The 209,847-nt window shown below is 32.5% G+C and overlaps 12 protein-coding genes across 17 annotated transcripts; 4 read left to right on the forward strand and 8 right to left on the reverse strand.

Annotated features, from left to right (window-relative positions):
- Window positions 1–13,484: 13,484 nt before the first annotated feature.
- LOC134233840 (fibrinogen-like protein 1) lies at window positions 13,485–15,622 on the forward strand. Its single transcript, XM_062715890.1, has 2 exons — window positions 13,485–14,511; window positions 14,676–15,622. The coding sequence occupies exons 1-2, from the start codon at window positions 13,599–13,601 to the stop codon at window positions 15,314–15,316; spliced, it is 1,554 nt and encodes a 517-aa protein (XP_062571874.1). The 5' UTR covers window positions 13,485–13,598; the 3' UTR covers window positions 15,317–15,622.
- An 831-nt stretch (window positions 15,623–16,453) lies between these two features.
- On the reverse strand, window positions 16,454–31,384 carry LOC134233830 (SKI family transcriptional corepressor 1 homolog-B-like). Its single transcript, XM_062715880.1, has 4 exons — window positions 31,360–31,384; window positions 20,476–21,809; window positions 16,554–16,620; window positions 16,454–16,458 (listed from the first exon to the last, which is right to left on the reverse strand). The coding sequence occupies exons 1-4, from the start codon at window positions 31,382–31,384 to the stop codon at window positions 16,454–16,456; spliced, it is 1,431 nt and encodes a 476-aa protein (XP_062571864.1).
- A 6,881-nt stretch (window positions 31,385–38,265) lies between these two features.
- Window positions 38,266–67,413, reverse strand: LOC134233834 (uncharacterized). The gene is made up of 11 exons (XM_062715887.1): window positions 66,610–67,413; window positions 57,442–57,560; window positions 51,881–52,123; window positions 51,521–51,741; window positions 47,603–48,046; window positions 46,826–47,026; window positions 45,732–45,836; window positions 42,959–43,102; window positions 41,078–41,239; window positions 40,380–40,517; window positions 38,266–40,124 (listed from the first exon to the last, which is right to left on the reverse strand). Exons 1-11 carry the CDS (start codon window positions 66,918–66,920, stop codon window positions 40,074–40,076), a joined length of 2,139 nt encoding a protein of 712 aa, XP_062571871.1. The 5' UTR covers window positions 66,921–67,413; the 3' UTR covers window positions 38,266–40,073.
- A 13,037-nt stretch (window positions 67,414–80,450) lies between these two features.
- On the reverse strand, window positions 80,451–86,911 carry LOC134233841 (uncharacterized). 2 transcript variants are annotated; one of them, XM_062715891.1, is made up of 4 exons: window positions 86,505–86,911; window positions 85,029–85,110; window positions 83,620–83,950; window positions 80,451–81,056 (listed from the first exon to the last, which is right to left on the reverse strand). In XM_062715891.1, exons 1-4 carry the CDS (start codon window positions 86,541–86,543, stop codon window positions 80,819–80,821), a joined length of 690 nt encoding a protein of 229 aa, XP_062571875.1. In that variant the 5' UTR covers window positions 86,544–86,911; the 3' UTR covers window positions 80,451–80,818. The 2 variants fall into 2 exon arrangements, with proteins under 2 accessions (XP_062571875.1, XP_062571876.1); XM_062715892.1 differs by lacking the exon at window positions 86,505–86,911 and adding an exon at window positions 85,349–85,447.
- Window positions 86,912–90,252: 3,341 nt separating this feature from the next.
- On the reverse strand, window positions 90,253–94,868 carry LOC134233842 (uncharacterized). Its single transcript, XM_062715893.1, has 4 exons — window positions 94,595–94,868; window positions 94,137–94,280; window positions 92,088–92,219; window positions 90,253–90,716 (listed from the first exon to the last, which is right to left on the reverse strand). Exons 1-4 carry the CDS (start codon window positions 94,695–94,697, stop codon window positions 90,286–90,288), a joined length of 810 nt encoding a protein of 269 aa, XP_062571877.1. The 5' UTR covers window positions 94,698–94,868; the 3' UTR covers window positions 90,253–90,285.
- A 2,897-nt stretch (window positions 94,869–97,765) lies between these two features.
- LOC134233833 (voltage-gated hydrogen channel 1-like) lies at window positions 97,766–104,224 on the reverse strand. Of its 4 annotated transcripts, none has more exons than XM_062715885.1 (8): window positions 104,016–104,224; window positions 103,444–103,568; window positions 102,851–102,951; window positions 102,421–102,474; window positions 102,065–102,203; window positions 101,761–101,867; window positions 100,330–100,379; window positions 99,681–99,795 (listed from the first exon to the last, which is right to left on the reverse strand). In XM_062715885.1, exons 1-7 carry the CDS (start codon window positions 104,051–104,053, stop codon window positions 100,374–100,376), a joined length of 570 nt encoding a protein of 189 aa, XP_062571869.1. In that variant the 5' UTR covers window positions 104,054–104,224; the 3' UTR covers window positions 99,681–99,795; window positions 100,330–100,373. The 4 variants fall into 4 exon arrangements, with proteins under 4 accessions (XP_062571868.1, XP_062571867.1, XP_062571869.1 ...); XM_062715886.1 differs by lacking the exon at window positions 99,681–99,795 and adding an exon at window positions 99,796–99,882; XM_062715884.1 differs by lacking the exons at window positions 101,761–101,867; window positions 102,065–102,203; window positions 102,421–102,474; ... (1 more) ...; window positions 103,444–103,568; window positions 104,016–104,224 and adding an exon at window positions 100,558–100,911 and having other exon boundaries at window positions 97,766–99,795.
- Window positions 104,225–112,542: 8,318 nt separating this feature from the next.
- On the reverse strand, window positions 112,543–114,990 carry LOC134233843 (microfibril-associated glycoprotein 4-like). The gene is made up of 6 exons (XM_062715894.1): window positions 114,899–114,990; window positions 114,552–114,671; window positions 114,248–114,402; window positions 113,848–113,944; window positions 113,595–113,759; window positions 112,543–112,829 (listed from the first exon to the last, which is right to left on the reverse strand). Exons 1-6 carry the CDS (start codon window positions 114,969–114,971, stop codon window positions 112,558–112,560), a joined length of 882 nt encoding a protein of 293 aa, XP_062571878.1. The 5' UTR covers window positions 114,972–114,990; the 3' UTR covers window positions 112,543–112,557.
- On the forward strand, window positions 112,673–121,568 carry LOC134233844 (microfibril-associated glycoprotein 4-like). The gene is made up of 6 exons (XM_062715895.1): window positions 112,673–112,764; window positions 116,401–116,523; window positions 116,895–117,049; window positions 118,223–118,319; window positions 118,398–118,562; window positions 121,130–121,568. Exons 2-6 carry the CDS (start codon window positions 116,415–116,417, stop codon window positions 121,399–121,401), a joined length of 798 nt encoding a protein of 265 aa, XP_062571879.1. The 5' UTR covers window positions 112,673–112,764; window positions 116,401–116,414; the 3' UTR covers window positions 121,402–121,568.
- An 11,478-nt stretch (window positions 121,569–133,046) lies between these two features.
- On the reverse strand, window positions 133,047–143,804 carry LOC134233845 (dual specificity mitogen-activated protein kinase kinase 5-like). Its single transcript, XM_062715896.1, has 20 exons — window positions 143,643–143,804; window positions 142,190–142,238; window positions 141,930–141,997; window positions 141,197–141,266; window positions 141,024–141,064; window positions 140,865–140,926; window positions 139,800–139,997; window positions 139,554–139,593; window positions 138,321–138,389; window positions 137,936–138,017; window positions 137,692–137,802; window positions 137,423–137,496; window positions 137,082–137,132; window positions 136,479–136,550; window positions 136,344–136,373; window positions 136,144–136,155; window positions 133,877–133,909; window positions 133,657–133,718; window positions 133,481–133,526; window positions 133,047–133,311 (listed from the first exon to the last, which is right to left on the reverse strand). Exons 1-20 carry the CDS (start codon window positions 143,739–143,741, stop codon window positions 133,207–133,209), a joined length of 1,374 nt encoding a protein of 457 aa, XP_062571880.1. The 5' UTR covers window positions 143,742–143,804; the 3' UTR covers window positions 133,047–133,206.
- A 3,027-nt stretch (window positions 143,805–146,831) lies between these two features.
- LOC134233846 (uncharacterized) lies at window positions 146,832–150,199 on the forward strand. The gene is made up of 3 exons (XM_062715897.1): window positions 146,832–146,958; window positions 149,296–149,440; window positions 149,744–150,199. The coding sequence occupies exons 1-3, from the start codon at window positions 146,865–146,867 to the stop codon at window positions 150,174–150,176; spliced, it is 672 nt and encodes a 223-aa protein (XP_062571881.1). The 5' UTR covers window positions 146,832–146,864; the 3' UTR covers window positions 150,177–150,199.
- Window positions 150,200–153,028: 2,829 nt separating this feature from the next.
- LOC134233848 (membrane progestin receptor alpha-B-like) lies at window positions 153,029–154,644 on the reverse strand. The gene has a single exon (XM_062715898.1). The coding sequence runs from the start codon at window positions 154,307–154,309 to the stop codon at window positions 153,314–153,316; it is 996 nt and encodes a 331-aa protein (XP_062571882.1). The 5' UTR covers window positions 154,310–154,644; the 3' UTR covers window positions 153,029–153,313.
- Window positions 154,645–184,089: 29,445 nt separating this feature from the next.
- Window positions 184,090–204,462, forward strand: LOC134233849 (growth hormone secretagogue receptor type 1-like). Of its 2 annotated transcripts, XM_062715899.1 has the most exons (3): window positions 184,090–184,308; window positions 197,804–197,907; window positions 203,088–204,462. In XM_062715899.1, exon 3 carries the CDS (start codon window positions 203,108–203,110, stop codon window positions 204,251–204,253), a length of 1,146 nt encoding a protein of 381 aa, XP_062571883.1. In that variant the 5' UTR covers window positions 184,090–184,308; window positions 197,804–197,907; window positions 203,088–203,107; the 3' UTR covers window positions 204,254–204,462. The 2 variants fall into 2 exon arrangements, with proteins under 2 accessions (XP_062571883.1, XP_062571884.1); XM_062715900.1 differs by lacking the exon at window positions 197,804–197,907.
- Window positions 204,463–209,847: the final 5,385 nt, after the last annotated feature.

The following is a 209,847-nucleotide window of genomic DNA, read 5'->3' on the forward strand; positions in this document are numbered from 1 at the left end:
TTCAAAAATTAAAAACACAAGTTATAAGCGGATAGATTAATGTCTATTATATAAAAAAAACTACAGACATTGAATGAAAGATCACAAAGAATGATTATGAGTTTTTTTCTTCAATGGCGGATTTAAGGGGGGCGCACCCGGCGCGCCCCCCTAAAATTGTCAAAATTAACGTAAATCACAGTTTCGTCTAGAAAATGTAAATATGTATACTTGGTAGACCTCATTTTTACCCTACAAAATCTCTAGAATCCAGGAGCTTCCGGGGGCTTCGCCCCCTGGGCCCCCACCTGGGCTTTGCCCAGGACCCACTGGGGGCCTCAAGGCGGCCCCCAGACCCCTTGCCTACTTTTGCACCCCCTCTAACTTCAATTCCTGGATCCGCGCCTGTTCTTGCATGTCTAATTTATTCTTTTAAAGGTGGCTTATAATTAAAGAACTTGCAATCATTTTCTTTAATGCAGTTTAAATTGCATTAATGGCAAAAAAGTCATCAATTCATCCCTCCTATATTATTGAAAGGAAGCCAAACTTAATTATACTACAGAATTGTTAATATGTTTAGTATGCAGATAAAGTTTACTAAAACACAAGATATACGCACTGCACGTGAATTTGAATGGTCACTAATGGCACAATACTGTATATTCCTAAAATAGCCATAAGTTCGGGGTTCGCAAATTAGGACTTTTTTCATATAATTTGTAAATGCTTGATTTAGCTGATAGCATTTAAATGTTATTACTTATGCTAAAAGCATGTGGGCGTTGGGTAGGGGCCCAAAGCCACACAAAAAATGATTTAATTTTAAAATCTTATGTATATTTTGGACGAAAAAACCCGGTGAGCCTGGGCACCCCCGAAATCCGCCAGTGCTGTTAAAAGTTGATTTTGAATATTTAATTTTTTGATGTAAGTTTAGTTCATTTCCCCCTTTATAACCCATGGTCAAGGGGTTCGACACCCATATCACTTAAAGGAATGGAAAGTTTACGGGAAATCTTTTGAAAGGGTTGGAATTATTTAAGTTAGCGCTGTTGTCTGCTGTCGGAGTATAATAATTAAGAAGCTGTGAAATACATGTATGTAAGGTCAAAAGGAAGGCTAAGATTTTACCCAACTAATTCTTGTGATTTTTTTTTTCAACTTACAAATTTTACAAATACTGCTTAGAGGGACATTAACATTTTTTTTTACATTAAAATAATATTACTCTTATGATTATTCAAGGGAAATGGAAATGCGAAGTAAAATTCAAACAATTATAGCATGGCTTACGGGGCAAAATTGGACCAAAAAACTCTTCAACTTGATAAATTTATAAAGGGATAATGGACACTTTTGTCATTAAGAGTTATCTCTTTTATGGATTAAGTTTACTTTGTGAAAGTGCTAGGAAAAATGAAACGTGTCCCAAACTTTGTAGATTTGATAATTTCTAGATAAAAGAGATTTTTAAACATTATTTTAGTATACGAGGGTTGTCCCAAAATTTCGTAGACTGAGCTCGTATCTTTTAAAGAAATTAATGTATCTTTATAAAATTTTCAGGGTGGATAAAGCGTGTTCTTGGCAGATAAATTACGGAGTTTTTTCATGGTTACTTGAAAACTTTTCGAGTAATAACATTTAAAGTGATATAGTTCTCTTACACCCGGAGCAATCTGCAACGTCAAAAAATACAAATGTCAGCCGTTTAAATTTTTGGAGAAAATATTTCAATTACCAGAATCAAATTTTTAGATTAAACGAAACGGTTATAGTTATAAATGTAAAATATCTTAATTACTATGATATGATCAATTATTAAAATATGTAAACAAAGTATATGCATGTATAGGTATGAAATAATAATAATTTGAAAACGTTATATTTCTACGGTCTTTTCGTCTGTTTTCTCTAATGGAATTGCACAATGGAATCTTGCTAATTTCTTAGCTTGTCTTTTATTTTAGTTACTATTTATTCACATATACAAAGAGAAACCGTTTTAGTCATTTTAAATGCTAAGGATGAGAAGAAGTTTCCTAATCTACCAAACATTTATGACTGGTAAATTTCTGTAAGAGTTAATTCAGGATCAAAATATTTGATCATGGTCCAGTGCGCCGCCTGGGCCAACACAGCCGCCATTTTTCACAAATTCGGATTTCAACCCCATGTATATAAAACGTTATAAAATTCATATTTGTCAAAGTATAAACACCAAAATTTGAGGAAATATAGTTAATTACCCAATATTAAGAATTTTCATATCCATTAAAAAAAATGCGGGGTAGTAATTACTTCTCCGTAGGATTTTAAATATAATATATCAAATTTTAACTGCAACTTTTGGGTATTGCGCCGCCTTCCTACACCAGACAATGAAATGTGTCTTTTAAATTGGAATAATTTGTGTAGTTACTCCATATTTATCCATAAAATTGTTAGATAGTGTTGGTTTAATCTATGTACGAAGTTTCATTACTGTATGACATAGGGTTCCTACAAAACAACGCTTGTCTACGGAATTTTGGGACAACCCTCGTATTTCATGCAGTGTAAAATGCTAAAATGGCAACATATGAATCATGATATTATTTAGACAATTTTAGAAAATCAGATCTACAAATCTGTGTACCAGCCCTTTTAACTTTGTACTGCTGTAATTGTTCAATGCCAACGCCTCCCTTATCCATACTTTTTGTTCAAGTATAGTCATGTACTAACAAAATGAATTTATTTTTCGAAAAAATTTTAAAAAGTTAAAATATTTCCTTCTCATCCACAACATAGGATTTTGGAGTTTGATCACTACCCTTTTTCCTATTCTAAAATGTTCAGGTAAGCTGCCACTCCCCTTCCTTAGAAGAATAGAAAAACATGTAATAGCTGAGAAAAAAGTTACACTCCACTGTTTATTCTGTGACTTTAATGAAGCCAAAGAGATGACATTTCAGGCTTTCTGGAAAGCCAAACTTGTATTTACAGATCATTTTTGATGTTTTTCCTGGTTTTACTTTCGTTTTTACTTGATCATTTCGATCCCAAAGCTAATTATTGGTGGCAGAGGATAGTTTCGAATAAAGTACTGTCAAAAAATAGAAAAAATAGAGAAACCTGAGGTTTGAATGCATATTATAGGTAATTTTATAGCTAGAATATTTTATGGGTGCATTTGGAGGGAATTGATGGCCTTGTATATTTTATTGAAATATGACACTTTAGTGTCACTACTACTGTATAGGGAATATGGACTAGAAATACGAAACTAAGCTCAAAACTCGCTCTACCGGTATTTCGGGAAGGTATAATGCCCTGATAGTATAATGCCCTGATTGACCTGATTTCATATACATGCTGAAATAAAGAGTTTTTTTGCACATTAACAATATTATTTTTATTGGCAATGATTAATATTATCATTTTCTTTCAGAAGCATGAAGAAAATGCAGAATCAAAATATTTTTGTATGTTTTATTTGACTTAGAAATTTGACAGGGGTATAATGTCCTGATTTTGGAGTATAATGACCTTATGACCTGATAGTATAAAAACCTCTAATAAACACAATTTAAGATTATTTAAATATTAATATTTGATAAAATATCTTTTAAGAGTGATATATGAAGTTAGTTTAATTAAGTCTGGGTGAAAATGTGTTTTATATATTGCCCGAAATCACTTTTGAAGTTTGTAGGGGGTATAATGTCCTGATTTCTGAATGCCCTGATTGACCTGATTTACGTGTAAACATAGACATAATGATAAAAATGCATATTATCAACTTAAATATTACATTTTATTGAGGGAATTATTGATTACATATGGTGAAATTCTATACTGGTATTACGTACACTTTTTATTATTAAGAATTTTATTAGTCAAGAAAAGGTAATGACCTAGCTGATATTTTGAAATCACCAAAGACTCATCTGATGGCCTGATATTTTGGAATGTCTTGATTGTTTAATATCTACATAATCTTAAAAAATCTCAGTTGCTGCATTTTAAAATAATTATTAACCTCAATTTCATTTTCCATACATAATCCCATTGTATATATATATATTACAATAAAATATGTTCAATTCCATACATCTAAAATCCTGATATAATATATTTCGAAGAAAAAAATCAGATGGTGTAATTTGTTTTCAAAACATTATATTAATTTTTTATTTGTTTATTAAACAATCTTATTTGCAATTTAGCACCTAAATATCTGCAACAATATAAGAAGAAATTTATTTTGAAATGGCCTTATATATACAAATGTATTTCTACTTATTACAATGTTTTACCATACTTCAGATCTATATCAATCCACCAGATATAGCAGAGATATTTTTAGTGGTTCTAAAAAAAAAAAAATGAAAAAAATCCGGCATGTAGCTATCTAATTTAATTTATTGTATTTAGACAGATATTTTAAAAAGTTTTCGCTTTTTTTAAAGGGTCATGACCCACTATATAACTTTATTTCTTTAATTTATACGAATTAATTAAAACAAAAGTATATTAATTAGTATTTTAAAGAAATAATTTTTTATGCAACATATAATTTCAAAGAAAATGTTATGTTTAGAAAGAACTGAACTTAAAATTGTGAATGCATAATTACACATACTGAATTAAAGCTTTGTATCAAATATTTTTCATTTTTTCTCAAATGAACAAATGAACAATTATTTCAATGAATATGCCTTAGAGAAATCTTGATTAATTTTTTTTTAAAGTTTATTAGATTGTTTTATTTGTAATACATAGTTTTAAGACAAAAATTAAAAAAAATCATTTTATAAGTATATAAAATCAAATGTTTAATCATTTAACAATTTTGTCTTTTTTGAAATATGTTATAGTTATAGATTCTGTCAGGTTTGTTTATGCAATCATCAGAACATTGTTGACTGGGATTACACAGGTGTTAATTACAGAAGCCATATAGGAGAGGTAGTAAAAGGGGGTATGTGGTCTATGTCCCTTTGACACTATCAGACATAATAAACAAGCCATGATATGTACACAAACAGTGTACATAATATTTTTTTAATTGATCAATTTATTTTGTTGTACAGTCTGTACCTTGCTGTAGAATTACAGCTATTTAAAAATCGGCATATACCTGTCAATTTTTATTTATCCTACTTAGAATTATATTGTCAACAGACGTACTTCATTCATTTGATGTTTTATTGAAAAATAAAGAAATTTGTTCATAAACACGTGAATGCTCGTAACTTTTGAAACAACAAACGAATAAAAGTTTTAAAAATCATAAATTACAACCTATCTTTACCCACAATTTTAAAATCTTTAGTTACCTCAATGCTTATCTAAAATATGTGCATTTTCCCTACTTTTGAACATTAATCAAAAAATACTATTTTGGATATACTGCGGTCAGTATTTCAAATTATAATTTTCTTTAAAAATTATTTCTTATAAATTTCTCTAAAACAATCAAAAGTTTCTTCAAAGATTTTGCATTATGTTATTGCATAGATAAATCATAAGTTTGCACAAAATACTAAAATACTGGTTTAGAGTACGTGCTACAATAAAATGTATATCAAGTGTATCAACTTTAAAATTATCAACATAATTAAGAAACTAAAATTAAAAAAAATGAATGAAAATTAACATCAAATGATGAAAAGCATTTTAATGTCCATTCATTTTAAAGAGTGTTTAGACACAGGTGTTAAAATCAGGTCATAAGCAGAAATCAGGGCATTAAAAAAATCAGGACATTATACCCCTGCTAACTCCTAAAGTGCTTTTTGAGCTAGACATAAAAGATATTTTCCAAAAATCTTTTTCCTAAAACACTTATTTATCCTACTGAAAACAATTTAGATTGAAAAATTAAACAAATTAAATGATAATATGCTTTTTATTAGAATTTTCATATTATCAGGACATCAGGTCATTATACCTCAAAATCAGGACATTATACCCCTGTTGATTTTCTCTGTCAAATAAACAACATAAAAACATGTTTTTTGAATTTTTTCTTTGGTGAATCTTATAGAAAATTATATCCTAATTATAATCAGTTAAAAGAAACTTGTTTGGGCACTTTACTACTTTATATTTTAGAATTAAATGAAATCAGGTCAATCAGGGCATTATACTATCAGGGCATTATACCTTCCCCGGTATTTCACCAGAAAAGCGGGATGGGTTCACAGGATGAATTGTAGCTTGAAAACGAGGTGGTTGAGCCCATATCTCTTGCTCTTCATTATGTTTTGCAATTTGTGTGGTATTTCATCAGCACGGGCCTGGAAGCAGATGCGGCTGCGGCGAAATAGTGAAAATAGGCTTGATTCACAAATGCGCCATCTTTAGGGCTCATTGTGTAAGTTGTACCTGTTTTATTCCTAAAACCTTCAAATTTCTCAAGGGACTACATCATACTATAATTACATGTAGAGGGAATTTAGAATTTTTCAGTGCACATTTTAAAAGCAGCCCAATATTAAGTAAACCGTCAGTCAAACGTTTTGATTGCAAAAAAAAACTATCCTCTGCCACCTATTAGCGAACTGACTTGTTAAGGCATGCTACGGATACTTCGGAACGAGACAAAGCTGGCTAGGCTTGCTTGTTTGTTGTCCTCCGCTGAAAGTTGGGAATATTAATTACGGTCAATCGCCGGTCTTCAATAAAAAAGACCATTCCCTGGAAAAGGGTTACTTATCAACATTAATGCAACCTTTACTGGTACCAAAATTTTCATAAATTCCAGTCTAAAAAGAGGAATGATATTCATGTTTTTATTGTATTTACTCAATAAGATTTTTTTTGAGCCCGTCACTAACTTTTGCAATAACATCTAATAGGAAAAATACGATAGTGGTAAACATTTGCTACTGCAAGAAAAAAAAATCTTTTGAACCATTTCTCAAATTTAGATGAGAAATGGGTTTTTTTCCTTGAAGGAGCTTTATCTTTGTATTTATTTAATTGATATATTTTCAAAATGGTGAATTCTTTATCCAATATCAATATCAACACATGACTTTAAATTGCTGGTCCCAAGGTGTCCTTCAGGTGCTGCCGCGTACTCTGTCTTACTCTTTCTCACGTTAGCGGTTGTAACTGCGGAACCAAGCCTCTCCCTCTCACCCTGGACTGGCCATTGTCAATGGAATTAGATTACCCCTCCCAAGTCCTGTGTCATTTACGAAACGGCACGAAAGCCCGAGGAAATAGGACCCAGGGGAAAATAGTGAAAAACAACCATACTAAATGTGTAGATGCAAACTACCGGTATATAAACACACTTTACAAAAAATTAAATTTTCATTCCCGTAAATACCTGATGTACTTTTGAGCACCCGCCCCGGCAACTTCAGAACAAGCCAAACTGGTCTAATCCTGGCTGTTGCTTCCCGGGTACTTACATGTACCACTATATTTTAGGCCTTTCTCTTGTAAGTTTGTACTCTTTATGCTCATTTGGGCACTGAATTAGTAATAAAACATATCTTATCTTATCTTATCTGTACCAGAACACGAGCTCTCATGTAGATAAAACAGCTAATCGGGATGCTCCCACAGGATAAAGACCAATACAGGTATTTACACTCACACTAGGGGTATCTCAAGGAATTAAATTTAATTTGTTACAGTGTTTAAATATAAAATAATTATAACAAGCTAATTCAGAGAATTTATGTCCCCCGCTTAGGGAAAAAGTAAACCATGCGCAGTTCGGGGGGAGGGGGGGGGGGGGATCAGATCCCCTTGACTGAATTTGTAGAATTATTAAATGTATACATGTATACTAAAGCAAATAAAATATGCCAATATGGATGTAAAGATTTGATTGCTTATTCTTTATTATGTGTATAGAAGATTCTTTTTATATGGAATATTTATCACACTGTAATGATGATTTTTTAAGTTTGTACAAGCCAGACCTCATAAATTTTTCATTTCACCTGCTGAATACTATCATTTAGTAAAAAAAAAAAAGTATTTCGAAAAAAAAAAAATAAATTGGATCGTCCGGAATGCGAACCCGGGCCCTCTAACATGTGAAGCGATAGACATACCACTAAACCACCGAACTGCTTTACTCTGACACAAATTATATATAAAGCTGAAGTCACATATATGTATATATTCACGTTCGATATTGTCAAAATTTTATACAATGCACGGTGTCTAATTTAACCTTTATTAAACAGTTCTAATAGATGTAATAAGAATATAAAGTCCACCGAGAACCTGTTTTATACGTAATAACTCTCCTCATGCCCCAGTGCTAAAAATAGCGACATGTAATACAATAAATACTAATTAATACAACAAGCTAATTCAAAGAATTCGTGTCCCCCGCTTAGGGAAAAAGTCGGATCCCCCTGACTGAATTTGTAGAATTAATAAATGTATACATGTACACTGAAGCAAATAAATACATGTATGTCAATATGCATATAAAGATTTGATTGCTTATTCTTTATTATGTGTATAGAAGATTCTTCTTATATGGAATATTTATCACACTGTAATGATGATTTTATAACCTCATAATTTTTTTCATTTCACATGCTGAATACTATCATTTACTAAAAAAAAAATGAAAAGTATTTAAAAAAAAAAAAAGGATCGACAGAGATTCCATCCCGGGACCTCTCACATGTGAAGCGAGAGGCATACCACTAGACCGCGGAATCGCTTTACATAAAATCAAGTATATGCAGAACTGAAGTCACATACATGTATATATTCATGTTCGGTATTGTCAAAATTTTACACAATCCATGGTGTTTGATTTATTTAGCCTTTATTAAACAGTTCTAATAGATGTAATAAGAACATAAAGTCCGCCGAGAACCTGTTTTATACGCAATAACTCTCCTCATGCCCCTGTGCTAAAAATAGCGACATGTAATACTATAAATACTATTAAAACAAACGGGGCGGGGCACTTTGAGAGGGGTGAGAGAGGTTCTAGGGAGTTTTGGTGTAAATTATATTGCTTAAGCTCAAAATCTTCTTGAAATATCGCCCGGAAATGATAGTGTTACACACAGACAGAATGTATAAATTTACGACCTTGAACTTTGACCTTTTGACCTCAAAATCAATAGGGGTCTTCATTAGGCCACATGGAGTTGTTATGTAAAATTTCATTGCGATAGCTCAAATGGTTCTAGAGATCTCGTGTTGAAACGAAAGTGTTATAACAGACAGAATTTGCTTATTTATGACCTTGACCTTAGACCTTTTGACCTCAAAATCAATAGCGGTCTTCTTTTGTCCATAGGGAGTTGCTATGCTAAATTTCATTTCAAAAGCTCAAAGGGTTCTCGAGATATCGTGTGGAAACGAAAGCGTTACAGACAGACAGAAAGACGGACGGACAGACGGACGGACGGACAAACCCAAATTAATATCCCCCACTTTTCAAGCGGGGGACAACAAACGGGACGGGTCACTTAGAGAGGGGTAAGATAGGTCTTAGGGAGTTTTGGTATAAAATTACATTGCAAAAGCGCGGAAACGAAAGTGTTATAACAGACAGAATTTGCGAATTTATTACCTTGACCTTTGACCTTTTGACCTCAAAATCAATAGGGTTCTTTTCAAGTCCATAGGGAGTTGCTATGCAAAATTTCATTGCCAACGCTCAAAGGGTTCTCGAGATATCGTGTGGAAACGAAAGCGTTAGAGACAGACAGAATGACGGACGGATGGACAGACCCAAACTAATATCCCCCACTTTTCAAGCGGGGGACAAAAAAAGGATACAAGGGCATGTTGATCACATGAAATAATCTGTTCCAGAAAAGAGTAAAGGAAGTAAACACTGCAGTATTTTGCATCTAATGTAAATCAGCTTGCACAAAATCTAGCTCTCTAGGTATAATCGCACAGTTTCGGATCATGGATCTATCAATCCTTATACAGCCTGACGCCGTGACGTTCGGCAATAATGAGTAACTGCATATGGACTATCTTTACTTCATATAAAATTTATAATATTGTTCGATATTATTGTCCCCCGCTTGAAAAGTGGGGGATATTAATTTTGGTCTGTCCATTCGTCCGTCATTCTGTCTGTCTGTAACGCTTTCGTTTCCACACGATATCTCGAGAACCCTTTGAGCGTTGGCAATGAAATTTTGCATAGCAACTCCCTATGGATTTGAAAAGAACCCTATTGATTTTGAGGTCAAAAGGTCAAAGCTCAAGGTAATAAATTCGCAAATTCTGACTGTTATAACACTTTAGTTTCCGCGCGATATCTCGAGAACCTTTTGAGCTTTTACTATGAAATTTTACATAACAACTCCCTGTGGCCTAAGGAAGACCCCTATTGATTTTGAGGTCAAAAGGTCAAAGTTCAAGGTCGTAAATTCATACATTCTGTCTGTATGAAACACTATCCTTTCCGGGTAATATTTCAAGAAGATTTTGAACTTTTGCAATGTAATTTTAAACCAAAACTCCCTAGGACCTCTCTTACCCCTCTCAAAGTGACACGCCCCGTTTGTTGTGTTAGTATTTATTGTATTACATGTCGCTTTTTTTTTAGCACTGGGGCATGAGGAGAGTTATTACGTATGAAACAAGTTCTCCGTGGACTTTATATTCTTATTACATCTATTAGAACTGTTTAATAAAGATTAAATTAGACACCATTCATTATGTAAAATTTTGACAATATCGAACGTGAATATATACATGTATGTGACTTCAGCTTTACATATGATTTGTGTCAGAGTAAAGCAGTTCGGTGGTTTAGTGGTATGTCTATCGCTTCACATGTTAGAGGGCCCGAGTTCGCATCCCGGACGATCCAATTTATTTATTTTTTTTCGAAATACTTTTTTCGTAACTAAATGATAGTATTAAGCATGTGAAATGAAAAATTTATGAGGTCTGGCTTGTACAAACTCAAAAAATCATCATTACAGTGTGATAGATATACCATATAAAAAGAATCTTCTATACACATAATAAAGAATAAGCAATCAAATCTTTACATCCATATTGGCATATTTTGTGTGTGTTGTGTGTATACATGTATTCTTTTGCCTCAAATCTTTCACTTTTCATACCCATTTCACACATATTCACGTTTACCCCGTTTTCCAGGGGGGGGGGGTCCATGGTAACTTTTTTCTTGTTTTAGTATATACATTTTTTAATCCTGGTAAATTAGCTTGTTCTGCATTTCTACTCTACTGGATCAGTCCATTTATATTCTACGAAAGGGGTGAATCGCTCTTTTCGCGCCAAATGCCAATAGTAAGCTATCTTCGCGCCTTTACCTTGGATTGTTCTATAGTATGAATGGGTATGCTAACTTCCATGGAATTAAATAAAGTTTTACGCAATTTTAATATATTTCTTACGTGCATGTAAATGTGTCCAACGCTTTCGACACTTTTCGTCTTATACATCAGCAATCCTTTAATTCATTAAAAATCTGAATAAATATGTTAGTTTTAAAAGGTATGATATGTTCCGTAAGGGTGAGATATACATCAGCAACAGTTTAATAATTGGATTATAGACCTTTTTGATGAGCCAGCGAAGAAATATACTTACAATTTCGTCCATTGTTTTAAAATAGCAACAGCGCAACTTTCAGATAGCAGTATAATGAACGCGCAATTTTTCTGATAGCAACCGTTTAGGTACTACATCGTGTTCATGTTGAAAAATCGATTGCTTTAGTCAGGCATGCTTTTTAAAAAGCTGTTACTTGTGTATAATTATAAACATTGATTTCAAAAAAACTTTCTTTTATAGTTTTGTTTCGTTTCGGTAGGTTTCGTCCAAGGGGCATAACTCTGTTCAAAGTGGTTCGATCGTACCCAACACAAAACTTGAACTAGATATTCTTATGATAAATTTGTATACCAAATTCCATTTTAATATGTGCAACCTCTGCAAAGAAAATGAACGGAAACTGATGATTGACCGACAGACAGACAGCACCAAAGCAATATGCCCTCCCTTCTTCGCAGAGGGGGGATAAAAAGAAGGGCATGTAAATTAAGCCGAGAAGAAAATTATAAGATAAGACGAAAGCCAACAAATGATACCTACTTTGTGGAATATTGAGAAGATGTCTCATCCAACGCAAGCAAACCAAAGTTAAACCAAATTAAATATCCTTCATTTCTCAGACAAAGAACTGACATTTGATCACCTTCCTTCAGGATACAAGCATATATTTTTTCTAGAACTTTGCAAAAATAATCAAGCGTGTAAGGTGTTATATTCACGATATTAGCTATGTAATGATTTCCCACTTTATTAAAAGCCTCCATTTCCTTATTTGAAAAAACAACATTTTTTAATCATATTCAGTTACATAGTTGAAAGCTATCATGTTCTCCAATATGGCGAGTTATGAACTGTAATTTGTGAGAAATGGCGAGAAGTAAGAAATATAAGTGACAACCTCTATGCTGTAGGCTAAATTTGTCAATTTTAACTTTCTTGAATCTTGAAAATTACCTATATTGACATATCAAGTAACAGGATAATGAATTCAACTCGACACTTTTTCGAGACAATTTCGGAAAAAGTCCCCAAGTCAGATGCAGAATCATTCTATTTAATAAAATTAGATTTTAGAAATGCTTATTTTCGTTAGCATTTGTTTTGTTAGTTCTGTAAGTTTTTACGCCCCTTAACTGAATAGATTGGTCCTCAAACCGCCGACTCTAAATTAAAAGTATAGTAATTAGTTAACAAACATACACCACCCCCACCACCCCCAGTTTTCATATTCTGAAATTGTTTTATCTTGATTTTTTTCTGTTTTCTCGTCTTGGCAAGAAACTTTCATTTTAAACGTAATGTAACGAAGGGAATCATACCTGAATGGTAGATAATATTAAGCCAACATTTCCAGTCAATTCATGTAATCTAATTTCCCCTCCCTATCATTTCAAGAGAAAGAACTGTAGCTGTATGCCTCTTCTAAACTGAAAGATATCTTGTAAAGTATATATCTAGAATTTGTATATGTATATGCTTTTTTGTTGGAAGCCAGACCTGGTTTTCTTATACAGTATTTACTTATTCCAGTGCGTATTATTTTATTGACCTTGTCAATAAATCAGAGGACAACATACGTGTACAGAGAAAGAAATTTTATATTACTTTGTTACAGTAGTTTTTAACCCATAAAAAAGTTTTCCTAACAAGGGTTGAGCTCTGTGTCCGTATTCCGGGTTATTGATTCTGATTAACTGATCATATACAGACCATTGGAATTCCAAGCAAAATACAGATGTCTGTTGAATATTTTATCAATTCTCACCAATCGCAAAAATTATCAAGACCAATGAGTTTTAAATTAAAGGCCATCATGTTTTCCTGCGTGACTTGTAGAATCTTAGAGCACCTTCAGAAAAAATCCATAACAAGGCCATTACTTAGCGTTACACTGTCGGACTATCGACCACCAAACTGATGTAAAAATCCTCCCGTAAAATTGGAGCATTGATATTAGGGGAAGTGATTGATTCAAGAGAGTTCAATAATGTTTTGCATCACTCTTGCAAAATGATGTTTTAATCACAGTAACAAGTCCATAAGCCGACCAGAAGAACTCATTTCCTGGAGAGAGAGGCATGATGAATGTTTATCCAGGACTTTACGCAACATGCGTCGTTGTGATTTGTTGGAGTGTTAAGGCGAACGCCGATTCCTGCTCGTACAACTTTGATGTTTGGTACCCCGATAGGGACACCCAGAGTAGATTACAAGTGATTGAATTGAAAATTTCGAATTTGTCCTCGTATTTTGATTTGGAAATCTTGAAACTTAAACATGCTGACCTTCACGAGCTGAAGTGTATTCAAAATAAGTCCAATCAGCTTGAATTGGAGTTGATAAAATCAAAACTAAAAGAATATAAAGAAAAAGCTGCCAATAATGAATCAAACCAACCTGTCGACTTAAATTTTCGACTTAATGACTTTGCACGACGCTTAACTCATTTAGAAAACAAGCTGTTAAGGAGGACAGACCGGAAGTTGAGATTAAAACAAGAGAGGGCGCTAGAAGATAGCGGTCATGTGACGTTACACACACTTCGCACATCCGTCAGTGATTTGAAATCCGAATGGATTATGATTAAAAGAGACATGTTTGATATACACAAGGAAATAGCCTACCTGAAACGAGACCATAATGATGTTACTAACCTTACCACTCATTTACAAGATAAAACGGCAACTTTAAAGAAATCGGTGAACGATTTCAAAACTTCTCTTGACCATAGTTCACAAACAGTCAGAATTTTAAATTCAAATTTTGACACACTCAAACAAATTGTATCAGCCAAAGATGATGTACAAATGAGAGCAGAGCTTAAGAAGATGTCAACAAAAGTCGGCGACATCGAAAAACAACTCGATGCTTACAAATTAAACGCAAGCTCTTTAACAAAAGCAGTAGAGAAAATCATTTTGACAGCGGCGATTCAAAATAAAAGTGCTGTTCGTATGAAAGCTCCGGAAGCAAACCGGATGTATCCGTCAGGTAACCGGAATGCTTTTTAATCATATTCTTTTGAAAGTTGGTAGCTATTTAAATAATAGTTAGAAATATTTTAGAACTCCGTTTATTATTGTCATTTCATATAAGTTTAACTAGATCTATGTCTATTTTTCTTTGCCGACAAATTGTGCTGCTATTATTTTCAGATTGTGACGATGTTCTAAAATCTGGTCATTCTACAAACGGTGTTTACAGAATACAGCCTCGCGATTCTTCGTACCCTTTCAATGTTTACTGTGACTTTTTTGATGGAAATTTTATAGTGTTTCAAAGACGCGAGGACGGTCTTCAGAATTTTGACAGAAGTTGGTTAGAATACAAATTCGGATTCGGCAGTCTATATGGCGACTTTTGGTTGGGAAACGAATTAATACATTTAATAACGAAGCAAAGGAAATATGGCCTGTTGATTATGATAGAGGACTGGGAGGGAAAGTCCGGTTGGGCCGAGTACTCCAAATTCAGTGTAGAGGACCACAGTAATCAGTATACACTTCGAGTGTCTGGATATACTGGTACTGCGGGGGACTCACTGACTTACCACAATGGAATGAAGTTTAGTACCGAGGACACCGACAATGACCTGAACATGCGCAATTGTGCTGCAGAAAACAGAGCTGGTTGGTGGTTCAATTCTTGTTATCTTAGTAACCTTAATGGGGTCTACCACAAGGGGTGGTATACGCATGCGCAAGCAAAAAATAGTGATGGAGTCGTATGGTTCACATGGAAAGATTCTGAAAAGTATTCCTTAAAGAAGGTTCATATGAAGTTGAAACGTGCATAAAGGGAAGGCAGACTTTTCGTTATGCATGTGTGATCTTGCTGAATTGTAAATGGAATAACTGGTATAGCATCAAGTTCAATAAGTTATAAAATGAGTTTTTAAGAAAATCTTACGAATTCATTCAATGTAACAATATATATATATATATATTTATAGATATAAATATCATAAATGAGGACGTAGCTAACTAAATGAATTGATATCTTTTTGCTCGGCTACGAACTTTGTATCATATTTCAAAAATCATTCTCTAGGCAAAAACGACGTTTTAACCCTGCAAAAAGTATTCCAACTTTGATTACTTGGTTTCGGAGAGGTCCAGAGAATTGACAGTATTAGTATTTGTGTATTAGATTAGAGCTCAAGGGAAGAACAATTCTGCATTAATGAGTTGCCTATTTAATTAAAACTGAAACCATTAGACACTTTGACAAATATTAACATTCAGCATACAGTCAATACAACTTCAATGATGAGTATAATCATTTGACAAACATGTAATAGAATTAATTATTAAAATGCGTTAAAAGGATAGCTGGGCACGACATTAGACGTTATCCAATTTTCTCCGGAAATCAATTATGTTATTTATTTCATAAATGGGAGAAAATCCCCCAGGATCCCAATATGTGGCGCTTAATAACAAATTAATATTTTTACACAGAAAAATGAACATTTCTGAGTAATTCAATTGCGCTTAATCTTTCCAGCGAGACTTTTAAAAGTGTAAAGGTAGAAAATTGGATAACGCTAAAAATATTAAGCTTTGTAAACAATTATTCTGTACATAGACTGTCCGCGTATGAGACGGATGCAGACAGTCGGTGATGGTTTCAGTTTAGGGTTCCGCATTTCTCCGTCCTAGACTTCAGTAACAACTCTCGAAGCTGATCTGTGAACAAGGAAAGTGGAAGCTGAATTAAAGGTCATAAAAATCCAGTTAACAATATTTTAAGGATGGTAGCGGTACAATTTACCTATAGAATACGCTGAAATATCCACGCTATCAGATGGCAAAATCTCTTTGATTTGGTCTAGAAATACAAAAATATGGTCCTAAGATTTAGTTACACTGGATATTCGTTAGAAAATTTCACCAAATAACTTTAAAATGAATGATAAATGTATGGAGTAAATTTATTCTGTAAATTGTTTTATTTATACACATCTCAAATGCCGAATTTGCCTCAAATTTAAGTTATTAAACTCGTAAAATTAATATACAATAAAACTATACCAGTACAATTTTCATCCAGGATTCTTGTTTTGGTTTGTTCCTCCTTAACTTTACTGTCTGTTAAACTCTGCAATATACATTCGATATTCAACAACAAAATATTGCATTTTCTGTTTAGAGGCTTTATCACCGTCCTCCTTGGAAAATGACACGTAATTGACATACTATACCCTTCCTCTCATCTGTAATGGGTAAAAGTGAATGCTCTGAGAATTTTCAATTATTTCATTGGCAAGAATACTGGGAGAAAATTTCCTGTTGCTGTATTTTTCGTTTTCTGGACAGGGGATACTGTAGTTTCGTATTAAAGTTCATTTAATTACGTTTAAAAACTGATATTTTTCTGTTTGTTTAATTTTGTTTTTAATAAATAAATAGAATAATTATGGGATACAAGGGCAGTGTATCAGAGTGCATGGTCGCTGAAAAAAATTATGTGAATATATAGTTGTCATTTATGATGCGTAGAATGTATAAAGTTGTAAATGCGAAACTAAGACACGCGATATGTTTAGAAGAAATCCAGCTGGAAAGTATAAATAAGAAATTTATACAGAGCCAAATACTGCTTTAGAGAGACAGCCTGACTATGTTTATGTCAGTTAACTGTTTAAGGTTATTGTGAACGACATGCAACAAAGCTTTTTGAACCAGAAGTCTCTGTCGAGACTGAAGCTCTACTGGTTTTTACTTATAGCAAAGGAGGAGAAAAGTAGCAGTTGGGAATTGAAACTTTACAACAGCAATGAATAGATTAAGTCTCTTTATGTTCTTAGTGTAGTCTACTTGCATGCCATATTATATTACAATCAGACTAAAACTTTATTTGGGGTAGCATTTTCATAGTATTTTACAGAAATTTCTGTCTTTAGTAATAAGGCAAAAATGTTCATCGAAATAAAAAAAAACGATAAATAGAATTGTGATTCTTAGTGTAGTCTACTTGTGTGCAAAATTATATCGAAATCAGATCAAAACTGTAGGAGGAGTAGCATTTTGAAACGATTTCACAGAAATTTCTATTTTTAGTAACCATGGCAACATCGTTCATCGAAATCGAAATCCGATACACAGATTTATGTATCTTAGTGTAGTCTACTTGTGTCAAATTATTTTGAAATCAGACCAAAACTGTAGGAAGAGTAGCTTTTTGAAACAATTTCACAGAAATTTCTATTTTTAGTAACCACGGCAACAACATTCATCGAAATCAAAAACCGATACACAGAATTATGTATCTTAGTGTAGTCTACTTGTGTCAAATTATTTTGAAATCAGACTAAAACTGTAGGAGGAGTAGCATTTTGAAACAATTTCACAGAAATTTCTATTTTTAGTAACCACAGTAACACCATTCATCGAAATCAAAAACCGATAAATGGAATTATGTATCTTAGTGTAGTTTACGTGTGTGCCAAGTTATATTAAAATCAGACCAAAACTGTAGGAGGAATAGCATTTTGAATAATTGTTTACAGACAGGCGGACAGCTAGAGAGGTAGACAGACAGACGGACGGACACCTGACGCATTACTATCGCATAAGCTCTTTTGGTCTCTGACCAGTAGAGCTAAAAAGCTGAAACTGTTATTTTTTCTTTTATTTTTCCTTAGCCATTTTCAAAACACAATGTCACATGGTCTGGCGTCATGGTGGAGTGGTTTTGAGATTGAAAACATTGTAAATATAAATTCCAATAAAAAAAACGAACACTGATCTAAAAAAAATCTGTCAGCAAGGCATATTATTAAATGATCAGGAATTTTAGTGCTCTCTGATTGGTCTAGACGCCTTTTCCTGAGATGTACCTCATCAAAAGTCAATAATTGTATAAAATATGACCTCCGAAAATTCCAGAGGTAGGACCAAGTGCCTAGGAGGAGTAAGCATCCACCGTTGATCAGTCACAAACCTAACCTAATTAACAAACTTTTTCAGTCTCTGACAGGATGGTTTAATAACTTTCTCTATTATTACATATAAAATGTCAGAGTTATGTGGAAATCACGACTTTGCCGCACTTCTGATATTCTTTCACAAAATGTGACAAAATATCACTTCATAAAATAAACAAAATATATCATTTCATTTTTGAAAATGTAATTATATTTTTACGTCAGGTATATAACAAATATAACTGAATATTTACATTCGCTGTGTTTTTCTACTAAGCCAGTTGTGAAATTGATTTGAAAACCATTTTCGCGTATACTCACGCGTAGAAATATGCACGAAGAAACGTGTGTTAACGTGACGTCACAATAAGGCTACAGCGACGTTAGTAAAAGTATAACGATATAGGGCAGCGAGAAATTGAAATATTGAGTATATTTTGGTGCTTCCAAACACGTAAAACGTTAATATCAGGAATGTTTTTAAGTTTAGTGTGAATTATTGGTGTGTGAATCACACAGACTTGCACGTAGGCATATTTTTCATGAAGAGCTAGCGCGCTTCATGAAATATACCTACGTGACAAGTCTGTGTGATTCACACACCAATAACTCACACAAAACTTAAAAACATTCCTTAATTTAATTTAACAATTAATTAGGAAGGCCACATCGCAAGCATGGAGTGGTGTTCAGTAGACTTTCAGAGGAAAGTGTTACAACCGCAGTATGGATGTTAACGGAAAGACTATTCGCTGCTCATAGAATGCAGTCAGCAAAGAAATTAATTCAAGCATTCGGAGACATACCAAGAATTTAATCAGATTTATTTATCACACTAACAAAGAAAAAAATATTAATTGAGTCATAATAGTCCTTTCTACTGACGAAGAACATAGTAATCGGGCATCTGATCCGGAAAATTCATTTCCATTTTGAAATTGAATACACCTGATGAAACCAAAGAACAAAACCAGCTCTTTTGTTATTACTCGTAAAAACTGATTAAATTAGCTTTCACTCCACTTTTATTTATCAGGGAAAGTTTCAGATATTTTATTTTGTTTCGTATTTTAATTTAATATTTTGTAGCTTCGGGTACAAGATTCTGTAATGACTGATTAGGACAGATTTAATGGGTTTTTTTCTTGATAGAGAGTAAAGGAGATATCAAACTGTGGCTAATTGTGCGGAGATTAGAAATCCTAATTGGAGATCACCATAAAAATGAACATAGAGAAATCAAAATAAAAGACATAAAAGTAACGTGCATTATGTTTTTTGGTTTTACTTCGTCTCGCCTACGATTTTAGTGTAACCACGCCATGAAATAACTTTCATATTGAAGTGCTTTTAATCTTCTTTTGTGTAACAGATTAATTTGGTAAATCTGGTTGAGATTGACAAAATGTTCTCTACTCATTGTTAAATTGTTCATGATAATAATAGACAGTTTTTTAAAAAACCAATAAATCTCTTTTTGAGAATGTGGAACAAGCATTCAGTATCCACATTTTAATTCTCTACTACTAAGTTATCTAGACACGGGATACTCTGTTCAGTCTGCGTAAATGATACATCCTGGCATGATGGAGTTGACCAACAAACAGTGGGTACCTATTCCTCTCATGGACATCTCTGGAATTTCTAGGGAGTAGTTGTTTTATGCTCTTATCATATTGTTAATGTTGAATTTACCAGGGGAGATAAATGCAAAATTATTTACAACATGATAAAAGTTTTGCAGTTTTGCATTCAACATCCCCCCCCGCTCCCTGTAAATTCAATATTTACAACATGATAACAGATTGATTTTTCCAGGGAAGTTATTTACCAAAGCAATAACAATACTTGTACTTAAAACACTAACTTCAGGAAATCATTACTACAGATACCCTTTCCATTGCACATTAGATGAGTCGTACTTTACACTCTGATTCGCAAAAAATAATTATCCTTTTATCTAAAATTTGATCTCACTCTCAAATAACTTGTAAGGAAAGGCATAGACCTCGTTTGTTACGTTTTACCTTTGATTTGTCGCCAAAGTTACCGTCATCTATCCCTGTTGAGGTAGAACTGGGTTTTCCTGCCCCTATAAACTGATTCCCAATGCTTGGTACGCTGGTCGGGGTATCACCCTGTGATCTCTCTACTACCGTCTGAATAGCGCGTCTCTTCTCTTCACCCTTTGTTACTCTCGCGGGAGTGGGGTTTTCTGGATACTGTACGTCCTCTTCCGTCGAGGACCGACTGGAATTATTTGGAGAAGCGAGAATCATGGGTGGATAGTTAATGCAGGACATGTTGATCGGAAGGGGCACCGAATTACAGGGAGAATAGGGCCGACCCGTGAGATACATAGATTTCCACCAGGGGTTATAATGCATGCTAAGAGAGCGCAGAATATCGCCATATGGACCGATCACATTGCTGGGGTAGCTGGACTGGAAAGATGAGTGTGTCATTGGTCTTTCTTGAGTTTCAGTTTCCACCATGGTAGATCCGATATATCTGTTAAATTGGTTTACTCCAGAAGGCATCGACTGCAAATGATCATATGAACATTGGTTGAACTGGCCCATTGGTATTGGCGAAGAGTTTGAGGATGCGGATGAACCTAGACTGTGTTGAGTAGTACGCTTACGACATCCTCCATTAAACATTGACTTCACATCCTCCCAGGCATGCTGGAGAGAATCATTTGGAGAAGGATCACTCAGAAGAAGATGGCGTCTCCATGAGTTAAAGTTTGCTGCGTCTGGGTGACGATAACTGGCTGACGGCGTCTTGTGGTAGTGGAATATAAACTTGTTCGGAGAAAAGAATGAATTGCAGAACGAGCACTTGATGCATTTAGCACGAGAACTGTTGTATCTGGAAGGCAGAAACATTCCTTGACATCCCCAACCGCAGGTATGGTAAACCTTGAATGAAAAATTCTCCGGAAGTTTAGGTGGAGGAATTTCCTCTACGAACGACCTTACTAGTCTCTCAGCCTCCCGCTTGGTGATCAGACCACAGCGCCTGGAGGACACTGGCATCGCGCCTGTCCGTCTCAATATCTCTAGTTGTACAGGTGTGCATTGTAAACAGGTGATTCCAAGCGCAACCCTACGGTTGTGGATCTCATTATAACTAAAGTTTCTGAGTAAAGTATTCGAAATCTGGGCCAGACAGAGTCGTTCTTTGCTTTCCACATACAGACAAACTATAGGGACACCAAACAGAACCACCGAACCCACTTCATTGTCTGCTGGACAAGAAGAAGACGACGATTGCTTTGTGACAAAGTCAGAAGAGTGGTTGTCTTGGTACTGAAAATCCATTTCTGATTTCCTATCCGTGGAATCTTCCGAAGTACCTAAAACATTACCAAAACAATTTAATAATCTTGTAACATTCTCATGCTATTAACATTTTGGTCCCAACTAGAACTAGGACTTTTGATGTATTTGACAAAACAGTTTGACGACGCCTCATCATATTCAAGATAAGAAGGAAAGGTATTATAACTTTCAATTTACATGTATGACAAGCTTACCAAAAACCTGGATGGTGGACACGGGGGGAGGGGGGGGGCATGGAATTTATAATTTGGCAAGTTGCCTGCTGCTAACACTTTACCTGGTAGAAACCCATCAGTAAACGATTTTCAAAGATTTGTTGAATTTTCAATATCTGATGAACTTGACGCAAACTTGGGGAATAGGAAAGTGATTTAGGATTTACAATTTTGGTACAAGGCTGAGTGTAAATTATAAATATAAAACTAGTATTTGAGTTAGATATCTAAAAGGAAGGATGAATTGTTTCAAGATGTTTTGTTTTATCAGTATGCAGAAAACCTTGGGTCTGAACACTGGACTTGGGGAATATTTAAATGTACTAATCATATAAACAGTTTAACCATTAAATAAAGACTTGAAAAATATAAAAACAAAAATCCACGCGTAATTTCTGTTATGAAAAAAGGCAAAACACGAACATCAGGAAATGCCAGAATTTGCATAAGGTGCCTAGGACTTAGAAATATCCCACATAGACCGGAAAAGAAACAATTTATGGTTAGGTGTTTTAAATTTGACCAATTATGCTCCACCTTGGACCCAGGAGCCATGAATTTACCATATTGGTAAAGAATTAGTTTTTATTTTTTGCTTTAAAGCAATGGGGAAAATGAAACATATGGAGATAACGAACGGTATTCAAGTTAAAAAAAAAAATCCATAAAACAATACAAAATAGGAACAGAGAAACACGGAACTCCAAAACAATAGAGGTGGGATCAGGTTCCATGGAGGAGTGAGCATCCCCTGCCGATCGGTCACACCCGCCGTGTACTCCTTGTTATGATGGAGAAATAACGGAAAATCCGTCGTCAATTCAGTGTATAAATAATGGACTAATAATTAGTATGAAAAACGTCAGTCAGCATTTGACTCAACGATAAATTGTATTTGCTGACAATGTCATTGTATCGACCATAGAACTTATGAAATGATGACTTTAAACGAGCCTGCTGATCTTCTTGTTTCATCAACTTGTTTATTAATAATTTACTTCGTTTTAGAAATTGTTTGGAGAGCATGGTTTTGCGTATATAAGCTCCGTATGCAGGTGATGAAGGTATCTTGCTGCATAAGTAAGGGAAGTTAACGATTGAAAACTTTAAGTCATCACGTTTATCATAGAGCTTGGCTGTTAGTTTACCATGTACGTCTTTTTCAAGTAAAATTTTCGAATATGAAACAGATGTGTCAGACTGTGGTATATTTTATCACAAGCTCACCAGGATGTATCGTATCGACATAAAAATGGAAATTGTCATTGTTAAATGACAATACGTCGTCGAAATATCTAAATATAGAGTTGAAGGCCACAGCAAATGTTTTATTCTTTTAACGCATACGATTTTGGACAAATTCTATTTCATATGAATACAAATATAGGTCTGCTAAAACGGGGTGCAATTGGTTCCCATGGGAATTCCAATAGATTGTTGGAAGACCTGGTTTCCAAAAACAACATTGTGGATCAGAAACTCAAGAATCTTATTAATGTCAACTTCAGAGTACTTGTGTGTACGATCCGAATGTTTTGGTTTTTTTTTACCAAATAATTTTGCAAATGACCAATGACAAGGTAGGTAAATTTACGAGTTCAGTTGTTATTGAAAAAGCAGCTCTCAATAATATCGAAGAGTCTTAACTTTAATTAATTTATCGTGGGGAATAGTTGTGTATAAAGCTAGAAAAGTCGTAAGTTTTTAAGCTGTTAATTTTGGTAAAATCTTATGTTTTCAAATTGTCCAAAACTCCCTTGGAATTTTTATATATCCACATCTTATTTACACCACTTCTTGAATATATTGTTGCACAGTACTCTTGTATTGTTAGTATCAACAGTAGACATTATAATTACGAACATCTTCAGTTTTTAAATATTATTACACTGTATATTGATTGATTGATTCTATGGTTGTATAACATCCATCTCGAGAATTCATCAGTCATATGGAGACGCCACCACTTGCCGCTGGAGACCTATGCTCGGCACTTAGGGCCATTGAGCAGTAAGGGATCTTTTCCGTGTCAGCGCCTACTGCAACATAGGACCTTGGTTTATACGGTTTCATCCGAATGATCCGTCTTCACGTCCCAAAGTGGGATTTGAACCTACGACGTAAGGATCAACTCCTTACTTTGAGACTCTAGAGCAGACGCTCTAACCACTGCGCAACGCCGGCGACCTGATTATTTATTATTCTCGAAATATAACAGCTATGCTAAACAGAAGTAGTAAAATGTCTCCATTTGGGCAAAATTCCATACTCTATTTCAATATCATTTTATGAATTAACCTTTTTTCATGTAGATTAGGAAGACGACTTTATAATGTTTCTAATTATTTGATTCTTTTCTTATCAAGATTGGTCTCAAAGTTGTGGGGCCCTAATGAATAAAGGTCTTAAAGTTCAAATACTGATAATAAATGAAAAAACAAAGGTCATGGATTGATACAAATTGTTAACACTGTTTATCATTTTGACATTTTTGTCTGCAACTCCCAAATAACAAATTACACTTTTGATGTGCATGTGATTGAGGCGCGTGCATTCCCGCGTTAAATTGATGATATCAATGTATTCATACTGCCACGGTCGTTAGATCGATGATAGCAAAATATGGTGGGAAATAAAAGCCGATTGCCTCCAAACACCAAGGGAGGGCTGGCGCTAAAATTACTGGAATATATTTTAGTCTGAACGCTTAAATTAAGTGGTGAGTGAAAGCATTTGAGTCCGGCTGATACTAGAAGTAATGATCTTGGGAAGGAAACCTACTCCTGATTAAATTCTCTCCGTTAATTGTATGTTTTGAATTTCTTTTGATCACGTTAATAAAGAAATGAATATCTCATAAAAGAAGGTGATCAGATTTTCACGGCGAAACATTTGTCATTACCTACAAATGAATTTGTAGTCATCATAGACAGTTTTCCCTAAGCGCCATTACTTTTGTTCGTTTATTTTTCATCATACAAATTAGTTTTATTGTAATTTTAAATTCTCAATGGTACTTGCTCCGTTCTTTGGTTACTTTCCTCACGATTTCTTTCTTAGTTTTTATTTAAATTGTGCTGAAAATAAATAATATTGAATGGTATTTTCCCGACGTTTTTATATAAATTTGTCTTATGAGATAGAAAATTTAGGTGAAACGCACTTTTTATCTATATAAACTGTATTTCTTTGACGTGAAAAATCTTTTTTTTAAAACGTTTAAAAAAAAATTACAATCTAACGTAAATATTCGACATTCATAATCCTTGCGTCAAAAGAGACGGATAGATTTAGCTATAACACAATGTTTTAAGAAGAGAAAAGAAGAGAAGAGAAGAGTCTTCTCTGATATTCATCTTAAAGCCACAACAATGTATCTAAACAAATTCAAAAATAGTTTTCAATAAATTAATTTCAAGTGCATGAACATTATAGGTTCTTGTAAATCACTATAAGAATTTTATTTCTCATTCTATAGAAAATAAAATTCTGTTTTAATACTCATTTATTAAAGGATTAGAAAACATTTTGGATTTATTTTCTTGTTGACGTATTAATCGGCAATAATTTAAGTCTGTCAAGTTTTATTGAAAATGAAAAGCATATTTATGACTTTTTATTGCCCAAAATAGGTGTTTTATTTCAAATTACTCTAATTGAAGACTAACTGAAATGAAAAAATCAATTCTTCATTATCTTCTGAACAATGTTAGAGGCTTAAAAAACTATAAAAGACAATTAAGACTTGATTTACTGCATTTAATATTTTTAAATCGTAATTTATACACGGGAACATATATAACGTATTTGCTGGTCCAATCTACAATACCTGTACATGTCTATCGTTTGTTTTCAAATTCAATGAAGGTACGGTAGATCAATTTTTCCATGATCTAAAATGATAATTTTTAAACTGAAAAATAATTGTGGTAAATTATAAATTTTTAAAAAGTCACTTAGTTTTTGAACAATTTTTTTTCAAATTTAGACACAAAACAAAACATTTTACAGATAATTTTGAAGTGAAAATATAGAAGAACTAAAGAACGAAAAGTGTTTAAAATTTGAAAATATTGTTAAACTGCTATAACAGGGAGCGATTGATTCCCATGGATACAGTGTTGGAATACTCCGAAAAGCACATATATTGTAAACCAGGGTCCCTTTTTACAAAAAGAATTTACCACTAAGACTTAAAACTTTAGTTGATTGTAAAATTTTGCAAAATAAATGATTCTGCCAACATGAAAGTAACTTTTTAATACCCTTTTAAAAAGAAGATTTTTTTTATTATTGAGAATAATATAGTTACATTTTGGTAATAAGCCGTAAATTCTTTTGTAAAACGGCCCCCAGAAACTCAAGCTTCTCTTTAATAGCAATTTCAGAGTACTTCTATGTACAATTCCGAATTTTTCCCAAAAACTTCTGCAAATGCCCATTGCCAAGGTAAATTAATTACGATTTCTATGTTTACCGAAAAAAGCAGTTGTTATTGATGACAAAATCCTGGCAAAATGGTTGTATATTATATATACAATTAAATATGTTTCTTCTTCAAACGGTTGTTAAAAAAATAAAGAAAATTAAATTTTGTCAGGGATGTAGAATCAACATAGGGATGAAAATGCATGTGAATTGATTAACGTCAATGATTTGTATAAATGTTGAACAATGTACATGTAAAGAAAGTATGTTGAAAACAAACAATCAATGTCGTTTTTATCTTTCTGTGTATACATTGACAGTTAGCCATTTATGGTGAGAACCTCGTAAGTTGTTAGAACTTGTGTTCAAACCATTTGTATATTATCTAAACAATTAAATATGTTCAAACAAAAAATGAATTGAAGGTCATAACAAAAATTTTTCCTTTTTAATAGAAGTTAAAAAGAAATGTTTTCGTCATCATATGAATACAAAAAAAGATCCTTTTACAAGCCTTGTAAATTCCAACATATTCCTGGAAGGCTACATAGATATTTTTAATTAGAGAGCTTCGGCACCTTTTAACTATCAACGTCGGAGTACTTATGTGTCCATTGTTTTATAACAAAATAATTTTGCAAATGACCAATGACAAAATAAGTTAAATTACGGGTTCCATATTTTTGAAGAAATAGACCCTGTCTTTGATATTTAAGGGCCTGGATTTTAATCTTACGAAATATTTTGTATAAAGTGTTGTGAAGTCAGTCGTATATTTGATAGAAAAATTATTGGTACGAAAAGAAAGGGTTTAAACTTTTTTTGTGATCGGCTATATTTCTTGAAACCCATTGATTCAAACTTTTACAGATGTTTCATATGTTTTGTCACATTATATTTTTCTTGAATAATTCTGAACAAACCTCGGGAATTTCCGGAAATTCACATTTTATGCCTTAGCTGTTCAGATTTGCTTCGATTCTTTTGATTGATCAATGTTTGTTTTCTTCGCTGTTTTTTATTCTTTATTTGTCTAATTGTAACTAATTGATCATATATCTCTATGTGCTTCTGGTTAATTTTCAATTTCTAAATAGCAGTTAATATTTGTACCTTCGAGAGAAGAAAAGTGATGAAGAGATATTTCGAACTCTGACTGAAATCTTTATGGTAATTTCAGTAATTACATGTAGTTGTTATTCTGGTTTTTCTTCCTCAAGAAATACGAAATCTCCTGTAATATTGTTTTTCTTAATTTTTTTCAAGGGGTGAGGGATGGGGGTGGGGTTCGAAAAACAAAAGCTTGATTCCCAGAACTTCTTATATTTAACGCAGGTGCAAAACCGTCTTTTTAAATATGTTTAATTGTGTCGTGACTCCTGACCCTTCAGGACATACGCAGTGTACCTTACCTACTTTTTCAAGATATTCTTAATTTAAGATGATAGTGCTGTCAGATGTTCGTAGCATTACAAGGGGTTTTGAAAAAATATCAAGTAATGAAAATTCTTATATAATTAAAAAAAAAAAATATGCAAAAAATACTAAGCATATCTTCTTAGTATTTTGTATATCCAAACTTGTTTTAAAAGAAGTGTACAATAACATATACATGTATTAATATGGACAATAAAATGTAGCACACAGTTCCTTCAAGTATTGGAATTCTTCAACTCCAGGGGAAAATTTGATTAAGTTCAAACTATGTTGTGTATGTCCTAAAATAAAAAAAAATAATAAATAAAATTTCGTTTTTAATATAGTATCAAGAAACAAAATATATAATATTCATTTTTAATCAGAAATTATGTTCCAAAAGTCTAAAATCTGTAAAATATTCAGAATTAAAACCTCCAATAAAATTTGTTTCATTTTCTTTATTATTTCAAGAGATATACAAATTTAATAGCTTGAATTAAATCTGTTCTGATTTTATCATCTTATCACCTAATTTTGGTACAAACATTTTCTGTTTTAAAAATCTAATATTAAAACAGAATGGATGCTCTACTCATAATTTTAGATTCATATTGATAAGAAACATGAAGTACTAATAAAATAGGTTCATGTGCCACACCAGTTTCTGCTCAATTTGTTACATGTATTTAGAAATAAAGCATGAAATTACTATAATTTATTGTTGCCTTCTTCAATAGCTTTCCAGGTACAATGAACCATAATTTTAGAGATAAACACAGTTGCGCGGGTATAAATGTCTTACGACTACCTCTTGTTCTGTACTTGTTTATGGTGGTAAATACAATACAAACTACATGTATGAAGTTCATGAAACGATAAGGCTGAAGAACCACAAAGGAATACTTTAAAAAGGCTGTAAAGTGTCATTTGTCTATAATTCTCAAAGGCAAGTGCACTGTAGAAAAATGTGTAATTTGTTATTTCAATTGTGAAGAGAGTCCACTCTGGATATTCCAAAAAAAATTTGGTCGTGTTGTGGTGTGAAATGGAAATGGAAAGCAGACAGTATCAAAAAGACGTCAATGGTAATCTAAAAACCAAGCTCTATGATAAACATTATGACTTTGAATTAAATTCCAGGCTTTTTTATATCACTGACGACTGCTTTTTCAATAAAAATGGAACTAGTAAATTTACTTACTTAATCATTGGTCATTTGCAAAAATATTTTGTTAAAACATATTCTGAATGCACATACAAGTACTCTGAAGTTGACATAAAAGAGATGCTTAAGTTTTTGATTGATAATATCTACGTGGTTTTCCAACAATCTATTGGAATCCCCATGGGTACCAATTGCGCTCCGTTATTAGCAAACCTATTTTTGTATTCATATGAAGCAGAATTTCTGCAAAATCTTATGCGTGAAAAGAAGAAAACACTTGCTGTAACCTTCAACTCGACATTTAGATATATCGACGACGTACTGTCAATTAACAATGGTAATTTCCATTTCTATGTAGATATTATACATCCTGGTGAGCTAGAGATAAAAGATACCACAGAGTCTGACGCATCTGTTTCCTACTTGGATAATTTACTTGAAAAAGACATTAATGGTAATCTAACAACCAAGCTTTTCTATCGTCAACTTCCCATATTTATGCAGCAATAAACCTTCATCACCTGCATACGGAGTGTATATATCTCAGTTGATTCGATACGCAAGAGCATGCTCTACGTATGAACAATTTCTAAAACGTGGTAAAGTATTGTCAAACAAGTTGATGAAAATAGAAAATCAGCAGTTTCATTTAAAGTCATCATTTCGTAAGTTCTATGGTCGGTACAATGATCTTGTCTGCAAATACAACTTATCATTGAGTCAAATGCTGACTGATGTTTTTCATACTAATTGTTGGGCCATTTTTATACACTGAATTGACGACGGATTTTCCGTTATTTCCCGATCATGACAAAGAGCAAACGGCGGGTGTGACCGGTCGGCACTGCCGCAGGGAATGCTCACTCCTCCATGGCACCTGATCCCACCTCTATTGTTTTAGAGATTCGTGTTTGCTCTGCTCCCTTTTTGTATTGTTTTATGGACTTTTTTTATCTTGAAAATTGTTCGTTATCTAGATATGTTTCATAATACAGCTGGTGTACCATCTGTACAGAAAAAAATCAGATAGTCAGCATATCTGTCAAATGGACACTTACCTATACCTTCGGGTCACAAAACTATTACTAGAAGTATGCTTTTTGTACTGAATTCTATTTTCTTTGTTTAATGCAAAAATAAGCTGCAAAGCCTATCTTAACCAAAATGTCTATCTAGTTTTCCAAGATTTACAAATCTTCGAATCTAAATATATTTATATAAGTTTTTCTTACAATAACCACTATAAAGTGAAATCACAATTTTGTAAAATGACAGACTCTAGAACTTTTCATTTAAACCATATTTCAAGAATTTTGAGAATGTTTTGGAAAAAATATCATTGTGGAAATACCTTTCTTAACACCCTTTTTAATGAATAATTTTAAAGTCTTTGACAAAAATAAATCAAAACTCTATTTTTGCAGGATAAACAATTGGTTCAAAATATTTTTTCAATAGATACATGTATATATACAATGCCTTTTCCGTATGTAAGTAAAAGTTATTTCCAAGAAAAGATATTTTTACTCGTGAAAATTATCAATGTAAAAGAAATTAAAGTGGAATTTCACAACATTTTTAAACCTTATTTAAAGCATATATACAGAGTTGATGTTCTTGGTAGAAGCACAACCTATATTCGTTGAAATTACAAAACACAGTAAAATATCAAATAGATTCACACCATAAATGTTTGGAAATGTAATTTTCTTCGATTTCTTTATTGAATTACTTGGATGCTTAAGAACTTAATATCAAGTTAAAACCTGAAATTGCCCAACTTTGCATGGTTAAGAGTTGAACATTATTTCTTTCTTACATACTTTTTTATTAAGCTCTACGTAAGACAACAAAATTATCTATACTGATTTACTAATTCTGTTATTATTTACATCGAGTATTAGAACTGCAAATGTCGTAACAAAAATACATTCTTTTAATTGACTTATAATTCGTATTAAGAAATATTTCGGATGATTATATTGACAAAGTGTTTTTACTCGTATATAACACTATAATAAAAAATAAAAATATATATACATATATTTTTGTATTTTTTCTATTTACTGAACATTCTGCTTATTTTTTAAATATAGATCTGTGAAATAAATTGTGTTTTTCAAACACTGAACAATTATCAATGCATGGATAATTACTATGAAATTTGGGCGGTTGTAAGTAAATGTACAAAAGTTGTAAAATGCCCATTAAATTAATTTCAAATGTTTCCTTCAGATAAATTAAAGTAATTTAGTAGTTCACCTTCTTGAGGTTCTCTCGATGACTCTTATGAAATATTTCTGTATACTTTTCTCTTGTTTAAGATTTTTTCCTTACCTTTTCTCTCTTCCCATGGAGACATCATGATATTATGGCTGTTCTCCATCAAAACGATTCTCTCATAAACTTGCCTATGAACTACGGTTTGGGATGATAATTGAAGAGAAATTTCATTTGTTTTATAATATTCCTCATCATATGATTCCCCATTCATTAGTTGGCTACTGCGCGTGTCTCCATTGTGCCGAGAAAACTAGTGACAGATTGAGAACACGCCCCTTTCTCTTTTACAGTGGGGTTTCTGGATGAAGTAACAAATTTTATATTACAAGGAGTTTTACGACAAAGCTATCTGTGTAAATCTGTAAGATTTAAAAAGCAGATATGTATTTATTTATTTTCAAATCTCAGAAATCAAATGAATTATACATTTTTACAAAAAGAAAAAGTGAACTGCCGAGGAAAATTACACAGCGATATTTTTAAAATTGAAATAAAATCTTCCTTACCTATAAAACAAATTTATTTCTCTTTCTTTCCAAACATGTTTAAAATTCAAATAAGAAACACAAAAGATGAAACTATCAAATATTATTATATAAAAGCACGAAAAACGGAGGTTCTGCAAACAGACATGTACAAAAAATTACATGCAAAATGATATTGCTTATTTTCAGCATTAAATATTGCATTACACGATTTTGAATATTGTTATAATATTTTTTTTCAAACACCTAATGATAATACATGTTTTTTATATACAACTACAATAGTGTTAATAGTATAAAATATTTTACCTGATGTGTACATGAAAAATGTAGCTAACTTTCCTTATACGAAGTGCATTTTGGCTGCTCTGTAGAAATTTAACACTTATTTAACTAGTTATCCTTCTCTCTTACACAATGTAGGTTAGCCTAATAGTGTGATGTGCAGCACCTCTGCCTTTTTTTTTTTTTTTTTTTTTTTTTAGACATTTCATTAAATATATTTCAAAGACAAAACCTTTGAAAACATAATCTATATGTAGGATCATGCGTAAAGTATGTTTGGAGGACCAAGGGGGTTGTCCCCCTCGGCACACTTTTTTGTCCAAATGTACTTTAAATTACAAACGAAAATGGTAAATAAATACTTTCTTAGGCCCCTATATTTTCTGTAGCATATTTATAAAGCAATATGAGCTGCAACTTTGATGTCAAAATTTTCTGTTGAAAAATTCTCATTAACTATTTCAAAGACAGAGAAAAAGAACATTTATAAACTTGTGTTGTTTTTTTGCAAACGAAGAACTATTTACAAGCTCTTCATCATTTAAATTAATGATACAAATTTACATTATTGTCATCCTGTACAACATTGTTTTCTTAATTAATACTTAATGTTTGATTGTACAGAGGTCTTTCTTTTGATACAACTTAATACTTTGTTTTAGTCTTATTGATCATAAAGATTTGATTTGATTTGAATATATTTTTTTATGTAATAAATACATAAATGGATTGGGCAGCAGGCCTAGGCTATGTAAACCCCTTCCATAGGTACAATGTACAATGTTAATTAATACAAATAATACTACATATAGTTACAGGTTCACATTTTGAACTTTCACTTATATAATCTTTCTGTAAATCAGCATTTAAACTACTAGCATTAATTCTAAATTGACAATGCATAATATTATTTTGCTGTAGCAGAGTTAAATCATGGTAGCTAGTTCATAGATTTCTAAAACAAGGCAAGCTATTGACAAACACGTTGATGAAACAAGAATATCAACAGTCTCGTTTAAAGTAACGTTAATTATTTTGATTATGGTAGATACAATGACATTGTCCGCAAATGCATTCTATTAATAATTCATAAGTATATTTATGTATATAAAGGAATTTTTTTATACTACAATTTTAGACGTATTTTTATTTACACATTTGTGTGAATAATCTAGGATTTTCCAGTTTCGCCTGTCATGGCTAAGGATCCTTATCAAAATAACTTTTGGCTCAGAAAATGTGGTTTTTCAAATTTTACCCACCTCCACCCCTAAATCCTCCATACCTATTGTTATTGTAGAGAATACATGTACTAGTTTCTTTTGTATGAGGTTCCTATTGTTATTGTTGTAGAAAATATACATGTATGTACTATTTTTCTTTTGTATAAGGTGTGGGATATTTTTTGGGCCCCACCTTCTGCTGCATTCTGAAATTGTAAAATATGTAATCTCATTTGGCATTTGTAATAAATGCTCTATACACACACACCCTCTCTTTATTATTTAACATGCTTGATAATTTTGATAATTTTCTTTTCTTTAAGAAATAATAAACTATGTTTTTAAATCTTATTGCTCAAAGAGCAATTGCCCAGAAAAAGAGGTAAAATTTTAAAGTTCGTGTAAAAATTTATAAATTTCAAACTATTTATATCATTAACCTTTTTTATTTTTTAAAAAAGACTGCTTTGTTTTGTGCTTGCTTTACACAAGTTTAAAAATCTCTTTTGATTTCAAAATTAAGTTTCAACAATTCAAGTGAATAGCCCAGGAACAAAAATTTAGTTTTAAAATATTTTTTTCAAGAATTTTTAATATGATATTCTTGTTATTCATCTGTTTTGCAATATAAAGTTCATTCTAAGAAATTAATTTTTTGCTGAGTACTTTGATTTTTTGTGCCATTATTTACACAAAAATACAATTATATAGAATAACACTCGAAATAGCAGGTTTTTTTCTAATCCCATACACACAAAAAATGTTATGTTTCATGTTTAATAATTTTGATAATTTTCTTTTCTTTAGGAAATGGTAAACTATGTAAATCTTCTGTAAGAAAAAGGTTCAAATTTCAGATATAAATTTCAAACTATTGACAACCTTTTTTATTTTTTAAAAAAGAGTAATTGGCTTTACACAAGTTTAAAAATCTCTTGTGTTCAAAATTAAGTTTCAACAATTCAATATACACAAAATTTACAATATGATCACTCTAAAAAAAGTTATTTAATAAAATGTTTTATGTCTTGCAAAAAATAATTGTATTGTGTGGCATTCTGAAGAAGGGAGTACTTTTAATGCGTATGAACTACAAAACGTATTTCTCCATTCAGTGAAAAGAAATTAAATCAAGACTTAATTTTTATGGATACGATTTTAACAAAATAATTGAAATAAATAACGTTATTTCATTGAGACATTGTAAATGATATGAAACTCATTATAATGAACCGGAGAAACTGGTGTTTTAGTAAACCATTCTGTTTTTGTGGCATCCATTTAATTTACTGTTTTAATAAATGTCCAATACCAACAACAAATGTTCATATTTTACATACTGCAGAGAAAAATAAAGAAAACTGCTGTAGTTTATTGAATCAATAAATTGCCAGAGCGCTTACAGACAAATCACTGTTTTGGAGATGTTATGGCATTAAAATGTCTCATGAAGTACGAAAAAGACGAAGGAATAGAGGTATTGAAAATCAAAATGGTTTCTCGGTAATTAAGGTCAGATGTAGCAAACAATTTTTTTCTTTGGAGGAAACTTAAATATCATGTCACAGGTTTAGAAAAGTGGACAATTCTTAGAATTTTTTTTCTCCTAAGAACTGGAAAATGAAATAGACTTGGAAAATATTAGTGATATTTCAATAAAATTACAAATATAGACAAAACACACACAGAAAAGGTTTACAGATGAAAACAGATTTCAGAATATGTTAGATTGGTGCTAAGCGTGTAATATAAACTTTAGAAAAATATATCAAGCCAGGTGAATTTTATAAGGAAAAGCAAATCGGTAAAAATCAGCCTATGTGATATTGCTGATTTTTTGTCATTTTGTTTTTCAAAAAAAAAAAAAAAAAAAAAAAAAAAATTACCTGGCTTGATATATATTTTTTAACGTGAATATTACACTTTTAGCACCAAGTTAACATATTCTGAAATTTGTTTTCACCTATATATTTACCTTTATTGAGTGTGATTGCGCCTTATTTTTAACAGATTTATTTTGGTATTAATTTGAAGCAAAATTTAATCCAAATTTTATACATGAGAAGAAAACACGTACTGTGGCCTTCAGCTCAACATTATTTTAGATAAATCGATACTATTAATTAACGATAGTTATTTTAAATTTATTTGTCAACTAAGATATTCCATCCAAGTGAGATTGAAATGAAAGATGTTATAAAGCTGAGACATTTGATTCATATAAGGATGAATTAACTATAAAACGATATTTTTAGTGATCTAAGAATAAAACTTCATGCTAAATTTTATGACTTCTGCTTTGCTATTGTCAGCTTTCCTTACTTATGAAGGTTTATATCCCTACCACCTGCATATAGGGGTTCTGTCTTTCTTCAGCATGTATAGCCTGCCTAGTTATAAAAAATAGACTGTACCAAGAGCAAACAAGTTGATGGAATATCAAGTCTCATTTATTGTGATCATTTCGCAAGTTCTGTGATCAATACAATTAATATATATCGGACATTTTAACATTTGTACTCGTGTATTTTATAGTTAAGTATCCATACATTTTTATGTAGCGTGCAGTATTTACGTGAGAAGCAAGCTAAAAAAAAGGTCAAAAAAGGATACGAGACAATGTGTTCCAAACGTATTGTTCATAGTTGTAATATACATTCTTATCTGCAAAATCTTAAACGAGGGTGCTTTTGATTGGCATTCGGCAGGAATCTGGGCGTAATTGAAAAGTGAAAATTTTATCGACATGTCACATGAAATTTTAACATTTTTTTTTATTTATTGGGATCCTGTGCAACAAGAAAGGAAAATATTTTCCCGAAATTGAGCTTTGATTTGCTAAAAAATAACTTGAAAATTGGCCAGATCAGACATTTGGTACAAAATGGTACATTTTTAAACACGTTTTTCATAAATTTTTCTATCTGTAGGTCTTCTCTCTATGATTTTGAAACGTTATTTGTGTGTATTTTAATTCAAAGAAACGAATACACTTTTTTTAAAAATGGAGAAAAGACCCAGAGATCACCAAAAACGTACTCCCCCCCCCCCAAAAAAAAAAATTCCAAATGTGTGAATGTGGTGATTCTTTGTCCTTTTAAAATCTCGTGTGTAAGTGTAGCGGTGATAGCTCAGTAGGTTGGGTTAATTGTTTAGTGCAATGAAATCGAAGTTTTTAGTTCGAGCCTGGCATCATCATGGGCGTTAATTTTTTTTCATGCAAACAACCATTTATTTTTCGTTTTATGTACTAATATAATAAAATTTTGAATTAGATTAATTTTGGTTCAGTTTGGTTCTCGAGCGAAATCAATTCTAATCTTCTACTCTATATAATGTATATGTACACGTATCATGCATCTATTAAATAATTTAGGTGTTTATTTCTTGTGAAACATTACTATGTTATAGTACCCCTAAGGAAAAACGGACAAAAATGTTACAATCTCACAATTTCAAACTAATATTGAAAAGAAAACCCATGGACGTGTTTGTACACTCTGATAAGCTATGTTCAGCCAACCAAATCATGAACATTTAAACCATAAATGTTTCGTACAAATGATTCCTGCAGATCACACTGCCAAATGCGCCTATCTTCTTTCATCAAATAACTTGTAAGTCATAACTAAAAATCTTGTTATATATATATATACCTATGCTTGTTATCAAAAGATTTTTTTAAAAATTATCAATTTTTTGAATTTATTGCATTTCCAAATGTGACACATTCTGGGGTATAAAATAGTTTTTGCCCTGTCCGTCTGTCTGTCTGTCTACCTGTCTAACTTAACCTTGCCTATTACTTTTTGATTGAGAGGGGCTATGGCTTTCATATTTCACGTGTATTTTTGTGGCAAGACCTGTTTTGGGGTACCGCCAAATTTGACCTCTTGGCCTTGACCTTTGAGTTTGACCCACTTTTACAAATATTAACAAAATTTAAAACGTTGTCATAACTTTTAAGGGGTTAGTACTAGGGCTGTCACACTTGCCATGTGTATTTCTCGTGACAAAACCTTTCTTTGGGCACCACCAAGTTTTACCTTTTGACATTGGCCTTAGAGTATGACCCACTTTAAAAAAAATTCAACCTTGGTCATAACTTTTGAGCAGTTAGTACTTGGGCTTTCATATTTCTCTTATGACAAGATCTTACTTTGGATACCAACAATCTTTGTCCTTTGAGTCCGACTTGAGAAACTTGAACCCGCCTCATAAGCTAAGATATGGGGGCATCAGTGTGTGTCTTGTTTTTATCGGATAAAAGTGTAGTATGAAGTATATCAAAGTGATATCTTGTAACAGTGTTAAAGTAAGTAAGAAAGATATTTGCTGACATGTCATAAAATAGATATAAGAAACTAATTCATCCTGATAGAGACAAAAAATTCCAATTTCAAATGTGTTTACTATCAATATAAAGATGTCGCATAAAAAGCGTGTCTACTGCATTTAAAATCCAAAAATTCTTTAATAAAAATATCTTTTTATTTTGCATATAAATAGCTTTTGTAATATGTTTATCAATTTAGCAAATAAATGACAAGATAATGATCATGGAATAACAATTACCGAAAGTAAATCAATAGATTTCGAATACGAATTTTGGGTTTACTAAGTGAATGTGATTAACAAAAATTTGAAAAATATAATCAATTAAAACGAAATGTTATAAAATATTTGAACGATTTTATTTTCAAACTTCAGTCTACATTAAGCATCTCTCTTTTACCTAGATATTTGATATTTGGAGTATGAATATCTCATCATGCTTCAATTCGTTGTTAAGTGCTAAATATGCCTTGATGTCATACTTCAGATTAAAATTATTTGATTAACTCCTACATTTTTGTGATAAAGTTTCTCCTTTCTACACTTCAACTTCGGATTTGCCTACACGTCAAGGATGAAATATTCCGACACACTACATAATTTATTGTGAAGATACAAGAAAAATTAAAAGAAACATGGTCTCCAATATTTATTAACTAAACAATACAACATAACATTACTTCATTTGACAAGTGGGCATTTTTATGTATTATTTCCCTATGCAGCAAAAGTTGTAAAATAATAGTGTATGTGATTAAATGATAAAATACATTGTAAATTTCATTTTATTAAACAATATCCTTATAAACAATAGACATAAAACAACATACACATAAAATATATCTTTGGAATGTGTACGATATGTTGTGACTATACATGACAGAACAGAAACTGAAGACAATGCAAAATATATATAACTTACAAATGCCTTCAAAAATCAAAGAACTGGTAAGTCTCATAATTCTGATTGCAAAGTCAAGAAAAACAAACCTCAGAAATGTTCAACCAAGTTAATTAAAGCTTTCATTAAATGAAATTAATCAGGAAGGACATACTTCTGGTTTTATCTTGTATCAGTTAAATAGAAAAATCAAAAATAAATCTGTAATCGCAGTTAACTTTGGAAAATAAAGATTTTATGCAGTCTTTCCTCTTTAGGAACAACCATCAAAATATTATGATCAACTTCAAAGCGTAAATGACACCAAAAAGTCAATGATACTTAAAAATAAAGCTCAATCATCAATTATACATATTTTTTCAGGAACCATAACTACAGTAAAACAAATATAATCACTACCAAAGAGGTGAACATATAACAATATAAAAAAAGTCAACTCAGGCTTGTACATTACATTAAAGGCTCCATCAAAGGAATTTTTTAGTTTGTAGAAAGTTTAAAATTGACCAAATGCTGGGGTTTTTAAATCCTAAATGATGTTGCCTGTGAAGAACAACCTTACAAGTTTTTGTTTAAAAAAAGTGTTAAAAAATGTTTTCCAAAACCACTTTTTCAAGTAATTGTTATTACATGTCCAAATGGTATTTATTAGCAAAATAATATAAAAATAATTTCACTGTTTATGAAGTGCAAGTTTTCATTAAATTCAGATTAAAAATAAAAAATAATATATTTTGATATATAATGCATTTCATAAACATCTGAATTTAAATATCGTTTAGCAACAGAAGGATCAAAAGGCTTGTAGTTTTAAGAAGAATCACCTTTGCAAAGGTGCATTTTCCTCAATTAGTTAGTATATGGAATATTTTTTTAATTGGAAAATTGTTGAAATTTTGACCATTGTTTGAGGTATTGTACTTCTCAGGCCACAAGTTTTGAAACATTTTCAACATTCAGCAATTCTTTAAACAGTTTCTACAAAGAAAAAATGACCTTTATGAAACCTTAAAAACTTGATCAACAGGGCTTGCACAAATAGATTTTATTTCAACATAGGCACACTGTATCTATAAATATAGATAAGGGCAATGATGATCAGTAACCAATCAACACACTGACGAAGATAACTCTAAAGATGGACGCAGTTCCTTTAGTCACTTTTTGTTTTGAGAGTTGTCTCTCTTTGTTGAAAAGCAAACGATGTGAACACGTTGTGGAATACCCTGGGATTACTTTTCAAGAAGGAGGGTGAAAACGAAATTGAAATACAACTACATTTGTAAAAAAAATAAATCGGCAATGCTTACAAACAAAACAGTAGAAATGAAGGAAAAAAAGAAAATTCATTTAAAAAAAGGAGCTCAAGCTTAGAAATGGAGCTCGATATATATTTTCCATAAGAAAAACATAAAACGACAGAATTGGGGTAAAGGTCTCAATGATTGAAATGATACATGAACCGATGATTCTGTGAATGAAGTGAAATATAAAGGGCGTTTTGCGTACTATGCATTCTGCAGTAATGCAGGGCGATCATTACACTCCATACATAGATAAACCGTTCTGTTGTGCATTTTGGACTTTGACCTGAAAAGAGGAAATCAATTTAAAATATTAAGTACCTTTTCCTCATGGATAATATAAACTTTCATTGGTAATTTTGCTTTCAATAGGACATTCATTTATCAAAAAAATTTAATGGAAAAAGAAAACACTTTCAACATAATTTAAGATAACACTCTAATGAGTATATACACTGAAAATATTAATATGGTTTGATAATCAATACGAAAAACAAATCTGCTTCAAATACTTTTTATAATAAAAATAACGTTAAGTTACCTTTCCGAGGGAAACTTCTTCAATTAGTTTGACTACTTCGTCACACTTTTTATCAATGGCTCGTTCCTTTAATGACGTCATGGAATGTCCGCACTCCATCATTGCGCACATTGGATCGTTAGGGTCACATTTCTGATACTACAATTAAAGAAAAAAGGGCCTATAAACAACAAATACAAAGCTCACTTCAGTCACAGGTGCCTGTGGACAGGATCCTTCTCCTAATATCCAATGTTGTTGGACACTTCCTTCAAATAATTATAATATCTACTACACTTATGAACTGTGCATTACATACGAAAAATAGGGTTAAACCCTCATAATTATCGTTCCACACAAATACACCACCCCCACTATTATATATGAGAGAAAAAAAACTCTATATTTAGACTTTTTAACTCATTTTACCCACAGATGCTTAGTGCTAAGTTTCGTTGAGTTTAGCTCAGTGCTCCTGGGAAAGAAAACAAAAATATTAAAAGTTTGCAGACGATGGTGAAATAGACGGACGGCACTCAACTGATGATAAAAAAATCTCACTTGTGCGCATGGTACTGATAAAATAAAAATGATTTTTTTAAAGTCCATCAATAAAAAAAGAATCGTAAAATTAACGATTATGATATATCATGATAAGTTGATATGCGAAACCCCAGTATCAGTTTTATACCCGTTGTGTACGGTTATCAGTAACATACCTGTTTATAAATGTCTGTCTTGAAACCGTTAGTGATGAGGAACTTGGCAATATCTGTCTGTTTGTTGTCTACACAGTCGAACAGCGTAGAGCTATATCGTGTGACGTCACCAAAGGCCTGCAGACCGGACATTAGACTCTTCACCGTCTCAAAGTCCCCAGTCTGTAAAACGTTTGAAAAAGTGGACTAGAAAATTATAATCATTATTTATCAGCAAGCTGTTAAGTTTTTCGGAGCGAGGATTTTTAAAATGTTACATGTCCTCCTTGTTTTTAAAAGATTTTATGTCACGAATGCAAAATTTTAAAACAGGTCTGACCAATTTCTTTATACATGCATGTGAAAATCGAGATTGGTAACTCATTGCTACGTAGATTGGCTTATTGTATATATTCAGCATCCGAAACAATTCAAGAGTGTGCATTTTTTAGAAGTACAATTGATGGAAATTTGGTCAATATAGGGCTTATAATTACTTGGAATTAGAAAAACGTAATTGAAATATTTTAAAGCTATCCTTATTGTGTTTAGTAGACATAAATCTAAAGAAAAGTTTAATCCTTTAAACAACACTTTCTTGTCAAATGTATTGCGAACATATGATCATAACTCATAAAATAAATGTCTTTCGATTTTACTTGACAATGCCTACTAAATTCACACAATTGTTGGTTGTAATACGTCATTACTAAAGGGTGTGTATTGACAAAATTGACAAGTTTAAGGAAATAAACGTTTTAACTGGTAATAGAGCAAAGAAGTCAAACTGACTGGAAATTTCATCACCGATTTTGTGATCAGGTTGAAAATTTGAATTGAATGGTTGAAGGTTTATGCAAAATTTATTTACGTTCAGTTTGTTAAATTTCTGCACCCATTTTCATCCATTCATTTATTTTTTGAAAATAAAAAGAGATCTAGTTATCACTTGACATAAAGGAGTTCTGTTTATTAAGTTTTTCTGCTACACGTCTGGGGGAAGTTATAACATTTTTCATGAATAATTTGTAATTTCTTGAAGATTTCTACATTTTTTATATGTTTAACCAAAGCTAAATTTTAATTGTGCATCAAATGCCACTTTAAGTCATCTATTAATTTTGAAGAGTTTGAAAGTGTATATATTTTTGGTATATACAAATTGGTTATCAATCCATGGGCATCTGATAAATCAAATAATTAAAAATAAAACAAATATAATTATCGGGCATGCTTTTACATTCGTATACTTTTTTTTCGTAGGCGGAAGAATTTAGCAAATTGATTGATTGATTACTTTGTTTAAGAATAAATGTTATAATTTTACCCCAAGTGGTTCAAATCCGTAAAAAGAGACAATAACTTCTACAAATTGTTTATAACACATTTTATGATTTATATCCAATCTATATTTATTTTTAAATAAAAAATTTCATTTTATTATTTAGAAAGTATAAAAAGTTCCTGAAACGGTATTCCCAACAAATCACTGACAAACGTAATAAAATATACCGTGAAATCACTCGTGGATGTTTAATTTTCGTGGTTTTCAAGGTATGAAGAGTCCTACAAATTACATGTATGTCCACCACGAAATGCATTTTTTCACATATATTACTGCTGAAAAATTTTTCAACTGCGAAATCAAATCCCGATGAATCAATATATTTTCCTCAAACCACGAAAATTGACCTTTTAGTATATGATAAATATTTGATTTAAAACAGTAGTTCAAACTTATCATAATTTTTAGATAGGCATATCTACGTTTAACTACTGAATGGTCTACATTAATTTCTAAAACTAGATCAAAGGTTAGCTATCAGTCATTAAATCCTCTAAATGAACTTTTCCCGTTATCTTGTGTATCTAGCCTCAACTGTAAGAAGTATATGTTTGGACCTGTATTGCTGTTTTGAAGGTCTGCTCGAAATCACTGTCCGTCAGATAAATGTTGAGATCAAACTCCTCCACCTCTTTTTTGATCCGCCCAAAATCCTGGGAGCCACACTTCTCAACGGAAAGGTCTGCAGCTAAACGACCAAACTGTTAACATCATACAAAACATTATTTAACAGTACATTCATAAAATGAAAACCTTCTGTCAGAAGCTTACATCAGTTTACATTCTATTCTTTAAAGGATTTTTTATATGAGGAGAACATGTGACTCATATTTAACTAAGGCCAAAATTTGATCATGCACAATAGTCCATGTAAACAATTCAGATCAGAAGCAGAGATAACTCTGACCTCTAAAACATCAGAGGTGGCATCAGGTGCCATTGAGTAGTAAGCATCCCCTGTCTATCGGCACAACCGCCGTGTTCTCCGTGTCAGGATTGGGGAAAAGGAAATATTTCAAAAACAATTTGCTAAGAAAACTAGTATGAAAAACATCCGTCAGCATTAAACATTATGAAAACATTATGATTCTATTTGCTACTAGGTCATTGCGAAGCATCTTTTTTTTTTATTATGTACATGTATAAAATGTAGCTTTGAATAGAAACCAGAAGTCTCTGTCGAGACTGAAGCTCTACTGGTTTGAACTTATAGCAAAGGAAGAGAAAAGTACTTAAGCAGCTGGGATTTGAAACTAAATAGAATATTGATCGTTGATAAAGTCTCTTTATGTTCTTAGTGAGTCTACTTGTGTGCCAAGTTATACTGAAATCAGACCAAAACTGTAGGAGGAGTAGCATTTTGAAACAATTTTACAGACATTTCTATTTTTAGTGAAATCACGGCAACACCGTTTTCATCAAAATAAAAATTCGATACACAGAATTACATATATTAGTGAAAAATTATTCTACTTATGTGCCAAGTTATATTGAAATCAGACCAAAACTGTAGGAGGAGTAGCATTTTGAAACAATTTTACAGATATTTCTATTTTTAGTAACCACGGCAACACCGTTCATCGAAATCAAAAACCGATAAATAGAATTATGTATCTTAGTGTATTCTACTTGTGTGCCAAGTTATAATGAAATTAAAACCAAAACTGTAGGAGGATTAGCATTTTGAAAGAATTTCACAGAAATTTCTATTTTTAGTAACAATGCCAACACCGTTCATCAAAATCAAAAACCAATACACAGAATTATGTATCTTAGTGTAGTATACCTGTGTGCCAAGTTATATTGAAATCAGACCAAAACTGTAAGAGGAGTAGCATTTTGAAAGAATTTCACAGAAATTTCTATTTTTAGTAACAACGCCAACATCGTTCGTCGAAATCAAAAACAGATATAAAGAATTATGTATCTTAGTGTAGTCTACTTGTGTGCCAAGTTATATTGAAATCAGACCAAAACTGTAGGAGGAGTAGCATTTTGAAAGAACTTCACAGAAATTTCTATTTTTAGTAACAACGTCAACACCGTTCGTCGAAATCAAAAACCGATACACAGAATTATGTATCTAAGTGTAGTCTACTTATATGCCAAGTTATATTGAAATCAGATCAAAACTGTAGGAGGAGAGCATAGCGATTTTGAAAAATTGTTTACATTACAGAAACAGACGGAGATTCGGACGGACGCTTGCAAAGCATTTTATCGCATATATACATATATCTGGTCTCTGACCAGAAATTAAAAAAAAGGGGCACTATAAAATCAAAATACGGGTATATGGTACATGAATTTAAATTGATTCTTATTTTATTTAAGCGATCATTAGATACAAAAATATTCCTCGTGATGATATCAAAGCTATGGTTTTTAACGTCATATACTTTTTCTAAGAACGAACTCGCTAAATTTTCTATCTTTTTATTGGTTATCTAACAGACTTATTTGTAAAAAAAAAATATCTGATTCTGCACACAAGTACATTGAAGTTGATATTAAAATTAACCTTGATCAATCTGTTAGGATTGTCACAAATTTAAATTGTGTCCTATTTTAAGAAACCTGTTTTTGTATTCTTATGAAGCATAATCTATTTAAAAACCTCCACATATGTCGTTAAAAGAAGAAGCCTCTTGCTGTAGGCTTCAATTCGACATTTTGAATAACAGTGACGTTTTATCAATTAACAATATAACTTGTATTTATTTCTACTTTGATACGATATGTCCCTTTGAACTTGAAATGAACCGACACCATTGTGTATGACACATCTGCTTCATATCTGGGTATAAAATTAAAGAAAAACATGTAAGACAAACTGACAGCTAAAGTTTATGATTAAGATGATAGCTTAAATGTTTTTATAATCAAATTTACCTACATTTGGAATGCTTTCTTCGATATCAGAGCCAATTCATTTGTAAAACGAGGAACGCTTTTGGCAATAATTGATGAAAAAATATACGTCTTATACCATTTCTCCAACATTTCTCAATTTCAATGGTCTATACAATGACCCCTTTTGCTAATACTATCTTCGTTTGGTCATATGTTGACTGATGTCTTTCGTGTAAAGTGTGAAGACATACATTATTTTGACTCCCTTCACCAGAACGTAGCAAAGTAAAGACGGAAGGAGTACAAAGTCAACAGGGGCTGCTATTCCTCCATGACACCTGACTCTACCACTAGTGCTCGGCTCAAAATTGTTTTCAAACAGGATATTTGTGCATTATTTATCGTTATTTTCATATTTCATACAGACTACAGCAAATGAACTACTTGGCATAGCTCAGCCAAAAAATAAAAACTTACTGCATCCCTTCTGTTTACTAGAGCTCCTTTGTCTATCATCTTCTTAATAATGGCTTTCTCTTCTGGTATAAACAGATAGCTATAATGTAGCGGTGTAAAATCCAACTACAACAGAATATAGAAAACTACATAGAAACATTGTATGGTCCAAGTACAAAAGAATATAGAAAACTGCATAGAAACATTGTAGTATGGTCCAACTACAATGAAATACAGTACATTTCATTGAAGCAGGGAAAAACAGTTATCATTTGACAATGTATGATCCAGCTATAATGGAATATACACTACAAATAACTTAATGTAGCATTGTATTGTCAAATTACAGTAACATCTATACATGTATATGCATAAAGTCAATGTAGCAGTTAATGGTCCTAAATAATAAAATGACAGTTATAATGCCCCATCCATATACAGAAAAATTTATCTTCATTTCAAAAAGCATAATTATGTATTTTTTTAATTCTTGATTTTTATAAACTTTTCAGATTTAGATAGGTTTATGGTCATTCTATGTTTTTTATAACTCGTCTTCTGATAGAAACTACAAATTTTTAAAATTGCTTCACAAATGAATACTCTCATTGAAAAAATTCTTAGTCTAAAATTAAAATGCCAGAATACTAATATCATCATAGCAAATTTCACTCTTGTTCAAAACATCATATAAGTATTTAATATTGCCCTCAATCCAGGCGAGTGTGGATAAGTGTGGGTGGGAGCTGGAATACCTCAAGGAAAAGCCAGGTTTGAGCCTACTCCTGCCAGGCTGTTGACTCAGAACTAAACTATTGTTTATTGTTTAACATATTAAGATCTCGTTCATTTTAAAATACATTAGGAAGTTTTATATTTCAAGGATTCTGTAAAGTTCCATTTCATCTTTAACTATGCATTAAATCATTGAGTAAATGTTCATCGGAATTATTCATTTTTGAAATCAGATTTTGGTATAGGAATACAGTATTTGAATTAGATTATTTTTGAATTATCATTTTCGATTTTTCGATACCATTTAGGATACTTTAAAAGTCATCTGGCAAAAATGCATTTTCAATAAAACACTTGAATGGACCCTGTTCTATTCTTACCGTGTCTCCTGTGGTCACGTGATTGGGGCACTCCTCCAGGAGGAAGGATATGACGGGTTTCTGTTTTTTGAGGATGGCCCTGTGTAGAAGACTTCGGCCACATTTGTCCCGGACATTAGCGTACCTCTTACAGCTCAGAAGCTTCTTAATGTCCTCCACCGAGCCTTCATCCACTGCCTGGAAAATACGCTTCACATACGCCTGGCAAAAAAGTAGCACGTGATCAAAATCAAACATGCGTACAACAAACAAAATTTTATCATCTCCAATACAGAACAGTTACATTACTTTTTTAAATTAATCTTTCAAAGAAACCCTGATAAGGAAGTTTTAGTTGTAAAAAGAATATTCACATCAACAAAACTTCAAATATTTCAAGTACTTCTCTTCCTTTTTTTTAAATTGTAATAATACATTTTGCCTACTTTTCATCAAATTTTACGGCTAAATACAGATGTCACTTCTTCACTCAGAAAGACACGTATCTAACAAGAATGATTTGAATTTTTTTGAAGAAAAAAATCTATCATTTAATCTTAAATGATTCTATTGTCTATATTTCACATTACTTATGTTTGAATACTTTTCTTCTAAACTGTCAAACTTGTTTAAGACATAAACTAAACAGAAACATATTCATTTTTCCTACGGCGTTATTCACATTTGTTTATATGGGAAACATTTTGGAGTTCACATTTTCTTTAAACATTGAAATGCCATACTGTACGAGCGCTTATATATTATTTTTAAAAAGTTTACTCAATACTTATAACAAACCTGTATGGCGGCTGTGAGTTTGACTACTTCGTGAATTTGGCGAGTTCCGTATTTCTTGGCGATCTCAACTAATGTCCGATTTCCGCTGTCCGTTATATCCAGCAGATGATTATAGTTGTGTAAAATAAGTTTCTCAATGTCATCAAAACGACGATCTTTGACTAGTTTGATTATATACTCATCTATACATTTACAATAATGCTCCTTTTGAAGTTTCTGTGCCAAGTCACGTGGCGTGCGGCCATTGCAGTCACGTGCTGCGATGTCGGCACCATAAGACATGGCGACTCTAAGCGTGTTTTCTGCTGCGTTTTCCGGTCTGTCGTGAATAATGATTTTATGGAGAATTGTGTGACCCTCACGATCTCTTGCTGTCAGGTCTGATCCTTTGAGGACACGGTGAACGATTTTCTCATCTCGAGGAGCTGTTACTCCACAAATAATCTGAAAACATTAAACAATTTGAAAAAAGTTGCAATATGACCCTCTCAAATGAATCCAAAATTTTGCTTTCATCTAGCTAGCTATTTTCATTAATTTTCTGTTGGTTAATATTGTGCTTAATGTGTCAAAATTAACAATTAACTCTGTTACCATAAAAATACTTTTAAGAGTTCACAGTATTATAAATACGAAATATTTTAAACTTTACAAGCAAGTGCCCATGGACAAGTCGTATTTCAGATGGTCTCAATGAAGTTAATTTAATAATTCTATGATGCCTTGAAAGATTTTGCTGTCAATAAAAAGTTACCCACAAGTTTTATTATAGTTCATTTATCGATGAAACCTCTGCGTTTTTCTTTAAAGTCTATTTGGTAGTGACGGGCATTGAATATTTGGTTTTTTTTTCTTAAGGTAAAACACGTGACCATAACTCTAAATATTAAGCATTAAGATGTAAATGTATGCATTGAACATTTGTGCAAGGACAGCATCCATTCTTGGTTAAATAATTACTATACCTTTCTATTATTCATCTGACCTTGTATGGTAATTTAATGTTGGCGACAGATTTCGTTACGTAGACCCACGTGTAAAAATTTTCTTCAGCATAGCTGATATTCAATTTCATACTAATTGTTATCTAATTTCAAATAACTGTAAAGGTTATGCTGTCATGATTTTGAGGTTGGGTTAATTACAACGTCATAAATTATATTAATTCAATAATTATCATCTAAATGCTCCGTACGACCTAGTTTTAAGTACATGTGAGATGTCACGGGAGGAAGACATGTAACATTTCAAAGTCTTCCATAGCAACTGTTTATATCAAATGGCCATCAATTAGTTAAATAAAGTTGAAAATGGTTCTGTTCAAATCAAATCAGTCATTGTTGATAAATTTACTAGGATATTGCAAATCTTTTTAAAACCCAACGTTTTACTGAAGAAAATTCAGATAAAACAATCCGTCTTTTTTTTAAACTTCAATATGCCAATAAAGGATTTGACGCGGTTAATATAAGTAATTTTCTAAATCACAATTTCAAGTTAAAGACTACATCTTGTACTTCCTACAAATATACATCGACCATTGCTTCAAACCTCCTTCATTTTAACTTATTTTTAAAGGTCTTATATATATAGGGAACCCCGGTCCTTCAACTGGTGTCGGAATTTCATAAATATTATAGATTCTGTAGAAGATTACGCCTGGCGATGGGCAAGATGTGAAAAAGAAGACGTTGACACTTTGTTAGAATGGATTAAATGTATCAGATCTATGTTACAATCGCGTATTAAAAGATTGAAGAACAATATGAAAACCATCTATCCTCCTGTATTCAATAATCCAGAAGTGAAAAAAAAAAGAATTAGATAGCTTACATGATCAGTACGTTCTGGTCCCTGCTGACAAAGCAGGTAGCAACATTGTCTTCGTTTTTAAGGCTCATTATATAAATTGTATTTTAGAAGAACTTGGATTTAATTCTACAAGTGGTAATCCGACTTATACTCATAGTTCCCTTTCTATGGAAGAAATTTTTCAAAATTATTCAGTTTTGAATATTTTTAATATCTAAAAGAACCAAATGAATTTGAACTACCATATCTATATTGGATTCCGAAACTTCATAAAAATCCTTACAAACAAAGATACATAGTGGGTTCCAGTAAATGTTCAACCAGGACTCTTTCTTTACTCTTCATTAACATATTAACAGAAGTGAGGAGAAACTTCAAGAGTACTGTGCAACAATATATTCAAGAGGTAGTGTAAATCAGATGTAGATACATGTGTACTTAAAATTTCCAAGGAACTTTTGGACAATTTGAAATAACAAGATTTTACCAAAATCAACACTAAAAACTTACAACTTTTCAACTTTAAACACAACCGTTCCCAACGATAAATTAAAGTGCAGACTTTTTGATAGCTGCTTTTTCAATAAAAATGGAACTCGTAAATTTACGTACCATGTCATTGGTCATTTGCAAAATTATTTTTTTTTTTAAACATTTTGATTGTACACAAAAGTACCTGATTGTAAATACAAGTACTCTAAAGTTGACATCAAAAAGATGCTTGAGCTTCTGATTGACAATAATATATGGTTTTAGAGACCATGTCTTCCAACAATCTATTGCAATCACCATGGGTACCAATTGAGCCCCGTTATAAGAAGACCTATTTTTGTATTCTTATGAAGCAGAATTTGTCCAAAATCTTATACGTGAAAAGATGAAAACACTTGCTATGACCTTCAACGCGGCATTCAGATACTAGTATATCGACGACGTATTGTCAAATAATAATGACAATTTCCATTCTTATGTCGATACGATATATCCCAACGAGCTTTGGGAAAAAGATACCACAGAGTATGACAAATCTGTTTCATATTTGGATATTTTACTTGAAAAAGACGTTAATGGTAATCTCACAATCAAGCTCTGTGATAAACGTGATGACTTAAACTTTTCAGTCATCAACTTCCCTTACTTATGCAGCAATATAACTTCATTACATGCATAAGGAGTTTATATATCTCAGTTGATTCGATACGCAAGAGCATGCTCTAAGTATGTACAATTTCTAAAACGAGGTAAAGCATTGACAAACAAGCTAGTTCATGAAACATGAATATCTGCAGTCTTGTTTAAAGTCATCATTTCGTAAGTTATTTGGTCGATACAAAGACCTTGTTAGAAAATACAATTTACCATTGTGTCAAATGCTGACTGCTTTTTTTTCATACAATTTAGTTTTTAGTCAATTATTTATAGACTGAATTGACGACGGCTTTTTCCGTTATTTTCCGATCATGACAAGGAGCACACGGCGGGTGTGATCCGTCGGCAGGGGATGCTCAACACTCCATTGCAGCTGATCCCACCTCTGATGTTTTGGAGGTATGTGTTAGCTCCACTCCTATTTTGTATTGTTCTATGGACTTTTAATCTAGAATACTGTTTGTTATCTCCATATGTTTCATCTTTACAGCACTATCAAAGCGTATGACTGACTTGGAATTGAATTGCATAAATAGAACTCAGTTATAACACCTCTCAACTGGGAATTTTAACAGAATAATATATTTCAAGTTATCATCACACTCGCTCACCCTATCTCTTCCAGAATATATATATACATATATACATATTATGGAAAACTGTATGTGGGGGGAAAATGAAACCTCGTTATTCGTCATTGTCAAATCTTACGTGGAATACACTGTAAATTATACACCCTTTTACACATGAGAAACAAGACACATGAGACGGTTTTGAACAAGAAACAATCATGCACTTTTGTCACCCGTACTTATTTTAGATGGAATTTAGAAGTACATTTTGGAACTCTTGACAAACCTTTGCAAAAGATAATTTATTATTTACTAGTTTCTAAAATGTCAAAATATGTCCTATACCATGCAAGTAGAAAAGCATTTTCAATTCACAGACATGTACCTGGAAAAACAAAGGTTTGGGTGGATTCTTGGACTCTGTGTCGTCCGTCCACAAAACCCTTGTGTCTGGTTCCATGTCCAACAGAACATCCACGGCGTCGTAGTTGTTTGACTCCCACGCTGCCGCCAAAATTGGACGCGGGACTTCAGGGAATTCTGGGTACTTGTGTTGATAGGAGTAATCCTTAGCGTCACAGTCAACGCCTTTCAGGAGTTCAATTCCTGCAAAAACATCAGCAAAAAGTATATGTAGGTTTATGAAAAAATTAGCCATTTACTGCCATAATTTAAGACTCTTAAGTTAATGACTGTCTCGATAACCTGATTCATTCTAGACTCTAAAGAATTCAAATGTGCGTACCTTGCTTAACCCAGCTTTTTACGATGAATCCAAACCCAGCATTCAGAGCGAGACACATCTCATTTGGATTTTCGTATTCCTCGATCATATGCAAGAGGTCGACCTTGTGAATATCGTCCTTCACAAGGGATTTTACATTTACTACCTTGCCATTTTTCACGCACGTCAGACGGCACCATTGTCTGAGCAAGCGCTGCACCAGCTTCCGGTCTGGGTTTTCCTCAGAGAGCGCGGCCCACAGTCCTGAAATTAAGTTTGTATAACCAATTAGAATTATCGTTATAGAGTGCATTTAGTTTTAGTTACTGTAATATCAATGTCAAATGCTGCGTTTCAAATTATTGCATATATCTGTAGTCCATAGTGTCTAAATAAAGTTCTATGTTCGAAACTTCAGGAAGTCTAACAACATGTGTACTACATGTAGTATGTTTAATTTACTGATAATTTTCGAGACCTTGTGTACTTTTTTATAGTGTATTTTCAGAATATGCCCATTCGCTGAACAAAATCCTATGTTATAATAGAATAAAAGTATTTTATATTATTGTGTTTTTCTTACAATTTTATCCCGGTGTTGGTTACAAGTTAAAAAAAAACAATAATCGGCATATTTACTGCAGTCTAGACCATTGATTGGGCAAAGGGTCGATAATTTCTTTTGATTACATCGGAGACAGTCAAGTCACGCTTCACGCTCTCTTTGCAGCCAGTCTAGGGTTTTAACCCCGTGCTTTTTTATTTACTGGAAATATTTTTATTTGCATTGAGAGCGAATTTATAAGAGAGAGAGTGAGAGAGAGGGAGACATAATTTAACCATCGAAGTATAAACTTGTAATAAGCAAACTAGAGTTTTCACAAAACGCTTTTTCAGTTTTAAAGATAACATCAACTAGAATTTGAAATATATGTTTCTTTTCTCTTCTAGATCAAGAGGTCGCCAAACCATAAACGAGTCCATTAAGCCTACATTAATTTGGAGGAAACTCCCTGATTTCTACTGACGGCAAATTGTCACAAAAGGAAAACACAATGTCTGCATCAGTTTAATTTTATCGTTTACAAACACATGATTGTATAGTCTGCTGAAAGAGACACGATCTTTCTCATACCATTTACAATGTTATCCCAAGTAAAGTTAGATAAAGGAAAACACAGATTCTGCCACATCAGGAACAATAATGAAATAACAGACACTGACACATCATATACAATGTTTTACCAGTGAAATATGTAGATAGCGATCAGTAATCAGGCTCAAAAGTCCATAGAAATTATACAAATAGAGAGCAGAGATCTAAACCTCTAAAACACCAAAGGTGGGATCAGGTGTCATGGAGGAGTAAGCATCCCCTGTCTACTGGTCACGTCCGCTGTGTGCTCTTTGCCGTGATCAGAAAAACGAAAAAATACATACACATTTCATCGTGTAAATAATGGCGTAACGATAAGTATGAAAAACGTCAGTCAGCATTTGACTAGGGCTGGGCAATAATATCGATATTTCAATATATTGCAATACACTGACAAAAAATATCGTATCGCAATACGATTTTGTAATATCGATATATTGGCAATATACTTAGATTAAGGAATTTTGTCATTAAATATAAAAATGGACTTACGAAAGTTTGTTATTAAGCCAAACAGTAAGTCAGAAGTTGTTTTGGGGGAACATTTCAGAGCATAACTTAAAGGAAATCAACAAGATTTTTTTTTCGTGTTGGTTACTTATCATAGTTATGTACATTCTGCATGTAAATTAAAATAAATATAGTAAGAAAATGCCATTTTTATTACATTGAAAATATTGCAATACGTATCGCAATACAGTTTGAAATATCGCAATATATCGCAATACGAAATCTCGGGCCAATACCCAGCCCTACATTTGACCTAAAGACAGATTGAATTTGCTGACAAGGTCATTGTATCGACAATAGAACTTGCAAAATAATGTCTTTAAACTCTTGTTTCATCTTGTCTGTCAAAAGTTTCTTTCCCTTGAATAATCGTTCAGATGTATATCATGAATCAACTGGAAGACATAAACCCCATATGTGAGAAGGATAAACTTAATTTATTACAACATAAGTAAGTTGATGATAAACAAGAGGCCCATGGGCCACATCACTCACCTGAGAAGCTTTGACCATGTGATTCTTGACCAGATTTCCCCCTTGTAATACCTATTATGACCCCATCGTACCCCAAGGATCTTAATTTGGACAATTCAAATTCCCCTGGGGGTCATGATTTGAACAATTTAGAATCTACACTACCCAAGGATGCTTCCACATAAGTTTCAGCTTTTCTGGCCCGGTGGTTCTTGCAGCGAAGATTTTTCCTATATATTTCTATGTAAAACTTTCATTCCGTATTGTGGCCCCGCCCAACCCCCGGGTGTCATGATTTGAACAATTTAGAATCTACACTACCCCCAGGATGCTTCCACATAAGTTTCAGCTTTCCTGGCCCAGTAGTTCTTGAAAAGAAGATTTTAAAAGATTTTTCCAATATATTTCTATGTAAAACTTTGATTCCCTATTGTGGCCCTGCCCAACCTCCGGGGGTCATGATTTGAACAATTTAGAATCTACACTACCCCAGGATGCTTCCACATAAGTTTCAGGTTTCCTGGTTCAGTAGTTCTTGAGACGATTTTTCCTATATATTTCTGTGTAAATCTTTAATTCCCTATTGTGGCCCCACCCTACCCCCGGGGGTCAAGATTTGAACAATTTAAAATCTACATTACATAAGGATGCTTCCACATAGGTTTCAGCTATTTTGGCCAAGTAGTTCTTGAGTAGAAGATTTTGAAAGATTTTCCCTATATATTTCTATGTAAGAGTTTGATTCCCTATTGTGACCCTGTCCAACCCCCGGGGGTCATGATTTGAACAATTTAGAATCCACACTACCCAAGGATGCTTCCACATAAGTTTCAGTTTTTCTGGCTTAGTGGTTCTTGAGAAGAAGATTCTTCATGATTTTTCCAATATATTTCTATGTAAAACTTTGATTCCCTATTGTGGCCCCGCCCAACCCCCAGGGGTCATGATTTGAACAATTTAGAATCTATACTACCCAAAGATGCTTTCACATAAGTTTCAGCTATTCTGGCCCAGTAGTTGTTGAGAAGAAGATTTTTAAAGATTTTCCTATATATTTCTATGTAAAACTTTGATTCCCTATTGTGACCCTGTCCAACCCCCGGGTGTCATGATTTGAACAATTTAGAATCTACACTACCCCCAGGGTGCTTCCACATAAGTTTCAGCTTTCCTGGCCCAGTAGTTCTTGAAAAGAAGATTCTAAAAGATTTTTCCAATATATTTCTATGTAAAACTTTTATTCATGTCCCCTACCCCCGGGGGTCATGATTTGAACAATTTTTACCCCAGGCTGCTTCCACATAAGTTTCAGCTATTCTGGCCCAGTGGTTTTTGAGAAGAAGATTTTTTAATGACCCCACCCTATTTTTGTCTTTTCTTGATTATCTTGAGGATTTGGCCCTTCATTTTCACAATTTAAATTTCCCTTTACCCAAGGATGCTTTGAACCAAGTTTGATCAAAATTGACTCAGTGGTTCTTGAGAAGAAGTCGAAAATGTGAAAAGTTTACAGACGGACGACGGACAAAATGTGATCAGAAAAGCTCACTTGAGCTTTCGGCCCAGGTGAGCTAAAAAGTTGAAGTCATTACGTTTATCATAAAATATTATTAGGTTCTCTTATTCTTAAAGAGGCTGGGGGGTGGCAGCCATTTTCAGACTATTCTAATCTCCTTTAAAAGAAGAGATCCATATAAAGATATATAAAAATGATCAAATTTTAAACTAAAATGTAGGATTTTTTTCTTTGCCAAATGTTAGTTAACAGCTTAAGACACCGTATCTTAAAAAATAAGTTAAATCAGGTGGTTAATTTTTGGTTAATTTGTTGACCCCCAGCCTCCTTAATTGATAATACGTTGTTGATATATCTAAATATCGAGTCAAAGCTCAACGGCAAGTGCTATTTTTGAATAATTTTTGCTTTATATAGATACAAACAAAGGTCTGATTATAAAGGGGTGCATTTTGTACCAATAGAAAATTCTGATAGATAGGTATAGTGAGTTGAGGGAAGGCAAACACTACTACATTATAATATAATGTTATTTGTTTAGGAATGTAGATCACACTAAATATCATGCCAAGTAAACTATGTTATTGGAAAAAAAGATAAATGTCATATTATAAACAATGTACCAAGTAAACTGTTTTTAAAGAAAACAGACATTAATAAGCACCTTATGCTGTAGGAAAATAGCGCTACACTTAAAAGAATGCTATTCAAATAATGTAGACCTGAGGAATACCCTGAATTGAAGCATTCCTTATTAATGTGTGCTGAAGGAAGATGCATGTTTCAATACCTAACCTTAAAAGAAAACACTACTGAGTACTTTGCAATATCTGCTAAAGAAAGGAAGCACTTTCCCTAGAAGAATATATTGCTAAGTAACATGTGCTTGAGAGAGGCAGCATATTGTCTTGAAGAATGCATTGCTTAAGAAGACGTCAAAAAAGATTTTTAAAAAGCGTCGTTCAGTAACGTTTGCTAGAGAAAGACAAATGAACAGTTCCTCCAAAAGAATGTTTCACTTTGTGATTGGGATCAATGTGAATACAATAATGCACATAGGAACATGTGTTAGAGGAAAGAACAACTACCAAAAAAATCATTTTTTTCTTTCAATTTAAGTAGACAAAGAAAAATGTAAATGTATATTGTACCTTTCACATGTATAGAGTGCAGAAAGAGGAGAAGAATAACTACAAAATATTGTTGTTACAGAATAAAAGACTGGTTTGTACGTTTTGCTGGCTGAAAACAATGCGGTAAGTTTAATTTTTGTATTCTCTCACACAACAGTATCTAAGGTGTGGACAGTGTCACTTTAAATATTCTTAAACCTCAGATCAAATTGTTATACCAAAATGGAAACCGAGAAGAATTATTAGAAGTTGGTTCATTTCTGTGTACCCATAAAAATTACAAAAAAAATGTTAAATGTGTACATAAAGTTTATAACTTTTGCAGAAAGCAACGAATAGCTATAAAATCTAAGAACCTGTTTTTGGAGTTTTCGATGCATGTTAAACACCAAAAGAAGAAGCATTCGTGTTGGTGAACGTTAGATTTTTTTTAATGCAAGATACATGTATTTAACCCGTAGTAACAAAGAGTACAGTCTGTTTCAGTCTGCCTGTTTCTTCAGATGCCTATCTATGGAAACCTTGTCTGCATTTGAAAATGTACCTGGTTCAAAACCTTTTTGTTATTCACGAAGAGAAGATGTAAAAAAAAAAATCATATCTACAGGATGACAGAAGAAGGACGGATATTTTCCAATATGCTACAGAATTGTGTAAATAAAACTATATAGATCACGGTTGTAAAGCATGTTAATCGGTAACTAGACAGTGTATTGATGTCTAATAGCGATCCAAGATCACTGACACCTGTACCTGCAGCAGGTTTATACTTATTTATATTTTTGCTGTTTACCTGGCTTGAATTTTTTGTACCAATGGTACATTTCTTCCCATCCTTCTGGCTTCTCCGTCAATAGAACGTCCTCGGCCGTTTTACCGTCATTGTTAAGTATCCTGGTGTCGGCACCACATCTACAGAAAAATAAGTTACGTAATAAGGGCACCTGAACTTTTAAAACAACAAAAATGTTAGCAATTTCTATTCATTATTGTAACATCGTATACCATTTAACACAAGCAAATGTCTTTTCTTGGCACTTAACAAATGATTACGTAAGCTTACAGTACACAATATTTAACAATTATTTGTCCAGAATATAGGCTAAACCTCTTAGTTTAATAAAATGCAGGATTTGTATTCATTTTCATATGTAACACATTCAAAAAATTATAATTCAGCATACAAATCAATCGTGTATGAAGCTGATAAGTCAAACTTGAAACCACTTCATACTTAAAATATTTAAGGTTTATCTCTTTGGTAAGCGGAAATAAACACATTTTTCCGATATGCTGAACCAAAACTATATTTACAGAAATAGGACACAAGTTATTAGATCTGAATTGCAGAGAACGTGCTATTTACAGTAGTTCGAGTCACGAATAGAGAAGGATCTTTACTTGTATGTTTGTTACTCTACGTTTTGTAAAGCTGATGTTCGTGGGTACAGAAAATGAAATACAAGTCATTTAGAATTTGTTATCATTGCGGATAATTTTCATTGCATTTTCACTGTTCTAGTTATACGTATCTCTTTTCTCCGTTTAAAGAACAAGACGGGAATACTGGCACATACAATATGAACAGAAAAAATATTTTCAAAGATTTTAACAAACTCCGTATCAAGTGCCAGTCTAAGATAATAGTTCATCAATAATTCTTCTTTCTTTGTATTCATTCTACATTCTCTAGTATTAGTATTATGAAATGTAATGTAAGACAATACCAAATGGCTATGTTCTATGTATGCAGAGATAAAATTTGAGTGCACATAAACCTGCACTGATCTTGTACTCTTAAGTATCAATTTTCATTATTATTAAAATTTAATATATAGCTAAAATATGCACATTTGTAAATAAATATATAGGTTTTGTAAATAAATATATAGGTTTTGGTACCTTTCATATATGTTTACAGGGTAAGATTTCTATAAATGTGACGATAGCAATTTTAGTGCTGGGAATTTATATCCGATTTTGCGATTTATTTGAGTGGACTTTATCGAAGCATTTTTGAGGAGAGAATTAAAATCATCTTATTTCACTAAATTGTCTTTCTATTTTATTGTCAAGTGCCCAGCAGGTTTTCTTTTTTACAAGCTCTTTAATGTCCTAAATTTAGTCCAATATTACACAGCGTTCAATGCAATCTCTCGGACACACACAGCAAATCGAAAGTCTCATGCTGCGAGGGGCCCAGTCACCCGGAACTTTTAAACCAGTTCGTCCGGTTTCCGGTTAATTTGTTACACTCCATCAGAGGGGTAGAAAATGGACACATTACTTTATAACATTCCTATCTCGTTCTCACAGGAGATCTAGACATGACTAAACAGATTTTCTTTAATAGTGTCCTAGGTTTTGCACTAAGAGGCTTCATTTGGAATAATTACAGTATTTAAATCGGGCCTTGACCATTGCCCATATTAGGAAATACAGAATTCTAAAAATGCTGACGAATTATGCACTTTCCCAGACATACATTGTCGAAAACTAAAGATATTTGGTAATTCCTCTAGCAGAAATAAGCCGAGCAAAGAGTAACTGTGGCTTTATGTGGAAAAGCCGTATACCAGGGTATTTCATGTTAAATATGATTACGGTGAATTGAGACTTGTAATTTGAGATAAATTAAAAGCCTTTGAGACAAAACTTGTCTTTGTTGCAGTCAAAATGGTCAATGATAAAAACAGTTTATCACTGAATTCAATCCCAATCTTCTGAAAATGTCCAAAGAGAGTATTCTTACATAGTGGTACGACCTTCACATTTTTCTAACAAAGAAAATATACAATCTTCTCAAGTTTCATTCATTTAAAGTGCTGCAGAAACAGCTTTATGTTGGGCTATTTTCTCTGAGATAATCATCTACGGTTAGAGAAAAGGTTCGAAGTCTGTTTTTGGTTCAGGTTACCATTAACTCGGGGTTTTTATAGGAATACTTCTACCGTAATGTTTCCTGGCTTGGATTGACATCGCTGGAGGTAAAATGGGCATCGAAAAGATTAACAAATAAATAACAACCCGCAACAAAATAACAAAACTCTGAAAAGATTCATGTACCCTGATTATAACCAAGATTGGACCACGTGTTTTAAGCGTCTGAGTAAAATTCTCTATTGATTGAAGGGGTCGCAAAGATTTCAATCTAATGTGTAACTAGTCACACATAAACACTTGTTACCATCCTCGTAGGTCTTAATTTCCGAGTACAGTTTTGTGGTGAAGATATTTTATCAAAACAAAGTTGAATGGTAGAGAAAAGAAAGGTCTACAATCTGATTGTTCTGTAGACTTCCACCATCTGACATCTGATAGTCTGGTGCCTAGCTCTACTTGTCGTAGGCACAGCTCCCCGACGCCTTATATTGCTTCACACTTACAATGAGGCTCTGTTTTCACCATGTTTATATTTGTGAACAATATTTTTACCACACCCATGTATCTCCACACAATGCTTTACACGGAGATGCCCTAAGTTGCGTGTACCTGTGCGACAGTGTTCACTTTCTTTTCTATCTGATATATTGCTTTAAGTATCCTTCTTTTTTATCATGAACAAAATTTGAACATGCAGTGTTTGGTTAGTCAAATCTGGGGTTTATTGAGTACAAGACAGGTAGTTCCTTGATTGACAACCAAATGGCACAAAAAAGATTCTATGGCTCTTTTTGACATCAGGTATGTGAACATTGTTTATCTGGAATTTGATGTAAATCAGAGATAAATATGAGCCAGCACATACACTGTATATACTATAGTGCCCAGATCTTTGGTTTGGGCAAATTTCAATTTTTTTTTTTTAAAAAGGAAGTTTTTCGAAATCAATTAGAGATTCTATTATACATATTAGAAAAAGCAGATAAACCCTTGATGTGAAGAGATGGTACTGGAGCTCAGACTTCCGGTTCCTTACTATTCTCCCACTCAAATTTTGACGAAAAGATTCCGTACATTTTAATCCAAAAACATGTATTCAGCCGGCATTATTTTTGTAAGACTGGAAACCATTGATTCCATCTTCATTAGTAAAATCCATTTATTAAAGGAAGCAGACGCTTGTGTAGAGGTGATATAAAGAAAATGAACAAAGTCCCTATTTTCTGTTTTCCTTTGAAGTCTTGCATGAATTCTAAAAACTTTTTTGCTTATTGTTTATCAAATGCAATTTACAAATTATTCATCAACTGCATGAATCCACATTATATCTTTACCTCTTGCAAAGTTAAATGGGCATTGAACATGTTGAAGGATGGGAAATAATTGATATCAGAGGGAAATACATTAACATGGCCACGATTTAGGTTATTGATACGTGCAATAGACTTTTTTCAATGATCACAAGTGGATTGCTGCAGTGTAATCGCAAAGCTATTCATGGACAACACTTCACACGTTACACAGATAATGCAGATATCCAGTGCAGGATCTTGACGATGGTTAGTACCAAGAGAATACGAAACGAGGTGTGGCGTTCTCGGGATTTATCATTATTCATCATGTCAAAGATGGCCGAGTTCCAATGGCAGATTACAAAGATGGCAGAAAGTACTGAGCTATATCAATAACAATTTTAAATGCTTTTTTATTTGTTTGTTAATATATTAGCACATGCAAAGAGAAAAAAAATTAAAGGAACATAAAGTGATAAACACAGCTATACCACCCTTGTAACCCTCGACCCTTCAAAATTTACCCCAACAATCCTCTAAAAATAATAAGTAACTGAATTTGCTAATTTTAAATGCTTTTTATTTTTAAAAGAAAAGGAGGAAAAAATGAAAGAGAGAAATTTTTGCGTGTTTCAAATATTTTGTGTCTTATTCATTCAAATTTTGTTCAGCATGTCTTCACATTCAAATTTAGTCCTTTTTAAAATCAATTCCAAAAACTATCGTTGAACCAAAATTTTCAACTGTTATTCCGCGTAATCCTGATTATCCGGAGAAATATTTGATGAAGGAAAGCGATCTAAGGGACTTTGATCGACATAAAAAAGGTTACAAATGTCATGAAAGACTATACAAGATTTTTAATTTCCGTAGAGGTAATGAATAAATGTCGTTGAATGTCGTTAAACAATCTAAATTATGGTGAACAAAATAAATAATAATATAGCTTTTTTTACTGATGTTACCAATTTAAAGAATTATATAAATGAAGCATTCTCGAATCGTTTCAGCTATCAAATATGAAGGTAATCAAAAGACAACAACACCCCCGTTTATATTTTAAAATATTCAAACTCCAATGATAACGATATTGAAATTGCTACTCTGTTTTATCGATACACTTGGATACTTTTTTCCAATACCAATATATGCGTAAATTAATTTGATAAATTATCGTTCTCTTCCCGAAGTATCAATGGAAGCAGTATAACTTAGCTAAGTGTTTTCGAGAAAAGTGATATTATCGTGATTTCTTTTGCGAGAAAATTTTAATTTCTTCCCTTAATACCGTTTTCTGCGTACAATTTTGCTGGCTAGACATTTTTTTTGATTGAATTAGACCTTTTTAATTAGATGATAGCTAAATTTGTGCACAAAAAGTATACAAAACAGGACAATGGCTAGTGAGCCCTACATAGCTGAAATTTTATCGGGCTGGACAAGATAAATGTGGTTTTGTCCCATGCCGTCCGTAAATTTTAAAATGTCTTTTATTTATCTGGAAGAGAAATGAGAACGCATATCGAAAGCGGAGAATTTCCTTTTCAGTTAAAGACACTTGAGTTATGAAGAAAAACAGCTTTTTATTTGCAAACTCTAGAATAAAGCTATATCTGTCCCAGGCATATTCAAAGTAGATCACTCACATAATCATTTCCCCTAGAGCTGAAAAAGTAGTATTTAAAGGACGAAGGGTAAAATAAATAAATCTTTAAAAGGAAATCACACGGTAGATTGGGCATTATCAAAAGAACTCAGGTAGAAATTGGGTCGCCAGAAAATTGCTGCTTACAAAATGTATATTATTTTTTTTCTCTGTGCCAGATTTCCACTTGATAAAAAAATAATAACTCGCACACATTCTCAAGTGGCTTAAAAGACACATAGTATGTTATTGAAAATTCATAAAAGTCGTGCAAACGCCTTGCCATTTTTTGTCCGGCCTTGATAGTGACAGGCTATTTACATTTTTATTGATTGATTAACAAAAATTCATCTTTATTTTAATTAGCAACGTATAGATCGATTCACCACTTTGCTTAAGTAAATGTAATGTTTTAGGTACTGAGGTACTTAGATTATGATGTAATGTACAAAAATATTCATCAAGATGGTCAAATTGAATGATGGAAAAAAAGATTTCTTGGTATAATGTTTTTACTTAGTTCTTTCACTTTTTTAAAAAATATATTCACATCCGGAATGAGTTTATCTGAATATTCATTAAATTTTGACACCGACTTTTATTTACGGTATGTCTGAAAAGTCTAATCATTTAACTTAGATTGATCTTTTATACCTGATAAATTTCCAGTTTTCCCACAGAAGTTTTCATTAAATTTCAAATGAATAAAAGTTAAAAATATTCAGCATTAGATTTAAATGAATAAGTTCTGTGAATTATTTGAGAATGCTGTTTTACATAGTTTACACTTTTTCAGATTACTATTATTATCAACAAAAAAAATATAGGGTGGATGGAAGGGGGGGGGGGTTATGAACCACATTTTTTTGTTCAACCAGTCGCTTCCTGTATATAAATACGTGTACAATGTATATTCAGAAACATAGGAAATGATAGTGTAAGCTATCTCTAATTGTATTTAAATGTGGAATAAATCCCTTTATCATGCTGACTGGTAATAATGTACAAAGGCGAAAACTGGACCAGTGCAACATTCTGTTTTTTAAAAAACGAATTCTCTTTAAATTGTTCATATAAAACGCAAAAGAAATTATTCATCTCAGCGGCCATCAAAATTAATTTAACAATGCAGTTCGTTTTAAATCAATGAAATATTCTTGTATAGAGACAACACAGCACAACACATGTTTAGAGGCAATAACACTAATATTACGACTTCCAAATTCTTATAAATATAAATAGTGTAACGGACATTCAATATTTTTAAAACGATCTTCATTCCATGTTTGACGATCTGTCATAAAGGCACTATCTGATATGAAATAAAATTAAACATTTCCTCTGTAAAAACATACATATTGGCGACAACTGATTTAAGTGAATAAGATAAAAAAGGCCCCATAATGACTCATTGTTTGGGGGTTGTTTTGAAATTAATATGTCATACGTACATTAACAAATTCATTTCCTGTTCTACATGATTGATTTTAAGAGAAAAACAGACAACGAGTCATTTCTTCTGGGTAAGAACGGGGGACACCGGGCACTTTGTCTTTTTAGAAAATAAAAATTAAAAATTGATAACAGCTGTTTGACCAGAAGACATTTATGCTACATGACTTTCATGTATTTCGTTAATAAAAATTTTCATATTTAATTTACATAACATTTGAAGAGTAAATGATCCTACAAGGTCCTACATGATATTTATAGTTAATGGAGTTATTTGATTTTTTTTGTTGTCATTTGTCAAGTTCTAAGCTATGTTTCGCATAAACATTAATTATACAGAATAATGTACGAGATAAACATTTTGAACTTTTCTAAAAATTTAGTAAACTAAATGGATATAAAGCCATAAAATAACTATTTTCTGTTACTTCATTTGTATAGAATTTTAACCTATGACTTTAATGATTATCGTTTTATTTTTTTTTTCAATCAAATTATGGATGTTTCATAAACTTCTATAGAATTAAATTTAGATATAATAAAATATCACCTTTAAAAGTTTATACAAAATAGTATCTTATTTGCTTTCGTTACTAAACTGGAATAACGTTTAATATACACTAAGTACAGAGCTACTAGCGATAAACATATCCTATTGTATCATCAGTAAACAAACCATAAACAATAAACACATATACACAAGTAGTCCCTTAATTTGTCAGATCAAAAGAAAGTTCTGTATAAACCTTCAGCCCTAAATCCATGTTGAATCAAAAGTTCCTCATTCCAACAAAAAAATTCATTCATTTTATTAATTTCTCGAATATATATATTAATTATGCCAAAGAGAGAGAGAGAATGAGTAGGAGGGATAGATTCAATATTTTGGATGAAAGATGCAGATAAATAAATGTTAATAGATTTATACACAGATATCATTATGAATATTGGCAGTTTGGTACTCTTAGAAGAACTCATCTTCTTCAATGACATTTATTACTGTCGATTGATGGTAGGGTAAGAAATGTTTCTTTAACACTTCTGCTGTATCTTTCCATGCAAATCTTGATCTCTGGATGTAAATAGTACCGTGAAATCGTTGCGATTGGACTCATCCATTTTTGACCGTTTTAGTCAAGTGAGTTCATCCCTGCCTGAAACTGCTCAAAATGATTCAACATTTGACCATGAGTTTATCAATTGAGGTAATCCATGCTTGATATTTATAGCATATAGTATGTTATTGAAGAAGTTTGCAAGACTCCACTTCTCTTCGATGACTATTTTCCGAGGCGATGCCATGCACGAGGAACTGGACTCCCGCAAACTCTCTAAATGGTATACTTAAACTGAATATAAACATTGCGGGGTTTGGAGGAAATCTCATACAAAGATCTTCAATCTATAATCCAGTTCATGTCATACATTTATTCCAAGATGTGTTTGATTTTTTTTCTTTTTTTTAAAGCAGCAGAGATTCACATATTCATTACTCAGAACTTGAATTACTATTATAGGTGGTTCTAATCACGGACTTGGTATTATTAATACAATATTAGAAGATGTATTTGAAACAACACATGCAATTCTATTCAGAAAGTTAAAATAGCCTAAGATCCAGGCCAATCCCATTCACAATTCATTTCTTGCATCACGCAGTATTTTGATTTAAAATTGATATATTTGCAATTTTTATCGATATCTCCAAATCTTACCATTCTCTTATTTTCCTTATATTCTTTTTCTATACATTTCTGTATGCTTGTATACACTTTGACCTTAATGTCAGAAGGGGGTTACATACTGCTGCTGTCCAGTACAATTTGAATGAAACATTGCTCATATTTTAAAACAAGACCCCGAGAGGAAAACAAGACAAGTAGGTTTTGAAATGTAGACATATTGTAAGAGAATATCTAAATAAAGGCACTACTAGATAGTTGTGTACATCAATCTGTCTTTATACAAGGAATACCAAAGTATATTTTAAATACAAGACTAGTGATTGGGGATGTTTGGAGACCTTTGGGGTCATCTCGCGCTTCTTCCAATGTCTCCCTTTGTGAGCTATGAACCAGAAAATAGACATCGATGTGTTGTTTCGCTTCGCTTTGGAATAAACGCCTCTGTCAATAAGCCGTGTTCCCTCAACTGTAAACGATGTATGAAACAGGGCAGAATATGGGACAAGCTTTCTCCTCCCGTCTGATGACTCTCATTTCACAGGTATAACGGTTGTTCGCGCATTTCTTTTGTAAAGACTTTGCTGCTCTAAATCATAGGCTTCACTGGTGAAGCATAAGGCATTTACATTGTGCACGTTTGTCATTTATTTCAGATCTTTTCTGCTTTATGTTCTATTAATTCAACAATTGAAACGCTTACCACCGCGAAAAGGTTGCACTAAAGGTTACAGCAAAGCTACTTAACAAGCAGTACATTAATAATCGTATACTAATTTGTTTATTTTTTGTCTCTGAAATAGACTGCGGCTAGCATAAGATCGATTTGTTCTAGTAAACGTATTAGGCAAGGTTATTGTCCTTTTCATAAAAAACCCTGCTTTAAGTCAATTGAGGAGTGTTGTGCGTTTACATTTTGTACCCGATGTATTTAAGTTCAGTATGACTGTACACCTGTAGGACGTTTGTCCACACTGACCCTACACTCCAACACTGACCATCCTTACCTGATCAGGGCCATCATGATTCGGTAGGTCCCCTTCTTTCTCATCACCTTATGGAGACCAGTCTCCCCAGTGTTATCAGTGGCGTCGATATCTATGTCCTTACAGACCAACATATAGATAGCTTGAACAGTTTCAGGGTCCGCGAAATTCTCCCCATGGTTCACCAGTAGGTGAAGGAGATTTCCTCCCGTTTCCTCGTCTCTCAGGTTCACATCTTTGCCTGTTTTCAGGTATTCCCACAAGGCACCCATCACTTGCTTGGGATTACCTGTATTTATGGTCTTGAACAATTTTGTCTTCCGAAGATTCATTTTCTATTGTCGAAGAACTAATCCACTGACACAAACCTTTTGTTATGTTCTAGGATACTACAGAAATTCGATCGGAAAATCTTCCCTTCTTCACACTAGAAGGAATTTTTCATTTTTCTCCACTATTTGTCTGTAGGTTGTTTACATTTGCTTGTTGGTAGATACACCTTTGGTCGATTGTAGCCAGTACTTATTGATCAGCCTCTCGTGTTACTCCCAGACCTGTAGTTGTTTTCGCTGTTCTCGTTCGACTGTCAACAGATCGCTGTGGCTGTCAGACGTAAAAGCAGGGAAAATTTCTTCTACTCAGGCGGAACGACAATGCTTTTAATCTCTCTATAGCAAAGCGAGAGGTATTACGTCTGATGGAAAGGGAGCGAGCTTTGGCGTCACACCTGAATGCTTCTATTATTTACCTGTAAGGTACTGTAATACCTGTAATGATTTCACCACACACACTACCTGGGCTTTGTATGACTCTTTGACCTGCATGTCTACCTTTACGTAACCATTGATTTATCTGCCCTTCCATGTGATTTGCCAGGGAGAAAGTGCTAATTATTGTCGCTAAGCTCTTCTGTTAAACTTATTTTTTCCTCTTACAGGTATTTCGTTTTTATTGTTATCCAACTGTCGACATGATTCAAGTTTACTCTACTCCTTTCTCCTATACTAAAAAATCCTCTGCAACCATTTATCAATTGATTGCTTTTTATTCAGTTAAAACAATAATGATATACCAAATTGAATGAAAACTACTTATGAAATAAATAATCAGAATACTTGTTAATTTTTTTTTATCCTTTTTTAAAACTAAAAGAAAGTCTAAGGACAGTTATATCACATTTTGTTAGAGGACAGAAAAGCTGCATGGAGTTTGTAAGCAGGGAGTCCGATCTCCAGTCCAGTTACAAAAAAAAACAAAACAAAACTCTTCTGTTCACGTGGTTATGCCTGCACACTCAGGTGGGTTAATAATTATGCCCTGTTCACACGGAGAGTTTAATTCGAATTAAACGTAAGTTTACTGCGAATTAGCTTCGCTTAGCGTTCACACGGAGAATTTAATGCGAATTAGTTTAATTCGAATTAATTTACTGCGCATTAAATTACTTCGCATTATCTCCGTGTGAACGCTAAGCGAAGCTAATTCGAATTAAATTTTGGGGCAAGCGTAATGGCAAAATTAAGTCAAATGAGTTATGTCAGTGGTCAGCTTTAAGTACTTGTACCATTTTTGAGTGAAAAACTAAGAAAAATGTGTTAATCACTAAAATAATGTGTACAGACACTGTGACATTATGTCAAATGCATCTGCTTCTGCATAAGGTGACGTGATTTGCAAATGACGTCATAATAGCCTTACTGATGCCTGAATGTCGAAGTAAAATTTTAATTCGCATTAGTTTACTTCGCATTAGCTGTCGTGTGAACGCAATTTAATTCGCATTAGTTTGATTCGCATTAGTTTACTTCGCATTAATTTACTGCGAATTAAAGTTGTCGTGTGAACAAGGCATTAGAATAAACAGCTATGGATATGAGCGAGAAAATTCTCATCATTTAGATAGTTCAAAAAATACTTCAGATCCGAATAGGTTAAAGTGGAAGCGATCAATCAAGAGAACCCACAGGTAATATGGGCCCACAGAGCAATGCATACGTGGACTAAATTTTAGAGTAAGTTCATGTTTTTCAAGTTAATAATGCATTACTCTATCTTGTTTTTATAACTGTTATATGTACTTTTAATTGACGATGCCCTGGAAAAGATCTGCATACAAATAGAAAGAAAAGAAAACAGGCTTTAAAATATGTAAACATTTCTTGATTTTTAAAACACTAAGATTGTAACAAGTCATCATTTTTAAAAATCCATTTGCACAACTTTTTTGAAGTTATACTCAAAGACACTCTTATATTTTATACTCTTATATTGTATTTTTCCTATCCTTTAGTTCGTTAAACATCTAGATAAAAGAAAAGCATTGACCATCCGTTCATTACTTTCTGGGAAAAATGAAGCTTTCAGTGTCCTAAGAATTTTTCAATATGAAAATTTCTACAGAAACTATTTTGTATCCCTTTCTTAGCCGTACTGTTTTCATATTCTTGAAAAATACAGTTTAAAAAATGAACATAAGAGTTCAACACTCTTACTTAATTCAGATATATCGACGACGTATTATAATCGAATTGTTATGTATCTTAGGAAACTCGAAATGAGTCTGTCACAAAGTCTGTGAAATTTATGGAAATAACAAACAGTATTCAGGTTCAACAGTCCATTAAACAATACACATCAGAGCAGAGCAAACTTGAATCTTTAAAACAACAGAGGTGGAATCAGGTACCATGGAGGAGTGAGTATCCATTGTTAACCGGCCACACACACCGTGTGCTCCTTGTCATGATTGGGAAATAACGGAAATATCCGTCGACAATTCTGAATGTAAATAATGGTCTTATAAAATGGTCTTGAAAAATGTCAGTCAGCAATTGACATTGTATTTGCTGACAAGGTCATTGTATCGACCACAGAACTTACGAAATAATGACTTTAAAAGAGACTCGTTTCATCAACTTATTTGTCATTACCCTTTTTAGAAATTGTTCATACGTAGAGCATGGTATTGTGTATCTAATCAGCTGAAAGATATAAACTCCTTGTGCAGGTGTCAAAGGTATATTGCTTCAAAAATAAGGGAAGTTGACGATTGAAAGTCAAAGTCATCACGTTTATCACAGAGCTTTGTTGTTAGACTACCATTAACGTCTATTTCAAAGTTTTTCTAGTAAAATATCCAAATATGAAACAGTTGAATCAGACTCTGTCGTATCTTTTATTTCAAGCTCACCGGAATATATCATGTCGACATAAGAATGGAAAAACAAGTGTTGATTGACAATACATTGTCGATATATATATAAATGTAAAGTTGAATGCTACAACAAGTGTTTTCTTCTTTTCACGTATAAGATTTTGAACGAATTCTGCTTCATATGAATACAAAAATAGGTCTGCTAACAACGGTGCGCCAATGGTACGAACTCCAATAGAGTGTTGGAACACTTGGTCTCCAAAACTATAAAGAAATCTTCAGTTAGAAAGTCAAACGTCTGTTTTATTAGCTTCAGAGAGTACTTAAATTTATTATATACCCATCAATTTCCTTGTTTTTGTTACTGTTAATTTTACAGAGTTTGATCCGATTTTCCGGATCACCACACTGTGGTTTTCTGAATCCATATCACCACTCTCTGAAACTGATGACGTAGTACGCAAAAACATGACGTTATTTTTCTTGCGCGTTAAAAAGTCCCTTGTCATTATGCTTTGTTTTATGGATAAATATTATACAATTGATCTCTAAAGTTTAATTCTGCTATATTTAGCTAGTTATATGGGGGTATATAATAAATCTATCATTATAACAGTAACTTGATCCGAAGAGCCGTATCACGTCTCATTGACAGGTGCGGATCATCAGATCAAACTCGTCGCTTCGCTTCTCGTTTGATCTGATGATCCACGCCTGTCAACTCGACGTGATATGACGCTTCGGATCAAGTTACTGTTATAATAATATATATGTACAATAGATTATTATTATTTTCTTGTTTGTTATTGTCCAACCGTACCTGTGAAAACCACTTTTGAAAAAATACCAGTTTTATTTAATGGAACTTATAAACTTGTAAAATCACATGTTTTCATGGGGTCAAATTTTCGAGGTTTGTGAGTGGGGGGGAGGGGTAGGGGATTATTGGTTTATGTGGATTTGATTTCATGGTTGAAAAATTTTTAGTAGTTATTACATTTCATAAATTCGTGGGTCTCTCCATACCTCGAAAACAATGAACATTAAACCCCTCGAAAAATAGTAATTTCTCAGTAGTCCTTCAAATGGAGAGGTAAAAAAAAATAAGCATTAATACATACATGTATTTAGGATGTTCACTTCTCTTCACTTCTCTGTGAACCTGATCATGATTTCACCTACGTTTTAAGATTAATTTACATTCATAATTAAATCTAATTGTTTTTAGCTTCTAAATCAATACCATCCTTGTATTGACTGCTCTGAAATTCAAGGTCAAATGATGATTACACAAATAAGAAAGCAGTTGTTTATTTCCTTGAATTTATAATATAAATTTTAGAGGTTTTGATTTGATTTTAATTATATAAGTAGGAATATGAAAATTTTAGCACTTTTTATCAAAGGAATGTTGTTTTTTTTCCATCATGATAATTGATATACAGGGAATGCAATAAGGCAAACGACAAGAGTTAATTCGAATCAAGTTTAGAAGTTCAAAAGTTGACAAAGTAATTATTGTTATGAAACTTGGAAGTTTCATAAAAAGACACCCGGTGTCTGTTTTACAAAATAAACACACGACTAAGACCAACATTTAAAATTTTGTTTATAACTTTTTTATATACAATAAATCTAATTTTGAGAGGGTATGTAAAAAGATTTTACGTTAGCAGTTTTAAACAGACTCATTTAATTTGCAAAATTTTACAATCAACTGAAGTTTTTGGTCAGTGGTAAGTTCTTTTGTAAAATGAACCCTAGAGTTTGTATTAGGTAGTTGAAACGACCAAACATAATATCCCGCAAAATGTTTCCTGAAGATGAGAACTGTGTTTCACGTAATTGTTATGCTTTTGCGGTTTACTAATGCTCATTACTTCAACGTCATACACGAATATTTTATTAAATATCTGATTCTTTAACCGGTGTCCATTGGATAATCCACAGAAATATTATTCATATATAGTATTAGACGTTTTCAGATTTCCAGTGGTAAAACAGTTTTTTAATTGAATGAATGTAAAGCTTCTAAAAGAGATGCTAGTTAGTATATTAAATTTGGAAATTTCCTTTTCCGATCTCATTTAATCTGTTTTGTTAAACTTAAGTTTTGATTACAAACTTTTCTTTATGTTAGAAATCTTACTGGATTAAATGTGAAGAAGACCACAAAATTTAGAAGTCCTTTCAAATAATACAAATTAGGAGCAGAGCAAGCAGATAGTTTTTTTAATAATACCAAAAATATGGGACTATCTGAACTGCAAATTTTCCAATGGTGTCTTCGAACTAGAATGTACTTTTTATGGTCAAATTTTGTTGATATGTTGGATAAACCATGAGTTAACAGAATTAAAAGAATAAGGGAATAGATTCCAAATTAAAACGAGTGCTAGCAGCTTCTCTACAAGAAATTTAATTTGGCTGATTATTCTATTTTGTCAATGGAAGTTGGGAATGTAAAAAAAATTCTAGATTTCCCGTCATACTAATAACCCGTTATTGAGTACACCTTTCCGTAGACAAAAAGAATCAAAGAATAGTGGATTAGGAAATTAGGCATGTGCTTTTCAATGATAGCTGTCTATTATTTTGGGAATCTTTCAAGTCCACAATAAATCAATGTGAATATGCTGAAGCTTTATCGGGTTTCCAATAAAACAATTATGCACGACATCTCTTTTGATTCACTACTAAATAAACAGATATGTCGTCATCATTTTTCCACCAAATATTATGCAGTCCTTTCAAAAGATTTATATGATTTATTTGAACATGTTGAAGACGCCAAGAAAAGTCCGTTTGGATTTTTCAACATCAGGTTCTGATCTGTGATTATGGATATTGTAAATCATAAGCTTTTTAAACTGAAATGATTTATTGAAGAAAATACTGCCCAGACAACCAGTTTGTTCCGTTAGCTTCAATTTGTGAACAAAAGAATTTACACAAATTATAAAATTATGTTCTAAAACACATAAAAAAAGTTCAATCTTGTATTCCACTAAATTTCAAGTTGAAGTCCACACCTTGTTTTTCTAAAAAAAATATGCATCCAAACTTTTTAATTGCAAAAAAGAAAGAAAGAAACTCTGCATAAAATCAAACACCTTAAACTGAATTCTTTAACGTATCCATGTTCCTCTTTACTCTACAATTACTATTGTCATTAGTGGTGAATATATATGTAATTAATAATAAGTACTCTAAGTAAGTTATGTTAAAAGAGTCAACATTTAGGAACCCCCGATCTTCCAACTGGCGTTAAAACTTCATATTTATGATGAATTTTGTGGAGAAATACGCCAGGCGATGAGCGAAATCTGAAAAAAGACCTTGATAATACTTCATATTTCTCTAGTAATGACAATTTATTTCTATCTTAACATGTCCATTCTCAAGTAATAAAAATGTGAATAAGTGAGAAAAGGTGACATCTTTTTATTGAAGATGCAATGTAATGGTTGCAACATCTTGCTGTTGAATTATATAATGATGATTATTTCTCGTAAAATTTTCTTCAAAAGCATAAAGTATTTTTTTTTCATATCTGTGGATATTTCTCTGTTCAAAATAAATGTAAATGTTTTCAGCAATTTACATTTATCACAACTATGCACAAAAAAAAATTCAGATCTGAAAGATTGTTTTTATTGCAGCGATTTTAAAATTACATTAATATTATACTTAATCGGATAGTTAAATACATACAATTTTGTAGAATTTATAAGGACCATGACATTTCTGTCTAGAATAGATCTTTAATGAATTGGTCGGTCCATTACACGCCAAACATAGACTACACGTAATATTCATCATGTGTTTAGAAAAGGACATGTAAAATTTTCCGAATAGAGAAATATGAAGTAAAATATTTTTTCAGACTTTCGAATTTACTGAATAAGTTTCATGGTTCCAATTATAAAATTTTAAAAAAATGAGAATATGAAATATATTAAAGTCTTCCTAGACTTATGACACGCAAAATCATTACAAGTCTTTGTATAACAGAAGCATTCTAAGGCAGTGAATATTCAATTGCAACTCATGACCGCCAGGGATTGCCTTTCACATACATATATGAATATATAGGAAAATCTTTAAATAATCCTCTTTTCAGGAACAGCGAAGTTATTTTAGTTCATATAAAACAGAAGCGTTCGTTATCTCCATATCCTTCATTTGAAAGTAGTGAAATTTCAAGTTTGTTCAAAATATTTCCCCGGCGTATTTTAATATAATATAATATGAGTAAATAAAATGTACAAGTATTTCTAACAATTTTCTCCTAAAAATGGCTAATTAAGCCATAATCATTCATATTCATACGAACTTATCATCAGGTAATGTAGATTCAACATTGTTCAAATTATGTTTTTAAATTGTAGGGAGGAGCAGAAATGGGGAGCCAAAGTTTAAAAGGGTATAAAGGAGTATCATTTACATATGAAATGGAATGAAAATAGCTATTGTCAAACTATCTGAATGTCACACTGAAAGCCACAGTATGAGTCTCCTCCTCTCATGTAGAAGTTATTGAAAAACTCTATTTCATAGTAAACATTTGTTGATAACGAACAGAATTCAAGATCAAAAGTCCATAAAACAATACAAAATAAGAGCTGAGCAAACACGGACCTCTTAAACATCAGAGATTAGATCAGGTGCCATGGAGGGGTGAACATCTAATGCCGACCGGTCACACCCGCCTTGTGCTCCATGTCATAATCGGAAATAACGGAAAAATTCATCGTCAATTCAGTGTTTAAATAATGGACTAAAAACTAGTTTGAAAAGCGTCAGTCAGCATTTGACTCAATGATAAATTGTATTTGCTGACAAGGTCATTGTATCGACCATAGGACTTACAAAATGATGACTTTACATGAGACTGCTGATATTCTTGTTTGTCAATAATATACCTCGTTTTATAAATTGTACATGCATAGAGCATACTCTTGCGTATCGAATCAACTAAGAGATATTAACTCTATATGCAGGTGATGAAGGTATATTGCTGCATAAGTAAGGGTAGTTGACGATAGAAAACTAGAAAAGTTAAAGTCATCACGTTTATCACAGAGCTTGGTTGCTAGATTGCCATTAACGTTTTTTTCAAATATGATCCAGATGTGTCGGACTCTGTGGTATCTCTATGTCATATCAACATAAGAATGGAAATAACAATTGTTAACTGACAATATGTTGTCCATACATCGTCCATCTAAATGTTGAGTTGTAGACCACAGCAAGTGTTTTCTTCTTTTAGCAATACGATTTGGACAAATTCTTATTCATTTGAATACAAAAATAGGTCTGCTAATAAAGGGCACAATTGGTATCCATTGGAATTCCATAGATTGTTGGAAGACACGGTCTCCAAAAATCACAAAGAGATTGTCAATCAGAAACTCAAGCATCTTTTTGATGTCAACTTCAGAGTGCTTGTGTGTATACAATAAGATTTTTTTTAACAAAATAATTTTGCAAATGACAAGGGAAGTAAATTTAAGAGTTCCATATTTGTTGAATAAGTAGTTGTCAATGAAATCAAAAAGCCTTGCCTTGGGGAATGGTTGTGTATAAAGTTGAAATATAGTAAATTTTCAAGCTCTTGATTCTGGTTAAATCTTGTGATTTCAAATTCTTTCAAAAGTTTCTTAGCTTTTTAAGTATCCACATCTGATTTACACCACTTCTCAAATATATTTTTACACAGTACTCTTGAAGTTTCTCCTTCACTGCTGTAAATATCTTAGTGAGGAGTAAAGAAAGAGGCTTGGTTGAACATTTTCTAGAACCCGCTATTTATCTGTTTGTAAGGATTTTTATGGCGTTTTTTGTCAACTTCCAAGGAACAAAAAAGCCAGGTTTAATCATGTTATTAAGGATGCATCTGCATGTGGTGTAGTTTCGATTGTGTTTCAAATCTTGGTACCCAGTTGTAAGGTAAGACCACAATGAAAACAATAGATGTTACATAGATGCATGTAAACATAGTGGGTTGATTTCGGCTGACTTGTTTCAAACCAGTTGTTAGGCCTTTGTTTTTACTAAATTTGACTCCAGAAGGTTCCGTCTACCCAAACAATAAATTATAGTTCAAGGCGGGTATCATAGATCGACAGGGGATGTTTGTTCCTCACAGGCACCTGATTCCACCTCTGGAGTTTTCAGTAGGGTGTGTTATATGCCCTCTTCACATGTTTATACATCTAGTTTAATTTTTTTTTAGATTTATCACTGTTTGTTATTGTCATCTTTACCATTCTTGTAACCTTTCTTTTTTATTTTTATGCCTTTCTATACGTTATGATTTTATTTTACCCAGCATTTTCAAGAATTAGCTTTGAACGATATTTTAAGATTGTATTAACCACATAAATTTCATACATAAGACTAGTTACCTTTTTACCTTCATTCTCATTTTCTACAAAATGTTAAAAGACCGATCGTTGTACTTGTGAGTGATTAGATGTTGATCTTATACAAGTTAGTTTATGTAGAGTTAGAATAACTCGTTTGTTGCATTGTATTTGAGGTTATTTTTAAAACTGCAAAAGGATCTTTTATGGAATCATACTTATGCAAAATCACAGTCCGACATATCGCTCGTTATCATTGTCCTTCCGAGTCTAACGTAATGCATATTCAGAATTTCAGAGTCTCAATGACGCACATTTATGTCTAGAATTTAAATTTAGATTAATAATTTGTTCTGATGACGTCAAATAACTATTTTTATTTTGACTAATGCAATAACCTTACGGATGTAATAAGTTTATTTTTTCTATATTTGTTTGATTATTTCGATAAAACAAAACAGTCTTGTCCAGTTACAATTTTATAGCTGCAACAATATTAATCTTTATTGATTGAGGACACCAAACAAAACCTTGCTAATTTTACACATGTCATATGCCTTTAATTTGCGAAACAGAATGCCTGCGATATTTAAGCTTCCAAATTTAGAGATAATATCAGATCTTCAATGTCATCTTTAAACACATTTCACCGAGCAATAGGTCTTAATATATGTACATGTATTCTAATGACGAAATATCTGAAAAGGGCGAATTAATATGCAGAGATTATAACTCAGCGCAGACATATTGATTGTTTTCTCTGAATGAAACTTGTCATTAAGAAAGCAATTCATTATTAACTATATTAACTATGGTACTATTTATTGAGAATGAGAATCAGTATAACATAGGTAAATAATAAAACCTCATTAAGAAACAATGAACAATCCTCGGCTCATACAACGTTCATTCATAGAAAGAAGGTCACGACATTACTGAGTATGTCAAATTAATTAATTTGTTAAATGTTAATATTTATTATGCAAAGAATTTTTTGTTTTAGAAATAATTTATGATCCAAATATGATAAAATCTTCTAATTTAATGACAAATAGTGATCCAGCATTCTTAGGGAATTGTATATATTAATCATGATTTTTTTTTACACTGTCTGTCCTGTAATTAATTTTTAGGATTTGCCCGTCCATAATTATTGAAAATATGTATATGTGTACCTCCTGTATATAGTTTTTTTAGGGAATAATTAAATAAAGTAATGGGATGTAGAAGTAACGCAAAGGATGAGGTGACTTGCGGCCCCTCGTATACTGACAAAAAATTAAATGTCTAAATCTAAGTCAAATTTTTGTATGTAACTAATCACTGATATGTGTACCTTTATAGAATACTATTTTTAACAAAAAAAGAAACGTGATTTGAAAGATATAGGTCTTTTATTGGGGTAGGGGTAGCATGTTTACATTCAATTCCCATAGCATTTTAACCCCGCCCCACTCTTTGAAGCCCTTAAAATATACGAGCGCAGGTAGGTACAATTTTCTCCTTTGACTGGTCACTGTATTTTATTGAAATCTACCTATATGTGAAAGGAGAAAATTGTACCTAACTGCGCTCACATGCTATTTTTTAAAAAATCGTAAAATCTAATTGGCCTTTCCCATTATAAACAGATCGACGGAACTAGATTTTCTGACGTAAGAATGAATTCATATGCTAATCGGGGCACAGGCGATACTTTCTAACTGACCAATCAGGTAAATGAAATTCGTTACGAGTGAGTACCCCAAAAATATTTTGGAAACATGCTTGAAATTGTATTGCTTTCCGATATCTTTTTATGCATTTGAGTCACAGATTAGACACGGATCTACATATGTACCATTTCCGAGAGCACAGTAAAGTTTATATACAGTTACAAACAATTGATAAAATTTACATGATATACATTAGTTTTAAGTTTTGTAGCGTGTTTGGTGAGCAATTCGCTAGGTCTACACGTATATTTTCCCGAGTATCGGTGAATAGAAGTTTCAAGTGCATTTCTTGTCCTAAAAACTGTAAATGCTGAAAATCCATGCGTATTATTAAGTATGAATAGCATTGGCTGACCATTATAAAAGTTTGAAATGTAGAAAAGGATGACAGGTAAATTAACCTAAACCACGTGTGTGCGATAAAATGTAAACGTAGTAAACCAGCATGTTTTGTTGTTCTGTCATCGGATTGGACAATGACTAAGTGCGAAATAATAACAATAGCCATATAAGGTCTTCTCGGACACGCATATCCCTCTATTGTACTAAGACCCGCCCATTCTCTTGCCATAAAAGAAAATATTCGCACAAACCTGGCCGAATTTAGCTGTGGTAGGGTCTAAAAAATCAAAGATAATGCAGTATTCCTTGTAATTAAAATGTGCCGAAACTAATGAAACTATTCAAAAGGCGCCGTATTTATTCACTCATGTTTTGAAAACTACCAACATCGTTGTAGATTAAATATAATTCGTCGTGGAAAAAGGGGCCCCAGATAGCAGTTATGTCACATCATCCTTTATACATTTTTCTAAATCTAAAAATGTTTATGCAATTTATTACAATAAAGATTTAAAAGTTTAGATTAGTGGAGAATTAGAGAATAAACTCAATCTGGTAATTTCTTAATCTATTCATATGGAGTGATAAGTAGTTGTATGTATAAATTGTTTTATCCTAATATAGAGGGAAGATATCAACCTGGATTCTTAATCTTATATTTGTCTAATTATTTTTAACTAGGGTTTATTAAACGCTGTAATTATTAATAAATTAGTGCTCCGTTATTAGCATACCTATTTTTGTATTCATATGAAGAATTTGTCCAAAAACTTACACGTGAAAAGAAGAATAATCTGGCTGTGACCTACAACTCGACATTTAGATATATGGACGACGAATTGTCAATAAACAATGGTTATTTTCATTTTTAATTCATTAATCATTAATGGTCGATATGATATCCCGATGAACTTGAGATAAACGATACCAAAGACACTGACACATCTGTTTCATATTTGGATATTTAACTTGAGAAAGAGGTTAATGGTTATCTAACAACTATTTATTTTTTTGTTTTTATTTCATGTATTTATTTTCAATGATAAACGTGAATGGCTTCAACTTTTCAATCGTCAAAATCCCTTACTTATGCAGCAATATACCCTCATCACCTGCATTCGCGGTTGATATGTCTCAGATGATTCGATACCTAAGAGCTACTCTACGTATGTACAATTTCTAAAAGGAGGTAAATTATTGACAAAGAAGTTGATAAAAGAAGAATATCAGCAGTCTCGTTTAAGGTCATTTTGTAACCTCTATGGTTGATACAATGACCTTGTCAGCAAATACAACTTATCATTGAGTCAAATGCTGACTGACGTTTTTGATACTAATTGTAAGTTCATTATTTACACACTGAATTTTCCGTTATTTCCCGATCATGACAAGGAGCATACGGCGGGTTTGACCGGTCGGCAGGGGATGCTCACTCATCATGGCACCTGATACCACGTCTGTTATTTTGAAGGTATATGCTTGGTCTTCTCCTATTTTGTATTGTTTTATGGAGCTCTAATATTGTTCCTTATCTCCATATATTTCATTAATAACATTCTTAATCATAAAATGTTCAGTTGTGTGTTCAAGCAATATGTGAGTTGATAACTACACCCTGTATTTCTTATAGATATTCCCCATCTTCTTCAACTTTTCTAGTTTTCTTTTTTATTCAAAACTGACTGAATACGAGACTTTATGTCTAGCAGAAAATTTCAAACAGAGGACCATCATTTTCAAATTAAATCAGACACATTTTGGGGCTATTTGGTAAGCAGAAAAAACGAATTAATCGTTCTTTTAAATTGACTACTGCTTTATCACTGATATAGAGATTTTTAAGTTAACACAGGCATGGGAAATACATGTATGCTTGATTCAGCGTATTTTTCCTTTGAGCCACATGCATATTTAGCGAAAAACATCAATTGAGATGAAGAGGTTGACACTCTGATTAACAGATACAATATTATTCGTGTTTCTACATTAAATGGTGATGGTACCCTTTTAAAAAATAAGATTTGTAATTCAATGTATAAGACAGTAAAAAATAATTTAAAATTACTTTTTGTGGCTAAGTAAATGCTAAATATAATTTAATTCTATGCAAAATAAAAAAAACTAAAAGCATTTTTTGTTTTGTCAACCCCTCAGGTACACGACTTCCCACGATGAAACACTTCTGGTTCATCAGATAAGGTAAGTAACTCTAATAATCATTGCAGTAAAAATCTCTTCGTGAGGTGAAGAAACTGGTACAAAACTTTAATCCATCAATCAAAAATTAAGTGGTACGTTTATATGTATGTTGTTTTATTATTTTCGTGCAAAATCATAAACAAGTAAAGATTATCAAATTTTACAAATAATATCTTTGGTTGCATACATTAAATGTGTATCAAATTTGAAAATAATTTTGACTTCCGTCTATGTTTCTTGTTTTTACACCATCAACGAAAAGAACAACATCGAAAAAAATGCATTAAATTCAGGACCCACATTGCATTTAGATGCATCAAACAAAAACATTTTGAGAACATATTTCCCTCCATCAAAGCAGAATATTCAGTGACAAAAAGAATTTAAAATGTTACAATTGAAATGATTAATATAAAGTAACCAATACTGACGTAAGGTATATACAAAGGTCATCACGAGCACCATCCGTATCTAAGAGCGCATGTGCGGTAAGCTGGAGAAAATTCGGATACTTTCATTTGTTCGGAGATCCATTCGGGACTGACAATAAAGTCTTTATGAAGCACATATTTGGTGTTTGTGTAAAACATACTCCTTGGGGAGGAAACGTAGGGGTCCCGGTCATCCCAATCCGCGGGGGGTGCCACCCAGTCTGAGGAAATGGCGAAAGCGGGTCTCTGAGGGACCACTCTACAAGAAAATGTATAATACATTTATATAATAGTAAATAAAACGATAAAAATTTACCTACCGTTGGTGTTACGGTGAATGATAATATAAACTTAAAAATAATATTGGAGTTACGAATTTTGAATTTATTGAAGGCATTTTTTCAGGTACGCGATGCTTTTGCTTTATCCTTTTTCTTCATAAACAGTATATTATCATAGATATTTTATATAATATGTTTGCTTGTTTAACGAAGTAGCCCTCGTGGCGCAGTGGTTAGAGCAACTGCTACTGCTCTAGAGTCGCGAAATAATGAGTTGATCCTAACGTCGCAGGTTCAAATCCCACTTTGGGACGTGAAGAGCAGTCCTTCGGATTAGACCATATAAATCGAGGTTCCGTGTTTCAGTAGGTGCTGGCACGAAAAAGATCCATCACTGCTCAATGGCCCTGAGTTGCGAGCATAGAAAAAAAATTTGCAGCTCTCCACCGACAAGTGGTGTCGTCTTCATATGAGTGAAAAATTATCGCGAGGGACGTTAAACAACATACAATCAATCTTGTTTAACGTCCCTTCAAGGATTTTTTACATATTGAGACGCCACTAACTGACAGTGGAGTGTTGCACAAGACCAATACTCGGAACAGAGGATCTTTGAGCAGTGATGGATATTTTTGCATGCCAGTGCATTATTCGACAGGAAACCTCGGTTTGTTTTGTCTCAGTTCATGGACCGGACTTATAAGTCCTGGGAATCGAACCTCCGACCTAGGATCAGCTCAGTATTTTGCGATTCAGTACAAACACGTTAAGCAATGTGCCGAGCTGGCGACTATAAAAGATGTAAATTCCGGGTGTTTTTTTATAATTTAAAAAAGATCAAACAATCGGATATATCCGTAAATTTGTTGTATAAGAGTTCGTACTTAATGAAGACAGTTTAGCTTCACATGTTGATGATACAAGGATATCCACATCGTCTCAAGCCACGGTTCGGAGTCCGCCCATAGCTATCTCCCAAAACGGAAGAGGATTGTACATTTTGACCGTGGTTTGCGACAACTGAATATCAGCAACCTCGTTTAAAGTCAACATGTATATTTCTCTCTGGTCGATACAATGATTTTGTATCCAAATACAAAATATCTGAAGATGAGTGTTGACTGTCGTATTTTATACAATTTGTTGGGCCTTTATTTTCACACAGTATGTACGGATTTTCCCCGTTTACTATTTTATGACAAGGAGCAAAAAGAGGTTAAGGGGTGGTGCACAGGGGGATGCTCATTCCTCCTCTACAATTGATCTACCTAGATCCCAGTTTTTCTGAAGTGTGTCTTTGCCCTGCTCACAATTTGTTTTGTTTAACTCGACTATACTGAGCATATTCACTGTTCGTTATCTTCCTATTTCATGTATAAAATATATGCATACCATAACTTAGGGTCTAAAACAATGAACAGTATTTATGATTCAATATCTTATTTCTATATGTTGCGTCTTTGGCAATGACCGTTATTGTGTTAGAAACAATAAATGCTTGAATATTTCTCGGGAAAAATACAATCCCTACTTCTATGTCCCATATATTTCAAAACAAGATGAACCTCCTTTCATAATTAAGATTGTAAGTTCTATATTCTCTTGCTCGGTTATGTTAATTATCGATGTAAAATGTTGCCATTTTATTTACAATTTTGATAGTTACATAGTTGTCAAATGTAATATTTTCGATACTTTATCCCTTTATTAACATACTAGTAATTTGTGTCCTGATCACTCTTGACCAAGAATTGCAAATTCATACTTAAACCTTAAGTTACCTTTTGTTTGTTCCATGAAATATATTAAGATAACGAACATTATTGAGCACAAAATCCATTAAACAAGACAAATTTGGAGCAGAACAACTACGACCTTTAAAATATCAGAGATCAGGTTCCTTGGAGGAGTGAGCATCCCTTGCCGACAAGTCACACCCGACACGTGCTCCTTGTTACTGGGAAATAATGGAAAATCCGTCGACAACACAGTGATCAAGTAATGGTCTAACAAATAGTATAAAAACATCAGTTAGCATTTGACTTAATGATTAATTGTATTTGATGACAAGGTCATTGTATCGACCATGGAACTTACGAAAAAATGACTTCAAGCCCAGACTGCTGATATTCTTGCTTCATCAATTTTCCTGTCAATTCAACAACCTACTTCGTTTTAGATATTCATACGTAGAGTATGCTCTCGGATTTGTTTCAAGCCTATCACGCCCACGTGGCGCAGTGGTTAGAGCTCTAGAGTCGCGAAGTAAGGAGTTGATCTTTACGTCGCGGGTTCAAATCCCACTGTGGGACGTGGATACCGGTCCTTCGGATGAGACTGTATAAACCGAGATCCCGTGTCGCAGTAGGTGCTGCACGATAAAGATCCCTCCCTACTCAATGGCCCTGAGTGCCGAGTATAGGACAAAATTTGCAGCTCTCCACTTGCAAGTGGTGGCGTCTCCATATGAGTGAAAAATTTTCGAGAGGGACGTTAAATAATATACACATACAATCAATCAATCTAGCCTATCATACTTACTTCTTTATTTCGTTCTGCCATCCCTGTATGCTCTTGGCTCTGGACGCTTTCTTTGGCACCTGGCTGGAAGCTCTGTCTATAAAGTGTGGTATAGGCTCTGAATTTCTCAAGAGGGCGTCAATCTTAATCGGGGATTTGTTAACTCGCTTGATGATACAAGGAAAATTTGGGGTAACAGGTCTGTTTGTTCGAAGAGATGGGCGTGGACCGTTCGAATTTTCTCCTATTTTATCTGCGAGGTCTTTTTTACATGATAGCGGAGGTAATGTCTTTGACCGAGTTAATCCGAAGAGGCCATTTTCCTTGAATACTTTCCTGATTTCGTCAGTTTCTGGAAATAGAACAGATGGGATTTATTGTTATGGTTCAAAAAATTGATGTATCTGAATTTGACTTTAAACTTTTATTATTATATTTTGAGACTGAAATTAATGATACATCAGAAACTGTAGTATTGCAGTATAGTGTCAGGGTGAATAACTCAACTGAGAGTTTTACTTCTCGATTTCATATATGATTTAACGTTTTTAACATGTACATGTACATCTAGCTGCGTGGACATTGGTTGCTTTTTCATAAACATAAATTATTCACTATTATAGGTAAAGAGTTTGTAAGAACATTTTTATAAAGTTAAATATATCTTTTTTTGACCCCAAACTCTCAGTTGAGTAATCTTTGATATGAACAACGTGTTCTGTAAAACACAGTCTTGATTTAACAAGTTTTGGCATTTGAAAGAATGCTCGTACTACGAGTAAAGACTATATCGGAAAGATCCTCTGTAAACTTGCCAATTGGAATAAATTGACTGTGTTCCTGTAAAACGAAATGAAATTTGAATAATTTACATATCATTCGACCGGTGTATTATCAGACAAAGATTCTTAGTATTGATTTATGATTTGTCTAAACAATTAAAAAAAACCCAGCGAATTGATGCCCGAAATCACAATGTTCATCATATTCATTTTTAGTCATAAGTGATCTTATCAGATATCTTATCTCTTCCTCTTTAGATCATGTATATAAGAGGAAGAAATGAAAAGCAGGAAGCAAACTTAGAGTAGCAATATCCTTCTTAACACATGCAGATAAAAATCTAATGATTTCTTCCCGATTAGATAAAATAATAAAAGACAAAAACGTGAGGAATGCCACGGAAAATAATAATTTAGATATGCTACCGATAAAAAAAAAGGCTGGAAATTTTAAATATACATGACTAATTATCTAATCAAGACAATGGACAAAAATAAAATATGTTATTCAATTTTTTTTTTTTTAAATCAAACAACCTTTATTTTCGCATACCCAAAATCAAGGAAAAAGGAAATGTAAATTTGTAATTTGTAATAAAATCTTTGGATTAAACTTAAAACAGAAATGTTTTACTTAAAAGATGTCACCTTTGCGCCTTAGTTCCATTGTGTCCAGTTCGGCTTTGATTCTTGGTGAAGAATTGGGAGGGTATTCCAATACATCACAGTGCTTAAAGAGAAAATGTCTCACTTATTTTAGTCATATATTTTATTTCCTTTGCAGTACAAGAAATCCTTAATGCAAACTAAATGTTTTAAATGTCGGTCTATTTAAACGCTTATTCAAAAACACTTAAATATTGAAAGGTTTTATATTGGCATGTCTGTTGATTAATATTGGAAATAATTCAACGCTCCTCTCTCGGCCATACATGAATGACAGAACGGGTTTCCGTGTATAACGGTACCTGTTTCAGGGTCGGTGAATCCTTAGAGACTGCCATTGCAGAAAATCATATTTAATTGCTTGAGGAGAGACTCACTGATCATTAAGTCTATAGAATATTCTACATATTGTCTTTACCTATAGAATGCCCTTGACATAGTGAAAATGACACAAAATCTGGTCTTATTCCACACTTAATGTGCTTCTATTGAAGAGAAGAAGTGTATAAAGATTGCAGAAGATTGACACTTCCTCTACAAAGCATTTTTTTAATCTGATGGGAACATAGTTCTAATGTTTTGTTGTAATGCACAAAGAAAGAAACGAACAAAAAAAAACGGTTTATGTTTTAATCTTTGTAAATTGGTATTTTCGATTGTTAAGTGAAAGGTATACGGGCTAATTGATTTAGGATTTTCAGATATACGAAAGTGAAAAAAAAATAACTAAACAGAAAAGGAAATTCATTCTGTTCATTTAACTATTAAAGACTTTTTATTTATATATGCAATATCTGAATTCCCCAAATCTTTGTCAATAACAATTTTAAAAAAAAAAGTCAGGGAATAAGTTCCTTACCAATTTCCTTAAAAATAGCATATTAATAATTTTTTCCGCATAATAATTTCACAACTTTGTTACAGTGGTATTTTAAGGCAAACCGTATTTAGTTTTGAATTCTAATAATAGCTGGATATATCATCATCCTACTACCGGTATCTAATGGAACATCCCTGTTTAGATACTTTTAAAGTCTTTCGTATTCACCCCCTCCTGCCATCTTGTATACGTAATGTAAGTTATCCCCCCTACTTATGTACATATCAAGGACACTGAAGTCTATAGTTTTGTCATCCCATTTTGTACATATCAAGGATACCCCAGTCTAAACTGTTACCTCCCTACTTATTTATATGTACATATTATCGAGGACACTCTAGTCTCAAGTATTATCTTCCTACTCACTCATGTATAAACTCCACAGTATCTACCACTACTTACGTACATATCAAGAGTCATCTATATACATTTTGTTAAGTAAATTTTATTTTTAACTTTGTCACAGCAACCTCGTTGCATGAGGCAGAAGTTTTTATATCATTTTACAAAGGCATTTCGATTTTCAATTAATGAATTACTACTATCATAAAATAAATGATTGGAAAGAAATTTCTTACCGATGTGTTTTCCATTATTTCTTTGGTAGTAGCGTCCATTATTAAAATTTATGAAAATATCTCAGAGCAGTTGAATGTGTACTGCTTTTGTTCTCTTCATACAGATTTACTGTAATAAGCTTATCAAATATATAAATATTAAATAACTGCAAATCGATCTTCTGCATGTACGGCGAAAACCTTGAAGATTAAAATACCCATGACCCAGCTAAAGTGATTGTTTATTCCCAATATGATAATCCTTAAAGGTCTGATTTTCAAATAGATTAAAATCTCATTTTCGGATACAAGTTACGTTAAGCCTAAAGAAAGAACATCAAGAAAAATTTTCTGGATCCTGTGTTACTGTATTTATATATTGACCATGTGGCGTATGCACATACTGCACTAGTTCAAAAGCATTTTAACCTGACAAGCATTCTGTGAACTTTTTAAATGCACATTTTGAAAAAAAATTACTTTGCAAAAAAAAAAAAATGAATATTATATTTGAAATTATATTAATTTACATACAGAAAATTGAAATGTTCATTTCTGGTTGCTTCCCTTTCAGCACGGATAACAGCCTTTTTTCACTATCAGTGTTCACGAAAATAATTTGGAATGTTGGATTGTTCCCGCTGAAATGTCTTCAACGTCTCTATTTTGGCCATTCAAATGATATTTCTTAATATTTTTCCCTGTCAATCTTACCCTGAATATTTTTTTATTCAGTTTCCTTCGTTATTTTTTCTAGGGTGCATAAGTGCAGGAAATGAATGGCGTTAACGTTAAGAAACTCGTGCTCAATTAAGAGTTTCTAAAAATGTAAGTACCATGAGCGATTATGTATTTTATCCCTGAAAATGATATAGTGGTATACATTATCAAACAGCATATAATACTTGAAACCGCAGAGGAAAGTTTCTCAGACAAAATGTACTTTCTACACCCTGATTGCACAAAGTGTAGGTGAGAGCAAAATTCAAAAAAGTATATTAGCTGTAACTTGTAAATTAACTCACATTGTCATTTTTCATGACATCTGATCCCACCTTTGTTGCTATAGAGGTACTTTTTGCTCTGCTTCTAATTTGCATGTTGTTAGAATGGACTAATGTTCGTTATCTCTATATTTGAAACAATATGATAATACGCAAAAGCACTCCAAAGTTGATAGATGCTTGAGATTCCAATTGACATTATCAGTTTATTTCTTAAAGATAAAGTCTCCTAATAATCTTTTGGAATCAATATAAGTACATATTGTACCCAGCTATTTGTATACTTGCATATAAAGCAAAATTTATTCTTTAATTTGTTAAAAATTATTTCTGTCTGTGGCCTTCGACATTTAGATATATTAACGATGCTTTATCAATAAAACAATTTTTATTTTCATTCCATCATTGATTAGAAACATCTCTTTCGTTCATTCCCTTATTTTTAAAGCAATATAGCACAATCACCTCCATAAAGAGATTACTAATGTATCTTTTAGTTGATTAAAAATGCAAAAGAATGCTCAACGAACGAGCATTTTCTATCTACAAGCAAGTTATAGACAAATACAAGGATATCAAGAGTTTTGTTTAATGTCATCTTACCGCAAATTCTGTGGTAAATACGATGATCTTGTTACCAAATACAATCTATCGATAAGTCGAATATTGACTAATGATTCACAACAAATTGTTAGGCCATTATTTTCAAATTGAGTTGCTTATAATTTTCTTCTGATCATGAGAAGTTTCACAGTTGACAATAGGTGCTTAATCTTCTCTGACACCCGATCCCAAGTCTGATGTTTTAGAGGTCTGCATTTCCTTCGCTAACATTCCATATTGTTCAATTGAAGTTTGAGCTTCAGCTTTTGTGTCTTTCTCCAATATGCAAGAGCATCCCATCTGTGAAAGCCAAAAGATTTGACGATAGACAATGAAATGGGTCGGTAAAATTTGGCCCCGGTGCTCAAAAGATTATAAATGGAAATTCGTTAAATGCCTACATATCTAAATCAATCTTTTGACCAAACAGGTGGAAATGACGTAAGCTGTATATTATATTTCCAATCAAGCCAGACCACTTACGAGGGCTGTTCAATAAATAATGTCCTCGGTGCTCGGAAAGAAGCAAAAGACGCTTTTCAATGATTTAGTCTTGATTATTTTACTTATTAATCTCTTTTAAATAAAACACATGTCCGTAACATTTTTTATCTAATTTCTGATTGATTGTAGAACTCATTTTTGGGTATGACCCTTAGTATACTGTAAAATGGAAGATCCGATGATTTCCTGGACTTGTTTCTTCCTCATTAAAGGTTTTTTTTTCAAGTCAAAAGGTCAAAGATCTGGCGAATATTGTTCATGTGAAAAAATATTAAGTATCTGTTTATACCGAAAACCCCTTTACTCTTCAGGGCATGCGGGTTTGGACGCTGTCATGAAGAAATTTAATGTAGTGGATTCCTGATTCTGGGTTCTTCCCCTAGTAAACCTTTCGATTTTTTTGCAAACATTTTGCTTTCTAGACTCCTCCAGAAGTTAAACTGTCACCCCGAATACGATTTCGAACAACAATACCATTAATATTTAAGAAAATTGCATATAAATCTGTCTTTGTCTCTTGCAATTCCTTGCTCTCGCCAGACCTTCGCTGTTTTTGTCAAGTACATCTTATGGTAAATTTTGTTTTGAGGAATTTAAACAATAGATCCAAGTTCCATTATATGTTTGAACTTAAAAAAAAACGTGGATAACTCCAATTACTGATATTTTTTTTAAAAAATAGAAAGACATTTGTACACGCTGTCGTTTTCACTCATTTTTCAAAATATAGGATGACCTTTGAGTACTAAGCTTTTTTACCGTCAAACGTTTCTTTAAAAAAGTGTAAACTAAATGTTATGTCTATCAAATTTGCTTTGTATCTTAAAGTCAATCCTACATCATCAAGTACTATTTGTTAAAATTTGGCAAACAGTACATAAGTTGTTATAATTTTTTGTTTGCAAGGACGGTACCCATTTTTGATGCCCATTAAATAATTTTTTATCATTGAAATCCACCTGCTCATTTGTCTATAAAACAGGCATTGGTTGCTGTAAATGTCACATATTTCAGTGAATATTTCTTTGGGATTTTCAACAAGTTTTACAGCAGCTTTGATGAAGCTTTTATTTTCACTCTAGTTTACCGATTCTTTCCCATTCATTTATAACGCAGTGTCTAGAATACCCCTGTTTCCCAGCTTCTCACAATGAAACTATGTGATGAAAAGTGGTCACATAAACTTTTACAAATTTATTAAAGATTCAATTATGAGAGAAAGTCAAGTTTAATGTCATATGATATCTGTATTGTATGTCACACAGTTCAGGACATTATTTATTGAACAACCCTCGTAATGTTCCGTGATCTTATTCAATGTTTTTGGTTTTGTCAGGTCATGTTCTTCACTTTGTCAACGTTTTGTTTCCGTATGTATGAATCGATTTACAAAACCTCGGCCTTAATTTTTTTTTTAGATGCAAAGACAACTGAATGGAATATGGGATGAACATGATGGTACAGATATATATCCATGGGTTTTTTTTTAATCTCTGTCCAACAAATCAATCGTATATTTTCTTCTCTTTTTTAGACGCCACTGCTCCTACACATCACAAAATATTTTAATATACAATTGTACAATAATCAAAAATGTTTTTTGTTTTGAAGATGTCTTTATTTTACAGTACTCGTATATATAAATATCTTAAAAAGTGTTAATCGTTTAATTATTTATTCCATATTTAGATTTAATCTTCCACAATTCTTATATTCCATGAATCAGAACCGTATTTATTTTCAGCCTTACAGGTATACGTCCTATTGTAATCGGGTGTGTCACCGACCTGAATATTCATCACCAGGTCTCGAGTTGAGAGTATATTTTGAAAATTTATGTTTTCTTTAAATTCAAATCGATAACCGTCCACTGTACCTCCAAAGGTCTGGTTCTTCACAGCTTTATCCTTATTCCAAAGTAAATATCCCATAATCATGTCAGCACCATTATGTCTTAATGGCTCGTACCACGTGATATTAGAAACCGGATATGAGTCCACTGAGCAGATAATTCCTCTTTTAGCTGAACTCTTATCCAAGGCAATTTTGAGATGATCCTTATACATTTTTGTTTTAATCATGTTGTCTTCTTTCTCCATGTAGATATAAAGTGATGGCGGACCTATAATTAAAAACGTGGAAGAAACGGAGAAAATACGTTTAATGCAAATAGATTTTATCAGGCCTATGTTAGGAACTTGCTTGAAGAAACACTGTGTAGATTGTTGGGTATGCCACCATAGCTGCTCAGTATCCTTTAACTAAAGTTAACTTTAAACAAGCCTCTAGTATATATCAACGAACTGCTAAACTATCCAAAATTCTGAAAAACTGAGTATTCCAATGTCTACGCAGGGTTCCAATTGCCAACTAATATGGTCGCAATGGAGTCTGAAAAAATTTTAATTGACGCCTGATTTTTTTCCATAAGTCGCCAAATTAGCGACAGTTTAAAATTAACTTGGCCGGATCTTTTAACATTTTTAACAATTTCATTTCACGAAGAAACGAAAAGTGTTGAAAAGAAGACAAATTATTTTTAGCAATGGACATTTCGTGATTTCTATGGCGATTTCTATTAACTTTTTCATTTGGCACCTAAATAAAACTATGTAGCGACTAAAAGATTTGCACTGATGGCCAAATTTTTTGATAATTTTTTTTTCATCAAATTTCTATCTTAATTTTAGTCACTCAGCGGCCTGCTACTATTGATTCACATGGAACAAAATGTTGAAAAATGGAAAGGAGTTTAATAGAGGGAAAGAGCTGGCAGGGCAGGAATGGATCGCGTTTTTTCTCTACATTTTGTGTTGTGTTTACTAATCATATATCTGAGCATTTTTTGATAAGTAATTTTTAATTTAACTACAACTTTTAAGAGTCTACAGACGAATTCCTCGGTACATGATCAAATCTACTACTCCTCCCTTCGGGCATTGTAGAATTTGATCACGTGACCGACTTCATGTCATACCCTAATGAAATCTAAAATAATATCTTATTTTCTCAAGTACTGAGTAAGTACCTGAAGTTGTTAATTCGATTTTTTTAGTTAAATATATCCTGAGAAATGTTGCAGTAATTTCTGGGAAATATATATGGCGTTTTTGATTTATGTACCACTTTAGTTTTTCAATAAAGTTTGATGTTGTATTTTAACTGCATTTTCACATCTTTGTGTTGTAACAATATTGTGGCTGGGAGACCACTGGTTTGAATCATTTATTGAACTTAATTTCTAGTCAAGCTTTCCTTGATTTTGGTATGTCTCCCAGCCAAATTCTTTTTTCAATTTTCTTAAACAAAAAATCGTCAATTTTTCAACTTGTCAATATAACCACATTTACAGTACATGTATTTTGGAAACATGGAGCTGCTATGTTGCCTTGGACTGCCAATAAGATTTTAACATAAATTTGTTTATTTTCATTCCACAAGTTCCTTTAAAGAACAGCGTAAATAGACTTAACTTTAAGCTAGACAAACATACCTAGGACTTTTGTTTCAAATGTTTGATTGCAAACTGATCTGCCGGAAATTACACTTTCACAACGAAATGTTCTAGGCACACATGATCTGGATATGTTGCTTATTTTCAGTTCTTCCCCAGTGATATCTAGAACTGAAAAAAGGTCACCTTAGTCTATACATGTTTTTTAAACCTGTTTAATGAAACGTTTAGGCTAAATAACACTAAAACATTCCAAGAGAAAAGAATTTTCAGACCATTTTTGAGAGGTTTGTGTCTGAAAGTGATTTTTCATGTATTTCAGACTTAACGCATAGATCTTTATAGTTTTAACATCGGTTTTCAAAAGGAATCGATATACCTGTCTGAGATATAAAATCAAGAAAAAGAATTTCAAACTTCGTTGTTCGTTCGAAAATTTGATTCATATGAGCCTAGTATTACAAATATAACTAATCCTGAGTAAAGAAAACCTTTTCTTCCAAAGGAAATTGTTCGAGGCTCTTTGTTTCAATTTAGCATAAATGACCTGTACAGATATACAATAATTTGTACAAATATACATATATGTATGGAACGCCATGGCTGCCTTATGTTAGAGGATTTTATTATATGTTGTGGGTCTATAATTATATGCTGTGGGTTTGTAATTATATGCTGTGGTTCTTTTATTATATGCTGTGGGTTTATAATTATATGCTGTGGACCTATTATTATATGCTGTGGGTTCATTATTATATGCTGTGGTTCTAAAATTATATGCTGTGGTTCTATGATTATATGCTGTGAGTTTGTAACTATATGCTGTTGGTTCATAATTATATGCTGTGGTTTCATTATTATATGCTGTGGGTTCATAATTATATGCTGTAGATCTATTATTATATGCTGTGGTTTCATTATTATATGCTGTGGTTTCAATATTATATGCTGTGGTTTCATTATTATATGCTGTGATTCTATAATTATATGCTGTAGTTCTATAATTATATGCTGTGAGTTTGTAACTATATGCTGTTGGTCCATAATTATATGCTGTGGTTTCATTATTATATGCTGTGGGTTCATAATTATATGCTGTAGATCTATTATTATATGCTGTGGATCTATTATTATATGCTGTGGTTTCAATATTATATGCTGTGGTTTCATAATTATATGCTGTGAGTTCATAATTATATGCTGTGGTTTCATTATTATATGCTGTGGGTTCATAATTATATGCTGTGGGTTTATTATTATATATTCTGTCGGTTTATTAGAAACTAGCTATTCGAATCAGGACTTCTCGTTTTTGGAGTTTACTTGCTCAAAAATGGCGGCAACTGCAACAGGCCTAACCGTAATAGGAACAACTTTATCTTTTTAAAAAAAGCTAGCGCCGTAGCAATTTTTAAATACAGAAAGGAAGATCCGTGGTCAACTAATTTATTTTGCTGAAGTCTTTAATGTTTAAGGAGTATGAAGTCTGATGGTTAGAGTAATCTTTTGTGAAGTGTACTTTATAGAATTAAAATTATATTAGTGTGGAAGTGCATTACATATCAATCGCTTATTGTGTCTTGCCAATTCAATAAACTTTGAAAACAAAAACAAAAAAAGAAATTGTTTATGAGGTTGACGGCATTATCCAGGAAGGTGGTAGAACTCGCAAGCTAGATGTCTAGAATCTTTGCATTATATGACCTAAGTTTTTTTCTTGTGTAGTTTACATTAAAGTGTAAGTTACACTGTATAAACAAACTTCAGAATCAAACAGAAAAGACCCGTGTTACTTAAAAACACAACGAAATTGTTATAGTACAATCTATCAATGGTGGTTTTCACTGACAGCTAGACCGTGTGAAGTTTTCCCAGAATGCCCGACCATGAAGCCGCGCGCTAGCAAAAAAAAAACCTCCCTTGTCTTTGTTTAGAACAATCAGATAATGACTCGGGCTTTTCCGTCAGAAGAAAGGGAAAATTTCAAGTATTACAATTATATAATTATAGAACCACAGCATATAATAAAATCCTGTAACATAAGGCAGCCATGGCGTTCCATATATATGTCTGGTCAGGTATTCATACATGTGTTTTCCTTCTTGTTATTACTGGCAAACCACCGAATATCCAGGTCAGAGGTGTAGTTTAATGTGACGTCACACCGCAGACTTCCGCTTTCCCCTTCCACGAGATCGATCTTTGTTGTCTTTCCATTACCATGACAAACCTCTGTTGGACCAATCAGAAAACAGATGTGTGCAATTATGAAAAACAAAAAAGCATACATTTCTTTTGATTGAAGTCACGTGTTTGATAATCATCAAAATAAAAATACTAGTAATAATAATGTTGGCAATACAGTTTTAATATAATGAAAGGATGTTTGATAAATATTGAAGCAAAATGAAACTGAAATCTGAATGAAAAACCAATTTCAGACTACTTCAGAATTTCTAAACGTTAACCAATAACAATCCATAAGATTAAGCTGATTTGTATAAAGAATAATATTGATTTTTTTTTTTCAAAACACAAACACAAACCTTTCACGCCATCAGTTACTCCCCCTGTGTTACGTCTCGTACTCTGACAGAAACAAACAAATGGAAAACAGAACAACACTAACACAACCAGCAGACACCACATTATTTCCACAAGTCATAATATTTCCGTGAAACTAGATTCTTCTCGATTTGGGATCAGTGTAAAAAGGCGCGTAGTGTGTAACCGGTTATTTGTCGGATTAAGTAAGATGTACGATAGACTAACTACTTAGATTTAGTACTGACATCCGGTGTAAGTCCTTTGTTGCATTACACTGCCAAGCGTCCCCGATTTTTGATTTAGTACAAACTTCAAATGTAAATAACGGGAAAGGGAAATTATGAAAACAAAATGCTGAATACTGATAAACGATTTGTGTTAATTTCCTTCAGTAACATGTTCTGCCTGTTCCCCATATTATGCAGAATTTTATAATATTTTATGAATAACACAGGAAACTTTTATTTCTTTTACTTTTACAGTCTAATTGCTTCAACGGCGTTTCTTAATGGATTGTGCAAAGTAGCTTTCGTTGAAAGCACAGATTGTTATGTATTTTTTTTAATAAAAAATGTTTCATAATCGGAATAATAGAGACATTCTGGAACTGAAGAATTTTTCAGTGTAGATACGCCGGGGGTCATTTTCCTCGTTTATTGAATATTTACTGCATTATTTAATATATGTAATTTGATTCGCTGTCATATATTATCAATATTATATCTGTGTGAAATAAAAAACAAATAAATCTATTCGTCAGAGACGAGCGAAAAAGTAACACCAAATTTACTATATAATTCTTAATAGACCTTTTTAATTTTGTAATGGTAAGAAAAAATATGAAGCAGAATTTGTGCAAAATCTTAGTACGTGAAAAGAAAAAAATCCACTTGCTGTAGCCTTCAACTCGACATTTAGATACGACGACGCATTGTCAACTGAAAATGGTAATTTCCATTCTTAGTCAGCTTGAAGTAAAAGATACCACAGAGTCTGACACATCTGTTTCATATTTGGATATTTTACTCGAAAAAGACGCTAATGGTAATCTAACAAACAAGCTCTATGATAAACGTGATGACTTCAACCTTTCTATCGTCAACTTACCTTACTTATGTAGCAATATACCTTCATCACCTGCATACGGAGCAGAGCAAACACGGACCTCCAAAACATCAGAGGTGGGATCAGGTGTCATGGAGGAGTGAGCAGCCCCTGCTGACCGGTCACACCCTCCGAGTGCTCCTTGTTATGATTGTGAAATAACGAAAAAATCCGCCGTCAATTCAGATTATAAATAATGGACTAACAAATAGTATGAAAAACGTCAGTCAGCATTTGACTCAATTGTTAATTGGTTTTGCTGACAAGGTCATTTTATCGACCATAGAACTTACGAAATTATGACTTTAAACGAGACTGCTGATATTCTTGTTTCATCAACTTGTTTTTCAATAATTTACCTCGTTTTAAAAATTGTTCATACGTAGAGCATGCTCTTGCGTATCGAATCAACTGAGATGTATTAACTCCGTATGCAGTTGATGAAGGTATATTGCTGCATAAGTTGATGATGATGATGATGATGATCCATAATAACCTCAGATTCTATGGATTTGAATGCATTATAATGGCTGAATACCCAGTATATGGAGACATAATCTTCATGGTTTAGTCTTAGTACGTAAGAGCGGAATGTATCCTAATTTTTGACCTTGACCCGTCCTTGAAGAATTATCCCACTTTGCTTTTAATCAAGAAAAATCATTTTATAAAATCTATCTGGTGAAAAAAAGATTTTAATCGTTTTCTTTTCTTAATAATTACATGCATCTTTTCACCATAACATTTTTTGATATTCATAGTATTGATATTGCTTGTTCCCATAGATCTCAATGCACTCTTAATGAATTACAGCTCGGGTAGTTATATTTTTGAAAGATTCTCCTGGTAAATCCTTTTCTACTCTAAACTACTTTGAATTAGTTTCAGAGTATTTAAAACTTCTTCGTGATGAACAAACAGGACTTACAATAGGTGTGACCGTTCACACGGGATGCTTACTCCTCCTAGGACCGTGATCCCATCTCCGGAATATGTGAGATTTTATTTGTAGATTTTTTTTATCATCAATCGTTTTTCTTAATCTTTCCATTTATGTGAACAAAACAGACACCACAAACTCTGCCACATCTGTTTTATAGTTTAACATGAAATGTAGCTAAGTACTATAGACGGTATTTTCAAACTAAGAACTAAACTGTATGAAAAAAGACGACTTCAGCTTTTAACTTCATCAACTTTCCTCATTTTTATTGTAAAATTTAACTAGAAATTTGTATTGTAATACTATAAACTGGTTAATCGGTCATAATTTCTTGTAGTTAACTGAATAGCAATTATTTTATTTTAATTGCCACCCCCTAGCCAGTATATACCTGTAGTAGAATGTTTTCTTTCAACTTTTAATCAAGCAATTGAGTATTTTCGCATGATCTATCAAATGCTGATACATGTATTTGTTATACATTTTTCTCTTTTATATTCTTCAGAGACCCTATCTCTATTTTATTCTTGTTTCATATGTTAGTTCAATTGTTAATGTAACAATTTCATCATCCATTATGACCTACTGATATTTTAAACTTTATCTAGTCTCACTGGTTTACCTCTTGTTCTATTTATCATTAATCAAAACAATAGCATTGTTAACCTTATCTGTGGTACAGGTATATCATCAGTACTGAAATATAGATTAATGTACGGCTTTGCACATGTGTTGCATCAGTATTGTTTAATCTTTTATAATCAGATATACTTGTAAAAAAGTTTTATTATAAACTTTTGAAGATTATTATTGAAAAATATCCTTGTCAACTTTTGTAGAAGCGAGAGGAACAAATAAATTAAAACTCGGGTATTTTTGTATATTTATTCTATCTACATATCAATTCAAATAACATTTTCTTTACATCACAAAATGCGGTCCAGCCGACCATTTTGCACTTGCAGAGTTCAACTCTGATAAACTGATTCTAAACGATATAGTTAAGTACCTTAAAATTACAAATTGTTCAGATTTATTTTAATTGTTTTTTTAATTCATTAAGTAACTGTGGATATTCGCCACTGCAATACATGGTTTAAAAACCACCGAAAATTTTCACATAATACTAATAAAATAAAAAAAAAAGTAGAAAGGCATGAATGCTTTTAAAATAGCGATGGATGAAATCGAATGAATTGGTATGACTGTTTTCTAGATGTCATTAACGGGTCGAAAGGATTCTCCATTTGACTTCCTTTCACCCTGATCGAAGTCGTGCAGAACACTATCCATCTTCTCACTCATGTCAATGGTCTCAATGCGGGTATGATCGTCAACCACTGCCCACGATTTCTCTCCACTTTTAAACCGTTTACTAACGAATACATATAAGCCCAAAATGATGCCGACACACCCAACGATTGTGCAGGCCGCGGCAATGGCGCCGATTGAACGTTTGCTCAATCCAGTTCTTTGAGGGATTTTATTGGACAGGGAGTTATCGGGGGTGGACGACACGGCCATCTCGGTGGTGTAAATATCATTTGTATGATGGATTGAATTTGAATGTCCATAAACTGTCGTTGGACTTTTCTGCGTTTTAGAAATTCCAGAAGATGAAGCGACAGGTGTGGTACCTGTGAATCTAGGTGACGTCCCGGAATACGATCCTGTACTAGGTTTTAGAGTTGTAGAAGTTCTATGACTTGGTGAAACTGTTGTACTCTCAATAAGCTGAGCCGTGGTTGATCCAATGGCAGATGTAGATGAAGTACTTTTTGGTGTAGCATGCACAGTTGATGATTGTATTGTTTGTATTGGTAAAGTGGTTTTATGTACTGTCGTATGAGTGCTTGTCTTAAATGAAGATCTCAGTGTTGATGCTTTGGTAGTGATACCTGATCCTGATATTGGCATTTCATTCGAGGTTGAAGGTGCAGAAATATGAATAGAAGATTTTGAGGATATTGTTGTTGACAAATGAGACTTGTATGTTGTTGATGGTGTTGCTTTTATTGAAGATGAACTTGTAGGGATCAAAGTCTTTGATTCTACTGTTGTTTGAATTGTCGTCTTTGTTGAAGGTGGAATTTTAGGCGTTATTACTTTAGAAGGTCCTGTTGTCGTTTGCATTGTTGCTTCTGTTAAAATTGGACTTTTTGTCGTTGTTGTTTTGGAAGGTTCTGTTTTTATATGAATCGTTGTCTTTGATAAAGGTAGACTTTTTGTCGTTGTTGTTTTGGAAGCTTCTGTTTTTAATGGACTCGTTGTTTTTGTAAAAAATGGGGCCTTTGTCGTTGTTGTTTTGGGTGGTTCCATTGTTGTTTGAATTGCTTTTGTTAAAAAAGGACTTTTCGGTGTTGTTGTTTTGGAAGTTACCACTATTGAAATTGGTGTCATTGTAGAAGACGGAATTTTTGGTGTTGCTATTTTGGAAGGTTCTTTTGTTGTTCGAATTGTTGATTTCGTAATAAGCGATTTTATCGTTGTTAATAATTTGGATTGATCTGTTGATTTAGTAGTAGAGAACGATAACATTGTAAGGATTGTTTCCGTAAGTGTAGTTTTAGAGCTAACGGTTTTTGTAGGTGTTTTTCCAGAAGTTTTTTGAGTTGTTATATTTTGGAAATTCATCCTTGTGGTTGTCTTTAAATCATTTGATGGTTTTGACGTTAATGTAGTGGAAAGCATTGTCGTTTCATGCAAAATCGATGATGGTTTGGCAATGTACTTTGAACTTGCTTGGTTGGGTATTGACGTTTTCCAAACGGTAGAGTGAGATAAAGCATTTGATGACTCTATAGTTTTCAATGTCGAAGAGGTGAAATTTTTCCGAACAAATGTTAAAGTAGGAAAAGATTCAGTTCTTTGGATTTTCATGTTATGAGTCGAAGAAACTTTAGATTTTGGGGGTGTCGAAGCTGTAAAATAATCGGTTTGTGAATTGAAGGTATTTGAAGGTATAGGACTAGTTACTGAAGGTTGTGAGATGGCTAACAAAGAACTCGAAGCTTTGACCTTCAAAGTATTTGCGAAAGATGAGCGTGTAGAAGTTGATCCAGATGTTCGGGGTCCAGACAATGAGGACAATCGACTCAATATTAAAGAAGATGTCGTTGTATGTCTCTGTGAGGCCCCAAATGATACATTATTCTGTGAAAAAGGCACAGGAGTAAATGGTGTACTTTTATGACCATCTTTATGGAGATGAAAGTTAAAAATCGATCTCCTAAATTTACTCTGAAATAAAACAGAAAAACACACTTGATTACTGTAGAAGTACTTTTTTCCGCGTGGTATTAATTTACGCTATGTACGTGGTCACAAATTTTCCGCGGAAATTTGTCCAAGCGTACTTAATATAAATGTACTTGGCATATAGTGACAATCTAGAAAATCCGCGTAATTTTCTACCCGCGGATTAAACAGAAATTGAGATTCCGCGGAATTATGACCCCGTGGAAAAAAGTACGTTTACAGTATTTACAGAAATGTGTGTTGATAGACTGTTGAAGGCATTAGTTTTGTTCTAAAATGAATTATTAATTTTATAAAGTGCTAAATCAATTGTGCTATTGAATTTTGGCTTTGTAATTTTACAAAGGATGTTCTGTCCAGGAACATAAAGGGGGTTTATATTTTAAGATGATTATCTTTGAAATTCTACTTATTCTACTTGTACTGTACCTGTGCATTTTGAGAAAACCTGGTTTGACTTGAAGAGCTCACAGTTAAACCTATTAAGGAAAGTGGGGAAAAAATGATTAAAATGATTTTTAAAAAAGTATGAGAGAAAAGTTTGCAGACATGTATAAAGGAAACATAATTTTACCAATGTAACATACATTTCAATCACTATCATTTAATATCGACGAATAAGTAAGCTTAGAAAATAGATAATCAAACAAATTATACCCAAAATAGAAATCCATATAATCAAAAGCTGTGAAATATTGATCATCATTCTGAGCAACAAGAAAAGTTTCGTCTTCTCAATAATGTAGCAAATTGATATAGCATTTCATCCACGCATTGTGATAGTATTTAAGTTAATAAATGATAAAGGATTTATCACTGGCATTCCAAAGGGTGTCCTATTGTAAACACTTTTGTTTATATTAGGTTAACAAGTTATACTACCTACTTGCATTTCATTATTCAGTGTGACATTTTGAAGTTGACATAATGCGTTCAAACTCAGTCGTTCATTCACACCCCAGAGATGATATCTGATTATTTTATCATGACAATAGCATTGTCATACAATGACTAAATAAAGGGTATCACGTGATGGCGACGATATTATGCTCTAATTTAAAAATAAAGTCTAGTAAAATACATCAAGTTACATTTTTTTTGTCTGATTAAACGTAGAAATTTGAAAGCATTTCTTGTTGTTGAGGAGTATCATGTTGTGTAAAGTTACAACATGATTTGTATTTACCTTCATCTAGTAATTTACAACAAGATTGGACGACAGATTGTTAAAAATAATATATATTTATAATAAAACTATCTATCGAAAAGAATTCATACTATACAGCAAAACGTGTTTAATTTGGACACCACTGATTCCAAGTAAGTAAGACAAGATTCCATATTAATCAAGATTTTAAAGAAGTGAATTTTTGATAACGTACTTTGAGTTAACACCTTATTAGACGAGAATACATAAAATTATATGTATGAAGTGAATTTTTTATAACGTACTTTGAGTGAACACCTTATTAGATTTCAGATTACACAACATCTGGATTAGACAAGATTTACTGCACCACATTTTAACGATTGTAATGTTTTCGTACTCATATAATGAAACATACTTTTCATCTTTTATCTTTTTTTTTTTTTGCTTGTTAATTAAATAATAAAATCAATCAATGACATGATACTTTTTAAAAGAGTTTTAAACAGTTGTGATTTAAGGCATTCTTTAATCTATTAAATGATGATAAGGCAAGTAGTTAAATTATTATGATAACCTCATAAGCCGCGTATCACAAAAAGTAATTTTCTCTGGTATGTTTTATTTTTCAAAATTTAATGTTAATTATTATTATACCTTTCATACTTATCAAATCCCTTACTGCAAAGTGCCAGTTTTACAGTCATGCTAACCTTAGTATGGGCTTCCCTGCGTCTTGCCAGCCACTCTGCTTTCTCCTTGGCCAGTTTCTCTTTATCAATGGTTTCAGGAACCTCCTTTCTTACACAGTACTGGATTTCTATTCGAAAAAAAAACTTCAGTGTAATTTTTAATCTTTAGTAAGTAAGTTTTCACAAAGATTGAATTTTAAAAGGTAAGATTGTGCAACTATCGGTTTTTCATGAAGTTCATTCATTCATTTTGTTGACAAAAAAATAGATTATTTAATTATAATATTTTTCCGTATATACTGTAGATGGTAAAATGTTTTCTCACCCGCCATGATTTTGATGACTCTCCACAATCTGAAGAAGATGAGCAATGACACACTATCCCTGACCACGTAACTAACGGGACTGAACGCTAGCGCCAGGTCAAGGCCAAAGGTCACAAAGATGATTACAGCATCAAATATCTGATGAACATATATGTAGAAGACATTGTGCAATGATTCACTATTCCTGACCACGTAATTAATAATTTAAACACAGAAAAGTACAACCAAAATATTTTGAAATTGATTTACAAATATATACTGGTGCCTTAAGATTTTCAATAAAAAAAAATAAAAATATCCAATTAAATTTCAAATTTTGAAGAGGAAGACAATATACATATGCTTTTGCTTTTACCTCCCACTTGTCATCAAAGAAGTGTTTTCCTTCTACTGCCATCTTCAAAACCACCTGTCATGAAATATCAACATAACAAACAGTAACCAAGCTCTAAACTCCTTTAAAAAGCGGATATTTGGAGCAGAGCATATACGGACCTCTAAAAATAAGGTACCTTTTTAATTGTCAAATGTCAACTTATTCATTTATGCATTAAATAATGTTTATAATATTTATATTTATGCATAATTTTTAAAATTTTTTAAAACTTTTTATATTCCTATAGAATTTTGTTATAAATGTAAAAAAAAATTGAAATTAGAAGCTCAAAAATTTAATTAATATATAAGTTCAATTACAAAGAGATTAAATCTGTTCCGCATATACAATTGATTTTTTCCTAACTAAAATTATTCTAAGAGACAGAAATAAACACTTAATGCTATACCTCTACCACGAAAAGGGAGATAATGGAGAGGGCGGCGTAGTGAAGTTCCTCCTCCAACTTCTCCTTCTTCTCCTCTTCCTCCTCGGGAGACTCGGCGTGCACTGTAATAAAGAAACCATTCCATTCACAACCATGAGTTATAAATTCCAGGCATTTTGACCTCATATACAGCTCTTAAACGGAACCAGTATGTTTATCTACTTTGTCTTTGATCATTTGCAAAAACATTTTGCTAAAAACATTCTGATTGTTCACATAAGTGCTTCGAGGTTAAATTAAAAAAACTATTTTTTTTATTTATAAAATCTTTTAATATTATTTATTTATTGGATATCGAGTCTTTCAACAATCTGTTGGAAATACAAACGGGTACCAATTACAGCTTATTTCTGTATTCATACCATACAAAGCAGAATTCATTTAATAAAACTTCTACATGAAAAGAAGTTCTAAATTTCTTGCTGTGACCTTCATTTCAACATTTTGATATATCGACGTTGTTTATCTATCAATAATATTCATTTTCATTTCTACATAGGTTCAATACATTAGGAAAAAAAACAAGAAATGACAATAAAATATGATAAATGTACCTTCAATGACATCGATGTCTACCAGCAGCACTACTAGTAGGAGGAGAACATCTATTATGATAAGAGCAATGATGATGCCGTGGGTGATTGGACTATGGAACACCTTCTCCATCTTCCTCCTGAAACTAAGTATGGAATAAAATCAACTCAATATAAACATATGATCTGCAAATTACAAAAGTTTGTGTCTGTGTGTCTGTAAAACACTCATTATCAGGCTTTTTACGAATACCATGCATCTTTCAGTCTCTTCATACGATTCAAATTGCGGAAGAATAATGGATTTTATAGGTACACCAATAGATATTTTAAGTACTAATGTTTTTACAACCTTGCAATTGGAAAATAACATTATAATAATTTATATATTTTATTTAAATAGTAACTTCCACCAAATTAAATTCTACAAGCTTCTTTTTAATTAATTGGCCTAATATTTAATTTAGAAAATCATAAGAAAAGAAAGTCGAAGCATTCTGGACAATCTCTTTAGAGGTTAACATTACTTAACAAACAAAATGTTAAAAATAGACTGATATTGATAAAATAGTTCCTCTTTTTTGATCAATTACCTGCTCCTCCCGTCTCGAAGATCTTCGCTTTGTTCCATTGCTCGAAATATACAACCTCACTCGCGTCTGGGTTTTTTTTTTAATTCTACAATTTCGTCAAATTCTCAGCTTCAAAATACACCTAGTATCAGAGGTGTTTCGGTTATTCTTCAGCAAAATTTGATCGTCATGTACTTGTTCGTGTCTGATCAAAAGGAAAGTGAATATAATTTTGTCTTCTCCTGTAATTTCTTTTTTTATTCTTTATTATGGCTAAAGAATAGCGAATTTTTTATCAGTTTCAGGAATTTTTACTCTTGAAATTTGAAAAGAAGTTGAAATAACAGTATGTTTTCTGCTACGTACTTAAACCCCTTTTAAACCTTTTTTTATTCATTAAGCTTTAAGAATAATCTATAATTTCAATCAAAGTGTTCAAAGCGTTTTTATCTACCAAAAGCGTACTTGCCTTAAAATTTCACTGAAAAATATAAATGTTTTCCCTGATCAAGAGACTTCACGACAGTGATTTTTACATACACACTAACCAGATATCACTTAGTGAATAAGTATGTTCATCACTAAGTCCGGGAGATGTACTCAGTCATTTCCCTTTATATCTATCGAGAAGATCTTAAGATTATTCAATACATGACTGTATCGTGTAACATCAGAACAGTCAAGTAGTACTTCTATATGGTTACATGAATCTGCTCGCCGATGAATCTTTTTTATTTTATTAATTTAGTAGTAACTACTTCGCATATTATGCATAGTTATTAAAGGGTCATGGACACAGTTTCAGCTGAAATTTTTCAAATTTGTTTATCCATTTTTTTTTTTACAAATATTTAACGAATTTAATTCTTATGATCATCGAAAATTTGAATTTCAGTACAACACAGATTTAGAGCTTCAAACCTTTGTCATGTAAACAGGGTCCTTGTCATGTTTTTGTTTACATCTTAGGTTAAATATACTTAATATATATGTTCGTCGTTCAAAACAGATTTTTTCAGTAAAGAAGTTAATTTTAAATACAAGCTCACTCCTCCATGGCACCTGATCCCACCTCTGATGTTTTGGAGGTCCGTGTTTGCTCTGCTCCTATTTTGCATTGTTTCATGAACTTTTGATCTTGAATACTGATCTTGAGTACTAGTATCTCCATATGTTTCATTTATAGTAATTTGTTGAATCTCGTTTTGTTATAAAGATGTTATTTTCTATATGTAAACAAAAACAGGGCACGAGCCTTGTTTATATAATGAAGAATTTTTAGTTCTGTATCTCCTTTGTAAGTCAACAAATGAAGTACAAATTTTTATTGATCATTAGAATTGCCTTAGTCAGGAATTGTATCCATAAAATTGGATTGAAAAAAATCAGTTGAAACTATGTCCAATTCCCTTTTAGACCAGGTTTGTATGAACCGAGAGGAGGAGGTAAAGGAGTTGGGGATGGGGGGGGGGGTGTTGTTTTGACATTATTTACTTTACAATAGAAAACATAAATAATATACAGACGTATCCCATTAATAATTTTGCATTTACCATTCAATGGTATTGTTGTGTCTCTCAAAATTAGATTTTATAAACAATTTTATTGTCAATCTAAAAGCCAATCTTAATGATAAACGTGATGACATATGTAGAAGCATAACTTCCTCACCAGCATACGGAGTATATCTCTCAGTTGATTCGATGCGCTAGAACATTCTCTACGTATATAAACAATTTCTAAAACAAGGTAAGTTATTGACATACAAGTTGATGCAACAAGAATATTAGCAGTCTCGTTCAAAATCATAATTTCGTTATTTCTATGGTCGATTCAAACACCTTTTCAGCAAATACAATCTATCATTAAGTCAATTGGTAAAATGTTTTTTTTTTTCATATCAGTTGTTAGTAACATAATTTACACACTGAGTTATCCATGGGTTTTTCCGTTGTTTCCCGATCATGACAAGGAGCACACGGCGTATGTGACTGGTCGGCAGGGAATGCTCACTCCTCCATGGCACCAGATTCCAACTCTAGTGTTTTAGAGGTGTTTTCTCTACTTCAAAATTTGTATTATTTAATGGACTTTTGAGCCTTAATATTGTTCATTATCCCTATATACCGGTATTTCATCCAAATACATTTGTATTTTTAGAGCAGTTCAGCTTTATTAAGACAAACTCAGATCATTGTTGTAGAAGAAATGTAGTTCCTATACCACTTTTAATGTGGAATTGCAAAAAATTCTGAAAATTCTGTCTATCGGAAATACCACTTAAATACTTTTATCAAGTTTCACATTTGGTTTTTTAAAAAAAAATCACTTAAAGTTTAACTGGCACCCCAGGGGGTAATCGGCAATCCTCCTCCGCTACGCTCAATTCAAACTCGGTTAGTTGCGAGGTACGAGCCACCCGAGGAGCTCCGAGTGCCCCAGGAGAAGACAACGAAAGATCTCTGAGATTCCACATTAATTTTTAGTTGTTATTAGTCCCCTACCGATGAAACCGAAGGGAACTTTAGTTTCCCCCCTCGCCGTCGGTCTATCTGTCTGTTACACATACATGTACACATTGTGCAAAATATAAACTTAAGGATAATTTTCAACAGTGACGTCTTTTATGGGTTACATATGTTCAAATGATTTTCTGTACATTCTTTCATACTCTGGGAATACATGTAACAGACATTGTCTATCCCCCCTCTCTCTCTCTCTCTCCATCTTTCAGCCTGTTCCATTTTGTTTTCTTCACTTCTTTTCCTAAATGTCTAAAGAGAGTTTGCTGATGATTGGTATGTGTGTATCCTGATAAGATACAGATACTCCTGCTTTTCTTTCCACTTAGATATTGAGTTCATTTTTAAGCGCTAAGCGCAGCGCAAAGCGCTTTCTGTCAGCCTTAAATCTACTTCCGTTCTGGATCCAACGCCACTATAAGCAAGTTAGATAACGCCACTTGTTATTCTTAAAATATGCAACTGGAAATCCCTGACTCTCTTTATGCTATTTTAGTGTAATGCTGCGTTACGTGCATTTCTAATTATAGAAGGCAAATAGTAAGGTTTAAGGATGTTCCACAGTTAGAAGATAAGAGCAGTTCTTATCATACTCTTCTCTATACATTGTAGTTCATTAAAATCATGTCGGCACACATTAATTTGGTAATGGCTGTCTCTATGGCGCAATTATTTAATTATAAAACCAATATATTATTTATTATGTACATGCAATAGAGTGATTGAATATTCAATACGTACTTGGTACATTGATTTAAAACTCAGATGGGATTTTGATAAGTTTTTAATTCTCAAACTGGAAGTGAGTTATTCAATAAAATAAATCACATAAGATTGATTTACAATGTACTACTTACATAATATGGTACGTTCTATATATCCATATAAACTATAATTATTTTTTTCTTCTAAAAATTATTTCAGGCAATGTAACTAAAACAAGCCTTTCTATTAACCTTGCACCACGCTGAGATTTATCAGTGAAGTTGATTTTCGCATCTAAGTATCAATTAGTAACAGACTGGAATCCATACAAGGACGATCTTTTTTAATGGGTGTTGCTAAAACGCGGAACGGAAAACGGAACGGAAAGCGGAACGGAACGGAAAACGGAATATATTATTTTGGATTAAATCACTTAAAATACACAAAATTTATCACAAACGATATATTTTGTACATGTTCAATCCCCCACTATTAAATACAAGTTGATTTTATCATGCTCAGTCTCTTTTTTTACGAAAATCGCTAACATATAGCAGTCACCTAGAATCGAATTTGAAAAGGGGGGATAAACGAACTTGAAAAGTATTTGACAAGCAATAACACAAAAAGAAACAATTGTTTGATTCGGGAGGGGGGATAAAACACAAAAAGAAAACAATTGTTTGATTCGGGAGGGGGATAGGTTCCAATTCCAACATCTTTCAGTACTATTTTTTTTACACTAACTTACTACATTAATTACATTCACAAAAAGTGTGAGGATGTCAACTTAAACGAACATTTCCGTAGTAAAAAGGTTATGACTGGGGGATCAAATATTTGATATCTAAATGAACCATGAAAGAGAAATAAAATGTAAAAAAAATTATTATGATAATAATAACTTTCATCTCATTCAATGAAGTTAAATTTTGTTTGCGGTATATATATGTGTATGTTGGGGGGGGGGGTGTATATGAATGACCCCGTAAAAAATGAGTTTGTTTTCCCACTCACTGGAAAGGTCTGAAAAGTTGTACTAGGTATGCCCCCCTTTTTGTGTCAAAAATATACATAAAGTTTAATAAATCAAATTTTAATGTGACTGTGGGCCCCTACATAGACCCGAAACTGCCACTCCCCCTTTCATGATTCGCGAATTCGACACTGCGCGTATATATCATAAATAGTTATTTTTGTCTTTACAGACATTGACATTGGAAACAAATTGAAAGAAAGGGGGGGGTCAGTAAAATTTTTCAACATACAACAAATTTGACAAACCAAAAAAAAAGGGGGATATGTCCTTTGCCCAAACACGAAAATCCTATTTTGTGTGTGTGTGTGGGGGGGGGGGGGTCGAATTTCTTTCAGTACCATTTTTTCCACTGAAGTTGTGTATGACTCATGAATATATAATAGTTTACAATAAATTTTTATCAGAAATGATTTTTACAACAAGAATATTGCTTTTTTTTATCTGATTTATATCGAATCTATGTTATTTGTTTGACAAAAATTTTCCGTTTTCCGTTCCGTTCCGCTTTCCGTTCCGTTTTCCGTTCGGCGTTTTAGCAACACCCTTTTTTAATGGCTATACTTGTGTTGTACATAATTCGAAAAGAGGGGCAGTTTGTGGCTGTACAGACATGTAGAGCATGTGGTGGATGTGTTTTCAACGAATCCACTCAAATTGTAAAACTTTTTTCTCGGAATACATGTATTGTACTCAAAAATTGTGCGTGTAGTGTGCAGGATATGGCAACTTAAATTAACGTTCTTAGCAATTGACAGAAATAGGGCTGATGAAATGTTAAGCAAACGGTGTAATACTTGAAGTAGGGAAATAGGACTAAATAGTTTATGTAAAGATGTGTCTCAGCTGTGTTGCCGATTTTTAATGAAGACTAAATAAAAACAGAATAAAATAATGTTGAATACTCAGTACCTTCATGAAGATTTATTAATAATCGAGATTAATACTGTATTTTCTTTCTTGGACTCCTGAATTATTAATCATTGAAATAGCAGAAATATTATGAGCAATTATTTTCAGTATTCCTTTTTAACTAGCACAACAATGCCGTAGATATGTTTTTCCTCTCAACATGTTTTGCATGGTAGTGAAGAACATACATACACAAGTAAAGGATGGTGAAAAGCACCAGGCGTCGCAAAAAATACTGAAGCATTTTAAATCATTTCAACAATAGTAAAAAAAAAATACTTTTGGGGGTTAAACGTATGACGGGTTTGGCGTATTTTTAATCAAAAGAAGAAAAGTGTAAACATTTTTATTACAAAAACGTATCATTTACTAATGAGTGACACATATTGTTTATCAACACAAATGTACTGCAAATAAATGTACACTATAAATCATATATTTGAAAATCAGAGATTATAGGATCGCATCAAATATTTACATATTATCTCTGACATAAAGGGCATTAATTCTACGGATGTTAATTTCATTTACTTAAGCACTGAATTCATATTTTTGTCTGTCTTCGGTCCTATAACACACCTGGCCGTGCCGACAAATTGAATACCGCGCGTTAGCGCGTTATGATAAATTTGTCGGCACGGCCAGGTGTGTTATAGGACCGAAGACAGACAAAAATATGAATTCAGTGCTTAAGTAAATGAAATTAACATCCGTAGAATTAATGCCCTTTATGTCAGAGATACAAAAAATATGAATTCAATGCTTATATTTACATTCTCTAATTTTCCTTCTTCATAATTGCTTATATCGTTAATCTTTAATGTGAATTTAGTGCCCTTCAACACTGACGTGGTTAATAAACGTAAGAGCCGTTTGTGACGTCAGATGACGTTGCAAAGTTAAATAACGCAAAGAAACATTGCGAGGAAAAAAAAGTGACAAATTAATTTTAAACGCACATTTGTAGTATTTTTACGTTAATTTTACAAGATTATAGTTTTTAATTAAATTAAGTCAAAACATTGTATATTTTGGTGTTCCTAGATTATAGAAAATGCATATAGTTCCTACTGTGTATTCTAACGCGCGGTGACAAGGTTTCTCGTGTGTTATAGAAATTTGAATGTCGTGGATTTCTAATGAATTTCATAAGGAAAAAATACACGTAATGTAAATATATATATTTACATTCAGTGTAATTTTCTTTATTAATTCCATTAGAAATTCACGACGTTCAAATTTCTATAACACACGCGAAACCTTGTCACCGCGCATTAGAATACAGAGTAGGAACTACATGCATTTTCAAAATTTAGGAAAACAATAAGATGTATATTGTTTTGACTCAATTTCATTTTTAAAAAAACTACCCTTTCAAAATTAACATAAAATACAATAAATGTGCATTAAAAATTAATTTGTCATTTTTTTTTTCCTTGCAATGTTTATTTGCGTTATTTAACTTTCCAACGTCACAAACGGCTTTGCAACGTTACGATCGGCTATTACGTTTATTAAGCACACCAATACCGAAGGGCACTAAATTCACATAAAACATGAACAAAATAAACAATTATGATACAGGAAAATTAGAGAATGTAAATAACGCTAACGCGCGGTATTCAATTTGTCGGTACGGCCAGGTGTGTTATAGGACCGAAGACATCCCAAAATATGAATTCAATGCTTAAATATTTACATTCCGTGTATTTTTTTCTTATGAAATTCATTAGAAATCCACGACATTCAAATTTCTATAACACACGCGAAACCTTGTCACCGCGCGTTAGAATACACAGTAGGAACTGTGTGCATTCTCTATAATCTAGGAACACCAAAATGTACAATGTTTTGACTCAATTTAATTAAAAACTATAATCCTGTTAAATTAATGTAAATATACTACAAATGTGCGTTTAAAATTAATTTGACACAATGACTTTTTTTCCTCGCAATGTTTGTTTGCGTTATTTAACTTTGCAACGTCAGCTGACGTCACAAACGGCTCTTACGTCTATTAAACGCGTCAGTTTTGAAGGGCGTTAAATTTACATTATAGATGAACGAAATAAGCAATTATGAAGAAGGAAAATTAGAGAATGTAAATATAAGCATTGAATTCATATTTTGGGATGTCTTCGGTCCTATAGCACACCTGGCCGTGCCGACAAATTTATCATACCGCGCTAACGCGCGGTATTCAATTTGTCGACACGGCCAGGTGTGTTATAGGACCGAAGACAGCCAAAAATATGAATTCAATGCTTAAATGACGTTGTTACAAACATGATGCCAATCTTCAATTTGAACAACTTGTAAACGCAGAATGAATTTGTTATTAAATATGATCACCAGAAGATTTTATCTTTCAGTGTTGCACGTAAATGAGAGGAATTTTAATGACATTTTCAACTGTTAACATTTTTTTTCAAATACACTGTATACATTTTCCAGCAAAAGTATTGTCTTCCCCACAAATTCTTATTAAAATAGAAAATAAGGTGTTAACACCAAATTTTCTATTTTAATAAAAATTTGTGGGAAGACAGTATAGCTACATGTACATTTAGAGTTTAATTTTGATCGGAAGACTCGATTACCATCTCGAAAGAAAATAATTTTACACGCAAAAATATTTTCTTGCAATTTCTTGTACAGTACTGTAAGTGAAATTAATTGATTTTTTGACATACTTTTTGACAACTGTTAAAATAATTCTGACGAATTCCAAATCAATATGCTTAGCGCTTCCCAGTACTTTCAGTACTTTGATTGGTATTAGGGTTCATCTCAACGAGTTATAAATAAAATTTCTATTTTGGTCTGGTTATGGCATTTTCAATGGGAACCAGATTATAATTGCCGGTAGGAAACAAGTCTTTCTAAATCTTATCTTGAGAATACTTGTTTCAAATTATTGCTTGTTTTGTTATATTTTAAACAGATTATTTTATCGAATCTTTTTTCTAAAACATAAGGTGTTTTTTTTAAAATTAATGATTTTTTTTTTATCAATGTTGATATTATTATTTTTTATTATCATCTTAGAAAAACCACGAATTCTGAGAGTGTTGCATTAGCAATGAATGCAAAATTTAAAAAATGCAATGTTATTTGTAATATCTAGAAATCAAACGATTTAAAAAAAAACTTTCTTTTCATAATTATTCACATATAAGCAAATTGCATCACTACAAAAGTTCATTCCTAGATTCTGTCGACGTTCAGCATCAGTACATACAATAAAAGGAAATCAATTCCAAACTTGACATATTTTTCTTTTTGTGACATGTAGTCAAAAGACAACGTGTAAATTCAAGAAGACAAGAACCACTGGCATTGTGAGGATGCAATAAGAAAAGACGACAACATGTAAAGTCGTTATTTTTTAATTTGATTTCTTGCTAGTGTGCTTTCTCAGCATCATGGTTGTGCTTTTCAGAGAATACTTATGCCCCTTCCAAAGATACCACACGATGCCATGTGTAATTGTGGCGATCGTTGGGTTCCTATAATAAAACCCATTTAGGTGACTGTGTTGACAGTTAGTGAACCACCAAGCGCCGCTGTTGTGGACTGCACAGTTTTTTTCTCTGTAAGTATCTTGATCCCGATCATAGGTTGTAAACTTGGCACCGTTTGCGAAAGCCAGAGAATCTCCTTCGAACATTACAATGACGATATTTAATAGTCATTTGAGCATTATCAAAATCAATAATTCAATTCCACAACTTAACACGAACAAAAAACATACAAGCACATGTATAAAAAGCCACACTTATATTGTGCTCAAACTACCGTTACGGTAGCTTAGACGCTCCATGATCGGAATCATGACCACGACTGACCAAGTCGATAAAAGAAAACTAGGTAGCAAATGTTCCTTCAGCAAGCGCTGGGCACCTTGAAGTTAAAGTTGTGGGTTCTTCGAATGAGACCTAAAAATACTGAGACCCCCTGACACGATAGGCATTAACACGATAAAGAAACCTTACTGTTCAGTGACCCTGACTGCCGAATAAAGATCTTCATTTGAAGTTCTCCACCTGTATATGATGAAAAACTCTTGAACGGGACGTTAAACAACATACGATCGATCAATCAATCAATCTTCGTTATTAAAAAAAAGATACTGAAGGTAAAAGATATCTTGAATTACAGTCTCTTAATCTTTGATCTTCAATTCCTTTTCAGTGGGGTTGCACATCTTTTACATATTTTAATGCACCATGAAATTGCCTCAAAGTTAATGACATATTATATAGATATATATATAACAAGATTCATGTGGAACGTTTTTGTAGAATTCAATTGAACATTAAATGAACAATAATTTAGCAATTAACTTTTTTTCAATACCGGGTATATAAATATAAAAAGTTATAATCCTCCGAATTGCCTACCTCATTGAATCGCTTTGCTTACCTGCATTTCCGGTGTATCCTGATATCATCAGTTTGTATCCCTGCGCCTCATGACCAATTTTGAAGTGACTGTATTTTGCAAACCTCTTTTTACCATCGAAATCTTCCAGATCGATCCTTAACTCGTACCATCCAAGATTTGTTATTTCATACAAAATTTGGTTACCTAGAAAATTGAAATGCACAACATGGTAGTTTGACCAAGTATGGTATTTAAGGCAATTTATATTTAATCATTTAATTAAAACACATACCTAACCAATGTTCTCCCTTTAGATTTCCGAATCCGTCTTTATATTCCTTCCAAGTCCGGAAAAAATTTACCGAACCATCCATTCTTTTTTGGAAAACCTTTGTTTAAAATATCAACACTAATTTTTTTGTGCTTTCAAAATATTTCAATTTAAGACTGTGGTCATTCTTAGACTATATGGATGTCCTTTAGAAGAAGACCTCCATAAAATTTATCTATATATAAAGTGATCAAATTTAAAAACTAAATTGTATGAAATTTCTCTTTGCCAAACGATAGTTGACAACTTAAAATAGGATATTTAAAACCTGAAGCTAAATCTGACAGTTATTTTCTTGACTCCCAGCCCCCCTAAGCTTACATGACACTTATCAACTTTTTATTTAATTGATTAAAGATACCGTCCACCCCCCACCGTCCATGGTCATGTCACAGTACGCCGTGTGACCGTATCCTCCTGCCGGGTATATTTTGTAGACTCCACTAGGTGCACTCGGTAAAGCCTTACGGATATCACTACAGTCTACGGGAACCAGACCAGACTGAATCAGTTTACCTTCAGACAAAAAATACAAGAGACAATACAGGTCTAATGATAATAATATATATATATATATATGTATATTTTTCAAAAAATAACTAAGAAATGCGATTATTGAGAACACAACAACCAATTCCACATCAAGCATCCACTGAAGTGATTACCTTTATAAGATTTTGGAAATACCGGAAAGTGGTATGAGGTTGTCAAGATGGTTGACCCATCTACGGCTTTCGAAATTTTCTCGGACCAGTTTTTGTTAGTTATTAAAAACTTCTTCAAGACTAAATAAAAAGAAAAGGGTATATTTAGAGAATTAATGTCATATAATAATATACGAAATTATTCATTTTAGAAAGGCTTGCGTTTTGAAATGAAAGGTTACCAATACCCTTAATCGTAATTTCTGAAAGGAGTTTTTTATAACAGATTGGTAGTTCTTGTTATATACTGTATTCAAATATATTATTCTGAACTCCGTATTCAAACATTCTACATAAAGCATATTTACCTTCATTTAATTCCGTTGAACAGGATATTTGAACGCATAGAAATAAGACTATTATCATATACGCAAGATCCATTTCTTAAAACAGAAAACTAGTGAGGAAATACTGAATAGTTATAAATTATGTCTAACCACCTTATTCAGAGTTATACTGCATGGTAGATGTAAATTTCTACATTCTAAAATAATCAATAAAGCAAACGGTTTTATACCCAATGCGTGTATATTAAAGTCATTTGATAGATATTCGTGTTAATAAATTGAAATAAAAAAATATTCATACTACAACCTGTATCCCATCACAAGGTGCTGTTGAATTAAAAACTTTTTTTCTAATGATATATAGAAAATCGAAATATGAATAAGGTTAATTAAGGAATAAAATTCTTTAATTTGTTTTAGCGTGTGTATGTTTGATTGTGTGAATGTTTGATTGTGTGTCTTTATGTGCATGATTTTTTTTTCTTTTAATGTGTTTCTGATAAAAATCTATATTTAAAAATTGCAAGCTAAAGAAGATAAAGTTTGGGTCAACCATATTTTTTATTAATCAATTTTACTGTGCAAGATTTTTTAAACCTGTTCCGGGACTACTTTTGAAATCTAAAAAAGAATTCCACTTGTCTCTATCTTCTTGTTGTCTGTTTTAATTTTTTTTCTTTTTTCACATGAATGTAATTTGTTATTTGGTTTCATACCAATTTAACAAAAAAAATAAAAAATCGGTGTTTTCATGTGGTTACATGTATAAACACACATACACACAAACACGAAAAGCAAGAGAACAAAAACGCATACACTGAAAAACCAATAAAAACATTGTTTTTTTTTCCTGAAAAAATCTGATTATGAATGAGATTTTGTATGAATTTTAAAAAAGTTTTCAATTAAACAACACCTTGCAGGGAGATGCAAGCAGAAGCATGACTACTTATTTCATTTAGTATTTATAACAATAATGTATATCAAATGACTCTAATTTACACGCATTCGATATAAAAAGCTGTACAGTATTGATTTTATGTCAGAATGTACAGTTATCGTCAAAGAGACCTAGTGTATTATTATACTGTTAGTTTTGAATTGACTGGGTGGAGGTACATAACTCGTAATATCCTTCCTAGCTACTTAAAGCTTAGCTGTTTATAAAAATGGATTTAGTGGGTGGTGTTATTTTCTTATACATGTATGCTTGCTTCATAAAGACACATGCAAAAGGACACAATCAAGGTAAATAAATAATAAATAATGTTTTTATAAGAGTGATAAAGTTGATAAATGACGCTTTCATATAAGTGTATAATTCTTATATATTGGCCTCGTGAAAAAAATTAATAAATGTATCATTTACATACTGCCAAATGAAAAGAGCTCTTTTCAAATTTCATGACTCAATGAACATATCTTATATCGTATCACCTATCATCTTCCTGTTGTAATGAATAAAGATATTCAGTATTACATACGCTAGAATAATATATTCGATAAAATGTTATTTTTTCTAGACTTACAGAAATTTATGTTGTCTACCAAAAATTGGTCACAGAACATTTCTAAAGGTATTGACGGGTCCACCACCTTGATATCTTCATACCGCTTTCCAGTCTTGCAAAACACTAATTCTAAAGGTAATAATTTCTGAACTTATTTCACGTGTCAGTGGCATCTATTGTCTTAAAACTGGTACAATTCTACTGGTTTTCAAACTCTTAAAAACTTATTTAGGCAAGCTTGTGCTCTATATTACCCGGAGTGAAAATGTGTTAAATTTGACGAATGTGTACCAGAATCAAGGTAGCTGCAATAATGTAGCCCTCTCCGATTTTTTTTATCTGATGTTTTCTGGAGAGGGCTACAATTCCATCGCATCTCCGTAATGGTGAAAATTATTTATTATTTCCACCCTGTCGTAGGGTAAGCCCACCATTTTATTTTTTCTACATGTATGTACGTATTCCAGAGAAACAACATGTATTGTGTCTTGTAATTTTCTCTGAAGGTAAACTGATTCAGTCTGGTCTGGTTCCCGTAGACTGTAGTGATATCCGTAAGGCTTTACCGAGTGCACCTAGTGGAGTCTACAAAATCTACCCGGCAGGAGGACATGGTCACACGGCGTACTGTGACATGACCATGGACGGTGGGGGGTGGACGGTATCGTACATCAATTATATAATTATTTTCTCTGGAAATGTGCCATATAAGCTTCAATTGATACATTCGTGAGTGTACATATTTTATACCCCCGCTTGAAAAGTGGGAGGGTATATAGTGTCCGTCCGTCTATCTGTCTGTGTGTACTATCGTCTGTTTCGCTTTGGGATACCCATCTCTTTTCCCGGTGAGCTTGAGATAAATGATACCACAGAGTCTGAGAAATCTGTTTTGTATTTGGATATTTAACTTTAAAAGACGTTAATGGTAATCTAACGACCAAGTTCTATGATAAACGTAATGACTTTAATTTTACAATCGTCAACTTCACTAACTAATGCAGCATTATACCTTCATCACCTGCATACGGAGTATATATATCTCGGTTGATTCTGTACGCAAGAGTATTTCTACGTTTGAACAATTTCTTAAACCAGGTAAACTATTGATAAACATGTTGATGAAACGTGAAAATCAGCAGTCTCCTTTAAAGTCATCGTTTCGTACATGTAAGTTCTATGGTCGATACAATGACCTTATGATTTTTTCGTTATTTCCCGATCATGACAAGCAGCACAAGGCGGATGTGACCGATTGACAGGGCATGCTAACACCACCATGGCACCTGATCCCACCTCTGATGTTTTTGAGGTCTGTGTTTGCTCTGCTCCTATTTTGCGTTGTTTTATGGACTAATGATCTTGGATACTGTTTGTTATCTCCATATGTTTCCGCAACTCCTTTGTTACCACTGAATGAGATGTAATGAGACTTTCACGGAATCTTGGATATATAGTACCATTATGCACCTTCAATTTTACTTTTTGACTCCGACAATTATTTTGAGTTTCCCATAGCAAAACATGGACATTTCCATTTTATCTATAATAATAAATGGTACTCCTCATCTCTTTATCTGCAACTCTTCCTATACACTTGAATAAAATTAAATGATACTTGAACAGATTCTTTTTTTGCATTATGCCATTGTGACCTCTTATTTTATTTTTGTTCTGACACATTTCAGGTCTCATGGAGCAAAACACGAACTTTGTCATTGTATATTTAATCATATGCATTTAATCAGTACTCACAATACCCCCAGTTTGTTTAATATTTTCAAGTTTGAAGGCATTTGAAGGCATAAAATTAATGTTGAAATTTTTAACAAAGGTTTTCCAAAGAAGAATGGATGGATCAGTGAATTTTTTTCGGTGGTGGAAAGAATACAAAAACGGATTTGGACATTTAAAAGGGGAACACTGGTTAGGTGAGTGTATGATTAGATGTAAATTGCCTTAAACACCCTACTGGTCAAACTACCATGGTGTGCCTTGCAATTTTCTAGGTAACCAAATTTTGTATGAAATAACAAATCTTGGATGGTACGAATTAAGGATAAATCTGGAAGATTTCGATGGTAAAAAGAGGTTTGCGAAATACAGTCACTTCAAAATTGGTCATGAGGCGCAGGGATACAAATTGATGATATCAGGATACACCGGAAATGCAGGTAAGCAAAGCGATTCAATTGAATAATTTTTTTTAATTTTATGCTGTAAATTTTCTTAATACCTGGCCTTTTATGTGAGAAATTCATGAAGTATCGTTCTTTTGATATTGAAGTAAGTCAACAAGTACATGTATTATACTCTCCTGATCGACCACAATGCATGCCTGGTTATAACCTTGTTCAAGCTTATTGTATTTTTCTGAAGTTGCCACACTTTTATTACTTGTTCAAGGTATGCCACTTTCGACATGTAAAAGATTTCTTGAGAAAAATATTTGAAATATCTAAAAGCATTAATCAAAACTGTAAAGAAGTTAGTTTTAGGGTTTGTATGCATCTCATTGAGGGAGACGCGACTTTATTGACCTTTTTGTATCATTATGATTAATTTTTTTTATCTAATTTCATACGCTTTTAAAAAAAAACTTAATGAAATAAATGCAACGAAAAAAGAAAAAATAACGAACATTTATCGCTGAAACATATTCAGACAGTATTCAAGATCAAAAGTCCATAGCATAATATAAAATAGGAGCAGAGCAAACACAAGACCTCCAAAACATCAGAGGTAAGATCATGTGCCATGGAGGAGTGAGCATCACCTGCCGACCTGTCACACCCGCCGTGTGCTCTTTCTCATGATCGGAAAAATCTGTCGTCAATTCAGTGTATAAATAATATAGACTAAAAGTTGGTATGAAAGATGTCAGTCATCATTTGACTCAATGAATAAATTGTATTTGCTGAAAATGTCATTGTATCGACCATAGAACTTACGAAATAATGACTTTAAACGAGACTGCTGATATTCTTGTTTCATTAATTTGTTTGTCAATAATTTACCTCGTTTTAGATGTGTAATATGTGCAAAAAAACATGCATTGACTAGTGGAAATTGTTTAGTAAAATCTCTGTAAAATCTTTTAATCTGTCATCAGCCTGTCTCGCCTTTTACAGAGCCTTCTCTTGAGTATCGAATAAGTCGGGAAATGTAAACACCGTAAGCCGGTGAAAGCGGGGTATTAAAACATATAATTAACGAACGGAAAGTTGAAGTCATCTCGTTTGTCAAAAAATCATTTGTCGGTTGGCCCTTATATATAGCCAGTAAAGCATCTGAAACAAATGTGGCAATCTCTGTGGGTTTGATAAAAATGATAAAAGTCGCCGATATATTAAAATGTCGAATTAAAGGAAACAGCAAGTGTTTTCTTCTTTTCATGTTGAAGTTTTAGAATAAATGTTGTTTTATTTTTATTTGTTTAAAGCTCTCTATAAAGAAGTACAATAAGTGCCATGCAATCGGAATTCCGACAGCTTTTTTGAAGACCGAACTCCGAATAATAAATAAATTTTGTCGGAACATAAATAGGAATCCAACAACCTTTTATTATCAACTTTAGAGTAATTGTTTGTTTAATCATAGTGATTTTTAACGAATCAATTTTTTTGATGACTCATCACAAGCTAGGGAAATTCCCAACTTCCATTTTCATGAAGAGGCAGTTTTCAAACACCCCAATTTCTTTAATTTATAATGAGCAATGATTGTATAACGTAGAAAAATTGACGTCTTTTGAAAAAGTGTGCCATTTTAAATTTTCTAAAATTTCCTAAAGTGGGAATTCTTAAATTTATTATCTGATTTATAGCATTTCTGGAATATACTGTTGCAGTGTCAATTTGAAAGGATTATTGTGAAGCTAAGGAATGCAAAATAGCTAGGATAAATCAAATTTATCCTCAGTTGACTTAAATGTTAAATTTTATCTACTGAAATTTGATTCTCAAGAACTTCATCTTTAAAAAGTGAACTGCAAAGTTGGATTTCCAAAAGTAAATTCTATATCAAATTTTTATACGATTCTTTTAAAAACATTTCAAAAGATTTAATCCTCTCTGAAAAAAAATTTGGGATGTTTTATTCATATTTTGTCCAACATCTGGCATAATCTTCAAAATAAATTGAAATATAAATGAAGTTTCTGACATCGCCAATTGAAAGATCGCGACTTCCTTTATTTAATACCGTTTTAAGATGATCGTACGCGTTTTAATTATAACGTCTTCATTTTAAACTATATTGACTTCACCAAAGATGGCGTGTCCACTGGGATTGTAGTTGAAAGAAGGAAATAATAAAAGGATTTTGCATAAAATGGTCAATATCTAGGCATAGTAAGGTTTGGATTGTGTTTAAACTGTAGGAATGTTAGGTGTAGATTTCAAAGGGTATCTATGAATTTGAATGTAATGAAGACCAAATTGAAGTCAGGGGTACTTTAAATTAGGAAACATGTCTTTATATTTGTTATTTTCAGGCCGAAAACGACGTAAATATTAATTTTTTTTTTCATTGTTTTCAAAACATCTTTAATTTCATGCAAAATGTTTAAACGTATGTGTAGAATTTGATTCAAAAATATGACGTAAAACCTACATTAGATTCCTACATGTAGCATTAAATAACATGTAAAATGTCTCATGAGTGGCATACCTTTAGATATGATTTCATGTGATATTAATGAGTGTATTTTTACAAGACACTGTCATTGTGATGTTAACAGGAGACTCCATGGCTCTATCGCAAGGTCTCAAGTTTACAACCTATGATCGGGATCAGGATTCGCTCAAGAAAGTAAACTGTGCAGTATTGTTTTCGGGGGGTTGGTGGTTCAAAGACTGCTTAGTGAGCCACCTTAATGGTTTTTACTATAGGAACCCCGTTATTGCGACGAAAGCACATGGTGTCGTGTGGTATCACTGGAAGGGGTATAAGTACTCCCTGAAAAGCACAACCATGATGCTGAGAAAGCACTCCAGCAAGAAATCAAAATAAATATACATAGGGCCATCTTTATAAAAGTGTTTGTTTGTCCTCTCCCGACCCACTGACAAAAAAAATGAACCGACTCAAAACTATTTTTTTTTTTTTACATTTCATGACGCTTTATTTGTTTTCGTTTTATTTCTTTTATCCTGTCGACACATATCTTTAAATTTCCTGGGGGGGGGGGGGGTATTCCGACCCAATACACGTATTTTTACCCTGGGTCGGAAACAGGCAAACAATAAAAGTATTTTTACCCTGCGGTTACACTAAAAAAAAACACATTGAACATAAAGATTATTCAGTAAAAAGATGACATAATTTGATTACTTACATGTTTTGAATTTTTTTCATACTTTACACTTTCAAAATAAGATGAGATTTTTTTTAATCATATGAATTTGTTGTGGTTTTCATGCATGTAATTCATTTAAATGGTCAAAATTCTTATTAAAAAATAAAACAAACACAAAATGCTGTTTTACGGTTTTTTTGTGAATCATAGAGAAAAATAAAGTTTAGTTTATCCAGCACGTTTAATCTTAGCGAAGCTATTAATGACAGGATCGGTCATCACCTCCAATGCATTACATAAACCGAGATAAGAAAATACAAAATGAAGCTATTAATGACAGGAATAAGGAACAGTGCTTTTCGGTCATCAATATATATATTAATACATTAAGAGGAAATGATAATTTTTCTTTCAGTTCTTGATATCAGCAACAGTTCTGCCAATTTTTCCTTCAATGAGAATTTTACTTGACTTGCATGAAATTACTTTAAAATAACAAAATCTTTGAATGAGAAAATTTCATATCAGATTTCTTAGTAAACGTTAATATAAAGATATGATTATTAAAGAATTTATGAAATAATTCCCCAAGATAAATTTAAGGCCAGAGTTTTTTATGCAACAGCCAACTGCTTCTTTAATGAAAAGAAACCATGAAACATTTTGCCATACCTTGTTCGCGGTTAAATCTTCCAAAAATCCGTTAAAATTCTAATGGGTACTACATGTAACTAAACACTAATTCCCCACGAAATGTCCAACTTAAAAAGGGCCTTTATTTGTTTCACATGCCATGTGAAGCAGGATTTATTCAAAAACTTCTACATGAAAAAAGACAATTTTGGTCTACATGAAAAAAGATAATTTTAGCCCTTTATTCAATGATATATGAAACTCAAGTGGAAGCATCTTCAGATAGTGTAGATTCCATTTGTTCAAAGCATGACCCCCAAAGGTCCAATAAAGTTTTACATAGGAGTATATACGGAAAATCTTCAATAACTTCAGAGGTGGAATCAGGTGCCAGGAAAGATGAAACTCATGTGGAAGCATCTTCAGAGAATACTCAGTCTTTGTTTCAATACTTAATTTATACAACGAGGCGAACTGGGTAAATTAGTTGATGATATAAGGTCGTCAACAATCTCGGATGAAGTCATCATTTCGCCGCATATTTTATGATACTATTAGATAAAATGCCTTTACAAACAAAATATATCATAGGGTCGAATTTTGACTGGAGTCAAGGAAATTGTTAGTATTCAACGTTTTTATCCTTTCATGAACTTACAAAATGACTTTAAATGTGTTCACTTCTCCATGACACCTGTTCATCAACTTGTTTGTCAATAACTTTCTCTCCTCACAAATGGTACATAGTGTACATGGAAACTGTTCGTTAGATTTCATACTAGCACATATACATGTATAAATGAATATTAGCAAGTCAAAGTATACATATACTGTTGTAATGTTAACCATGTATATATGCACAAGGCATAAAAAATATCAATTAACAATACACATTTTCAACTGTGCAATGGTACTCAAGGGCGCTTGGTGGTTTACGAACTGTCACCATAGTCACCTTAATGGGTTTTATTATATCAAGCACCCTCCTAAGAACACGAGGGGTATCGGCATCGTATGGTATCACTGGAAAGGGGAAAAGCACAACCATATATAAGCAACTAGCAACAAATTATAAAATAAAACAAACTGATGATTTCAACTTTTCTACTGCCAAAGTCCCCTTTTTTGTGTAGCAACAGAAAATACTATAATCACCGCCAAATTAAATTTATGTTTTAGAATATACTTAATTCGCAATCACCTTTGAGGCAATACAAACACTGAATTAAACTTTCATAGTTAATGAAATTGTCAAAAAATAATTTAATAAAATACTTTCTATCGTTTTCGAACTAATTAATTATTTGGTTGATGATATAAGGTATCGTCTGCGTCATATTCTATAAATAAAGGGTGTACTATCAGGCTAATACAAATGCGGGAAACATCATTAATGACTTGATGTACGCTTTGATGCAAAACTCCCCGCTGAGGACCCATCTATGCATAATTGTGTGACCTTAAATAATCTTTGCATCATGTTTATTTACTTTTGTTGGATATCAGAAATGATACATGTGACAAATATTTTACGCTGTTTAATTCTAGCTACATTTTAATAAATTTTAAAGCTTTTTAATGCTATATATGGCATAGATATATATAATCATCTTTTCAATGGCTGAATCAGCTTGATTTTAAACTGTCATCGTGGTCTTTGTTCATTACCCTGTAAATGAGCCCGGCTTTCAGTACTTCTGAGTACTTTGATCATGTTATACCGGTATATTTTGACATAAATTATTAAGTTCGCCGCTAGTTTCCTCGTTAAATATGGATGGTAATTTGTAACAGGTTACTTAGTTTGAAAGATAGAACTGAAGCAAACACTATTTTCTTCACATGCAATATTATAAGACATATAGACATACAGATGTATTGGCATAAACTTTGATAATTTTGTGCTTTCACCTTTATTATGCTCACCATCTGTAGTTACTGTAGATTCCTAAATATACTTGTAGAATTAACTATCGCGTAATTTCCATTGCACCACACACGAAATGGAAACTGCTTTATTTTTCAGGGGTTTCAAAAAGTTCACATATACTATATCTACAAAATCACAAATATTAGAATGAAAAGTACACACATAGCTATACACAAGGTCTATAAATAGCATATGCTAGATAAAGTTTTTCTCCTTTGTGACGTCACAATGTGAAAATGACGTCACTATGTAGGTCACTTGTGACGAAAAATGGTTGTCTCAGTCGAACTCGTTCAACATACGACTGTACGATTTATTGTATACCTTAGAAATCCCTCTGCAGTATCATATAATAATTTGTATACAGTTTATTGAGATAAATGAGTTCCTATAAATTCAATTAATGATTGGATTGATCGTTTTAGTGAAGGAAGACAAATGGTTAAAAATGATAATGTCATCTTCCCAGTGAAAGCAAGTTTGAAAAGATATGTATTTTTAATTAAGCAATTTGCTATCAAAGACCTCCAATTAACACTTTGAAAAATAGTTGAATATTTGAGCAATAATATAATTATTAAATACCTATGATATCGTTAACTTTAGATTTTAAACATATTAGATATGATAAAACCGGTATATTTTTACCACCTTATAAAGTCTCGCCGAGACAGAAGATTTGTGTTTTAATATGCCATACTTATTTTTGTAAAGGATATTCTTATCCACCCATTCTGTTGCCGAGATATGACCATTTCAAAAACTTTTCTTGTCATAAAAATTAACTCACATGGAAAGAAATATAAAACTCAGAAAAATCTTTCAACTTTTGTGACAGAACGCTACGGAGGGGATCACGTTACCGCCAATATCACGTGATTCACGCAAGCGCAGAACGGTGGTTGATGTGCATTAAAATCGGGGAGGATTAATTTAAAATATAATCAACATTGAAACCAAATATTGTTTCTTTCATGGAAGTTATTCAATTAGTTCGCGAACTTTTTGATCACCCCTCGTATGGTGCTGAAATCTATGTAAAATCTCCTTGATCAATCGTCCATTCGCGAATTATTATTCACGCGATTCGCCGTTAAAGAGCCCATTCGCGATAATAAGTACTCTCGAAAAATAAGGAATCTAGAGTATTTATCAAATTTAATTTTTTTAACAAACATTGTAAATAAAGTAATAGTTCAAATTTACTTTGATTATGGTGACGATCGATGCAGAGTGAAATTGTGCAACGTCTGCTGTGGAAAATTATCAATGGTTTCTCAGGCATATTGTTTCACTGTTTTCTTAATTTTCTATGCCAGTTAACATTAAAAAAATTGATCAAGAATAAAGACAAATAGAATATTTTTTAACATTTAACATATTTTAGTCTTCTTGTGTGGATGTATAAAGCTTTTTGAAAAAATATGTCAAGCAAGTGTGTATTTGACACGGTCAATCGGTCATAGCGTCTTAGCAATTAACCGATTATTATTGTACATATATAATTATAAATTCGATTGCCATCCATACAAAATATTAAACTTTCTACTTATATTCCTCTTAAATATGTCTATCAACTTCATTTAACACGTCATGTCAATAAAATATCGAGTTTCTGTTTTAAATTCATTTCTTTTCTGTTAATTAAATTAACGAGATAAACTTCAAAAATCTAACAACAGTAGTGCTTAGTGACTACATAGTTAAACATAGGTAATCAGAGAATACAATTTTGATCAGATAGGGCTTGCAGTTTCTTTGGAATAGACTTATCCAAAAGCTTGGTCGCCCATCAAGAAAATGTAATTCAAATCCAGCATCTGAAGCAAGTTTAAGTTTTCATCCCTTGATGCATCATTTGTGCAAGTTTGGTTAATATAGGCTTTAATGTTTCTTGGTGATAGACCTGCACCCGTAACTTTTACCTGGTCCATTATCTAGAAAATGTATGTTGAATTCAGCATCCGAAGCAATCCATTACTTTGCGCATCCTTAGATGTATCATCCATCAAGTTTACTCAGCTTATGGCTCATAGTTACTTGGAAATGAAGCCTGCATAAAAAAAATAACCTTTGTACTCATCTAGGAAATGTAGGTCAGATTCAGCATCCGAAGCAAGCCTGGTAGTGTGCATCCTTAGATGTATCATCCATGCAAGTTTGGTCATTAAAGGGCTCAAAGTTACTTGGAAATGAAAACTGCACCAAAAACTTTAACCTGTTCACTCATCCGAAAAATGGGGTCAGATTCAAGATTTAAAAAACAAAATACTTCCCCTCCTCCTCTGAAATCTAGAGATGGCAGGATATTTGTTCATCCAATTGATAAAGCAGAAGAATTTAATGATTATTTTGCAAATATTTCACACATAAACACCGAGCCTGATCTCCCTGAACATGGACCAGGTCCTATGTACAAGTGCAAAGAGCATTTTACGATTTAAAACAGATTGTTTAATGCATTAATAAATAAGCTTAGAAATATTCGAAAATATACATCCGAGTAACAGAGTACTGATTTTAGTATTCGATACTCGGACGTTCGATCGAGTACCCGGTTAACCGGGTACTCGTTGACATCCCTAAATTATATAGTCATTACGTAAATTCAAATTTAGCATGTTACTGGCCCCTGTGACTCATAGTAACTTGCAAATGAAAAGTGCACCAAAAACTTGAACCTGTTCACTCATCCGGAAAATGTAGGTCAAATTCAGCTTCTGAAGCAAACCTGGTTGTATGCATCCTTAGATGTATCATCCATGCAAGTTTGGTCAACAAAGGGCTCATAGTAACTTGGGAATGAGACCTGTTCCAAAAACTGCACCAAAAATTTTAACCTGCTTTAACAACATTAAGCTGGTTACTCCTTTACAGAAACTGCAGCATCTGAGACTTTGACTGGTACAATGAAACACACTAGAAGCATCTTCCATGCATGTCTAATCATTATAGGACATAGAAGTACTTAAAAAGAAAACTGCTCCAAAAATCTTAACCTTTGACGCCGACGCCGAGGGTATCACATTTAAGCTCCCCAAACTTCGTTGAGGTGAGCTAAAAACGTTGATTTGTTAATTCCCATTCAACTCGGAATACACATGTAAATAACATAACGGAGGCGGACACGGCTGCTTCTTATTTTCATAATATACAATTGGCAAATTAATTGCTGGGAAATTTAAAAATAGGAAATTAGAGATTACAGAGCTTACCTCAGTCAATCTTGAAATACATGTATGGCAAAATTCCATATAAATAGACTTGAACACCAGATCTTTTACCTGGTCCGTTAAATGGAAAAGCATGTTGCTTCCAGCATCCGAAGCAAGTCCATTTAGTGTGCATCCTTAGATGTAGCTGCAGAACTGTAGCTCTCCGAAAAAATACATTGACAGACCAGAGAGCTACAGTGCCACCCATTATAAAAACTGTATATTTATTGTATGTAAAAGCTTACTCAGTTACTCAGCTCTCTTGATGTCAGCGTTTTAATTGGTTTAGGAAAATTTATTCTCCATACAATTTCATTAAGAAATAATAATTTAATTTTTTATGCATATGTATTATGTACTATAGTTCTTTTTCATTTAATAATGGAGAATTTGAATGTATTCTGTATTTGTTGGTGTATGGGAGTCACACAGATGGAGACTAGGGGTTTCACCCCTCACAAACTCTCGCCAGTTGTTCTTCATAAAATTTAATACTTTCAAAGATTATTTGTTACATAATTGCATTGTACACCTTCCTTTTTACTTTCTGATCGGACATTCATTTTGGGTCTCTTGGAGCAAAAAATGGATTTTGCCACTATAATCCAAAAGCTCACAGTACCTCTAGTGTGTATTGAAATCCAAGGTACCATCAGTAATTATTCAATGAGGTAAAGTTGATATGTGTATGATGAAAGGGATATCTGAACTAGTGCTAATTGTAACGGGGACCGTTACAGATGTTCCCCAAACGCTCCCCAACTCCCTTTTTGTGCTATATTCACTGTAAGCTTCATTAACTAAGACAAACTCTATGAGACTTTAACAACGTTTACCCAGAATTGTACCAAGTTCATTCAAATTTCAGCATTGCACACATGCACATGTGAAAGCCTGTGCGTAATGTCCATATCATCTTGTCTACACAATCTATATATTTTAATATACTAAATATTGAAGAATTTAATCCAAAAGTATTAAAAAATACGATCATTCAAGTGTATTTTTGATTTTGCTTATTTCACGTGCACGCACGTGCATACATGAACATGGTGACCATACCTTCTTGTAGAAGTCCATTACATCTGTCTATGTTTAAATCCCATCCCGTTTGGTTGAAAACCAAGGGAGTTATAGCTGTTTAAAGTTTCAGCCAATCAGATTGCAGCACACGTAAACGCACGTGTACGCATGTGCCTGGTGACCATACCTTCTTGTAGTAGTCCATTATATCTATCCATTTTCCAAATCCCATCCTGTTTGGTTGAAAACCAAGGGAGTTATTGCTATTTAAAGTTTAAGCCAATCAGATTGCAGCGCACGTGCATGGACGTGTTTTCATGATAATTGCTATATATCATGTTGTAGAATATCCTAACGCATGGCAATGTTCAAAATTTCAAAGGATTTCGTCAAAAAACAAGAAAGATATTGAGACTTTAGTTTCAGCCAATCAGAGCGAAGCGCACGTGCATGCGCGTGAGATCTTGCTATTTTGACCATGGCATATTGTCTATGCTACTAATATATCCTTACATTATCAGTTTCAAAGCATTTCATCAAAAAATTAAAAAATAACGCCCATATCAATTAAATCGGTCATTTCACGTGTTGCACGTGCACGCTCTTGCAAGCACGTGCGCGCAAAATGACCTTCGTTCCGCAAATCTACATAACATGCCTTCTGACCCTAAAAAGGTTTTACCTACTTCGGGTGAACAGTTTACAAGATCACTCGCGGACAAAAAAGTACCCAGGAAGAAGAAGAAAAATAATAATGGGTCATTTTCAAAAAATGTCCAAATTCCTGTTATACAAGCTTTTTTTGAAAATTTTGCAATAAAAATAAATTCTTTTTTTACCTGATGAATTTAACAACAATCTACAAGTGTAGAAAAAAATTAAGTGCGATTAAAAATTGACTTGAATACTGAAAAAAGTCCTTCAATCTGAGTAAAATTAAAGAGAATTGCTTGTGATTTGGCCGGATGTTTGACTTCAACTCTGATTATTGATGTAGTAGATATAATTAAGCAGTGTAAAATGACCTTTATTGTGTTGTACATGTTTAATACTGTCTAAATGCATGCTAAAATGTGATTGAAAAAGAGTAAGAATATGATTTTTTTTAAGTTAAGTGTGTGTTATTTTGGCCGTGTCCTTGGAGTTACCAGGACATAAAAGTTATCTGTAACAGTTATCTTTCCTAAAGAAACTCTTCACTATCAGCCTCCTTCTTTTGGTCTTGTTCCCGCCAAAATAGCATGAGACACTTTACATAGATATTTTATACCATAGGCACAATATGTGGTTGAAGGCAAGTTTGATTGCAATAGTAATTTATTTTTGAGTCCTAGGAGTTACTTCGATATTGTGATGATAAATTAATTTGCCATTTCTTTGATGCATTGAGCAAGTTTATAACAAAATACCTATCATCTTGGAGCTGTGCTTTATGTTCATAAGTCAGTTATTGCTTTTATACTTCCAATTATTTATATAATAATTCCCTGGTGTTACTGTCCAATTTGTTACTGCAAGAAAAGTTACTCTAAGGATGTATCTAGTTACTCCATGGACAATTTACATAGAAAATAATTAAAAAGAATGCAAGTTGGAGTCATATGTTTTATTTTCCTCCCTTATCTAAAACTATCCAGTAACTAATTTTGTTTTAAAATGCCAAATTATTTACTAAACGTTTTTACCATTTGAAAATCATATGATTTTGCAGTCTCGTTTATGCAAAGGACAGAATTGGGTAACTCCGTGGACCAATTCAAAAAAAAACCCTTTAAATTCCCAATTTTAATACAACATTTGTGTAAAGTTTATTACAATATAAAATAACAGAAATATTTTTATCAAATTGGCATTTATTTTTCATATTATGTTTCCATGAGCTATAAATTAATTCAATAAATAATTTGAGTAACACAAAGGACAATGTTTGGTAACACAATGGATGTAAAAATGATTAAATATTTATGTTATTAATATACTCTTGCATGTTCTTTTGTTTCTGTAGGAAAATATACAACTTTTATTTCTTTTGAATAAATTGAAATATCAAAATTCATTATGTAATGCAATCATATCCCCTTTTATGCTCTTTAAAGTAACCTATGGTAACACCATAGACAAATTCAGTTACTCAAGGGACACAGCAAGGATTAAAGATAGAAAAATGAAACAAGCGTATTGCATATGGAGTGGTAATTGTGTTCATTGTATTGCAGAAAACAAATGTGGTGGTATATTGCAATTCAAGTAACAATAAATAATGAAGTGCTAAAAATATATGATGGTTAAAAATGGTAACACAAAGGAAGTTTTAGGTAACACAAGGGAATGTGAAATAAGGCAGAATATGATTTGTTTTCTTTAGTCTGAGGATTCTAGTTATGTTCTCTTAATGAAGATGATGTAAATAAGACACATTAAAAAGTTGCAATGAAGCCAATAGAATCCAAGACGTAAAAGATAGATTTATATCATTGAATTGAAAATACCTTTAAAGTTATATCAGATACGGAACATTTCTTTGCAAATGCATTTAAAGTCCTTTAATCATGTAAACCCTTAGATGAAAAAGTCACAAATTGTTCATAACTGTTATAAAAGGATTTCAAAAGATTTTTTTAAGGAGACAATGTACCAGTCATTACCCTAGAATACAGTTTTGCATTTAGTTGAGGATGTTCTTCAGATTTGTCCACCTGAAATCCCTCATGACCGTTCTACATCCTGTAAAAGTTGGTGCTGAAAGAAGTTTTTAACCTTGGATGTACATAAGCTTTTGGAAAGTGGTGGAGAAGATTATATAGTCGAGGCAGCATTGGACAACAACAAGGCCAGATATGGTGGCAGACCACTACATTTCAAGCCACTTTGTTGGATTGTTACCCTGAAGAACTGTCAATCAAAGTTTGGCTAACGATCAGTGGATACAAGAGCAAAAAGGGCAGAAAAATATCAATGAAAAAAATGAAAAAGAGTACAGATTAAAAAAAGTCAAGAGTTCCTGATAGGAAATCCGACTAAAGAAACTGAAAAGACTGACACCCTGGAAGAGAAAGAATTGGAGTCAATAATGAACATCAGACTACAGATGAAGAGAAATCAGATCCTTTGGAAGAGAGACTGGATAAAGATACAGAAAAAATGAACTTAAATGTATGCACGGGATTAGACAGAACCTAAAACCATGTTCCTTTTTAACAGGCCAAAAGCTGTAAAAGATAAAAGCTGGTATAGCATTGCTAATGTTTTAATAATATTGTCACCATCATATCTTGTAGATGTGTATTATGTAGAGAGCTCATTGTGGAAAGAGGCTAGCTGTAGATAAATGAAATGAAAAGGTAAAATCCATAAAAAGATTAATGCATTCTATATATTTGAAATCTGGTCATTTACAAATACATGTACATGTTCTAGTTTCACAATTATTTCTTCATTAAAAATTAGTTCTAGCTGATCTAAGACTCCTCTATGTAAACCTTTGAATCTTTTAAAGGTGTCCTTTGTGTTATTTTTTGTCATTGGTGTTACAGCTTCTGCTTGGATATGTAAATACACTAACAAGTACTGATCAATGATTCAAAGTCATGTGATAGTAATTATTTATTATTCGGGCATAACAATTTGATTTCATTTTTCTACTGTCATATATCTTATGATTGGATAGTTATGTCTATGTCGTTACTGTTTTATCCTTGGTGTTACTAGTCAGACTCAAAATGTATAATGAAAGGAATCCCCCGCCAATTTTTTATGTTAAAACCATATACTCTTATATTCACCTCTAGGGTAATTTCATTACTATCCTTTTCGGAAGGAAGGAGAACAACTTTATTATTTCTTTCTAAGTATTACACAAAATATCCTTAGTGTAACCTTTATGTCCTTTGTGTTATGCAAATATCCTTGGTGTTACCAACACATTTTTCCTATATTTATGTTCTAAATCTTTATACAATTTTATCGAAACTTGCAACACAATACTGTCGTTTTCTAATACTAAGTTTATTTGCAAAGCAAGTATTTTGTGCTGAGGTAAATGATGTATGCCTTAAGTAAACGTGTAAGATATATACAAAAGTTACAACACTTACAACTTCCAGCTATACTTTAACTGATAATTTTCTGTTATGGAACTTCAGTTTCATTCAATAGAATAATTTTATCACTATGTTGAGATTGTTATTCTAAAAACCTTAATTTTTTTTTAAATTATGATTTTACTATGACTTTTAACTAAGTAACACCATGGACATTTATTGTTGGGTCCATGTACATATAATGTTTTTTTTAGTATATGTTAATAGAATTCTTTGTGCTTTAACATTGTTTATGCATCTATGATGTTTGAATGCTAAAATAAAACTTTAAAAAGTTTAGATTGCCACATTTATTTTTGCAAAATACTGGTGTTGGAATTTGGACAAATTTTGAAAATGACTCTAATAAGAAACAGAGTAAAAACAATATGTTCCCCAACTTCGTTTGGGGAACATAATAAAGATGTACAAGTACTAAATATGATAGTTTATCAAATTCTTATTTTAAAACTTTATTCACTAAAATACGTATACTAAGCATACTTGATCAATTCAGATGAAATAAATATAATGGCATTACAATTTTTTGGCTGAAATTTCAGAAACATTTCAAATATTTTCCTTCCATTATGACTAGTTAGGGATATGAGAGGGAAAAAATCACTTTGAGATGCCCCCTTACGAAGTCATCCTATTTTGAGATAACTCCTCCAATCTGTTTTGAACCCAGGACGCAATCACTGCTATATTTCCATCATTGTGTCTTTGTATAAATGGATGAATCTGCAATAATTAAATTGATAAACTAATGATTTAATTAAAAAAAAAAGAATAATTAGAAGCTGCTACAAATGAATCTTGATAGATATTTCCCTGTTATGAACTGCTTACTCACTGGATTATTGCATTTAAAATTTATTTTCAAATAATTTCAAAATGACCGTTTCCTTACAGATATGTCTTCCAAAGTAAGTCGGTCCTCTGGTTTCTGCTGCATACTGCAAAGATTATTTTTTTAAAAATGTGGTTACACATAAAATGCCATTAAAAATAAACTATATGTTACAACACTACAGTATGTGTACAATTACAAAAATATCAAAAAAATGAATTCTAAAATGACCATACCAGTGTGCCACAAGATTGACAAAGTCTGGAGAGAAGAGGTCATCTGATAATTGTGGGGTCTCCTGAAGGATTAAGAATTAATGAGTATCCCAAGTCACCAAACGACAAATCAACAAGATCAACACAGACCTTAGGAACATTTTAATTCGAAAATTTATTTTAATTACTGAATGAATCATATAAAAGGCATGAGAAAAATGTAAACTCAGATTTTACTTACTTCACTTATTATGGATGATAGGAGACCCATTGGCTAAAATACAGAGTAAAAGAAATTTATAATACAAGGGAAAGCCTTAACAGGTCGAGGAAACTACCTTATATGGATATTGTGGCGATTGTGCACAGAGGTGCTCACAGCAAACAATGGTCCAATCCAGTGAATGAGCCGAAAAGCATGATGGTCTACTACATGTTTATTTTTACTACAAACACGTGGGTCAGGGAAATTTAGGACTCGATTTCAAATGACTGCAGGAAAGTCAGCTAACAATTTTTTGAACTGTGTTTATGAAAAATACGAAGATTAGGTACTAATTAAGATTCTCCATGCTCACATTAACAAACAAAGTCAGTTTTCTTTGTTAAATAGTACTTTGAAATATCGCTCACAAAGTCTTCACAAGTAAATAAGACTCAAGTTTTTTAACTCGATTTTCGTTAATTTGACATGTAAATGGTTAAATTAGTTGTTACTCAGTTATTTGTTACTAGAAATTAAAAGTTGCATTTTATAAACAAAAAAAAAATTAAGTTGCACTTTTTTTTAATTATTTGCTTATTGTACGAGGGTCATTCAAAAAATACGTAGACAATGCTTCTCATCGTCATTTGATTATTACAAGATTATCGATCAACACATTTTCGTAAACATAAACATTTATTTTGTCGAAGTGTAAAGTTTCATTCCATTTGATTGAGTAGAACGCATATTAGCCAAAATTTAAACCAACATGTTTTGTTAACACGGAGCACGGTTAACCAACATTGTAACGTCAAAGACAACGTTGAGAAATTTTGTCAAAATTATTCTAATTTTCTTAATTTCAAACACGGTTTGTTGCGTCTTCTCCATTCAAAAAACATATCCATAACACTTAACACCTAGTTTGCGAACAATTGTACAAATATAGCTTGAATAAGATTGTCATTGTTTTCAAATTCTTTAATTTACCGTATAACTCTAATAATTCTGCAACAGTGAAGCACACATCACGTTCAATGACGTTCCTAACTCTTTCGACAATATTTTTAACTTCAACCTGTTTCTTTGCAGACAATCAATCGTCCGATTCAAACTCGCTACCACTCAAAAATTGTATTTTCCATTTAATAAAAATACACAGATTATTTTTTTTATACAGATCCTGGTTTATACGGATTTTTTAAGCTTGTAGAAGTTTTTCGAATGTAAGGTACAATTTCATCGCGACTTGCTGCTCCGTGACGTCCTCCAACGTCATGGTTTTTTGCTTTTTTTAATCAAGTCCATATGTATTTAGAAACTTACATCTTTTAAATGGAGCGACATATTACATAACCTGATTTCATTTTAATTAATACAGCAATACTTTATTTAAATATGTAAATTCTATTTCGTTTTAGCTCCATTTATTAGAGGTATGGCTGTAAATACTATAAAATGAAAATTAGTAAATTACTCAATTTTGACGGTGCTCCGTGACCCCATTTTTCCTGTTCTAAATCCTTGGTAATTTCGATAAATATGAAGATACACTCCAATTATTTTACTCAAATTATTTGAATCTGTTGTTAAAATATTTGTACCAAATTTGGATATAATATGACGTTAAATAAAAAAGTTAGGACAAAAGTCTACGAACTTTTTGAATGACCCTCGTATAGATCCTCATGCACATTGATTATAGAACGTGAGTAGCATATATTTAGAAGTTGTATACTTTGTAAACATTGACAGTACGTGAGCACACCTCAGAGTTGATTGTTTTTAGAAAATGACTTTTCACTGATAGTACAGCGTGGGGAAAGATGTAAACAAACGGAATTGTACAATGGAGTGGAGAAAACCCTTATTTTTATCATTGTTAATCATTTGTATATAAATGTGAGCATGGAATTATTAGATAATGATGTTCATATTGTATTAAGTGTGTAAAATGCTTGGAAAAATGCATCACGTTTTTCCGAGAGCATTTAAAAAAATTGGCCTTTTAGAAACACACGTGTAGTATTTTTGTAGTAAACCATAATGCAACTCATTGAGCTGATTGGTCGATTTGTCAGTCACGTTGGTTCCTCAATTAACATGTAAATTTATTCCGACGTCACAGAAAATAGTTTCCTCGACCTGCTTAACACATGATTGAATTTAGTGACAAAAGAGCTTAAGTTTACTCAATACAGTACCATATTTTATTTATTCTCTAATAAGTTACTTGAAATGGATCCCATTTAATACACTTAGTAAACATATACAGTATTTACGAATACTTGAAAAAGACCTACCTTCTCAGGATTCTACAAATAAAAATTTAAAAATGTAATTAACTGAACTAGAAATTGAAAAATGCAACTTAGTCATATGGATAATAATAGACCTACGCGAATTCAAATATCAAAAAATTATATCAATTCATTACAAGTGATTTTAATTTCCATTCAACTTTGCCACTCTAAGCCTAGATGATGAAAGCATAGTTACTTACATGCTTGTATGGGAATCTTCCTGTAGCTAACTGAAATATAATATTGTCCGCAGTGTAAATACATGTAGTGTCAAGAATTTTAAAAATCAAAATAAATACATGCAAGTTTCTGATAAATGTAAAACAAAGACTCACCTCAAATAACGTGATTCCCAGACTCCAGATTTCGGCAGGTGTCCCATAATCCTCACCTTTTATCCTCTCAGGCTGAAATTCAAACATATGTAATATAATCCTGTACATAATTCCAACATAAGCAATATAATCCTGTACAAAATTCAAACAAACGTAATATAATCCTGTACATAATTCAAACATACGTAATATCATCCTGTACATAATTCAAACATACGTAATATAATCCTGTACAAAATTCAAACATACATAATATAATCCTGTACATAATTCAAACATATGTAATATCATCCTGTACGTAATTCAAACATACATAATATAATCCTGTACAAAATTCAAACATACGTAATATAATCCTGTACAAAATTCAAACATACATAATATAATCCTGTACAAAATTCAAACATATATAATATAATCCTGTACATAATATTCAAACAAACGTAATATAATCCTGTACACACCCTAAACATCTTATAAACTGCCACGTAAAACACCAGTATCTACTCTACCATTCACTGAGTTTGACTTTCAGTAATACACCGGAATACTTTCAGCTTCATCCATAGTTCAACAACAAATAAAATGTTATCAGATACTTACTGCCATATATGCATTAGATCCTATATATGTTTTGGCAATGGACCTCTCAAGCTGCAAATACACATAGAACAAACATGTCCGAATGTAATCTTTATGGAAATTCTACTTTCGTTTCAACTGTTTATTTCTTTACATTAACAGTTCACAGGTACAGTATGATTGGTATGTTTGTTTTGGTTTCTTTTTTTTTTCATGCAGATGTAAATATTGTAAAGACAGCATGACAATTTTGTTTGTAACACGTTTATAATGAAATTTAGATGCCTACACATTGAAGTAAAATAAAAATTTTAAGTACATAGTTTAAAATATCTTTAATTTTCATTAAATACTGCCCCTACCTGTGTACTGACTCCAAAATCACATAATTTCACCTGCCCTTGAGTATTGACTAAAATGTTGGATGGCTTTATGTCTGTAACAATACTGACAAAAATCAAAATAGGCCATTTGTAATACAAGGTCTAAATGGGTTAATTCAAGGGAAATGTGTAAGAAACTATGAACAATGTGAGCAAGGTCCCTAAATTATACTCCAGCTATATTTTTTCAAGACCCCGTATACAATTTTCGAAAATGTAAACTGATGACATGGCCCTGACAGACCTACCTCTGTGTAGAATTTTCAGGCTCCACATGTAGCAGAGGCCTTTTATGATATTTACTGCCATACGTCCTAACACTGGCTCAGGAATTGGAGCATATTTATCTAACGCACCTCCTGGGAAAAAAAGGAACAAACATTGTTCTACTAACAGATAATACCGGGTAAACAAAGTATGAGAGGAGCTAAATAAAGGTCTGCAAGAAGATTTTTTCTTCACTTAAATGTAATAGTTCATAATTGTAATTACCGTCCATAAACTCGGTACAGATGTAGATGCGGTTTTCATTGAAGAAAGCTTTGTAGAATCCTATTATGACAGAAGACTGGCACTAAAAAAAATCAAACAACTATTGAGTACCACTTCTATTTTTACATTTTACATACATTGTATTTTACATTTGTATACTGTGTTAATTTTCAATGATTCCTTTTGAACTGCAACTAATAACAATTCATAATATTGCAATAAGAAAGCACTCTTTAGTTCAATGTCTAGTATAATTATATATGTTTCTTCTGAATTCATTTAATGTGTAAGTACACTATCATCCTGACTCACTTTGGAATAAGATTATGACAGTGACGGGAAATAAATTACCGGTATCTTCCAATACAGAATGTTATGTATATACCTTGTTGAGAATGTCCAGTTCTGATAAAATTTGTTCTTGTGTTTTCTGATCAACCTCCAACTTCACCATCTACAAAACAGTACAGAATACAATGATAGTACATTGGAACAGATAATGACGCATGCCATAGAATATACACGTAATATGTTTCTTGTCTTTAGTTGTTACCCTTATCTGTTATGCTGGTATTGATACTTTTCCCCCTTATTGACATTATTGTGTGTTGCTGACCTTTTCCTGACACTATACCAGGACTATATCATGTTTGTAAGCCTCATCAAATGTGTATCTAATGTAGACATTTACTTTTGCTTGACATGGTGGTCCTTGATGCTTCACTACATACAGTAACCTTATTTTGTATAGACTTGTTATGTAGACTTGGTAAAGTGATTTGTTATGTCAACTTGGTATAGTGCCTTGTTAAGGTGACTTGGTCTTGTGACATGTTATGGTGACTTATATAGTGATTTTTTATGTTGACTTGGTATGGTGACTTGTTATGGTGACATGTACATTGATTTGTTATAGTGACTTGTTGTGGTGACTTGTTAAAGTAACCTTTTATGGTGATGGCCAAAACATAAAACACAACTTAAAGTATAAAAATGACCTGTTATGGTGACTAAACTGCTTTAATAGAAGAAATACAGTAAGCAAAAACAATGGATTAAATGCTTACAATAGACAATATGCTATGTTGAATTGGTATAGTAACTTGTTATGTTAATTTGGTATAGTGACTTTTTATGTTGACTTGGTAAAGTGACTTGTTGACTTGGTATAGTGACTTGTTTAGTTGACTTTGTATAGTGACTTTTATGGTGACTTGGTCTTATGACTTGGTTATGGTAACTTTGTATTGTGATTTGTTATAGTGACTTGTACAATGATTTGCTATGACGATTTGATATGGGTACTTGTATGGTGATTTGTTAAGTTGACTTGGTATGGGGACTTGTTATGGTGAGTAGGTATAGGGACTTGTTCTGGTGACTTGGTATAGTGATTTGTTATTGTGACTTGTATAGTGACTTGATATGTAATTTGGTATGAAGACCTGTTATGCCGTAATGGAGACTTGATATATTGACTTGGTATGTAACTTGGTATGGTGACCTGTTATGGAGACTTGATATAGTGACTTGTTTTGTGACTTGGAATAGTGACTTATTATGGTGACTTGGTCTGGTGATTTGTCGGTTACCTTGTCCACTGTTACCTGTCCCTTACCTTGACTGCCATAACAGTCCCTGTAGGCTGATGTAAAGCTCTACAAAAAATTTTTAAAACATGCAATTCATATAAATGAAGATGGAAATTTTCATAAATTTTTAACGATTATCTATATAAATTCATATAACTTTAACATTGCCTGAGTCAATATTTGTTCCAAAATCGCATGTTACTCCGAAAGTTGCCTGAAAAGTAAACTGCTTTTTTGAGGCACATGCTTATACAAAATAGAGCCTGAGTTACCTGTACACCTGCCCTCCACTTCCTCCTCCAAGCACCTGTAAAAACTTCAGGTCAGGCTCATTCTGTAAGTGAAACTCGGTCTGGTTCTGAGGCTGGGGAATCAGTATAGTGGGGGCACCAGCTATGTTAGGGTCATTTACTGGAACCTGAGTAGGTGCTAGGTTCTCAGTAGGTTCTGTCTTTGGTTTCTGATTTTGTCTAAATTTAAAAAAAAATTAAATTTTAAAACAAAATAATCCAATTTAAAGAAAATGGTGTGTTTGAATAATGAAATTGATGCAAAATAATCACTTTAGAGATTACTTTTCTAATCATGTTTGTAAAAGAAAAGATCAAAGTATCAATACGAAGAAATTTTAAATGTTTAATATATGTATGCAAAGAATTTTCATTTCAATCTGATTTCCGCATTTAATAATCTATATAATTATATATCTATGAGATAATATAATAGATAGCCTATAATCCCTATGAACCACCCAGGTACTTAGAAAATTGCAATAAGTGGGCGGTTAATTTGGTATTCTCAGTATGATATTTAATATAATATTGTATCTTCAAGAAATTTTTTTTGAAATAAATTCTGAGAACCACTACAAGATTGTCTTACTTTCCTTTAAGTTAAGATAATCCACCCAAATTATGCTAAATGATTCCTTATTCCACTGAGAAATTAGAAAATAGACAAGGAGAAAAAATTTTGTATGTAACATTCACTTTCAGAAATACATAATAATTAGGTCATTCTAAAAATCTTTCACTTTCTGAAATATTTTACATATGATTTACCCAATAATCAAGTTTAATTTTCACTTAATGACTGACTTTTGATATGATTCTAGATGATTTTAATCACTGCAAAGGGGGGCCCTTATTTCCTAACAATTGAAAAAGACCTAGGGGTGCTTATAGGGACAGGGCGGTTAATAGGGATTATACGGTATACAGTATTTAATACTATTGTCATGATTTGCTGATATAAAGATATTTGGACAAACTAATAAATAACCATATAAACTGTCACTAAACTAGGGAATATTTGATGATTAAATATTATATTATCACCTTGGAATATGCTTGACAGTTTGAACTGGTTTGGAGGACTTGGAACTTGGATGAGTATCAATCTGTCAAAAAACATGGAGAAATTCTGTAAGATAGTTTGACAATCAATTAGCCAATATATAATGTTTGTTATATCATTAATATTTCATATACATGTACCTTTAATCCAAATTTATTTCTATTTTGAGGAGTTTTTCCAACTGAAAATTTAAAGGGAAGAGCATCATTAAAGAGATGAGCATCAAGTTTAGTGTACATATAAAGCACCTTACAAATGCACTTGAAAAATATTGCACAATGTGATATCTGATAGTCTGTTTATTATGACTGACCTCTGGGATAGATGATGAGGGGAGGGAGGAGTCCGCATTGTATATCATCCTCACTGAGGGTCTCAAAGTACTAAAATACAACAAATATCTCTGTACAGTCAGATCATGTATTTATCTTCTTAAATCACTGAAATGCCATTGTGTACATTTATTTTTCATTTCGAAAAAGAGTCTCTAAAGAGTCTCTAAATACTGCAATATAATTAAGAAATGCCATTACATGAAGTGTGATCAAAAGAGTTTTAATATTATTTAGCTGAATAACTTGCATGGAAAGATTTTAAATTGGGTTACAGTTTTCATTCCTTTTTAAGTATTTCCCATTTGGTAAATCCTTATAGCTCCCAACTACAATATATTTGGGCAAAAATTCCTTTCTCAATATATAGCTTATATAGCTTAAATAAAGCTATATAGCTTAATCAAGCGATTGTGCTGGACCTGATGAAAGGGCTATACACCGGGTATGTTAATATATAAACCACACCTGAATTTTCTTTAAAAGACATAAACAACAAACATGTATTGTGGAATGAAAACTAATACTTGTAATGAATTGAATGATCCTAACTTTAAAATGGCCTCATTGGCAAATGGCCAAGGAGTTGCAAAGGGTTCAGTAAAAAGAAACAGTATAAAAAGGCCCAAAACATATGCTCATACAGTACACTTTGCTAATTCTGATTGATCAAACAACTTAAAAGTATTTTGTATAATGAAGATAAAACCTTACGGCCTGAAACATGGCTGCCATTTCTTCATCACTTCGTACGGTGATCCGTTCGTTGTCTTCATCCTCATCTACAGGAGGAAAAATATTTTAATCCAGCTCTCAGGTACAGGTAATGGAATCTGATACTCATCGGTACAGGTAATGGAATCTGATACAGGTGGCTAATTCTCACCAAAGATAAATAGCTTGACTACATATAAAACTATAAAGTAGCAACTCATAGTATTGGTAAGATATACTTATCTATTGTATGTACTCACATTCAAATGCTGTAACACTTGTCTGAGGTAGAACTTGTGCTATTACCTCCTGTAATGTATAAATCATGTATAAATGTATTTAATGTATAAATCATAGTGATTATAAAACATCAATTTATACTGAAAGTATACTGAAAAAGGTTATTACAGTAAAACTCGTCTAGTACTAGTGATATTGTGAATTCACGGATATAGCGAAGTTATCTTGGACCCCAACTATGTAAATTTAATGAATTTTGTATACGGATACATGTATAACAAATTACGGGTATAACAAAGTATTTTCATAGGTCCCATTGACTTCGCTATAACCGAGTTTTACTGTATATATTTAATGATTATATCTATGATATGAATGATAATAATCTTACAAAATATGTTACAACTTTTAGCAGCTCTCAGCTCCTCTTGTCACTAGCATCAATGCTATTTTATTTTGGTCTTTATTCAACAGAATAAAACAAAATCAAATTTTATTTGACATTAATTAGCAGCTTTAGGGCATGCAATTATTGCTTTTAAGAACAGCAGTGCATTATATAAAACAATGACTGCAGCCAACAAAGCCTTGAAAAATACAAATCACTTGTAAGTTTTTTTTTTTTCCAGGTCCAGTACAATCAGTACATAAAGCTATGTTGGTAGAAATACTTATGTAGCTAAATCAAGCTACTTCAGGTAGGTTAATAAATCTAACGTTATGTAGGTAATGCATGCTACATATCGAAATCTAGTGATCCAGATGGCAGACCTGTTTTTGTCTTAATTGTTTATCAGGTCTATGCCAGTTTAAAAAGATGACAACTTAAAACACAAGGCTATTAAAAATGTCTGAGAAGTCAAAAATTCACTTAGAAATAAGCCAAATCGAGTGTGTCTTTCTGAAAGAAAGTTTGAGGTTGCATGAAACACCAAAAGAGTAATACTTTTCTTTAGTTTAATGTCAGGTCTCTATGCTAAAATCTAAAAAGTTTAGTTTAAACTTTATTTCATTTGAATTAGACATCATATATACACAATACATAATACAAACAGGATTCGGAAACAAGTTGTAACAACTTATATTAATCCGTTTCCTTAAGTTAACTTTCAACTATAAATAAACATTTGCCCTTGTTGAATGACAGGTATAATGGGAAAAATAACAGATAAAAAGTAAAGATGAAACAAAAATGAGAAAAAAAACTGTAAAGAGAGATATCATAACATGAATTAACATTGATAGTAAATGAGGAATAAACACACAAACAAAGTTTGATAATTTAGCTTTTTATGGAGTTTAGCAGGGACCTTCCCTGGTTTTATAAAATGGTTATTTTATTTTAATTCATTCTTTATTAGAAAAATAGGCTGTTGATGTACTTTTCAGGTTATAAGTTAATTTATGTACTTCCTTAGTTCGAGGAAATTCGAAATGCAACTAAAAAAAAAGACATTCAATAAAATGACAGACCAACGCCTGATGAAATGTGATCGCGTTAGGTTGAACCATCCAGTCCATGTCTTGTTCCTGCTCTGTCCGTATTCTGATCGTGAAGGGAGGCTGATTCATTTTTAAACTCCGATTTCTTCATTTGACAACTGATATGGAATTTCGATCCCGATGAAAATTAACAAATTCATCATCTGAGTGAAAAATTCTTGAGATGGACTATAAAACAAACAAGCTTTTTTTTTTTATAATGCATATTATTAATTTATTTTTAGAAAGATATTTACAATCTAGGAACAATATCAAATATATTGTACAAGCAGGAAATCGGATACACATTGGTAAAGAATTAAGGTAAGGGGTATACCAGCTAATATTATAGATTTTATCCTGAAGAGAAACGACTACAGAAATGCACGTATACGTGGCTAAATTTCACAAAAGATGAAATACGATTAAAATTTACTTTCTTCAGCTGTATTTATTCGGGATTTCTTCACATGCCATGTCACCTGATCCCGCCTCTGATGTTTTAGATGTCCATGTTTGCTCTGCTCCTATTTTGTATTGTTTTATGGACTTTGATATTGAATACTGTTCGTTATCTCCATATCCTTCATGCTATGATGGTATTCATTTCTCCGATATATGATTTTATTTTTCTGCCAGACATTCGTCTTCTAGCATGTACAATTTATTAATAAAAAAAATTATTTTATTTCTTTATTTTTTTTATTTTTTTTTTTATTATTTATGTTTGGTTAGAATTTATATTGACGACAAAACTTCAGGTACTGATGACACACGTGTGTGTGAGCAGCTGTATCGATTGTCCCCTCAATTCCCTTTGAATTGAAAAAATTTTGGTTTAAAAAAAAAAAAAACAACAACAACAACAACATTATTGTTTATTTCAATGAATCAAGTTCAATATAACTAAAAAAAAATAATTAAACATCTGTTTTTATCTTATATTTGGAATGTTCGTTGTAGAGGTAAACCATTTCAATACAAGAACTTGCTTGAAAACAATTCAGAAGAATTACGGTAAATAAATACTTTTTTGGATTGTTACAGGATCAAATATATCATACAGCTTCATGTATAATTTTTATATATGTTGGTTAATTAAAAGAATGTTCCTTGATCTAACGTGCCCATTCAGTTCCATGTACACCTGGCAAAAATGCAAGTGACTATCGCTGTTCTGGGGATATTATGCAACTTTACGAGACCATTATTATTATGACTTATTACCATATATACAAACAGACAATCCATTACAAGACAATTAACACGCGCGATACTTATTGCGTAATTATAGAGAAATCGACGACTACACGTGTTCTAGGCATTTCATTCCTGTAATTTTTGAAACAGAATAGAACCGATGGCAATGAAACAGGATCATTTTTAGTATCCATGCATATTCTCAAATTTACTTAGAATGGATATTACTAAATGATACAAAGTCTTACTGCCACAATATTCTATATACGCAAAAAGGCACCCAAAAATAATTTGGAAGAAATTATAAAGAACACGTTTTTTGTCTACTAACTGCAGAAATGTTTCCATTTGTCTGGGAATTTTGAACGAAAGATCAATCACCGGCATCCACTGGTCTACTGTTCCGCCGCTATTTAACACCCGAGTAGACAAGCCGAGCGTGGCAATAGTCCTCTCTGACAGGCACCATTAAGTCCCCGTAATTAATTGGGCCGTGTTCGACATACAGGAGTAAAAATAATTTACTATTAGCTGTGTATCCAGATAATGTTTTTTATGGGTGTAATACGAGTAAAAAGCCATGGATATATATTGTAGGCAGTTAAACGAAAGTCCTTCCCCGTCTTGTTAGCATCATGTGTACGGACTAGATCTGTATCCTCCAAAGTTTGCATGTCATAAAGAACTAGGGCTAATTGTAACGGGGACCGTTACAGATGTTCCCCAAACGCTCCCCAACTCCCTTTTGGTGCCATATTCCATGTAAGCCTCATTAAATAAGGCAAACTCTACGTATTTTAGTCTTTTACAACGTTTTCCAAGAAGTATACCAAGTATATTTCAATTTTAGCATTGCACGCGTGCTCATCTGAATGTACGTGCGTAATGACCAAATCGTCTTGTCTACACTATTTGTATATTTTAATATACTTAATATCAAATCAATTAATCCAGAAGTATTAAGAAATACACTCATTTAAGCGTATTTTTAATATTAATCATTTCACGTGCACGCACGTGCATGCACGTGCATGAGGACTATACATTCTTGTAGGAGTCTGTTATGTCTGTCTATGTTCTAAATCCCATCTTGTTTAGTTGAAAAACAAGGGAGTTATAGCCATTTACAATTTAAGCCAATAAGATTGCAGCGCACGTGCATGCGCGTGTTTTCACGATATTTGTTATATATAATATTGTAGTACATCCTAAAGTATGTATATATTTTAGATTTCATAGCATTTCGTCAAAAAACAGAAAAAATATTGAGAGTTTTGTTTCAACCAACCAGAACGAAGCGCACATGCACGCACGTGCATGTATGTGCATGATGACCATACCTTCTTGTTGGAGTCCATAATATGTGTCTATGTTCTAAATCCCATCCTGTTTGGATGAAAAACAAGGGAGTTATAGCCATTTAAAGTTTAAGCCAATCAGATTGCAGCACACGTGCATGCGTGTGCTTTCAAGACAATTGTTATATATCATATTGTAGAACATCCTAAAGTATGCCTATACTTTAAATTTCATATCATTTCGTCAAAAAACGGAAAAGATATTGAGATTTTTGTTTCAGCCAATCAGAGCGAAGCGCACGTGCATGCGCGTGAGTTCGTGCTAATTTGACAGTGTCATATTATCAACACTATTAATATATCTTTATAGAATGAGTTTCAAATCATTTCATTAAAAAATGTAAAAGTTATAGCTATATTAAGTATATAAGTCATTTCACGTGTTGCACGCGCACGCACGTGCATGTGTATGCGCGCAAAATGACCTTCGTTCCGCACACCTACACTACACACCTATTAACCCTAAAAAGGTTTTAGCTCAGTTGGGTGAACAGTTTCTGAGAACACTCGCGGACAAAAAAGTACCGGAGAACAAAGAAGAAAAAAAAGAATAATAATAATAATAATAAGAAACCGAGTAAAAACAATATGTTCCCAAACTCCGTTTGGGGAACATAATTAAGTCAATTTTAAACAATTACTTTTAAAACTTACGATGTTACGTTTAGCCGTTTTGGGGATTATTCTAGGATCAGTGACGTATGTATTCGGTAGATGCACGGTTACACCACTAAGAACAGAAACTACAAGTAAGTTTATGTAGTAAAATTGACTTGCAATCAGGAATATGTACTGGTTTATTTTAGGTTTCTATTACTATATATGGGTGATTCCACAAATTTAAGACAAATGTTGTCACTCATGAAAAACACTCTAATATTCCTGTTAAATATAACAAAATTTCCCTGATTTTGTTCTAAATATTAAATAAAAAGATATTCTTTTTTGTATTGATGAGCAAAAATGTTAAAGTTTGATTTTAATAATGAAAAATAATGTCACTGTATCATGTATCAATGACGTATATCAGTGTCCCTATGATAGACTTACCACTTTCTGTGGGTTTTTTGACGCATCTAGTTTTTGTTTTTTCAGTTTTATTTGTCTTATTTACTCTAATACATTTCTCCTAAATATGTTTCTTTTTTTATTCAGTAGTTTTTTTTATCATACTACTAAAATTTTGTTGTATATTTTTGTGTCACTTAATATTTCGTCATGACCGAAACGATTGTGCAATCTGCTATTTAAAATAGAGTTACTGCCCTTTGAATTATTACTCTCCATAAAAGAAGGCTAATAAACTACTAAAAGTTTTGATGGCAGGAAAGGAACAGTGTAGGTCAAAAGGTTTAGAAGAAAAATCCCGTTGTAACTGTAAGTATCTTTTTTTATTAGTTCCTTTATGGTAGATCATGACCGAATGTTCTAAAACACGACAATACAAATATTTCACATAGTAAACTTGTTCCAAACGGCTTTATTTAATGTTTCTGCAACGTAATGTACATCATTGTACCATCCATATAGTACGTATGGTGAGCTGTTCAGGTAATAACTCAATTTATGTCATGACCAAAACGGTCATTTACCGCAACTTGATATGTTGTGGTCATGACAATAGTTACTATTTTCAACTCAAACTTTTTATTATTTATTAATTTTGCTAAAACAACAACATATATCATTAAATATTTTAAACTATCAACGTTATAATTGATTTTTTTATTTAATTAAGCATAAAACAATTGATTTTTTTTGTGTTTCGTAAAGAGTTGGACTTGACAGACAAAAATCATGCATAATTAGACCGTTTAATTTATTCGATGTTACATTGTTTTTTATTTTTATTTTTATTGGTGTTTTGGTGTTTTTATTTTAGAATTATTCATTGACATTTTTATATGTATAACAAAGCAATGTCATGACCAAAAATTTGATGTCATGACCGAAAATTTTAGTCATGACCACAGCACCAGTCTTTCGTGCAAATAAAATTACATGCTATTAATTATTAGTAAAAAATAAGCCTTAGTGATATAATTTACTTCATTTTATGCCTGTTACTTCCTAAAACGTATAAATATTTGTTTTTTACAACAACAAAAATTGATTTTGTAATTACACAAATAGCATATTTTTACATCTGGTGATTTATTTGGCCCTCCACAGATTAGAAACGTATTCCAAAATTCTACAACTTCTATTATATTACAGAGTATTAATTTTCTTTTCATTTTCTTTTCATTTGTAAAAAAAAATATTTCTTTTCAATATATAGAAAAATATAAACTGCATGTTTTTATATCGTTGCGGTCATGACCAAAGCTTAAAAAATTTGATTTTACTTCTTAATTTTAAAAAATCTGTTTAAAACTTACGATGTTACGTTTAGCGTTGAAATTAGAGAGCATATGTATTACAAAACTCATTGAACCATGTTGGACAGAAACTACAAGTAAGATAGAGCAATATTAACTTCTGGTTTATTTTCACTTATGAAAATTGTCTCAAATTTGTGGAATATATATATACATGTCTTTATGATTTTTGTTATCTCCATATGTACAGATTGAACTCAGTCTCTTCATAAACAGCAAAGAATTGATAATTTTAATACTTACCTAATCATAAAATTCGAATTTTAGAATAGATCTAAATGCATTTCTGTTACACATATTTCGTATGATGGTTTTTTTAGTTCCTAATTTGCAAAACCTTGAAAAAACACCTCTGTGGTATTTAGAATTATTTATTCGAAAGAATTGTAATATATTTTGTTTAAAACTATTCTATAGTTTAGAAAATACTCAAATGTCTACATAAAAAAATACGTACAGTATTCATATTTATTTTATTTAAATACCTCTAGAATTCGATGTATTTTAGTTCGAGCTTGATTTAAAAAATAAAATTAAAAGGAAAACAAAACGATTCCAAATACCAGTCACCAAAAATACCAATATTACATTTTTTTTCTTTTTACTTCTTTTATTTTTATCTTTTGTAATTCATAGAAAAATCGAAATGCATTCTTGACAAAGAAACTTTTGATGATAGTAATGATATTTATGTTTTAAATTCAGAATTAGGTAATAAAAGACAATACTGTGTACATAACGTAACCCAGGGTAACGTCACAGTTCCTGTGGAGATATTGGTAGGATCCCAATTCCAGACCCCGGAATGTGTCCGGTGCAAGTGCACCACCATGGGGATGAGTTGCTGCGGGTAGGTGGAGTTTTCTTCGTTTTTTTACACAGTCCCCATTACAGGACGTGTAACCAATACTGAGGAGGCCAGGTCTAGGGATAAACAATTTGTTTTCAAGAATCTTAGTTTCTTTAGTTTCAAACGCATTTTATTCTTTTTTTTAATAAACATAATAAAAGTATACCTATAGTAAAACACAAAAAAAGATATAACACTTATCATGGCTAATTTCGTAATTGTTTCATTAAAACAGTGGTAAGAAGAATTTAACTTGTGAACTTGACAAACTGCTTACTAAGACATCATCTCATTTTGTTTAAGGTTTGGGGTTGCGGATGACGCTGCATTACATGTACCACCAGGTTGCGCTGCTGTGGCAGATGGTTGCGAGGTTGTTCTCGTATCACTACAAGACATGCGTACTGATTGTTACATTAAGAGTCCAATGGCTTATGAAAGAAACATGCACATGCGAAACCAACAATCAATAATAGACTATTTCTCCTACTCCAATCCCCGCGCCATGGAGATTCTACGAAGCCCTGAATTTAGCAGACCACCCCGGCGACGCGGTAACGGACAAGGGGGAGCTGGGGCGGAGGGTGGGGCAGGAGCTGCAGCAGAAGGGGGGCAGGAAGCCAGACCCATGATTACTGACGCGCATTTAGATGCAATGATGATCTCAGCAATGTTAGGCAGGCCGACTTATGGTGGATTCCGACCAATGGATGTATTTGGTGCAATGTTTGCCTAAGAAGACTTTGACACAAAATTTTTACTGTAGGGTTGTGTTTTCTACTTCGTGTGTTTATGTGTGTATGGAAGGATGAATGTACACTCCTGCAAACATAGTATTTGTCAAAATCTACTGTTTAATTTCAAATGTAAATATCATTATTATATTATCACATGTTAGTTATTTGCACAAAGACCCACTATAAAATATCGTTCTTGTCCCAGAGTTCATTTTATTCCTCTAAAAGTGTAGAGTCTTCAAGTAGAAACTGTTGTTCCTCTCTTTCTTTATTTGCGCTGTTACTTAAATTTCATTTCAAAACGATACAGTGGAGACACTGATTTATGGTTAGCTTTTTCTTTTATCAATGCATCCTGATGAGCAGAACAACGCATTGCATCTTGAATCAGGAAAACAAGAGGACAAGCTCGGGGCTAGAGAACCATTATAACATATGTCAGTATAGGAAGTACATGTAATCCCATCATGCTTCGTCAAACGCAAAAAAAAAAGTCCGAGAATTCAAAATTGAGATAACAAACACTGTACAGGTGATGTAAACACGACACCTACAGTGGTAACAATCGAGTTCCAAACAATTGTGACCGTGTTATATATATATATATATATATATATGTAGATGAAAAACACAGTTGTATAAGGGTTCGATTCTTTATTGGATACCGTGCCACATAAACAATCATAGAATGGATCAGTAAATCGGACTGAATGTGGTCTGTATAATAATACTTAAACTGGAATCTTGTAGTTGTAAAACACAAATATGTTGTAATCGTCAAGACAAAACCTCTCACAGTCGTCAACGTTGGCTGTCCGAGCGAAGAAGTGAGTACCCCCGCACACAACATCGAACAATAGAAAACTTACCGCCAAAACCCTTGGCCAATAAAACTATGTACTACGTAATGTCAAAGGTCGACAAGGTCAGCCAGTCAGAATTAGTAACATGCAAAGTGAATTCGAAATATGTAAATGTGCAATGATGATAATGACGAATGATAATCTAACAGTGAAAACAATACGAGATAAATAAATATTCTTTATTAATAATTTATTTATCAAAACCCCTGTGCCACACAATATCCATGTCAGAGGAGGGTAGGGACGACATCAGATATTTGCCAAACTTAATGCTCAATTCATCTTGACATAAGCAGCAAGTATTCTCCAGGAGTGGGAATCTCTACCATTAAACGCTAATTGAACAGTTATAAATAAAAGGGTGGGTCATGATCTAAGAGCAAATTTATTGCATCTTGACATATTCAGAAAAATATGTTATTAGATCTATAAAGGTGAGGATGTCAAAAGACATGCGTACTGATTGTTACATTTGTCTAAAGATACACGTATTTCATCATAACCAATTAATGCCACAAAGAATGGAATATCAAGATACAAGGTACTTAGCAATCAGTTGACATGTATAATGCATGTACAGGTGCGTATTGATTTCAAACGTAACAACGTCTAAAGATGTTTTGTTCATCAAAATTTTTTCTCAGCAATTCAACCTAAGATTACTTGTACATTGTCAGACCAAGGTAAACTCTTAGTAAATCTTCAAACTCCTCAATTTACAAATCTGTTTATTTGCTAACAAACAAAACAACATATAACCCATTAACATAACATCGACGAAACATGTTATCAATTTCAATCAAAGATAAGATATTCATATGAAACATAAAGGAACCTGCCCATAATAGGGAAAGTCTTCTTAATGCGCTTTTATTTAAGGAATAACTGTCTTATTTTTCGATTTCATGATGTGATCAATCGATTGGGTTGCGTGATAATTTGCATAAACGCCGAAGGCAAGCAAGCAAATCGATTGATCATCGTCATGAAAATGAAAAATCTGACAGTTTTTCCTTATATTTACATGTATGCTTTGATTCCGCCAATCCACGTCACCAAGCCCTGCTTCTGTCTAGCTGTTTGTTCCGCCCTGCATGTGGTTTTTTTTTGGAACCGCGCCAATACATTGATAGGGAAATAAAGTACATTTACAATTTGTAATTTTATCTCGGACAAAGACATTGGAAATGTAAATATTCTTAAAGCAATATGAGCTGCATGTTTTAGAAATTTTATTTTGTTGTTAAAATAAGTTATTATGACAAATTTGTATGTAACTTAAACCTTTATGATCAATTAAACTAAAATAAATCAAAAGAAAGGCTTCCATATACAATTCAATGTATAGTTTTATATAAGAAATCATTACTTTACAGGATGACAATAATGTAATTTTGATTCAATCGAAGCTTATAAATAGTTCTTCTATCGCAAATATGAACAACAGAAGTTTATTAACGTATTTTTTTTCCGTCACTGAAATAGTTATTTACAATTTTGCAACAAAAAATTCCGACATCAAAGTTACAGCTCATATTGCTTTAACCATATGCATATTGCAAAAAATATCATTTATTATTTGTACACTGTGACTATTTTGTGCATCGGAAACATCTGTTTTGACGCTGTTTGGCTTTTTTGTTTACTTTTCTGTTGTACAAGTTATGGTTCTAATGGATATTATTATCCCCTCGCAACGGAGTTTGAGGGGATATTACATAGTTATGCACTGGTGTGGAGGTCTGTGTGTGTGTAAAATTGTCCTAATGCGAAACGGAAGTGATAAAATTTGCATCGGGATCGATGCCTAAAGCTGCCTTTATTTTGCGAGGGGGTTGCTTCGCTTTGATTTGGATGCCTCTATGATGTTTAGTTCGCAAGCAATTTTTAATGCAAGGGTATTTTATATAAAACCTGCAATGGTTTGCAGGTTTTGTACAGTCCATACAAAGTAAATGTTTTTATATAATACATGTAAAAGACCATGAACTAATTTTCGTTGTGCATAAAAATCACACTGATAAATATATAAAATACATATCACTAACATACATGTGCATGTAATTGCTTTGATTTTTTAGTATCACATATAACTGGAGAATGGATATGTTAAAATCTCTTCGTCAGGAATAAAGTGGCCATTTAAAAATTCCAAAAACCCTACACATCAAAACCCTACCTATGACAAGGATCTCGGATACAATTTTGGTTCGTAATACAATGCATTTCTAGGAGCCAATAAAATTCTTTGAGTTATTCTTTAAAAAAAACTTTCATTCGGATTTCTTTTCTCGTTCTTTTACAAGTGTATGAAAGTAATAAACACTACATATATCGACTATTAGAACGAACAAGATAACCCCAAATGTGTGGGAGAAACTCGACTTCGACCTCGTTAAATGGTGAATACCGCTTTCTGTTAGGTTAGCAATGTCGATTTTCAAAGCATTAGTCTGCTCAACAGCTACCAGAACAATAAACACATGGAATATCTGATGACTATGTCCGATCAAATCAAATCTCCCTGGGTACCAACGCTCGGGGATGTGTGAGCCGAAGAAAAAAGCTGCAGTAATGAAAAGAGTCATGTGACCTATATGGTGGACGAGACTCTCGTCATGGATCTCGTGTGAGAAATACAAATAAAGTCGATGTATTATCGGAAGTTCCACCAGAACAAACACAAGGCCAACTGGGATTATGATCCATAGCTTTCGCTGAAAAGGATACGGCCTACTGTAGCTGAACTTAGACACGCAACCACATATACACACGAATATAGCGAGAACGACACCTATCAGTACAGAGTATTCTTGTACAAAAGATCCTTTGGCAGAGTGATGAATTGCATAGTTAAAGTGAAGTATTACGCTTCCAATGCCATATAAGCTTAATCCTGCATAGTCTACTCCAAAACCAGTGTAGTGCACCACACTAGATGTATTAGCAAGAAGGTGTGCGCATGCGCTAAATAAAAACATGGCACTCATTCCAGCGTACCCAGCAACCAATGGCCACATGTACGGGTCGATGATAAGATCGTAACTTTCCTGGAAGGACAATAAACTGTAAACACAGATCACGAATCCTATAAGATGGGTCCAAACATTGACCGTTTCATTGTGCATTTGAAATAGACTTGAGATGTAGTACGTCCACGGAAGGTCATTTTGTCGATAACCTTCCTCGATATGTGGCTCATGATACAGTGATGGAATCTCCTTGGTTGACACTGTCTTTGGCAGTCCTTGAAGATATTTCACCACCATTCTGTCTGTAATTAAAAAAAAGACACTGTGAAATATTAATGGTCTGATATGGACAATTAATCCCTTCTAAGTTTTCCCTTGCAGATCTCTTAACAACTCTCCGTTCTTGGTATTCATTAGTCAAAGAAATCAATAAAGATTCCCAATCACCTGGCAGTCTTATATGTATAAACATGTCAATAGACCAGCTCCGGGTCATCTACAACTGTCTGTAACTACACCAGAGTGCTCCGTACAGGGTCCGCGAGTCTTTTTGTATTCAGTATTGACTTTTGTACATTTGTCGATTATTGCATGCACTTGTAGCTTGTTAACTGCTTAAAGTTTTGAATGTTGAGGAATAAATCAATAACTTCCAAGTGTGTGTTAAGGTCTAATTTCTTGGTACTCTCCTGAGGACCTAAACATCAAATGCTGAGTCAGCACATAGCTTACTGATTGAGAAATTTGAGTATAAAATGATTAAATCAATTTATATACATACCAGTGGTAGATCAATGTGTCCAGATATGAAGGATATCGAGTTACTTCGTTATTGGGTGTACGAATCAATATTATTCGGACATTTAAACATTAATTCTTAAAGTTACTTCAAGGCCGACCGAACATAGACATACATGTATTACGTTCTACAAGAGGATTTAAAATCCACTGTCTGGTTTGGCCGATGTTAGGAAATGACCAAACCGGTGTAACAAAGCATACATGGGTATTTTATACTGTCCTAGTCTCATAATAGTCTGTATAAAGCTGGGTTAATTGATCCGAAATTAGCAAGCCCAAGCCCATCTTCTTCATCTCTGAATGAAATCTCCAGAAACCGATGAGAAATGTGTAAAGTAGTACTATATCATTGTATAATTTTTTTCTAAATGCCTGAGATTCATTTAAGATTTCTTGAAAACAACGACCAGGAAAATAAAGGGATGAAAAGTAACGTTAACAATGTTCCAAAATATAGTGTAACGAAGAAAAAAGCTGACACTTAAATTCTGGTCTGCTGATTAAAGAGGTTTCGAATACAGAAATTAATCTTTGCATTAATTTTATTCAAACTATAGAAATATTGTACAGAACTAAATAAACTAGCCTATCATTTAATGTACAGTTTCTTGCCCAAAGTTCAGTCTGTCCAAAGTAAGCCCCTTGTTTTAAAAAATGTGGGAAAATGTTGGAAGACACCAGTAATCAGTTCACGGCACTCAGACAGTGGTAATTTATTTAAGGTAATACACTACACTATCCATTTTTTTTTGGGGGGGGGGGGGGGGGGGGGGTTAAGATACAAATCTTTCTTTTAAACATACTATATATTTTTTAATATAACTAAAATCCCAACCACATAATTATTTTGACAACATTCTACACCCCTGTCAACGCGCGATCGGTAACGCTGATGCGATCGGCAACGCCGATCAAAACATTGTAGAAGAAAGTATTGTAGGGGGTAAATTTAAATAGTTTTGTATGTGCTGGTGTGTAACCAGCTGAAAATAAAATTAAGAAACATTTAAGTTAGATAAATATCTACAGTTTAGGATTTACCGAGAGTAAATTTGTTTCACAGTTTCTGTACAAATGCTACCGAATCGACAATGTTCAAAACATCAAATTTCCATGCTTTGAAATAGTTTGTTGTTGTTATTACCTACCAATATTTGCTGCTTTTGTTATGTAACGGTTCTTGGAAGTATGAACTAAATGATTTTAAAATTAAAACTACATACATTATCTTAAAACAAATTTTAACTGGATAATTTGACAACCGCGAGGCGATCGTCAACGACATGTATCATTTTATGAAGCGATCGTACAGCATGGAAATAGCGATTGTACAACACACGAAATAAGACTAGCACAAATCAAAGAAACTTGTTGTCAAAAAGCTAATTTTGATATACAATAAATATTTTACATTTAAATTAGGCAGTCAGTCATTGTTATATACCTTTTTAATTCATAAAATTGTCCTACATTAATACATATATAGAAAATAGAAATTAACTACGTAGATTAAAGAGATACAATTGAAAAAGAGTTTGATGGCTAACAAAAATGTAAAGCAGAAATTTTGCCTCAATTTTCATAACAGTGTCCCCCCCCCCAAAAAAAAACCCCTAAATATCTTAGATGGTTTATCATGCAAAGTGTAAGTAAAGGAAAATTTTCTAAACTCCAAATTCAATTTCGGAAAATTTTTGTGTGGGATGGAGGGAGGGGGTGTTATGATTCAAGTTCTTGAACAACCAAATTTTATCTATAAATTACCAGCTGCATTACCCCGATTTGACTATATACTAAAAAAAAGGGGGACAACCAGCCTATTGGTTTTGCCCCCCCCCCCCCCATTTCAAATTAGCCCCCCTTTCAATTTGCTTCCAACGCCTATAGGAAAGTAAAGCTTTCATCCCACCCACCCCCGATTCTACACTGTCCATGTACTTGTATAATATTAAAAATTGTCAATTAATTTTTAAAAAGTAATACTAATAATAATAACAGTTTTCAGTAAATTAAAAAAAATATATACTGTAATACATAATGCTGTTATATTAACATGTGCGTGTACAACACATTTTTTTGTTTACTGAAAATTTCGGTAAAATTGCTTGGTATGCAAATATTCCTTTGATCGTTTTTTTTTTATAGTATTAATACATTATCTTTTTTTATTTTCTGAAAAAAAATCAGTTTTTGATATGTATGCCAACTCCTGTAATTGAACTGCCATTTCATAGACAATAAAACCTTTTTTTATTCTATAATGCTAGAATTCGGTCCTATAACCCTCTATATAGGTACCTGTTTTAAAAAAATAATCAAATAATATCAAGTTTTAGGGTTTCATGGAGTTTTTGTTCTCTTAAAATACGGACATTATTCAACTAATATACAAGAACTTTTCTCGAAAATCAAATGCTCGGTATCTCGTTCTATTTCGACAGACTTTCCACCCATACCACATGGCTATCTATTACTTATTTCATTAACAGCATTTTATAAATTTCAAGTTGCACGATCGCATGTTTATCATATTTTCTTTGTTGTATCATGTTGTAAATTTTGAATTTACTAGGGGGAGGTAAATGCAAAATTTACAACATGATAAGTTATCATGTTGTAAATTTTGCATTTACCTCCCCCTAGTAAATTCAAAATTTACAACATGATAGTTGTACGATCGCATATAGAGTCGTTGCCGATCGCCAAAACGTTTGGCATGTGTTCACTTCAAACCATTATTTCAACGCTTTCTATTTGATGAAGAACTTTAAATCGGATTTAACATTTATGATTTACTTAAACGAGCTTCGTGTGTCACGTTAGGGCAGTCATGTTCAAGGAATACTTAACTTACGTAAGGGTTAATGTACGAGTAGCGCTCCATTCCTTAAAAGTAATGGAGCCGAGGCCCCGAAGGGGCCGAGGCCCATTACTTTTAAGGAATGGTGCGCTACGAGTATATTAACCCGCGTAAAATCCGCCTTTCTGAATGCTTGTTTTTATTGTTTGTGAATACATAATGAAGAATATTTATATGATACATTGTAAATACTTTTTACATATTAGTAGTATTAATTATATAAAATATAGAAAGAAAAACTAAAAAAAGTGTACTGAAGTTAATCTAAACCAATGTATCTCAACAGCTTCGTTAGCTCAGCGAAAGGAGCATCGGACTGCTATGGTGAGAGTACCGGGTTCGATTCTCATCATGGGTGCTCTAATTTTCTTAATGTAAAACTAACCTTTACAATTTTCTAAAACTCTTCTCTAAAATTTTCTAAGTTCTTTCCTTGGCAGAGGCACGGAAAGGAGAATAAGACCATAACAAATTCTGTTTTCAATGTAATTTGCAACTCTCCATTCCTTAAAAGTAATGGAGCGCTCAAACAAAAGAATGACGTAACAGGTGGATTTTACTTTAACATAATATATGGTATTTTTAAAGCGCAGAGGACTTCCATGGTGTTAAACATGTCTAGTAGCTTTTAAAAAGTCAGAAATGTTGAAGGAAAATTGCGAGGAAATAGGACAAAATAATGTTTTATTTAACCTCATCTTCCTCATGTAGTTGAATTTAACTATCGCGTTGCTGATCGCATCAGCGTTGCCGATCGCGCGTAGATAGGGGTGTTCTATGTATATATTTGATTACATTGTAAAATCATTCAGTAGTATTTAGTGGAATTATATATTGGCTTCAACCCTATATTTAAGATTTACAGTCAAGGGACATAATTATTTAAAATAAATTAGATACGGTCATATCTTTTGACCTTGACTAAAAAGCAAAAGCAGCAGGCTTAAATTAAATATCTCTTTTCCAGTTTACCTGATCTCTACAATTATTTAATTGGGAGTTTCATAATCAAAACAAAAATTCGCGATCGTGGAAAACAAAAGAATTCAATCTACTGATACTTTAAGAATCGGCAATTGTGTTAGACTATTTTTCATAATACAAAATCAAATTGAAATACGTAGATACCTTTATACCTTTTGCTTTCATTGATGCATGGAAAAGGGGGATAACCCGGAAATAAAGTGACTAAGTACCAACACTGTACGGATGGATTACTATTCCCTATTTTCAAAAGTGAGTTATCTCCCCTCAAAATCGGAACTCTTCTACACTAGCCTAACTTCCGCGGACTACACATTACGATTATCCAACAAAATAGTGATCAACTTACACGCTGTATTTAAAAATTTTAAAAGAAGGAAACGGTTTGCATTTTTTTTAGATAATGAATTATTTTATAAAAGGTCTGTTAGCCCCCCCCCTTTCTAGAAAGCTATACGAATTAGCCAGACACGAAGCATCGTCTTTAAAAGTGGGGGGGGGGGTAGCTAAAGAAATATTTTTTTCTTACCTTGCAAAGTTGACAAGCAAAGAAAAACCTTGCCCAAAGTTGAAAAAGCTACTTATTTCAGTACCAGTTCCTTGGCATACAATACTACATTTCTCTTATATATAACTTTACCGTAGTATTAACTGGGGGGGGGGGGTGGCAACCTGTCTATCAATGAACATTTTCAATAGAAAAAGTAATATTAGGAAAAAAGTGGGGGTGGGGCTAAGCTCCTTGAATTATTTTATAAAAGGTCTGTTAGTCCCCCCCCTTTCTAGAAAGCTATACGAATTAGCCAGACACGAAGCATCGTCTTTAAAAGTGGGGGGGTTGGGTTGGCAACCTGTCTATCAATGAACATTTTCAATAGAAAAAGTAATATTGGGAAAAAAGTGGGGGTGGGGCTAAGCTCCTTGACCCCCCCCCCCCCCCCCCTGTGCGTACAGGTACATAGAACGAATATGTAAATGGGTTGAACAGTTGAATATGAACCACAGTTGTGAAAATTGAAAATTGTTAGAATTACTATAATTGTGATTTCAATAAAATTACGGTACATATATTTTTTCACAGATGTACATGTATGTCAGTTACATGGGGTTACATGAGTCTCTCTCTCTCTCTCATATTGTTTTTTACACACTTTGCAAAAAAGAATAACTTATAAAAATAAATACATGTACTTACACTGAAAGGATTCTTAAAAAATAAATAACAGTTGAGAAAAGAATGTTTTCCGTTAATTAACGAGAAATACGCTAGGAAATTATTGTATCAATTTCGTGGTTCTGCTCTCAATTCTCTGATCTAAAACAAAATGTGTATTATCTCGGGAATATACATGTACATATGCTTAGATCCTACACTAAAACTTTGATTAAATGCAGCTCAGACTTTATACGACATATGTAACACGAATTCAGGTCAATGCTATTTTAATTAGTCTTTCTTCGTTACATGAGGACATGAGATTAAATTATTCATTTAGAATTCTATTCAAAGTTTTAATACTACATATGGTGAATCAATTATTTTACAAATAAAAAATTCTAGAAACACTGTTAATTCAAATGAAATAGGCCTTTAATGGTCACCAAATGTGTTCTTGTAAAAGTAAAAGTTCTATGTTATGACATACAATCGAGCAAAAACGCAGTTTCTTGGTATCGGTCGCGGAAGACGAAGTACTGCTGTATATGCAGCAATTTCAGAGGTAGTCATCAGTCTCCAAAAAATTCCTAGAGATACAAAGATAATATGGCTGCAGCAGGCTAGATTAATTCTTAAAAACAGAGACGTATAATAGAAAAAAAACAACTTTATAACTAAAAATTTGTTCCGCACATTTTGTAAATAATGATGATCCGTCTGCAGAATATCCACTACCGAAAATTAGCTTATTAGCTTTTTTTTAATAGGCCTATTCGAATACGTATCAGCATTTTATCAGTAATTTGTTTCTTTCTTTTTTTTGTAAGGGGGGGGGGCACACAGCACCTTATTATAGTACTACACAGATTAATACAAATCCAGAAAGAGACTATGAGTGGGCAATTTAAAAAAAATACGAATCAATTAAGATTTCTTTTTATTCACAAGCACAATAACATTTTTCCATATGACAGATGCATTACACCATAAACATGTTTAAATCAATAACGTCCGCGGAAGTGACTTTATTTATAGCGCATGCGTATTAAACACAGTAAAAGAGTTCCATTCAGGGGAAATAACTCACCTTTTGAAAGTGGGGAATATTCCGACACTAGTGGCGGGGTAGAATTCTGATAACTGCGCATATTGAATAATTATTTTCAGAATTATCTTAAATAGATACTAGATTATTATCATAATAGATATTTTATATATTGGTATATCTAAAGTTAGAAGAAATGCGTTATATATACATTTGTGGTATCTCTCCATTATATAAACATACAGAGAGAAAATATCTTCAATTCTGTATGAAGTTTGTCAGAGGTCAGAGGTCAATACGTGACCTAATCACACGGCGCAATAATATCTACCGGTACAAAAATTATAAAATGACCTGCTCTACTTGCTTTTCATGTATAAAAATGAACAAAATAAGCAAGTAAAATGATAATTATTTTATTTACAATGTAAACTAGTATTTCATACAGTTTGTTGGCTACCGATTCAACCTGTGTACATAGAGAAAACTGGGGCCTAGCGTTTGTTTACATTTTTTTCACTTTTGTCAGCTGCACAGTCTCTAACGTTCATCATTATTTTTTGGGTAGACCTTTCGTTAAATTTTCTTGATAAACTATTATTTTATCTTTAAATTCTACTCACGATAAAAGGGTAAATCTGTTGGAAAATATCATTGCAATCATGCCATGAACAGCTGCCAAACACCTCGGTGTTTTCGTAGTTCAATGTAAAGTTGTCGCCAGTGTCCATGTTAATTAGTGTTTTACGATAAGTATGTCTTTAGTTACTGAAATCGTAGAATGTTTTGGATCAAATTGCAAATTAACTGGCTCGGACAAGTGTCTCAATTCATCGGATCCATCCATCCCTTTCCGGCGACCGAAATTCCTCCAACTTTTTATCATCAAACCTCGAACGTGTTTCTTGTGAATTTTCAGCATCGATTATCAATTTTCACGAATAATTATATTCCCAAACAACAATCTGTTCACTATTATTGAGCACAAGTAGCCTTTCACAAAATATTCCCTTCGAAATAGATTCCTTAGCCTTATGAATTTGAAGCGTAACCGCCATGCAAGCCGATTTACACCTTGCGTCATTTTTCAAAATGTACGACGGACGGTTAGTGCAATAATTAAATTCGAATATATTCAATTGTCTGTCTCAAATGTATATATAAGTAATAAATAACAAGTTTATAAACTTCAATGGGAATTGAAGTGGGTGTACAACACATTTTTTTTTTTACGTGATCAAATCTTCTGAGAAGGCCTTCGGCCTTCACAGGATTTGATCACGTGACCGACCCACTTCAATTCCCATTGAAGTTTATAAACTTGTTATTTATTTCTTAAATAAAATTTAAAATTGATATCACGGATGTTTTAAATGTACAGTGGCTGCAACGTTATTGTTGACAACTTACACGAACGATCACGTTACACGAACGATCCCGCACGATTAACGCATGATTAAACCTGTTACACGAACGATCCTTCACGCACACGATTCTACACGTTACACGATCTTACACGATTGCTAACGCAAACGCACGATTCTTCACTCAATATAGTTCAAAATATTTAGGAATCGATATTTTCAAAACGAAATACGGCCTAAATACTAATTTTTAAAAGATTTCAAAGAATTATCATATTATTTCATAGACTTTGAAAAAACCCGGAAATGGATATTTCTGTAACTAAATACATGGAAGACTTAATATTTTAGATTATAAATAATTATTTAGGTATATATCTCCGACCTAAGAAAACAGATTTTTTTTTCGTTCTATCAGAAGATGTAGGTGTGGGCCGTATATTTTGATTGAATTGCATCTCATGATATGCAGAAAGGGGGATACGATTGAAAAAAAAAATGGCAGCATGGAATGACTTCAGTTACAAAATATATTATCCGTTTATTTCCATTGATTCAATGTTTCTCTAAAAATGAACTTGCCAATTATTTAACATTTTTTATTTGCAGAAATTTAGAAATTAATTAAGTAAGCTCCAGAGATAAACACAGATAATCAAAAACCCCAAAATCATGTCGCGTGCATGTATATTCGTCGACTAAATATTCGTGTTAGAATTGAGAAATGTTTATGTTGTTGTAAAAAATATTTATTTTTGATGTACATGTATTGATTTTAAAAATATCTTTACCGCAATTAGCAGTTAACAAGAGTGAAAATCAGATTTAAAAAAACGTTAAAGATCTAAGTACGCTTTATCACAATATTGATCGCGCTATTTGACGAGAACTTAATATTGTACGACTTACTATATTGCTTGTTTACGAGCAATAATTAGTTCGTTCTGCATTCAATTATGTAAATTGCGCTTCATTCATTTTATTTGCATTTAAATAAATAAATTAAAAGGAGAGAAATGCTTATTTGCTTATTTTACAAATAACATTCAGATAAAAACTTACAAAACGAAATTTACACGGTTCTAAACGCACGATCTTGCACGATTAAAACCGCAAACGATTGAGTCTGATACACGCACGATCTCGCACGTTACACGAACGATCACGCACGATATACATGAACAATTCTACACGATTGTTTGTCAACAATACCGTTGCAGCCACTGTATACGTACTACCTCACTGAGTGAGTTCAATCTCCCCCAATACAAATAAGTGATGTATCTCACTTCTTTTTACCACTGATTTCTTTAGTCCTGCATGTTCTTCTATCAACTTTGATTTGGTAATCAATCATAAATTATGCTTTCCAAGAGTAGAGATCTAACTTAGTGGTGTTTTTCTGATTTTTCTCGCTCTATTTTCATTCAGTATTGCTGCCAAACTTTGTAATGTTTAAAATCTTTTTCATTTGTATTGCATAATTTTCCATTTGTATTGTATAACTTTCCATTTGTATTGTAATTTTCATAATTTTCCATCTGTATTTTCTATTTTTTTTAAAACATATACTTCTCAAATCCGTAGTCTGGTAGAAATCGTAGAAATTCTGCAAATAAATGATGGCATAACAACTTGTATGTTTGTTTGTTGTTTAATATCCCTTTCCAGAATTATAAATTAATTTAACTCACATTAAAATGCTATCATTTGCTGATGAAGAACTGAATACATCATTTGCTGATGAAGAACTGCATATAAACTTGTTCTCGACATTAAGGCCTTTGAGAAGTGAAAGTTATTTTTGTGCTGGCCAGCGACACACAACCTTGATTTATACGGTATCATCCCATGGACTGATTTCCTATTCGCACAGTGGATTAAGTTGTATGAAAAATGTCAGTAATCCAACATTCTTCTTGATAATAAATTGTATATTCCGATAACGTCATTGAATCGACCTTGGAATTTGCAAAATGTTGATTTCAAACGAGACTATTTGGTATTCTTGTTTCCTCAATTTATTTGTTAATAGCTTGTCTTGTTTTAGAAATTATTCATACGAAGGGTATGCTCTTGCATATTGAATCAAATAGAAGGAATATATTCCTAATGCAGGAGACAAGGTTATATTGCTACAAAAATAAGACATAGAAAAGAGGAACTAATCACGTTCATCCTATACAGCCTTTGTATCTTTTATTTCAAGTTCACAACGTACGTATCAAGACAAAATATTGTTTAGAAGTAGAACTGTAAGAGTAAATGAAAGTACACTATTTTAACATTAAAATGTAGAAATACTTCAAAACTAATTTCGTTTGAATAGTTTTTCTTGCTGAAATTTGAATTTAATCAGAAATGAGAGAAAGAACGGTCTAAGTTACTTTAGTATTTTTAAAAGAATTAATTCAAAATTGCCAGCTCCTGTATCATACATTGCTTGTCCCAAGGTACACTTTTGTTTTACTGATTTTTTTGTTTGCATATCTGAGACCATCGTAACATATAAAATTATGAAGCAATGATGGAATAAACCGACAAACGATTACTTTGCATTAATGATACACAAATTGAGAAATCATCGAAAAAAATTATTGCTTGTAAACTGTCTTTGAAAGCACGGATCACTGATCCCTCAGATATTAGTTTGAAATAACTTAACTGTTATTGGAAACTTCCACATTAAAAATATTTGGCTGACCATCATTTTCATAAATGCATTTGAAATTTTAAGAGAGAAAAAACATACTGGCATTAAGGAAGGATTCAATTCAGTAACAAAATGGTGGGCATGCTTTGGCTTCCAATGATAGTTAATTAAATATCGGAGATTTTATAAGATTTTTCGTAAGTCTTTTTTTCATTAATATCACCAGCAGTAGTAGAATTATTAATTCTGAAGTGTTTTGTTATTCAATCTATATAGCTTTAGAAGGGCTGGAAATCCCAATACAACCGTCTTACTAATGGACAAAAGTCCAGCGTTAAATCCATAAGTTGATATGTGTCAGTGTTTAATCAACTACATCAATGGCGCGCATACGCTTCTTCAAGCACGGGGAATATTGAATTGGACAGTGCATAACAATCTACAAAACAGTTGTTACAGTCTAAATAACAACAATAGATTCCTCCTGTGGCTGGGATCCAATTTGTCCTCGCCATTAATGATGACAAAGCCGTGAACTTGTCAAAGTTTCATCAATCATAATACAGCCATGTTTTTCTTAGGTCCATAAGTTTGCCCACGAAGTTTTTTTCTTCTAAGAGTCAATGCCTCCATTTAGAAATGACGACAGTTTTGGTGCGGAAAAGAATGTTTGTCACTCTCTATTTACTACTAATACAGGTTATTACTAAAACTGGTTATAACAAATATTTGTTATCATTAATACAGATTATTAACATGTACATTGCATATAATGGCAGTGTGTAAAAAACGAAACTTCGTTTGATCTCATTCTTAATCACTTTCTAGCTTTATGAGAGTAGAGGTGCAACTTGTTTAAACAGGAAAAAAATGAACATAAGAAAACAGTAATCGATCTAGAAAATTCTGTGAACAACACAAATCTGTAAAGTTAGTGCAAAAACCTCTGACCCCCGTTAATTCCAGAGTATTGATTGATTGTATGTTGTTTTACAACGCTTTACCAGAAGTTTCTACTCATATAGAATTCACCATATACCAGTGCAGGGCTTCAAATTTAGAACTTTGCTCGGCACTCGTGGCCATTGAGCGTGAGGGATCTTCGTGCAAACGGCTGTCGTGACACAGGGTCTCGACGTGTTTTTAAGTCTCATCCAAAGGACCCGTAACTTTCACTTCAAGGAGCCAAGCACATGGCGAAGGGACCGTTGCTACTTTTTTTATCGAGTTAGGTCAGTCGCGGCCTTGACCTTACGATCACGGAGCAAGGGCTCTACCGACTGACGGTAGGGTATGGGGGAGCATCCCCTGGTGACTGACCACGCCCTCCATGAGCCCTATGTTTTGATCAGGTAGACGTAAGATTCCAACAAAAGCGACTCAACGATGGGATATATTTTAAAAGAAGGTCATTAGAAAACTGTAAAATTTACGCAATATGATTTTAAATGCGGATGAAATCCCCAAAACATCAACTTGTCTGTCTGCAGCTTTCCTCGGCTTAAAAACTAATCGTATTCATAGAATGCACTAGAGTAATGAATAATTTAATAGATGTAAACATCAAATACAGATGCTACAGGAATTCATCTAGATAAATAAGGAAAGATTAATCTGAAGTTGACCTCAATAAGATACCTGGGTTTCTGATTGACAATATCTATGTGATTCTGGGAGATCAGGTCTTCATATAATCTATTGGAATTCCCATGGGTACCAATTGCGCCCCGTTATTATCAGACCTATTTTTGTATTCATATGAAGCGGACTTTGTCCAAAATCTTATACAAGAAAAGAGGAAACTTGCTGTGGCCTTCAACTCGACCTTTAGATATATCGACGACGTATTGTCAATTAACAATGGTTATTTACATTCTTATGTCGATATACGATGCGATATATCCCTGTGAGCTTGAAATAAAAGATAGCACAGAGTATGACACATCTGTTTCATATTTAAATATTTACTAGAAAAACGTAAATGTTTACCTAGCAACAACGACGCTTTATGATAAACTTGATGACTTTAACTTTTCAATCGTTAACTTCCCTCACTTATGCAGCAATATACTTTTATCACCTGGATACGAGGTTGATATCTCTAAGCTAATTTGATACGAAAGAGCATGCTTTACGCATGAACATATTTCTGAAAAATTAAGTTGTTGACAAACAGGTTGATAAAACAGGAATGTCATGCAGCAGTCTCATTTAACGTCATTATTTCTTTCTATGGTCGGTACAACGACCTTCTCAGCAAGTGGAATTGAGTCAAATATTTTACACTAAATGTAAAGGCGTTATTTACACGCCGATTTGTTGACGAATTTTCCCATTATTTCTTGTTTATGACAAGGTACATATGAAGGGTTTGACTGGTCTGCAGGGGATGTTCACTCCTCCATGACACTGATGTTATTAGAGGTCCGTGTTTACTGTGCCCCAAAATTTGTATTGTTAAATGGACTTTTGAATAAAAAATGACATTCTAAGTAATTAGGAATAATCTATTCTCATGGTATAATTGTTACTAAAACTAAACAATTTGGACATCTAAGAAACGGATATGACTGATTTTTGAACGTGTTTTCTACTCACAGAAATGTATCAACCATGCTAAATGACGCATTTAACATCACAGAAAGACGTCAGTATCGTTTATATACTCACAGAAATGTATCATTTATGTTTGAAGGTGACGTATTTAACGTGCAATATATCAATTATTTTTTAAAGTATTAATTTTATTTATATTCTAGAATTGAATCTATTATGTTTCAGAAGATGATTTATTTATCAGTCACAGAACAATGACAATCCTGTTTGTGGATGATGTGTTTTACACTTGGTGAAATGTTTCAATTACTGGTATTTCTGAAGATGACACATTTAACATTCAAAGAAATATTCCATTCTACAAATCAACATTTATGAGAAGAGTATTTTTACTTTGGCCTCTTCCCACACTTTTTGTTGTTGGAACTCTTGTTCAGATAAGTTTGCCAGATACCAGTTATAGTCGCCGTATACATCGACGCTCCTCAGCCTAAAGAATTAAAAGTTTTTTTCCCGTTTTTAAACAATAACAGGCTTTTCCAATTCTTCTTATTTTATAGCTGGTGAGGGATACTTGTAGTTCGATACTTAGTCGCTCATGCATAATTTACAGTATCACGAAATGATGCTTGCAGATGCATCTCCCAGTACAAAAACAGCGTCCATTTTTTCAGTTTATGAGGGATAAATATTCAAAGAAATTCAATCGGTAACCCTCGGATGATCCTCAGGGATATATTAAACATTTATACCATAGGTGTAGTTTTCATATTCCCAGGTAGCCACCACGTTTTACGGAAGGACATTAACAACCTTTTTTTCATATAACTTGTATATGCAGACAAAGGAATGATCTTCGGGTCTCCAAGAGCAAAACAGAGACTTTGTCATTATAATCATATGGGAGGCGGGGGGGGGGGGGGTATCATTTAGTGAGCTCGTTGCTCACAGTATCTTTAGTTTACACATTGAATTCTTTACAGATTTTTCTGTTTCTCCCAATTTTGACAAGAAGCACATCGACGGGTGCTCATTCCCCCATGGCACATGATCCCCTCTCTAATGTTATAGAGGCCTATATTTGCTCTGCTCCTGGCTCATATTATTTCATTAAATGGATTTTTGAGGTGGAATACTTGCGGTACCTCAAAATTCATTTAAGAAAAAAAACAGTTGCCATGGGCCTGTAATTTTGTTCGAAGATTATATTTTTGCTCTCACAGTAATGCATCAATCATGTTTGAAGACACCAATTTGTTTATAACGAACCCTATGTTTTCTTGACAGAACCAATTAATACTTTCAAAGAAGGAAAAAAAATATCTTAAAATTAAGAACTACTACTTGAGTCTGTTGTATGATTGTGCACATATATTGTGCTTTTTTAGATGAGCATAAAATCGTATGTAAATATGAATGCCATATTCACCTCTGATGTTTTTTTTTTTTTTTTTTTTTTTTTTTTTAACAATTTTATTTTCCCAGACCTAATCTATAACAACATATAAACTAGCATTACTAGAAAAAAATAAGGCAACTGCCAGGGATAGGGCCCTGACTAAGCTCCTTCTAAACAATGATATTGTTGTCCCTATGACATCACGCAGGATGTTATAAATTATATAGAAAAAAATTAAAGTACAATTATTTTCAAAAAATATATTTATACAGTATACATTATGAAATAAGATAGATATAATTTCAGTGTAGCTGTCGACCGAGGGAGCCACAAATACGTATTTGTGGCCATATTCACCTCTGATGTTTTGGAAGACCATGTTTGCTCTGCCCCTATTTTTGTATTGTTTTATGGACTTTTGATCTTGAATACTGTTCTTTATCTCCAAATGTTTCATTCAGACACAGGATTCTTCACTAACACAGAAGAAATGGGCTCAATTTTATGAATTGTTGAATGTTTGAAACTTATTTTGCGAAGGTTTATTAATTATTATAGTACGCTCGTATTTATTACAAAGTAAATTATTTAGTTATTGAAGAATCATACAAGATTAAAATTATATGTTCTTGTTTTTTCTTTTGTTTTAATTGTTTTTTTTTCACTTTGTTTTTATCGTTGCTCATTGTTCTCCTCAAAACGAACCGTTTTTTTTTTTCGAAATAAAGCAACCTGGGTCAACTAACTGCTACCTCATCTGAGGGAATAGCTGATAATCACAGACAACCGTTGTTGTGTCCATCAAATGGAAACAAACAATGATGTTGTCATGTACAAGGAAATCTCATTTATTCTTCCAGTGCTAGGCAAACTGATTAGAACTGGCAGTTTCTAAAAGTTTTTTAATCGACTTAATTGTATTTGTAGCGCCGTATGCATCCGATTACCGTAATTTATTAAAATGACGGTACACATGTAAACAATTTTAAGCAATTGAACACATGAATAAAGAATCAGACTCACAAGCACTTATTGTAAATAATGTATAAAATGATATTTTTCTCAAAATACCCCGGTAATTAGCTGTCAAACAAGAAAATTAAATTGCCATTAAACATTAAGAACAATGCAGAACAAACTGGACCACTCTAAGCAAAGCCTATATGATAATTTCAAATTAAAAAAGATAGGGTTCTTTGTGTAATGTGTATCCTATTAATACAGTGTAAATTGGTGATCGTATGCGACTATCAAAAGGCTTTATATAAGGCCGGAATCAAAAATATCTTTGTTTCCCCTAACCCGACTCTGAATTCTCAAGGTGGGTCGGTAGGTAGGTAAACAATTTTATTTTATGACAGCAGCTTTGAAAATACATTCTAAAATTTAATAGAAAATACATGTACCTTTATAAATAAGAAAAGTACAAAAGAAAGCGATTTGTGAACAAAATGCTAGGTATCAAACATATGCTGTTTAAACATGTTAAAGGAAAATTCATGATTAATTAATTTACAACTGTTATTTAGTTGATCTTGTGATATCTCACGCCAGAGTACATTTATATAGATCGAATAGATAAAGACAAGATTCTCAAATACGCAAAGACCGGACATCCGAGTATATTTTTTCAAACCTTCCATCAGCCCCCAGTGCTTATAGACAATCAATGTACTTTTTCAGGGCCATCAGTTTTGCAGTGTTTCTAGAGCATTTTGCTTTAGAGTTAAAAAGTAAGTGTCTAATTTTAAGTCGCAGGTCCAAATACCAATAAGGAACGTTGAAAACAGTCTTTCAAAGGGACCATGAAAATTTTTATTTCCTATCTAGCTTGTAACACGAGCTTTGATTGGTTACAAGTTCGGGTGTAAATATCCGTGCACCCGACTTGAGCCGGGTGTAAATAAAACGTGACGTCACAATGCATACATTCTCTATAATAATCAAAGTACTCAGAAGTACAGAGAGCCGGGCTCATTTACAGAGTAGAATGGATTTCTTACATGAATCACGTTTATATTCTGATGAAAAAATTATTTTAAAACTATATTAATATATATGATAAGACACTGACAGTGAGTTTTTCAATCCTAATACCACGGTCCGATTTTGTCAGAATCAGAATTAATCTGGTACCGCAGCTGAATGTAAACAAACAGGCCAGTCTGGTTCCCTCTTCTGCTTTACCTCGTATGTGTAGAGAACTACGGTAACACTGATTATCAAAAATCCTTACGCAAATGAACTATGTTCTTTGACTTATGAAGTTTTCAAAGTCATTACTACTAATATTTGTTTTTTATAGATAAAACTTCGTTTTATTTTTGTTGCTTTATTTAGTGTTAATGATTGTATTATCTCAAAAGCGGTTGAGAGTAAGAACTATATTTTTGCACGTAACTTTAAAATGGCGACTATGGGGTCAACATCCTGCCTTGAACAGGATCCCATAAGCCGGCAATTGCTCTTTGAGCAATAAGCCCGGCTAAAAACCAAATAACATGACGTCACGATGCATTGTAGTACGTAGTTATCTATATCGATAGATTGAGACAAACGCTAGTTTTAAAAATGTTTACAAAGTATTTTTATGACCACGGAGGAAATAAATTCGTTATCCAGGTCCAATCAAGGGTGTACGGGGATTTACCCCGGGTTGTATTCCATACACCCTTCGGCCTTCGGCCTCAGGGTGTATGGAATAAACCCTTGATTGAACCTGGATAACTAATAATGTCTAGTCTCGCAAAAGATGCTGGCTCAAAAAAGATCCCTTACTGCTTAATGGCAAAAAAGTGTCGAGTACGTCTAAATTTGGAGCAATGGGGAAATGTTCAAATGTCGTCCAAACAAATCTCGAAGGGATTAAAAGCAAAGAAACAACCAATCTTCGAGGGCGTAATTAAAGAAAAATACACTGGGCGTCTCAGGAAGCTGAATCATGATTTCAAAACTATTTGTAAAGAGTATTTAAACAATATTTAATTGAACCGAACCGAATCTACAAATGATAAAAATGCTACATGTATATACAATGTCATAGTCACGAAGTTTAACCCATAAATAAAGGCATTAAAGAAAGAAAATCTGAATTATATTTATCAGGATGAATATGCAGACTTATTTACAACAACTCCTATGGTTCCGTAATGGCATATAGTAAACATAGGAACATAGATGAACTGGTTATTAGATCAAATCTCAAATTAAATAGAATGCAGTGAAATTATTGAATGATGTGTTCACTAGGTGGGCCCCTCATCTGCTCATTAGGCGGGCCTTACATGTACCATATATTACGTACCTTAAATTCAACTGACAGGTTTGTTTGTTGTTTACCGTCCCTTTCGAAAATTTATTTACTCACATGGAGAAGCCAAGACACCTCCGAAACCCTCTTAATTAGTCGTGGTAAATTTTATTATCAAATTTTTTCAATAGTGAAGAATTCTAGTTAGCTAAAGGCATAAGATTTAGACGTCGCCGTTGTTTTATTAAGAAATTTTTCTTAACAATAAAAAAAAAAAATAATTGAATCTTCTTATTTAAAAAATCTTTTCAGTCGGTGCGATTTAACTGGGTCGGTCGCGTTAGGGGAAACAAAGGTATTTTTTATTTTGGCCTAAGCTCACTAAGAAGACCAGTGGCTGGTAGAAACTTACATATCAGTCGAGGCGTGGATCCAGAATTGTTCAGAATAAAGGAATCCCTTTATTACTATTAAATAAACATTAAATCCATTGATACGATTATCATAATATTATATTATTATTATATTATTATTGCTCGCTTGTTTACTTTTTTTTTTTTTTTTTTTTTTTTTTTTTTTTTTTTTTTTTTTTTTTTTGCATTGTTATTTTATTCAAAAAGAAAATATTATAGATATCTTTATGAAAATGAAAATATAGTAATTCATTTACAGTGGTAGATTGTCTAGTTCTAAAAAATACAATATGTTAATAGTGCGGTAGAAAGAAAAAGTAAAGAAAGGGTGTGTATCATGAAACATATGGACATAATTAACAAACAGTATTCAAGATCAAAAGTCCATAAAACAATACAAAATAGGAGCAGAGCAAACACGGACCTCTAAAACATCAGAGGTGGGATCAGGTGCCATCATCAAATAGTATAGGCCTACAGTATAATGTTTGCATGCTTAATGGCCCCTTTTCAGATTGACACCATTCTTGAGAACCGTTTGAATAGTATCTAGTCATTTGATGTAACTCCTTGTTGCTCTCAGGTACAAACTTAATTTTTATTTGTCTCTTAACTATTGATGTTGATGTATATAATTTTAGTTTTGGACATGTTTTGCTTTTGATTCACTGTCATTTATTGCATATTTCAATAAATACCAGAAGAGCTTATGCGATGTACGTCCGTCCGTCCAACTGTCTAGGTGTCTGTCCGTCTTTCTGTAAACAATTTTTCAAAATGCTACTCTTCCTACAGTTTTGGTCTTATATAAGAAATATTAAGGTATCATTTTTTGAGTTTTATTTGATCATGTGCCAACCCGTTTTACATCCTAATAAAGCTCAAAAAATGATGCCTTATTAGTATATTTACATTTTTGACTGATTTATTACAAAAAGTAAGGTAAATCAAGATAATTTGGTACACAAGTAGACTACACTAAGATACATAAACTAGTGCATCGGTTTTTGATTTCGATGAACGGTGTTGCCATGGTTACTAAAAATAGAAATTTCTGTGAAATTCCTTTAAAACGCTACTCCTCCTACAGTTTTGGTCTGATTTCAGTATTATTTTGCACACAAGTAGACTACGCAAAGATACATAATTTAGTGCATCCGTTTTTGATTTCCATGAACGGTGTTGCCAAGGTTACTAAAAATAGAAATTTTTTATGAAATTCCTGTAAAACGCTACTCCTCCTACAGTTTTGGTCTTATTTCAAGATAATTTTGTACACAAGTAGACTACACTAAGATACATAAACTAGTGCATCGGTTTTTGATTTCAAAGAACGGTGTCGCCATGGTTACTAAAAACAGAAATTTCTGTGAAATTCCTTTAAAACGCTACTCCTCCTACAGTTTTGGTCTGATTTCAGTATTATTTTGCACACAAGTAGACTACGCAAAGATACATAATTTAGTGCATCGGATTTTGATTTCAAAGAACGGTGTCGCCATGGTTACTAAAAACAGAAATTTCTGTGAAATTCCTTTAAAACGTTACCCCTCCTACAATTTTGGTCTGATTTCAATAAAATTTGGCACGCAAGTAGACTACACTAAGATACATAATTCTATTTATTTTTGCCTGTTGCAAAGTTTCAAATCCAAGTGCAACTTTTCCTTTGTTATACGTACAGACCAGTAGAGCTACAGTCTCATCAGAGACTTCTGGTTCTTTAAAGAGGAGTTATGTTCTTATTTGATTTTGGATGGTAAGGCAAGCAGACATAAATAATGTTTTATCTGCTAATTTTTATTACATGTACATGTACATATACGTTCTTGAATGTTATAATTACTTTCATTTCTAAATAAAAATACGAGGACAATTTTTTCTGTGCGTTTTTTATTTGTTTATTTATTATATTTTTTGTTTTTGATTAGATATCACATTTAAGGACGATTTTGCTAAGTGAGAATTGTTTTTAAAGACATAAGATGATATTTTCTATTTAGTGAATTAAACAGGGACTAGAGAGAGAGAGAGAGAGAGAGAGAGAAAGAGAGAGAGACTGGACCGAATTTCAGTAGGTCAATGCTCCTTGCTTTACGACACAAGCGAAATCAATTAAAAATTATTCATTAGTCGGTATCTAAATGTCAGCAAAAATTAATTCCGCAAAAAATCTTTTATTGCTTTTGTCTTCTCTCGGTTGATGTATTTGTTCCATTATCAATAATATTTTTCTTTCTCGTTATATCTTGTTTATAACTTAAAATACACTATTTTTATGACATTAAAATAAGATTTATCTAGGTTGACTGAGTCAAGCATAAATATTTCTGAATGGAAAGTGAAGTCGCTTTGCAATCTTTAATAATGACCTAAACGACATTTGCTCTTTTTTTCCTGTTTTATGTCAGAACGTAGCAGTGAACTGTCTTGTAAATGTACAAGAATTTAATGTATTCGGATATTAAGGGAAGAAGCCACAATAATTCTATGATTTATAAATAGAGGGATTTCAACCCTAAATCTCCAGGGTGAAATTCAAATTCAGAAACCTTACTGTACATCTAGAAATAAAACCGCGAAGCATTACATGGAAATCAAATGATTGTCCTCTTATTGCTTCTTATAAAATGCAATGGATAGAAATCTCTGATTTATATTAATGTCAAACTATTCCAAAATTAACCTTGTCGTCTGATTCACTCACTAACATGTTTGTATGATAGTAGCTGTGTTGGACTGAAAATGATTTCAATCCCATGTTTTCTTAGACGCCCTCTCTGAATTCTACCCACCCATTTCATTGTCTTTTAAAAATGTTTAGACTCTTGCCTTTTTATTTTTTGCAGTCTTACTATAAGACTAGACTGGGTGGTTGTAAAATATATAAGATAGTAAAAGGGAAACTAGTTTTGTAACAAACAAAAAAAGATCTTAAAGAAAAAACAAGAATTCTTGAATGCAAAATGTTAGCCATTTTTCATCCAATTTCACTAAATCGGAGCTGATAGAAAAATTCAAGTTGTTATGATTCCAACAGACAAAGACGTAACGATATTGTCTTCTTTTTGTAGGGCTCAGTACTATAACTATATATTGGGAGAAATTGGTTTTAATTCTATATCTGGAAAGCCTACGTAGACTGACAGATCATTTCAAAATGATCTTCCCATTTTAGTGTTCAATACTTTTAACATTTCAGAGATCTAAGACGAGCTCAATCTACTGAATTCCTAAACTTCATTTTAAGAGAAACCTTACAAACAAAGATACTTTACAGGGTCATACAAGTGCTAAGTCAAGGCCCTGTCTTTACTCATTACAACTAAAATGTTAATTTCTGTAAAGGAGAAGCTTTATAGGACGTAATATGTTCGAGCATACATGAACTAGGAATCTAGAAGTGGTGTAAATCAGATGTGGATATCTTCATACACTCTTCTTCTGGACACCCGGTCCAACCTCTGGAATTTTCCGAGGGATCAATATTTAAGCCCTGTTTACAGATATAGGTATTGTTGTTAGATATTCTTTTGCAATATCGATCACTACCTCTTTGTATTATTCACCTTTTTCACAAAGTCATTTGATACTGGATTTTGTGTTGATAAAATTTGGTTCAGATTAAGGTATTTGGGTATAGGTTGCGGTTACAATATATGGGGGTCATATTTTACAAATAGGAATTTGAGCTCTGGGGTCAAGCAATTATCATACATCTAAATTTTACATTATGCATGTGTTTTTAAAAAAATCTTCTCCAGACCATTACGAGGAAATATTGATGCGACTGATATTGAAATATCCTTATGTCATTATTTATGAAGTAAGGGAAGGGAATTTTCAAGAAATCTTCAAAGTAAGAACAGCACAAAAAAGAGTTTCTCGGGTGAACTTTATGGTCCATTGGACATTTGTTATAATTTTTACTGGGAACGAAAAAGGAACCCGGACCTCCTACTTGCAAAAATCTATGTTATTACAACTTTTTATATTCTTTGCCTTTCTGCTTCTTTTTATCTTCTATTTAATCTTATAAGTAACACCAAGTGAAAAACAAAATAATCTAAAAAGTTATGTTAGTGTTGTTAATCTATAAAATGACTGTTCAACGCTAGAAAACTAATGACTACCAGCACGTCTTTTCGGCAAAAAATAATTCAGCTTTTCAGGCAACACAGGCATACTTCAATTGTTTGATTCCTGATTGCAAGAACGGGACTTCCAGCATTTAAGCACATAAACACAAGCATTTAATCAATATGGCACATTCCCAAAACCGTTTCAGTTGATCACTTAATTAATTTTTTGGTGGAAAAAAATGTATGTTGCTTACGTTCCCGTAGGACACGTTGCTTTGCTTTTGACATACCAATGTCATTAAGAATTCTTGAACTACATGACAGAGACTTTATCTCTGAATACTAGGAAAATAATAAAAAGTTATCGTAAAGTAAAGCTACTAGTTTATACTTCTTCACTGTGACACTATAAAAAGCGTTTAACGTATTTGTTTGGTTCTTTGCTAGGAAGGGAAATATAAGCCGAAAGAGAATAATACGAAATAGAAAAGAAGAGACAAGATTGTGACTTTCAAAAATTTTTAAGAGCTATTTAGAAAAAATAGTTTCAAATATTTAACTCTCAACAGTCTATATTTGAACGTTCTTTTTATATTCAATTTCATATTCTTTACAAAAGATCTATTGATAACGGGCGAAATTTATTTCTGTGAACTATAAATCATTGTCGATGTCAGTTTTGAGTGATGAGTTGTTGCTTAACTGCTTTGTTTTTCCCTTTTGTCAAAATCAATTCAGTGTTAAATACTTTCAACATTGCATTCAACTAAAGTGACTTCGGACTGCCATACCTTAATGTGCTCTTAAACTTCAATTAAGTATTCCTACAAAGATACATTGAAAGGTCCAGTAAGTTCTCTTTCAAGCCATTTTATTTACTCCTTTCAAAAATCATTAAATCCTATAAAGGAGAAACTTCGAGCATGCTTTGCTACATCATACTGAGTACTCTTCAAGTAGTTCAAATCAGATGTATATTATCAAAACTTAAAAGATATTTTAGATAATTTAAAATCACCAAAATTTCTTAAAAATTCGAAACGTATGATTTTCCGTAAAAATTAAATTAACCATAATTGACTATAGGTAACATTAGTTTAAAAATAATATGTAGGGAAAACGCGTATTATGTTTTTAGAACTTTAGCCAAATATCAGCCGTAAACTTTATAGACAATAAACTATTCTTCCATAAAAACATAACTCGAAAATTGTCACATCTTGTGATTGGTCATCGACAAAATTACTTCCTAAAAATCATTCTGATTCTACACAAAGTTCTCTGAAGTTCTCTTAAAAGGATGCTTGAATTCTTCGCTGACAAGATATATGAAGTCTTCTGAGACCAAGTCTCTAAAAAAAACTTTGGAATGCCTGTGGAATTCCTATGGGTACTCAATCTGTTCCTATATTTTCAGACCTGTGTCTATATTCCTGCAAAAATTTAAAAATAAAGACCCCTTAAAAGAACAATTGTCGCGAAAAACACTTGCCGTGGCCTTCAACTCCCATTCAGATATCCATATACCAACAGATGTGTATCAACTAATAATAGATATAGGATGCTTTACAGCGTATAGACGATAAGGACAGACTGATAACTAAATGTGAACAGTCATTTAGGTCAGCTTCTAATTCTATAAATAATTCCATCTTTGGAATGTTAAAAGGTTCATTTTTATGCTGCTTTGATTTATTGATTTTATTTGCCAGGGATTGATTCTACTGGAAAAACATTACAATATTTAAATCTATTTTAAAAAAACCAACAACACTATTTTTTGTCTATCTGTTTGCAAAACGTTTGAATTAAATTATTAAATCGATCAACATTTTTGCTTTTTAATTTTTTCATATACATGTACACTACATTTACGACGATTTTCCGTCACTTCCCGCCCATGACAAAGAGCGCACGGCGAGTGTGACCGGTCGGCAGGGGATGCTCAATCCTCCATGGCACATGATCCCACATCGGATGTTTTGGGGGTCCGTGTTTGCTCTGCTCCTGTTTTGTATAGTTTTATGGACTTTTGATCTTGATTACTGTTCTTTATCTCATTGTTTCCTGTATGTATTTCGTAAATAGTTTATGCCTTACATTGCCTTTTTATGAAATTATAGATAATTTGGTTTTCGGGATAAAAATGTTTAGATTTTCTTTTCAAAATCATGCTATCATTTTTTACGGAAGGGTGACAGATATTACAAATCTTATCACAAGTTCTAAAAATACTTCTTGTACAAGCATTAATGAATTGCAAAATACATTTATAATCTTCAACAAGATAAACACTTATGTAGATATTACTGTGTTTGGCACCTGTGTCAATGATCTTGACTATTTTATAGTTTTACATGCTAACAATACTTATTTCCTCAATGCAACATAACACCACTCTGCCTCCCTCTCCTGAAGTTCAATAAACACAAGATTCCGTATTAAGTATGAAAAAGACCAATCCCTATCATTTCTACACGGACAAAGCCTTCAATTTGAAGTCAAGTTCGTCTGTCAAAAGCAAAGGCTGATATCCAAAGAACATGTATATTCTTGTTTTTCCGAAGATGAATGCAATCTCAGTAACGTCCCCGTTGGAATATCAAGTTAATTAAAAAATCAAAAACACACCACAGATGTTTCATTTCAGCTCTGATTGAAACACGAAGATTATAACTACAACTTCATCAATTTTCTACCGATTTGATAATTTTGGCATTTTAAGAATGATTCAATTCTTTTAAATTCTTTAGTGAATGGCTATAATATATATTCTTAGCAATGAAAGAAGAACCTAAATTACTACATGTTATGGCTATATATTATTTATAGGCGTCAACGATATAACAAAAGTTATAACTATATCCAGTCGAACAATGCAATTGTCGACATAATGCAATGTGGAAAAAATAGCGCTCTTTGAATTTGTTTCATAGTATGTTAAAATTGGGACAAAATTAATGCACTCTGTAGTTTCTTTTCATAGTGCATTAATTTTGAGACAAAATCCACTTTTCTCGGCTATTCTATGCTTGGAGTCATCTTTTGAACAAACCTTAAGTTGCACTTCTTGTTGGTATTTTCATTTAAATATGATTGATGAAGACTTTGTTTATCTTCTTTTTCCTCTTCAAATTCTTCAAAATCAAATGTCAGTTTTGAATATTTGGAATATTCCAAACAACCCAAATAAATTTGAATTATATATCTACATGTATATTGGACACCGAAACTTCATAAAAATCCTTTCAAACAAAAATATTCCAGTAACTCTTATACCAAGCCTCTTTCTTTAGTCTTTACTCCTAATTAACATTTTAACAGTAATGAAGGAGAAACTTCACGATTACTGTGCAACAATGTATTCAAGAAGTAGTGGAAATCACATGTGGCTACTAAACAATTCCAAGGAACTTTTGGAACAATTGAAATCACAAAATTTTTACTAAAATCAACAACTGACAACTGATTTTTCAATAAAAATCGAACTACATGTAGTAAAATTACTTACCTTGTCATTGTACATTTGCAAAATTACTTTGTTTAACACATTTTTATTACACACAAAAGTACTCTGAAGTTGATATTAAAGAGATGCTTGAGTTTCTGATTGACAATATCTATGTTTTAATTTAATTAAAGCAATTTCTATGTTTTTGGAGACCAGGTCTTCCAACAATCTTGAAATTCCCATGTGTAATAATTCCTCCCCGTTATCAGCAGACCTATGTTTGTATTCATCTGAAGTAGAATTTGTTCAAAATTGTTTACGTGAAAAGAAGAAAACACTTGCTGTGGCCTTCAACTCGACATTTAGATATATCGATGACGTATTGTCAATTAAAAATAGTTATTTCCATTCCTTTGTCGACGATATTTAAACAATAAGAGATGTTTTACATCTGTTTCAAATTTGGATCTTTTACTTGAATGCGGAGTTTATATCTCTCAGTCGATTCGATATGGGAGAGTATGTTTTACGTATGAACAATTTCTAAAACCAGGTTAGTTATTGGCTAACAAGTTGCTGAAGCAAGAATATCAGTAGTCTCGTACAAATTCATCATTGTGTAAGTTCTCTGGTCGACCTTGTCAGCAAATACAATTTATTATTAAGTCAAATGCTGACTGACCTTTTTTCATATTGATTGTAAGGCCACTATGTACACACTGATTTGTCCATGGATTTTACGTTATTTCCCGATCATGTCAAGGAGAACAATGCGTATGTGACCTATATATACCTGATCCCACCTCTGAATGTTCCTATTTTGTAATATCTATTGGACTCTTGAGCTCCACATATTTCGTTTTGCAATTTTTCATATGTATTTCAATGTTAAAGTTTAATTGCCCAGAGTGGCCCAAACTTACCGCAGAGATTTATGTTTTAAAACAAAATGAAATCTCTGCTAACTGAGAATCCTCCATATAAATATTATTAGTCAGGAGACATGACTCTTTTCTCTTGAGAACAAAATTTTTATATTTGTTTTCTATTTTTACCGAATGAATCTTTTATCATCCGTAGTATTCCCACCCTACCCTGGGGATTTTGCTATGAACACAATTTAAACGGATGTTTTCATATCAATATGACTGATCCTGGCTTTCCCATTCTTGAGGAAAAAATTCTTAAAGATTTTTGCTATATGTACTAATGTCAAAAGTAGATCATCCACAGTGCCACAATCGTATGGGATGATGATTGAAACTACACTATGTTTGAAATCTTTGAAAAAGTATTATCTTTTCGGACTCAGTATTCTTGTGATGGATGTTTTTAAATGACGTCACTCAATTTTAATTTTTTTCTTCACCATCTGCCCTTGGCGGAGAAAAACCTAAGGATGTTCTGTGTAAATTTTGTATAAGATAGGTCATATGCTTTTGGGGAAGAAGCTAGAATAACTAAAATGTAACAACGACAATGACATCGACGAAATCAATCCAATGGGCAATAGACTAATTTTGATTTTTCACTTGAACCCAAAGTGCGCTGAAAAGCAAACTTTCTTCTCTAAGAAACATTAAGTCTTTCTACAGATTCCTAATGGTCTTCAAAAGAAGAAGTACCGCATTTTCATCTTTGTTAAGGAATGATTAGTCACAATAAATGTTATATAAATCTTTCAAATAAAGGAATTAAGTTATCAATAAGTCAAATTTACTAAATTTTATAACGCAACGCTAAAAGCATTACAAACAACGAAGTAATAGCCGAGATAGAAAGTAGTTTAGAATAAAAATGCTAAATTGTTTATTTTCTGTAAAATGGCGAGACTGGTACATGTACCTATCTTCGATTTCAAAAAAATATTTGTGAGAGCAATACCGGTATTTCAGAAACATTTTGTATGTAACACTTCTTGATTAAATACAAATTTATGACAGTTTGTCTTATAGATCACTTATGATAGACAATAGGACTAAGTTTATCACATTTTTTATCCACTTAATTGAACGAAGATTTTATAACTTAGAAAAATTATATTTTTTTGGTTAATTACAATCAAAAGGTGCAATTATTGATGTAGAAATGTTGAAAATTTTTCAGTTAATTTCTGACCCCTTTATAATACTCACAAAAACAACTGAGAATTAGTTTAATTTCACGCCTTCCTCAGTCCTTTCTGTTTTGCTAGATTAATATTAGTTCATAACTTTGAAAAAAAAACTTCTTGAATGAAAGTGATGGAAAGATGCATAAGGACAGAAAGAGTAACCTGCGTGACTCAGACCCCGCTTGTATAAGGACATAGAAAATGGCGACAACTGATTTTTCTCAAATGCAAATCTGGGTTCAGGACTTTGTACTCTTCAATCTTTGAAAACTATATATTGAGTTTAAAAAGAGAGCAATAAAATAAATGTTTTCAAACTTTATTTCACTCCCAAAGCTGTTTATAAACAGTATCCCTCAAGTTGACCAAGAATTCACGGTGATCTACAACTCTGTCCTTACAATCCGTTTCTGCAATTTAATACATAATACGTATTACAATTCACATTCAATACACATACAATGTCTATTCAATACGCATGCAATAAACATATGATATGGGGTTATTAAATTTTACATTGGTGAATATTTGTACGAGTTGACTGTACAAATGAATGACCTTGCAATATTACAATATTCACCGACATATGAGTTAAATACCTCCTGTACAATAGAGCTAAAACATATCCAATTGATTTATATTAATTATCAATTGCACTGCAGCAATTCAATGGATATATGATAGTTACATACTCCACAAATTCATATTTAATTTGAAATGCATCAAAATGAAGCTTGAAAATGAATTTTTTTCATGCAACAATTTTCATTATATTCATCCAAGGTTTTTGGAAGTTTAGAAAAGGTTTTATTTATATTAAAAGGAAAAAAATTATCAATTGCACTTAGATGCCAATGATTATTAGCATGATATGAAATAAGAAGCAAATGATAGCAAAAGCCTTTTACACTATGTATTATAGAATACACGACGGAAACAGAAGACAAAAAATACCAAATAAGTATAAAAGGCATGACAACTGAATGCCTGGATCTGTTTTTTGTAAAATATATTTGTTGATTTTAAGAAAATGCATAGGCGATATTCCTATTGGCTTTTTCTGCAAAAATAAAACTATATTAATATGATTAAATTTAATCTTCAACTTTAAAGAAACACTGTGGATAAATTTACATAACTTTGTGGATTCAGAGATACTTTTATGTACTTTTGATAACTTAACTGCTAATATTATAGGATGTCATTATCATTATTTATAGCATAGTGTGTCAAATTTAAACTCCGCATTATATGTCTTTTAAAAGAAATCATCAAAGGTTATTTTTTTAATTAGGTCAAAAGTGAAGGTCAATGTCAAAAATCGTTGAATGCTCGGACACATCTTGTCATAGGCAGTGCACATGTCAAATATGAAAAACCAGTCTCTTCTCATTCTAAAGTTATAAGGAAATATAACATATTTGAAACGTAGGTCATACCTCAAGGCCACAGGGTAAAAAATCATTAATGTACATGTATTTCGAAAGGTCTTGTCACAGGTAATAGATATCTCTAATATAGAAGCCCTATCTTTTCTCTTTCAAAAGTTATGACCAATCAAAAGTATGTCAAACTTCAAGGTCACGAGATCAAACATCATAGTACATTTGTATATTTAGAAAGGTCTGTCACATGTAATGTATATGTGAATTATGAAACCCATATCACATATCACATGAAAATGGAGAAAAATCAATCTTTGGAAGAAATATAATTAACCACCTAAGTCTTATATTCCAAAAAATAATAAACAAGAAAGATCTTTTTCAAACCAAGTTTTCAATTTTTTTCAGAAAAAAATCCTTAATTTAAAAGTAGGCGATCGAATTTGATATTTTGCAAGGAACCTTAAAAACGTGTAATTTCCAATTAGTATTTCCCTATGGATTTTGTCGTTCCTCATATTGACATACTGTGTAAAATTGTAGCTTACATTTCATTAAAAAGAAGCATTATTCTTATGTCAGCTCTCAAAAAAATCTCTATTGGTACACTAATCAGGATTTGGGTCTAATTCGTTCTGCGATTGGATCTGTTTATCTGAATATGTTTAGAGGTTGGATCACTTCTCTCTCGGAGCCTCGATTTGACAGCATGGAACAACATAACATTGCTTAGGAATTCCTCTGACCTATTGCGATTGTAGCGGACTTCGTTAGAGAAAAGGTAAGATGAATTTATATATCAAAGGCAAGGAAAAAATATTGAAAGACAAAAAAGCAAACATTTTTTTCTTTGAAAATGAAAATTAAAAACGAATTATAGCCTGGCAGTTTTGAAGAAATATTTCAAAACAAAAATTGTTAGATATAATAATTTTAAAAAATGTTCTCTTAAAATGATCGAGTGGAATGAGTTCTATTCAACAGTAACTGGTCTTTAAATATAACTTTTAATGTAGATTATTTTCTCGCAATTTTCATTTTAATGATGAAAAATTTCTTTCTTCTTTTTAAATTTATTTTAAAATAAATCAAATTTTCTATTCAACAGTAACTGATCTTCAAATGTAACATTTTTCATTTTAATGATGAAAAAAATTTTTTAAATTAAATATTGTAAAAATGAAAAATGAAAGCATGAAAAAATGCGTTGAATTAAATTAAATACATAGTAATTGACTCTTGATTCATTTTCAAAATTTTTTTCTAGCAGGTAAGCTGAAAAAATATATAATTCAGTGAAATGCAATTTGGACTGCATTCATAAAGAAAATTGAAATGGAATATTAATCAGTTAAATAAATTCATATTTCTTCGTCAGCAAGATAAATTAAGTGTCAATTTTCAGGATATTAGGAGGTTATTTCTAATCTAACATTTTCATTATTTTATCGTGTTTATCTTAAAAGCCAATTATACTTATTTCCATAATGATAATTTTGCACTGATACCAGCTCTTTAACACAACATCTTACATCTCTCTTCTGGAGAATTTTTGTTTATCAATTCATCCTATAACACTTACACATGGATGTATGTTATTCGGTTATTTAAAATTAAAGCAAACAAAAAGCTTTAAAAAAAATGGCTGTTTTCCTTCTTTACTTGATAAAATTGTACCGTTATAAACGTTTTTCCTTTGCATGATCCGCCTCATTACTTCATACACGAAATACAAAACATAGCAGTGACTTGTGTTGTCAGAGACAATCATGAGATAGACGAGAAATTCAAAGCTCCACTACTATCTGATTATTTGATAACGTTTAGAGTAATCCTCATGTCAGCAGTACTAAGATATATTATTTTTCTGCCCAAAATCTTTATCTGAGGTCGTGGTTGAGTTCATTAAAAAAAACCTTCCGTGCTTTATATAGTACCACCATCCATCATCTAGGATGGAAATTATCTCTTCCTAACTTGTACCTAAATATTTCAATATCAATACTGTGAAATCCGTGTCATGTATTTGGCTGTATCCTCCGTCATCTATATCTCAACACGCAATTATTCACCACCTAATCAGTGAAGATAATTGTTTGAAGTTGCACAATCTGTTATTTAAATGTAATAATTATTACCTTGAATTGATGGTATTGGTTTCAGAGAAAAAATGAAAAAAAAGCTACTGACAAATAGTTTCATAGAGTTGAAATAGAACTAGATCATAACAAAAGCAGAGTGAAACTATGGGCAGCGGAAAGGGCAAAAATTACCATAATGAGAAAACAAACAATTATTTTAATTTCAATGATCATAAAAACTTAACAAATGATATACAATGCATAATCAACAGACCTTTTCGCAGAACAAGTATACATTAAAACATAACAAACGAACAAGTACGTAACAAACATATATGAATGCAAAACCAACGATCATCTTTGCAGTACAAACGTACATAAAAACACGACAAACGAAAAAAACTTAACCAACATGCACGCGGTAAATCTAGTCTTCTCGACTCCCGACAGTATCGGATTTTTTTGTCGGTGCACAGAAACTCTTCAAACTTCTCAGGCACATTTTCTTTTTAAATGAATTCAATAATATGTAAAAACTTAAACAAATTTGCGTGTTTATTACTGAATCAGCAGTATCACCTTCAAAAAGCGGTAAATGTAGTACTTCGTTATAAATATGAAAACCAAAAACGGACATCGATACAGAGAGACGTAAGTGTCGTAGATAGTAAAGGTGCATGGGCACAGATTTGAAGTTAATATTTTCTGTATAATATTACGACTTATATATTTTAATAGCATTTCACACAAAAATATATTAAAAATCTTATTTCATCTAAAAGTTATTAAAACTTCAAATGTTTAGACGGGTTTGATTGACACATCCTTGCACTCTCACAAATTTTAATTTTATTCTTAATACTTAGGAAAAATGGCAATCTTGTTTCAATAACTTTAAGACGAAATAAATTAATTTCAAATCTGTGTCCATGTATCTTTTATATTGATATTGAGAAGATATTTCTTCTCAAAAAGATTGAATTAGTATTTCAGTGAAAATTGGTGGTGTTAATAAAAAAGATGAACAATTAAATTCTATAAAAATTCATAACATCAAAATGATTTGATTTCAAAAAAGATTTTTATCAAAATCTTTATAAAAAAAGGGCTAAATCTAACATTGTACTTAAGGTAAAATAATGCAAATTGAAAGTACTGCATTGTTATACATTGACGTAGCATCGTTTTTAAAAGGAGGGGGTAACCAAAGAAAAAGAAAAAAATTCAATCTAGCTGAAAAAAAGATTTTAAAAACTTATCAAGCAAAAACAAAAAGGAAATTTAAATGATATAGCCCAAACTCAAAAATCTCGTGTGTGTGAGTGTGTGTGTGTGTGTGTGTGTATGGGGGGGGGGGTTAGGTTTAACTTCTTTCAGTGCCAATTTTTTTCCCTAATATTCATGTACTACATATCCCTTTTTTGACATTACTCTTAAAATTGGGAATTGTTGCTACGTACCTGTCATATGATATGCCACTGTAATATAAAGTTATCATAATAGATTCTTGTAATATTTAAAGAATTGGGGAAAACCAACTTATGTAACAAGAACAACAAAAATTGACGAAATGGCCTTCAGGAGAATGAGATATTTTTCTATATTTTATATAAATTCTTTTCTTTCATTTTAAATTTTTAAGATGAATTAACCCCCATTAAAAGTAAAAAAATTAAGGGGGATCCGAGGTAGAACCACGTCCATGTTGTATAGCCTGTGAACATAAACATTATGTGGCAAAGAGTTCTATACAAAAAAAATGTGTGGGGGAATTGCTGTGCATACAAATTATCTAGCATGTAAATGAGGGTTTTCATTTATTAAAAAATATAAACTGTACCTCAGTTTGTTGTTTTTAATCGCGATTCTACGAAAACATTTGTGTCCTTTTTTCAGTGGTTTTCGCATTTTGTGTCCTTTTTTCAGTGGTTTTCGCATTTATAGCTGAGTACTAGATTTACCGCTTTTGGCAGATGATACTGCTGATTCAGTAATAAATACGCAAAATTGTTAAAGTTTTTATATATTAATGATTTTTTTTAACCTAGAAATTTGCCTGAGAAGTGTGAAGATTTTCTTGGCGCCGACAAAAGAGAAATCGGCAAGAAAAAGAAAAAAAAAAACGGGACCGTCGGGAGCCGGGAGTGTGATTTACCGCGTGCACGTTGGATTTTCGTGTTTTTATGTACGTTTGTACTGCAAAGATGGTTGGTTTTGCATTCATATATGTTTGTTACGAACGTGTTCGTTGGTTTTGCTTTTATGTATATTTGTTCTGCGAAAAGGTCTGTTGATTATGCATTGTATATCATTTGTTAAGTTTTTATGGTCATTGAAATAAAATAATTGTTTGTTTTCTTATTATTGTAATTTTTGCCCTTTCCGCTGCCCATAGTGAAACACCTCTCTTATAATTCTTGGAGAATTGGTCACATGGACATAACATCTACTGATTTTCGTGCTGTATCTTAAAAAGTAGACAACATGTATTTAATTCCTGCAATGTTAAAAGTTTTGCATTTTACAGTCTTCGAAGATCATCTCCTTACTTTGCGACTCTAGACCAGGCGACAAGTTTTTTAATGATTAGTCAAAAGGTTTGAACAGTTAATAATATGAGTTCCATTTTTATTGAATGCCAAAGAGTCGGGGCCTTTATGTATCATGAGGACTACTGGCAGAGGAATTTATTACTGAAACGAGATCTCGACCAATTACATTTAAAATGAAACTTTGAGTATAAGCTGGAAGTCATTATGTGAAGTTAAAAGCAAGTTCGAAAAGGTCATCGTAATGATGCCCTATACGTACATGATTTTGGAATTAAACTAAATGATTTTAATTCTACTATAATGTATGTGTGAATAAAAGTGATTTAGTAGTTAAAATATTAAAATTCCAACATCTTACATAATGTAGATAGCTATATACTAGTACACTTTTTTCCTTCTCGTATCTCAAGGTTCAAAACTAGTTTTTAATGTGGACAGTCTAAAGAAAGTTAGCCAAACGTAATTTCACTACGAGTATAATGCCCTGTTCACACGGAGAATCTAATTCGCAGTAAATTAATGCGAAGTAAACTAATGCGAATCAAACTAATGCGAATTAAATTGCGTTCACACGACAGCTAATGCGAAGTAAACTAATGCGAATTAAAAGGTTACTTCTGCAGCCTGGCGTCAGCACGGCTATTATGACGTCATTTGCAAATCATGTCACCTTATGCTGAAGCAGATCCATTTGGCATAATGACAAAGTGTCTGTATACACATTTTAATGATTAACAAAATTTTCCTTAGTTTTTCACTCAAAAATAGCACAAGTACGTATGGCTGACCACCGAGAAGTGGCATTTGACTAAAATTTTGCCATAACGCATGCGTCAGAATTCAAATCAAATTAGCTTCGTAGCGTTCACACGGAAATGCGAATAATTTAATGCGCAGTAAACTAATTCGAAGTACTAATTCGCATTCGCAGTAAACTTACGTTTAATTCGAATTAAACTCTCCGTGTGAACAGGGCATAAAATTGTAACTTTTCACTACGAGTATAAAATTGTAACTGTTTACTTAATCAGTTAAGATGATTGTTTGAAGTCTTACGATCTATTACGCAAAATATACCAAATTACTCGCAACAGATGGTGAATTCTGAGAATAGATGAACACGGGATACTGACAAACAGTAAAGAATACTAGTAATTTAGTTTTCATTTTAACTAATTTTGCATTTGCTTTTTATTAAATAAGATTCGACATTGGATCCAATAACATTGGATGTACAATCCTTTGATCTTGCTGATTTAGCTGTTAATATAACATGATCCTTTCGGAACCTGTGTGAATCTCTCTCCAGGTACCTTCTGTGAGAATTCATCACAAGAATCGAAGATTATATCTCCGGAAGATTGTGGTGTATCTCAAAAAGTAGACACCATGAGTTAAATTACTGTAATGTTTGCTAGATTGATAGGCATTTCATTTCCCCTCAAAGAGAAAGGAAGCTTGCATAGGTTTTGAAGATTCATGTGGGTTTACCTTTCGGTTTATCACCGTTATTATTATCAGATAAAGGAATCAAACTTGATTGTCTGCTAAAATCAAAGAAATAATAAAAATCATTCAGGTGCTTTTTACAAAAGTACAGAGTAAAAGCAGTTACGTATTGTTTCGTTTTGGTAAAGAAAAAATGCACAAAAAGTTCAGTTAATCAGTTAATGTGCTGATTTTCTTGTCTAACATAATTATCAAAGTTGTTTTATATATTGTAAGTTTTAAGCTTAAGGTAATCCGGTCTTCAGATTCTAAAAATCAGGCATTGAGTAATTAAAAATGTTCACAAAGATGTCTCTAAATTCTGCAAGTAAAATAAATTTACCCACGGTGTTTCTTAAAACTTTATCTTTAAAGATATCCATATTATGTAGGGGAACTTAGTAAATCTCAAATAAATTTTCAGGAAATGCGATTAGAACTATATTTTGCATATTTTCTTATTCATTGTTGATCAATTAATACATTTTAGGAATAAAAATCATAGGTATCTAGGCTTTTAAAGAAAATTGCAATGATTTTTATACCTATTTGGTACTTTTGTTTCTCCTACTTGCTTCCATGCATCGTTTTATAATGCATGGTGTATGAAGTGTTTCCTATCAATAAAACACCTAAATCACTTCTAATTTCACATCATGCTTATAAACATTGGTAACTAAGGCTAAATTAAAAGAACTTTGATTTTTTTAAATATGCAAGTTTTACTTACTTTTATGAGGTACAAATGTCAACTTTTTTAATACCGTTTATAAAAACTTTAAAAAACATTGAATCATATTTAGAGGCATAAAATGAAAATTGTTGCATGAGAAAATTTCAGTTTCACGCTTTATTTTAAGACTTTTTAAATTAAATTACAAATTAAAGAATTATCCTTCCTGGCTGAGGATCAGATATCCTTAAATGTGTTCGTTGTCTTCTTATTTCTTATTCATATCTCTCATAGATCCAGATGACTGTTACCTCAAGATTTCATTCAGACGTTTATCAGATATATTTTCCAAAACATTAAAATAAACACAAGATACCGGTTTTTTTTTTTATAAAGCAACAAGAACAATTCTGATATATTTCTTTACTTCCTGTCACTCATTTTCAATTTATAATTTTCTGTTTTAAAACTTTGAAATCTGGGCCACTTGATAACTGATCCTCAACTGCAAGACAATAGAGATAACTTCAGCTTTTTATCATCAATATTAAAACATAAGGAATTCCAATTACATGTATATATTTAAACAGGTGTTTTTAAAACAAAATGCATGAAATACCCTTTTTTTATTTAATAAGCAGATGCAAAGCAGAAAAAACAGTTGATGACCAGTTAGTCTTTAATGTCTCTTACTTTTGAAATTCATAAAGAAAACATACAAGGGAACTGTAAAATAAATACGAAAATGAACTGTGGAACAGGAAAGGTATTTAATTAAAAAAAAACAAAAAAACAAACGTTCCAGCAGAACTTGGCAGTGTACATATACTATAAACATATTTAATTGAATAATTCAATAAGGATTGGTCAACCGACAAAGTGTATACACTTCATTTCCTTGTAAAATATATTAAATAATATCTTGTTCATAATGATGAATAAGCCAATAATGAGAAATAAAGATTCCAATCAAGTATTATTCTTCCGTAATATAAATTTTAAAAAATGGCAACCCCATAGTTTTATACAAATAACATGAAAATTTAATTAAAATAAAACTTAAGTGTTGGATATTTGATACTAAAAGCTGTGTGGATGGACCGACAATGAGTGACTAAAATGAACATAAAAAAGATATTCGACAAGTATATTCTTTCTGCAATGTGGTGAAGACGTTCGAAAGGTGTTTATCTGAATATTTTTAAAAAGTTTTATACATAACTGAATGAACAATTCATTCGGCAAAATAATGTAAAACTTTGCTGATTAATAATTGTATAAGGAAAAGATGAATTTCAATACATCTATTGAAATATTCTTTGTAAAAAGCAATACTGGGTTAAGATATTAGAAAGGGGCCCATAGGGTACTAAAGTTGGAGAATTAAATTCATTAAGGTATTTCCATTCTCATAGTTTCATGGGTTCAAAGTAGAACACAGAACAGAGTTTAAAGTATTATTATCGCTAAAAATGAAGAGGTTGCCACATTTCTTAAGACATAAATAAACGGAAGTATATGCCAACTTTTAAAAAAAATATAATAAAGAAATATACTAAATGAAGCTACTTGAGGAGTCACTGTTCTTACCAAATTTTTTTAAAGAATGAATAATTGATTAAATAAAGAAAATATTCATTTTTTATATACTTTTACTAAATAATAATTTTTATTATATAGCTAATAAATGGTCTCTAATAAAATACAACCAAAAATCTAGAGAATTTTAGCGTTCAATATCTTGACGTTTTATTGAACGCTGAGTTTGAATTACGCATACGAGTATGCCCGAAATATTCCGAATACGAGCGTTCAATATCGAACGCCCTGTTGTAAACAAAAAAAGTCGTCTGGTCCAATTCTCAGAAATAAATTAAAGAAAAGAAGTAGCATCTAGGTAAGATGTGTTTATTTTTCACACAAAAATGAAATTATTTATTAAAATTTAGTACGTATTAGACCCATTAAACCTAAATCAGCAAATCATATCGCTCGGTAGGATCATTGAAATGATGCGATATTGAACGCTTACAGGACAGATGTTAATTTGAATGCCGATGCTAAAAAAATCATTAATTTGAGTTTTTTTAGTTGGAATAATTAATATAATAAATTATGTGGAAATGTTTTAGCTATATAATAAAGGAGTTATTGAACTTATATTGGTGAATATTGGCACAAGTTGGCTGTTCAAATTCATGAGCTTGCGAGTGTATTTGCCAACGAGTGCCAATATTCACCAATATAAGTTCAATAACCCTATAATATTTCATCTTTTGAAAGGCATTTGTCCAAAAGATGCATTTTCAATGGGCATAAATTTAGATCAGTGAGAGATTTTGTGAAAACCTATGACATCACAGAAGGATGGAAATAACTTAAAAAAATTATGTATTCGATTTTTGTTTTACTTCTTACTTAAAAGACAAAAGAAATGCATTCAGATGTATAAAGAAAGATTTAATATAAATCTAGTAATTATAAAACTGAAATTTAACAGTAAATGGACAAATGAAGTATATACGTATAACTTATTGCATGTTGTAACATTTGCATTGGTAAATACAATGAATACTATTTAGGACAATATTTGTCTCCCTAAGTTCACCATGGAAAGAATGTCTTAGATTGCCTTGTTATCTTTCAAAAGCAGACGTAATATTCCAATTAATGAGCTGTATTCCAGTCACCACCGTCTTTTAATACGTTGTCTTTATTGGATTTTCTTCGGGATGATTTTATTTAGCATTACTCTAGAAATATTCCTCAATTCTCAATAACAATACTGAGAGGGATGTTAAAGAGCCATCAATGATTGCTCCCAAGAAGAAAAGGCTGATTTGGCTTGCATGCTTCCGACACTAATGACATAGATGTTGTTGAGGCTGATAAACGGGAAGTGCAAGAAAAAACGTGTTACTCGTCTCTCACTGAATAATGAACGGATTGACAAACAATGCAAGGGAATATATATATCTTCTAGCACTATTTAAAGTCACGTGGTTATTTGCACAAAATGTCACTTTGTGATATTTTGTACGAGACAACAAAATATAAATGAGTTTTTACATGTACCTATTATTAATTCACTGGTTAAATCTTATATAAATAATTGTTTGTGAGACTTTAGATATTCTCTTGACTGGAAATATAACATTTTGAAAATTATTTTTGTGATTTATTGCCCCTTGTTACCGTCTTGTGGTTCTTCTTTTGAAAGATAAGCTATTTGCAGAATCTCTTTTTTATAACGTTTACAGAATTGTTAAAAAATATCAAATCTGCTATTAAAATTCCTTCCTTTAATTTGAAATATTGTAGATTTTAAATAGATCCATTCAAGGCATTAGGGATACGATAGGGCCAAATAGAATATAAGAGTCTTACAAAACTGTCTTCATTAATCTTCCAGAAATGATGGAACAGGAAAATTAGGTGAAAACTTTTTTGCATGTTAGTTTCTAAATTGTTTAAAGCATAACCCCTACGGATATTTGGGCAAAAAATGGAATCACTTTTACAGAAGAACATAAAGTAGGTATGTTTCTATTTTCAATAACTGTGACATAATGATTTGTTTTTTGTTCTAACTTTCCCAGCGCACATTCAATTCTTTTGAACTTGAGAGGATGGGTATATAACTGAGCAAAAAGATTACTTGTACATACATGTATAAGTATCTTTATAAACACCTTCTATTGAACGACCACGAGACCACGGGTCCAGTGCCTCTTGAAATATTGTGTAGATTCTAATTTTTTTTCGATTCATAACTATACGGGAAGGGATGTCAATTTTTTTGATGAGGTCGTTATATGTTCTATCATATCGTTAAGAAAACACATGACAATGAATATCACGTCGACTCTTTCACTATGTAACAAATTATTCAGTGGTTTGGTTATTTACAATTAAAATAAAACAAAATAATAAGGAAAAAAGTGTATATCCCTTATTGTAATTAATACAGTATATAAGGTAATACTTTCTTTATGTTTAAAATCATTTGAACCATGAACTAATTATGGTATTATAAAGCGTTTTAAGATTGATTTTTTTGGGAGTACTATCTGGCATGAATTACAGAAGCGTTCTGAAATGTTGATAAATTACCCCCATAACACTCTCGTTATTATTTCCATGGGGGCAGAAGTAATCGATAACCATTTAACAAGTTTACGTCATTTTGAGATGAAGACATTTCAATCAAATTTTTAATTAGCACTAGGAGATCTATCTTTCTGGATTATGCTACTTGCTGTACTCGAAGTAGGCATAGAATGAAATTTTGGGAAAAAGTTGCATATTCTTTCAAAGTACATGTAAAGGTGCATAAGATACATAAATATTCTTTATATACATTATATATCTATATCCATTTATATATCCATATCCATTTTATATACGTACATAAACCTTTCAATGAAATAGTAATTGTATCCACAAAAGAACTCGGCAAACAAAGACTTTTACCGAGACTGTTGGTTTCCTTGTTTTATCAACTTGATAGTGAATAGCTTGCCTCGCTTTTGTTCGTACGTACAGCAGGATCTTGCGTATGGAATCAACTGGGAGACATAAACCCCGTGTCCAGGTGATAAGGGTACATGTATATTGCTACATAAGGGAAGATGACGATAAAACAGCCGAAGTCATCAAATTTATCATAAAGCTTCGTTATTAGGTTACCATTAATGATTTTCCTTAGCAAAATATCAAAATATATAACAGATGTGTCAGCCTTTGTGTTATCTTTTATTTCAATTTCACTAGGATATGCTTTGGGAATCATTGTCTAGTTTTAGGGTATGCCAAAACTTCAACGATATTTCACATTTCCAACTATCGTTGATGTCCCCCATTATGCATAAATTATCCAACGTTTCCAATTATCGTTGACGTCCCTGACAATAACCTAAAAGTTAGACAGTGAGTCCTTATTTTTCAATTTCGTGAAATAAAATTGTAAATTTAGATTGAAAAAAGTGTGTATGATAGGTTTAAATTACATATCCCCCATGTCAATTTCAATAGTCCCCACTCACTGACGTCAGACACAAAGACAGACGCACGTGATCTACACGCACCAGGCACGTAGCATCGTTTTTAAAAGTGGGGGGGGACCTGCCAGAGAAATTTGTTTTTACTAACCTGAAAAAGTTGACAAGCAAAATAAAAAAAATAAGGAAAAGTTGTCCAAAGTTGGGGGAGGGGGGAATGTAGAGGCCAACTTTTTCTTCATGTCAACTACTTTCATTACCAATTCCTATACTACCGTATAGCGGGTAATTTTAGCGGGGTGCTAATTTTGGCTATATTTTCCGTACATCACTAATAGGGGTCCGCTAAAATAAATTACGCCAAAATTATTGGGGCGGGCAAAACGCCAAATTTTACACCCGCCAAGAAAACCCGCTATACGGTATATTTTCCGTACATCACTTTTGATTAATATTTCCTATAGTATAAGTAAGGTTGGGGAAAAAAGTGTTGCTACGTCCCTGCGCACATAAGGCTTCCTGAGCTCCTGCCCTTTCGCTCGGTGAAATTTACATTCGAGTTGAATTATCAAGAAATCTACCAACCTAACTTTCAAACATAATAATGGACAATCAGTGTAAACTACATATGATATTGATTGCTGTGGTTTTGGGTTGTTTTTTTTTCGAATGCGAAAATTTAGTTCATTTATATTGTATAACTAATGGTGTGCTTCTCTTTGCTTAAGAGTTGAAGAGAAACTAGTAAATTACATATAAAAATTGCATATGATATCTAAATATATAGGTGAAGATGTCTCGTTTGTCAAATAGTTTATTTTCAAGGATTTTAAAGTGTACAGTTACCAGTTCAAAAGAAGCCTCATTTAAAAAGTATTGCATTTTTTAAAGAAAATATTTAAGTTTAAAGAATAAAGATAGCTCTCTAGCTTGGCTTGAGATCTGTCACCTTCAAACTTGTATTGATGGAGTCCTACTTATGTGGAGAATATTTGTTTGATATATAAAACGAACAAGCTCACAATCTTAATTATTTCACTGAAATTTTCGATAGTAAAGTTTGCATGGAAAAGTGTCGTCTTTGGTGGAGTTTAACCTCTCCCAATTCCACGATCAGCACTTCGAGACCTGCCTCCCACTTCTAGTGTTGCCTCTTAATTTTCCTAACTTTATTTTAGTATGGTTTTCTACCTCTTTTCAAACCAAATCATTAAAGGTTTTTGTCAATATATTAACCTTTTTAGTAAAATTGCCATCATATCAGACAGAAAAGTAAACAATTTCAAGATGCATAATTTTATTAAACGTAGTTGACCTAGTTCAATAAAAATAGAATAATTTGTAAAATTGTTTTAAAGTGCTCCTTCTATTTCAATAAATACTTCGTTATATGTTAACTATCATGAAGATGGATATTTCTGTTAATTGTTCCAGGTTAACAAAATGAGATGTTGCCAAAATCAAAAAAAATATGTAAAATAAATTCTTTCAAAATACTGTTTCTCCTCCTGCTACATAGATAAGTGTAGATAACAATAAAAGTTTTTAAGTTATCATGTTTATTATGAGCCTTAGCTTTTAGTTTGCCTCAATATCTTTCTCTCATAAACCTATAATTTATGTAATCCTAGTGATCTGGCTAGAGTACCCTTGTAGTTAAAATATAACAAAGACAATGTATATTCAGTTAGAATTGATATTTATTAAATGACAATAAGTATATAACACAAACACAGTTAAGGGGAGATCACCGGGATATTTTCTTAGTACAAAGAACAATAAATTTGGCAACGGTATTTCCCCTGTTGCAAAAAATCATCACTTTGGCAAAAATATTTTAATAAAAATAATAAAACATTAAAAATTGATAAGCTATCATCATTATATCAACATACCGAATTACATACCACTCCATAAATATTTCTTTCTGAGTTAAACATTAAAAACAAAGTTTTCTCAACAGTCATTTTTATTAAAATTTCATTTTTAAGCTGCATGTTTTAAGCTTCATGTTTGTATTTTTTATCATTTAAAATTGCTTAAAAATAATCTTTTCACTAAAACAGTGAAAGCTGAAATAGTTTTTTTTTTTTGCTGAAGACATTTATAGCCGGTATGTTCACTGTGCTTATTGTCATTATTTTTCATAAAACCTTTTGAAATTAAGGAACATAACGAACAAAATTGTATGTCAGAGTTATGGAGTTATAACATGTATACCGTGTTTTATAGGAAGTTATGTCACTATAAACCATTTATTCTCCGATTTCTCTTCAGCTCTTACAATGATGGATGCTGATGAAATTGAGGATTTGAAAATTTGCTCTCATAGAGATTCATTTTTAATTTTGCTGATACAAGATTCTTCTTTGCCCTAATCTCGTATGTTTTTAGAAGAGTAACAGAACAAAGCGAAAACTGATGACAAAAAGACAGTTGGATATTACTGAATCTTCTCTATATGTCAATTTATTTCTGATAGTTGGATATCATGGTATTACCAGACTGGAAAAGTTGATCACGGGGAATGTAAAGGAATATTGCTCTTTCATGTAGCATTATTTTTGTGTGACAATTCAAATTAGGGTAAGGTTTTACCTAAGTTACATGAATTTTCAATGTTAAATATTTTCTTTTCACTAGTCATACATAGCGCGTTCCAGCAAATGTCCAACCGAACCTCTTTTTTCACTACTCACTAAGATATAAACAGTAGTAAAGGAGAAACTTCAGGAGTACTGTGCGACAATATATTCAAGAAGTGGTGTAAATCAGATGTGGATACTTAAAAATTCCAGGGAAATTTTGGAAATTTTGAAATCACAAGATTTTACCAAAATCATCAGCTTAAAAACTTACGACTTTTCAGTTTAATACATAAAGATAAGATTAGATAATGAACAGTTATGAAGTTGACATTTTTGAGATACAATTAATGTTGAGTATGTTTAATTATAGGAAAAACAATGGAGAAAAAAATTAATATCTTATTTACTGATCTATGTTTTATTTATATAATTAGATGGGCTTTATTTCTTTAGAAGAAGAAAGGAATGGATGTTACGCATTTAAGTTAAAATAATAATAATAAATAAGTACTTGAAAAGAAGATAAAATATCATACACTCAAGAATTCCGCAAGGACAAATTTATTCTTCAGAAGTAAAGGATATATGTACTATACATTTTCAGATTTCAATGAATCTGCCTTAGTTCAGTAATTTTGCAATTTCAAAATTTTCATGAGATTCTATTTTATTGTGTATCATGCATTTTAGAAAGTCCAATTACACGTAGAAAGAAGAACTTTTACTTAAATTTGTCTTGTCAGTTTCTTTCAATTCTAAGTACATGTATGACATAAATGAGTGATGGGCTAAGGTCTTTGATTTATTATCAACATTTAGTTAGGAAAGGTCTTGTATCTATATTTTGTTGTCAAAATTACGTAAAAAAAATCCTAAATCAACTGTTCCCAGGAACTCATCTAAACAGTTAAACAAACAAGCAGCAAGAAGGCACTAAGGAATTTGGAGATTTTGATAAGAAGAGAGGCAAAGCAGATATTCAATTTAATTGCCTAACAGAGTACGTCTTTCCCTTTTAGCTATACGCCTGATATTTTCTTTATCTATTCAAAAACAACTCTAGCAATATACTAAAAATATAAAATATAAAATTACCTTTTTGACAACATTTCTGTATATTTCTAACTGATTTCTTAATACTGGTTTCTGCGGATGTTAAATTAGAGTATTACATATTGATCATTTTCTGTACTAAAATAACAAAATGGCATTTGTAAAGAAATGACACTCTGTCTTTAAGAACTTTGCGGAATACATATCAAAACCCGACTGTTAAGCTTAACAAAATGGAAATTCTAGCAAAACATCCGCTAAGGGAATTGAATGATTTATATTTGTGTTATACGTTACAATAAATACTTTTGGAAGGAAATCACCATTTACTGAAAGGGGGCGACCTCATTACAGAAACCCATTACTTGGATTTCTAAATAATTTATTTGATCCTTGTCAGATTTTTTAAAAGTTCTTCGTAAGAACATTTTCGCTTAAAAGAAATATAACTTAAAAGAAATCTTCATTTTTGCATGGTGAAATATTAGTAATTTTTTGCATTTTTTTAGTTTGACAAATTCAGATGATTGTGTTATAAATTTTCAGCAATTTATTTCTAGCAGGAAGTAATTGGGTTTTTCTTTCATATGACAAATTAAAACTTTTGTGCAAATTAGCTTATCTGGCATCATACAAAACTGATGAGCTTAGGTACAATCACTTTTCAAAAGAATAGGTTAATTATTCTGAAAATTTTCACTGATTTGATAAATTTTACCTAGTATTTGAAAGGATTTATTGACATGTATAGATATACAGCTACAGTATGTTTGATGAAACAAAAGATACCTTATGGGGCAAAAATGAACTCTGTGAACATGAAATATCTCAATTTTTAAATATCTTCTCAATGTATTTATTTTCGAAAATGAAAGAGAAATGTGGAATGAACTTTCTTAACACCCTTTACAAATTAAGTCCATAAAACATGTTTACAAAATACGCGTATTCAGATCAAAAGCTAAAACAATACAAAATACAAGCAGAGCAAACATGGACTTCCAAAACTTCAGAGGTGGAATGAAGTGCCGTTGAGGAGTGAGCATCCCTTTCCGACCGATCACACCCGCCGTTTGCTCCTTGTCATGATCGGGAAATAACGGGAAAAATCCGTCGTCAATTCAGTGTATAAATAGTGGATTAACAATTAGTATGAAAAATCTCAGTTAGCATTTGATTCAATGATAAATTGTATTTGCTGACAAGTCCATTGTATCGACCATGGAACTTAGGAAATGAAGACTCTAAACGAGAATGCTGATATTCTTGTTTCTTCAATTTGTTTATTAATGATTTACCTCGAAATAGAAATTGTTCATACGTAGAGCATGTTCTTGCGTATCATTTCAACTGGAGAAATATAAACTAAGTATGCAAGTAATGAAGTTATATTGCTGCAAAAGTAAGGGGAGTTGACGATGGTAAAGTGAAGTCATCACGTTTATCATAGAGCTTGATTGCTAGATTACCATTAACGTCTTTTTCAAGTTTAGTATCCAGATATGAAATAGATGTGTCAGAATCTGTGGTATCTTTTATCTCAAGCTCATAGGGATATATCGTATCTACATAAGAATGGAAATTACCATTGTTAATTGACAATACGTTGTCGATATATCTAAATCTCGAGTTGATGGCCAGAAAGTGTTTTCTTCTTTTCACGCAGAAGATTTTGGACAAATTCTGCTGCTTATGACTACAAAAATAGGTCTGCTAATAACGGGACGTAATTGGTACCCATGGTGATTCCAATAGATTGTTGTAAGACCTGGTTTCCAAAAACATAGATACGTATGTTCAATCAGAAACTCAAGCATCTTTTCAATGTCAACTTCAGAGTACTTGTGAGTACAATCAGAATGTTTTTTAACAAAATAATTTTGCAAATGACCAATGACAAGGTAAGTAAATTTACGAGTTCAACTTTTATAGAAGAAGCAGCTGTCGATGATATCAGAAAGCCTGAACTTTAATTTATCGTGGGGAATGGTTGTGTATAAAGTTGAAAAGTCGTAAGTTTTAAAGATGATATAAGAATTTACAATCTTCTTTAGTAAAACAGCCAATTCAGGCAAACATCTTTCGAAGATTCGATTCAAATTATTTTAGTGTATGGTCACGAAGGCTAGGGTGGGACCATAGCATTGTAATGTAACAGATCACAGTACATACACTAGACAAAATTGCTAACGCACCATTTGTTAGTTCTTATTTGTGAATTGATAATTTGCCGAGTGGGTACTAGTGTATATAATATGCCATTATTTCTAAAACAGTGGGATTGACAAATGTCTTGGTATCATGAAAAGACCCTTAAATGACCTTCTTGTCCAAAAACCAATTTCCAGATGTGCACTGCGCACCATTTTTGCCCAGATATGAAATTGTTGACCACTAACGGTGGTTTGTAGTAGTTTCCCAGTTATAAATTAAATTATAAACAATCATTGACTCTCACATCGTCTAGTAATCAGTGCCTCAAAATCCATACCAAATCCACTCAACTTCCGGTTGACCTAGTTTTGTGGAACAATTTTTGTTATTGTATGCTGCTTACTTAAAGTCGTGGTACCTAAGTAAACATTTTTATGGTTGTTAATCTATCTGTAACAATTTATCATAAGTGGAATTCATTTTCAACAGATTGTCACTGTGTGCTTTAGCACGCTCTTCAAGCGTCAAATGCCACATACGCCGTAACTTTTTTTTCTGAGTTTTTAATTAGTACAAATGTGAAGAACACAAATACAAAGAAAAAATTGGATTTTTTTCTTCGAAAATGGAATAGACACGATTTTATTTTTTTCTATGAATTGGTCACACTTCAGTAAACATGAATTGGTCACACTTCAGTAAACATTGTACTTATTTATAAGGTTTGACATTTATATGCCTTACTTTTTGTTAAAGTAACATATTTATAATTCAAATACATCATAAACAGGTTTTTAAAAGTAAAATATTAATTCTCTTAGGTGGTGCGTTAGTAATTTTGTCTAGTGTACAGGGTAGCGGTATTTTGTAATGATTTTGTAAAAACAACATATCCTATAAATTCATTACACCATTTCAACATTGTCACGTGTAATTAACGACCCAGGATCTCGTATAATTAGTGACCCACGATCCCATATCTGATTCATCAATATCGTAGTGGAAATTAATCATAGTACTTAGGTGCTTCAATTCATTTCTCAGCTGTTAATGGTGGTCTGTTCAAGAGAGACCTCACACTTCTAGACAAGATCATCCTCAGAGAATTGACCTGATCGACTGAAATATGCAATGAGTCCTTTACCAAAATTGTCAAATTTATGACCCTGCATTGATGGGTTGAGTTGGTCTTAAACTGAAAAATATATTTATTTGTTTGAAAATCTCTTTACTCATGGACATCAGTTAAGCAGGCAAAATGTTTGCTATATTACAATTATTGCTTTGCCTTTTACCAAATATTGAAAAGTTCACGGATCCCTCGCCTAAATTTCAGGGCTCAGAATGATATAAGATTAGTAACATGCTCAAAACATGTGAGAATACAAATAATATTTTTTAACATCACTTAAAATATTTTTCTGCAACCATGGAAATTTAACTGCAAATTGTATGTGAATGTCTAGTACACATTAAGTATACACTCCTACCAGAACTGTGAAAGTACTATCACATTAGGCCAGAATTCTGACTCCGGGAGGCGCTAAGGTGGTCAAAACCTGACAGACGTAGCAGGTGTTCATGAATCTCTGGGTTTTTTGTACTCTTAATTTTTTAATTTCTTATAAAACTTGCCGATTGCATTTTTTTTCTTTTTGTCATCTAGTTCTATCTAAAATTTAGGTTCCCTGACTTTATTGTTTTAATAAAGTTTAATCCAACTATAGCCAAAGGATATATTTTGCAGTGGTGTGTGTTATAGATATGGAGGATGGTGACATAAATAGTGCAACATAAGATTAATGTAGACAATTTAATTTAGGGAATATATAGGACACTGAATGGTCACAGCTTGTATTTGTTTCTACATGAAACATGTGCATATAGGTTAATTTGGTTTATAGTTACTATTGATCTTGAAAATGCATCCGGTTCTTGTTTTTCATTAACTATGAAAATTCTATTTTGCAGTAACTTGTGTGATTTGGGATATGGAGAACATTTCGGAGAGTTCCAACCTAACAGATTACCGGTGTGCTATGTCTAGCAGTAGAGGAAAAGCATATATTTGCATCATCTCGGAGTTTGCACCGATGACCGTTTGGTTCGATCGCTACGTCACTATTTTCTGGTACTGTGTTGGAATTACCGGAAATTCTCTGACTATTAAAATATGGTCCAGACGCGTGAGCAGGCTAAATATTTCTGCGCTTTATTTAATAGTACTCGCTTTTACAGATTTGTTTTATCTTTTTCTGCATGTAATCCAAGAACTTAAATTCGCCTGGGGAGTCCCAAGTATTGACATTGCCGGATGGTGCCAGGTTTACTTTGTGTTTTACATGTTTGCGATGTATATGAGTCCATTTCTAATTCTTGGATTTACAATTGAACGGTTTTTGTCAATTAAAAGTCCTTTCAAAAGTCAAAGGTTTTCCGTAACAAATCGGGGGCCTCTTGAGATATCTGGAATCACCATGCTTGCCCTCTTGCTGGCAATACCTCAAATGTTTTCGTGGGAAATAATACAGGGCGAATGTCAAGGACCGCATCATGACTTTTATGCCGTTTGGTCCTGGATTTCAGACAGTCTCGTTTTCGTAATATTTCCTGTGACGTCACTTGTTCTTAATTCTCTAGTGATGAAAGCAGCATCTAAGGCCGACAAAAAACGACAAAGTACTTTACCTCTAAATCGAAGGAAGTCCACACCAGAAAAATCTGCCCATCACAATAAAACAAAGCACAGTCCCTCCACCTTAACGTTATTGTGTGTGTCATTTTACAGGATCATAACAGTCATACCGGTGACGATTGCATTCGCTCTTCAGGGAGAATTCAAGCCAGGCAGTTTGGAACTCTCGCTGTCTGAAATAAAGAACGATGATGTGTGGTCCGATCATTTTGTGTGGTACAGAGCGAAGAAAGCCGTGGACGAGATCGGTCTATCACAATACAGCTGTAATATCTTCATTTATTTAATCACCGCTACTCACTTTCGGCACGAAATGAAGAGGCTGTTTTATTTCGTGCCCTTTATGCGGCCTGATGCAGGATTTTCTGGCAGTTTTAACAGAACTTCTATAGAACTTAGTTTTCTTAGAAATAAACCAAAGGATAAAGTCGATCAGTTATAAATGTTCTCGGTTTCTTGATTCCAGTTCTTCTAAGCTCTACTGATCAAATACGTAATGCAATGAAAAGGTCTGCGTCTTCCGCCCGTTTGTCTATTTCTGAACAACTTTTAACCACTTTACCTTTCTGCAGTTTAGTATATGTTTAATAAAATTTGGTATAGAAGTAGAAAATTTTTTTAAAAAATTATTATGTAACGGTATTAACGATGTGTTGGTTACTAAAATTGAACATTTCTTAGAAATACAAAAATGCTACTCCTGCTAGATTTTGTCTGTTTTCGATGAAAATAGAAAAATAAGTAGCCTTTACAAAAAGACACAAGTTTCTTTATAAATGAATTAAAGATAACGAATTGTGATCGATCTCATAAATATAAACAAGACAAATCTGTAAACAGGACATTAAACACGGACCCATGGAAAATCAAAAGGTGGGATCAGTTGCCTAAACTAAACCATATTTTGTAATTCTATGTATGTACTGCCTTAGTTTCAAGTTGAAATAATAATGATAAATTCTTTTATTTAGACAGGATAGCACAATTAGTACATATGACTAGTTTACATTGTGGTCCTGTATAAAACATATTTACAGACAACACAACTTTTTATATCCTTTCTTATACGAATAATCAGTAGAGCTGCAGATTTTAGTTTTATCCGATGAATTTTTGATAGCCTTGTTAATATGTTAATATAATTTACATTTGCAAAACGACGATATAACCATTCGAAGTACAATATTTACCTCATCCTTCGGCCTCGGTGAATATTAAACCCCTCGGATGGCTATTTAAATCGTCGTATTGACCTTAAAAACAGCAATAATTGTATATAATTCAAAACAAAATACTGAGTTGGACATATTTGGTCTCTTTATAAAGAACTGTGCTTGGGAGGAGAAGAAAATTATTTTTATAAAGTATCCATTTCTGTTATTTTACATTAATAAATGATTCCATTTTTTAATGCGTGCTTATGTCATGTATCATTCTGAAATTCAGGGCATACCTTGTTAACCATAAATTTGACCTTTTTTCCACTAGTGATACTTGGTATTAAAGAAGTGTGCTCGCATTTACAATAGCATTTCTTAAGATTATATAGAGCAATAACCACAATTCTTCGCTTTCAATGACTTTCGAAAATAAGGTGTCGAAAATTTAGTGATCTACAGTACTTGGTATTAAAAAAATTCAAGCTTTCGTATCTTAAACCAATTCTTTGGTCTCGTGTTAATCGAAGGAAAAAATGTGCAATATTTTTATTTCATTGGAAATATACTCTTTAAAGATTTTCATGAAGTTATAATGGACCTGTATTTTATATTTCTGTGGAAGATTCAAAATATTGACTTTCCTGGAGCTTTTCAAGTAACCTATTTAAAAGTTATACCGTCAGGTTGGAAAAGTACAGATATTGAAGTAAATCATGTGTGAACCGAGGCACCCTAAAATCCAAGATGACGAATATCGAACCTTTCGTCTTATATAAAGAAATATTATATTCATATTAAAATTATTATAATATAAAAATATTGTATTTATGAATCAAAGATTCGGCAGTACATGATCTTTGTCCTGTCTGTATGTCCGCAAAAACTTTAACCTTGGCCATAACCTTTGGGTGTGTGGGGCTATGGTATTCTTTTTTACATGTATATTTCCTGTGACAAGACCTTTCTTTGCGTACCACCAAACTCTTGACTTTGACCTTTGAGTTTGACCCACTTTTACAAAAAAAATTACCACACACTAATTTTGGCCATAACTTTTGAACAGTTGGTCCCAGGACATTCATACTTCACATATGTATTTATCATGTCCCCGTAATCAAAGATTCGGGAGTATATAGTTTTTGTCGTGTCCGTCCGTTTGTCTGTTTGTTTCTCCGCAAAACTTTACACTTGCCCTTAACTTCTGATTTAGTGGATCTATGATTTTCATATTTCACATGTGTATTCCTTGTGACAAGATCTTTCTTGGGTGCCACCAAATTTGACTTGAAGTTTAGATACATTTTTACACAAAATTTCCAAACTTTTTCTTTTACTTTGACCATAAGTTTTGAACGGTAGATAAAAAAAACTTTCATACTTCACATATTTGACATATATATATATATATATTTTTGTGACAAAACCTTCCATTGAACACCAACAACTTTAAACTATTGAATTTGACCTTGGAGATTTACGTACTTGACCTTAGTTTGACTTAATTTTTAAAAACAAACAATGACTATAACTTTTGAAGGGTGAGGGCTAGGGCTTTCAAACTTAACACATGTAATCCTTGTGATAAGATCTTTCATTGGATACCAACAACTTTAACCCTTTGATCTTCACCTTGGAATTTGACCTACTTTTTAAAATCTTTAACCTTGGCCATTACATTTGAACGGTTAAGGCTAGGACTTTCATACTTCAAATATGTAATCCTTGTGATAAGACCTTTCTTTAAAAACCAACAACTTTGACCCTCTGACATTGCCCCTGGAGTTCGACCTACCTTTCAGAAACGTATCATTGATCATAACTTTTGAACAGGCGGTGCTATGTCTTTCATATTTCACAATTGTATTTCTTGTGAAGCCTTACTTTGGGTCCAGGCCTTTTTAACTTGACCTTAGAAGTTGACCAAATTTTTTAAAAACTTTAACCTTGGCCATAACTTATGAACAGTTAGCACCAAGCCTTCCATATTTCACAGTTGTATTCTATGTGACGGACATTCTTTTGGATTCCAACAATTTTTATATTTGGAGTTTGACTTGCATCTGAGAAACTTCATCCCTTGCCATTAGTTATCATACGGGGGCATCAGTGTTTCGCAAAAACATCTTGTTTTAAAAACTGCTATTTTTTTTTTATTTTAATGAGTGTACATGTACAAAGACCTACCTAACAAAAGTATAAAACACTAAATGATGACCCCAAGCGTCTTTGTTCTAAATAATATGCAAAAACTTTAGTAAAACAATGCATGAAATAAATAGAATATCAACAGTCTCGTTTAAAGTTATCATTTTGTAAGTTCTACGAAACAATGACCTTGTCAGCAAATACATGTACAATCTATCATGAAGTCTTATGCTGACTGACGACTGGTGTTTTTCATACTAATTGTGAGGCCACTAGTTTTTTTCCGTTAATGACAAGGAGCACACGACCGGTATGACTGCTCAGCAAGGGATGCTTACTCTTCCAAAGCACCTGATCCTACCTCTGATGTAAAAGAGGTCTGTGTTTGCTCTGCTCTAAAATTTTTAGCTCTTAATGTTTCTGTTCTGTTTATATATCAGGGATAACCCCGGTAGATTTAGAAAAAGGCATGGGTAATCGGCATTTACGAGGGCTGTTCAATAAATAATGTCCTCGATGCTCAGAAAGAAGCAAACGACGCTTTTCAATGATTTAGTCTTCATGATTTTACTTATTAATCTCTTTTAATTCCAACACATGTCTGTAACATTTTTTATCCAATTTCTGATTGTTTTTAGAACTCATTTTTTGGTATGACCCTTAGTATACTGGAAAATGGCAGATCCAATGATTCCCTGGACTTGTTTTTTTCCTTCAGAAAGGTGTTCTTTTTCAAGTTTGGAAATAGAAACAAGTCAAAAGGTCAAAGATCTGGCAAATATTGTTAATGTGAAATCTTTACTCTTCAGGGCATGCGGCTTTGGACGCTGTCATGAAGAAATTCAATGTAGTGAATTCCTGATTCTGGGTCCATCCTCTAATAAACCTTTCGATATTTTTGCAAAAAAATTGCTTTCCAGACTCCTCCAGATATTAAACTGTCTCCCCGAGTACGAATTTGAACAACAATACCACTAATATTTAAGAAAATTGCATATGAATCTGTCTTTGTGCTCTTGCATACCTTTGCTTTTGTCAAACCTTCGCCGTTTTTATCAAGTAAATCTTATGGTAAATTTTGTTTTGATGATTTTAAGCAATAGATTCATGTGACAATATCTGTTTGAATATAAAACAAACGTGGATAACTACAATTACTGATATTTTAAAATAATTGTTAAGACTTTCGTACATGCTGTCTTTTTCACTCATTTTTCAAATTATAGGGTGACCTTTGAGTACCAAGCTTTTTTACTGTCAAACGTTTCTTAAAAACAGTGTAAACTACTCCCGATATGATGTCTACCAAATTTGCTGTGTGTCTTAAAGTCAATCATACATCATCAAATATTATTTGTTGAAATTTGACAAACAATACATAAGTTGTTATAATTTTTGTTGGCAAGGAGGGTACCCATTTTTGATGTCAATTATATAATTTTTTTATCATTGAAATCCACCTGCTCATTTGTCTATAAAACAGGCATCGGTTGCTGTAAATGACACATAATTCAGTGAATATTTCTTTGGGATTTTTAACAAGTCTTAAAGCAGCTTTAATGTAGCCTTTATTTTCCCTCTAGTTTACTGTTTCTTTACCATTCATTTATAGTGCAGTGTCTCGAAAAGCCCTTATTTCCCAGTTTCTCACGATGAAACTATGTGATCAAAAGTGGTCACATAAACTGTTATAAATTCAGTAAAGATTCAATAATGAGAGAAAGTCAAGTTTAATGTCATATGATATCTGTATTGTTCAGGACATTATTTATTGAACAGCCCTCGTAATTGTATAGATACATTTTAGTCGACAAAAGCGACTTCTGATTAGGTCTGTTCGTATTTAGTTGTTTTCTAAGTATTTCCACATCTGTTTAGAATGCTCTAAATGAAATGCCCATGATTGTTTTCAGTGGTATACTGTTAATGCATTTGGTTATATCAGTTAGATAGTTCACACTCCGGGTTGGTGCATTTCCATGTAGTTTGTACGATCTTATGCTAACCACTAGGTATACTGCAAAAACGAATTCATGACCACCACGAAATGTTAAATGACATATGCATTACAACTAAACATTCTCGAACAACGAAAATCAAATCCCCACAAATCTATATATTTTTTTTTATTATAAACATCGAAAATTCCTTCATCGTGTCAACCGATGACTTTCTTTTCTGTGATAATCTATTTTATCTGATTACAGTACAACACTCTACATCGTCATATCTTTGTTTTGTTGACCGCGTTTATTTCTTATCATTATTACTAAAATGATTTCGGAACGTTTAATTGGAAAGACGGTTTTGGTAAGTTAAACGAGTGTGTTAAATATTATATTTGTTTTGTGAGAAATCGAGGAACAGAAAAGTGTGATTTTGGCATTAATCATAAATAAAACAGTTTACAGAGTACGTGAGACTCGTTATTTTTTTTTCTGCTTTTTTCACTGTGTAGGGGGTACTTGTGACATTGCAGTTCTTAAAACGAGTCCATGGTGAGTCCATTTTTAAATTTTGCTTTGAAAATATTAATAATTCAAACCAAACCATACCTTTTTTCTAAAAATGCAAAAGAAATATCAAGCAGAAATAAGGTTCCCTTTCCCACTAGATACGTGTTGTAAATAACTAAGAAACGTTCTGCCTTTTATTACGACAAATTGCTTACAACCAGGAACGTCTACGTCCATTCGATTGGTGAATGGGGGAAGTCCAAACGAGGGCCGGG

The sequence above is a fragment of the Saccostrea cucullata genome, unplaced genomic scaffold, assembly GCF_032062105.1.
Source record: "Saccostrea cucullata isolate Sc308-1 unplaced genomic scaffold, CSIRO_AGI_Scuc_v1 ctg224, whole genome shotgun sequence".
NCBI lineage: Eukaryota > Metazoa > Mollusca > Bivalvia > Ostreida > Ostreidae > Saccostrea > Saccostrea cuccullata.

Coding starts and splice junctions, on each gene's coding strand:
- LOC134233840 (XM_062715890.1), top strand. CDS start 13,599: ATGATGAATGTTTATCCAGGACTTTACGCAACATGCGTCGTTGTGATT. Junction 14,512..14,675: donor AAACCGGATGTATCCGTCAG/GTAACCGGAATG, acceptor TATTATTTTCAG/ATTGTGACGATGTTCTAAAA.
- LOC134233830 (XM_062715880.1), bottom strand. CDS start 31,384: ATGTCTCCATGGGAAGAGAGAAAAG. Junction 21,810..31,359: donor TCCATGGGAAGAGAGAAAAG/GTAAGGAAAAAA, acceptor GTAATGTTTTAG/GTACTTCGGAAGATTCCACG. Junction 16,621..20,475: donor ACTTTGGCGACAAATCAAAG/GTAAAACGTAAC, acceptor TGTATATTGCAG/AGTTTAACAGACAGTAAAGT.
- LOC134233834 (XM_062715887.1), bottom strand. CDS start 66,920: ATGAATCTTCGGAAGACAAAATTGTTCAAGACCATAAATACAGGTAAT. Junction 48,047..51,520: donor CCAAACCTTTGTTTTTCCAG/GTACATGTCTGT, acceptor TAATGTTTTCAG/ATTATTTGTGGAGTAACAGC. Junction 43,103..45,731: donor TAGTAAACAGAAGGGATGCA/GTAAGTTTTTAT, acceptor TGATGTTAACAG/TTTGGTCGTTTAGCTGCAGA.
- LOC134233841 (XM_062715891.1), bottom strand. CDS start 86,543: ATGGACGCTACTACCAAAGAAATAATGGAAAACACATCG. Junction 83,951..85,028: donor AATGGAACTAAGGCGCAAAG/GTGACATCTTTT, acceptor TTCTATTTCCAG/AAACTGACGAAATCAGGAAA. Junction 81,057..83,619: donor TGGCAGAACGAAATAAAGAA/GTAAGTATGATA, acceptor ATTTTCTTGTAG/AGTGGTCCCTCAGAGACCCG.
- LOC134233842 (XM_062715893.1), bottom strand. CDS start 94,697: ATGTGGTGTCTGCTGGTTGTGTTAGTGTTGTTCTGTTTTCCATTTGTT. Junction 94,281..94,594: donor AGTAACTGATGGCGTGAAAG/GTTTGTGTTTGT, acceptor TTGGTCCAACAG/AGGTTTGTCATGGTAATGGA. Junction 92,220..94,136: donor TAACAAGAAGGAAAACACAT/GTATGAATACCT, acceptor ACCTTTTTTCAG/TTCTAGATATCACTGGGGAA.
- LOC134233833 (XM_062715883.1), bottom strand. CDS start 100,606: ATGATGATCAATATTTCACAGCTTTTGATTATATGGATTTCTATTTTG. Junction 100,380..100,557: donor TATATGGATTTCTATTTTGG/GTATAATTTGTT, acceptor TTTCCTTAATAG/GTTTAACTGTGAGCTCTTCA. Junction 99,883..100,329: donor GGTTTTCTCAAAATGCACAG/GTACAGTACAAG, acceptor GTTTTATTTCAG/AGTAAATTTAGGAGATCGAT.
- LOC134233843 (XM_062715894.1), bottom strand. CDS start 114,971: ATGGATCTTGCGTATATGATAATAGTCTTATTTCTATGCGTTCAAATA. Junction 114,672..114,898: donor TTCAACGGAATTAAATGAAG/GTAAATATGCTT, acceptor CTTTTTATTTAG/TCTTGAAGAAGTTTTTAATA. Junction 112,830..113,594: donor AGGATACACCGGAAATGCAG/GTAAGCAAAGCG, acceptor TAATGTTCGAAG/GAGATTCTCTGGCTTTCGCA.
- LOC134233844 (XM_062715895.1), top strand. CDS start 116,415: ATGTTGTCTACCAAAAATTGGTCACAGAACATTTCTAAAGGTATTGAC. Junction 117,050..118,222: donor TGGACGGTGGGGGGTGGACG/GTATCGTACATC, acceptor TTTTTAACAAAG/GTTTTCCAAAGAAGAATGGA. Junction 118,563..121,129: donor AGGATACACCGGAAATGCAG/GTAAGCAAAGCG, acceptor TGATGTTAACAG/GAGACTCCATGGCTCTATCG.
- LOC134233845 (XM_062715896.1), bottom strand. CDS start 143,741: ATGAATCAGCCTCCCTTCACGATCAGAATACGGACAGAGCAGGAACAA. Junction 141,267..141,929: donor TGGCAGCCATGTTTCAGGCC/GTAAGGTTTTAT, acceptor GTTGTATTTTAG/TACTTTGAGACCCTCAGTGA. Junction 136,551..137,081: donor GATCTAATGCATATATGGCA/GTAAGTATCTGA, acceptor TTTGAATTTCAG/CCTGAGAGGATAAAAGGTGA.
- LOC134233846 (XM_062715897.1), top strand. CDS start 146,865: ATGTTACGTTTAGCCGTTTTGGGGATTATTCTAGGATCAGTGACGTAT. Junction 146,959..149,295: donor ACTAAGAACAGAAACTACAA/GTAAGTTTATGT, acceptor TTTTAAATTCAG/AATTAGGTAATAAAAGACAA. Junction 149,441..149,743: donor ATGGGGATGAGTTGCTGCGG/GTAGGTGGAGTT, acceptor ATTTTGTTTAAG/GTTTGGGGTTGCGGATGACG.
- LOC134233848 (XM_062715898.1), bottom strand. CDS start 154,309: ATGGTGGTGAAATATCTTCAAGGACTGCCAAAGACAGTGTCAACCAAG.
- LOC134233849 (XM_062715899.1), top strand. CDS start 203,108: ATGGAGAACATTTCGGAGAGTTCCAACCTAACAGATTACCGGTGTGCT.